Genomic DNA, 241,442 nt, shown 5'->3' with positions numbered 1-241,442 from the left:
ACCTTTCCATTGACATATAATAAGACCACATTCATAATCAATATAGTTTTCCTTTAAGAGTGACCTTTTTTAAAACGAATGGTAAACCTTTCTTTAGCGCTAAACCATCGCCAATGAACATTTTGGTGTCTACCATTTACCACAAGAAAGGATCACCAGTCGTTCTTAAGACGCTCCTAATTCGAAGAGCTTTATGGTCTGATGATGATGATCCACATCATATATTGCGCCATATTTTTGTTCAAGAACATTCATAGGCACAGGCTCATCCAATTAAGCTCATTACTATACACATCTGCTGGTCCGAACCTTAAGACGATGTGCTGTCCTGGTCCAACAAATTTTTCGACAATGACTTCTAATCTGCCCATTTTGACTTGGCGGGCATTTTCAATAGATTCAACGAAATCGTCCGCGAAGTGGATGCGACAATACGCTATTCCCTGTACTTCGCCGACATAATGGAAAACATAATTATCTTAAGTCATTACGCATGTAGTGAAAATCATTGTCAGTATCAATAAATATAATTTAATTGAACAAAGTGATTCATGTACGCGTGGTGACGATTTGCAGATGTAATTATTTAATAATTACACATTTAAAGTGACACGGCCGAAGAAGAGGAGAAAGGGAAAGATGGCGAAAAAAGGGAGGATATAAAGCATGAGAAGAAACTGAGGGTGAAAAAATCATGGAGAAGTAGAAGGGAAAAGAGAAGAAAGATAAGTTGTTTGAATATTGTTTTTGCCCTTGATCACTATTGAGAATACGCGCGAAATATGTTGCATTATGGTCTTTATTTATTTTTAGTTATTTATTCTCCACTCGTGGGCTGGATGGTTCTCTTCAGCTACAGGCTGTTTTTCTGAGGGGTCCAGTGTACACGTTTAAAAGAAAACAAACATAAAATATACAAAAAAATACATATATAAAAGAAAACATAAATCAATCCTGTACAAGGTACGGTACGACTACAAATTACAACTTATACAAATATTTGTATAAAAAAAATGTTTTGATCGATCGCATGCTTCTACCTATTCAAGTCTGAGGATTAACCTATATATTATGCCAACTCGGAAGTCATGCCCTCATATACCCCTTCTTCTTCCTCTTTTTATTACATTTGTTTGTGGGGTTTTTTAATTTTTTTTTTGTTTTTTTCCAACAATTTTGGATATCGAGCACAATTCCTTGCTGATCACATTCAGCGGCACCATTGTGACGTAGCCATTACCTTGCTATAATATATCAGAGCAATGTAATTGGCAGTTTATGTGCGCGCTAGCTGTAAAAGAAAGCCATCCACACTTTTAAATGGATAGTCCAGGCTGGAGGTATTTATATATCAATAAATTGAGTATACTTCACAGAGCAAAATGCTGAAAATTTGATCAAAATCGGATAACAAATAACGAACTTATTGAATTTTAAAGATTTGCATTATTCCGGTGAAACAGTTCTAGGCATGTCTTCATGAATATTCATTAGGTGGGCTGATGATGTCATATCCCCATTTGTTATTTTGTATTTTATTACATAAAATATGGTTTATTCAATTTTGTTCGACCAAGAACTAAAACAATTGGATTGACAAACTGATTAAGTGCATTAGTTACACTGCAAAAACTCCGGTGTTTATTTTTTACCGGCCCGGAATCTATATATTGTAACGAAATGAAAGGTTTATTTAATGTTCAGCACGGTTTCGTAACAGTGAAGAGCGTAGAATAATTTTCAATCCATGTATATAGTTGCATAGGGAAATTCAGTAATCGTTTGTAATTAATTATGTAAGTATTTTCTTTAAAATGTATATAAGCACTATTTGCTGATGAGAAATAACGATGTTTACAACTGTATGCTTATGTTAGATATGTATCTTTAATTGTTCTTCACTGTGCGGGGATAAATAGTAGTGATAATTACCATTGATGTTGTAAAAATTTATTTCATGACCCTAGCTGTTTTTAAAAGATGATTACATTTTACAGACTGACAATCTCCCTAGTAGATCGTTGAGCATAATCATGATAATCGAGCTCTATGCTCGATTATGAGCCATGCAATATGTTTGGCAGTATAAGAGGATTCTAAACGAAACTCTATTCAATTTTCATAGGAACCTGCTGCGACAGGATGAGCATGATTTCTCAGTAAAGTTATAAGAACAGAGTGCCTTGCTTCCTGCTTGTTGTTATTTTGTTGTATGGAGCTACAGTATGCATGGTCGAAAAGCAGAAGTACGAAAGTGTTGGAAGTACTGACTAGAAGAAGTGAGAGTACGGAAAATACTGACTTAACCGAAATACGGAAAATACTGACTTTACCGAGATACTGAAAATACTGACTTTACCGAGATACTGAAAATACTGAGAATACTGAAATGATTGAGTATACTGAAAGTAATGAGATGCCGAAATATTGAAATTACCGAGATACTGAATACTGGAATGACTGAGATAATGGAGATACGGAATGAAGGACATGTTGAAATCCATGAGATATAATCTAAGTTACTGAGAAGGAGCAAAGAGTCGGAGGTGAAGAAAACGGACTTTACACCAACTGGTTGTATATTGCAGCCGAAACGAACCAACTCGTCAGGAAAGAAAGTCGGTTCGGCTACAATATGTCCACTCCAGAAGTGGTAAACAACACCGGTTTTGGTATTAGTCTAACACCAGATAGGTGTTTATACAACACCAATTAGTATCAAAACAGCATCGGTTTGATTCCAAACTGGTGTTGTTTCAATACTTCTCTGGTGTGGACACGTATAGATTCCGAGCTGGTGTTAAATCAACACCGAAGTTTTTGCAGTGTATTTATCGCCACAACTTATTTCATCATAATGGAGACACATCATTTACACATGTTTGTAAAAATGAATCAATTGTGATTTCATGAAATAAGATAAGAAAATAAGATAAGAAAATAGAAAGTCGTGATATGACATCATCAGCACACCTAATGAATATTCATGACGATGTGCATATTACTGTTTTCACAAAATATTTTTGCTTTAAAATTCAACGACTTCATTATTTGTAGTCCGATTCTAAGTTGATGAAATTTTCAGCAATTTGTTTTGTGAATTTTACTTTATTTATTTCGATATAATCTTTTTTAGCCCGGACCATCCCTTTAAAGTTTCAAATACTTTTTATGCAATCCATCCAAATTTAAAATGGAATTCTTCCCTTCTACTTATAACTCAGGTAAAAATTGCCACAGAAAAAAAATTGTGACGTCACAGGGTGACAGATTCACAACATCATAACTCCTGTATTCATTGAAGAATTTTCATCAGATAGGCATAATAACCACTTTTTATCAATATGTCTCTCAATTGTCTCGTATATCATTACGACCAATGTAACGTCAATGTGAACTTCTCTTGATTGAAAGGCCTATTCGATAGTGCAAACTTTTAAATGATCTAGTCACGTGATCACTGAGATTTAATCTTGTCCTGATTCAAGCAATGACGTCATCTCGCCTGGGATGACCCGTCCATGTTTCTTAATGATAAGTGATATCCGCCTACTTTAAAACCGATATGTTTAATGTTTGTATTCGAACCGCGCCTTTTTTTCAATTCGATTGTTATCATGTATTTGCACTTGACGACGTCCAAGATTAGTCTGCAAATACAGACTCTAATTTGACACTCAAACAAATTATACCATGTCTAGACTGAAGAATAGACTACAAACTATGTCTGCGTCACGAAGTATGTAAACGCAGCAACATAATATAAGCGGATTTAGTATCATCACTTCGAGACTCTGTATTATGCACTATACGAAAACGAAGGGTCTGTTCTTGCAGACTAGTCTCAGATGACCATTGTCAACACAACTGACCAACGCATAATCCGATTACACCCTAAACGGTTCCTCATCAGTGGAAACAATCATTTAATGATTTTGAAGCATACGTGCGGGTTGACAAACTTTTTATCGGACCCAACTGCTGGAGCTGGACAAAAAGTCATTTTGTGCTACTTTTTTTTCGTGAATTTGAGAGTCAAGGTAAGATCTGCTCCTTTTTATGTTATTTGTTACTAAATGCATTGGGAACGCTTGAACGCTTTAGTCAGCGTGGGTGTGTGTGTGCGTGTGTGTGATTGAGTATTTTTTCAGACTTTTATAAAGCAGATATGATTATTTACGTCTGGGATCGACCTTTAACGTCACTAGATGAGAGACGTTTGGTGTTTGCTTGTTTGTTTTATTTGTCATCATGCATAACAAAAAAAATCATACACATATAGGAACTAATAAGCATAAACAAATATGTTTGAAGTGCAGAGTCCCTTAACTAACATCTTATGTAGTAATTGGTTTAAGCAAAACATTGCTCTAATTTAATAAAGAAGCATTCATTAAAAAAATTAAGATAAAACAAAAACTAAAATAATGCTCTTATAGCATATCAAGACAGAGATATCATTTGCATCTTTGATAAATTCAGAGACATTTTCATATACCTCAATTATGAAGAGTACTTTGTCGCCGTCTAAAGCAATTAGTTCTGACAGTCCCCTATAAATTAATCATTTATTCATTAAAACATGTTTGCACAGGAAATATTCATATATACAAGGTCTTGTTAAACATAAAAAGAGCATAAATACAATAGTGCCAGGAACGAATGATGAATCCAGATTATAAGCACCCTAACTGAAAAAATATCAGCACTTAAAGCACAAGTCCTCCCGAACAAAATTTTGATTTAAATAAAAAGAGAAAAATCCAACAAGCATAACACTGAAAATTTCATCAAAATCGGATGTAAAAGAAGAAAGCTATGACATTTTAAAGTTTTGCTTCATTTCACAAAACACATCCTGGTCGGTATGGAAATGAGGAGATTGATGACATTATCCACTCACTATTTCTGTTGTATTTTTATATGAAATATTCTCATCATTGTAAAGTGAAAAAAACTATTAATTCGTCCCTGATTATGTGAGGTTAGCATTGTTTAATATTATATGGTTCAGTCAAGTTGGTCCTAATTGTCAAATATGTAAAAAATGAAATATTGTATAATTCAAACAACAAAAACAAAATAAATTGTAAATAAAGGACATCATCGACTGTCTCATTTGCATGTTACTAAATTTTGCATATCACTTTGTGAAAAATAAGCAAAACTTTAAAATGTTATAACTTTCTTGTTTTACATCCGATTTTGTTGAAATTTTCAGCATTATGCTAGTTTGATTTTTCTCCATTTATTCAAATTAACAGTTTTCTGGGGTGGACTTGACCTTTAACAAGCACTTTTGAAAACTCGTGTACTCAATGTAGCCCTTGACTTACCACTTTAATTTTAGAGCGTTGTGCTTATTTACTCTCTGAAAATGAATGAATTTTTACTCCTTTTCAATCCCCCTTGGTAGTGAGGTCAATAATCACTCGAATTGGAGTGAACAAACGAACATTTCACACGAATGTAATTTTTTAAAAGGGTGAGATTCACCCAACAGCTAGCGTGAAATCCACTTTTAATGTAATGAATTTTTTTTTAATCATCAGATCATTTTCACTTGATAAATTATATCTCTCATTTCATCATGAGAATAGTGATAGGCTCGAGATAGAATTAGCGCCTACAGAACTAGAAACGAGCGCTTCATGAGTTTCATTATCATAACAATACACGTTCTTATGATGATAAATGTTTATTGAATTGATGAATATTAACTTTCCCCGAAAGGTCTATAACAATTTCATCCAGATCGATCAATCGAATAATGAGAATCTAATTGCAATACATACTAGAGATGAACAATAATGTTTACCAGTCACAATGATCATGATGGTAAGCAAATTATAGTCCTCTTCAAAACACTGAGGTTGATTGATATATGTTATCATTATTTTTCTACATAGTTATACACATTTAAAAATACTACTTTCTCTTTCCCCCCCCCCTCTTCCTTCAACCATTTTCAAGTTTTCAATCAATGACTTACTGCTGCTTATGATAACATGCGACCAAATTGTTATTACTTTATCATTGGTATTTAGACCTATATACACACTTAAAATGTTGGGCAAAAATCTACTATCCACTGTGTTGGGCCTTGTTGATTAATATATATATATATATATATATATATATATATATATATATATATATATATATATATATATATATATATATATATATATATATATATATATATGTGTGTGTGTGTGTGTGTGTGTGTGTGTGTGTTTGTGTGTGTGTGTGTGTGTATTCTTTGCAATTATTATCCAATTGAGCAAATTTATTACCCAATTTGGGCAGATTTTTACCAATAATTGTGTGGGCAGTATGTTGCCCATTGATGGTTAACAAATTTGGCCTTTTTTGCCCAACCTTTTTAAGAGTGCATATATTAGACCTGTGTAGTTAACATATTCTCATTACATTGTTGTTTTTGTTCTAACAAATTTATCTAAAATTATTCGGTTTCTAATTGAAATGTCCACCATCTATTAGGAGTTTTCGAACACTGCCCCAAATATAATTACTACATAAATTATTTTGAATAAAGTGTTTATTTCAACGGTAACCAAAATAATCTGTGTGTTTTACGCCTATAAGCTATACACTGAATACCAATCAACTTAGCAATTAATTGATAGGAGAGCTTAGTTACTAATTAACATGCTTTGTTAATGAAGCCCTATCGATAATCCCATAGAAAAACAAGTGCTTGTTGACAGACGAGGATTGGTATTTAGGGATTACGTAATATTACAAGGGTGTGTCAAAGTGTAATACTTTGATATCGTGTCATTCACAATAATCATCTTCATAATATGCTTATGTTATTTGCTGATAATCATTCTTTAGCACTCTCTGATTTTTAAGCAATTATACGCTCTAAAAAATGAAGTGCCAATTTAGCACTTACAGTGCTTGTATAGTGACTGCACTACGAGTGCTGATTTTCTAGTTCAAATTTAAACTGGAAAATGAGCACTCGTAGTGCAGTCACTATACAAGCACTGTAAGTGCTAAATTAGCACATCTTTTTTTACAGTGTATGATTCTATCCTATTTAAGAGAGGTTACGCGGGAGAATATAAAGGCTTATATGAGATTTTTTTCAGTAGATGTAAACAGATATTTTATCGTCATCATATTTCACGAGAGGTTACTCCTAAGAACATTAAAGCCCATAGGATTTTCTTCAGATAGATATAAAGATATCCATGATATTCTCTGTGACACGTAAGCATAATACACTAGTTTATTTTCAATTATTAAAAACTGTTCTGTTTAACCCTAGTAAGGTAGCTTTTGTTTAGGATACGGCATACTACGCGCATCAGTTATCAATTATGGTTATATTATTCGTTACATTCTTATTCATTGCTGGTATCATGGTAACAGGATAAGGGATTCCAATTTGCGTGTGTGTGTGTTTGTGTGTGTGTGTGTATATATACATATATATATATATATATATACATATATATGCACTCTTTAGTGTGTGTGTGTGTGTGTGTGTGTGTATACATACATATATATATATATATATATATATATATATATATATATATATATATATATATATATATATATATATATATATATACTAAACCTTTTGTGAGTAAAGTATATATATATATATATATATATATATATATATGTATACACACACACACACACACACACACTAAAGAGCACCATTGTACTCTTCGTTCATTTCTTTCACAACATATTTAAAGGTCAAGTCCGCCCCAGAAAATGTTCATTTGAATAAATAGAGAAAAATCAAACTAGCATAATGCTGAAAACTTCATCAAAAGCGGATGTAAAATAAGAAATTTATGGCATTTTAAAGTTTCCCCTTTTTTCACAAAACATTGATATGCACAAGTCAGTGTCATGCAAATGAACAAGTCCATCACTCACTATTTCTTTTGTTTTTTTATTGCTTGAATCATATACATTATTTATTTTTTTTACAGATTTGACTATAAGAACCAAGTTGATTGAACCATATATTATTAAATGATGCTAACTTCACATGTTCAAGAGGAATTAATCGTTGTATCACTTGTCAATTAGGTGAAAATTAGAATATTTCATATTTCATATAATTAAATACTAAAGAAATAGTGAGTGGAGGACATCATCAGTTTCCTCATTTGCATACCGACCAGGATGTGCATATAACTGTGAAATTAAGTGAAACTTTCAAATGTCATAACTTTCTTATTTTACATCCGATTTCGATGATATTTTCAGCATTATGCTTGTTGGATTTTTCTCTATTGTTCAGGTGAACTATTTGTTGGAGTGGACTTGTCCTTTTAGTAAAAAGAGTAGCTAAAGCTGTACATGTATAATTTCTAACATTCATATATAAATAGGCCAAAATCTATTCTTAAATAAATGTGGACTTTAAAACTCACAACTTCAATATTAAGCGCCATTGATCATATATACTGCGAATTACTTACTTTAATTCAAATTCAAACAAATAGTTCACTTGAACAAATAGAGAAAAATCCAACAAGCATATTGCTGAAAATGTCATCGAAATCGGATGTAAAATAAGAATGTTAAGACATTTTAAAGTTTCGCTTAATTTCACAAAAAAGTTATATGCACATCCTGGTCGGTATGCAAATGAGGGGACTGATGACATCACTCACTCAATATTTATTTTGTATTTTATTATATGAATTATGAATTATTCTAATTTTCTCCCCATTGTCCTGTGAGACAAAGTTTTATTCCTCCATGAACTTGTGGTATTACCATTGTTATAACATCTTATGGTTCAGGCAAGTTGGTCCTTAATGTTAAATTGGTAAAATTTAAATATTGTATAATTCAAACAATAAAAACAAAAGAAATAGTGAGTGATGGACATCACCGTCTCTCTAATTTGCACGTCACTGAGTTGTGCATATAACTTTTTTTTGAAAAATAAGCGAAAATGTAAAATGTCATAACTTTCTTATTATGTTAGTATTACGTGGTTACTGACATCTAAATTATGTGTTTTCAAGACTTAGCAACGTGAATAGACAATGAGCAAACAATGTATGCATACACTGCAAAAACTCCGTTGTTGATTTAACACCAGCCCGGAATCTATAATATATGTCCACACCAGAGAATTGAAACAACACCAGTTTGGAATCAAACCGATGCTGTATTAATTCTAGTTGGTGTTGTATAAACACATGTAAACTGGTGTTAGACCACAAACGAAACTGGTGTTGTTTAACACTTCTCTGGTGTGGACATATATAGATTCCGGGCTGGTGTTAAATCAACACCAGAGTTTTTGCAGCGTACATACGAGGAATATGTGTAGTCCTACCACATTAATTCAGTTTGAAAAAAAGAACTTCTAACGATTTGAATAGTGAACTGGTAAGCATTAAATGTATTTGGTTTTTATGCCCATATTATAGAAATACGATAAGCAAATTGCATTATAACGTATAATGTTAATTTCCCAATGAATTTAATCGTTCTTTAGTATTTGGTAACGAGCCTGATGTTTTATCATTTTTTTCGTAGAACCATAAACGACTGATTTGACATTGAAGTTACGTTAATGATTAACTATATAGTTGCTCATCTAACTAGCCCCTATAATGACGTCATTCTTATTCATGCCTGATCCATTTAGACCACCATGAAGAACAACACCGCAGTAACGTTAATAAATTGTTATAATAGTGTTAACAAGATCTCCCTTGCTTTGACAAAAGGAATAGGGTGACGCATTAACCAAATTCGAGTTATTGATGCGCTTATATATTACAAATCTATTCCTTCTAATCTCCCAGGCTAAATTTCATGTCAAAATTAGGCTCTGATCCTACTTCGTACATGGCATTAGTACACTTTGCTCTTTTAATAATAATAATAATAATATAGGGTATTTATATTGCGCGCATATCCACCTTGTTAGGTGCTCAAGGCGCTCCTATTACCCGGCTAAGCTATAGGCGTTCACAGCGCACACAGCTTTTAAAGCGGATACGAACCTGGAGCCTTTTAATCGCACCACCTCTAGTCCTCAAATACTCACATATGGTCAGGTTCCTAACCCATAATGCAATATTCGGAGAGTATAGTCTTGTAATATATGCACACTAGAACAATAGCACACGAATTCAATACTTAGTATATTTAAACCGCAGTAAAAATTATAATAAGGAGACAAAAAAATACTTTCTTAAAATATATATATAACTTAGTTTAGATTATAAAGTTATAGACTTATTTATTCTCGGAATTATAAATATTTACCTAAAACGGCAAATTTCAATACTAGCTATTTATGACACACAATCAATGAGAAACTACTTTAATTTGTAACTTGCTTCCTTCTGCCAAAGTAAGGCAGAAGAGTTCTAAATGCTCGAATAATTCTGGGACATTATGTGTACGTCCCTCTATTTCGGAACGATGTTCACTCTATTAATTTCTTTTTCCTTTACTTTTGCAGATCTAATTCAACATGGTGGCTGGTTGCGGTCCCAAGATTGCCAAATTATTCCTCTTCATATTGAACTTCTGTGTATGGGTAAGTATCCTAAAACTATAACACAATTCTCTGAAATTTGCGATTTTATTCTACTGTCATTTGTCAGACATGCAAGAGTGTATATGATATTTGTTTTAGGGGACCTTGTCAATAACATATGCTTACTTATGTCTGGGACTATTATTGAACGAGGGGAGGGGTGTATCCAGGATTTTCCAAAAAGGGAGGGGAGCACATTTTCCCTAGGAAAATTGAATAACCAAAAAAGAAAAGGGTCTCACTAAAAAATTAAGGTCATTTTGTCCCACGTAAAATTTGACAAGCCAAAAAAAGAAGTCACCAATTAAGGTCCTTACTTGTATATGAGCGATATATTCCCATTGAAATATTTCCTGTGACTCTCAAGGGGTAGAGGGGGGTGGGAGTACACTTGTGTATGAACGACATATTTACATTAAAAATATTGGCGCTATGACTTTCAAGGTGGGGGGCACGGGCCGGATGTGCCCCCCCCCCCTGGATCCGCCACTTTGAGGGGTATTTTTGCAGATCGTTGTATATAGCAATCATATACGACTGGGTGCTATTTACAACGATTGGGACCAAACTTTAACGTCACTATCTGAACGACTTGATCAGGTCTCGAACATTTGTTTACCAGGCGAACATAATCAACGTCGTGTTCGTTATTTTGTTGTTTATTTCACTTCTGTGTATCATTCATATATGAATATACACACTCTGATTTGAGTTAGTCTCACCTAAGATTTTTTATATGAAACATTGTATTACAGGCAGCAGGTATTGTACTGATCGGAATCGGATCATGGATAACCGCCCGGCAACAAGACTACACGGATCTCTTCTCTGAGGACACGATATTGATCGTTACAGGGGTAACGATAGGGGTAGGGTGCTTCATCTTTCTCGTCGGCTTCTGTGGATGTTGTGGGGCTCTAAAAGAAGGAACGTTCTTATTAAAACTGGTAAGATATTACCATGACAACGGTATAATATACTACTACTAATAATGATGATAATAATATAAATAACAATAATAATAATGATAATAATAACAATAATAACAAAAATGATTAATAATAATAATGGTAATAATAATGATAATAATAAAAATAATAATAATAACAATAAAAGTAGAATACTACTAAAGATATAAAATGCTTAATTATCACCTAATACAAAAATGTTTCCAAAACCTGCATTTCGTTCGTTCAAAAATATGTCCTGTGTTAGTTCTGTGTGGTACCCATCTTGACCACACAGCATGCTACAGGAATGTCAGTTATCCCAGGGTTACCACAATAATGATATGGAAATTCTATTTCCGAGATTTGAGTATACTATGTCATGATTACAATGATTTAAGCCATTTCGGGGGCCATATATTGTTTTTTGAACAATACCCGGCCTCCCAAAATTATTCTTACCCGGCTGGATCCGCGCCTGGATGATGATGGTGATGATGATGATGATGATGATGGTGACGGTGATGAATGATGATGATGATGATGGTGATGATGATGATGATGGTGATGATGATGATGATGATGATGATGATAGTGATGATGATGTTTAGGATGATGATGACGATGATGATGATGTTGATGATGATGATTATGATGATGATGGTAATGAAGATGATTTAATGTTGATGGTAATGATGAATATGACAATATTGATGGTAACGACGATGATGACGACGACAATGATAAAGAATTTACATTTTCTTGATTTGATGATGATGATGATGTTGATGATGGTGATGATGGTGTTGATGATGATGATGACGGTGATGATGATGATGATGATGTTGTTGATGATGATGTTGATGATGATGATGATGTTGATGATGATAAAGATGGTGATGATGATGATGATGATTATGATGATAATGGTAATGAAGATGATTAAATGTTTATGGTAATGATGCATAAGAATATATTGATGGTAACGACGATGATGACGACGATAATGATAAAGAAATTACATTTTCTTGATTTGATGATGATGATGATGGTGATGATGATGTTGATGATGATGATGATGATTATGCTGATGATGATGATGATGATAAAGATGGTGATGATGATGAATATGACAATATTGATGGTAACGACGATGATGACGACGATAATGATAAAGAAATTAAAAGAAAGAGAAAAAGAAAAAGAAATTTTCGTGATTTAAAAATATCCTATCATGATTATAGTGAGTTTAGCCGTACACTTTTTTATATATATACTTTCGCTCTAAACCTCTGTGATATTAATCAAGTTATTGACTGCTAATGCTCTTGCAGTCCTATAAATATATCATTCAGTCAAGTATGGACTATGCCATTCAACTTCGCTACGCCTTGAAATTAGAAAACATTACATCGTTTTATATTTTGTACTTTTCAATTGTGAGGTATTCAGTATCTGCTTATTAATAAATGATTATCATTATGATTCTCTTGATAGTATTTCTTCTTCATGGTTCTAATCATTATTCTGGAGATTACCGCCGGTGTCCTAGCATTTGTCTTCGATGATGAGGTAAGGAGGATACCAGATGAGAAAAGACGGGTGACTGATGCAAAGAGATCGAGAGAGAGAGAGAGAAAGAGAGAGAAAGAAAGAGGGGGAGATAGAGAAGGGGGAATGTGATATGTATATGTATTACCCTTTTTACACACGCTGAAATTTCCTTAACCCCGTACTATAGGTGGGGCTAAATTGCCATTTAGCCCCACCTTTAGTACGGGGTTAAGCTTAGCCCACTTTCCTTTTACACAGCATTTTTGCAAAGTGGGCTAACCCCACCTTTAGTACGGGATTATTTGGCCCTGCAAAAAAGCAGGGTTATCCCAGCAATTGCGGTGCTAAGAGCGATATGAGCCAGACTGGTTTGGGCGATTCGCCGTTTTTTTGCCGTTTTTTCTCCCTTTTTTCTCCCTTTTTCCCCACGGGAAACGGCTAGAAAAGGGCTAGAAAACGGCTAAAAAACGGCGACAAAAAAAGTGTACCGACTATGGAAAGCTAACTGTATGCAACAATGATTTTCATCAGAATAAAATAGCGAATACCTCCATTCGGGAAAACGGCTACAAAACGGCGAATAAAGGGCGAGTACTTCCCTCGTGGAAAACGGCTACAAAACGGCTAATAAATGGCGAATACCTTCCTTGTGGAAAACGGCTAATAAAGTGCGAATACCTCTCTTGTGGAAAACGGCTACAAAATGGCTGATAAAGGGCGAATATCTCCCTTGCGGAAAACGGCTGTTATAAGGGTGAATACCTCCCTCGGGAAAAAAGCCTTCAAAACTGCTAATAAATGGCGAAAGGCACAAAAGTAATAATAAATAAGACTAAACAAGTCAAATTGGCAAATTGCCTTACGGTTTACTTACATTTAAATGATGAATACGTATGCATATTTTTTTTTTTCTTCTCCCAAACTCAACCAAAATCACATTCCATCCTACAAGGGCTTGTCTCCCAATGTAGGTAGGATTTAAAGGCGTCTTGTCTCCGGGAAAGATCGAGACTTCACTGACGTTGATGTTCACATCAACTGGACAGACGTATCCCCATACTCCGGTACGGGTGTAGGATTGGAGCTGTGATTTTCCCCATTTCTTTCTCTGTCATCTACATCCTAGGTTTTTACTTGCATACTAGTCGGCCTATATATATTTTCAGTAAAAGCCCTAGTTTTAAATTGTGAGACACACCTACTCGACTTTAAATCCTAGTAGATTATTTAAAAAAAAGACATAGAAAAGAAAAAGAAAAAAAGAAAGGAAAAAGAAATAAATATTTGAATTTTACTTTATTCATTTAATTTTTGTTTTTCAAAGAAAACTGATGGCGAATGAAGAATGAAGAATGATGGCGAAAATAGTCAAATTTGACTGGTTGCCAAATAAAAATAAGAACCCCCCCCCCCCAGCAAATAATGTTGTACCACACAAGCGGGTGAGTGTACAATTGTGACAACTTGGAATAACATGTACGGTAATATATGGTGGTGAATATACCGAACAATTTCCATTTTTTTCAGTCATATCAAACCTTTCTTAAACTTCATCAAACTTCCACCATAAAGTAATGACAATACTAAATATTAAGATTTTAAAATGACTGAAATCAATCGGCCCATATCTGAAAAAAAAAACTTCTCAGCTTCCGATTGCGCCCCTCTTCGCATGTGAAATGATTTGTCACTTGTGGTTTGATACCAAACATGTGTTTCTGCTGTCATAAGAGAATTAACAAAATCTGTAATTAACTAATTTTCACCATTTGTTTGTTATTTTTAGAAAATAGATACTTCATAAATATGATTTTGTTTTCATCATTTTTTCTTTTGGAAAGATGTTGCAGTATACATGTACTGTACTGTACTGTATTTTTTCTATCTTCTTGGGCTTGTTAAAATCGTTCGCTTTTTCGGAGCGGGGATGGCCGCACCCTTTCGAGAAAGCCAGGATAGCTTTTCTCGAAAGGGTGGGTTGAGCGAGGGGAATCAAATAAACACACCTTCTCGGGACAACCGGGGGAGCTTTTCACGAAAGGCTGTGTTTAACAGTTTTCTGAGCCAGTCGTTTCTACGAGAATTATTCATCAAATAATAACAACAACATAATGCTATTGGTAGAAGTGCACTAATATGGGGGAGGGGGGACTTGGGGCGCTTCCCCTTAAAATGACGACTAAAAAAAGGAAAGAAAAGAAAGGAGAGAAAGGTGAAATTCATCATTTTCTAAATACCTTTATGTCAAAATCTACTTTACAAAATTTGATCTTTTTAAAATGAAAATATCGATTTTTTTAAAGGCTTTCTCGCTCACAACGTTTAGTATATTAGCATTTGCATAGAAGTGTGACGAAACATATCAGTGGCGTAATGAGCCAAAGATTTTGAAGGGGCTAAATATGGCATATCGGGCAAATTTTTTTTTTTTAAGTTGTGAGCGAGCAAACATTAAGACTTTTTTATCTTAACGTTTGATGTAAACGAGAAGGCACCCGTAGCACTTCATACCATTTGAAAACTTAGATGCTGTAATGATATTTTCGTTAGATAATCTATTTATCAATAAATATCACATCAGCTACATCGGCACTCTTCATGAAGCCAATTAGGCGCCGATTGATACATGTTTGTAACAAGTAAATTGTCATTGATTCGTCAAGTATGTTTTTTTTTTGTCAGAAGCCTTGAAGATTAAGCGATGCTTGAGTTTTATCATATGACCATGATCAAGGAATTGAATACATGGTAACTAATGTAAGGGAACTTAGATGCTGCATAAAGGAGTTAGGAAATTGTCTCCTCAAAAATTCTGTTAATTTAAAAATTCAGTAATGGAACAGGTATACATGTATTGTTTAATTGCTCTTACTTTGTTTAAGTGTTCACTTGCGTGCATGTCACCTGTAAGCTATATGCACAAGCTCTCTTGGAGAAGACATGCACGCAACTACCGGGGCAATTAGCGTCTGCAATTAAAAGCACAATACATAAAGATGGCTAGAGAGGAACCTATATATATACTGGCTTTCAATTACTTATCAGTACATATAAAAGTTAATGATTTTGTTGTAATCGTTGTTCTTATCGTCATTATCATTAATAATATAAGTTTTACTTGAGAAATTGTTGTTCTACTCGTGCCATACTTATTCTAATTCATATGTTATTGTATTATTACAGAAGGATAATATGAACTTTATTGCTTTAATTCATACAGTCCTGACAAAGATCTTCTTACAGATCAAAAGCTTGACCAAGAGAAGCAAAATAACTTACAACGGCCTCATGGTCAACTTTTCTTTCAAAACATTATGCAACACACGCCTTACTACCCATTCGCCCTTTTGTCTCCATTTTCTCGCCCTTTTGTCTCCGTTTATTAGCCGTTTTCTCTCCGTATCTTCACTCCTCTAACAGGATCCTTGTCCCTAGCATTCGCCGTTTTCTCGCCCTTTTCTCTCCGTTTTATGCAACACACGTCTTACTACCCATTTGCCCTTTTGTCTCCGTTTTCTAGCCCTTTTCTCTCCGTTTATTAGCCGTTTTCTCTCAGTATCTTCACTCCTCTAACAGGATCCTTGTCCTTAACATTCGCCGTTTTCTCGCCATTTTCATGGGGAAATCAATAGCTCCGCTTATATTGAACAATGATGGCACTCCATAATAATTCAATGTTTACATAGGATACCTAATGTAGCCGTTTTTTGGCCGTTTTTTCTCCAAAAATTCTCCCTTTCTTCGCCCTTTTCTAGCCGTTTTCAAAACGGCGAAAAAACTGCAACTTTGAATTTCCCATAGGTTATAACACACAAAACGGCGAAAAAAGGGCGAAAAAACTGCAGTGGCTCACATATAGTACGGGGTTAAGATCGCTAGTGTAAAACGAAAGTGGGCTAAGCTTAACCCCGTACTATAGGTGGGGCTAAATGGCAATTTTAGCGTGTGTAAAAAGGTACGAGTGAATGAGCTACCACTAGTCCGGGGTTAGCGAGTTTCGTGTGTGAAAAGCAAGCATTCCTTATCCGGGGTTAGCAATAACAATTTGGAATGTGTGAAAAGGAAAACAAAATAGTACGGGGTTAAGGATAGTACGGGGTTAGCGATAGTCCGGGGCTAAGAAAATCCTGTGTAAAAAGGGTATATGTAAACATAATACATATAAAAATAGAGAGAAAACAATGTCAGGCGTAGCTCAATCAAAGTTCCCCAGAGCTACCCTCCCTTTTTGAAATTTTGGTGAGGCCGAAAACTGTTTTTCTGCCTGGAATCGGACCCGAGCCCCAAGCTTTGGACGCCTGTACAATTCGCGACAGAGACATTTCTTCGGCCTCACATAGATAGATAGATAGTATAGATAGATAGATACATAGAAAGATAGGATAGATATATAGATAGATATAGATAGATAGATAGATAGTATAGATAGATAGAAAGATAGATAGATAGTATAGATATATAGATAGATAGATTAGATAGATAGAAAGATAGATAGATAGATATATAGATAGATAGATAGATAGATAGATAGATAGATAGATAGATAGATAGATAGATAGATAGATAGATAGATAGATAGATAGATAGATAGATAGATAGATAGATAGAAAGAAAGATAGATAGATAGATAGAAAAGGAGGAGAGAAGGAAATATAGATAGAAAGAGACAAGGGGAGTGAAAGGATTTGTGTGTGAGAGAGGGTGAGACCATATCAGAGATGTTTCTCATTTTCAATGTCAAAGACATGCTCAATATCAACTCATGTTTAGCTCGTTTAAATTTAATTTTCCCTTTTAATTTCGTAACAAATATTTGGCTCTAATTCAACTCAAGAAATTATAGGCATAAGTAGCCCCTTTATACCGTTCTGAGTAAAAGAAAATCGCGTTTGTCTATTTTGTCTACAATGATTTTTGTTTGTCCTTGTTGTATTGGACAGCTTGAAGAAAGTATGATTGAAGGAATGACATACACCATTAACAACACCTACCCAACAACTGATGCGTCCAAAGAATCCATCGATGGCGTCCAAAATGGTGTAAGTATGACTATATTCTAATTTTGTCAATGGAATATATATGTTTCCCCTTGATAATCCAGGTTACAATTAAATCATGCAGAATAATAACTCCAAAAGATCAAGATCAATGTTAAGTTCCGGTTCAAGTTCATATAAATTGATGCAGTCACAGTTAATTCGATTTACTTTATTTAATTTCCTCTTCGAAATTAATTTACAAATAGATATCCAGTTTTCAGGTTAATACTAATAGTGGTGGGGACGTGAAAAGCACAAATTAGCGGCTTGAGGTATGCAGAGTAAAAATTTGTAAATAGACATAACAAATAATAAGCTTGACACAAAAGAGGGAAAGAAATATCTCAATGATAGTTTTTGAAAATAAGAATCGAATCTTTATGTTCCTAATGTAATCCAGAATTCAATTGGTATATAACCACAGTCGATCTGGGTTAATTTTAAATTTATGCAATTTTGAACTGGTTTATTCCACACTCTAAAAACGATGGTGTTAAAACTGACACCAGTTGGTGTTAATAGAGGACCACACGACGTGTTGAAATTATACACCCTACAGATCGAACATAACACCAAAGAATGTAATGTAACTACCAGATGTGTTGTAATTACACCTGTAGGTGTGTTAAACTAACACTGTCGATTTAACACCGGTGTAAAATAACTGGTGTGGTCCTTTATGTACACCAGTTAACACCTCAGTTTTTGCTGTGCACATTATGTTTAAACGCAGTAAATACCGGTGATTCAGCACCCATATCATTAGAACTAAACAATATTTTCTGAATTAGTACACTCAATAGGTCATGGTTCCCAATGCATAAAAGTTACTATTATGGTAATTTTGTTACCATCGATGGGGAACTACCATGACAAAAATGCTCAGTAGCCAATCAAAATCAAGGATTCCATGCAATCAACAATTGATTGGCAAATGTACAATCAAAGTTTAGTCAACGAGCATGGATCACCTCTTTACATGGTGACGACGAAGGGGGCGGGATGGGTGGGGTTGGGGCGTATACACATGGTCATGCTTATTTTGTATTTACCAACATAATTATTGTCTAAGTCTCGGATTGTTCAATCCACTTCAGTGGTCAGTGGCCCACAATGAATTTGTTGTAATAACCGTTTGTTCCCAATTAAAGCCATTATTTGGTTTTATTATCTTCTATTTTCATTTTTTGGTATGTTCATTTTGTAACGATAATTATGTCGCTTTGTTTCGTGTGAACGGAAATGAATAAATAAATAGATTATCATATATTTCCCAAACTTTTTGCCTTTTGCTTTTTCTCTTCTAGTTCGATTGCTGTGGAGCCATGGGATACGCTGACTACGCCAACTCACAGAACTTTGCTAATAATCTAGCTGTTCCCGAATCCTGTTGTATCGATGGCGCATCAGTTGCCCAATGTCAGGCCGGTACGAAGGGAAATCCTACTAATCCAGAACTAGTCTACAGTCAGGTAAGATAATGTTCTGAAATTAAATTATTGAACTAAGATATCAACGGTAGCAATGATGGTACTAATAGTTACATTTATAGCGCTTAATACTTTCTTTCTTGCTACACTTATTTAATCCGGTCATGAGATCCTGGCACGCCCGCACACAATTATGTGCACTATATCCACGACCTGGAGATCTCGCAGTCCAACAAGTGCTCCAAGACTATGTTGCTATGAATCAATACATTATCAATTTATCAGGTTGTGTCTGAAGCTATTTTTTTTCAATTATCTGTTATTTACAAGATAATTTCTGGTTCTTTTTTCAGGGATGCGTTGCCGCTTCCGTCGATACAATCCAGGATAACTACTTGATCATCGGGGCTGTTTGCCTTGCTCTTCTTGTTTTTGAAGTAAGTTACACTCGGGCTGGTCGATATATAAAATTTGATGTTATTCGCCAGCCAAATTTTGCCGATAACACGATGTATAGCCGAGTCTAAAATTCCATCACACATATACGTTCATTATAAGCTGCAACTCCGTGAGAGCAGGGAATTATATATATATATATATATATATATATATATATATATATATATATATATATATATATATACATATATAATTGTAAGGGGGCCCTCAGCACAACGAGTAGTGCAGATACTCATAAAAAAGGAAACCTGAGAGCTACGTCTCACTCGTCGTTATTTCTGTCTTCCAAGTATATATATATATATATATATATATATACATGTATAAAATATATACATAAATACATACAAAACACTTAACAATATGTTTGATTGATGTTATTTCATTTCCAGTATTTTCAATTATCCAATTATATCAACAGATTCTAACTCTATGGTTTACTTGCTGTGTCATTAGTGGAACAGACAATCAAGTTGAACCATTTTAGGATATATAAATTCCCAGGGAATCCCAACTCCCAAGGCAAGATATTATATCAAGATTTAAAATCGTGGCTTGTTCATCATGCAGTTTGCATTCATGGTTTGCAGTGCTCCTTCATGTCATTTTCATTGAATTAAAGTGTCGTAATGAATTCCATCAATAAAAAAGTTGATGTGAATATAAAGACAAAAGTCAAACAAACGCTACACTAAAGATTGCATCAAAATCGGTTGTAAAATAACTAAAGAAAGGATTGAAATTTTTTAAGATTGCGCATATTTTTCACAAGACGCACAGCACATTGATTTTCAAAATAATAAGAGAGGTACTGATGGCATTCAGTCACTATTTATTTTCTATTATATTGCATGATTTATAGAATAGTATCTCAGTTTTTGCATATATGACAATAAGGAGGCTCTTCATCAAATCGCAATAGGATACAAAATTGGGTAAACTTAATCGATTACATTTCGTAATTCCGGAGATTCGTTATTCCGAAGGTTCGTTTTTCCGAAGGTTCGTAATTCCGAAACACGTAAATTGCCTATAACTCGATGTTCGTTAATCCGAAAACGAAAAAGGGGTCGTTAATCCGAACATTTGTGGCGTTATTCCGAAGGTTCGTCAGTCCGAAAACGAAATAGTATAGTTCGTTATTTCGAAGGATCGATAATCCAAAAACGAATTAAGGTTCATTGTTCCGAAGGATCGTTAATGAGGTTCGTATAATTCCGAAGGCTTGTTAGTCCGAATACGAAATAAGGTTCATTGTTCCGAAGGATCGTTTTCGGACTAACGAACCTTCGGAAGTACGAATCTTATTTCGTTTCAGACTGACGAACCTTCGGAATTACGAACCTTATTTCGTTTTCTGGCTGACGATCGATCGAACCTTCGAAATTACGAACCTTCGGAATATTCGAACCTTCGGAATAACGAAGCGTCGGAATTACGAATGTATGCGACTTAATCCCCCATCCAAGATAATTCAGGGGTGACATTACTGCCTTGCTATCACTACATATATCTGTTTATTTATTTTTTCTTTTTTATCGCTTGAAACTTACCAGTCCAGAGTATAGCGGCCCTACATCATTTGCAAAGCTAGTAAACTGAATCATATGTTGTGGCAACTATACTTCATTAATATTCACGTCACCCTTTCCCTCCTTTCTCTCCCCTTTCTTTATTTTCTCTCCACTCTCACAGATCTTGACCATGGTATTTACCTGTTGTGTCATTAGCGGCATTGATAATGGAGAATATGCATAAACATTGAGCGAATGAGGCATGTTGAGTATTAATCTTTCATTTTTTAATTTTTCATTTTTAAAGACATAGTTTCATTTCATAATCATACTTTAAAAGTATTTATATCTGTTTTGGGCATGCAGTGAACCAAACGATATGGGTTTTTTTCACTCCAAAAACGTAATATGCTTTTAACACTGCATTTCCTTTGTAATGATAAATAATAATAATAATACATATGATTTATATAGCGTGTTATCCATTTTGATTAAATGGTCAAGGCGCTTAAGGGAGCAAAACATAAAAGTAAAGAGAACTTTAATAGAGAAGTACAAGAAAGAGTAAATTACAATAACCCTTAATAAATTAATTGATTAAATTAACGCATACGATTTAACCCCGGACTATTCTTAAACCACTATTTTTTTCACACTGTCTTTCTTAACCCCATACTATTTAAAAGCCGGGGTTAACGAACTTTCGCAAAGCTCATGAATATTGATGATTTTACCACACAGAGCGTGAGTAACGTGCAATTTTTGTGGTCATGCAGTGCAGAGCATTGCATTTTTAGCAATCATCGATCCAAGAGCCCTTCCGGAGGCTCCCATTTTTAAGACCAAGATTTAGTTCAAGAGCCCCCTTTTTCGACTTTGACGTTGAACATAGGTATCATGTTATAATTCGAGTAGCCCCCCCCCCCCTGGTGTCAACCAAATCGGTAGAGTCTATCCATGGATTGATTTTGACCATTTTTATTGGTTGGACTTAGCTATATTCATCAACGCATTGGATAATTTGATCAACCCTTTTTAAGAGTGTTCTTTTCTAGTCACATCTGATTAGAACACAGTCATTTCTAGGAAAATGACAAAAATACGACCCAGGCATATAAACTGCAACCGGCTAATAAATTATTTTTGAGGTTATATCTACGATTGCGCGGGCAATTGTGCTATTCACTCATCGCATAAATACAGCCATGCAGTATATTCAAACACTGTCATAGCCCACATAAGCACGCTACTTTGTGATTTTTTAATACCATAATAGCGCATAAAACACATTTAGAATAACGATTCTGAATATATTCAGGGTAAAAAGTTATTTGTGATTTATTTTGCTTGATGAACAGGCACTCTAGTTCATCGGTCGCAGATGCTCTCATGTAAGAGAACCGTAATTGTAGACCGTTTTTATAACTTGACAATATATTCAGAAAGATAAAATCGTGTGAATCACTACTCTTTCCTTTTGTATAAAATGTTTGTTTAAAGAGAAATTATATATAATTATTCATTTAAAGTCCAAGACGATCCGTCTAAAGACTAATTTGATTTGCGTAAACAAAGAGAAATGAACGAGTATGATGCTGACAATTTCATAAATATTGTCGTTTAACTAATTTTCACAAAACAGTTGCGTATAAGAGAATTAATGGATTATTTTGTATTTATAAAATGAGAAATATGTCATATTTTGAAGTTCACTCAAAGTTTAGTACGCACATTTTAAATTATTTTCACTTATCACTGCATTCAATCAAAGGCCTCTTGGTTATAAGTCATTGATCAACTACTCTTCAAAATTTGAAATAATGCACGTGTTATATAATAAAATAAAACGACATTATACACTGTTAGTGTGTGATACCATCTGATCTGTTATTTTTACAGTGACTCGGTGTATGCAAGAACTGTTGTGAAATTTATAGAACAATGTGTCATATTTTTCTTAGACTACATTCAGTTTGAAAATAAAAATCATGATTATGTTAATTTTTTTTGTTTATACCATATTCAACTTGCTGTGAAGATGACACTGCATGACCTGTATTCATGACTTCATTGGGTGATTTCAAGTTTAGTGTTGACCTTTTGGTGTTGGTGTTGGGTCAGTTTTTACATGAGTATAACACCAAATACAGAAGGAAGATGCTCCTGAAAAGTCGCTCACTGGTTGTTGAGATGTCAATAATGTGATCTGGATCAGTTTTACAAACTCAGAATAAGTTTTGGAGCTAGGGGAAGCGATCTAAATTACAACATTAACACCAACGCCGACACCAGACTTGAAATCAACCATTCTCATGTTATAATTTTTTATTATTTGAAACGAAAATATTATTTCATGAATATATTCTTTCCTTTCTCGTTCTCTATTCCCTCCCTGTGCAGATACTGGCCATGTGGATCACATGTTGTGTAATTAGCGCCATCAACGAATATGAATATAAATGAGCAAGTGGGCGTGTCTTCAAACTTGGATCCACCAATCACGGAGCTGTACAGATCCTCTCAGGGAAAATGAAGTACTAACTCTATTAACTCTGAACAAAAATGATAAAATTAACAAAAGGATCAACAATAATCTTTGAAAGAATTAACCCTTCCCTTTAAAAAGACACAGAAACCCCCTGCCTGAGATGAGACCAAACTCCCCTTTCCCCCTTTTTTTGTTCATGACATTAATTATCGGAATATACGTGATTGGACGTATATATACTTTTTTACATTTGTAAATATATCAGTATTCATATTGTTAAAATAAAATGTTTTCTTATCGTTGGTTCCTCAACATTTAGCCAAATATTTTATTGATCGTGGCCATTTTGAAAGAAAACTATATCATATCAGACCTAAAAAAATCATTGTAAATGTATCATCACATATTGTAATTCATGAATTAACTTTTGATGAGTTACTAAAAAAAAATACTGTTTGATTTATTTATGTGATTTTAGGGCCAACATTGGGGTTGATATCCACGTCACAAGCAAAAGATACAGCAATACAGATTTAAGCACAAGGAAAATACATGCATATGTATCAATTGGCCCTTTTGTTTTAAAGAATTCATTTAGTGAGTGGATTTGCCGTTCTGTGTAAACCTGACAGTTAAAGACCCCCTCCCTCCCTCGAGATTGTTTTGCAGAATTTCAAGGAATGACTATGTGACATGTATTGCATCTTTTTGTAATGAAACAATCAAATATAGTGAAATAATAATTGTATTGATTACTTTTTGTGTTTTTTTTTAAATTGCTTGAATTTGAAAGAAGTACAAATTTTCGAATTTCATTAGAGAGAGAGAGGGGAACAAAACGGTTAGATGGACGTGAAAGTGAGGGAACGGTAAAAGAAGAGAGAAAGGGGGGGGGGGAGGGAGGGAGAAAAGGAGAGAGAGAGGGGGTGAGGCGAGTCAGAGTGAAATTGGCAGAGCGGGAGAATTAGGCAGGACATTTTTAAAAAGTAGAGGCGTTGCGTTGGGGGCATTAGCGAGTCTTTCATTTCATTTAATTTCTTGTTTTTTGCAGCATTTTTCATAACAAAATCTGGACAAGAAAGTAAATATCTAGCATTTAATATCAAGATAATGAACAAATAATTTTGTATATTCATTTCCAAGACACTCGTCACATTTATTAAGTAAAATTACAGCGTGAGAGTACTGGAAAATTAGGGTTTAGCAGAAGTGAAAGGGGAAATGAGAGCAGAGATAGAAAAGAAATGCGAGAAAGGAAAGAGAGAGAAAAGAGGGGGTGGGCTCGAGGTATAGGAAGAAGAAAGAGGGCTTGGAGCTGGGGGGGGGGGGGAGAAGGGAGAGGGGGTGTTGGCAAGAAATTAGCATTAAAAATAGAGAAAAATATATTCCATCCCCCCAAAAAAAAAATGGTCCAAGACGAGGAGAACAAAAAGAAAGAGAAAAAGAAGGATTTAAAGCGAAAAGGGGTAAAATATGACACTTTTTGTTGAATATCATGCAAAAACCTTTTACAAAATGAGATGCTAATTTCACTGAAAAGTCAAAACAGTTTGTTTGCTCGCATCTCCCCCCCCCCCCAATATATGCCATTGTGTGCCCCCTCAAAATTTTGCCTAATTATGCAACTGGTTGGTCTACTTCTCAGCTAGTCAAATACATCAAGGGCTAAATCAGTGGTTTAATGAGCCAAACAAATTTGAGGGGGCAAGATATTGCGCATCAGGCAATTAAAAAAAAAAACATTATTATACAAAAGTCCAATTTTGTGATAGATTTTGACATAATACTGTATTCAGAAAATAGTTTATTTCAGTTAACCCTTCACTTTTTTTCTTCTTGGTCATATATATATTTTTTTTTTGGGGGGGGGGTAGTGCCCCCCACCAGTTCACCATTGGGCTTATCTACCTGGTCTTATTGCCACTTGTCTCACCCTCACTTGGGCTGTCCTAATTCTTCTCATGCAAACATAGGCCAAGGCTGCAGAACCCCCCCCCCCCCCCCCCTCAATGTTAAAATGGCCTTAAAGGGATGATCCGGTCCAAAGGTATTTATATCTCAATAAATAAGAGTAAAATTCACCGAGCCAAATGCTGAAAATTTGATCAAAATCCGATAACAAATAAAGTTATTTAGTTTTAAAGATTTGCATTTCGATGAAACAGTTCTAGGCATGTCTTCATGAATATTCATTAGGTGGGCTGATGTCATATCCCCACTTGTTCTTTTGTATTTTATTATATGAAATTAGGTTTATTCAAAAATTTGATTGATAACTAAATAAGTGCATTATAGTTACTTATTGCTGCAACATATTTCATAATGGAGACACATCATTTACAAATTTATGAAAAAATTTAACAATCATGGTTTCATGTAATACCATAAGCAAAAGAAAGTGGGGATGCGACATCATCAGCCCACCTATTAGATATTCATGAAGACATGCCTAGAACTGTTTCACCAGAATAATGCAAATTTTTTAAATTCAATAACTTTGTTATCCGATTTCGATGAAAGTTTCAGCATTTTGCTCTGTGAATTTTACTCAATTTTTTTTTAGATGTGAATATTTCAGCCCGTAGTATCCCTTTAACTTCATTATTGGTTGTCCGATTTCTTTCAAACTTACTTTTTTCTAATCTCTCACACATTTCATGACCATGGTTGGATTACCCTTTACCCCAAGGTCACAGAAGGTCGTGGCTGAGGATCCCTCTCACTTGCCTCTGAGTAGTCTAGATCTGGACATTAGTAATTATTTATTTGGAAAAACCTTAACTCATTCATCCCACACATTATACAAACGGTCTTTTCGGTTCCTTATCACTTTTCATTTCCTTTCTTTAGTAAAAGGAAGTGCAAAGACCGTGTGTGTATACTGTGTGGGATGAATGAGTTTAGGTTAATCCAAATAAATAACTACCGACGTCCAGTGCCGGCCGCACGGAAACGTTGTTAGCCTAACCATGGTTCTTATTAGGGTCCATGGCCTAACAGAGCGCTAACAGTAAGCCCTGTCTATTATTTCAGATTGTGAAGTCAGAAAAATTTCAATGTGTAAGTAATGCATTGTTGTAACATTAGGCATCGCTGCCACATTACCGGTTGTAACAGGCCCTCTGAGAGCGCACTGTTGGCGCTAACGTTTCTATGTGGTCAGTAAAGATCGAGACTGCCTTGGAGATGTGCTTTCTTATTTTTGTTATTTGTGTTGGAATTTAGGTACGAGTCCTGTGGGAGAGTGACTTGTCCAAAAAAGGGAGGGTTCAACTTCAAGAACATAAAATGTTTTGTCACAAAAAAAAACCAAGAAGTCTTCGTCCAAAATTTGTGAATCAATACAGCAGTGTCGTATTGGACTCTGGACGAACAACATTAGCAATATTTCGTCAGCTCCAACTCTTAGGACAATCTGCCGTCCCGGTTCACCAATTTTCGATAGAGACCTCTATCTGTTCATTGTGATGTAATATGACTTGCATTTTCAAAGGAATTGGTGCGTTGTGGAATGTGTCTGCGTTGCAACTGCGAACACTCCCTTATACCCACTCAAATACAACGAAAGTGGACAAATGGAAGTCAGAAATCTGATATCCTCTTCATACAAACAAACATTTATTTGACAAACATGACCACGTCACGCAGGACTGGAATTCCAATAAACATTCCTGATCATAATCCGGGTTTCCAGCGCTGGAAGGTCCCAGTGATGATGATGATTTATGACGATGATGAAGAGAAAGAAGAACGAGCAAATAACCAGGAGTGTATTTTCATACCATCTTGCAACAGCGATCATTATTATCTGCAAAGTTTGAGTTATAGAAATCTATGCCTTGCATCGTCGAGTCCTGTTCTTTTCATACGAGATTCAAAGAGATGGTTGCCATGGTAACATAGAGCTTTTCGACGATGCTTTAAGTTTGTTCACGTGAAGAGGAAGAACAGTATGCCGACCAGAACATCCTAGAAGTTGAGCTTCGTTCGCTTCCAGTGACGTCTCTTGGCGTTGTAGCTGCATAGTTCAAAACAAACGGGAATAGAAACAAGAATCGTGTCATTTCCTTATCAATATTATTTTGGGGGATGTCCACCCTTTCAAACAAAACACATATTTATAATTTCATATCTTGGCATTGGATCTGTTTAGCTAATTTGCTTTACTAGAAGCAGAAAATCGAAAGAAACTTATCAATGAAGGTTTGATGAAAGTCCATGAAATAAAAAAGTTACCGTAGTTAATATTTTTCAACTGAAAAGTCTTAATATTGCGACCTTGCAATCAAGTACATCTCCACGTGTCATGTGATCTAAATTCCATGAAATGCCATTTTCTGGAAATTGAAAAAGATTACCTGTTCATTATCTGACACATTACTTTATATTTTGATGCACTTGCACTATTTCATTTTTTTTGGGGGGAGCATGAGTACCCCCATCTATACGCCACTGATGCTGAGCCTCACCTTACTTCTGAGAAATTAGCAAACTGCTGTACACTGCGAAAATACCGGTATTAATTCAACACCAGAGAGGTGTTGAAACAGCACAACTTCGACTTTAGGCTAACACCAGATAGGCATTTAAACAACACTTATCTGTGTTAAACCAATGTCGGTTTGATTCTTAATTGGTGTTGTTTTCAACACTTCCCTGGTGTTTTCCGATATAGATACCGGACTGGTAGTAAATCAACACTGGTGTTTTTTTTTAGGAGTGTAAGAAAAAAAATGTATCGTTACACTATTTTTACACACTTTAGGGAAGACTTACCGAATCCTGTTACCAGTCCTGAGACGAACCCACTGTGGAATGGGACGGTTCTGCTTCTGCTTCTTAGCAAGCTTCTGCTTGATTTTGAATGTCTTGTGGGAAGGCTGTAGAGAAAACAGAAAATATAACCAATGAAAGAATATACAAATAATGCACGTACATGTAAGCGCGAGCATGCAGGGCAGAGCCAATGGATATACCGCACCGAGGTCCGCAGGACCGAGTGCGGTATATCCATTTGGCGAGTCGAGCACAGAGTTCATTATTAAGGTCCTCTATGCACAAGAATGCCTGTATTGTTTGTTTTATACACCCCCCCTCACCCATGTTACTCAGTTGCCCCGAATGCTACATTCGATCTAAATTCTAGATAATTTTGACGAGTGGATACCATGCGCGACCATGGGGTCTCGAAAAGCACCCTAAACACGTATTTTCCATATTCTGAAAATGCACCCCTTAACAAGTATTGGCGTCTGAAACCCTACCCTTAACAAGTATTGGAAACTAAACGATACTCTTGGCAAGTATTCTCTAAAATGAACCCCTAAACAAGTACAGCGATATTTTATTGTTATGTCACGGGTCCGTTGGTCGTCGGTTTTACCTTTACACAGTACGGCCCCACCTTCCACATCTCGCAGAAAAATCGGACTCTAAACACGTAGTGTTGGGGCAAAAAGGACATCCTTTATAAACATTTTAATTTTGTTTTATCATCCCCGCAAATTCGACCCTAAACACGTAGCTTTCCTAGCGAATTGGATACCCTTTTTTCATTATTTTTGTGTTTTTGACACCCTTATCACGTTACGTACGTAACGTGCCCTATCTTGAAAAAGCATGGTATCCACTCGTCAATGTAAGTGCCCCCCCCCCCCCCCCCCCGGGTGATAATGCCTGTGTATAAATGTGTTTGGTGTGTGTTATGGTGATTGACCATGCTTGCTTGTGAATAAGTTTGTTTAGTTTGCCATGACATGTCGAATGGAGGTACCAACCACGTCGAATTCCGTGCGCGTTACTCTACCTCTGTCTAGGGAAATCCGTCATTGTTTACCACATTCGACAGACCCTGTATCTAGGCTCCATGTAGACTGATATCTCCGCTGTTTCGGAGAGTTTTTTTTGTAACATTTTCCGACTTTTTTGTCCTTCTACAGAGACGGATGTCTGCCATTGGGCTCGTGATGGTGGAGGTTCGGCTGACGCATTTACAGTGTTTATGGAGATTAGGGTGCGCGATTGCACCCTCCTTGATTACTTCTTGATTCCCCCCTTTTGATGGGGGGAAAAAGGGCACAATAAATGTCTATTCATATGATTTGGGGGCAGGCAATTTGATTGTCTTAAATTAGTACTTTTAAACCATTATTTGTAAAGTTAAAAGGTGATTTTACTTAGATTTTCAAATATTTCTAGCCTATTTTAAGCCAAAATTAGATTTCATGGTCTTGTGGTTCTTTCAACGACAACGTAGACTACTGTAAATTCTGAAATACTCGCGGTACATTAATTATCGTGGATTTCGCAGCAAGATCGGCGAGCGTGAATTTAAAAATACGCATATTTCGGAGTATCTGTTTTAATGCATGTTTTGAACCGCACCTCAATTGCGTGCATGGTTTTGGCAAAGAGACTGCATAACTTAACTTATAGATGGTGACATTTAAGCAAGTAATCTTACGCTCCAAAATCTATGCATTCACGAGAATTTTTTCAATGCGATCATTATTTTAACAGACGCAGATCAGTATTTGAATTATGATTTTGCTTGAAGTATAAAACCTAAGACTAAGACAGTTGCTTTTGCTGTTTTCAGTAGAGGCGCACGGCCAATATTGGAGACTGTCTCCATTGTGGGAGATTATCTCCAATATCAGAGACTTTTGTAAAGAATTTGGGTATCCAATTTCAGAGAGTCTCCAGTTTTAAAGACCAATTTCCTTTGTTTACATTTGCTGCAAAAGGATTACCTTGGCGGCAAATAAAAATGTGATAAGCAGATTCCTCATGAAAAATTACCCCTTTTCACCGTCTACTTTAAAAATTCACCGTCTACTTTTGTTTTGAAAAGGAATTTTGTTGTCAATCACACACAAAACAAATGGGCTTCTGACCTCAGTGAGACAAAATTTTACATGGAAAAAATCCTGCTTTTGTTGGTGTTGTTTCTTTTGTCCTTTTGCAAAGCAAGTCTCCAATGTGGGTGGGAGATTGTCTCCCCTATTGGAGAGAGTCTCCCATATTGGCCGTGCGCCTCTACTGGTTTTGTTTGATTGGTGAATGTTCATGATATTTACACAATGTACATATAGTTTTTCAAGAAGACGTCTCTTTGTTGATCGCCCAGGTTTGTCGATTGATCCCATGCACTTTGAATTGCCGCAATACCCCCGGTCCTTACCCGGTCATCCATACAATCCAGGCCAGCGGCAGCAGCACCACCGTTTTGCCTGCAATGCCTTCCCCGTTGCATTGTCAGCCCAACTCACACGTATTGCGAGGTTAGTATTACTAGTATACTAACCTCGCACCACGAACCGCGTTTGGCAGTGGATTTCTAACTAGTCTAGTGGGTCGCGCGTGCTGGGATCTCACTTCTTCTGTTCTTGGGTCCACAACACACGACTTCTTCTATGCCTGGCTTGATTTTTCTGTGCGCGGCGGCATGTAATGAATGAACCCTTGTGTCAGCCCGGCCCGCAAAGAAAACTTGTGCTAAATGTCACAAAAAGTCAAAAGCTCATGCTTTGATCAAAACAATGCTAACTTACGCCGCTATAGTGTAGTATAAGGCTAGAATTATGAGCAGACAATACAATTTTGTTGCCTGAATTTCTGAAAATGTTAATTAAAAGTAAAACAAGCCACACACACACAATATGCAACACCAATAATGCAGATCATGCCAGATGATGGGAAAAGTTTACTTTGTGATTGTGGACTGCAGCGCGGTTTCAAGCACTCCTAGTACCAATGAGGTCCAACATTACATGTATGGACCTCATAGGCGACATCAGTAGTATTTTGTGTCAGAAATCTTTGTGAAGATGATTATTTTTGTATTTTATCAAAACTACAAGCTATCGTACTGTCTAATCATTACATTTCGATCTCACTAATTGAATACATTGTTAGCAATAAAAAAAATTGAAAGAAATGAAGGGGAACTTACATTTTCACCGCTTTTTCCTGATTTTCTGGGCAACTGCTCCTCTCTTCTGACTCGCGATCGAAGCTGATATGAAGATCACGTGATTCGCGTTCTCGTCAGCTGATCGGTTGGTTATTCTTTTCGTCAGACGTTAATAATATATATTTTATAATGCTAGCATTCATCGCTAATTTAGGTGAAAGAGATTGAAGTTAAACAGCGCCAGGTCGGAATCATAATTATTTTGGAAGAGTGTATTTATACACTCGATCTCATACCTGACGTAGACGGCGCTATTCAACAAATGCACAATCTTCAATATAAAAATAAAACAGAAAGAACGCCTTGAACACAGGCCAAAATGCCTAACGATTTCTCCGCGGCATTAACAACTATCGTAAAGGGCGCTCCATTTATCAATAAAGATGGACGCTAAGCTGTCTATGGCGACAAAATTTGCCGCAAATATTTACGAAGAATTGTGAGAAATGGTCTGAAAATGCAACAAAAGAACCGGTGAGTACCGATTAAACATTATTAAATTTATTAATAGATTATACATACCTTGTAGATTTAGTTTTTAAGGTGATATTAGTGCTTAGTTCTAAGCTAGGGAGGCCCAAACGCGCGTGAGTGGAGTCCCAGTTTATTAGCACGGGTAAGTATTGGGGTGTCGCCTAGAGTGGTTTCAAGTAGCCTACCCACGAATGTTAAGAAAACCACCCAGCCAACAAAAAAATAATCCCGCAAAAATAACAAAAGCGTTTAGATCAGGTCTAACGTTACAGTAGTTCAGTTTAATGAGCTTAGTTCAGTTAGTCAGTTACGACTCCCTCAAAAAGCTATGCCCACAGCCCACATCAAAAATATAAACACTCGGGACTACACATCATAGATTGGAACTCATTAAAGTTATCGCACAAATCTCTTTCAATCACTAACATCTTAGCGTAAATCTTGCAATCTGATAATCATTTGAGGATTTGAACAACTGAATTATTTCAAACTTTAATCATATTGTTTGTTTTCAATTTAATACATGATAAAAATATGATTTTATACCATGGTGACGGTGCTTCTTATGGCAGCAGTCAAGACCCAAGACGAAGAGATTTGTTTCGCCGCATGATGGCAGTGCTAGTGTTATATTTTATACGAATACTCGATCCATATCCAATAGAGGTATGCATTACAACAAGACAAGAGGGAAAAGGGAAACTTTTGAATTATAGATTTGTTTATATCTAACACTCGGTATTCGAACTTTGCGAGCCGTGAAAAGACGCTTAAAACAGTAATAAATAAAAATAAAAGTGAAGCATTCACAGAAAGTACTTCCAGCATAAAATGTGAAAATTTTCGATTGTACTCATCATACCCCTATTACCGAAATGGATTCATCCGCAGATGAAAAACTGAAACTCGAACTTGAGATGAATTAACTGAGGTAATCGCAAAGACAGTTTGGCAAAGTAAGTAATTCTGATAATTTTGTTTTTTATAGATTAATTGAATTGTACTTTTAATTTCTCATAATTATGTAGCCCATAGATTCTTTTCACGCTAAAAGCCCAAAAGCCGGCTAAGGAATGGTGTGACTCCTGAATAACTGCAAACTGCCCGCGGTATTAAAAAGTCCCTTGTTGGAGCGGTGCTTGGGTTGTTGCTAGGTTTGCTCACATTTTCTGTCCCCGGAGTTGCGGGACCGCGCGCTTGCCTCGACTTGATAGGTTCCGAGCCTCGGGCTCAACGATCAAGTTCAAGGCTCAAACATTGTCAAATCAAGCAGCCGCGCACAAATCAGACAGTTGTGATTTGGGGATTGCTTTAGCAATCATGTAATATGACATGTATATTACTATTACTAAAAAAAAATACTAACTAAGTATGTGTCTTTGATTAAGTGACAATCTATTCTATGTTAATGTAGACCTGCATGTCTACGTCTACGACTACATGTATGACTGAGTATGATGAGTATGACGAGTACGACTACGTGAACGTCTATGAGCAGGAGCAGCTAAAAATAAAAATAATCAGTAGACTAATCACTTTGCTTATTTTAAAATTTAATTTGATCATGTTGATAGGTCTAGACCGTCTAGCCTGGCCTAACTTTAACTGATTAAATCATGGAGGTTTGGATAGATGGAATGGAAGATAGATGGAATGAAAAAGGGAATTCAGCATGTTCAGGAAGGATAATACTAGAAAGGATGAAGAAAGAAGGAATGGAAAGAAAGAAAGAAAAATCAGGAACGAAGGAAAAAAAAGAATAATTGAAAAGAAAAGGAAAATTAAAGAATGAAGCCTGCTAAAGAAGGAAGAAAATAAGAAAAAGAAGGTAAGTATGAAAAAGAAGGAAAGAAAGAAAAATGAACAGAGAGAGAGAGGATCGATCAGGAAAGAAAGCGAGGAAATATTGAAAATGAAGATATATAATAATATATGGAACAAAAAAGGCCAGCAGAAAGGGTAGAAGAAAGGATGAAGGAAGGATTGAAAAGAAAGAAAGAAAGTTCGAACTTCAAACAAACAAAAAATCTTTCTAATATATATTTTTGATGTATCTTAAAAAATTGTGAGAAAAGAAAGAATGTAGGAAGTAAAAAAGGAAATTAAAAAAAGAAGGAAAGTATTAAAGAGAGAGGAAGGAAAGAATGAAGAAAGTAAATGAACACAGAAAGGGAGGAATGCCAGGAAATGATAAGAAATAAAGATAGATGGAATGGAAAAAGGAATTCAGGAAGGATAGGATAAAGAAAGAAGGAATGGAAAAGAAAGAAAAATCAGGAAGGTGAGAAAGAACAAAGTAAGGGGGAAAAAGGAAGGAAAGAATGAAGCGAAGAGAGAATGAAAACAAAAGGAATGGAAGAAGGAAAGAAGAAAGAATGAAAAGAAAAGGAAGAGGAAGGGAGCAAAGAAAATTTTAAGGAAAGAATGAAGAAAGGAAATAAAGAAAAGGAAGGAAGGAAATAAAGAAAAAATGAACAGAGAGAGAAAGGATCAGGAAAGAAAGCTAGGAAGATTGGAAATAAAGATAGATGGAAAAAGGTGAGCAGGAAGGATGGAAGAAAGAACGATAGAAAAGAAAGAAAATATGAAAGAAAGAGGAAAAAAAGTTCAAACTTCAAGCAAACAAAGAAAAATGTAATAATCTAACAATCTTACTGATATTTTTAAAATTGTTAGAAAACAAAAATGTTTTAGAAATGAATAAAATTTCAAAGTGAAGCATTATCAAACTTCAAAATTAGGTGAAACATCGCGGCATCATATACACAGACATCTCTCTTCCCATTATTACAAGTTCGCAGAGTTTGCAAAGTGCCACTGCTCTGATATCCTGTATGCATGCATGCCACACACAGGTAGAAGGCCATGTCATGTGCAGCTAGTACATGTATGCTGACTTTGCGCGTGTGTGTTTGTTCGTAGATCCAAGAAAAAAGCGCAAACTGGCTTGCAATTTGAATTGAGGGAAGTTGTTTACTTTGTTTTTCTCTCTCTTTTCTGTATTTTTGCTTGTGAAGTATGGGAGAACTTTGTAAACTTTGATTTCACAGTAAAAAAGGGCATGACCGGTTTTTGAAAAAAGGGCACGTCGGCCAGTTTGAAAAAAAGGGCGCAGCCTTTTTGGCCATGAATTGTTCATTTTTTTAAAGGGCATCACAGCCAGTTATAGGGCATCGACGGCCTGGCCGTTGATTAATTTAAGCCCTGTTGTCTGGACAATCAATTTTAAACAGCCATTTGGAAAAGCTAACAAGCAAAGCTTCACCAGTTCTTAGTACACAGTGTTAGGCAATATTATAGAGAACAAACGTGAAGAAGATTTAACTATTGAATTCAAATTTTATGTGTAATCCAAAGACAAAATAGAAGGCTTCAATTTTTTTTAAAGTGTCCAAACACCCCACCCCCCATCATACTAAATATCTTGTTTGTTCATTGTTTTTTGTGATGCGAATTGTGTTCCTGAACAAAATTAAGCTATTGTGAACTGATAATTCTATTTCTACTCCTCTACTTTTTACTTTTCTTTGATACAGGTATTTCTTCAACAACTCAGGTTTCTTCCACAGTAAAAGTCACCTGGAGATTTAGGCAGTCACTATCCTAGATCTTGTAGAATCAGTGACAGTGCAGCTCCGCCTTCCATGATAGAAACCTTGGTTTCTCAATGATTTCCACCAGCTTCCCTATTGGCCTCACTTGTAATGACAAAGCTGACTGGGGCGTGTCTTCCATGATGTAGTGATTATGATTGGCTGTTACTAAAGGGGACTTTTCCATTAGTTCTTGGGGAGGTTCAACAGCAGTGACAAAAAACATTCATCATGTCATTTCTGCAAGGAACATCTCGCATTAACTTTGAATATGACCTTGTGAGTATATATATACATGAACACTATATTTGTTGGTGTCATCAATAAATATAAAGGAATGTAGTGAATTAGAGACTCATAAAAATGTCAGTGTGTCATAGATTTTATAGTTGGAAGATGGATGGATAATACTTTCCATGAAAGGAATTGCGAAGTTGGTAAACAAAACTTCCCACAATAGTTCTTGCAGGTGAGATTGGGTTTACATTGTAATATCACCAAACAATAGTTTGACCATGTTTCTGTATATCTTTGCTTTGAATTCCTTTCTCTTGCTTCTCCATTTGAGCACCTCCATTAGAGCACCTTCAGTACATTAACAAAATAATTAGAAATTTTGTATTGTTTTCTTTATTTCCTTTAGAATCCATATGAGAGCTTTATGAGAAACCACCTCAAGCATTATGGCTATTATACAGGTAAGTTTAGTTTGGTATCTTGACTGAATAGACCGGGGGGGGGGGGGGCTGTTTCACAAAGGGTTAAGGATGACGTAGAGTCCTGCTTAGTGCTGAGGCGCGCACATGATATGTAACATGCAATCTTATTTATTAATACACAGTGGCGTGCGTCCTCTAGGCCCCCATTCCACAGAGGGGAGATCTTTGAAGGGCCTTTGAAAGACCCAAATTTGGCAAGGTCTCACAGCAGTCTCCAAGATCACTGAAATTTGTCATCTCTGTGGAATGGCTCAGAAAGACCCCTCAAAGAGCTCTGAAATACTGTCCTATAGATATCTTTTAATGGTCTTTCAGGGATCTTTTGTGCAACAAGTGATCTTTCAGTGCACTTTTCCTTGTCTTTAATTGATCTTTCATGAATCTTTTAATGATCTCTTATGAGTCTTACTCTGATCTCCGCGAAAATCTTGAGCGACTGTCCAAGATCATGGAAATAATGATACGGTACCTGATCAACCCTAATCAGCGGTGGATCGAGGATTTCAAAATAGAGGGGGTACAAAGATCGACTTTGAACATAGGGGAGTCGGAACTGTTCCAATGGCACATTGCCTATTGTGTGTTTCCTTTGTCCTCAGTAATGTTTTTTTTTATTTCTATACTCGTATTTTTTGTACACATGATGGTAGAAGCTCTATTTAAGTCTTGCTTTATTTTCCTTAGCTCAACCGCACGATTACACAGTATCACCTGCATTATTTTCTCTTGAACATTCTTTTTTATCATATTTTTGGGGGGTATGTTTTGGGTAAAGGTTGCTTTTAAGAATCCTAATTTTGCAGTGAAGCATGCCCTCACGGATTATTCATTCAATCTTTGCCTGTAAATCTTGAAAGTAAAATAACTTTTCTTTTTGCACAAAACTTGAATTGATTTTGGGTACGATCATCGGCGTCAGCGCAGAGGATTATTTGTTATAATATTTTTTTTTTTTTGGGGGGGGGCGCGCAACAATAGATTCCCCCCAAAATCGAAAGATAATCCTCTGTGCTGATGCCGTGTGGTATGTTTAATTGAGAATACAGTCAACTCAAAGTTTTAAGGGGAAAAATGTGACATGCTAATTAAGTCCAGTGTACATGTACAAGTAGACCTATTCATTCATTGTATTAAAGCTGGCTTATGCTACCCGTTCAAGACACATCTTCCAAAGATGGCCATCTTGTGGTAGATAGATACTGTCCAGTATGTATATTTTATTCAGACTTGCTTTCCAACAGATCAAAGTGAATGTTCTCCAGATGTATTGCTTTGTTTATGATTATGATGGCAATCACGAAAATTATATTAATTTTGCTTAAAAATTAAATAAGGGGGTCCATCTCATAATTACAGCTAAATTTGCAATCATTGTAATTACCATGGAAACCTTGATTGTGATTGGCTGCTGAGCCCCGTTATCATGTTAGTTGTCATAATTACAAAGTCACTAATATTATTATTAATAATACAAAAGGTGCCCTATATCAGTAACAATTTCATTCAAGCTTCAAACTGCATCAAACTGCTTCCTGCTCCGACAGTTTTTTAATAGTTTAAAGGGTTGACTGTATTCATAATCACTTCTTTACACATTGTGATCTATAAACTAACCACCCACACTCACACTGTGTTAGGTCGCAATGAGAATTACCGGACTCCCAACAAGGCTTTGAAAGCATGGGACCGTGGCAACGGTTACGAGCTGAGTGATGGGGCGTCCGATACCGAATACGAGAACCAAGCTCTGAAAGATGACGACAAAAATGACCCGGGTGAGTTTCACTATTCTATTCTGTTGAATTTGGCACTATCATAAAATGAGTCGCAAGACCATTCACTGCCACTCATTCGTCATTGATGGTGACACCCTTCCCCTCCCCTTGACTTTGTACGCAATGGGTGCACACACATATTAGGAGGGCACTGGCAAATATCATGATAAGGCCTCTATTTTAGCACATTACTAACATTTGAAATGTTTTTGTGTTTTTATTCAGGTTCTTTGTTTTATTTTATTTTTCCTCACATTTTCTGTTTATGACTTGTATTTGTCTGGTACTCCATTCTGAAACTATTATGATTTGGACAGACGGAAAATACATTGAAAGTTTGTATTGGATGAAAAATAAGAAAGTTATGACATTTCAAAGTTTGGTCAAACAGTTCCATGCATGTCGTCATGAACAATACATTAATGATGGAGCTGATGTCATATCCCACTTATTTTTTTATTTAATAAAATTTTATTTTCTAAAAGTTTTGTCCTTGAAGAAAATAAAAATTTGTTGCCATGACAATAAGGAAGTTTTTCATTGATTCACAAGTTACATAAAAAATGGTGCTTCCACATGATCAAAGAGGAATCAAAGTTTTCAAACTATGTTTTTCATTTTCGGGAAAAATTAAAAATATTCCAATATGTCAAAAGAAATGAGAGGTAATGTCATCGGCTCCCACATTTGCATAGTGGCTGTGTTATTGTTTTTGTTCAATAAAAGCCAAACTTTGAAAGAATTCGTATTTAACATCTAATTTTGTTGAAATTATTAGCGTTATGATTGTCTGATTTTTCTTATTTTTTCAAGTCTGCTTGTTGCAAGGATAGACTTTGCCTTTAAAATCATTTACATTAACTTTACCAACGAATCTCGCAAAGAACATTTGTTTCTCATACTAACAAATATAGTTTGTTAATGGGCACTTTCACGACTTACATGTACATCACTATTCGCCTTTTTAAACCCTTTACACATATTTGAATTCTTGTCACTCACTGTTTTCATAATGTTTGGTCTGATTTGCATGCCAAACTTTATACGTTATTTGTTAAACTTTGTTACAAATACTATGTCTGTTGCTTGTAGTTGGCACGCTGTGGTTTAGTGGTTTTGACTCTTGCCTTTCAAACAGAGGGTCGTTGGTTCGAATCCTAGCCACGGCGTGTTTTCCTTCAGCAAGAAATTTTTCCACACTGCTGCACTTGACCCAGGTCAGGTGAATGGTTACCCGACAGGATCAATTCCTGCATGCACTGAGGGCCGACCGATGGTAGCTCGAGCTACATGTAAAGCCTGGGTAATAATAGCGAGCGCTTTGTATCCTTGGGCAAAAAGCGCTATATAAATCCAGCTATTCTATTACTACCATTGAACTTAGGCCGTGTTTATGCTTCCACTTTTCAGGCCAGAATCAGCGTTTCCAAACGTGATTAGTCCAAAACGCGGTTGCATCCATGCTTACTTTCATTTAAACGCTGTTTCAAAACGCCGATTGTAAACTCACAAAAAGGTGCGTTTGTAAACGTCGTTTGACCAGAATCAGGCTTTCTGGGGAAGTATAAACAGAACCACGATCGTAAACGTGTTTAAATGACGTCATTTGGTGCATGCTTCCGGTGAGATGAAAATCCGCGGGCAAATACAGTCGCATTGCTCCATGGTCGCATGTTACCTCCACGGAATTACCTCTCATCTCCCGTGTTACATTTGCATGTGTGATAATTGATTTAAGTACTATCACTAGTATTACTCTTCCAATTTGTCATCACGATGAATGTTGAGGGATTTACAAAAAAAACCTGGAACATGAGTTATAATGAGGAGACATCGCCAGATGCCCATAAACAAATAGATGTTTTATTATTTTATTATGTATACTTTAATATTCTTTATTTTTTCTCACTATTATCCTCACCATGGTGGAAAATATATGGCTATGTCAAGTAGCTCCATGCAATGACTAAAATATCGGAAATTGTTCAATGTTTAAATAACAGTCATTGTGCCTTCCCCATTACTCTCGAAAAAAAAAACTTTCGAAAAAGGGCGCGCCCAATTTGACCTCGATCGCTTTCCTACTCAACGAAAATTACGATGCGAAGCCAGCTGGAGTTCGTGATTTCGCCTCTGAAAAGTGAAGCATAAACAGCACTCCCAGAACCACGTTTACGATCGGCGTTTTGAATCGACGTTTGAAAACGCTGATTCTGTCCTCGCAACATAGCATAAACACACCCTTAGAGAGAATCCTTTGCAATTTTCATCGTTGAGTTTCTGTATTTTGATGTTATCAAGCTGTTTACTGGTACATTCATTTGTTGCTAAGAGGCAAGGCTGTATCCTAGCAACCAATTTAACTTTGTGCCTTTTTGTGTTCGGGTGACTTCGGTGTGTATTTATAATTCATATAAAACAACAACTTTAAAAGGTGAATAAATGTTTTTAACAAATCATTGATTTGACTTAGATTGATTGATAGGAAACAGTCTGTAGTCTGTAGAATGCTTTTCCCTTCGGATCAAAACACAAGAAAACAAGCAACACATTTTAGTCACAAAATACTAGAAATTTTCAAAACTGTGATCTAGTATTTTATCACATTATTGTTTTTGTTTTGCTATCTATTGTACACTATAGATTTTACTCTTTAAAGGTCAAGTCCACCCCAGAAAATTGTTGATTTGAATAGATAGAGAAAAATCAAACAAACATAACGCTGCAAATTTCATCGAAATCGAATGTAAAATAAGAAAGTTATAACATTTTAAAGTTTTGCTTATTTTTCACAAAACAGTTCAATGCGCAACACAGCGATATGCAAATGAGAGATTCGATGATGTCCATCACTCACTATTTCTTATGTTTTTTATTGTTTGAATAATACAATATCTCAAATTTTACAGATTTGACAATAAGGACCAACTTAACTTAACCATAAACTTAAAATAATGGTAATTGCACATGTAATCAGGGAGAAAATAAATTTTGTTTCACTTGACGAGGAGAAAATTAGAATATTTCTTATTTCATATAATAAAATACAAAATAAATAGTGAGTGGGTGACGTCATCAGTCTGCCAATTTGCACACCGACCAGGATGTGCATATAACTGTTTTGTGAAATTAAGCGAAACTTTAAAATGTCATAACTTTCTTATTTTACACCCGATTTTGATGAAATTTTCAGCGTTTTGCTTGTTGGATTTTTCTCCTTTTTTTCAAATCAACTTTTTGTTGGGGTGGACTTGTCCTTTAAATTATACCCCTATCTTTGTTTTTACTGTGTACAAGAGTTGTCTAGAAATATCTGTATTGAATTTTTCAGCAGAGTAAGTACCCCCTCTATTGATAGCTAAAAGTCCAACGTCGATAACTCTGCGGATCTTTCAATACATTACCATGCCTCCTATACCCTACTAATTAATTTACTGCAGTCTTCTGTATTCATCACCACTTCACTTATTCAAGTATCCGGGATGCAGTTGCTAGGCAACAAGTTTTATAGCTGATTGAATGATGGTGTTTCACTATAATTGAGTGCAAATTTTGTTATACATTGTAGGTAGATTCAATTGTAATTTTTATTTGCATTTCAGAAATTCAACAGAAGGCACATTTAATATTAATTGATGTTTCCTTATTAATAGAAATATAAAATAAATACTTTTCCCCATTAACTTGGTAATAATTGTTGAATTTGCTATTTAAATCACATTTTCAAGAAAAAAAAGTATATAGGCCTAGTTTATAGAGTATGTTGTACAACATCAGAGTCAAAGTGAATCTTATAGGCATTTATGTGGAATGACAAGTGATTTTGTTGATTTTCATGGCAATTAATTATTGATAAACAACGCTTTTTCACTGGTATTAGGAAATCCTGTCTGCATGCTATTAATATGGCAGCTACTTGTATTATCTCAAGCCTTTCAATTTTTCAACATAAAAAAATGGTTCATTTTGCAAAAAATATATTTTTAGCAAAAAAACAACAACACATATTTAATCTACTGTGATCCCTTTTACATACAAATGCAAATTCTGTGTTCTTCAGTGTTCTAACAAACATCAATACTGTGTTTTTCATTGACATATTAAAACACGTGATAAAATGATTCTAATAGCAAAACACAAGTTTAATACAAAGCTAATGCTGCAAACAGGGTTAAAATATATTTAACTTAGGTAAATGCATCGTATTGTTTTATTGAACTTTGCTTGATTCCACCATATATAAGTATTTTTCAAATTTTGTTGTCTTAAAAAAAAAAACCGGTTTTCCTTGAAATATTTTTTACTCCCTGAATTCCCTAAAGGTCAAGTCCACCCCAACAATAAGTTGATTTGAATAAAAAGAGAAAAATCCAACAAGCATGACACTGACAATTTCATCAAAATCGGATGTAAAATAAGACAAAGTTATATGAAATATTAAATATTCAAATTTTCTCCCTGTTGTGTGAAACAAAGATTAATTCCTCCCTGAACATAATAGCATTGTTTAATTCTATATGTTTCAATCAAGTTGGTCCTTATTGTCAAATCTGTAAAAATTGAAATATTGTATAATTCAAACATAAAAAAAAAAGAAATAGTGAGTGATGGACATCATTGACTCTCTCATTTGCATGTCACTGAGTTGTGCATATATGACTGTTTTGTGAAAAAGCAAAACTTTAAAATGTCATAACTTTCTTAATATTCTACATCCAATTTTGATGGCATTTTCAGCATTATTTATTCGAAAAAACTTTTTCTGGGGTGGACTTGACCTTTTATTTTTGCCTGCTCTCCTTATCCTGAAAACTTGGGGACTCTCATGTACATGTTGCTGAAACCAAACATGCAAGTTCCTGCACACTCACTCTTTAGGGTACACACTACTGATTATTGACTTTGTAGTTTACCAACAATTAACAATAGAGGCTGGATACTGATATTGTACTTGTATTAATCACCCTCAAAGTATCTAAACAATGAAGACTGTGGCTTCTTTTTTTTTTAGTTTGGAGGATCTTTTGAATTACATGTATGTAGGTTTGCAAGGGCAGCTGATGGATTTCTGAATGCTATTCACTATTCAGGCAGGGAGCAATCAATAGTTACGTTCATACGGTGGCTTATTATTGATTAGGAGAGCTTGCACCTTAAACTTCAGTGATATTCCACACGACACCTCAATCTTTAAAGATTTATCTTTCAAGTGAGATTTGGTCCCACCAATTCCCACTCGATGATCATGAAACCGAAGTGTTGTAATGACCCCAGTGCAATCTAAGGTGCTTGGGAAGTCCAGCGGGGATTTCACCCCGAAAACGCAAAAAAAAGGCAGTGGAAAATCCCAGTTCAATGTCAGACTCAAAGCTTATATCTGATTTTGCATATTGTAGGCAGTTACTAGGTAAAAGTACAGTGTAGCCCCACAAAATGGGGGGAAAAAATATGCCCGTGGAATAGAGGTCGCATTTAATTTTGAGCTTGTTCGTTACTGTGTCCACACTCAAAACGATGAATGGGGACCCTGCGACATTGTGGATACATGTAAAGTGTGAACGAGCAGAAATTTCGAAAGTTAAAGTTAAATCTTGTTTTAATCTTCAACTACTGCTTTCCATTGTGTCATTACAGGCTAAATTACATTGCAAGCTACAAGTAGTCTTCACAGGCTTAACTGCGTTTATAAAACTTATTTGTTAAAGTGAAGCATCATTGTGTGAACTTATACCTATTCTGCGCTTGCCATTAAAGACTACTAATCAATAATCCAAGGTGATAGATAAAGCGAGGGTCTATTGAAGGAGAGAGTATTGATGCATTGTGCTGCTTTCATTCCAATTGAGGAAGCTTGGACACTTAAAACTAGTGAATTTACAGTGGACTGTATACACATTATTTTAAGCTTTGATTTAAATGAAAATGAATTACCGAATAACTGCAGAGATACATGTACCCTCTTTTAACAACATTTCATAATGGCCTTTTCAATGAAAATACTTCAGATTTCACTGAAATACCCCCCCCCCCCCCAGAATTGAATTGTACACACATTGGCTATTGCAAATGCAAAGGATTGAAAATAGAAAATACTGTTGTTGTTTTTTCTATCTAAAATACTTTTTCCCCAAGTTCCTCAAAATACTGCTGTTCATTTGATGATTTTTTAACTGTACACACATTCAGTGTATGAAAAATGCCTTTGGAGTTTCTTTTCCTAATTTGCACTATAATTTTTTTCTTGGTCAAGTTTTTAATCAACATTTATGTCAACATTGTTGACCTTTTACTTGTACCTGTGCATTGAGATTGGGTTGTAAAATTTGTTTTCTTGGTTCTGACAATGGGATTAGAAGATCAATACTTGGATTGAAAGTGTAGACCTATGATAAAAGGGAGAGAATTGAGATAGAGAGACTAGGGCAGTGGAAAAGGTGGACGTATGTTCTCATTCAAATTAAGAATAAAATATATACATCATGTTGGGAGTACAGGAAGAGAATGAGAGTGAGAGGGAAAGGAAGAAGGGGAAGGGAGAGAAGAGAGAGAGAGAGAGAAAAAAAAGAGAGAGACTGGAAGCAGAAAGGAACTAGGGAGACAGGACAGATACAATGGTACATGTAGAGGGGGGGGGGTATGGTGAAGAGTGGATAAGGGTGGGATGGAGGAAAAAATGTGTAAAATCAAAGGGAATAAGGAACCCCCCCCCAAAAAAAAAAAAAAAAAAAAGTAACTTCTGGAGATATTTTGTGAAATAAATAATTCAAGAAAAAAAAAACTTTTGAAAAGAATACATATACATGTACTTATTTGTTTATTGAAATTATGTTTAGCATCAGTTTACATACTGTAGGTATTAAGGATCAATGTTTATTGAAGATGTATGACAGTAAAATAGCAAGAAAAAAATATGAAAAGAAAGTTAAAATTTATTAGACAAAATATGACAAAAGACAGTGGAGCTTGGGTAACAAGAGGAGAACCATACATGTATAAATAACGAATTATATACATGTAGCCAATATCACAGTGACTGCATTTAACACACTATACTATAAGCTTCAACTTGTGTCTTGAATGTACATATGTAGTATGTATAAATATTAGCAGTGGCAGAATAACTAGATAATTGCATGTAGAGCCAATTATCACTGCATAATAGATTGATGCTGCTCAAAGCAATTAAAACCAACACTCTCATTACCGATGGTAATGCAATGGACTCCCCAAGGGCATCAACTCCATACCTTTCATCAATTAAAACAGGCTTCCCTGGTTGTCCATAGCGACAGGACGTATAATCCATTTAATGTCATCCCGTTATTGCTTGGTGTTAGAATGTTCATTGAGACGAAATGATGTGTTCCGTGGTGTCAAGATGACCCAGCTTTTCTTTATCGTCTCCCTCGCCGATGCATTATCAATGCAATATCACCTGTTCCCACTTTTAATGAATATTTTTTCTCTCACTGGAGCCAATAAAAACATCTCTCTCTATTGAATTGAAGCCTTCTCTCGCTTTATGCTTGTCAATACCTTTGGAGAAAACACTCTTTATTTTGTGCTTACATGTATGTACGTCAAGACCAATGAGGGTGTTACTTCATGTTTGGAGTGAAGGAATCTTGTGCCTTGGATTGCGAATGGATTTTATTTGAACAGTAATTTTTCATCTTGATTGTAAGAGGATTTTAAACCTTTGTTAAGTAAGTGTGGTTGTATTTACGTGTTTAAAATATCTAATTTAATATTAATTCAACTGGTAGATTTTGAAATCTTTTCTTCTCTTAATATAGGAAATGGATCCTCTAGCTCTCAAACTTTTAATCTCAATTACACAGTCATGTATGTGAGCTTTGTATGTAATTTTTGTATATATATCTAAATTATTACATTTTGTACCAATCATGATTATTTCTCACAATTTATTTTGACTGTTTTTACAAACCCTTGAATCTTGAAATCATTTTTATTGAAAATGTATCAATTTTGAATGATGGATTCAGCATTTGTGTGTGATATTAATTCAGCTATCAACTTTGAATGAAATGATTGATTCCATCTTCTCTAACTATTTAGGGTAGATAACTCAGCTATCAACTTTGAATGAATGATTTATTTATTTTTTATGATCTTGCATTATTTCATGGTAGATAACTCGGCGGACAGGCAGAAGCGCACTACTCAACTCATTTTCAACTACAGTGCTGGCAAGATGGTAAGTGAAAGATGTTTCAAACCAAGATTTTAGATCAGGGCCCCGTCTTACAAATAGTTACGATTGATCCAATCAATCACAACTATGGAAAGCCAGCAAAGTCAACATGTAAAATGCATGTTTATTAAAAACAAAATCTAGATATGAATGTATATCCATAAATTAATTGATTTCTTGACAATTTGGTGTGATTTCCTTTGTTTACAAAGGACATTTTGCAAATTTCCTGTAGAAAAAATTAGAATACTGATGGATTTCCATAGAGTTAAGCTTGATTGGCTCAATCGCAACTCTTTGTAAGACGGGGCCCAGGTTTGTTCAGATATTCAATATTAAGGGGTCAAGTCCCCCTTTAATAACAAAAAGTGGATTTGAACCAATGTGACCAGCCACCCCTAACCCCACAATAAGTCGCTAGAGATGACTCTCTGTAAATAGCCAAAACAGTCATTTTGTCTTTAAAAAGCTTATCTGAAAGAATATTCCTTCTTCTAATACCTTGGTCACATTTGCTCTACGGCGGCCGTACGGCGAGTCGAAAACAGCCGTTTGAACATTTTTTGTCCAACTATATATAGGTGGTTTGAATTATAATTAAAAGTTGAATAGAAAACAAATTATGAAAGTGTAGTAAGTGCACTGAATTGTGGGCCAGCATGTTTTAAAGCACACTGTCATGTTTTTCGTGTCCATTTTGAATATTTATTTTCAGCCAGTTTTTGCTCAGTATTGAAATGTTTTCCCATGAATTTCTTGTCCTTTTGTAAGGTTCCAAAGCTTCGTGAACCTCGGAATCTGTATGCTCTCTCAAAGGATCCAGGACCTCAACAGGCTCCTAGATGGTAAGTGTTCAAACTTATCTTACAAATTTACTGTCGTAAAATCAGGGGAAAATGCAGAAATTATGGGTTTGGGGGTGGGTACTTTTCAAAACAAAATTACAAGCAAAAAAAAAAAAACGAAGAAAGGACCTCAACTAGCATTGGGGCCTGGAAGGAAAACCCGGCTTAAACCCGGCTTTCATCTTGATTTTATTGTTCGATTTCTCAGATTTAGGGTCTCAGTCCGCCGTATATTCTTTTTTGATATGTGCTGAAATTAGCAATTACATACAGCAAACACGACATCAACAAACTGTTGCTGCCCTCTACGTTCGTTTGGCAAAATCTGACAAAGAATTCAAATGAAGACGTCGAGATCGAAGCCAAGGTCGTTTCCGATGCTAAATGGGGCTGAAATTCACGTTAAGGAAATTCACGTTAAGTTAGATTATCTGGGAATGAATATGAGTTCAATTCACGCATTTAGGTAAATGGTTTACGTTTTCTAGCTGTTTATTTAGTATTTAAATCAAGACTTAACAGCTTCCGATGCTGTTTTAGCTCTCAACTCCGGACCAGCTTGTCCTGAGGTAAATCCCCCCAACTTCCTAGGCTCCGAGTTCCAGCCCGGCCCGGCCCGGCTCCCAGCATTAACCTCAACAAGCTCCTAGATGATGATAGAGCCAGGGGCATATCCAAAATTTATTGAAAAGGGGAAAATAAACTTTGAAAGAAAGTGAGCATGAAAAAACGACCTCAACAAGCTCCTAAATTATGAGGATTATTCATTTTCTTCCAAACTTACATGACTGTGTAATAATTTGTATTCAATTTTTGCTTTTTTAATAGGCCTGCTGATGTAGAGGTTCTACGTGAAACTGTTCAACACATCGATGATATACCCGCAGAGAGTGAGCCGTTCTATCAACCAAGTAAGACAATGTCATTAAATTACGGTGATGATGATGGTAGTGATGATGATTGCAATTATTATGATCATTATAAAGATAATGATCATGAAGACTATGATGATTACATTGATGACAATGATGAGGGAGGAGGAGGATGATAATGAGGAAGGTGTTGATGCTGATGATCGTGATGATGACAATGTTGACGATGATGAGGATGGTGTTGATTATGATAGTCATGATGATGATGATGATAATGATTGTGACGATGATGATGATGATAATGAATATGATGTGGATGGTGTTGATTATGACAGTCATGATGACGATAATGATGGTGACGATGATGAGGATGTTGATTATGATAGTCATGATGATGATGATGATGATAATGATGAGGATGGTGTTGATTATGATAGTCATGATGATCATGATTATAATAATGATGATGATGATGATGGTGCTGATCATGATAATAATAATGATGATGATGAAGATGATGGCGATGGCATTCAAGGAATTCCTTCTTATCGGGTACCCAATACTACACCTTAGTGGAGGGTGGAAAGTTGAGATTAACGTCTTGCCAAAGGAAGCGAGTGATGTGGTGAGATTTGAACACTGGACCTTGGGGTTTAAAGTCCGGAGATTTATCCATTCAGCCACAACACCTCTACAATATCAAATATGATCTACAATCTCATTCTTGGATTTTAGGTGGTTTTGAGAAGACACCGATGCCGTTACCCGAAGGAGAAGGAAGAGTTGTCTATCACCACCCTCTTACTCATGAAGAATATGTAAGTCATAGGAATTTAACTCCTTGAGTACTGTGTTCTGCATTTCCCATAGGCTTTGAAATAGGATTACCCAGTTCCAGGAGGCAATGCGTTTGCCCTATATGAGGCCCAAAGATTACTGTCCCAAGAGCTTGGAATGTTTAGGTTGACTGTGAAACTTGAATAATATAGATATGATTATAGGTCTGTGTCTTATATTAAAAAAATATATATTTAACACTATTTGTGAATGGCATTAAGGGTTAACCAGCGAGGAGGAAAGGGGGGGGGGGGTCTTGTCAAACTAGGAAACATCTATGATTGTAACTATTTGAACGGATGTTAAATGTTATGAGTCAGTCCTAGATAATTTCCAGCTTGCACCCAGTGAATAAGATTGCATGATCAAACTGAAAAAATAAGAAACCCTAAGAAAGTCTTTGAACTTGCTGCATTTGGTTCTGTCATCTAGTTTCTCTAGTTTGTTCTTATTTCATCATGACTGCCACTTCCCAGCGATGGCCTGGTGGTAGAGCCACAGCCTGGCAAGCAGCAGGTGCCTTCCATGCTGTTTTCTTTACCTTATTCAGTTGATACGATCTCGTTTTGGGGGTAATTCAGACATGCCAACCGTTCCCTTTTTAGAGTATTTGTTCCTTTTTATTGCTATGAATACACCAATACTTTTTTGTATGATTTGTTACTTTTTTGTAAAATTTCTGATCATGGAGTATGTATTATACACAGCGCGTGACACTAGCGCCGGTCCGACAGTCCCAGACCAGTAAAAATCATTGTCGGGCCAGTAACTTGCATGAAAACAAAAAGTAAATTCTCGCCTAAGAGCACATGTTTAAAAAGTTGAATTATCAAATTTTCAAGTAGAGTCATCTCACACGTTTTTTCACCCATCTCTCTACAACAGGCTGGCGATTGTTATGTTGAGCCAAATTTTAAAAATCTTCTTTTTTGTCAAAAAATACTTTTTTTTCTTCTAAGATTACTTTTTTTGGTTGTAGAAGGTTGGCAGGTCTGGTAATTGGAATGGTCATGTCCCATACTTTTTTACGTCATTTAGTTCCTATATTCCCACTCTGGGGTAACAGAAATGGGCATGTCATCATAAAAGCCTTCCATACTCTTTCTTTATGTCATTTCAGTTCCTACAATCTCGTTTTGGGGGTGAGAAGAATGGACATGTCTTAATATGTAGCATTCCATAATTTTGTCTGTATCTTACTATCCCATGTTGGGGGTTTAAAATAGAAACAGTCATGTCAACATAGGTAGCCTTCAATATTTTTTTCTTTACCTCTTTTATTTTCTACGATCCTGTGTTTGGGGTAAACAAGACTGGCCCTGTTCCGAGAGATAGCCATCCATACTTTATTCTTTACCTCATTTAATTTCTATGATTCCTGTGTTTTAGGTAAAACATAAATTATCTTGTCCCAATAAATAGCTTTCCATACTTTTCTATTCAGTTCATGCAATCTTATGTTGGCAGTAATAGGAATGGACATCCCAATATATAGCTTTCCATACTTTTGTCTTTACTTCTTTTCAGTTCCTACGATCTCGTGTCGGGGGTAACAGGAATGGTCCTATACCAAGAGCTGCTAAGCTGAAGTCGTCCGAAGACACTACTTTGATCTTTGAATCCCGGTTTGAAAGTGGCAACCTGATGAAGGCTATCCAAGTGTAAGTGTATGAGAGTTATTATTGAAATTGAGTAATGGATTCAAATAACAATGAAAAAACAAATCTTACAAATTTTGAAAAATGTGAACTTGATTACAACCTAATTGATACACAATAAGCCAGTTCGTAGTTCCATTCTGCGCATGATCAGAAGATTCTGCGCATGATCAGAGAAAGGTCATTTGTACTAAAGTGGCATGGTGGTTTAAAATTTACTGAGATAAGCACCAACTTTGGTGTCTTGATTATTCATATATTCTTTTCAATTGTGTTTTTCATTTGCATCCACAAAGAACAAAAATGCGTCCACGACTGGTATTTCACTGCAGTTTGCCAAGTACATCGTACAACATGCTATAATATGCATTCAAAGTAGAAATGCAACAAATACCTTCATGGAGTCTTCAATGGTGTGCTATTCTAGTCACTTGGTATAATTCAATTTCTTCATCCTGCTATGTAAGGCATGCATATGTTATATCCTGCTTTGAAATCTGCCTATCATAATGAAATAAATGAAAGGTCATTTGACCAAAATTGTCCCTGATGTAACTACGAACTGGTCTATCGTAAAAATAACCAAACAATGGATTTTGAAATTTTCTACTTTTCTATCTTTTATGGTTTGATACCATGATAAAGTGATAACATATAAAAAGTAGTTTTCTGTTTTTATGATCATTTATACTGTGGTCCTGCATCACATTAATAAAGTAGCATTCTGTGTTTATCTTTAGGTATTGAGATATGGCCTTGACACTCAGTCATAAACGTAACCAGCCGTTCTACTTCAGATTACAACAAGATGTAATTCAAAGTAGTATTCTGTTTTATCTTTAGGTCTGAGTGTGAGTTTGAATTAGAGTTGTGGTATAATTTCTACACTCAATCATAAACCTACTCAATGGTTTCATTTCAGATTCATACAAGATTTAATAAATAATATCATTCTGTTTTTATCTTTAGGTCTGAGTTTGAGTTTGAATTACAGTTGTGGTATAATCTCTACACTCAATCATAAACGTACTCAATGGTTTCATTTCAGATTTATACAAGATGTGTTTTTATCTTAAGGTCTGAGTTTGAGTATGAATTAGAGTTGAGATTTGATCTGTACACTCATAAACATAATCTATATTATTGTGTTTTTATCTTTAGGTCTGAGTTTGAGTATGAATTAGAGTTGAGATATGATCTATACACTCATAAACACACCCAGTGGTTCTACTTCAGATTCGGCAATACAAGACGTAATGTTCGCTATCGGTTCACCATCACCAACTTTATGAAGGTATGATTATTTTATTGCACAGCGCCTCCTAATTCTATATTTTGTCTTTTTTTGGGGGGTACATGATATTGCAGCGCCATTATTGTTAAGTTCAGCACTTGACTTGTGAATATTGAATAAGGAGTATATGAGGGATTTCGCAATTTTGGGGGACATTTTCCCGCATTTGGTAATGCTCATTTGGAAACTCCCGATATTCAGAGATACAGTAGATGCTTAGCCATGTTTTCACTTAACATTTTTTTTCTTACATTAGTATTGGCTGGAAAGAGTATCTTCTCCCAAATAATTTGATACCACATTTATATGGTATGTCTTCACTCTTGGATATTCTTTGCAGTGATGTAAATTTTTATTTGCCCCAAAGTAAGGCATGACTGCAGCTAATGAATCCAGATGCCAATGATGTCATAATCCTAGAATGGTTGCATTAAATTCCAATACAAAACACATTTTCAAAAATTAACAGAATTTTTTAATGAACACTTTTTGGTATCAATTCTCAAGTTAATTTCATTGAAAAAGGATTTGCAAATATTTTTCATGCAGGATAGTGACATCATTGGGATCTGGATTTCTACATTGCAGCCATGCCATACTTTGGTGCAAATCAAACTTTACATCACAGTAAAAGAATGCCTCCTGATTATTCAAACATTAACACATATCACATAAATGTGGTATCAAATTATTTGGGAGAAGATACTCTTTCAGGCCATATATAACAAGTATGTGTTCATAACATATTTTCTTTTTAATTTTGGGATTTGCGAGGTGTCTGGAAATTTTAAGTTTTCATATTTCAACAGTGTTCCTGGGCCCGTTTTATAAAGGACTTGCAACGGTTGTAACTTTGCCTTAATGGCAACCACCATGGTAAGAGGGCTCAGCAGCCAATCATAATCAAGGTTTCCATGGTAGTTGCCATTATGACAAAGTTACAACAGTTGCAAGTCCTTTATGAAACAGGCCCCTTATCTTTATGGCTTCAAATAGTTTTTTGACCGTTCATTATCAATTTTAATTATGATTATTGTTCTTGAATACAGTCTGGTAGTTTATACAACAGCGGCATGAGACCGTTGATGTATTCAGAATGCAATGCTCAAACCAAGGAAATAGGCTGGAGGAGAGTGGGTGATGATATCAAATATTACAAAAATGACGTCAGGTAAGTCTTTTGCTCTTTTGCTCTTTGGAGCCTGATAACCTGGGCCCTGTCTTACAAAGAATTTTGATTGATCCAAACAACCACAACTATAGAAAGCCAACATTGTCAACATATACAATGCATGTTTGTTCAAAAAATTCTAGATTTAAATGTATATCCATAAATTTATTGATTTTTTGACAATTTGGTGCGTCTCCTTTGTTTACAGAGGACATTTTGCAAATTTCCTGTGAAAAAATTATGACACTGATGGATTTCCATAAAGTTACGATTGATCAGATTAATCGCAACTCTTTGTAAGACGGGGCCTAGAATAATGTTTCAGAACGCTGTTCGTAAGTTATATACGACTTTACAAGCGACTTTACAGACGACTTCATAAAACGAATGAAACATGTTGTTAGGTGCTAAGTTAGCTCCATTTAGGAATATATCATTGAGCAAAAGAACAGGTTACCAGACTTGTGTGACTTACAAACATCTTCATGAATTGGCACCCTAGGCTCCAGAGTATTTATGTATTCATCTGAATTTACGTACATGTACATCAACCTTAGCACTCAAATTGGTCAGAGAGCCTCTTATCAAACACTTTTAAAGGAATACATAGACTGCAGAGTGTATAAGACATAAGTTAATAATCAGTAAAAGCAAACATCCTCGATGAGTTTGTATTTTTTATTCAAATATTCTTAATTTTTTTTTATAATTTCATGCTGGGGGTGCAGGATGGGTTTGAAAGGAAAGCTGGTCCTAAAAAGGGGGGGGGGCTCTGTTCATCAAAGAGATGACAACATTAAAAAAAAGGGGTAGGGGCAGAATCCCTCCCCAGCCCCCCCATGTCAAGCATGTGTTTTAATAGACTGATAATTGAAATGTTTTATGTTGCACGTACCTGTATGCCATAGGCTGAGAATGCTGCTTTGCTCATATTTTACCTCAATGTTTGGAAGATTTGTTTATTGTTGTATTTCTTTGATAGAGCAGTTGATTTCATTTTCGTTAGATGAAGTGTGTCTTGTTTTGATTAGAAATATTTTGATGTATTGATATTGGTTGGTTGTTTTTACGTGTGCTGATTTTAATCTGTGTTTTGTATCACCCAGGCTGAAAAATGTCAAGAGAAGTTAAGTAAAATATATGTCTAAACATCATTTATTTATAATCATCATCATCTAACCACCCCATCATCAACCTCCCCCCTCCCCTTGCCCCTCTCCCTACCCACCCCCTCCCCCTGCCCTCCTCACACACCACGCCCTAATTCTGCACCCATGCCGTTCACTATTAATGCAGCTGCAGATCTAATAAACTGTTTTAAAGATCGCTCACACTAAAGCAATTCCCATTGGTCAAGGCTACATATTTCATGCAGGAATACTGCTTAAGTTTTTTTGCCATAAAACATCATATAAATATAAAAAACATACTCGGAAGCTTAAGATTTCACAAACCTAGTATGGGGGGAAAATTTTTCTCTCCATTTATGCTGCATTCCCATCCTTAGTCATGCTAGCCTTTTGACAAGGTCTTGTGACATGGCTGTATTCTTTGTCAAGTTGTGGCTGAAGCGATATTAACGGTGGAAGAAGAGAGCTGGCGAAACCTGTTTGAGTGTGAGATCGAGTGAGGCCTATTGGAACCTAGCTTTCACTGCTTGCTATGAATTATTCATGAGCATGTCGATGCGCCAATCTGCATTGTCGGTGCTGATGACACCATCGGACCGGATAGTTTTGCCGCTGTGGTACGGGGTCATAGGGGTTCATGGATGTGAAAGATGCACGCACTGATTGGCCGCTACCTCTCAGGTAGCGGATTCAAGTTAGGGACATAGTTAACATAAGAAATCAAATTAGGTTCCTAAAGGCCCAGTGGTTGTCTTGTTCACCCGGGTTTGAGCGATTAGTCTTTTCAAACTAGTTGCTTGTTTCCGATATACGCCTCATTTCAGACACAGAACCTTGTCTAAAGGCTAGATTCATCAATAGAGCTGAATTCTCTCATAATCTGAAGATTCCGCATCAGGCAAGAGAAGTCTGAAGCGCCCTCTTGGGGAAATATGGGAGAGTTGCCGTGATAGCCACATATGATTCCTGCACCTTATATGTAGTGCCAATTAGCAATTGCACTTGTAATGGTTGGTCTTACTAACATTGCTTTTAAATACATGTGGGAGATGGTGAATGAATGAAAATAACATATTAAAGCATTTCTTAAAGTTCTGGTGAAGGTTTAATAATATGAATTATTTTATTTTGGAGTATCATCTATCATTTCAATCTAATAAATTAAAGTGATTGTGAATAATCAATCTCTTTTTGTCTGGTGATTTTTTGTAAATATAACATTTTTTACCTTCTATGATATAATGCTTTAATATATTTATTTTCCTCTGAAAACAGACATTTGCACACTTACATGTATCTTAATACAAGTTTAGTGATTGGATTTCCGAAAGCTAAAAACTAAGATTATACTGTGTAATTTCAGCCCAATCCATTATAAAAAACTAAAGCGGTTTTCTGTTTGAATAAATATATGTGGATATTGTTATTTTGACCATGAGCTGATATGACCATTTAAGATAAATGTTCCAAAGAATTGTAAAATACATCCACTATTATTTTTTTTCATATTATATGCATTGTACTCCATACTACTAGTATTAGGACATACACATTTAAATGTAATAAAAAAAGTGAAATGGTATGGCCCATTTGGGGTTATTTACCAACACCGAAAAGAAGCTCTAATTAGTGCAGTGTGAATTGTAACAATGCCATTTATCCTAACACATGGTTAGCCTATACTCTGATATTATATTTCTGTGGAAATCTAACTTAATCACCCACCCACCTGAAGGTATGCAACTGATCACTAACCAAATAAATACCATTTATTTAATCCCATGCACCTGTGTGTAAAGTCATTAAAAAAAAGAGAGAATCAAAAGCATAATTATGCAAAATGTCATTAAAATAGTAAATTTTGATTTCATTTTGATATTTCAAAGGAGAGCTCCCATATACAGGATTGTGTTTTACATCTATGTGTAGCTTGGCAAATGTATTAGCAGAATAATCACAGCTTATGTAACATTCGTATATTCCTTGAAATGTTTGTTAAAAATTGCTTGCCAAGCTAATGCCTTGTTAAAAGTCCTTTGCAAGCTGAAACATAAAATTATGCTAATTAGTGCTTCACAAGAATAGAAACTCTGATTAAGGATCTGAGATCTTTTTTGTGATTTGATCAATATGGTAACTTTGGTATTATGACAACTACCATGGTAGCAGAGCTCATCTAGTCTTCTGTGCAGAATTTTCATTCAAGTTAAGGGTCTTAATGCGCAGCCCATAATGCCTTGTGTACTGATTTGGAACAGAAAGTTTTGAATGTGCTAGTCTTTGCGTGGAGACCCACTTGTTGATCAAAGTTTCAATCAGGGTCTGTGCCTGCCTGCAGACTAGAGCTCGGCAGCTATTAAAAAATCAGGGTTTCCATGGTGATAATGGCACAGTTGAATTCTTTATGAAACGGGGCCCCAGATCTGTAATATCATGAAGATATTTGAATTTTAATAGGAGTACATGTTGTATATGAACAACCCAATTCCATCTTGTGGCCACATTGAATCTAATATTGTTGCTTACATACAGGTATTAAAATTCATCTGTCTGCAATTTTATTATCCTGGAATTCCACCCAGAAGTGCTAATAATCCAAATTAAATGAAAAGCTCCCCAAATTCCCATTGGTCGTGCACAATTTTTTTTTCTTGATATCCTCAAAATTAAAATTTATGGACATGGGTTGTTCTATTCATATGCTTGATTGAGGAGCAAAATTTTCATTTATTTTTTATGCTTTCTGGTCACCTTACAGGAGGAAAGATGTGAAAGGAGATAGGAACTTCTACTATTCCCTGACATGGACGTTCACTGTTCCACACGATAATGATACATGCTACTTTGCCCATTGCTATCCATACACGTACTCAGATTTACAGGTAATTCAATAGTACATTATATTGTCCTATGATAATAATACATGCTACTATGCACATTGCTATCAGTACACATACTCAGACATACAGGTAAGTCAATAGTTATATAATATTGACTGGTCTTGAGGGGAACATCAAATATATTGCCAGCAAAAGAATCATATGGGTCTTTTAAGGGCAATATATTTGATGTTCCCCGAAAGAAGGGCAGTCGATATTTTTATTATCATCCAAATCAGATATCTAGAGCAAAAATCATGATAACAGTGATATAAGAATAGAGTACTTAGACGTAGACGTACTTGCAAGCGCCCAGATCCAGCGTTGTCTTTATTATGACGTAGATCGTTGGTGCGCGGAACATTATGAAGCGTATCACTTCATTCGCATCCTCAAAGGCCCGGATGTGAGACCAGGGAAAATACAAAGGTATATTTTGCATCGTCTCTGCATGCAAAGTCAATACGCGCATTGAGACCGAGGAAAATACAAACAATATACCTATCCCTTCCTGATAATAATAAAATACAGGGAAATACGGTTTTGTAAATGACCAGCTCAGATGTCTGATACGGGTGATAATACATAATATTACCCCATGGCTGTGATTGCTACTTTGCACATTGCTCTCCGTACACATACTCAGACTTACAGGTTCTGTAAGTCAGTAGTACATGATATTATCCCATGATAATGATACATGCTACTTTGCCCATTGCTATCCATACATATACTCAGACTTATAGGTAGGTTGATAGTACATGAAATGGTCATATTTAATCTGGCAGCCGCTCCATGAAACTGTTTGAAAACTTTACACCTGACTTTAGAAGTGGCTCCAACATTTTTCTATGCTAAATGAGTTAACCCAAATTTATGTGGTATTTTAACAAAGTAGGACTGAAATTGCAATGTTCATCACAGCAATTTGTAAAATTAAGAAATAGTATAAGCTTGGATTATTCAAACATCACGCTGCATACAGCATGCCTCTGAGTTTATGCTATTATTGTAGAAATCATACAATAAATGTCCAAATTATTATTATAAATACTTTGTTGGAATATCTCGCTGAAATCAGTCAGTATTGCAGTTTATCCCTCAAAGCAGTCCCTTAAATCAATATTTTTTATATTGTCCATTAAAGAAGTATTTATTATTGTACAATGCCCATCACAGAAGTCAATATCATTGTATTGTTATTTTATGTTTGTAGGATTACCTTCAGAACCTTACCAATGATCGAGTCCGAAGCAAATACTGTAAGCAGAGGATCCTATGTAGATCATTAGCAGGCAATGTGGTCTATGTTCTAACCATCACATCACCGTCTCTCAATCCTGATGATGCCAAGGTAAGCCGTCAATGTGTTCCATTTATGATTGCATTCGCATTTGAATGCCATAAAGGGTATAGATGAATGCCATAAGGGGCATCAGTAGTTTGTAGAGATCTTTAGAAGGCGATGTGGTATTTGTCTTTACAATCACCTCACCACCTCTTGTTCCTGATGATGCCAAGGTATGCTTTTCATTGTGTTAGTGATTTCATTCTCTGTTGAATGCTATCATGGGTATCGAAAGGTTAATGCTTTATTGGTCATCAGCAGAAGGTAGAGATCTCTAGCAGGCTATGTAGTATTACTCACCATCATTTTGCCATCTTTAAATCAGATGATGCTATAAAGGTAAGGTTATCAGTGTGATCCATTATTGATTGCATTCTCTGTTGAATGCTTTAATGGTCCTCAATTCAACTATGGCCTGAATTCTCAAAGGTGGTTTTGAAAACCCATGGTTGAGTCCATGGTTTATGCAGATTTCCTGTATAAATTATACTTATTTTACCGAGTATATAAAAAAATGTCCAATGTCGCTTTTGTCACAGTGCGCCAAATTGACGCCTGTTGCCATGGTTATCCACGCTATTTTATTCATGAGTCCACGCTTTTGAATAAAGGAGTCCATTCTTCAAACAGTGGACTCATGAATAAAAAAGCACATCTTACCATGGTAACAGTTGTCAATTTGGCGAACTGTGACAAAAGCGCGCATCAGCATTGGACAATTTTATGCACACGCCCGATACGCACTAAATTAAGCGTAATTTATGCAGGAAATCTGCATAAACCATGGATTCAACTGGGGGTTTTCTAAACCACCTTTGTGAATTCGGGCCTATGAGTTTCACTACATAAAGTAAGATTACCCACTCCATGAAACTGGACATTATTATGGCAAAATATTGCTTTGTAGATTGTCATGGACTATAGTATTGTACTATGGTCCCCAGAGCAGTCAATATTGTTGTACTACATGTATGTCTATCCAGGGCTCCACACTAACCCTTTTTTTCTACTGGTCCAACCTATTCATGTCGGACCAGTAGATACCCAGTTTTTCAATTTTTTACTGGTCCGAACCTAAAATCTACTGGTCCCAAAAAATAAAGAAAACATTAAAAAAAGGCGTGAGTTTATTTTGCTGTCCTTTCTTGTTACCCCCCCCCCCCCAAAAAAAAAAAATGAAGGAATGAATGAATGAATGAAAGACAAAAAGAAAGAAAGGAAGAAAGAATAAAAGAAAGGAAGGAAGGAAGAAAAAAGCAAAGGTAAAGAAAGGATAGATGTGAAGGAAGGAAAAAAAGAAAGAACTAAAGAAAGAAAGAAGGAAAGGAAGGAAAGAAAGAACAAAAATAAGAAAGAAAGAACGAAAGAAAAAAAGGAAGGAAGGAAAGAAAGAAAGAAAGAAAGAAAAAAAAAAGAAGGAAAGAAATGCTGCAAGCAATAAAGAAAGAAAAAACAAAAGACAGAAAGTAATGAAAAAAGAAAAAGAAAGAAGGAAAGAAGCAATAAAACAAGAAAGAAAGGGGAAAAGGAGAGATGGAAAGAAGGAAAAAAGAAAGAATAAAAGAAACGAAGGAAGAAAAAAGTAAAGAAAAAATGTGAAGGCAGGAAAAAAAAAACCAAAGAAGGAAAGGAAGGAAAGAAAGAACAAAAGAAAAAAAGAATGAAGGAAAGAAGGAAAGAAATGAAGCAAGCAATATAGAAAGAAAGAACAAAAGACAAAGTAATGAAAGAAAGAAGGAAAGAAGGAATAAAAAAAGAAAGAAAGGGTAAAAGGAGAGATGGAAAGAAGGAAAACAGAAAGAAAGGATTGAAAGAAGGAAGAAATCAAGAAAAGGGAAAATGATAGAAGGAAAAAGGAATGTTGGGAAGGAATAAAGAAGGAAGGAAGCAATATGAAAAAAAAAAAATGTAAAAGAATAAATGAAAGGAAGAACAAAAAAGAAAGACCAAACTTCAAAGAAAGAAAGGAAAGGAAGCAAGCAGTAAATAAAAGGAAGAAAGAAAAGGTAAAAGGATAGATGGAACAAAGGGGAAAAAGAAAGAACAAAAGACAAAGAAGAAAGGAAGGAATGAAAGAGAGAAAGGGCTGAAAGAAGGAATAAAAACAAGAAAGGATGGATGGAATGAGGAAAGAAAGAAAGTAACAAAGAATGAAGGAAGGAAAGAAAGGGGAAAAGAAGGAAGGAAATGAAGAAAGAAAGAAGAGATAAATATAGGATGGATGGACTCAAGAATTAAAGAAAGAAGGCAATCAAAAAGAAAGAAAAAGAAAGAGCATTAGAAATAGAGAAAAATATTAACAGGACAGAAAGAATGAAAGAACAAAAGACAAAGAAAAAGGGAAAATTAAAAAAGAAAGACAGTAAAAGAAGAGAGGGAAGAAACAAAGAAAGATTGAAAAGAAAGAAGGAAAGAAAGATTGAAAGAAAACAAAGAAAGATTGAAAGAAAACAAAGAAAGAAAGCTAAAACTATCATCATAAATAAATTATCAGTTTCTTTTTGGCTCAATTAAAATATACTAGTACTAGCTACGAAAGAAACCAAGTGTATCAACACACACACAAATGCATATGTGGGGCTATCATGTATTCAGACAATATCACTCGAAACCCGATCTATTTGAACTAAAACAAAAGTGAAAATTTCTCCTTTTACTGCTTACAAATGACAGAGTTACCCCAATTTTGGCAAATTTTTAGGAAATATGGACATTATAAGAGCTTTTCATTAGTGTGAAATGTGAATTTTGACAGTTCTGTGAGAGATTTCTGCCAGAGGTTAGCCAAGCTTCGTTCGTGCAGCCAGTAGGAAATTTACCATGTGGGCTGTGTGGCTGGCTAGCCACGTGTACACTGTATGTTACCCTATCAAAAATTGCATGCGATTCATTCTGTGTGTGTTCTGTGTGTGAATGCCAGAATTTAACGGGAGGAAAATGGTTCGCAATTTGAGTCATGGAATATTTTTCATGTTTATGTTGGACTAGCGAATTTGACCATTTCTGAAAAAGTTACTGGCCCAACAATAGTTTTTATTACTGTTTATGTCGGACCCATAAATCTTGCTATTTTTGGAAAAATTACTGGCCCGACAATGATATTTTTTACTGGTCATGTCGGACCAGTAAATCTTGCTATTTCTGAAAATCTACTGGTCCGACAGTGATTTTTACCAGTCTGGGACCGTCGGACCGGCGCTAGTGTCGAGCCCTGGTCTATCAAAGAAGTCAGTATTGTTTTACCATCCTCACGATCAGTCAATAACATTGGATTCTATACCTCAAAGAATTCAATGTTGTACTATTTACCTCAAAGCAGCCAATATTATTGTGCAGTCTCTCTCATAGCAGTCAATATTTTAGTACTATATCATTCAAAGCAGTCAATATTGATGTACTACAGTGTACATGTACGTCCCTCTGAGCAGTCAATATTATTGTACCCTGTACCTCAAAGTAGTCAATGTTGTACTATTTCCCTCAAGGCAGTCAATATTATTGTGCAATATCTCTCATAGCAGTCAATATTTTAGTACTATATCCCTCATAGCAGTCATTACTTTTAGATCCCTCCAAGCAGTCAATATTTTAGTGCTGTATCCCTTAAAGCAGTCAATATTGATGTACTACAGTGTATGTCCCTCTGAGCAGTCAATATCGTTGTATTCTATCACTCAAAAACAGTCAGAATTGCCATACTATCATGTCCCACAAAGCAGTCAATAATTATGATATTCCATGTTTATTTATGATTGACTCGTAGGTGAAGAAAGCAGTAGTGGTGACATCTCGTGTTCATCCTGGTGAGACGAACGCTAGCTGGATGATGAAAGGATTCTTAGACTACCTCACCAGTGAGATGCCAGATGCAAAGGTAATATATCTGGGTCCCGTCTTACAAAGAGTTACGATTGATCCAATCAATCGTGACTCTGGAAATCCAACAGTGTCACAATTTTTTCTACAGGAAATTTGCACAATGTCCTTTGTAAATAAAGAGAAGCACAGTGAATTTTCAAGAAAATAATGAATGCATGAATATACATCAAAGCTGGAACAAACATGCATAATAGATGTTGACGTTGCTGGCTGTTCATAGTTGCAATTGATCGGATCAATCGCAACTCTTTGTAAGATGGGGCCCTGGGTCCCGTCTCACAGAGACTTGTGATTAATCCAGTCAACCACAATGGAAAGCCAGCAACGTCACTATCTAAAATGCATGTTTAGTCAAAATATCTTCTAGATATGATGTTCAGTCATGCATTCATTGTTTTCCTGAAAATTCAGGGTGCTTCTCTTTTTTACAAAGGACATCGTGCAAATTTCCTGGAGGATAAAAATAAGACATTGATGGATTTCCATAGAGTTTAGGTTGATTGGATCAATTGTTACTCTTTGTAAGACGGGGCCCAGATATTAATTTTAGTTGGAATGCCAGTGATTTGAGTTTTAGGTGCTGTAGGCTGAATGAATGGAGGGAAAGATTGGTAGATAGCTAGTTGTAACAATCTCCAAATTAGTTCAAATAGAATCCAATCTAGTAAACGACCTAAATGTTTATATGTATAGATTAGATTAAAAGTATGTGCCATGTGATTCTGGAAGAAATTGTGTAATTTCTTAGAAATGGGCAAAATAAGCATGACATTTCAGTCAGATGTTGGGTCTTTTTCCAAGCAATAATGATACTCTGTCCCATGTGTGCTTATCTGTGTTGGTGATCTTCAGTGCGATCGTTATTCAACTAAGATTTCATGATTCCACAAATTTGTGTTTCTGTTAGTGTACCAATGAAAGCTCTACGATGATATTGTGACAAACTTGATTTAAAAGATTTTCCCATGAAATAATTGTTGAACAACATTCCTTTATCTTCATTCTTCTTTTTTTTGCTTGCAGTTGCTGCGTGATCTGTTTGTCTTCAAGATCGTACCCATGTTGAATCCCGACGGTGTGATCGTCGGGAACTACCGATGCTCTCTCGCAGGGAGAGATCTTAACAGGAACTACAAGACGATACTCAAAGACTCATTCCCATCGGTTACACACACCAAGGCTATGGTCAAAAAGTGAGTTGATGGCGATGATGTTCATGGTAATGGTGATGATGATGATTGTGATGATGATGAGGATGATGATGGTAATTTTAATGATCATGATGACTATGGTAATGGTGAAGATTGGAATGATGGTAATGATGAGGAAGTGGAGGAGGGTGATGATGGTAATGATGATGATGGTGATGATGGTGGTGGTGGTGATGATGATTATGATGGTGGTGATGATGATGATCATGATGATGGTGATGTTAAAGATGATATTGATGATGATGATTGTGATGGTGTTGGTGATGATCATGATGATGATGATGATCATGATGATGATGATAATGATGATGATGATGACGATGATGGTGGTGGTGGTCATGATTTTGATGATGATCCTTTTGATGATGACTATGGTAATGGTGATTATTGTGATGATTGGTGGTGGTGATGACGATGTTGACGATGACGACGATGATGATGATGGTGATGATGATGATGGTGTTGGTGTTGGTGGTGGTGGTGGTGGTGATGATGATGATGATAATGATGGTGTTAATAAAATAATTGTGATTATGGTAATGATGAGGAGGGTGATGATGATTTTGACCAAGATGATTTTTATCCACCTCTTGGCGACCTCTCGACAACCTCTGAAATGTGTGCACATGCCTCTCAATACCTTATATCTCATATGTGCTAGGTTAATGGAAGAGAGAGAAGTAATAGTTTACTGTGACCTCCACGGTCACAGTAGGAAACAGAACGTCTTCATCTACGGCTGTGACAATAAGAAGAATCCAGATCTTCGACTGAAAGAAAGAATCTTTCCCATCATGCTTTACAACAATGCTGGAGAAAAGGTAGAACATCCTGTTTTTTCTTCATTATCTCTTGTCAAGGGCTAAGGGTTCGGATACAGTTTGACTACCTTATGATAATGATATATGCTACTTTGAACATTGCTATCCAACACGTACTCAAATGTATGATTGATGCATACATTAGCATAATTAATTATTAATATGAAATCTTATTATTTACATTACAGCTTTGTTGATTAAATCGCACTTTACAATTATGCAAATTTTGATGGGAGTGTCTTATTCATATATATATACAATAAGTTCGTTTACATGAAATCTAATATACATTTACATGTAGTCAACACAAATTTGTCATAGATCTGACAAAACATGAAATACTTGCACCAAAAGCTTTTCATTATCCCTACCAGGGGCTGCGGAACTTTTTTCAAAGTGGGGGGGGGGGGGCTGATCCAAAAGTGGGGGGGGGGCAGAGCATGCAAAAAATCACAATCATATGGTAATGTTAAACAGGAAATGGCACCTGTAAACATTATGAATTTTTTAAATTATAATAATGATTTTCACCAGTATACATGTAATACTCGTTCAGCTTCTCATTTTCATCTGCCACTGACCTCTAATAATCAAATTTATAATTCTTTTAAAAATGCAGGACCTAGAATTTATAACAATTTAGATCCTAAAATTTGTTCCTGTTCAACTACCTCCTCATTTAAAATTTTACTTAAAAGACAATTAATTAGTGGTTATTCATCTTGATTTCCTTTCCCTTTTCTAAACATACCCCTCTCTCTCTCTATTCTCTTTCTCTCTCTCTCTCTCTCTTTTGTTTGAGTGCAATGGGTCATGGATGTGTGTTGGGTGTGGGTGATTCTGTGTTTGATGTGTGAATGTATATTTGATTACGTTATGATTATTAATGATTATTTGAGTACTTGTAAAGAGGCAACTGCCAACAAGATTGTAATCTTTTTGGTTGCCTTTTACCATATGTTGATTTTCTTTAACATGAATGTATAAATTATATTTATTTGTTGTATGTCTTGTTACATTTATGCATTTATATATTATGTTATTTTACATTGTATTTAAATATTTTTATATGGTGAATAAATGAAGTGAATTGAATTGAATAATTTTTACGTTTTTGTACAAAGCTTCCGCAGCCCCTGCCTACTGCTACATGTACACTTAGAACTCCTTTCATAATGAACAGGTCATGTTGTGACTCATTTGAACTTCTTACAGCTTCTTTCTATGTAAATGGCAAATGGTGATTTTTTTTAACCTGATTGTTAAGAAAGCATGAATGCTTGTAAGCAAGCAACCAGAGGACCGGCATCTTAAGGTCCTCTCTGAGGGACCTAGTAATGAGGATTTAAGTGCCTTATTCCAAAGGGCACTAGCACACCAAGTGGGAATCAAACCCAGGTTACCGGAATCCGAAACCCCCAATCTACTGACTAAGCTATCTCGCCTCCTCAATGCCAATTGCATGAATTTTATGTAAACTGCTAATTATAAAAAGATATTTCTCTTTCTCTCTCTCTTCCAGTTCAACTACAACAACTGTAAGTTCAAGGTCCAGAAGAGCAAGGAAGGAACGGGACGCGTGGTGGTCTGGCAGATGGGTATTATGAACAGTTACACCATGGAGGTAAAAATCAACACCGAATGTTGCATGTATTAACATTATGAATGATAACACTTAGCACCTAAGGTGTAAATATAAACACTCAAGTAGAATATCAAAGGAATGGGATGTGTGGTTGTCTGGCAGATGGGTATTATAAACAGTTACACCATGGAGGTAAAACTTAACACTGAATGTTGCATGTATTAACAGTATAGATGATAACACTTAGCACCTTGGGTGTAAATGTGGTTATCTAGCAGATGGGTATTATGAACAGTTACACCATGGAGGTAAAAATTAACACCGAATGTTGCATGTATTAACATTATGAATCATAACACTTAGCACCTAAGGTGTAAATATAAACACTCAAGTAGAATAGCAAAGAAGGAATGGGATGTGTGGTTGTCTGGCAAATGGGTATTAGGAACAGTTACACCATGGAGGTAAAAATTAACACTGAATATTACATGTATAAACAGTATGAAAGATAAGGATTAACACTGAAAGTGTAGATATTAACACTAAAAAAAGGTCATAGAAAAGGGAATCTATGACTTTTGTGTAGTTGCCTGGCAGATTGTTATCATGGACAGTTCCACTGTGGAGGTGAAAATCAACACTGAATGGTTAATCTGTAAGCACTGGATGATTATAACAATTAACACTGAAGATGTAAATATCTGCACTTTATAGTTAGTCAAAGAAATAGGCATGCGTATGAGGTGGGCTGGTCCAGATGTTTTAATGAATTGTTACATCATAAATGAAGATGATGTCAATCATAACAATTTAGAGCTTATCATATGTCATATCCATGTTTCATGTTGAAGGCCTCATTCTGTGGGTCTACGTCTGGCGATAAGAGGCTAACTCATTTCACAACGGAAGACTTTGAAGCTATGGGATACCATTTCTGCGATTCACTACTCGACTATTGTGATCCTGATAAATCTAAGGTAGGCCATACACGCTACATCCCCATACAGGGAATCTTGTGTTTGTAAAAAAATCTATACATCAGTCCCATATAATGAAACTGTTGTTAGTTAAGTGTTCATCAGTCCCATTTATTGAATATCATGTTGATGAAACATATTTCCAGTCCCATACACTCAAGTAATTTCATGTTTTTGACCAGTCAAACATATATCATTCCCACTTATTGAATATCATGTTAGGTAAAGATATATCAGTCTTGTGCAGTCAATTTCTTAATAGTGAAACATAATTATGTGAAGATCAAATCTGATTTTAGGCAAGCATTGTCTACCCCAAGCAAATTAGTTTTGTGAGTACAAAGGAATATATCAGGCACATAGAATCAATATCATGTCGGGCAAACACATATCTGCTCCATAAAAGTAATTTCTTGTTATATTTACTTCATTGCTTACCACACTGGTAGTGATTGTTATTATCAGCCACAGAAATACATGTACAGTAAATAGAATGTTGATCATTTTATTTAATATGATAATTCATCAGCTTTGAATTGTTTTTTGTTGAGAAATTTTTTATATCGAATCTATTCTTTTTCTCCATCATGCCTTTCTTATGATAACGGTAATTCACATGATGTCTTTTTACCAATAATAATGAAAGTAATTGTGTATACCATGCATGCTTTTCGTTCATATACCTCCAGTAGCAAGTGTCTAGTCAGTCTTCCTGGTTTTGTTTTGTTAAATATATCAATCATAATTTATAATATTGCTCCTCAAACTTTCTTTCAAATGCTCAACATAATAAGTTGACAATTTCTGTATCTGTATACTTTGTTTTATTGTACTCCTATTTTTTAGCATATTTTTATTATAAAGCTCTGAAATATCTTATTGTATTCTTTCTTCATTTTGTGCAAATTTTAGCTTGAAAACGTCATATCAATAACTTTCTCTGGAAGTTCCAGCCATGTTCCTGATTTGTTTGATTTCTTTAGAGGTTATCAATGCTTTCAAAGTACCAATGAGATCATTATTTGTGTTAATTATTGTTTGTACGCAAGTATGTTTGCACATGATTGTAATGCTTGTATGATTTTTTTTGTGCTTAAATATTGTATTCAATACTGTTAAATTGACAACTGTTGCAGGCAGAGTTGATTAAAAAAGAATATTGTCATACATGTACACGTACATAAAAATACCAACATGCTTTAATACATCGCGCATATCACTGCCAAATGCGTCCCTATGCGCTTTTGAAGGAGACAGAAAAGGCAAAGAAAAATGAGTAATTTGCTGGCAATCGTGGCACTAACTCATTTAAAAGTCTTTTTAAATAAGTATGTTTACAACATGGATTTTAACTTGGGTGGAGAAGAGTTCTTTACATATGATGGGGTGGTATTCCAAAGTGAAGGGGCAGCATGGGCAAAGGACCGTTCTCCATAAAACTTGGTCTGAGCACTTGGACAATTTAGAAGATCCTTCTGAGCTGATCAAAGATTACAAGATGGCACATACAAACAATCAATAAGATATTTTGGAGCCATGTACATGTATGTAGGTATTATGAAAAAGTAATGAATTGCATACATGTATGATGTATGTGTACATTTTAGGACACTTAATCAAACTGACCAACTTATTCCCATAATACTGATAATAGTTAATACCCAGGATATTGGATTTATGATTTGTACGATCTTTGTTATTCTGCAAGCACAGACTCAAATTTGACACTTTAACTAATTATACCATGTCTAGAGTAAAGACTAGACTCCACACTCTCTGTCTGTGGTAGAGGCAGCCACAGTACATATACACAGTGAATCTAGTCTCACTACTTCAGACTCTGCATTATGCACTATGCGAATTGCAAAAAGGTCTGTGCCTGCAGACTATATCTCTGTTGTCATCGTAACCATCTATTGTAGGATAAGCAATATTTCCACTGACCACTGTGTTGAAACAGTATACAAATGATGCATGGGTTAGAGTGGGTCAGTAGGAACTGTGTTCACAAGGTAACTTTGGCATGGTTTAACCCACGAGGCGCAGCCGAGTGGGTTTAGACCATAATGCCAAAGTTACCGCGTGCACACAGTTCCACTGACCTACGAAAGAAACCCATGCATCATCTGTTTTATAGAATGGAAAAATTTTATTGAATAAACCACAAAAATTAATGATTTACCGGATGCATGATAATTTCATGCGTCCGGTAAATTCAATTTACTGGACGCATGAAAATATTTACCGGACGCATGATTTTTTTTTACCGGATGCATGAAAATTCCAAAATGTAATGCAGACCCTTTGATAACCCTGGAAAACATAAATATGTGTATGCCTAACTTGATAATATGTTGGCACAAAGGCATCATTATACCCAAAATGCCAGATACAGCTTTGCATTGACTAGATCTATGAGGCAGCCTCAGACCTCCAATAGCTGTGTGTGTATGCCCGGGCCGCGCCGGGGGCCAGTGCCTACGGCTGCCTGGGCCCGCAGTGGAGATTTGGCTGTGCACAGCCAGCCCAGGGCAGTAGATCTATAATTAAATGTTAGATCGTATGTCTGGACTTCTCAACTAACGAGTATGCAGGCAGTTTTAATCCCTTTGACGATTACGGTAACATATTTGTACTTACAGATCATTTTGCATCCTTTATTTGATTCATTCTGCCTTGATCGAAAAAATTCAAAATTTTGACGTAAACAAGCGTAACAGTACATGCGCGATGACATCACAATGACCTTTTCGGACGATAGCTTGTTTACAGTGGATATCGTTTTGATTATCGGGATATCGTTCATGCAGCCCAGTAAAAATTCTTGCATAGCTCTCAACCAATCAGATTGCAGGGATTTTCCCATCCATTCTATAATTTACAATGAGGACATTCTTACAAGAGCCAACAGAGAACAATACTCTTTTTTGTGTGCTTTTATGTACCTGTACATTTTCAGTGGCTTTTGTGTTATGTGAATCTTGTGTTTTGTTTCATGATGAATGAGATACATTGTAGTTCATTGTCATATTATGTAAACATGGCATAGAAATAATTTAATGGTAATAAATAAAATTGAGTAGAAGAATTCTGTAGAATTTGTTAGAAGAGAAAGAAGTGCAAGAATAGGCAGTGGTATGTTAGAGTAGCTAGGAGCCAAGGGTTGGTGAACAGCATTATCACTGAACTTTGGTGTTATTCCATAATCGATGCACGATTAACTAGTTGACTCACATTTCTTCCTCCCAGTGCAATACAATCTTTTCCGACTTGGAGGAGAAGCTGAGGCAAGAGATCTTGGCTCATCTGGAGAGAACTGGAACACCCCTCCCTCAAAACGGTTTCATCGATCTCTCAGCTGAATATCCGTCAGGTTTAGAATCAAGGTAAGGTACTTCAGAAAATCTTGATAAAAATATCCTGTAATATAGGTGAAGGCTGCAGCTACCTGTATAACTTTGCTGTTACACCGTTAATAATGATAATCGCGATATCTTATTGAGCGCACGCACCGTCCAGAGACGCTCATGGCGCTAGCACAGCAACAGTTCCTTTGGATGTTCATAAATACATATAATACAACTACAAATAAAAATGTAAATGAAAAATGAGTTCTTAAGTTACTACAAATACAGTTTTGCATCACCCATTGGAATTCCTAGATACATCCCAGTGGGGCCTGGTGCCCTCCTGCTTGCTGCTCCTTTCACCGAGCTAACCCAGTCAGCTCAGTACTCACAGGAGCTATTAATATGTCTATAGGCCACCGCACACCCTACGACCCGACTGGTCTCCGACTGGCTTACGACTGAGTGAGGGGAGATGTGACGTCACAGCTCTTGTCAGCTTGAGAGTCGCAGACCGGTCAGAGACAAGTGACAAGGAAAATCGTAAGGATTTGACATGTCAAATCCTTATGACTAAAAACAGACTACAAAGTGTTGGTGTGAAGCACTCACCGTCTATACCCTCTTGTTATGCTTCAGTGGTCTTTTGTTTTTTATCAATTGTGACTCATTGCAGAATTTTTGTGAGAATAACAGCCAACGGACAATCACCGTTAATTAGAAAACAGTGACTGAATGAAATAGATCAGCTGCTCTCTTAACCTGTGGTTTGTTGAATTTTGTAATTCCCGTAGGATTTGTGCAGAGATCACCCTGTTCCAGTAGCTAATGAGCTTAGTTTATAAACCTGTTGACTACCAAATTCTGTTTTATCCATATACTTTGTAAGGACCACCCGGGTCGTTTCATAAAGCTGTTTGTAGGTTAGTGACTTTACGAATGACCGGTGATCGTTTTTTGTGGTATCCACCAGTAGATGTTCATTGGTGATCATGTAGTGCATAAGAAATGTTCACCAGTTGTTCTTAAAGTCCCTCTTAACTTACGAACAGCTGTATGAAACACCCCCCTTCCCTGTTCCAGAAGGCATTGGGTTAATACTGAATTTTGTTATTTCGATGGGCTTAGTACATGGACTGACTTGTTCCAGTCGGCAATGTGTTAATAATAATAACGTTATATTTACCCAGGGTAGCCACTTCAGTTCCAAAAACTGTTCTCCCAGCGGGCCCTGCTATTATTATTACCCAAGTTAAGCTAGGCTACCTATTCAGGTGCACACAGCTTTTTGAGAAATTACTTCCTGCCGGTACCCATTTACCTCACCTGGGTCGAGTGCAGCACACTGTGGATGAATTCCTTGCTGAAGGAAATTACGTCATGGCTGGGATTTGAACCAACGACCCTCTGTTTCAAAGTCCGGAGACTAATCCACTCGGCCAAGACGCTCCACGCCAAATATAAAATGGTATTCACCATAAGATGTTCATTTGTAATTATGTAGTGCATAAAAAATGTTCACCAGTTTTTCTTAAAGTCCCTCTTAACTTAAAAACAGTTTTATGAAACACCCAACCGGTTCCAGAAGGCAAAAGGTTAACACTGAATTTTGTAATTCTGATAGGCTTTGTACAGGGACTGTCAGGTTCCAGTTGGCAATGTGTTAAGAAGACACGTATAGGCTCAAATTGAATAATTTGTTAATTTATCAATCTCCATCTCTGTCTTTCTCAGTACGACTGGTTCCGATAGTTCAGCCGATGATGGCCTTCCTGTTCATCTCATTGCATTAGCACCCAAGGTAAGATATCATCAAAGGCTTTTTAACATTAATATAGGCGGGATATTTGGACCCATCATGCAACACAGTCACCCCAGCCCTCCCCAGCTCCAAAGATAAGATTTTTCTTCATCATCCGTTTGAATGATTTCTATCATTGATGCAGCCTGGTTAGTTGGACCCATCTCACAACAGTCAGACCCAAGCATGGCTTGCATTCTAACAAAACTGGCATGCTCTTCTCCATTTATGTAATCTACATCTGTCAAATCAACTACTCTACTGATTTCAATTTGAAATCATGATTTGATTTTATTGATCTATGAATAAAATCTTTGTGCTTTGTAAAAAATATTGTGTGAAAGTTCAAGGATGACGGATCCCTCCTCTGGGCTATTTGTAAAGGCAATTTTCCTCAGTGCTAGGCCCTACGGAAAGGAGCTTGAGCTGTTGGTCCTCTGGTTGCGTGATTACAAGCTTGCATGCTTTCTTAGCAATCGGGTAAAAAAAAGGAAAATACATCATCACTATAAAAGTTATTTGTAACAATCTTTGTTTTCCCTGGTTACAGTGTAGGTTAGGTTATTTCTAGCTACAGTACCTTATCAAGTTTTGTGTTTTGTTCTAATCAGCTGAGCAAGAAGAAGAAATTAAAAACAAGGAAGGAACGGGACAAGAAGAGACAGAATGCAGAGAAAAACAAAGAGAAAGAGAAGGAGAAATCGGGAAGTGCTTCTAGCAATCATCAAGGAGACACTAACAAGGAGAGTGAGGCTGAGAAGAAATCAGCCGCAGCAAAAGACAAGAAAGAGAAGGTGAGCAGGGCCATTATTCCATTGAAATCTTAAAGGACAAGTCCACCCCAACAAAAGTTTATTTGAATAAAAAGAGAAAAATCCATCAAGCATAACACAGAAAATTTCATCTAAATCAGATGTAAATTAAGAAAGTTATGACATTTTAAAGTTTCACTTAATTTCACAAAACAGTTATATGCACATCCTGGCTGGTGTGCAAATGAGGAGACTGTGACGTCATCCACTCACTATTTCTTTTGTATTTTATAATATGAAATATTCTAATTTTCTCCTCATTGTCAAGTGATACAACGATTAATTCCTCCCTGAACATGTGGAAGTAGCATTGTTTAATACTATATGGTTCAGTCAAGTTGGTCCTCATATTATTGTCAAATCTTTGAAAAATGAAATATTGTATAATTCAAACAATAAAAAACTAAAGAAATAGTGAGTGATGGACATCATTGACTGACTCACCTAGTTCTACTTATCACTGTTTTGTGAAAAATAAGCGAAACTTTAAATTGTCATTACTTTCTTATTTTACATCCGATTTTGATAAAATTTTCAGCACTATGCTAGTTTGATTTTTCTCTATTTATTCCAGTCAGCATTTTCCTGGGGTGGACTTGACCTTTAAAGTATACACACAAAGAAAATTCACGAAAGTGATGATTATAGACAAATTATATATGAATGGAAAGGTCTTGTCTTTTTATACACAAATATGTCACTAAAAAGTCTTATCGATGTCATGGAAATGCAAGAAATGAAATTATTAGAGACCATTCTAAGCCCCCCAGCCGCCCCCCAGACCGACAGTTCACGCAGTGAAAACAGTCGAGAATAATGACGTCACACAATAATCGAGCTCATCATCCCTCTGTGCATAATACACTGAATCACCTTACTGACCTCTTCAATATCTTCCGAATTTACCGTTTTCTTCATGTAATGTGACATCCGAATTCTGTTTTCGACAACTTCAGACTATAAGGGAACCAGAACTGTGTTATTTTGCCCGTTTTTTATTGAATTGTGAACTGGAAAGATCGATTTTGTCCACTCGACAGTCTTCGTTGTGTTGCTCTACTAACTATTGAAAAACTCCAAGCTGCACGGTCCCATTCACTTGCTCCCGATGCATGTTGCAGGCTACGCTGTTTGATCCAGTCAAAAGTCAAGGTAAGCATGTTTGGAAACTGTACTTGTTCTGACGATGCATTCAGGTCAGATGACAGATACAGATCTGATATAAGTTTAGAATCATGCATTTTGGCATAACTACTATTGAAATTAAAAAGTTTTTATTTTAGAAATAATGTTTTTGTACAATTCCACCCAAGGCAAGGGTTCATTACATGCCGCCACGCACAGAAAAATCAAGCCATAGAAGTCGTGTGTTGTGGACCCAAGAAGTGAGATCCCAGACGCCTCCAGGCTAAGCACGCGCGACCCACTAGTTAGAAATCCACTGCCAAACGCGGTTCGTGGTGCGGGGTTAGTTAGACCAAAAGCTTCAGTCTCTGTTATGTTGGTTGTTCAGCTGAACTCCGTTGGCTTCACTCACCAAATACAGAGACCGAAGTTCTAGCGCGATCTGTACAGGGGACTCAATGGCCATATGTTTATGTACTTAAGAGCGGATAAAACGGGGAAGTGAATTTGCGCGACAGCCGAGGTAAGTCACTGTTTTTGTTCCTTTTAACTTGATTTTTCTCTGTTTTTTGGCAATTAATGGCAAGAGGGAATATTAATTTGCATTTTGGTCGCGTTAATTTTCAAAAAATTTATTCATTAAAGACAAAAATTGAAGAGCCCCGACGGGGGGATTTTGCATTGCAAGTCCCCTAATGGTGGCTGCACGGTAGCGAGCCGTCTGTGTACGAGGAGGAATTAAAAAAATAAAAAAATGTTAAAAAACTCCTCGAAACAGACGGCTGCCAGCTGTCTAGGGGTTAGTATACTTAATACGTGTGAGTGGCACAATTCCAGCAGATTTTTTCTTCAGATTTCTAAAACTGGTCAGGACTCAGGCAGGCAATTAAATTATTTAGGAGCACTGAGTGGTATGGACCATGGCAGAAAATCTGCTGTTTCAGAGGAATGTTTAAGTTTTTATTATACACAGAATTATATCACCATGATGCCGATGTCATGAAGCCAGACAAATTTTCAGCAGTGATTACCCTGATTCCTGGCCAAAATCACTCACACGTATTGCGAGGTTAGTATTAGTATACTACTAGTACGTATTGCGAGGTTAGTATTAGTATACGAACCGCGTTTGGCAGTGGATTTCTAACTAGTGGGTCGCGCGTGCTGGGATCTCACTTCTTGGGTCCACGACTTCTATTGCTTGAATTTTCTGTGCGCGGCGGCATGTAATGAACCCTTGGGTGGGCCAAAATTAGAGTCTGGTGTTTCTTTCTGATTAGAGTGTTGCTGCATATATGTATGCGTAATGCCTTCAACAATGAAGATAAATGCAATCTTTGTAATGACACAGAGACTCAGAGAGCACCGTACCTCAAGTGATGTTCGTGTAGTCTCCACTTCACTACTGGAGTACTGCTACAGCCTACACTACGCTACACACTTACCCGGGTAGGTTTGGCGTACATGTACGGTAGTGTAGCGGTAGTGAAGTGGAGTGGGGCCTACACAAACATCACTTGAGGTAGAGCACCAGTGTTCTGAGTGGAACTTTTCAGGTGTCTAAACCTACTATCATTTGTTGTTGACCGGGAATTACATGCCACCGCACGTCATCAATCATCACGATAATTAAATTCATACTTTGATTTGATTATTTAAACTATTTCTTTTTTTCTCTCTTCTACACACAGATCTGCACAATTGCTAACTCTGGTGACTTCTGGTCTCTGCTTGCTACCTCAATCTGGGAGATTCCATCATGTCCTTTTACTATGATTTGGATATAGCCATTTTTTTCTTCACTCTTTCCAGGACCTACGGTTTGCAAGTTGTGGAATGATAATGATACAAAAGAAAAAATTTCTTTATCAATCTTGGAAACAATTTTGAGCACAGTTTTGGAGAGAACTAAGAAATTTTACTCGGACAGGAATACAGCTTGTCAAAAATAATAACACACAATTTAAAACGAAAGAACAATTTTAATGTTACTAGGGCATTTTGCGAGAAATGTTATACTCAATCACACGTCCCAAATCAAGGGAAAGTCCTTTGATTAAACATGTAGTTGAATTGCGATTGCAACTCGACCTTATTACGCTTAAATTTGAATTTAAGACTTACGCTTGATTTGCAATTGAACATAAGTTTCTTGCAGTGCCCCATAATTATGTTTTGTTATCAGATATTTAACGTGCTGATTTTTCTCGAAAGGTATAATATATTTGTCCTTTTAAACGGTATTTGAATATGGGTACGCCTTTTATTTGTTTTCCACAATATTTATTGCATGTATGAACAGAAGTGAAATATTTATTGTGAAGCACTGTGAATGTTGTGTGATGGTTCATCATCAGACTGAAAGCCTGGTGGATGTGAGGAAGTGGCCTGGATGAAAGAAAAGTGAACATGTGTCCAATTACTGATTTGCATATTCTAAGACAATTTTGTTTCTGGATAAATTTTGCTATGCATTCCCTACATTAAGAGTAAAGGAGAAGTCCACGCAATCAAAAATTCATTTGAATTTAAAGAAAAATAACAAGATATTGCAGGAAATTTCATAAAAACTTTGATTCAAATTTATATAATTACTATTTTAACAGTTCCGTAAATATAACCTATTGTGATCAGATGAAGAGTTTCCTATCGTCAAATCTGCAAAGAATAAAAAACAAAATGCCACAAAAAATAGAAACGAATGTGATGTGAGTGACAACTCTAATTTGCATATCATTGTTTTGTGTATATGACTGTTTTGAGTAAAAACAACAAGGGAAATCACTCTATTCAAATAATTTTTAGTTGATGTGGACTTGACTTTTAACTCTACCCCTCCCATCCCAAATAAGAGTAGAAATAATCTAATCAAGAACTTGAAAATCAAAAGCAGCAATTAAGAAGCAAGATTTGATAAATACAGGTCTGAATAGAATTTCACAAGAAAATAAAAAGAGAAAAAAAAGATGGGTAGGGACGGGGAAGGAATAAAAAAAAAATACCCAGAAAAAAAAAATCCGAGTTTCGAACCAGGGTCCTCGCACATGACAAAACAATGGCCAACGCATTTGGCCACAGACCATCGCTCTAACAGGAAGGCATTTTTAAGATATATGAAAGAAAGTCCGCTCGCCGCTGTTTCCTAATAATGCTTCGGCAATTCAACTGCAATTTCAGTCATTTCGCGATGGATATTGCCGTGTTTTTTTTGTGATTCCTGACTTTGCTACTTAATGAAATTTCATAATTTTTGTTCAGTCATAAAGAAGAATGTCTATGCTTTATATTGACTATAACATTAATGTGACGCAAGTGTGATTTCTACGTGAAAATATGCTTTGTTTATTCACCTATATTTCTTGAAAAAAAAAAAAATTCTAAGCTAAATATCGGTCACCAAAATACGTTAAATGTGCACTTTTTTTCACTGTTCAGTAAATTCAAACTTTTATCTATATAACAAGACCAATCTTAAGAGGAATAAACAATTCTAAGAGCAAAAAACGCTGATTGGAAAGATCGTCTCCAATGGGCTGCTGTCAGCTCAGCTGCTCACTGCTCATTGTGTGACGTCACTCAGCTGGAGCTCGCAAGAGGACCGGTGGAAGGCAGAAATATGGCATGAAAATAAATCATTTTTGAGAGCTGATTTCTGCAATCTCTGATCACTATTTTGAAAAGTGAAGTTATATATCTGATTAGTAATACTTCCCCTTTACAATGATGACCACATAAAGTCATTATAAAATACTTTTGATTCTTTGGATGTATACTTTAAAAACTACAAACTGGAAAAAAGTTGCTTGTGATGGAGACTGTCTATTATAAGTGGCAAATTCCAGTATTTCCAAGCTGACACAGTATAAATTCTATTTCTGGCTAATGTCCGAGTTAATGAATGCGAGTTGAAGAGGGTCACAGGCTAACTTGTGTGCTCTAGTTGGTGTATACCGAGTCAAACAGAAATACTCTGGAGCCTGTGTATTCAGTGTTTTGTAGACATCATTCTTTTGTTTCAAATGAAGCCAGTGCAGGGATTTTAAGACTTATAAAATGTCATCACTAGAGAGCTTTTCCTCTGATTTGTATTCAGGTTTTTTCTATTGAACAGAGCTATAAACAGAACCAGGTAGGGTAGATCCTGTGTGGTTTATCATTGGTCTTTTCGTTTCATTTGGGTGTGATGATTTATAGGGTTGTGTTTCACAAGGCTGTTCTGATATTAAGTTACGATGACTTTAATATGTACAAATGGTGACCAGGGGGGTGTTTGCACAAAGATTTAAACCTAAATAGACTGGGCTATTTTGACGCCTTAGAAGACTGAGGGGGGGGGGGGGTTCAGCCCCCCCCCCCCTTATGATCTCGGCTGTCGATCGCGCGATCGCGACAGAAATTGGCATGCACGTTACCCATGGCAAGGCTCCACATTAACTTTTTTTGGTGGTGGCCCGTTCGGGCCACCAAAACCATCAAATAATTTTTTTTGGTGGCCCAATATTAAAGTTTGGTGGCCCGAAAAATATAAAGAAACACATTAAAAATTAATAAAACAAACTTCTGAAATATTAATTCTGCAGCCACTACCACTAAGTACTTTCACTTTATCATCTTGTATGTAAACCTTGTTTGCTGTTATTTTACTTTGCTAATTGGCTTGTGGTAAAATACATGTATAAATTGTTTCTATCGTAAAAATGAAATGATTGAAAGAGAATAAATGAATTTTATTTTTCGCAGGTTGTGTGGACTTTTTTTAAAAACCTCCGTATAGACACACACTCATAATGGTAAAGTAAATAAATAGTGCATAGAACAGGGAAAAAAAGAAAAGAAAAAATTTAGAGAGAAAAAAAGAAAAGAAAGTGAAAAAAAAAGGAATAAAACAAAATTAATATAAACATGGGGAAAAGGGGAAAATTAAGAAGCCATTACGAATATTTTTTTAACAGCTGTGGCAACAGTCTTTTCTGACTGGAATATAATTAAAAGCCAAGCAAATAATTTTCACTTACCTTCTGGGAATGGCACATTTCTATTTTTATATCCTTTAGTTTGTATTATTTTATTTTCAGTAGAAACATATTTTTTAATCAGGCATATTCAATGGGAAGGGGTATAAATGGTTTAACCACTGTAAAAAAAATGAAAGAAAAAAATAAGAAGAAAACGGCAAAAGTTATATCTGGAAAAAATGTGTGAGAAAAGTCCTTCCCTATATTTGCCAAAATGTTGGAAAATTCACATTTCATATCAATAAAATGCCTTCCCAAAGTATTTACTTTCTCAAGAGTGGTTTAAGAAGTCATTTATAAACAAGAAAGAAAGAAACTGTCTGTTTATTTTTGGCTAGAAAAGACACAGCTTTGAAAGAAACAAAGTATCAACATACATACAAATGCACACGTGGGACTGTGATGTACTTGCCTATGTGTTTTTATGTGTATTAATTAATTTGGAAATCGGTCTTTTGTAGTCAAAAGAGAGGTCATAATTCCTCTTCTTAATGCTTGCAAATAATCAGGGTACACCAAATTTTCGTAATATAGACTGTAGAATGTCATTTCATTGGTGTAAAATGTGACTTTGACTCAGATTTTCAAAGTTCTGTGGAAGATTTCTTAGCAGCAACATTTTTTATCGCAGCTCCCAGAGTCTGAATAGGCTGAGCTAGATCTAGAGCACAGCTGTATGCAGTGGCTTCATGCAAAGCTCACGCCAGCCGGCCGGCGCGGCTGGCTGGATAATAGCTACTGTATGCTATAGCTGTAGGCGTAATATGCAAACTTTGTGTGTGTGTATTTGTGTGTAGATCAACAAAAAGGGCGCATGACGAACTGGGTTGCAAGTTGAACTGTAGAAAGTTGATAAATGCGTGCAAAATCGGGAGAAAAATTGCGCTACTTTGAAAATTATTGGTTGCCCGATTCGGGCCACCAAAACTTAACATTTTATCAATAATGGTTGCCCGAGGTGAATTTCTGGTGGCCCCGGGCCACCGCTAATGTCGAGCCTTGCCCATGGCATAATCTCCAAAACTGTAAGGTCAAATTCTGTTTAAAATCTCATTGCGGATTAATTATGCTAATTTATGCATAAAATCAAAAGTTTGCTCTAATTAACTAAATAATGCCCCTAAAATGCTAATGTGTGGTACACAGACTTGCAGAGTTGCACTTAAATTCTCAGTTTAATGTGTTATGAAACACATTGCGGCATCGTGAAAGAGTTCTCATGCTATATGCGTGCTACTGAGTAGTAATCAATCAGATTGCATTAAGAATTTCATCTGCGCACATGCTTTTAAGTACAACTTTAAATAAAACTTAACTCTTGTGAAACACCCCCTCCCCTCCCTCGCTCTTGACTGCCACATCAGATTAATCATGATAATGATAATATTCATCATTTGTGTAGTGCTTAATGCAAATTACATGTGTTGCATTATTACCCTCGCTTTAGCACAGCGCTCAAGGAATTTCTTTCCACTGGGAAATAAACCTGGAAAGAGAGTGACAAATCATGTTTGACTCCTATTAAGCCAGAATCTCTTTGAATTAAAATTACTGGAATCCAAGTGCACCGAATTTGATTTGGGATATATATGTAAAAGAAAAAAAGATCACTCTCACTTTCTTCAAAGTGAAAAAGAACTTTGGTGAGCACAATTACATATTCCAGTCATGCATAATTGCGCACAGATTTTGAAACACTGGTCCACCTGATCGAAGAGTTAATGTTTCATGAACATTACATGTACTTACAATGAGGTACATGTAGCATTATCAAGCACATGGTTTACTTTATTGCATTGGTCGTTTTGAAGGTTGTGGGTTTTATTTTCGTGTGGGTTATCGGCATTCTACAACTGTTTTCACACTACACAATCAGTTTTTATCATCCAATGTTGTAAAACAAAAGTTGTGATAGCATTTGATATAACATTCTGACCTGTAAATTTGTAACGATCATCGTAGTTTCAAATAGTGAAATCTGAATTGAAAACTTTTAGCTTTTGCGAGCCTCCCAAAAAGTACATTGTATAGAAGAAACTTGAAAATTTAATTGTATAGGACCAAGCAATCTTGCTGTAAATTGAAACCAACTATTTTGTCTTTACTCTGACATCAAGGCTTGCTTGTTTTGATTAAAGGTATCCAAGCTTTGTTCCAAATTTAAAATATTAAAGATCATATTACTTTTGTTCAATTTTCATATTCAACACAAGAACATGATTTGTTGAAAAAACCAGGTCTTAGTTGAATCTCATAGTGTACATTGGGCTTAACTTTTGAACCAAGTGAAAAGAAGGATTTATTCCCCTAACTACATCAATTTTTATGATCAGTTAATCTTCTCTCTATTTTACAGAAAAAAAGAAACATCAAACTTCACTAATTTCTTTCAATTTTTTACATCTTTGTAAACAGTAGGGGAAACTACATGTAAATGTGCAGTTCTTCTTTGGTGCACTTTGGTTTTACCAGTATTAGTCTATTGGAGGTTATTTTCTTCATTAATTCTGGGTGGCATTTCATAAAACTGTTTGTTAGCTACACAAAACTGGTGATCATTTCTTTAAAGGGATGGTCCGGGCTGAAAATATTTATATCTTAAAACATAGAGTAGAATTCACTGAGCAAAATGCCAAAATTTTCATCAAAATCGGATAACAAATAATAAAGTTATTGAAGTTTAAAGTTTAGCAATATTTTTTTTAAACAGTCGTCATGAATATTCATTAGGTGGTCTGATGATGTCACATCTCCACTTTCCGTTTTCTCATTTTTTCATTATTTCATACTTGTGTGAATAATATGTCTCCCTTATAATGAAATAAGTTGCAGCACTAAATATCTAGTGCACTCAATCAGTTGTCAATCCAATTTGTCTAGTTCTTGGAGGAAAACATTTGAATAAACCTAATTTCATGTAATAAAATACAAAAGAATAAGTGGAGATGTGACATCATCAGCCCACCAAATGATTATTCATGACGACTGTTTTAAAAAAATATTGCTAAACTTTAAAATTCAATAACTTTGTTATTTGTTATCCGATTTTGACGAAATTTTCAGCATTTTGCTCAGTGAATTCTACTATATTTATTAAGCTATACATACTTTCAGCCCGGACCATCCCTTTAAATCAGACTCTCAATAATCTGTATTCGGGGTAGCTGCATGCACGGCTCACGAAGACCTTCACTTTTTATTCCTGCAGGAAAAGCTTCGCTATCGCCATGGAGACAGATCTTCCCTTCACTCAGCTGGTCGAGGAGGGCGTCAGACACTTTGCAGACAGGAGGCTGGAAACCTGTACTCGCAGGATAAGAATGATGTCAAGAATTTGAAGAAGGTAACAACTTTTTTTTTCATTCTTTTTTTTCTCTCTTTGAATGGATATTCTTTTAAAAATGAAGAAGACTGAGGTTTTGATGCAGCCGTTGGGTTTGGAAGAGACGATGGATCAGGGCCCCGTCTTACAAAGAGTTACGTACGATTGATCTAATCAACCACAACTATGGAAAGCCAGCAATGTCAACATCTAAACTGCATGTTAGTTCAAAATCTTTTCTAGATGTGATGTATAATTATACATCCATTGTTTTCTTGAAAATTAATTTCCTGCAGAAAAAAATTATGACATTGTTGGATGTCCATATAGTTTAAGATGATCAGATCAGTCGTAACTCTTTGTAAGACGGGGCTCAGACGGCGAAGGCAAACGGAGTATGTTGGTATGGGCATGTGTTGAGGAGGGATAATGGCCATGTTTTATTATGTTCCGATGGGTGAGTCTGCCAATTAAAGGCAAACTCTTGGTACCCCAAAAGTGTTCAACTAAGACATACTTTGACTTTATAGGGGATGTAAATAACGTGTTTGCATTTTTTTGAAAAAAAACATGCCTTGACTCAGGAAAGGTCAAGCAGTAGATGATATAATAATAGTAGTAATAACGCTGTTTTTGTATAGAGCATATCACATTATGTCATAACGTTCCTATGCGCTTCCAAAGGACTTGGATATTATTACCCTGGCTTTAGCCCCGCAGCCTTTTACAGCGCGGTGTCATTTCAAGGAATGAATTTCTGCCAGGTACCCATTCATCTCATCTGGGTTGAGTGCAGCACATCGTGGATGAATTCCTTGCTGAAGGAAATTACGCCATGGCTGGGATTTGAAACCACGGCCCTCTGTTGCAAAGTCAGAAGACTAATCCTCTGGGCCACGACGCTCCGATATCTTCACATCCTGCTAGTACCAAGATTGCTCTTGGCTTATTTTCTCAAAACAAATATGCAATCTAATTTTGTGGGTACAAACCAGAAAGGTATTGACATTAACTCTATAAACATCTATGTTGTTTTCAGACCAAGTACCTAGAAGCCTTAACCAAGACTTATGTCGTTTCTTACCTCCCTCCCTTCTTCACCCTGGGAAATTGACAACATTGAATTCTTCAAATCATCCCCTCAAAATTCACTTATTTCAGCATATATGTCGTAATTAGCTTAATAATTGGATAAGCCTGCACCTGTTTTAACAGAAATATAGTGCAATATAAATGCTATGGATCATCATCATCTTACATGTACTTGATGAGTTGATTGTTTAAACTTTGTTTCTTTGTTTATTTTTCAGACTGAGTACCTAGAAGCCTTAACCAATGCCTACCTGATGAGTGGAATACTAAAGCCAGCTCCGGAAGGTGAGTGCTAAAGACATCACAATAATGACTTGCCACTCCAAAACCAACAATAACTTTTCAGGGAGGGTTCTCTGTTAATACGCAAAAGAGTAATATGGTCTTTAAAAAGCAAAATTGAAACAAATAGCTTTTCTGAAAGAGTAATTCTTCTTCCTTATACTGTCAAAATTTCAAGTTGTAAAGTTGAATTAGAAAAAAACAAGACGCAAGAGTTTCTTTGACGACTGCTTGGAAGTATTGCACGTCTCATGCTTGGTTGAGCCCAAACTTCAAACGTTGTTTTCTCCTTATTTTGTGAGGCTTTTTTTTAGGGGTGTGTAGACAAGTTAGTAATGTCCTTTTTTTATTCTTTTGTCCCTATTTATGGACTTGAAATGTTGGCAGGGATGCATTATGAGAAGGTTTTCAAAATTCTTATTTTCTACAGAGACGGCCTCGCTGCGCTATTCTACAGGAAGTCATGGTCTAGGTGCCCAAGGATTACAGTTGGGTCAGGTTGAAGGGCTCTGTCCTCATCATGAGAAAGCTTTCGCCGAACAGTTTGTGGCCAACCAACTAGCTGGTCTTTCCTTTGCAGGTATGTCCAGAAATTATTGAATCAGTTGCTTGTTCAAATTGTCACATAAATTGTCTTTTAACACAAATAAGAGTTGTGATAACAGTCTGATGATTAGTTGAAATGAAATTCCCTAAACTTACCACCCAAGTATTTGTGCATGTATGTATGAATAAAATATATGCGCCAAGTAGTTTTAGAAGATGTTTAATTGCTGAGAAATTTGCAAAGCATGATATTCCAATCAGATGTCGCTTCTTTTTCAAGGCCCAAGTACTTATCTGTGTTGGTGATTTTCATAGTTTAAATCTTGAATTCTATGATTTCACAGAGTTTGGTTTATGAACCAGTCAATTGATGATACAATTTTTTTTATGCTAGTTGATTGAAAGTTAAGCCATCTTTTTGAATTTTTGTTTATTCTAGTAAATGTCATCATTATAATTGTGTTGAGAGCATGGATTAAAGATTTGCACATGATACAATATATAACATTTCTCGGGACGGAGTATTATGGGAAATGAAGAAGCTGACATACCTTACTTTGTAAAAGTAATAGCTTTTCATTTGCGCTTATTGCAATATACAACTGTACATTATTTTTGTTATCATCTAGATATCTTTCATATGTAAATACTGTTAACTTTTGTTAAATTGTTATGTAGTCATTGTTTATATATATTACAGAGTATATTTAGTAGACTCATGATTGTTCATTCTTAACTAACAAGTTAAGAAACATGTTTCTATCTATATAGACTAGAAGGGGCCAGACTCGACTAGCATTCATGTTATTTTCTGGTTCCTATTATCCTTGCTTTTCTTTGTATTCATAACTGATTGTCTGTAATCTTGTAAATTGGTATTATCATTGCATTGGATAATAGATAAATTCATTCATTCATATTGTTGCAGATGATAAATACATCTTTTTGAATGTTTGTTTATTCTAGTAAATGTCATTATCATTATAATTGTGTTGAGAGCATGGATTAAAGATTTGTACATGATACAATATATAACATTTCTTGGGATGGAGTATTATGGTAAAGTCAAATTCGAATTCACTTTATTCACATCCATTTAAAAGGTACAACACATACAAAAATTACATAAGCATTGATAAAATCAATCAATACACTGTTCAATAAAAATCAATACATGTATAATGACAAAAGAAAAGGGTAAAACCAAAATGCAGTGGAAATGAAGCTCACATACCCTGCCTTGTCAACGTAATATCTTTTCATGTGCGCTTATTGCAATATTGTTGCAGATGATAAATACAACTGGAGCCACACTGCAGTGGAGACCCGACGCCCCGTCGAGGCGGCTGCCTCCTACCACTCTGCCCCGCCCCGGGAGCGCCACGCCCAAGCCACGCCCTCAGACCCGATCCAACTCATCTCCACCACCGCTACGCACGGGCATCCCGTCCGTGCTGGCAGCGCTCGTAGGACACCGACCAGGCTCGGTGGGAGCAGGAGGGTGTCGTCGCCCTCTAAGACGATCGTATCCCCGGCCGACGGGGTGGTAGAGGCCACTGGAGACTATAAGAAACTAGGCTCGGAGTTTGTAAAGAGAGGTGAGTGTGAATTCTAGGGGGTGGTTTCCCCAATCTTAATATTAAAGGGATGGTCCGTGCTGAAAGTATTTATAGCTTAATAAATAGAGTAGAATTCACTGAGCAAAATGCCGAAAATTTCATCAAAATCGGATAACAAATAACAAAGTTATTGAATTTTAAAGTTTAGCAATATTTTGTGAAAACAGTCGTCATGAATATTCATTAGGTGGGCTGATGATGTCACATCCCCACTTGTTCTTTTGTATCTTATTATATGAAATTAGGTTTATTCAAATTTTTTCCTCCAAGAACTAGAAAAATTGGATTGACAACTGATTTAGTGCATTAGATATTTATTGCTGCAACTTATTTCAGTATAAGGGAGACATATTATCACACAAGTATGAAATTATGAAAAAAATATGATTTTATGTAATAACATAAGAAAACGGAAAGTGGAGATGTGACATCAGCCCACCTAATGAATATTCATGATGACTGTTTTCACAAAATTTTGCTAAACTTTAAACTTCAATAACTTTATTATTTGTTATCCGATTTTGATGAAATTTTCGGCATTTTGCTCAGTGAATTCTCCTCTATGTATTAAGATATAAATATTTTCAGCCCGGACCATCCCTTTAATTTTTATGTAAAGAAATATTGATGTTCATGCCAGATCACTTTCAAGGTCTGTTGTGTCTTCGGCTGATGGGGTAGCGGAGGCTACTGGAGACTAGAAGAAACTAGGCTCAGATTTAGTAAAGAGAGGTAAGTGTGAATACTAGGGGGTGGTTTCACAAATCGAAGTATTACTTTTGATAATCAATACTGGTACTAATGCCAAATCACCTTCTAAGACTATTGTATCCCCGGCTGAGGGGGTAGCGGAGGCTATCGGAGACTACAAGAATCCAGGCTTGGATTTTGTAACGAGAGATAAGTGTGAATTCTAGGAGCATTTTAACTAATCTTGATATCAATTTTGATAAATAATATTGATATTCACACCACGTCATCTTGTGTTTAGCATGACATCACCGGCTGATGGGATAGTAGAAGCAATCAGAGTCTTTAAGGATCTACGTTAAGATTTTTTTCAAGAGAAGCAAGTGTGAATTCCAATGGAGGGGGGGTGCCATCAAAGATTGAAGTTATTTGCTTTTGAAAATCACTATCAATGCTAAATCCATTTGAGCTAGATGTAGCGATTCATGACCGCTTTTGTTAGGTCGTTGACATGAGTTTAATGCCTTTAAATCTATTTAGCCTAAAAATTAAGAGCCTCTAGGAGTCAGACTCTACATGTATATCATCACTGGTTTCAATTCTCATTTTCTTGTATCTCTTATTGTAGGAGTATCGTCCAAAGCATTATCTCTGCGCTCCAACGGTTGCGCAACATCGACTACCTACTCAGTTCAGGAGACGTAAGTTACAACTCAAAAAAACCTTGATGATAGTAATTATAATTGCTTATACAGCGCTGCGCTTTAAAGACTCTCTAATAGTTTCCCTGAAGTGCTGTGGCATAAACTCTGACACCTGGGAGGAACTAGCTGAGGACCGTTCTGCCTGGCGCACCATGGTTAGGGCTGGTGTGTCGGGCTACGAGTCAAGACGTGTGGACAAGCAAGTACAAAACGCCAGTGTCGAAAAGACAGAGCAAGCACCATCGCTGTGCCTGCCCCACTGCCGCCTTTTACTTGCCCACACCAACATACTTTTTGGGCGAAGATTGGTCTATTCAGCCATCTTCGAACCCACAGGAATGATTTAATTTGTGGCCGTCCTAGCAAGCGAACATCATCATCAGAAGTCTCTAAGCGCTCCACAATAATGCATTATAAATACCCTGCCTTTAATAGCAGAGCAGCTGTTTCATACTTCGGCATTTCATGGAATGAATTCCCGCCAGAGTCTCACCTGGGTTGAGTGCAGCAGAATGGGGGTAAATTGTTTGCTGGAAGAAATGATGCCAAGGCTGGCATTATTTTGATAACATGGGATTTGGGAAGGAGTATTTGGATGAATTAAAATAATATCACATTTTTGTGTTTGTTAAAAGAATAAGTCTGTACATTCCTACATGCAGATTGCATTGGAATACATGTAAGATTATATTTTTGTTTATCATAGAAGAAAGTCCATACATGTAGATTCCTACATGTACATGTAGATTGAAGGGGAATAAGAACATATTTTTGTTTTTCATAGAAATAATTCCATTGATTGATTCTTACATGTAAAATGAATTAGAAGATTACATTTTTTTCTCACAGAAATGCATCCATAATTTTAAATTCCTGTATGTAGATTTGATTAGAATGAGATCACATCTTTGTGTCTCTCATAGGAATAAGTCCATGGAGGCTCCAAAACAGCCCCCACCTACGTTAGTTCGTCACGGTGGCAACGTCCCTTCTGTAGCACCCGACAGACCGCCCTCTAGAGGCAGTCAGAGGCCAAGCAATGCCATGACGCCATCAGGCTACCAAGAACTTCTCACACGTAAAGGTAAGCTAGTTTAGTAGTCCTCTCAGATTGAACAGAATGGAGCATTGTGGGATTTTGTAAACTGACGGGGGAGAGGGGGTCACTCCTAGACTGAAATTTGCCTGTGGGATTCCTGCGAAAATTCTTTTTTGAGTAGCTCATCGCTCACTGATTTTAGTCATCAACACAGAGTAATCAGTTTTCTTAACTTCATACATCTATGTACACCTTAGGTTTAGAAAGAAATGGAAGGGTGCATGCGGTGAACTAAAGATTAGATTGAGCTTCTTGGTTGAAAGTAGAAATCTGCATTCATAACTGAAACATAACGGCCCAAATTCACAAAGGTGCTTTGTAAAACCATCGGTTAAACCAATGGTTTATGCAGATTTGCCTGTATAAATTATGCTTATTTTCTGCGTACTTAAAAAAATTCCAATGCTGATGCGCGCTTTTGTCACAGTGCCAAATTGACACCTGTTGCCATGGTTAGGTACACTGTTTTATTCATGAGTCCACTGTTTGAAGAGTGGATTCATTAATTCAAAACAGTGGACTCATGAATAAATTAGCGTATTTAACCATGGCAACAGGCGTCAATTTGGCACACTGTGACATAAATGCGCATCAGCATTGGACATGTTTTGATACATGTATACGCGGTAAATAAGCCTAATTCATACAGGAAATCTGCATAAACCATGGGTTCAACCGATGGTTAAAAAAAATACCTTTGTGGATTCGGGCCAATGGATTTCTTGCTCTTTAACTTTTAGATAATTTCTATTGCCTTTTTCTTTTTTCTTAGTGATTCAATGTCTATTACACAGGCATATATTCTCTATGCAAAAAAAGATGAACCACATCTACATTGCTTTAAACCACTGCCAAAGCCCCAAGATTATTTGATGCGACTAGCAGCTGCTAATAATCGACAAGCTTGAGATACATGTATGCGGCGCAGGGAAAAATATAAGGCTCGGGGCGATGTTGCCCCAAAATTCTCAATTCAAATAGTCCTGGAAAATCTCCTCATAGCACTGTTAAAGCTAATCCGTGTTACAGATATTTTTATGGGCAGTAAGTTGTGTAAATTTGGCACCCCCCCCCCCAAAAAAAAGAAGATTTACCTGATTCGACTCCACTTCCGTTACACATCATTGTGGAAGCGCCGTGGTGTAGCGGTTCTGACTCTCGCCTTGTAATCAGAGGGTCGTGTATTCAAATCCCACCATGGTCTAGCGTCCTTTGGCAAGGCGTCAATCCACACTTTGCCACTCTCACCCAGGTGCTAATTGGGTACCGGTAGGAAACAACCGTCATTGTGGTTGGTTTAGCAAGTTTGCGCCTAACTGGCTGCTTGAAATGCAATGAATCCAGTGACCGGGTAATAATGATTGTGAAGCACTTTGAACAGTCGTAGATTGATAAAGCGCTATATAAATGCCAATTATTTTTATTATTATTTGTCAATTTTTACTGTTATGTGCATGTACGACCCAGGGAATGGTGTTTTTTACAAGCCCATCACAATATGTTTCTTGTTCCAATAAGCATGTCGTACTAGTTGCATAACAAATCAGTAGAAATTTCCATAATAGTCTTGTGAGTAACGACTGCGCTCTCTGAAATGATAAAATGATAATATAAAGTGCGTATTGAGACTTGACATCATGAAAGGAAATGCAGTGGTTTGAAGTGTCAACTTCTGTACTTTCTATGGGGACCCTTAAATTGGCAAACGTGGATTGGCTGATTTTGTGGACAACTCTCCATTTGTTTTGTACACACATTTTCAGATTTTCCTCATTATCTTTCAAATTGCATCTTGCATCCTTCTGAGCTCAACATATGTCATGGGAAAATGTAATTCACACCAGGGAGGCGTGGTAGCTCAGTCGGTAGAGTGGGGATTCGTATTGCGGTGACCCGAGTTCGATTCCCACTTGGTGCGCTAGTGCCCTTTGATAAGGCATTAATCCTCAGTACCAGGTCCCTCAGAGATAACCTTAAGCCGTCGGTCCTCTAGTTGCTTGCTTAGAAACGTTCATGCTTTCTTAGAAATCAGGTGAAAAATCACCACCACCACACCACAATGTCAAGGTCAGGAGGAGATAATGTGAAATATGTAGAATAAACCGGAAAATCTGAAAATTTGTGTACAAAACAAATGGAGAGTTGTCCACAAAATCAGCTATTTTGAAGCACATTTGCCAATTTGAGGATCCCCGTTGAAAGTACATCAAGACTTTCAAACGTCCATAACTTGCTTATTTCATAACCAATTTTGGTGAAACTTGTTTGAAATTGTTCCTCTCATTTTACTCTTTCCAATGAGATTGATTCTCTTCTTGAGTTTTGGTTTCCTTTAATGGCCCTTGTTCGAAACTTGGGTTTAAATTGAACTCCGGTCTTAAGATGTGGTTTAACTATGGAAAGCCGAATGTTTAACTTTATAGGCCATGCATGGTCAACTCTGTGCTATAAAAATTATGGAGTGCTGAAACTGTCAAATCTTTGTTTACATTTTATATGGTCCTCATGTTTACATGTTTCCCCATGCTTAAATGGTGAAGAAAACCGTTGCAGTCATCATTCCCAGACAGTTATGAATTAATCAAACAAGTTGATACATGTAGATTGAACCTGTACTGTTAAAGATTTGTGTCAAAATTGGCTATCCATAGTTAAACAGTAACCTTAGCAACGTTGCCAGAACTGGCATAATTATGCTTTCTGGCATAATTTCGACCCTTTCAGCATCATCCATTATGCCGGCATAATTCTTGCATAATATAGACTTTTTTTCTGGCATAATTTCGACCCTTTCAGCATAATTTGGGGCATAATTAGACTTTTTTAAGCAAAGAATCTGGCATAATAATAGTATATTTAGCATAATTTTGATCTATTTGAAGATTGAGAAGATTTTTTTTTTTTTTTTTTTTTTTTTTTTTTTTTTTGCTTGTCAATTTTTTTTTCTGGTACGAAATCCTTTATTTTTAATTGAAGACGGTTTGGCATAATTTTTCGCGATTTAGCATAATTTCGCTGCTCCTCTGGCATAATTGGATTTTTTTCACTGGCCACGCTGAACCTTAGACCAGAGTTAATTTGAAACTCAAGTTCAGAATACAGGGCAATTAGTTTAGTTCTTCTTTTGATTGATCCTGTTTGACATATCATTTCAATGCGTCATTCTGTGAACAAACTCCTTTCCTACCCCTACCTTACCATGCTGCCCCACCCCGACCCCACCCTAGGAACTAGGTCGGAGGTCAGAGCTACCCAGGGGATTCCGCTCCAACTGTCTGTCGTCATGGGAACCACGCACTCCACCCCTAGTCCGAACAGTGACGGGGCTGACCCCACGGGGGCCCATCAAGGGTCAGTCTAAATGGCATGCTCCCCAATAGCTAACCCATGTCATTGTGTTTGGCACCACTCCCAGTGTGTGTTTGTATTGATGTACTAAATGTTAATACATGTCCCACACATAGATATTGATGTGACCATCCATGCAATCCCCAAATGTGTGTAATATTGATGTACTTAATGTACCCATATGCACGCTCACTTTAATACACGTCCCACTCATAAACATTGGTGTGGCCATCAATCTAATTGGATAATGTAATCAGTAAAGGCCACCGCACACCTTATTACGACCCGACTGGTCGGCGACTGGCTTGCGACTGAGTGAGGGGAGATGTGACGTCACAGCTCTTGTCAGCTTGAGCGTCGCAGACCGGTCAGAGACAAGTCGCAAGGAAAATCGTAAGGATTTGACATGTCGAATCCTTATGACTGGATCGCAAGCTCAATCCAACTTCCAGCCAAACACACAGCAGAGTTGCACGATGCGTATTATGATAAACAACGCGCATACGCAGTAGTAAGCGCACTTTCTCAGTTGCTATGCCAAAAAGCAAAAAGCGCATGTGTGAGTCGCAGATCAGATCGCAAGGTGTGCGGTGTCGAGGCTTATGACTACCTTGCGATTCATCTCCCCTCACTCAGTCGCAAGCCAGTCCCCGACCAGTCGGGTCGTAAGGAGTGCGGTGGCCTTAACGATGTCCATTTTCACATTTCCAATAGCATGTCGTACGTGGTTAAATGTTACCAACAATATAAGATATAACTTCATCTTCTTCATGGGGTTTTCAGGAAATAATCATGGGGATTTTTAAGGAAATTATAGATGAGGAAATTGCATAAAATGAAATCTATGAGACTTCAAAATAAAGCAACTTTCTGTCAGTAACTCAAACATGTAACCTACTTACTACCATTCATGAATACGTAGGTCACATTTTCATCCATCACTTCTAATTTGTCATACCTAATACACTATCCCATAGTCTACTCGTGCATTATCCATAATAATTTTTGCACATTTATTTTCACGTTCTTGTGTATGTAGCAGTAGCAATCGATATGTAAGTATGAATGACAGTCAGTTTTGACACATGTTTGAGATTTTGTTTTCAAATTGGTGTTTATATTTTGGGCAGATTAGAGGAAGTTGAGTTGGGGCATTGTTTTGATTTGTATTTTATTGTTTTTAGTTGTGTTATTCCATTTTTTCCTATTTTTATCGATATGAGTTCTATGTTTGACATTTCTACTATCAATCTGTCTGTATATAATGTAAGCCAATGAAGGTCATTGACATTAAGCCTTTTAAAATCAAGTGAAATGAGCACGATTTTTATAGTTTTAAAACATGCCTGTTATCCCATTAACTACAAAGTATTCAGTCATGTTTGGTATTGGTATTTGGCAACAGGTCAAATAATAGCCAATTAGTTTAAAGCCAGCAGCATACATGTAAGAGAAGCTTTCCCAATGATTGTAAATCAATGTACATGCAACATGCAAGTATTGCCGCCCTGTCTATGCAATGGTTTCTTTATTAGAGTGGAGTATTGCAGATTGATATACCAGGCAAGCTTTCTTAAAGGACAAGTCCACCCCAACAAAAGATTATTTGAATAAAGGGAGAAAAATTCAAACATAACACTGAAAATTTCATCAAAATCGGATGTAAAATAAGAAAGTTATGACATTTTAAAGTTTCGCTTAATTTCACAAAACAGTGATATGCACATCCTGTTGGGTATGCAAATGAGGAGACTGATGACGTCATCCACTTACTATTTCTTTTGTATTTTATTATATAGAATAGGGAATATCCTATTTTCTCCTCCTTGTCAAGTGAAACAACGATTAATTCCTCCTTGAACATGTGGAATGAGTATTGTTTAATACTATATATTCAGTCAAGTTGGTCCTTATTGTCAAATCTATAAAAAATGAAATATTGTATAATTCAAACAATAAAAACAAAAGAAATAGTGAGTGAGGGACATCATCGACTGTATAATTTGAGTTGTACATATCACTCATTACGTCAAACCGCCGTTTGGGAACGGACCGCAGTTCAGATTGCAAACTGCGGTATTTCACCCCATTTTGCATATGAAAATCTAAAACATCATTTCCAAGCCCAGGGGGCCGTTTCATAATGCTGTTCGTAAGTTAAGAGCGACTTTAAGAACGTCTGGTGATCATCGCCAATGGTGTGTACCATTTACCGCAAGAAGGATCACCAGTCGCTCTTATTCTTAATACTTACGAAAAGCTTTATGAAACACCCGCCTGATCAACCCCGCTTGGCCAGGTAATCCCCGCTGTCTCAATTTCACCTCCACAGGCCAGATTAAGAGCGTTAAGCCAAGGACGAAATGATAAACAACAGCTGTGCTATTACGTAAGACTTCTTTGCCTGTAGTACAGTAGGACCTTCTGAATGAAATTATTGTATTCAATATTTAATCACGTTTTCAAAGACATATTGTATTCAGAAATTCAATGTTAGTCCATTTTTAATTTCGAACGAAGAAAATCGACCTCGAAATAAGGAAAGTAAGTGAATAAAGATGGCGGCATGTTGCGTTATATCCGGACCGAGGTCAAGAAACAGGTGTTTTGATACTTATATTGCTTGCTTGGGGCAGTATAGGGTTTTTCGTACTTGGAGAAGAGAATTGATTGCAAGGGAAACTGGGGTATAGTATTCTCAAACGGAGGTTTTTCGTCATGTGTTTTGTGAAAAATAAGCAAAACTTTAAAATGTCATAACTTTCTTACATGTATTTAACATCCGATTTTGATGAAATTTTCAGCATTTTGCTAGTTTGATTTTTGTTTATTTATTCAAATCAGCAGTTTTGACCTGTAAATCTTCTTTTAAAAGAAAATCAACAATGATCTGAGTACCTATCCAATTGAAAAAAAAGCAAAGGTTATTTGCAAAAAGTTTCTTTAGAGCGAATCACAAAATGTGTCCAATGCAATCAATTGTAAAAAGGAAAAAAAATGTTCAACAATCATTGCTAAAGCTTGTGATGCTGGCACCTTTCACACTATTCATATTTTGTTCTTCTACAGTGAACTTGTCATACTGTTTATACCTATTTGTACCTACTTCGACTCTCATTCCCCCTTGCCCCCTCTGCTACGTACTCTTTACATTCTGGTTCAAAATCATACTATCATGCTGCCTTTGATGGAACAGACTCTGTGGATAGTCTGAATTATGTCAAATTCTCCATGAAAATAATAATGTAAATAAACTTTACAAGTGTAAATGTTCTTCTTGTGTGTTGCATTTTACACTAGTACAGAGTATGTACTTTCATTCCAGCTGATATGTTCACTCTATATACATATAGGTATACATGTATGTATTCATGTGTGGTCATTATGCAGGGAAATATTGCTATACATGTATATCTGAATGAAATTCAATCTAGCACACTCAGCTGCGTATACTGTAATACACCCACAAATTCATTCTAACTGTTACATCACATTATTATCACTCACAAAGTGACACTTACCGGTAAATTGCTTTTCATGCACAAGTGTTATCATAATTGAAGTGATTCAAGCACAAATTGTTTTGAAAACCTAATAACTTTTTTAAAAAATACCCAGTAAGTCATAAATAATATTTAATACATCACATTTATCACTCATCACATACCCCTTTCATTGCTTTTATGTCAGTGTAATCACTGTTGAAGTGATTCATGCGCAAATTGTTTTGAAACACCTAATAACTTTGATAAAATCTACTAATGAATTTTAAATGTGGTAATAAAAAAAGTGTTGGATTTGTTCGTTTGCAGAGAGAGCATGCAGCCTTTACACTACATGTTATATAAAAGTGAAGTCTGTATCAGATGATGTGAACTGTGTTTGCCAACCAATAAACTTTTATAGATTTTGGTGTTTTTTTCCAGTAAAATAAAGATTAAATTGATTTTCTGAAATTAAAATGTGGTTGTGTAGTGGGAAAGATGAGTTATTGTTAGGATTTGGCCAAAACTTATTAACTTTTTTGCACTACTGTGAAAGCTTTTGTTTTGAAGAAGGTGGTATATACCTGTATGATACATGTATATACATCTATAGGCCTGTCAAAATAGTTCTTACTAATTACAGTCAATGTGCTTTATTGTTGATTTCTGTTATCCTTTTATTGATTGAAATGCAACACCAAAGATTAATGTAAATAATGCAATAACTATGAATATGTACATGTACATGTAGATGCTATTTTTCAGGATTTTTGGCTGAAATCTAAGATTTTCTTCATATTACTAATTCCGTTAAAGCAAATGTAACAGTTATTACCACAAATCATAAGTCTGATCCCAAGTTAGTAGTTAATGCATGAATCTTATAAAATAAGGCACATTTTTTGCTCAGCTTATTCCTTTAGTTTGTGTTATTGTTTGTTTGTTTTTTTCCATTAATTTGTTTCTATATCTGAAGAGGGGGCAAAATAGGGGTTTAAACAAAAACTAAATAACCAAGTTCTAATGCATTGAAGCATCGTTTATTATTTAACCCTCCCCCCCCCCCACATGTACTTTATATTCAAATTCAATTCGGTTTTATTAAACAATACTCATCAAAAAGTCCGAAGACTAACAATGTGAGTGGGGCCCTGACATAAAGCTTAGCTATTGGTCATGGGAATGATGTCTACAATTGCGTAAATCCTACAATTGACTGCATTGACTATTGTGTATGATCAATCGTAAAAATCAGACTCGCAATCAATCGCTAAGCTTTATGTTAAATGGCCCTGTGGAGTTCACCTTTCCATACCCAACATAATGTGTACATGTATTGAACTTTGTAGGCAAGGGTTGATTATTGGTTTCATGTTATTTTTGTCTTGATGAACAGCCAAGCGCAAATCATCGCCAACCCCGGTTCATCTATCACCCCAGTCAAGAAAGCTGAACCCTTCTTCATGGCTAGTGAAGTACTAACACAGGTGGGTAGACAATGGTGGATGGATGGAGGGAGGGATGGATGGATGGATGGACGGACGGGCGGATGGATGGATGGAGGGAAGGAGAAGTGGATGGACGGACAAACATACATAACAGACAGATGAATATATGAATAGATAGATAGACAGACAGACAGACAGACAGACAGACAGACAGACAGACAGACAGATAGATAGATAGATAGATAGATAGATAGATAGATAGATAGATAGATAGATAGATAGATAGATAGATAGATAGATAGGTGGGTAGGTAAATGGATGGATTGATAGATAAGTGAATGGACGAACGGACCAACAGACACAACAGACGGATGGATAAATGAACATAGATTGATAGATATTTTGATCGAAAGGAATGTAGATAGGTGGGTGGGTGGGTGGGTGGGTAGGTAATAGATGGATGGATAGACAAATAGATGGACAGATAAAATAGATGTGGCTGCAGATTTCCATCTATTTTACACCATTTACCCTGTTTAAAAATATCTTTTGGCAATTTGGCATTTATCAGATGTTTTTATAAGTTGCCAATGATTAGTGTTCCAAGTTATTGTTTCCAATATTGGAAGTTTTCCAAAATTATATGGCCGTTTCTTGGAAATTTATTTCATAAAGAAGCTAATTTGCTCATTTTGATTTCCCATTATTTCTGCAGCCTCAACGGAAAGGACATATCAAGGATTCCTTAGAAAACGCCCCTAGTGAGAGTGCATTCATGTCTCCTAGCTCCCAGAACTGGCCCAAGACTTCCCCTCAGGCCAAGAACCATAACTGCACCACAGAAGCCACGCCCATCTCAGACCCCGCCCTCTACGCCAATCAGAACATCACTCCTAGCTCTCACCACTTCAAGAAAGCCCAGGACTTCTACGGTGGACGAAGCTCGCCTTCTCCTTCACAGCCAGAGCGCCATCCGAGTCCCATCAGCATGGGTTCGGCCGCGAGACTCCAGGCAAAATACGGACGGAAGAGCGCCTCTGCAGTCCATTCTGGGGAAACCCAGAGGTGCTACCGAGGATCCTTGAAACCGGCAAGCCGTAGTGTGGATCCTAACAACAACAATAGCAACACAGGGATGAGCACTAGCACCGATGATGCAGGTAGCAACGGAATCCAGTCGACCTCTGAAGACATCGGTGATGATGGTAAAGCGCTCCTACCTGATCAAACCAGCTCTGATTCTAGATCAGAAAGGATTGATGGGGATTATTACTACTCTGAAGGAATTCCTTCAAATGCCATTGAAGCAGATGGGGCGCAACGCAACAAAGGCCTCACCATGAACTCAACAGTTGAAACAAAACTTGATATTGCCTCTAGGGATATCAATACTAACGGACAGAAAGTGACGGCAGGACAGGAGAAGGACTACGCCAAGGGGACCATGAGCACACATGCTCGTCGATTAGACAAGAAGGCCGAGCTCAAACACTTGGAAAAATCTTCAGAGGGGGATACTGCTTTCACCAGATCTCCTGATGATGTTCCGTCTGAGGGTGACCTACGAGTTGCTAGTAATGCATCAACACATCTCAACAAACAGTCTTATAAGGTTACTCTGTCACAAAGTGCCACTGCCATTGGTCACAATCACCCATCACAGGGATCTTCACAAATCACCCCTCGTTCTAGAATGGACTCTACCAGTCCCTTGCAGAGATCACCAAGACTGCTGGACCGATCCACTATCCAGAGGGGTGTGGATGGTTCACTGCATGTAAGGAAACCTACTCCAAGAGAAAGGGTCAAGAGTGGTTTAGCCACGGCACAAGATTTACAAGACCTTGGCAACGGTGATGTCTCTGAGCTTGATGTCCTGATATCCATGGATGACAATCCTTACAGGGTTACCCTTGAACAAACTCCAGATACCCTCATCAAAGAAACCAGCCCACAACCCTCTGCTAGAGTCACCAAACCAGTGACCTCTGGGATTTACTCCCCTCACTCTCCTCGCGGTCGGGTTACAGATCCTAAACGTCCGCTCTCCTCCAAGTGTCGGGACGGTAGCAGCCCTCGTCAGCCTGACGCCCATCCTGACAGCCGAGGTGATCCTCATGCCCTTCAGTACTTCTCGGTGTCCAAGCTGTCTCTTCAGAACCGTGCCTTCGAGAAGAGTCCTCAGCCGACACCAAGATCACCGAGTAGCAACCTCCATGATGGTGCAGTTGTGTCAGATCATCCACATGGGACCAGACCAGGTGCTCATAGACCTAAGACACAGAACAGTAACAAGGTAAGAATTCATGTGGGGATGATCTTTCATATGCTGACAAGCAAGAGAATGTTGATCATTTGTTATTGGGTTAGAAGAACTTGATAGGGCTGTTTGTAAGTTACATGTATGCAGAACTTTATACACAACCGATATCCAGTTTTTGTGCTAAAATGAGGTACCCCTAATTTTCCCTGTCTTAGTGTCAGGGGATGCTTTAACTATATCAAAATTGTAGAAATATTTAATTTCCATGCAGATGGTTGTGTTTCTGAATTTTCTCCAAAGTTCATTTCGTGATACTGTGTGAGTAAAAATGAGTCTAAAGTAAACATAAAACCTACAATCAGCCTTCTTCCTCCCTAATTTATGATACTGTATATGCCCACAAGTATATTGTACCCCCCCCCCCTTTCTGTTTGTACCTCTCCACCTTGTCTCCACCTTTCTCTCTCTCTTTCTCTTAACTTTGCCAAGAGTGTCACTGTTGAAAGACATGCTGCAATATGACTGTTATTGCTATTGCTTGATCTCCTTTTAGACCACAGCAACGGGTGGACGAGGAGGAAAGGGAAAGAGATCCCCCCGTCCACAGCCTCAGAAGGGACAGGATTCACCCCATGTAGTTGTCACTCAAGGAGGCTTCATGGGACACCGGACGCAGCCAGGACATCTCAAAGTACACTATTCCAAGAAGAAGTGAGATCCAGTGGGATTGGACACATCCAGGGCATCTCAAAGGAGAGTATTCCAGGAAGAAATGAGATTCAGTAGCATTGGAGAATTCAAGAAGATTTCGTAGGACATCGGACTCAGTCAGGGCATCTCAAAGGACAGTATGCCAGGAATGAACGAGATTCGGTAGCAGTGTGGCATTCTAGGAGGTGTCATGGGACATCTGGCACAGCCAGGCTTGTCAAAGGACAGTATTCCAGGAAGAAGTGAGACAGACAAAGAGGAACAGCAACATAAAGAGAAGCAAGGGGGTGGCAGTGATCTACTAGGCTTCATAGGACACCTAGTGAAGTGCCTAGCAAGTACATATGATTATTCGAACAGCCTATGATGTCGTAGTTTAGGTCCCCATTTCACAGAAGGGAGACCTTTGAAGGACCTTTGAGAGACAAAACATTGGCAAAATCTTACAGCAGTCTCCAAGATCACTGAAATTTGTCATCTTTGTGGAATGGCTCCGAAAGACCCCTTAAAGAACTCTGAAAGACTGATTAATACTTCTTGTCTTACTGGGCTTAGACTAGTCCTATAGAGATCTTTCAGTCGTCTTTCAGAGATCTTTTATGCAACAAGTGATCTTTCAGAATTCTGTCCATGGACTTTTCCTGGTCTTTCAATGATCTTTTAATGAACTCTCATGAGTCTTTCAGCGATCTCCGCAAAAATCTTGAGAGACTGTCAAAAGATCATGGAAAGGCTAATAAGAACTTTGAGAGTTCATCAAGAGACTGCTGAAAGTCCATCAAAAGACCATTTTCCTGAAAGACTGTTTTGAATCGTTTAAAAAAAGTTTTGGAGATCATGGAGACCACGAAGACCAGTGAAAGATAAATCAGGAATCATGAAAGACCTCAGAGATCTTTGAAAGTTCATTAGCAGACCTTTGAAAGATCAAACAAGTTTCATGTTCTTACAGTGGTCTTTCAGATACCTTGCTCTCTGTGGAATGGAGGTTTTAGAGAATAGCAAAGGAAAATTGAAAATTTTAATAAGGAGAAATCTTTAAAAGCTACATGTATTATCAGAATCCTCTTTTTCCCAGTGTGCCATAGAATGAAAAGCGGCTGAGCTTTAAATTTGGCTGTGTGATTTTTTGTAAGCATCAAAATCAGAAACAAGAATGAATTTGAACCTTCTCATCTCATTGTTCTTGTTTTGGTTGGAAATGTTTGATTTTCATGAAAGTGGTTGCTGTGAAAAGTGATCAAAGTAGTTTTCAACTTTCCAGAAATTGACGGATAAATCACTATGCTCTATCCCTGGCAGTAGAGTCCCTTCCCCCCCCCCCCACGCACATTCCATTGCTTACCATATTCTGTGAATGCATCTATGCAAGCATGATTCCAGGAAGTGTCAGGCTTGCGTTAAAGAGGAAGTTCACCCTGAAGAGAAGTTTGTTGGAAAAATTGCAGAAAAATAATTATAAATATTGGTGGTTTGAGGAAAATCCATTAAAGGTTAAGAAAGTTAATCGAATTTTAAGTTTTGGATTTGTGGCGTTATAAACGAGCAGCTGCCCCATATGTTATGCAACATGAAATGCATAAATTTCAATTTTCTAATGATTTGTAATGACTTATTTTTGTTTTCTTTTAAGAACGGGTGTGAATTGATTTGTCTATTGATGTAATGAAGGTACAGTAAAACCCACTTTCAATTAACAAACAGAATCGTACTATATCAAGACGATGATGCATGCATGGGTGTACATCATATTTAGTAAATACTTTGAATGCACAAATGGTTTTATATGTTGGGGTTCGACGGCTTTCCATAGTTATGATTAATTGGATCACTTGTAACCCTTAGTAAGCTAGGGACCTGATAGTACACAAATAGCAAATTTGTGTACTATCAGTGCACATGAGTGCGATGGTGCAAGATTTCGCATGAGGTGAAAGAAAGATGCTCTATTCAACGAAGTGTTAGCGTAGTTGAATAGAGTGTCTTTCACCGAATGCGAAATCTCACACCATTGCACGAATATGATTTTTTTTTTTTACGAATATGAATATTCGCTAATTGTGTTGTACAACGCCTCGGAATCTAGCGAAAATATGAAAGAAAAAAAATCCCTGCAGTAATCTATGAAAAGGGAGCAAAAATATTGAAAGCAAAAAGCAAAATTCCACAAGTGCACATGACCCTGGGCAGCTTTGCGCATTTAGCCAGCAGGCTCTACGCGTATTGCACCTTCATTTTTACTGAGCGCAATGAATAGAATTGTATTGTGACGTCACCTCCTAAAGCCGTGCAACGGTACATTTTGGATGGTACGTCGTGTGTGCAACGGTACGAATGTTTGATATTCAGCCTCCCATTTGCTCACGTACAACAAGCTCATTAGGCGTTGTACAATATTGCCTCTCCCAAGACATTGCTTTCTCTAAGGACGGTTTCACTGACATACATGTAGTTTATTTATAGTAATTGTGATATGGGTTTTAGAATTATAGGCATTTAAATATCGCCATCTATCTAGAAATAACCTATTCCGAGGCACACTATTAGAAGTACCACGGCTTAGGCTTAGGCTTCCGCTCCCAGCACTGCATTCAAGGAACTAATCCAACGAGGGGGCGGTTTCATAAAGCTGTTTGTAAATTAAGAGCCACTTTAAGAACGACTGGTGATCCTTTGTTGTAAATGATATTCACTGTTTAAAATGTTCATTTGTGATTATTTTGTGCATAAGAAAGGCTTACCAGTCATTCTTATCTTTCGCTTTATGAAACACCCACCAGGTACCCGTTTACCTCACCAGGTGGGTGTTTCATAAAGCTGTTTGTAAGTTAAGAGCAACTTTAAGAACGACTGGTGATCCTTTCTTGTGCAAAATAGTGTATTCATTGGGGATGGTTAAGCGCGCAAGAAAGGTTCACCAGTCGCTCTTATCTTACGAACGGCTTTATGAAACGCGACCCAGGGTTTAGTGCAGCACAATTTTGATCAATTTCTTGCTGAAGTAAATTACATTATAGCTGAGATTACCTTGGGTGAATCACATCGCAGTTTGGTTATATTCCTTGAAGAAAATCAATGGCATGGTTTGGGATTTTTACTTTGGATTCCCTGATTGGTGGCCCAGGATTTTCGTTTTTTTTTCTTTAGATTTCTAGAGCTATTGTGGGCATTTGGAGAGAAAATTAACCCCAAACACAATTGTTATTCTATCCTGTTGGTGTTTAAGAAACAATGCAACATTGCATTTTCTAGCATCTGTTTTATTTTATCCAGTAAAGTTTAGCTTGTATTGTGAAGTGAATATGCATGCAGTACTTATTAAGACATAAAGCTGAAATTCCCATTTGGACTATGCAATCCTCCAGACAGAGTATTTACATGTAGATAGGCGAAGAACAGTATATTTGTAAATAGGTTGATGTAAAAAGAAAAGATTGTTCTTATTGTATAGACTATGTATTTGTACTTGTACATAATGAAATTGAAATGTATTCCAAGAAAGCTTGTGTGTGCATTAAAAGATGATTCCATCCTTTCAAAATGAATTTGTAGATAATCATTTTTTGCTTCTTCTTCCATGAATTAAAGTGTTTATTATACACATGCAACAATTAAAAGGCCTCCGCACACCTTACGACTGGTCCACGTTCCGATTTAGGAACAAAGCACATTTTTCTAATTTTCTGAAAATGTTAATGAAAAGTATATTATTATACAAAATGATGATTGGACCAAATGGTTGTTAGAAACAATATAATTATAGAATAAAAAATGGAACAGACCATTGATTTAGGAAATTATTTGACTTGTGCAGATTCAACTTTGTAAAGTTTGAGTCTCTATCTTTCTTTGAGATCTGCAAACTACGATAAATACATCCGAGTTACCCTGAAATTTCTCTCATTACAGTAATTACATAAATAAGTCAAAACAAACAGTGTAAATATGATAGACATTGATGACATTTATTTATATCATACAAATATACAGATTTCAATCACACATTCAAGTTTTGGTCAATTTGAAAATCCTCAAATTCATCTGTAAAAAAAAATACCACTAGCAAATAAACTATCTTGTTGGTGATGGAAATGCCTTACTAGTATTTTGAATAAATATATTTCATGAAATTCTGAATTCATCATAATTATTTGTTGTCTTCGCTGAAAATTCAAACCAATTTCTTGAAATCAACAGATGTTTTTGTTTTTGAACTATCAGTATCAGTGTATAAAAAATTGGTTCATTAGAAATTAGTCTACATGTACTAGCATATGGTCTGTCTATTTAGGCTCGTGCCTGATTTCAAGCATTGATAATTACCCACTTCAAGCTATTAAGGGCTATATACTAGTCTATTGTACAGCAAACATGTTTTGGTTTCTTTTCATGCTCATGAGCAAAACTGACTGGCATCCTTAATGTACAAGTAGTTAATTATGTTTATTGCCTAAAAAGAGATTTACCAATACACACTAATCTGAAAATTGGAAATCAACAGAGGCTACTAATGAGTGTATCCTATTTGTAATTTCTTTATATCCTATTTAGTATTTTCAAGCCTAAACTCCTATATTTCTTTAAACAATTGAAACATACCAACAATCATCATTCTTACAAGTTTCAAAAATCCTATTTCTAGAAGAAAATATCCTATTTAATTCCTTTTGACTAGCCCCTGAGAACACCATCAATTATTCAAGAAAATATTGATCACAATATAAATGCAAATTTTATTAGAGCACACAAACCTAAGCACAGTGCTCAAGTAATTTTAGTTAATTTTATTTATTGGAGCCAAAGGGGCGAGCAGTCCCAACCCTATCTCCCTATGGGAGCTATGTGAATATGTGGCTAATTTGAAAAAGATATAGTGATTGCAATTTTTATCAATTATAAAAGGTGTAAACTTATATATTATTGTTTGATTTTGTTCAAACTTTGACCTACATGTATCTACAGGTCTTTATATCCTTTTATTTTCTTGGAAACTGATTGTCCATGGGGTTTGTGTTCTCCTTTACATATGATAAAACGGGATCAATCTATATAACCAGGGGGGTTTATCATAAAGATTTACGTTTGACTCAAGAGTCGTGCTTAAATACTGACATACACACAAAATGTAACGTATATTCTCATTGATTGATACGCAGTAGTGCACGTCCTTTTGGCATGATCTGACCAATGCAGTCATGTCTTTTATAATACAAGCAACTCTAAGTCATACTTAAATCTTTGTGAAACATCCCCCTGGTTTAAGATCATCAAATTAAAGATAATGCCATAAAAGTAAGAATCACTTTTACAACTTAAGATGAGAAAATACAACACTTCCGGCCACCATATAGTACCCTATACATGTACAAGTATATTGCTAATTAATACATGAGGAAATGGAAGAAAGAAGATGTTACAGAAACAAGTTACTAATGTACTTAAATACATTATCACACATGTCGGTAATAATTGGCACATCAAAATGCTTAAGACACTCCACACACAAATAGCAAGTTATTTCTGTCATTATCAACTATGAGCAAAAATCTATGAACATTGCTTTTTCATGAAAATTGTTATTTTTTAAGTACTTCTGTCCAATTGATAATGATGCAATAATTCATTTTTAAGGCAAAGATAACACATTAAGGCAGGAAATCATATATGGAGAGAGAATAATGTTAGAAGTTAGGTCATAATGATGATAATATTCCGACTTTACACAGCACTTATCATTATGGATTGATGTCTGTATGCAATATACAGGTACATTATTACCCAATCATTGGATTCTGGCATTCCCACATATAATGTATGCACTTTATCAGTCCCTCGGGAGTATTCCAGCAATGGGCAGTTGATGCTCTTCTTGCTAAGCCTATGACATCCACGTCCTACCCGGTACCAAAAATAACAAATGGGTGGAGAGTGGCCAAGAGTGGATCGACGCATTACCGAAGAATGCCATGCCACGATGTGATTTGAACATACTGTACGACCCTCTGAAGTTGAGTCAGAACCGCTACCATCAATAAATAAACAATACTGATGCAAAAAAAAAAGTTTTAAGGCAAGATGACTTCCCCAACTGACATCATTCTATCTCCATATATACAGGTATTCAATGAAAGACATTCAAGGTGTGTGATACTCTATTTACCTACTCTGGACGGAACTAGACTAGAAAAGGCAAGAATACATTTTCTTTTCTTGAATACATTTCTTGAATACACAATGTAACTCGCACAAAGTACATGTATTTCATCAGTATTCAATCCCTATCAGAAAGGCAATAAATTATTAACAAACTTTCCTGGTTGGTGTTTCATAAAGCTGTTCGTATGTTAAGAGCGACTTTAAGAAAGACTGGTGATCATTTCTTGTGGTAAATAGTATATACCAAAATGTTCATTGGCGATGGTTTAGCGCGTAAGAAAGGATCACCAGTCGTTCTTAAAGTCACTCTTAACTTACGAAGAGCTTCATGAAATGGCCCCCAGGGCTACTCTGCTGAAATTGGCTACATGGTATTACAGTCTACATTGGACTGTGGAGAACTCCAGGGCTCCTTAACACAAAGATTAGTGATCAATCGCTAAATGAACTGACCAATCAATATCAATGTTACACACGGAGTTGGTTTAAAATTCTGACCAGGAACCAATCAGTGCGGTTCTTTCATATTTGCGATTCATCACAAACCTTTGTTTTACGGAGCCTTGGAGCTCTCTATAGTTTCCCAGGATGCTCGGGGGCATTTTGGGGGTAAATTAGCTCCAAGCCCCTGCGTGATTTTTTTGTCCCTGCTATCGGACAAAATGATTTGAAATGATTATTTTAGCTGAACAAGGGTAGTATATTCTTCACATCAACTTTTCTAAAAAAATAACATGCATCTCAGTTCTCAATGTATTCAATTACAGTTCTGATTTAACTAATCTTTGCTTGCATTATTGAATAAGAAAAATGCATGTCAGGGCCCCACTGCGTAATAGTAACTAATGTCGGAAATTTTCTTTCAGAGGGAAATATGATCACCCAGTAGTCAAGAAAATCAATGTTTAAATGGCTATTCTGTAATAATAGGGAAAATATGATAAAAGTCAAATTTTATTTATCTTTACTTGATACATTCCATCGCTGCTTTCATGAAATGTCCTAAGAAAAACCAAAATCAATGATTTTTTTTTTTAATAGGCTGCCTATGTTTAAGATCTCACAAAATATTCAGTCTTTTAAAGTCTCACTCACTTCAATGATATTGTGCTACTATGGTTTACAAAATTACATTCAATCACGTAGTTACTCTTGGTTAGCCCTCAAAAATAATCTTAACACAAAAGAAGCTTAACTTGTTTGTGACTGGAAGGGTTAATAAAAACAAATGCAGTGATATGATCAGGATAAGAATCACAATTCTTCAAAATCTGTTTTTGTTGGTCCATTATATAGTTCATATGTGATGGCACTCTAATTTACACATTAAAGGTCAAGTCCACCCCAGAAAAATGTTGATTTGAATCACTAAAGAAAAATCTAACAAGCATAATGCTGAAAATTTCATCAAAATCGGATGTAGTATAAGAAAGTTGTGACATTTTAAAGTTTTGCTTATTTTTCTCAAAACAGTTACTGTACAATGTATATGCACAACTCAGTGATATGCAAATGAGAGTCGATGATGTCCATCACTCACTATTTCCTTTGTTTTTGTTGTTTGAATTATACATTATTTATTTTTTAGAATTGACAATAATGTAAAACATGACTCAACCACATAATGTTAAACAATGTTAATTCCACATGTTCAAGGAGGAATAAAAATCTACTTCACATGGCAAGGGAGAGAAAATCAGAATATTTCATATAGTAGAATACAAAAGAAATAGTGAGTGGTTGACGTCATCAGTCCCTTCATTTGCATACCGACTGAGATGTGCATATAACTTTTTTGTGAAATGAAGCGAAACTTTAACAGGCCATAACTTTCTTATTTTACATCCAATTTTGAGGAAATTTTCAGTGTTTTGCTTGTTGGATTTTCTCTTTTTATTAAAATAAACTTTTTGTTGGGGTGGACTTGTCCTTTAAGGGTATGACTAATTTACAGTATGAAGAAACATAGTGGTATTCTGAGAGATTAATTAATGAAAGATGTCCATAAATTCCATTTGGAATCATGAAAATAAACAAATTTTCTTTACTACCTACAAATTTCTAAGGTTTTCTACATGTATCTACAAAAGTCACTTTCCATAGGAATGATAAAATGTTATGATAAAATCTTACGTCTTTCACTCAAAAAAAATCATTTATCACATCTCCGCTTTTTAATACACTGCAAATAACTACATAAGCAATGTCTTTATGGTCAATACTACATGTAGCATTAGCTCTGCTACCACAAAGAAAGTGATTCCCATGATTGCTCTGCTAGTAGGGAGGTTTTCATGAAACAATTCTTCAGTGATCTTCACTGGCAAATGTTAAAAGCTACAATAAACACTTCATCTCATTGGCTGAGAGTAAATTGGTCAAAGGAAATCCACGACTTAATGCATTGTGAAACACTGCCCACGTCAAAGAAGGAAATTGTTTTCTCTACTTTTTAAAACAGTCTAAACTATAAGTGATTGTCAGAACAAAGCTAGTGAGTTTTTTTTCACAAAAATATTCCTATTTTTAATTGGAATCAATGGCACACAGTAGCCTCCAAGGCTGAATGTATTCCACTAATCAACCACACACATCATGCAAATATCTATCTACAAGTAAAATAAAATCAATTTGGTCACACTTGGTGACACAGCATTCGTGACTGATGCACCAAAACCAAGACTCCAATTAACCTTCAAACACAATATCAACCCCCCCCCCTTGTTAATTCATTACGAAAAATGGATTTTAGCACAGATTTTGGAAATGAGCCATTTTAATTTAGCATATGCCATTATTTCATCATTAAACTAAACGCAAGGCCCACATCACTACCATCTTGCTGTGCATTACCTGTGGGCATCCCGCACTAGTAAGGTACCAATCTAGTTTAATATGGTAGTGATTTTTTACCTGATTGCTAAAAAAGCATGAATGCTTGTAAGCAAGCAACCGGAGGACCGACGGCTGAAGGTCCTCTCTCCGAGGGACCTGGTAATGAGGATTTAAATGCCTTAGGAAAGGGCACTAGCGCACCGATTGAGAATCAAACCTGGGTCACCGGAATACGAAACCCCCAATCTACCGACTTAGCAATCGCGCCTCCCCTACAACTCATGAACCACAGTGCGGCCGCAGGTAGTCCAAATCTTGTCTGCATTAGGACAAGCAACACTGTTATGATAGACCCAGCCCATCTGCATGTGGACTAAAAGACGACATACTGTACAAGATTCAGTGGTCCTGCTCTGAAGTGCTACTGTCCCAACTTGTTCTTGGTCCAAGCCTTGCTATTCACAATCGAACCTGCACTAGGACGATGAGCTCCACTAAACATCACTCTAACTTAGTTCATCATATCGCTCTATCCCATTAGTCTAGAAGATCCATACTTGAAAGAAGATAACAGTATTTCTGATGGAAAGTGATGTATCCTTCCATGTAGTCCTAATCTTGCTATTCACTCTCAAGATGGCGCTAGGTTGAGAGGTCACCCTATCATCAAAGGCCAGCAAATCTAGTGCAGATCTCATCCTTGTATAGGAGATACTATACTTGCATAGGAGATTACAGTATCTCTGCTGGGGAGTGATTTATCCTTCTAAGTAGTCATAGTCTTGCTATTCACTCTCAAGACAGTGCTAGGTTGAGGGGCTACTCTGTCACCAAAGACCAGCAAATTTAGTCTTGGAGATCCCACCCTTGTATAGGAGATTCTATGCTTGTCTAGAAGATAACAGTATCTTTGCTGGGAAGTGATTTATCATTCTATAAAGCAGTCCTAGTCTTGTTATCCACGCTCAAGACGGTACAAGGTTGAGGGGGGCTACCCTGTTATCAAGACCAGCAAATCTAGTCTAGGCGGAGATCCCATAGTTGTATAGAATATAACAGTTTTTCTGCTGGGAAGTGCTCTTCCAGTAAGTAGTCCTGGTCTTGCTATGCACTTTCAAGTCAGTGCTAGAATAGATAAGCCCATCTAACTCTCTAGATAAGTCACAATCAAATTCTATTATAGAAGGCATCGGCAATCTTGATGCACCAAGCTACATGTACATGTACGTGCGTGTCAGTGGTAGAAGCCTTGCTATAATAAACTTTTCTAGGACTGTAGGACTGGGTGTTTTACAATCAGCTCAAACTAATCCATCTGTATAGTAGATCACAAACTAGTCCTAGAATATCTACATCGATCACATACTAGTATACGGATTATTCTTAGTCCTGTTAGGCAGGGCCTGTCGCTGGAGTGCCGCCTTTGCCGTGACGGGTCTTGATATCATTCCCATGAGCCTTTGCGGGGGCGTGTTCACAGAAGAGCGGATGATTGGCTGATGAGGGTCGATGGACTTCGGAGCATTCTTGTCAACATGTTTGGCCTCTCTGTTTAATAAAAACATGAAAACAATAATTTATTATGATCATCAAGAGTGTATACTGGAGTTTAAAACCATTGATTCACATAGCTTTTGAGTTTGTTATAAAAATCTTCATGAAGTTTCAAGTGGTCAATGTGTTTTGCATCTTTATGTCCACAAAAGGGTAAATTCATCCCGAGGATAAGGTGGCTTTGATAAAAGTTAGGGAAGAATATTGGTGAACTACTCTTTACGAAAATCCATCAAAGAATGAGAGAGTCTAAAGTTTTGCCTTTGTGACGTCACATGCAAGCAACTACAAAAACTTAAAATAGGGACACAACCATAAAGAAATCTTGCACAAAAGAAGAGACACTGGGTAAGTTTGGGTGAAGATTTTTTTTCCCCCAAAACAGGGGCTGTCCCTATCAAATACATGGGATAAGAATGCAAAACTGAAACCCGAATTGACTGTATACATACAGCATTGTCCCATATATTGTCTCATATTGCCAAATTTTCACAACAAGTGGAATGCCTCTGGCCGTCTCACCTGCATCACGCGATTCAATATAGCAGCAGTGCTGATTTTGAAAACTACTATAACTCGCACAAGATGTTCAGTGATACTTGGTTACTCTTATTTCCACGTTTTATGAACTAGACCAATACACTTATAGAGATATGATGGCAATTCAACAAATACCCCCAACGTGGCCAAAGTTCTTTGACCTTACATGACCTTTGACCTTGATCATGTGACCTGAAACTCGCACAGGATGTTCAGTGATACTTGATTACTATTATGTCCAAGTTTTATGAACTAGACCAACACACTTTCAAATTTATGGCTGTAATTCAACAAATACCCCAATTTGGCCAAAGTTCATTGACCCTAAATGACCTTTGACCTTGGTCATGTGATGTGAAACTCATGCAGGATGTTCAGTGATACTTGATTAACCTTATGTATAAGTTTCATGAACTAGGTCCATATATTTTCTAAGTTATGATGACATTTCAAAAACTTAACCTTAGGTTAAGATTTTGATGTTGATTCCCCCAACATGGTCTAAGTTCATTGACCCTAAATGACCTTTGACCTTGGTCATGTGACATGAAACTCAGGCAGGATGTTCAGTAATACTTGATTAACCTTATGGCCAAGTTTCATGAACTAGGTCCATATACTTTCTAAGTTATGCTGTCATTTCAAAAACTTAACCTCAGGTTAAGATTTGGTGTTGACGCCGCCGCCGCCGCCGCCGTCGGAAAAGCGGCGCCTATAGTCTCACTCTGCTATGCAGGTGAGACAAAAACAGGGACAAAGGGTAATAATGGTTGAAAATGTTTGTTTTCTTTCCCCAAAATAGGGGCTTTCCCTATTAAGTAAGGGACAGTTGGTAAGTATGCAAAACTGAAATCTAACTTGGGCCCCATAACACAAAGGTTAGCGATTAATCGCTAATTTGAAAGAGCAATTCTGATTGGTTCCTGGTCAGTCTACTGAGCAAACTGTGCATGCAATGATGATCTTGATAGGCCATTTCGTTTAGCGATTAATCGCTAACCTACATTATGTGCTACAGGGCCATGGTCTGTATACGTACGGTATAGTCCTCATCCCGACGGCTGGACCAGAGTAAGGCCTATCCTCTATCCGCCCCAAGACCGGGGAGGACGGGAAGGATCCAAGGAAAGTTCCTGGACTGATGTGACCCGAGTCATCCAGAGAAGAGGACCGAGATTCCTGAGACAGTCTTGGAGCGTCAGAAGAATCAAACTCGTCGATGGAACGCTGACGGAAGCGACGTACTCTGTAGTCGCCAACTGAGAGAGGGGAAGAGTAGAAGACAGGAGACACTTGCAATAAACTTGAAAAAGATATCTAATGATGACAAAGTCAATTCCACAAGTCCTGAAAATCATATTGAACATTTCCTGTTCTTGCTCAGAATTATATTAATACCATCATGCTTATATAGCGCATATCACTGCCAAATGGTTCCCTATGTGCTCAATTGGATATTATTCCCCAAGCTTTAGCCCCGCAGCTTTTTACAGCGCGGTGGCATTTCAAGGAATAAATTCCTGCCAGGTACCCATTTACCTCACCCGGGTTGAGTGCAGCACAATGTGGATAAATTTCTTGCCGAAGGAAATTACGCCATGGCTGGGATTTTAACACACGACCCTCTGTTTCAAAAGTCAGAAGACTAATCTACTGGACCACAACACTCCACAAAAAGAAGAAGGAATTTTCCATGAAATAATCAATATTTTTGTATATCTAATCCCTAGTTTGCTACAAACTTGAAACACCAACAAATTTGATACATGGCGACTTTATAACGTCATTTCATTGACATTGATATACTCTATCTTGCCAAGTTGACTTATGAATAGTTATATGTTGACATCTTGAGCACATTATTTCACCAAGTCCAGTAATGGAAAGTTCAATGTAATCATGGTGCGATATGAGTTAAATATCAATAACTCGCCATGACGACATAAAATTTTCACAAGTCGACTTAGCAAGATAACATACCTTCCTATCTCTTCAAATGGCACTTTAAGAAATGATAATATGCAATATGTATATAGTGCTTAATATGTTTTTCTAAGTGCTGTATTTCAATACCAAGGCCTTAGCATGGCTACGCTGACCAGGCGCTTGAACATTCAAGAAATTTCTTCCTTCCCAGCACCCAGTTACTACTCCTGGGTGGAGACTGGAAAATGTAGATAAATGCCTTGCCGAAGGACGTGAGTACTGTGATGGGATTTGAACCCTGGACCTTTTGCTTCACAGTCCAGAGACTTATCCACTCAGCCACACATCTTTCATAGGTGACAGCTACAAAACAGTCCAAGAGAAAATACTTACTAGAAGTCTTGGGTCTGACTGGAGCTCTGATGGGCGACCTTGGACCTTTGGGTGGGGTCGGCATCCTCTCTTCGGTCGGCGACTCTGTGGGCGTCGGTGGAATGTACACACCGACATCCTCCTCCTCGTCTAAATCATCGTCGTCTTGGTTGCCATGACTACTTGATGTTCCTGGAATGTTGTTGTTGGTCTCTTCCTCATCGCTGTGCGTGATCTTCATGACCTGAGGCTCGAGGTCTTGAAGACGTAACTTTACTTTCCTACAAGGGACAGAGATAGAGAGGATTGTTTAAAATAATGATAGTGTTCAGTATGGCGCAAATCACATATTTAACTTCTCTGTGCGCTTCCAGTATTCTCATTGGTTATTATTTCCCTGGCTTTAGCCAGGCAAGACTTGTACAGCGCACAGGCTGTTTGAGGAATTAATCCTTACTTGAGGGTGTTTCGCAAAGATTTAAGTGTAACGTAGTGTTACACTTAAATTTCAGTTGTGTATAACGCGTCACCGTAGTGATCAAGTCATACCCATCCAATGCGTACTACCACATATCTATTGATCATTATGTGTTAAATAACATTGGTGATCAATCGGGCCTTTAAAGGACAAGTCCACCCCAACAAAAAGTTGATTGAAGAAAAAGAGAAAAATCCAGCAAGCATAACACTGACAATTTCATCAAGATCGGATGTAAAATAAGAAAGTTATGACGTTTTTAAGCTTCGCTTAATTTCACAAAACAATTATATGCACAACCTGGTTGGTATGCAAATGAGGGAACTGATCACATCACTCACTCACTATTTCTTTTGTACGTTATTATATGAAATATGAAATATTCTAATTTTCTCCTCATTTTCCTATGAAACAAATTTTTATTCCTCCCTGAACAGGTGAGGTGGTATTACCATTGTTATAACATTGTATGGTTCAGTTAAGTTGGTCCTTAATGTCAAATTGGTAAAAAATTATTCAAACAATTAAAAAAAGAGAAATAGTGAATGATGTACACATCTACTCTCTCATTTGCATGTCACTGAGTTGTGAATAGAACTGCTTTTTGACAAATAAGCGAAACTTCAAATTGTCATTAATTACTTTCTCATTTTACATCCGATTTTGATGATATATTTAGCATTATGCTTGTTTGATTTTTCTCTCTTGATTCAAATCAACATTCTTCTGAGGTGGACTTGACCTTTAAGTCAGATTTCATTCTTTGTGAAACACCCCTCCCCCCTCCCGTACCCATTTACCTCACCCGAGTTGGGTGAAGCACAATTTGGATCAATTTCTTGCTGAAGGGTATTACGCAAAGATGGTAACCATTTGAAATAAGTCAAAATTGATCATTCAAAATAGTACCTCTACTGGTCATAATCAACAATAATCTCCAAACAATCAAACAAATCTATTTAACATGTGCAAGACATACATGTAGTCCATACAGCATACTTTCAATCACACATAGAGTTTTAACTCTCAGGGACAAATAAAAATATAAATAAATGAATTGTACTTTTCATGAGCTGCTTTCCATGTTCTAAGCTCATCAAAGATGTCTTCCTTTGATCGGCCGTCATCGTCGTCATCATCATCTAATGCATCAAATGTATGCTCTGGTTTGTGTTGTAATAACATAAACATTGTAGTGGTCTGTTGTGCCAATGGGTTCTGAATAAAAAGAAAACATAAGATTTGAAATAAAATTCAATCATCATTATCATCATCTGATGCATTATGTTTATGCGGTGTTTTATGAGTTAATACTTATTTAACGGGGAAGGGGGGGGGGGTCAAATGATCCCCCGCGACAAATTTTGTTACTACACTACCGTGCAAATTTTTTTGACTGCGCTGCTGACTGACTTTTTACTTTCAAGTCTTGCGCATCTTTTGAGACCAAATTTGCGACGCACGGGTACGCGGATCCGAAATTACTCAAAATTTTGTAAGTGCATGTCAGACCCAAAATTGCTCAAAAACATATTTCCATGTACAAAGCCATTGCATATTGTGCTTTTCAACAAAAAATCATAAATGTATGATTATTTTCACTTGTGTTGGTTCAAATGGATTTATTTTATGCTATTTATAATCGCAAAAGGCTCGCCGACAAAGTTCATTGGAAAAATAAATAAAAAACAAGGGTCGAACAAATAAAGAAATACATAATATAAAAAAAACAATAAAATAAATAAGAAATTAAGCATATTTTGGCAATTTCTTTGTAGATATTTGTTAGAAATGTAAACATTGGATTATGGACCAGTCATGTGTGCAGTGGCCTTTAGACCCAAGAGGACTCACCTTCACATTTTTCCTCCTGTTTCTCAAGGCTTTAACCGGGTTACCACAAAGAACTCCTCCGCTGCCATGCGTCAGATCGCTTGTATCATCTCCATCCGCAACAATGTCTGAACCTGCATGGAATGAGAATAAAGACTTTCATGCACAATTTACCATTGGTTACGACTCTCGTCTTTCAATCAGAGGGACGTGGATTCGAATCCCAGCCATGGCGTGTTTTCCTTCAGCAAGAAATTTAAACATATTGTGCTGCACTCAACCCAGGTGAGGTGAATGTGTACCCGGTAGGGTGTATTCCTTGAATGCTTTATCTGGCAGCTCAACTCTAGCTATGTTAGTAATATAATATGATGTATGAAGCGCAGTAGAGTATAGGCATATAGTGACTGTGCTATGTAAATGGATTATATTATTATTATCATTATTATATGGGGAGTGACTGATACACAATTGATTCATTAATTGTATGTAAGAAGTACGTCAAGTTCTAGTTATATGTGGAGTAGAATACATCTGCAATTCCGTCAGGTCATACGTAGGGGATGCATACTTCTGCCAAGAAATCAAATATATTACTTTCCAAAATGATTAACTTCTATTCACACTGAAATTCTCTTTGGTCAATCCCTGTTAAAATGACCGATGTATCTCGACAGACCACTGTAAAATTCTGAAAAGCTGTAACAATAACTTTAAAATTTTTAACTGTAAATTAATACTATAAGAATTATCAATCACTTAAAGCAGCCAATCTTGTAAAAATTCCTAAAACTTTAATGTGAATTGTATAATTTAAACAAAATTCCAGTAAAATATGTTGAAAGACATTAAACCATATTTTTTCAGTCAGATGAAATCCAATAGGTTTCAAAGATACCATAGACCATCTCACCTCCAGTATCGGGTCTTTCAGCAGAAGTTGTTGGTCGTCCACCCGCTGAGGTCATGGGTCGATGACCCATACTTGACCCAGGTCGTCGTCCAGAGCCTGACCCGGGTCGTCTACCCGCTGCCGACCCTGGCCGTGCTGCCGTCTTGGGTCGTGACCCTAAAAACAAACAATCATAAATATATTAAATAATAATATTAATTCAAAATCAATTCAACAGTAATCGTCCATCAGTGGGAAATTGAATTGTTTAGACTTGCTTACATACATGTAGCACTCATCTCGTATTTCATCAGAAATATTAATAACAATGATGCAGCATCATTACGCTAGCTGTCACAGAGCACCTCTTACACAATAATGTGCTCATTCTTCTTCAGCATAACATCTAATAGTTGGTCGGCAACATTTGTAAAATTTTATATGAGTTGCATGGGATCAGGGACATTGTATGGGAGCAAAACATGGTGTTTGAGAGAAAACCCGGTACGCGGTAGGATGTGAATGTCAATGTGATTAGCTTGGCACGTGTGCACCGAAAAACGGTTGCCTGGCCAGGATACTCCCCAGGGAGTGGAGATGGTGCACTTTATGTGTGGAACAGTGATGGATCCTAAGACCAGGGTAATGATAATTGCAATGTAAAGCGCTTAGAAACCAATGTATGAAGCGCTATACAGGTGTATTTTTTGTGATTATTATTATTATTGTTATTAAAACGAGATGGGGAGTGTGAGGACTGAGAGGGCAATGGTGACAGCGATGGGTGAAGCTGATGGAAAGGAAGAAGATTGAGATCTTGATGCAGATATTGGATTTGGAATGATCATGTGCCCTGAAAATTAAGCAAGATGTTCAGTAATACTTGATTACCCTTATGTCCAAATTTCATGAACTAGGTCCATATACTTTCTAAGTTATGATGATATTTCAATAGCTTAACCTTGGTTAAGATTTCAATGTTGATGATGCCATCGCGGCCATCGGAAAAGCAGCGTCTACGTCTCGCTTTGCTATGCAGGTGAGACAAAACTCATTTCGCAACTCACCCCCACCACCATCCGAACCTAAGCTATCAACTGATCCTAGCCCGTCTTTGATGGAACCATTCACTAACAACCAATCGGTGCTTAAATTCAGAGCCTTGGGTTGGAGGTTCGACGTTGACATCGACGTTGAAGCTGTGTCTAGGACCTCATCATCTAGGACTTTGAGCTGAGGGACGGCTTTCCAGACGGAGAGACGATAGTTAAACGGCCCGCTCTCATTCTGGTGTATCACAGAGAAAAGAAAAGAAATAAAACAAGTCACTGTTTTTTTTTAAGTGATCTTTCCTTCCAGAAGGAGGGAATTTCTTGAATGCCCGAGTATCCCATCAGGATAGCCAAGCCAATGCCAAGGTAATAGTATGCAGCGCTTAGAAACATTTGTATTAAGCGCTATATAAATGTTGCAAATTATAATAATTTCAAGCTAAATTATGATTGCAATATTTATCATGTAGGGCACACTTTGGGTGAATGTGGTGCTTTTATTATTTGAATGCCAATCCTTAAACTGTTTTCAACATTAATCATCCTTACAGCTTAACACCAGCTGTTAGACTAACACCAGATTCTAACACTGGTCCTAGGCTAACACCAACACCAGATTTGAACAGCCTTAATTAGCAACGCCAGATTTTCGACACCAGTTTTAACACCAACTCCAGATATCAAATCCGTCCAAACACCAATACTTTATTATATTTCCACATTGAACCTATCACTAAGACCCATTTAAACACCAAACTTGAGATACCTTATGGTAATGATACTGACCTTGTTATAATCTTTGTTTGGTGCTAAACACACTGGATTGCCCTCCAATGAGAGTGCTTGGAGTTTACTACAGAGTCCAAGAAATTCAACCTGGGCTATATCATCTACATTATTCCTGTTTGAAATGAAAATATAGACAACTTTTCAGATGAAACATTCAAACAATGTACATGTAATGCTCCTTGTGACACAGCAAACTGGTGCTTTGTGCAAATTAGTAACAACATTCAGTGGAAGTTCTTATATACATTGTAATAATCACTAGGAAAATTTACAAGGAATTTCAAAGTTTCAAATGGAACATGATGCCATAATGTGTGTTTATTAAAGAAATTCAACATAATGGCCAAAGTGCACAGATAACATAAAACAATGACCCATTTCCTGTTTCTACAGAGAAGATATTCAATAATACATTGCAACACACTCTAATTTATTTGAAATCAAAGTGCCTTTTGATTGAGGAAAACTTGCTATATGTTTTATGTTTATTAATTAATTAGAAGGCAAAATGAGAAGCAAAGCTCACAGAGTGCATGTAACTGAAGTAGCAAACTCACCCTTCCAGGTCTAATAGCTGAAGGTTTTCTAGCATACTGCACGGACTGATGTCTGATACATCATTATAGGCAAGATATAACTCCTGTTAAAAACACAGGACATAGAGAAACATCATTAGAGCATACCTGCCAACCTTTGATAATAAAAAATCAGTATCAAAACTACGAAGGCGCCGAGCGGGTGTCTGGCCCGCTCCAACGGTAGGGACTCTTTGCATTTTCAGCATGTAAAAGTAGCATTTCCCTACAATTTTTAAAGCAAATTTACCCTCATTACCACACCAGAGGATGACCTACATGTAGAGTAGACTTTAATTTATCAATTAACAATTTTAAAAGGGTCTTTAAAATATCACTTTTGTGACAAAAACCAACCCAGTTTCATTCAGGTGTGATTTGTTTTCATTTAAATCTGTAAGGAATGACTTTTTTTGTTCACCAGAGCTCTCAACATTTTTAATTTGAGCATATTTTTGTGAGGCCCTCTATTGGTGGAAAGTGAGATTGATGCAGATACAGATTCTCTTTTTAATTACAAAAAAAATTATTTAAAGAATTCAATTGAATTTTGGGCCAGGGCATATTTTTTATGATGAATTTAGATTTAAGTTAGCCCTACTTTATTAAAAACTGACGTGCCAAAAAATCAAACATCTATTTATCTAGCCTACAATACATCATCATAATGCAATCATGCATCAAGGACAAGGGGAAATAAGCCAAACATTGACAATCTTATTCATGTTATTTTACCACACAGGGGTTACTGACAAGGTTATATCATGGAGGTATTAACCCGAGAATAGCTCTATGGTTATATCATAACCTACAATGGATAAGTGTTTGTTGGTATAAGAAAGCAGATTTTCAACCATGACAAAAACGGAGCCGAAACTAACGGCTGCATTCGCCCAGCCCGCACCCACCACAGCACGTTGCGGTGCGCCGGCGAGGCTGAGGCGCAGCAACTCGGCGGGCGCCGGGAGTTTAGGCAAGCGAAGCAAGTAGATTTGGTGTTCGACTCCGAAGGCTCAATTGAGATCAAAAGTTGAAAATCTCCTTTCTTCCTAAAAAATTTGACAAATATTCGAAAAAATAAAGTACAGATCAATGTTAAAATTGCGTAGGGATAGATCTAGTAAAAGTTAGAGTAACTGCGTCGGTGTGCAGCCGTTAAATCAGCGCAGCCCGACTCGGCAATATACCACTGAAATCGAATCACCAACACACTCTAGACATGTACACTACACATTCTCTAACTCTCCCACACTACAAAATCATCCGGCGACATGGGCAATACCTCAAATAAAAAGTGATTTTTTCTTACCTAAATCACCATATTTCGCATAAAAAATATCACCATCGGTGATTCTTAACATCGTAGTTAGGAAACAAGGGGTCTAAAAAAGTGAAATTTTCACGGTTTTTCCGATATTCGTGGATTGTAAAAACATGTCCTCACTAAAAACTGGCACTTTCGCTAGCAGATGTCAGACGCCATTTTTTTCCGGAAGTCAACGCTAACATCGGCTCTTAGTGCCGCCGTTGCGTGTACGCTCGTTATTTTCACATGCATTTACAATGGAACTGCACACTTAACAGTGTTTGTGTGCCGTTTACTGTGTATTTGCGTAGCCGTGCGCTCCTGTAGTTTATGCGTTAGTCGCATCTTACAGCCGTGCATGCGTTAGTCGCATCATACAGCCGTTTCAATAATTTCAGCACTAAATTGATTAACCCAAAAATCGGAATTTTGGTTTTAAAATTCGGAATTCGGAATGGAGGTCGAAAAATCGGTATAATTCCGCCAAAATCGGAATGGTTGGCAGGTATGTTAGAGGCAATATGTAAATCCTGTTAAACATTCGCAGGATATGAAATAAGTATATCTACTACCACAAGTTATTAGAGTTCATATTATAGGAATATTGCCCAAGAGAGTTTTAGTCACACTTAGCTCCTGGTGAAACACCCCGAATTGTAATTTCGGTAATAATTTACACTTGCTTTATGATATACATCTAGAACCTCTTTAGCACATTTCTCGCAGTGCTCTACTATAAATAAAGCCGAGCTACTGTTATGCACTCAAGTGTTTCAAGGAAAATATTCCTGCCAGGTACCCATTTACCATGCCTGGGTTGCGTGCAGCACAATGTGGATCAACTTATTGCCGAAGGAAATTACGCCATCGCTGGGATTCGAACCCACAACCTTCTGTTTCAAAGTCTGGAGACTAATCCACTAGGCAACCCACTACAGCTCTTGGTAACAGGACATATGCTCCTGCAAAAATTACTCATTCACTAAATTTTCTGAAGATCAGGTTGAGGTTGGGGTCATGATAGGGTTTATGGTTGAGAATCATGTCAGGGTTAAAGTTAAAGTTTGAAGTTTGGGTTTATATTTGACTTAATGCGCAAATTTTCGCTGGGAGCAAATGTCACGGAACCGTAATTTCAATATGCATGGATAGCAGTATATTTTAGAGTCAATGTCAACAAGTTGATGCACAGCAAACTCACCTTCAGTGAGGACATAGAGCTAAGACCATCTAAATCACACAGGCAGCATCTAGACATCCACAGTACAGAGAGATTATCCAGAGCAGTACCCAAATCTCTCACCGATGCTATCAGACTGTCATTGAGTTTTAGTTGCTTCAGATTAGGTAACATTGCCCCTGCAAAAAAAATTGTTAAATTCAATTCAAACGTTCTTTATGGGCGTTCAAATGCGCAGATAAAATATGTGTCATGTACAAAGCATTTAACAAAAAGGCACATTTTACAATACAACTAAGAGAATAAAAAACAGAAAACAAAAACAATAACACAATGAAATATACATGTACAATTGTGCTCAAAAAGTTAGTGAACCCCATGGCAAAATGCACTCCTTCATGCTGAGTGTTGAATGTAGACAGCAACAATACAACATCCGGCGAGCCCAGAGAAAAAAAATTGATTAATTGTAATATTTTATCACCTGATTTCGCAATTAAATACTGTCTAAGACATGGCAGAACTTTAACACTTTAAGTATGTTCGTTTTCTGGTGGGATACACTAACTTTGAGCACCAACGAACATCAGGTAAGTATGATCACATTGAGCACAAATAGGAGACAATTTCCTCGCATTCTCCATATGATACCCACTCGGCCTTTGTAGAACTAGTTCTCCCTCATCCATCCCTTTAAAGGAAACGAAAACCCAAGAAGAGAAGCAATCTTATTGGAAAGAGTAAAATGAGAGGAACTCTGAAATATGTAAAATAAGGGGGAAAATCTGAAAATTTGTGTACAAAACAAATGGAGAGTTGTCCACAAAATCAGCCATTTTGGAGCAAATTTGCCAATTTGAGGATCCCCATAGAAAGTACAACAAGACTGTTTAAACGTCCATAACTTGCTTATTTCATAACCGATTTTGATGAAACTTTTTTTTAATTGTTTCTCTCATTTTACTCTTTCCACTAAGATTGCTTCTTTTCTTAGGTTTCGGTTTCCTTTAATTGCTTTTGAGTTTATGTGAATGTTTCCCTATACAAGGTTGTGAATACACAGTCATGAATACCTCGAAGTAAAATGAATATATCTTCTTACCAAAGTTACCAAGACTTGTTTCCGAGGTGTCCACCCTCATCTCCAGAAATTTCACATCTTCAAGATCTTCTATTCCGGTCAAAGCCCGCTGCAGTGGAAGGAGGGTGTGATAAAAAAAACACAGATTTAACTTTTGACAGAATCATTTATTTAACAAAATTCACGAAGGAATGTCATACCGTTGGTCAGTGAAAGCTTAATATTTTGACTTCTGTATAAATTGTAAATCAAACACAAAATCTTAACAAAATTCACTAATTATTTCACTCAAAGCATTCTTTAAATTCAAGTAAATCTGATTCAAAGAGAAAAACAACAACTGCAAAAATAATATTCTCACAAATAAAACTTCATATTGCAATCATGGTTCTAATCACAAATCAATTAAGTCAACCATCACATATTGTAAATTCAATTTAGTTCAAATTTATTCCGCCAAAGCATTGAAAAACACTGACTTGATGTACATATACGTAGAATACAAATTGGTACAATATAAAATGTTGCTTGTCAGGTAGCAGACAGAAAGGAAAATGACCTTTATAAACAGCCAATATTACAACATATCATTAAAAAAATCAACAGATAGCTGATAATACAACAAAAAACATAAATTAGAATAAGTCAAAAAGGGGCCTAAGCTTTCGATCCTAGCAGAATCTTCGTCGGAGGCAAAGATTTTTTGCCTCCGACAAAGATTCTGCTAGGATCGAAAGCTTAGGCCCCTTTTTTACTTTCTAATTTACTCCATTGGCTCTGTTATTAGATAAGCAGTTTTCAGCAGCTTCTTTTTGCCAAATTAGAATTAGATAAGATAAATTACAAAAAAGAAAAAAGATCTCATAACAGGTGATGATATTCAACTATATAATTCTTACTTAAAGTTCAATTTTCAAAGAAGTGAAATGAATGAAAATTACATGGAAACTATCAAAATTATACAAACAATTGTTAAAATATCCATGGAAAGCAATTGCAGACAGAAATGAACTAACCAGTTTTGTTGGTGATATGTAGTCCTCTAGGAATGTATCTTGAGGTTCCTCTATAACAATGGGTTCAGGATTAACCTGAACCCCTCCATAATCTCTGATCCGCACCCCCGCCTTGGCCATGGTACAGGCCTGATCCTACTTCACTTGCTATCACTGAAATCAAAACAAGAATAACAATGTGATGCGATTGCACTGATATGCAAATGGAAAATCGGATAATACATTGTGGTTTGTTTTATTTTTATTTCTGCATTCACAATAATACATTATCAAAAGTATTTACATTGTTTGCAATACACAAAATAATCCATAATGTATGAATACATAAAAAAAATGGTATGAGCATATACTTCACTATTTAATAATTCAACAAAAAACATTAACTAATGAATGCAGGAGACCGCCATCGTGAGCGGTTAACAGAGCTGCCAACATTGGGATGATAGAATCCAGAAGATTTCGCGGAGGTATGATTTTGTGAGGGAGCGCGCGGCGAAATGTCCCACGGACGGGAGTTTTGGGTAGCAAAACTCATTAAGAAACAACATTTGATAGTATCCGACAGCTGTCTTAAGTAAACCATCAAAACTTTTGGCACATAGTCTAGATTAAATCTAAATGCACATTATATTATCATGAATTGTCATTGACTAAAAAATAAGTTCAAGCTTCAGGCAATACAGTAGAACATATTAAAATGATTCATAAAAGAATGCATTCAACATGAAAATACCTTTATTGTCCAGAGGGGGAAAGGGCTGCAGTAGTGGAAGATGAGATTGCCTGGCCCTGTAAAGAGGGCCGAGGGATTCCTGTGAAAATTGCCTTTTTGTAGCAAGCACGCACGCACAGCCAGCCAGCGCCAGGCTAGCTCACTCACGAAAGAGAAAATGTTCGAATCCGATCTACCCAAGTAAAAGTAGGCAAAAAAATCTCCACTTTGCTTCTGTTCTTCAGGATTGTCAATAAAATTATTCCTAAAAGTCAGGGCATAATCGTGATATAGTCCCCAAATCCAAAAGTGGGGATTATTAGAATCACACCTACCAGAACGCATGAAAATCACTTCCTTTCTCCAGAACACAGTCTCCAACTCTCGCACAACTCTGTGGCAAAATGATAACACACACAAATGAAACACATTATTGTACATAAACACTAGGGTTCTCTCCCTATTATATACTCGTGATACAGTCCCCACTCAACGGGAAATCAAGCTTGATTTTCACGGCGGTGGGGACAGTTTCAACAGTATAGTATACTCGTGATCCAGTCCCCACGCTATGGGATACACGGTTCACTTTGCACGCAGTGGGGACAGTTTCAACAGTATAGTATACCGGTACTCGTGATCCAGTCCCCACGCTATGGGATACACAGTTCGTTTGGCACGCAGTGGGGATAGCTCCAACAGTATATTATACTCGTGATACCGTCCCCTCACAACATAAAATCGTGCTCGTTCAACAAGGGGATGGGGACACTGTCCCGATGCAATGTGACAAGGAAAAAAACACCTTTGGGTATGGTTGCGGAAGCTGGGGGGGGGGGAGTTTCCCAATGCAATGTGACAAGGAAAAAGCACCTTTGGATATTACAGGGGCCGCGAAGGGGGGGGGACTTTAGCCCCCACCTTTTTCCAAAACATAAACGTAAAAATGTGACCATAGGATTATGATTTTTTTTTGCATGGTCAGCCCCCCCCCCCCATTTTGAAAACCGTTCCGCGGTCCCTGTATTATTGCCATCATCATCATCATTATTGGTAATATTATATTATCATTATTATCATTATTATTGTTGTTATTATTATCAAAATAATGATATCATTAGTATAGATATTCTTTATCATTGAAAATATGCCCCTTCCATCCATTCCGTTTCTTGTATTTCACGTAATTCCTTCAAATAAAATCGCTGTAGACTCATAACGTTTGGTATTATTGTCATAATTATTATCATCATTATTATTGTTCTTTTTTTCTTACTGTCATTTAGTTTTACTTATTATTATGATAATTTCGCTTTACTATTATTATTCTTTTATTATTTCCTATAACAATGATTATTCTTATTTTTTATTATTATTACCATTGTTATTATTATTATTATTAACCTTATTATCATAATCATAATTATCACTATTATAAATATTGTTATTCTTTATTATAAAATTACCTCATCATTATCATTATTGTTGCACCTTTTCATTTCCGTCACATATTTGTATTGATTCCTTTATTGTTTTGTGGTTGACTATTTTCGTGTCATTCTTAATTCATTCATTCTTGCACCCACCCCCACTCCGAGTTTGCTGTTGGAGCCCTTGTGCTTTCCCCCCGCATTGTTGTAATTTCTTCCTTTCCAGACCCACTTTTACAAATCATTTCTTAAAGAGGAAAAAGTAACAAAGATCCCCAATTTCTTATTATTGTTAAGGACGTTCCACAGTTAAAGTGAAATCCATGTCATTTTCTATGAGGCGCCGAATGTACCAATATTATATAGAACAATTATTTGTTATATAATCATTATTTATTAAATAATAACTATTATTTATATATAATTTACATTTTATTTGTAAATAACTACTATTATATAAAATATCATTTCTAATTATTTATATATAATTCCAAGTAATACTTCATTATTTGTAAATAATGATAGTTCGACATTCCATTATTTATAAATAATGATTATTTGTTTTTCATTATTTATAAATAATGATTATTTGTTTTTCATTATTTATAAATAATGATTATTTGTTTTTCATTATTTACAAATAATGATTATTTGTTTTTCATTATTTATAAATAATGATTATTTGTTTTTCATTATTTATAAATAATGATTATTTGTTTTTCATTATTTACAAATAATGATTATTTGTTTTTCATTATTTATAAATAATGATTATTTGTTTTTCATTATTTATAAATAATGATAATTGGTTTTTCATTATTTATAAATAATGATTATTTGTTTTTCATTATTTACAAATAATGATTATTTGTTTTTCATTATTTATAAATAATGATTATTTGTTTTTCATTATTTATAAATAATTTGTTGAGTTTTCCATTATTTATAAATAATGATTATTTGTTAAATAATGAAAACGTCTACTTCATTATTTATAAATAATTTTTTCGAGTGCACCATTATTCTCATTATTTATAAATAATCATTATTTAATGTTCGAGTTTTCCATTATTTATAAATAAAGATTATTTGTTAAATAATGAAATATCTACTTCATTATTTATAAATAATAATTTTGTTTCAATATCCCATTAATCATTATTTATAAACAATTTTTACAGTTTGCCATTATATACAAATAATCATTATTTATATACAAATAACCATTATTTATTAAATAATGCCATTATTTATTAAATAATGGAAAACTCGCTATAACATGCAAATGTGGGACCGCCCATGATATGAATATTCATGATGCGATTTCCTTTTTCGTGATTTTTCTTCACAAATTTTTGTCCATTTCCTCTTCATAATGACATTTCTTGAAGCAATTTTCTAGGGATATGGTCTGATTGTAATATTCTTCATTTTCTATATAACTTCGTCTTCGTAGAAATATCAAAAAGTGTAATTTTATACGATTTTTCCTACAGTTCACAATCCCCATAGGCGCGCGTGTACGGTAGGGACAACCGGTGAATCGACGGAGTGCTCTTCATCGAAATACTACGTTGGTTGGTCCCCGGAAGTGGCGGGCGGAATTTAGCCCGAATCCTCGATGGAAGTCGATCAAGTGCATATGAGCTGAGAGAGTGAAATATCAGTGTACTTGTACAGGCCCTTCTACTTTTTATAAATATTTCTTGTTGCTTTTTTTGTTAAGTTAATTTTTCCTGGTGTAGAGATAAGTTTCAGTTCTAATAATGCACTTCAAATACATTTTGTTTCATGAAAGGACTTGTCGGACGTTTTATCCGACAAGTCCCATTTTATCCGACAGTTACCATAGGAACAGTGCCTCTCTGCCAATCAAAATCATGGAAAGATGTCAGATCTGACAACTTGTCGGATGAAAATATTGATGAAACGCTCCCCAGGCAGTGCCGCACCGGGGCGCGTCGGGGGGCATGTGCATGGAGTGCCGCTGAAGTGTTTCCCTCACGCACATTGCAGAACCAGAAAAAAAAATTGCTTGTTAGACTAATTCACCAGTCGTTCGGTAAAATTATCTTCATTTACATTGGAAATCAATGTACGATTATACAAAAACTGGTAAAAGTAACTGGGTAAAATGAAAATGTGATAAGGAGTTTCCACGTGGGTGTAAAGGGAGTTGAACATGCTAGACTCGTAAAACAGTCGTTTTTATGAATTTTACAATTTAACAGCTAAAAATCACAATTATCCGGGAGATTTTGGCATGGGGTCGGGAGAACGGGAGATTGGATCGAAATCCAGTATTCTCCCGCAGGATCCGGGAGACTTGGAAGCTCTGGGTTAAGCTTGAAATTGATGGCGGCCTCATAAAAAAAGTAATAATAATGCAATCGTATCATATTTTGTGTGCTGGGCTTTAGGGAGATTAAACTTTTTCATATTTCATTCATTCCATATAAAGCCTGACAACAGGAAAAAATCAAAGTCCGCAATAACAATAGATGTATTATACCAGCAAACTGAATCATATGACAAGGCTCCACACTAACATTTTTTCTTGGTAGCCCGATCGTTCTGTCATTAATTTCATATTTTGGTGGCCCTAAAACAATAGAAAACATTACAATTTATCAAAACTTTGGGAGCCCAACCGGGCCACCAAGTGTGGAATTTAAGTGGCCCTACTCTCATCTTTGGTTGCCCTGGGCCACTGCTAATATCAAGCCCTGTATATGAAATACCTTGTTAATATCTGGGTTTTGGTGATCAATGCATGTTACTATCTATCCGATTACTTCTGCTCATCACATGAAGCTGCGACCTCTCAAAGCCTTGATAACAATGCTACATAATAATCCTCATTGTAGATGTAGTAGGCCTACTGTGTGATGGCACTAGAACTCCGCTGAGAAGTATACATGTACATGTATCTGAATCTGCAATGACAAAAAAGGACAAGTCAATTTCAAAATCATACATCTCCATCTAGAAACAGATTAAACTCAACAAGATCACCATCTTCATATCAATACATGCAAGCATCAAATTTGTGTAGGGCAAGACTATTTTACTACAGGGCACACTTTTGTAACAGCGCAAATGGGAGAAATAAAAGGCAAAAAAAAAAGATTTCCAAAGCCAATTACAGGTAGGGAAACAAAGAGGCCAACTATAGTATAGGCATTGTCTCAATGGCTTTTATTGTTAACACATTCCATTGTGAGAGTCTTTGGTATACCATCTGTTTACAAACAAAGCTGGTAGTACATGTACTGCCAGTTTCGTTCAAGGCATGTTGGTTTTTTCTATTTCTTAAAATAATTTAACAATGATTTACACAGTAATGATAGCACTACTGTGTAAATCACGTAGGGTTGTCTCTGACTCTGGAGTCTGGTATGGTGAATATATTAATGGATGGGATTTCCAGTGCCTCTCGTTTGCAGATTTAAATGCATTTACACTAGTAGCAGAAACTGCTTCTTCAGGCAAAGCATTCCAGTTATCAATGCTTCTAGCTGTAAAAGCATATTGACGTGTCTGTAATCTACATCTGTATTTCCTGAATTTCATACTATGACCTCTAACAAGTTAGTCCTTTTATCATCAAGATGGAACAGGCTAGGCCTACTCGGATCTAATTTGTGCACGTGCAACCAGCGGCGCAGCACGACACCCCCCCCCCCCTCCCCTCGCCCAAGTTACAATGGTTCAGAAACTCGTTTTTGGAAAAGACTTGAAGAATCTGTCTTTCTGGCTCTTTTTTTTTTTTTTTTTACTTTTGACTTGTCAATGAATTTGTCAATAAAAAAAAATAATTAAAGGAGAATGAAACTCTTGGAGCAAGTTAGCTTTTGTGAAAGCAGAAAAATAAAAAAATAAGATCAACAAAAGTTTGAGTAAAATAGGACTAGCAATAAAAGAGTTATGAGCATTTGAATGTCGAGATCACTAATGCTATGGAGATCCTCCCATTGGCAATGCGACCAAGATCTGTGATGTCACACACGTACAACTCTCCCATTTGGACACTGAAAATATACCCCAAAACATTTCTTTTTGCTCATTCTAATCATATGACAAACGATTCATCAATGATATAATGTTGTGAAACCTCTGTACTTGTCATCTCATAAAGAGAACACCTCACCTTGTGATAGACTCTATAAAAGTGAGAATATAAGTGAAATAAGTACTAAAGTAATGAGGGAGTTGTACGTGTGTGATATCACAGATCTTGGTGGCATTGCCGATGGGAGGATCTACATGGCACTAGTGATCTCAATATTCAAATGCTCATAACTTTCTTATTATTCATTCAATCTTCCTCAAACTTTCAACAATGTGTTCCTTTGATTTTTCTCTTTGATATGGATTCAGCTGGTTTCAAGGGTTTCATTCTCCTTTAAACTTGAACATTGAAGTTGAACAATATTTAAAATCTCATTTATCATGACTCAGCTCAAATTTCTGACACACATTTTCATCTACACACAAATAATTCCACAATAATATTCTCGCAAATGTCATAACACAGATAATAATTGATCTTTAATTCATTAGCATCATGTTGCTATGAAACGAAGTGCGACTAACGCGACTGCGTGACCGGGAGCGAGGTACCGGCACCGCCAGAGTGCTCGGGTAAGAGACGGTCGGCGATGGCTTCATAACTGCCGTTAATAACTGCGAGCTAGTGCGACAGAAACGCGAGTTGTAGCGGAATATGCCAACATATTTCATTATTCATGTAAATAATAAACAAATATTGGGTATCAGTGTAACCAAATATGATTTCCGCATCGTAATGAATGACTAGAAATTTAGAATCGTGCAAGGTATCCTCAAAATTACAAGATATCTTACCTGCTTTCGGGGCAAAAATTCTACCTCTCTCGGCTAGCGCTATTCTGATTGTTTCGGTTAAACAGTTTAATTGTCGCCCTCTACGATGGTACTGTGCTAAATGCCAAATACTAGTATTGCATTTTGTCTATTTGTATACTATCATCATCGTCATCATCATCATCATCTATGGGAGGGTAGGTAGTCCTGTAGATCTCCCGGTCATAAACAATTGATGCATAATTAAAAGTCTAACAAGTACAATGCGGGCGTGGATGTCAGACGATTTCAAAATGTATGCTTGACCAAAAAGAATCTAATCCGTGTTTAAATGAGTTGATGCTGGAGAACATGTGTAAAATTTAAAATAGATCTCAAGCATATTTGTAAGGACAATTCAAAATGTTCAAGAGCCAATTAAGGCTCTTGAACATTTGAAACTGGATAGTTATTGTTTTTATCGAAATTGTATTTTATGGGTTATTTACTTTCAAACTATACCACTGTCATTGACACAAAGGCTTCAAATAGTATTCTTTCCCTTGAAACCTACGGGATTGAAAGAAAAGTTATTTCTAATAAAGCAAAATTAAAACTCTGATCCAGCTGTTCCAGCAAATGTCAGTGTTAATATTTATGATTTTGAGGTTGGGGTTTCTATCGAATCCCCAGAATTTTCAAAAGCATGGAAAATAGGGAGGAAAGGCCTAAGATAAGAGAAGAGAAAAAGAAGGAGGGAAGAGAAGCTAGGGAAAAGGAAGAACCATGCAGTTAACGGGATTACCCCCATCTTTGTTTTGTGTCATTTACACGTAGGCCTATACAGTGCGTATTAAAAAAACGGGACAGTTTTGAAAAGTCTATAAAAAAAAATGTTTCAAATTATTATATCTATATTTTGATATTAATAGATGCTCTGAGATCTCATCTTTGAAATGCCATTTAAAAAAATAAATTTTGTTCATGCTTGAGCGAACACGGGACGTTTTTTTCGGGGGTTCAGAAAGAGGCTTGCGCCAAAATGGCAGAAATGAGAAATTTGATGATTAGATTTTTCCGGGCTATAATCAGCAGACTTCCTCTTAATCTTTCATTATCTTTGCCATAATTTTTTAATTAAGCTGTCAAATCTCATTTACAAATATATTTATTTACCTGAATTATTTTGTTTTTCATTCATACTTCTTTTACCTTTGAATTTTCCTTCATCAGTAAGAAAAGAAGACTTTTTATCAACCCAAGTAAGAAGATTTGCATTATCAATTGGGAGAATTTGTAATTATCAAAATCCTTTTATTATGTGAAACAAATTATGTTATGTTACCTAAGACATATGAATCCTATTTTCACTTGGTTATTGAATCCTTCACCAAGTTTAATTATGAGCCTGACAGGACAAACAGGAAAGGATTCATGTCTTTCAATGGCAATGGTGTATTGAGTCAATTTTGAAGGAGCAAGATATGGCAGATCGGGTAAATTGTATTAAAAAGTTGTGAAGCGAGCAAGCAAAAATTTCCACTTTTTTATTAAAATATCAAATTTTGTGATTTTGTTATTTTCCTTTCCACTTTTTGTTTCTTGGTCATGATTTCTTTCTTTTTTTTTGCATGGGGGAGGAGCACCCCGAGCCCCCACCCATCGGTATGCAGGCTGTTCAAAGGCACCATAACCTTTTATAGCACACAATGAAAGGATTTGAAGAAAAAAATACACGCTCTCCCATACTTCGGTTTTGAAAAAAAAATGTTCTTGCCTAAAGAAGGAATATTCAAAGCTAAAAGAGAACATATTAAAAAAGAACAACAGCAGAACTATTCAAGCAAATAAGTAGAATTGAAAATGATATTTTGACCGCATAATTCGAAAATTATGGCAAAGATAATGAAAAGTTTAAGAGGAAGCCTGCTGATTAGCAAGAAGTCCGACCATCATAATTTATTCATCATTTTATGCCATTTTGGTGCAAGCCTTCTTTTTAACCCCAGACAAAAACATTCTGTGTTCGCTCAAGCATGAATAAACTAAATTATTTTAATGGCATTTTAAGGATAAGACCTGAGAGCACCTATTGACACCAAAATATAGAGATCATAATTTGAAACAAAAATTTTATAGACTTCAAATCTGTCCCGTTTTTTTTAATACGCACTGTATTGTATTGAATGCCTAATTTTTTTTGTGTGTTCTTATATAGCGGGTTCTTAGGCTACTTTAACATGGAGTTTCAACCATTGCTGCCAATCATGTATATTATAGGCAACAAGCAATTTCTATACTATTTCTATATGAAGAGGAATTGGTTGCAAAAGGGGTAAGGTCTACTTTGGACCATTCTGAGAAAAATCATGTTTTTTTTTTAATTCTCACTTATTGCAATATTCTTATGAAAAACTTAATTGTCATGATATACTATACCCTATCATGTGAATATAAATTGGGTATAAAAGAAATCTACCTGTCTTCAATTTTTTTCTATATATTTAAACAAATATATCATTGTGGACCTAACCCCTTTTACAAGCAAACTGAAATTAATCCAATCTCTTTTTAATAAAAAAAGTGATTTTCGTGCCACTTTTATTCACGCTTTAATGTGAATTTCATTTTTGTTGTATCATCAGAGCGACTAAAAATCTAAAGGTTAATTTTGAGACAGAAAACAATAAGATTTGTGATACATGGACCTAACCCCTTTGACAAATGAGTTCTTCAGAAGAGTTTGGTTGCAAAAGGGGTTAGGTCCACTCCAAGAAAATCTTTTTTTTATTCTCCGATATTGCAATATTCTCATGCGAAACTAAATTTTCATTGATATACCCTACCATGTCAACATAAAATTGGGCATAAAAGAAATCTACCTGTCTTCATATATTTTTTTACATTCTTTACCCAAAAAAATCTTTGTGGACCTAACCCTTTTTGTAACCAAACTGAAATGGACCTAACCCCTTTTGAAAAAAAAGTGATTTTTCTCTGCCATTTTTGTAAATTTTTTAATGGAAATTTCAACTTTTCTTTAATATCATCTTATAGAGCTACTAAAATCTATACATTGAGACAAAAAAAATCAAATTTGATGAAAAATGGACCTACCCCTTTTGCAACTGAGATCTTCTTATGCTAATAACATTTCAAATCTTCAACACAGAATTATTTAGCTTCATAGCAACATTGTCGTCCGATTGAATACGAATAAAAATACACACAGTGTTGTGAAACTCTGTTCATGGCCGGTTTGAAAATATCAAGTAAACTTCCCAATTTCCCTTTATGACCACTGTGGGAAAATAATTTCATTAATTTAATGGGAACCCCTAAATGTTACCTAAAAGACATATATATTTGACAGAGGCCTGGGAACAATCATTTTAGAAAAGGTCGCCGCTGCTTGTTTAGAAAAAAAAGAACATATAAGGTTACTGCGAAAATGAACTTGGGTCAGAAATAACACGCAAAAAAGAGGGGGTCACCCAAAGACGAAGGTAAATTTGTTCAAATATAGCATACCAATCTGATTTCCAGGGTTGCTGCCTATAGCTCTAAATCTCTAATTATATAGCAGGCTTCGCCAAATTTCTTGTGCTTTTCTCCGGGCCCAAAGCCATGATGTCATGAGAAGCATTGAGATTCCCTATGTTTTATACCCCCCCCCCCCAAATGTTTTTTTTTTTTTTATTTTTTTTTTTTTATTTTTTTAGAGTAATGAATTTTTTTGTTCTGAATCACTTCCTGACAAATATCATGAATATATTTTCATGCAAGCTTTGATTAATGAAATCCACAGTTCTGGACTAGTTTTGCCACATTTTAATTCCTGCTTATTTAGCGTACTATAGCTTTCCAATTCTATCATTTCATTCAGATAGTTAGGCATGTGTAACGACTTTTCTGACATAGCAATTTTGGCCCATTAAGAGGCAAACAAAGAAATCACGGAATAAACAAGTGATGGATAGTCGCATGTTTCCATTGGTTTGAGCACTGAATAATGGTAGGTGCCAATTTCCTATGCAAATTGAAAAAAGGGTCGAATTTATAATCTGGAAATAGAGGTCCCGCTAATCCTTCTTTTCTACATCGGCCTACAAACCTTAGGACTGTATGAGGCGCCGATTGTACCAATATTATATAGAACAATTATTTGTTATATAATCATTATTTATTAAATAATAACTATTATTTATATATAATTTACATTTTATTTGTAAATGATTACTATTATATAAAATAACATTTCTAATTATTTATATATAATTCCAAGTAATACTTCATTATTTGTAAATAATAATAGTTCGACATTCCATTATTTATAAATAGGCCCTAATGATTATTTGTTTTTCATTATTTATAAATAATGATTATTTGATTTTCATTATTTATAAATAATGATTATTTATAAATAATGGGATATTGAAAACAAAATTATTATTTATAAATAATGAAGTAGATATTTCATTATTTAACAAATAATCTTTATTTATAAATAATGGAAAACTCGAACATTAAATAATGATTATTTATAAATAATGAAAATGATGGCACACTCGAAAAAATTATTTATAAATAATGAAGTAGACGTTTTCATTATTTAACAAATAATCATTATTTATAAATAATGGGAAACTCAACAAATTATTTATAAATAAAGAAATGTGCACTGGCATTGTTAATAAATAATTATTATTTATAAATAATAGAAAACTTATTTATAAATAATGGAAAAACGAATTGCAATTATTTATAAATAATGAAGTATGTAGTGTCATTATTTATAAATAATGAAAAACGAAAATCATTATTTATAAATAATAAAAGACAAATAATCATTACTTATAAATAATGAAAAACAAATAATCATTATTTATAAATAATGAAAAACAAATAATCATTATTTATAAATAATGAAAAACAAATAATCATTTATAAATAATGAAAAACAAATAATCATTATTTATAAATAATGAAAATCAAATAATCATTATTTATAAATAATGAAAAACAAATAATCATTATTTATAAATAATGGAATGTCGAACTATTATCATTTACAAATAATGAAGTATTACTTGGAATTATATATAAATAATTAGAAATGTTATTTTATATAATAGTAATTATTTACAAATAAAATGTAAATTATATATAAATAATAGTTATTATTTAATAAATAATGATTATATAACAAATAATTGTTCTATATAATATTGGTACAATCGGCGCCTCATACGGATGTTTCCTTATGACCGTGCCTGCATTACTGTCGACGAATTGCCAATGGGCTTGTCTCTCATAAAGTTCAAAACGGTTTAATTCAGGTAAAACAAATCCTACCTGTCACCCATTTAACTCACCTGGGTCGAATGCAGCACAATGCGGACAAATTTCTTGCTGAATGGAATTGATATAACGTCCGGAGTAGGATTCGAACCCGATCCTCTGATTATATTTTGTTTGTAAACCCGTCGTTATAGACTGGTTGTCCGAGTGTGAATAGCTATCTAGTCCGGGTTATCATTGAGCAAGTTGCCACTTGGATAAGGAGAAATTTTCATGTGGTGCAACTAGATAAAGTTTTACTTAAAGAATATATGAGGTACAGTCTTCGTGAGGGCGCTTTATTCGAAATGGCCGACTGATTTTCAGACAATGTGAATTTTATTAAATACATTTTCACATGAATATTCGATTGCCACAAAATTAGTGTCATTTGAAAGATGATAAATTTCCTACACCTTAAAACTATTTACGAGGGATGAAAAGGTCATGTGGTTGACAATTTAAGTAGAAATCTGCATTTTTGATTTTTTTTCTCTAAAATTGAAAGAAAAAAAAAATGATTTCGAAGCCAAGAAAAAAAGCAATTGCCTCGGAGCGTTCCAGAAAGCTTTAGATAGACAATAATCATCTGGACGAAATTCCAAGTGGGTATCATTTTTTAGCAAAACTTTGATGTCTCAATCTTGAACACTTATATGAATATGCATATATATACGCTTTTTAACCACTTGGAGCGTAAGAGTCGGCTTTTCTATATCAGCTACCAGTGGCGTAGACAGGTTCGTACACCTGGGGGGGATGACTGGGCTGCCAACGCTAGTGAGGGCGCGAAGCGCCCGAGTGAGGGAGCGAAGCGACCGAGCGGGGGGAGGGTGTGGGAGGGGCCGGGTGTTCCCCCTCCCACGGTAGGGAGCTTTTGCAATTTTGAACTTGAAATCTTGCAATCTGATGCATACTTAATGAGGTAAAATAACACACACAAGCGCGCACGCACACACACACATACTCACACACACACACACACACCCTCACACACGGGTGCGCGCACCACACACATACTACGCCTTGAATGGACAGACATACATCGACAAGATCTACACACCGTGGCATACGAATACAGAATGGACTGACACATAGTATTGCATATTGAACCACACTACGTATTTATTTATCTCTGTGAATTTTGCTGTTACACCTCTTCAGAAAAAAAAACCAATGTCAACTGTGTACACGCAGGTATAGTCTTTGTTGTCTTGATATGGGTATGTGGTTATGAATGAAAACAGCCTCTGTGGCCATTTGTGAATAGAACACATAAACAACAAACAAATAACAATATGTCTGTTCATTATAAAGCATAATGAATACGTACATACTATGCTTTTTTTTACCTCAAAGAAACAGGCATAGTATCCATAGATGGATATTGGCTGGCGGCTCATTAACATACAGATACAAAAAACATAAACAGTATCACTATGATCCATGGAGTAACAATACTGCTTTGTAAGTTTGTGAAGAAATCGGAACCATAACGGCATTGCATCGTTTCAAATTAGGGCATTATTTACTTCTATTTGATCTCAGTCTTATAATAGTAATAATAATAATAATAATAATAATAATAATAATAATAATACAAATAAAAAATAAAAAATAATACTAATACAAATAATAATGCTAATTGGTTCCTTTTATCTCGCATTTCAAGACAGGGTAAATTCACACTGCGCTTTACATGAAACCAACTTCTTTAAACATTTCAAACTTATGTCTTCATGCATCAATCAACATACTTTAAATGAATACAAAACAAAGTGCATCTTAAATAAAACAAAAATAAATAAATAGTTAACAATACAGAAAAGATGTAGCTGCTGCAAGCTTAACAACAAACTAATGTATACCAGTCAGTCCTGATGTCAGTATTAGTGTAACAATAGTCATATAGTGGGAGCATGAAGTTGAACAATTCATGATTATACATAATTATATATGTTATAAAGATAGTAGTATGGTACTCTCTGTCACGAATTATTATGTATACTGTTGTATCACATTCATTTTCTATTCTGTTTTAGATTGCGCTGATGCATTTTGTACACAATGTATAATGCCTATAACACGTGGTTTGCCCCATTTGAACACGCAAAACTCGTGGTTATCTTTTGGTTTCCACACCACGAGATTGCGCGCACTGCAAAATATGCGCGATTAATCTTGTGGTTATCTTGTGGTTTCCAAACCACAAGATAACCACAAAATACTTGTAAGATTTTCTTTTTTTTTACCGTCTGAATTGGCTTTCACCGTGTGAATGCGGCTAATAACAATAAACACAATTACAATAATGATGAGGATTATTATCATCATCATCATAATTATTATTATTATTAATATTATAATTGTTATCATTATTATTATTACTATTATTATCATCATTATGACTTATTAAGTAACCAAATATCATTCCCCAAAACCTGGGGGGGATGATTGTACATGCCATCCCCCCACCTTGTGAGGTGGGGGGGATGCATCCCCCTCATCCCCCCGTTGTCTACGCCCCTGTCAGCTACATATAAAAGAAAGCTGGCCTCAATGCGGCTCTAAAATGGCAAATTTTCCAAGAAATTTGCAAAATACGAAAAAGAGGTTACGTGACTTTGGCAGCCCCCTGAGGGGGTATGTTTCGCTGTGCCCTCTCTTCTGTTTATAGAGATAAGCCTACTCTTTTGTCTCTAAGTAATTTAAAGAAAATAATATATATTTTTCTTCATAGCCGAACCACCAGTTTGCCACATTGGGGGCTTCAAAAAAACACGATATTTTAATAGTCAAGGATGGGGTACTTTCGACAGGCTCTTGTGGGAAAACGCTTTAAGGGGCTATATTTCAAAATACAGGTGGAGCGTGTCCCACAAAAAAAATGCTAATTGCACTCCAAATGAGTACAATATGAAAATTATCTAATTATATTGTATATGATTTTATTATCGTAAACTAGCATTTATACAACTTTTACAATTTATACAACTTTGCGATATGGTTCATTGAACACGGAGATATGAGCCATAAGCTTCTGTCTGCACACTCTTAAAATGTAGGCCAACATACTGTCCACACAGCAATTGGTTTTAAAAATATATATCCAACTCTGGGTAGTTTTCAACCGATACTGTGTAGTTTTCACCCAAAGCACACATGATTGGTTTAAAACTATAAAGTTTTAACCAATTGCTGTCATGGCTGTGTGGACAGTATGTTGCCCAACATTTTTAAGAGTGTACTCATCAGAAGACCTCTCATTCCAAATTTTCTATTAAAATGTAGTTTAACTAAAATGATTTGTTATCTTTTTAAGTGGTGCAAATTATACATGGATATATTCACGTTCAGCCACTGGGGATAAATATGCAAGAATCCATTCTTCAGAGGGGATAGATGATAGGTCATCCCAAGATGACCCAGATAATATCCTATAAACAAAAATAAATCATTGCATTAATAATAATAATAATATTCAGCATTTATCATAGCGCTTAACACATCGAAACGACGTCTCTAAGCGCTTTACAGATATATTATTACCCCGGTCATCGGATCCTTGCATGCCCGCATACACTCCCTGGGGAGCATTCCAACAAGAGCTCCAAGACTCAATTGCTAGGCATACTACATACAATGTATGCACCCTGTCCACTCCATGGGGAGCATTCCAACAAGAGTTCCAACAAGAGTTCCAAGACTCAATTGCTAGGCATGCTACATAGGCTTTCGCATCCTACCGGGTACCCATTTAACACCTGGGTGGAGAGTGGCAAATTGTGGATTGACGCCTTGCCAAAGGACAATAGGCCATGGCGGGATTCGAACACACGACCCTCTGATTACAAGGCGAGAGTCAGAACCGCTACACCACGTCGCTTCCACGCCCGTGGTTGAACATGAATTATTATTATTTGCACCACTTGACATGCTTGAATAGATGACAAATCTTGTTAGCTGATCGAACCTGTGTACGCATACTACTTAATACAAACTTAGGATAGAGAGGTTTCCTGATGTACAGTGAAAGGAAAAATGCTCATATCTTTTTAATTCTTGGACCATATCCATATTACATAAAATTTCATCCGGTTGTAGAAAATGAATTGTAGTTTACGAGTGTAAAGATATCATCAATATAATGTTGTAATTTTAATATTATACCCATCTAGAGTGCCGTTAGCATTTCTTGCAGGACACGATGTTTATCGAAGTCATTGCAATCATGTTCATCGTCTTCATCTGTATCATCATCCCTATATATCATCATAACTATATTATCATCGTCATCATAACTACCAACATCATCATCATCATCATAACTACCATCATCACTATCATCATCATCATAACTATCATCATCATCATCATCAGCATCATTATCATCATCATCATCATCACGATACCATCATCATCAACATAATTATCATCATCATCATAACTATCATTATCATCATCATCATAACTATCATTATCATCATCATCATCACTATATCATCATCATCATCATCATCATAACTACCATCATCACTATCATCATCATCATCATTATCATCATCATCACGATACCATCATCATCAACATAATTATCGTCATCATCATAACTATCATTATCATCATCATCATCATCACTATATCATCATCATCATCATCACTATCATCATCATCATCATCATCATCATAACTATCATCATCATCATATCATCATCATCCATCGATCTCCTTTTATCATTCATCGTCTCTACTACCCATCTAGAGTGCTATTATCATTTTTGCAAGACACGTCTGTCATGTTTGTCGAAGTCATTGCAATCATGTTCATCGTCTTTATCTGCATCATCATCATCACCACCACCACCATCATCATCACCACTATACCACCACCACCACCACCACCATCATCATCAACATCATCATCATCATCATTATCATCATCATCATCCTCGTCGTCGTCATCGATCATCATCATCATCATCATATCATCATCATTATCATCATAACAATAATAATCATAATAATAATAATAATAACAATAATATTAAAAATGATAATAAAGATAATAATAATAATGATAATAATGGTAATGATGCCGATGATCATAATAATAATAATGATAATAATACATATGATTTATATAGCATCTTTTCCATTTTGATTAAATGCTCAAGGTGCTTAGAAGAGAGCAAAACATCAAAGTAAAGAGAACTAAAAGAATTACAAGCAAGGGTAAATTACAAATGAGGAAAAATGTCTGTCTTCAAACCTAGTACCTGCTGGTGAACAAATGCAATTTTAGGTTGCCCTTAATAAATGATGTTGCGGAGTTTGAGTTCCACAGGGCTGGTCCGGCATGAGCAAAGGCTCGATCGCCCCAGCAATTTTGTAGATAGTGGAATATGAAAGAGACTAGATTGGGATGATCGCAGTGTGCGTGCAGGTTGATAGTGGTGTATAAGAGACTTGTTGTATTCGGGTGCGGATCCATTGATGATATGATAAACCAAAAGTAGAATTTTGAAAACTATGCGATCCTTTATGGGCAACCAATGGAGGTCTTTAAGAACAGGAGTGATGTGATCGTGTTTATTTGACAGAGAAACAATGCGAGCTGCTGAATTCTGAATAAATAAATAATTAATCAATGAATAAATAAATAGATAAATAAATAAACAAATAGATAGATAAATAGATGAATAAATAAATAAACAAATGATAATGACGATATTAATAAATTGGAATTGTATCGTGCCAAATCCTGTGAGGCGATTAAGGAGCATTATACATCGAGCCTAATCATTAAAGGGGTACTCCAGGCTGAAAATGATTTAATTTAAAAAGATAAGATACATTCAGACACACATTACATTGAAATTTCGATCAAAATTGCACAAGGAATAACACATTTATACATTTCAAAATTTTGCTTTATTTCGATGAAACAGTTCTAGGCATGTCTCTCGCGAATATGCACTACCTGATGAGTGAGCCGATTCGTTGGTATGTAATTTTATGAAATATTGTTTATTCGAATTTTGTCCTCCAAGCAGGGGCAACCATAACGGGTCGTGTGGTCCAGTGGTTAGAGCATTGGACTCATAATCGCAAGGTTGTGAGTTCGAATCCCAACTCTGCCATTGTCTCCACTTTGATAAAAAGGCCCAAGAGTGATATCTGTCGTCTATTACGTCAGCCACTATGACTGATTAACCTAGACGTAAAATGTTTCCAAGGTAATTGGTTATATACCAGCTTGGCGTTTACCAGCAAAAAAATGTTGTCCTGCCGAGTCCCTACGGGAGTTACCACAAACAGAAAAACAGAAAAAACGGAACATATTTAGTGGGGGTGTGCAAAGACCAAAAAAAGGGGCCTAACATTTCAAAACAAACATTTGGATGCCAATAATGATCTTTTAACATCAAAATACGTTCTGCCTGAAGTAGTGTGTCCTGTGGTAATACATTACACTATCCGCGAGAGAGGGCCGCAACCGAGTGCTTTGGAAAATGGAGTGGTTTTTTTTTAAACGTCATATATTTTGGGCATTCTAAAATATACTTAACATTTTAAGAACATTTTAATACCTGAACAAAAGTATCTAAAGGCCTAAATGAAATATATGCAGACCGCGAAGCGCGAGCTCCAATTTTCTTATATTTCATGTATTTGGACCTAGAAATAAACATTCTGATTATGTTTTGTAATCATGTACAAGATGCATGCGCATTTAACTAAACGATTCACACAGGCACACGCTAAACTGTATACTGACCTGAAAGGGACCTGTACTTATGATGACTGCTTGCAGTGGCTCATGAATATGATACGTATCTCACCAATATTTTATTTCTATATATATTTCTAGAAATAAAAATGACCTAAAAGTGTTTATATTTTCCAATTATTCACATCTCTTACTTCATTTAGTTTTCTCCCTCCTCTCATATCATCTTCCCCCCTCCTCTCCCCCATAGGTGGCGGAAGCGGGGGGACGTGTCCCCCCCCCCTAAATTTTAGGTGGGGGGACGATCCCCCCCCAAAAAAAAATTGTTGATAACCTTTTTTTTTTTTTTTTTTTTGCTTGTCAATTTTTTTTCCTGCGTCCCCCCTAAAACTTGTGGTTGATAACCTTTTTTAAATTTTTTTTGCTTGTCAAAATTTTTTTGTGGTCCCCCCTAAAATTTGTGGCTTCCGCCGCCAATGCTCCCCCCCCCCTTATATGCATATGGCCATGTTATCATGGAAAGGGTGTGGTTGTTGTTGTTGAATATGATGGCGCTCTTCAATATCTCCAGATTATATGCTCCAGTCGCCTTCGTCAGTAGGACGTCGTCGACAAAGGAACGTCCAGTGTGACGTCAAACCATAGTGATGAATATATTTATATTTATTATGCACCTATCATGGGAAGGAGTGATTTTTGCCATACTGGGGGCGCTGTAAGGTGACCCTTTTTAGACCATAATGCGCCTCTTTGTTGTGAAAGTATTTTCTTTATCCTTCATTAACGCTCACCGAGAGAGGCAAACTTAAACAGAATATTACAATTACAAAAACAAAAGAAAATCACCATCACTAACGAAAGTGCATATTTTTCAAAACGGGTTTATCAGCTTTGGTATAAATTAGACAGAATGATCAAATTAACTTGACATTAAAAAATACCATCATTTGTCTTTAAGTGATAAGGGGGTGAAAGGGCACGAGGAAGAGGCCGTCTGCTTTTGCTACCCCGTGGGTGCATTTAGATATCCAATGCCTTTTTAAAGCATTTAGGCTTAAAAATGTTGCTTGAATATAATTTTCAATGATGTCTTTTCTGTATTGTAAAGAATCAAGTCATCAGGGAAGAAAATGCGCAGATAAAAAAGTTTTAGATCTTCTTCACAATGGGTATTCATTTGAAAAAGGGCATTTTTAATATTAAAAAGGATACTTTTGTCCAACCAGAAAGTTTTTTTTAGGGGGCAGGCCCTGCCCTTTTTCCACCGCTTCTGACTCCAGGAGTGTAGAAATGGGTTTGACTATTGGTTTATTGTGTGAGTTAATAAATGCTGAACCTTATTTTTTACAAATTACAGATGTGAAAAAATGAAATTCTGAATAACATAAGAAAAGTGAACTTGAAGTCGGACATAACCGTCATCAGCCCATCTAGCATGCCTAGCGCATATCCACCATGGCATGCAAATATTTTCAAACAAAAATATATTGCCGATCTTTAAGTTCATCAACTTCATTATAATTGATCAAATTTGATGAAATTTTCAGCACTTTGGTCTTTGAATATGACTCTATTTATCTATATATAATTATTTTCAGCCTGGAGTACCAATTCAAAGACACAGCTCCAACATCATTCTATGAAACTGAAAACGTTGAATAAAGGAGAATGAAAACTAAGAAAATACCCATTTTCTTTTATTGTCTTTGTCAATTAATGAAATTTATCAAGAACATAGACCCCCATGATTATACCAGAAAATAAGATTTTTCAGCCGTTCTGATGAATTCCCTACCACCAGAAAAAACAAACATATTCAAATGACACTATTAACAAAGATTTCAAAGTGTTGACTGCTAAGATTGCATCAGACCTGTCGGGGATTCATCTGGCGTCTGATAACGAAAATATGTCCAAGGTTTTGATTGGCGGAGAAACACAGACATCTGGATATTATCATGGTAACGGTCTGTTGATGATAAATTGTCTGTCCAAACAACAAATAATCCCCTGATCATCTTAATAATTTAGTATGTATGCATCGTCCTTGAAGGACTTGTTGGTGGCTACACTTCAATCAATACGTAACAAGTACTGAGTGCTGGCCGAACGTGGTTCGATCATCTTGTTGAGGATATATGGTCCATCAGCTTCCAGTATTCCATTCTATTATAATTATGTATAGGCTATGCCATATAACGTATTCTGTAATAACGGTAACAAATACATGAAATTTCTTCTGTGGCCAGCATGTTAAGCAATAATTCTCGAAAATATTGTAAACAATGCAAGAGAGGCCAAGCTCAGAGTGTTATGCAGCAAGCAGATGTACAGAACAAGGGAGGAAAATCCCCCTCCAATTCAAAACCTATTTTCTTCCCGCGTTTCCTTATGAAAATTGCGTCTTCCCATGAAAATCATCCGAAAATAGGATTTGCCATTAAGAAAACTGAACAAAGTAGGCCTTAAGAAGCTTCGCTGTGTACAGGTTAACAGACATGATAATAATGATATTGATTAGTACTGCATTTGGAGTTTTGACAATTGCAAATTAATGGCAGATTAAAGTAGCAGTGGGGGCAACCAAATGGACTCAGTAATATAGTGAGTATATAGAGCCTAACTAGACATTCCTTTGGTTGACGACTGTTCCAATATATGTAATTTATTACTTCTTATTATTATTGATTCGGCAATTCAAAATACATAAACTACAGTAGAATACAAATTACATAAACAATAGGACATAGGTGACATAATACAAAGGACCTGGAATAGAGATGAAGGGGCTGCCTGGGTTTGGGAAAGGTTAACTAAGTTATCATGACCCACAGGTCTTCCTTCCCACACCCCTTTACCTCCATCCAGGTCAGTATAAGAATATGAAAAGAAACATATGAATTAAAAGTATACAACTGAAGCTGGCAACAGTAAATTTGGCGAAACAAATGCACCATGGATCCATCAGCACGGGCATCAGCAATCATTATTTGAATTGATTCATTGCAAAATAAATAATAAAAGAAAAAAAAAATAATACAGTAATTTGACTTGATTATGTACATATCCAAACAGTTTCGAATCTTAATTGACTACTTTATTATTGGAGGACACTCCCAACAGTTTCGAATCTTAATTGACTACTTTAATTTACACGCATTATTATGACTTTAAGGTGTGGCCCATTGTCAACGATCGGATCTTAACAAATTCTAAATCAGATGATCTATTTAGGTTTGAATGGTGGAGTTTATAACGTGGAGAAGGTTTTCGGTTCACCATATGTAATATGAAGAAGCCGCGGGGAACTGGAAATACAGGCAGAAAGATTGAAATGGAAAGGCGAGATAGGATGAAAAGAGGAAATTAGAAGTATTCTTTTCTTGAAAGTGAGTGATTAAGTCCTGAAAAGGACTGTAAACCAGATGAAATGAGCTGAATATGGCTTGAGTAGCGATGGTTTGAGTAGTAGCAATTCTAAATCGTACACACTGCACATGTGAGTTCGCGATCGTCCATATAGGGATCACACGGAAGCCCAGTTGCTGCCCCACACATAGCGGTTACCGTGTAGAAGAGAGCCCCGTTTTGGTCTCCGGTTGTACCAGGTGCGCCTTCCATGTCACGATCAAAACAGACAAACTCGGAACGTTTGTGGTTTTGATAGGCCGACATGAGGTAACCACTGTACTCCAGGCGCCATTGGTCAGAAGGGCACTTGTTACGCGCAGGGATCATCAGTTTGGTAGATCGCCCAGAGGGCGCCCTACAGATGGCACATTTTGGAGCGGTATCGTGGAGAGCACGCAGACGATTTATGGAGGTTTCTGTCTCATATTCGGCCGAGTACAGCAGACCACGAAGGGCACCAGTACCACACTGATATTCGTCATAAATAGGATCAGTTGGCATACAGAGATAGTTAGCACCGCCTCCCCCATGGGTCCAGCGAGCTCCTGCAGCAGTACCTATATGGATTACACACAAGCAAATGTCAATAAATTATGCAAGATAATTAGCCAAATTAGAGCCAACCTTTAGGGGAGCGTTTCATCAACATTTGTTTGAGAAGTTGTCGACATCTTTCCTAGATTTTGATTGGCTGAGAGGCACTCTTACTAACTGTCGGATAAAACAGGATTTGTCGGATGAAACGTCCGGTCCGCCCACTTTCATTTTTTTTAAACAAGTGCACACCAAGTTACCAATAATGCATATAGCATTTCTATTTATTTGAAAGCAGGATAAAAGAGCATTGTAAATTAAATGCCTTGCTCACGGGCATAGGTGCCGCGGCCTTAAGGGGCTTTAATTCACACCGAAGGTTGCGTAGAGTTACGTAGAGTTGCGTAGGGAGTACGCGAAAATTCGCTGCATACTCATCGGCGTAGTCCCTGCGTAGGGGAGCATAGTGTCGCGTAGAGTTGCGTAACTTGTCTACGTAGCGTTGCGTACGGTTGCATATGGCATCTTTGCGGAAACAAAATACAGTAGGCTATCATTCCCTGCTTTATAAACTTCTCAAGCAACTCTTTGCTGCTCTTTGCTTTTTCTCCTGTAAGCAGGAGCACAACAAGCTTTAAGATTTTGAAGTAATTCATTCTCGAGGTTCTTGCTTCATAGAATTATTCATTTGAAATATACTGTTGTCTGGTTCATGTCGTTTACTCTGCCTTTTATTATTGTTAGAGAGTCAAAAGGGGCCTAAGCTTTCGATCCTAGCAGAATCTTCTTCGGAGCCTCCGACGAAGATTCTGCTAGGATCGAAAGCTTAGGCCCCTTTTGACTCTCTAATTTATTCCATTGGCTCTCTTTTATTTGATAAGCAGTTATCAGCAGCTTCTTTCTGCCATTTCATTATTGATATAATCATTTTATTCCCGTTTTTCAAATAATTTCAATTACGTGTATATGTTTTAATTTTCTTTGATCTGTTTTATTTCTAAACATAGGAGATTTATTTATATATGAAGAGTTTAGTTGCAAAAGGGGTCAAGTTTGGACCATTCCGAGAAAAACCATGTTTTTTATTTTCACTTATTGCAATATTCTTATGAGAAACTAAATTGTCATCATGATGTACTACCCTATAATGTGAACATATATATCTGGGTATAAAAGAAATCTACATGTCTTCAATTTTTTTTTATCTTTTTAAAAATTATCATCGTGGACCTAACCCCTTTTGCAAGTAAACTGAAATGAATCCAATCTCTTTTGATTAAAATAGTGATTTTTCTTCGCCACTTTCATTCACGTTTTCATTTGAATTTCAAATTTTCTTTGGTATCATCAGAGTGACTAAAAATTTACAGGTAAGAAGACAGAAAACGATAAAATTTATGAAAAATTGACCTATATATAACCCCTTTTGACATATGAGTTCTTCAGAAGAGTTTAGTTGCAAAAGGGGTTAGGTCCACTCCAAGAAAATCATTGTTTTATTTCTCCCATATTGCAATATTCTTATGCGAAACTGAATTTTCACAATACTCTACCATGAGAACATAGAATTGGGTATAAAAGACATCTAACTGTCTTCATATTTTTTAAGATATTCTTTTCCGAAAAAAATCTGTGTGGACCAAACCCCTTTTGCAACTAAACTGAAATGGACCTAACCCCTTTTGAAAAAAAAAGTGATTTTTCTTTGCCATTTTAGTTCACTTTTTACTAGGAATTTCAACTTTTCTTTGGTATCATCTTATAGAGCTACTACACATTTATACATTGAGTAATACAATTATTAATGTTGATCCTGTAATGTCAAATATACCCAAGTCCTCCCCAGACATAGATTGATCTAAATAAAATACAGAAAACACAAACAATACAAGCATAATGCTGAATATTACATCAAAATCGGATGTAAACATGGTAAAATAAGTAAGTTATGACCTTTCAAAATTTCGCTTAATTTATGTTTCATAACAGTCGATATGCACAATTCAGTGATATGCAAATGAGCGAATCAATGATTCCACTTACTCAATTTTACTTTTGTTCTTGTTTCAATTATGAAATATTTCAATTTGACAGATTTGACAGAGGGAACCTTTTGATGGACCCACAAAATACTTTAGGGAGGATGTTGTTTGACATGACAGTAAGTAGAAAATTAAAATATTTCATATTTCATATAATGAAATGTAAACGAAATAGTGAGTTGGGGTGTCATCTGTCAGCTCATTTGCATGTCGATTTCCATTACTGGGGTTGATTTATATAGTTCCTAAGAAAGAGTGCAGTCATTTTTAGAATCATATGCTTTATTAATAAACACCCACCAGCTAGGACAAGCATATAACTGTTTTTTTCTTAATTGAGCGAAATTATAATTAAAAATATCATAACTTTGTTATTTTACATCCAATTTGGACGAAATGGTCAGCGTTATATATGTTTATTCAGTTTTTGTATTCAAACCTTCTTTCTGTTGGGGTGGACTTGCCCTTACTATTCTATTCATTCTGTTTCACCATATGAGACGGGCCTGATGAAGGCCAACGGCTGCATAACATGGCCGGATTCTCGCACCAATAAAATGCAACAAAGGATCGTGAGCTACAAGTCAATGTTTTTTTTTTCTTGTTCAATGTTTTGAGCATTATCAATTATCATTATAATTATCAGGGGTTATTGTACACTTTCATAAGCATTGTTTTTACAATGAACAATCATTCGCCTCCTATTTATAGCCAATGCCATACCAGCCCCTTTGATTATGTCGACTCACCAATACTTTTCTGCCCCCCCCCCCCAATCCTAGCCCATTAATCATTGGCGGCGGAAGCCAAAAAATTTAGGGGGGTCCACCTGAAATTTTGGGATGGACACATGGAAAAATTTTGACAAGCCAAAAAAAAAGGTTATCAACCAAAATTTTAGGGGGGACGGTCCCCCCATCTCAAATAAAGGGGGACAGGACCCTTCCCTCCGACCCCGCCCCCGCTTACGCCGCCTATGCCATTAATGCATGAAGTTCCTTGAATACTTCGTATGTAAGTATACAGGGTTAACAGCATATCGATCAATGAAATTAAATGAAGGAAAATAAATACAACAATATTGAAAAACAAAATGTTTCTTACCAGCATAAACGAGTTCTGATCCATTAACGCAAACATCTTTTCCCCATCGTATGTACACAACGCCACTACCATGACTACTTTTGACTGTATTATAAGAAATGTGAGGGGGGTATGAATGAAGGATTTCATTAGTTCACTTTTATTTCATCATTCCTGCCAATGGCCCGGGGGATCTATTATCTTTGAAATTTCTTTCCGCCAATGAGCTTACGGGTGGTTGAATTTCAAAGCTCCTCTAGATTTACTCATGAAACACAATGGATAAACATAACGACAAAAGAGCATGAATAGTGTGTCTATCTTCCTCGCTCTCTCCGCTGGAAATGAAATATCTTGGATCCTCTATAACGAGGTATTTGAAACTGGGAGTATAAAACCGCAGTTTAGATCTGAGCAGCACGGTCATCTCCCAAACGAGGGTTTGGCGCAATGCGAATTAAAGACAAATATAATAGAATGGCTTAACGTGGACCATGGTATATGCCAAATTAATTCAATTAAAACAACATTTTAAAAAATCTGACATAATCGCTTTACCATATTTTTACAATGCAAACAACCCCGTGGTGTTGATTTTTATCGTAATTATCTCGAGTATAAGATAAGATGTGCACTCTGTCCATAATATATGTACCTGATGGTTGGACACTGCATGAAGCGTCCCTCCCATCACGGCCATCTCTTCCAGGCAGGCCGACATCTCCGGGTGGACCAGAGGGACCGGGAACTCCTTTCGGGCAGAGCGAACACGGACCTATATCATTGTCGAAAATAACCATGTAATAATGAAGATCAATTTTACATGTAAACATAATTCGATTTTAGATATGATTATCAACAAGCTCTTACTGAAACGTCATAACGGAAATATTATCTGTTCAAAGAGGAGTCGAACAAACATAAATTGCAAGTTAAAGGGATAGTCCGGGATGAAAATATTTATATCTAAATAAATAGATTAAAATTCACAAAGCAAAATGCTGAAGATGTCATCAAAATCGGATAACAAATAACGAAGTTATTGAATTTTAAAGTTTATCAATATTTTGTGAAAAAAGTTATAAGCACATCGTCCGAATATTCTTTTTTTTACTACTCAAGCCACCGGCGCCTTTTCATTGATTATTTTAGAACTGTCGTGTATAGCCCCCCCCCCCCCCCCTCCTTTATGCTATATTAACATAAATGCACTGACTTTCAATCTGTGAGTTAAAAAAAATGAAGTGAAACTGTAAACAAAAATACGAAAGAAATAGTAATGTGTGAAATCAGCGACTATCAATTCGACAAGATTGGAAAGGCCGCCAGTAATGTGCATACCTCGTTTTTATGAACCCCTACATCGCTGAATCCTGAAAATCACTATAAAACTAAGTTTTAACATCCATTCATGACGAAATATATAGTGTAATGCTGTTTTTTTCCTCGATTTTTATTAATAAAATGATCTTACCCGGGTGATCTTACCAGTAAAGGGTACTCTTTTAGATACTATCCGCTTATCTATTATGTCTATCATAGTGTAACTGATCGCGAACATTTTCTATTTTGGTGTATTAGAACTGACAGTTCAGAGTCGTTTCAAACCCAACTTGATTAATGAAATGAAATGAAAAAGACAGTGCAAGAAGCAAAAAATTAGAAAGCTTACCACTGATTGGGCCCTCTGCGTCTATAGAGAGACCAGAAGCAGTAGCAATTATGGTGGCAGAAATCATCAAGTATAACAAATTGGCCATCGTGAACAATGTCATGGACGTCTGATATTCCTGGTGGTATAAAATTGAATTTTTGTTTTTAAGCCTACATAATTTTGTTCTTATTATTTATCTAGGCATTATGAGATAAGTTATCTTGTTTGTAAGATAATAACTTCAGTCTTTCAAAAAAATTAGTTTTGGCAGTCAATCGGGGAGAATGTGGATGCTTTTTTTTTCATTTCTAACAAAATATAAATTATATCAATAACACTATCACAACAAATCAATATCATAAACAAAGTCCAACGTCGAAATCGACTTTAAAACAGACATGACATTTAAAATTGATAGAAGAAATATGTTTAGAGGATGATAATGATTTATGATTTGTGAAAAAGGAGAATCCCACTAGAAAGCAAACCTTGTATATTGTTGGCTCCTAAAATATGATACATTAGAATCATTTATGTAATCCAGTAAAAATGGAAAACATGATTGCCAACAGTAGACATAAAAACATGAAATAAACGTGATATACGAAAATTACGCAACAAACTCGGGAATGAGATCAATTAAGAGAGAGGATGAATGAGAGAGGGGGAGAAGGGGGGTGAGTAATGCAGATGATAAATGAATGTGAATACTGCATATGAATTACAAATCATCATCATGAAAGAAGCGCGAAAAAAAAACAAGTGAACAAAGATTTAAAAAATTATCCCATCCCGTTGGCGAAAGTTGAACCAGCCTCTGGCTAAAATGCGCCGAGAAAAACAAGAGACGCTACCATCACGTTATATAGGAGTGGCCCTGTGAGGCGGGGGTGCCGGTGCTGAAGCACCCCAAAATGAGTATATTGCATATATTATAACGTCTTTGGTTGCACCCCATACGCAGCACCACCGGGAAATTAGATTTAGTTGGTATACTAAAATATAGAAATTTTACCAAAATCTCCTTCGTTGTGAGCGAAATCCCTTTTTTGTGCTTGTCAAATTAGTAATAACCAAACTCCCATTTATTTTGGAGTGTAAACCCTTTTCTTCCTTAGCTTTCTTTTTTGTTATGATTTTTTTTCTCAACAAAATCAATATTATGTTTTAGTGAAACTTTTTTAATAATGATAATAGTTAAAAGAAATAAAAACAAATAAATGAATAAATAAATAAAGATCTTTTTCTTTCTTAAGCCTTTCCTTCCTCTTCTCCTTCTCATCCCCTCCCCCTTTCTCCTACAGAAAAAATAATGCGACTTTGAAAAAGATCAATTTCTTACCCTCTTTCGCCTTTTGTCTCGCACTCTGTCCCTGGTCGACTCGTTTCTTTGAATTCCGATTTGCTATCTGGTTTGTTAGGAGTGATGTGATTGAATATAACAGTAAAGAAAATACGGTAAAGTTTACTGTATCGTGTTTGTTAAATTCCTATTGGTTTAGAGGAGGACTATGCCCCGCCCATCGCTAGAGAGTACAGCCAATGCCAGCGACTGTTTCCTCATGACCGTGCCTTCATTGCTGACGACTTGGGCTTGTCTCTCATGAATACATTTTGGGGAAAGAATTAACAAAAGAGCCTTTCTTTGCCGTAGATCACATCTCACGTTTTGAATATCACTTCATTTTTGTTAGTATTCAGATTCGTGATGTATAGTAAGTAAAGAACATACTAAATAAATTAAAGTTAAGAGTGTTTTAAAAGGAAATACCAAGGGGAAAAAGAGTCCTTAAAATGGATCATTTTTTGTTCACAATTTCAGCTCGCACTTCGGGTTCGCATTATTGATCAAGTCCTTACGTTACGAAGTACCTTACTGTAGGAATAAAGCCAACATTATACCCAAAATTTCGGTCTTATGCGGACTACCCCAATCACCGCCCCCCCCCCCCCCACTCCCCACTGGCCTAAAGACATGGAAATTATTTCACCACCAAGAAAGAATGAGAAAAGAAAGCCACAGTTAAGAGTCACTGAGAAACGAATTTCGTATTAATCATGTTAATAGGGCTAAAAACATCATCACAAAAAGAGAAAGATGAAAGGTTGCCTACACTCTCCAGGTGTTAAGCAACCTTTAAGGATTCCATAAAGTTTCGAATTATGTTCCCACAGTGGGAATAAAGCGAAGTTGAGGGAATTAAGTTTACTCAATATTTTCAAATCCACATGAACCGAGTTTCGTTTCAATACAACCTTTTTGTGTTCGGATCATTACCCGAATGTTATTGTTATTCGCATGGATGCCGACAGTAATGCTGCTTTGAAATTCAAAAACTTACTATTATGTTGAAAATATAGTAAAATAATGCATGATTTGTATAGCGCACGTATCCACGCTCCGGTCACGCTGACACGCTTCTATATTACCCTCGGCTAAGCTAGTCTACCGGTTCCGAAGCTCACAGCTTTTTGATAAACTACCAATTAACCTCACCTGGGTTGAGTGCAGCACAATGTGGGTAAATTTCTTGCTGAAGGAAAACACGTCATGGCTGGGAATCGAATCTACGCCCCTCTGATTGAAAGACGCGTGTCTTAACCACTAGACCACAATTCCCCCACATTATTATGTTCTTGATAATTGGCTTAATGAATGACTTATCAGTTGTAACAAAATAAAACATATTTTATTTTCCCCTCCACAGGGATTTTAGTAAAACACATTGCCCCATGACAAATAAAATCTATCGCAGTAAAATATGATATTACAATTTATAGCGAAAAAATATATATTGAACTGCGGTTCATATTGTAATTAACAACTTGAGAAACGAACAGTAAACAAAGGAACGACAATTATGAACATAATTGTAAAATTGCACAGGGGATAAGAACTGAACATATCTCTCCATGGAGACAGGGGTCATAACTGAGAGCATTTCCTTGTAAACTTAGTCATTTAACAATTTGTCTCTGCGATATACCTTTCATTCTTAAAATGATTTTGAAGCGCAAATATTATATTGTCAAAATCGGGTAATTGACGCTTTACTTTGAAAGTGTAAATCATTTGTCGCGCCACTATTAAAAAAAAGTAATTTCATTGAAAAATAATCACCTGTCAAAACAGTTACAAAAGATGTAGACGATATCGTACAAAGCAAGAGATGTTTTCGTCAACAATGCACAAATTCTTAGTTTTACAACGTTTCTCAATTTCTAAACAATTACAAATCAATCGTTTGAATAAACTAAGTAAATTCAATTCATGAAATATGAAACTCCGTTTTCTGTTCAAATAAAAAAATAATGATAACATACATTGCAAACATAATAAGAAGATTCAAAATTATACCTGTATACTTTTTGTTTTTTCTCGTTTTCTTTTATTAAAGTGGCACCACTATCACTATATCAATAAACCATTCAATGCATAATCGGTTTGAAGCTCTTAAACCAAATTATTTTTCTTTTGTAGAAAAAAAGTAATATTCATTTCCATTTTTTTTTTAATATCTATTGTTTAAACTTTCCCTATATATGTTTAACACATGTACATCCACAAAGACAAAAGAGATAAATAACTGTTTCGCAATGTATATTACGATAAGCACTTTTTGCTGATGTAAAAATTCTGAACAATAATTAATTTGAATATAATATGTTGCGTTATTTTGGAGTTTAGCCTCCTATGGTGCAGAAAGCTGGACATCAAAACGGAGTGACATGAAAAAGATACAGTCATTTAGCTGCGGGTCTACACTCTTAAAACAATTCGGTCAAATTGACTAGACCAGTAGTCAGCTGGGTGCAACTGATTTATGACAATCACTCATATAATCACATTCCTGACATATATTCTAGTCAGAAATAACTCCGTTCTAGTAAAATACGACTAGAAAATAGTCAAATATTAGTAGAAATAACAGTTGCACCCAGCTGACCACAATGACTAGTCATTTTTGACTGATTTGTGTTTTAGGGTATTTAGCACATGCTCCAGATCAGTTGGAGAGAGAGAGAGAAAGGAAAACAAATTCATGGGTTCGAGAGAAAGTCAGAGTCCTATATGGCCTAAAGGCAAAGGCCTATGCAGCTGAAGAAGAGTAGGATCTCCAAATACAGCCAGTGGAAAAGATGACCAGAAAGCTTAGTCCAAATGACGGTTGAAGGAGAAGAACGGGGGAAGACAGAATGGGTAGATTGGACAGTAAAGGAAACCAAACCCCAACAAGAGAAACAATCCTATGGGAAAAAGTAAAATGAGAGGAACAATTCAAAACAAGTTTAATCAAAATCAGTTGTAAAATAAGCAAGTTATGGACGTTTAAAAGGTCTTCTTGTACTTTCTATGGGGATTCTCAAATTGGCAAACATGCTTCAAAATGGCTGATTTTGTGGACAACTCTCCATTTGTTTTGTACACAATTTTCAGACTTCATCTTGCCTCCTTCTAGGCATAATCACACCACATATGTCACGGTCAGGAGTGAATGATGTGAAATATGTAACATAAAGGGGAAAATCTGAAAATTTGTGTACAAAACAAATGGAAGGTTGTCTACAAAACCAGCCATTTTGAAGCATTTTTGCCAATTTGAGGATACCAATAGAAAGGACTACAAGACCTTTTAAACGTCATTAATTAACTTGCTTATTTCACAACCGATTTTGATGAAACTTGTTTTAAATTGCTCCTCTTTTTTTACTCTTTCCAATAAGATTGCTTCTCTTCTTGGGTTTTGGTTTCCTTTTACGGGAAGAGAAAAGGCATACAAGAAAATGCTAGCTGATGGTGCAACTGAGTGACACCAAAATACGTAAGCTTTCAAATTCTGTAGTACAAGTGAATCCAACTGTGCAATATGATTAACATTGGTTATTATTAATATTGCATAAACACTTCCACTTAAAGACCCAGACCATATATAGCTATATAGTGAAACCGACAATTGGGAAATATACAAGCAACATAGCACAACAATGTAAGATTCATCGTTAAGGTTTGTACGTAGAAAAGAAGGGTTTTTTTAATTTCCAGATTGTAATTTCGATTTTTTTTTTTAAGAGGAAAATGGCACCTACAATTATTCAGTGCTATAATGGAGGGAAATCTACAACTGTCCTCTTGTTTTTATTTTCTGCGTTTTCTTTGCCTCGCAATGGACCTAAATTGCTATGTCAGAAAAGTTGTTATAGAATTGGAGAGCTACGCCAAATAAGCAGGAAATAAAATATGGCAAACACTAGTCCGGAACTGATTTCATCAATCCAAGCTTGCAGGAAAATATATTGATAATATTTATGATATTAGTGAAAAAATAAAATGCGTTATCCGAAAAGCAGGAAAGTTACTCAATTTTCTGTGTAAAAACTGAGAGAATCATGCTTCTAATAGTCTTGGTCTTGAGCCCGGTGAAAAGTACAAGAGAGCTTATTTTCGAAGCCTGCTTGCAGCTATAGGTAGCACCCCTGGAAATCAGATTATATAAGCTGAAATATAATAATGTTATCGAATTCATCTTCATTTTCGAGCGAAAACCCCCTCTTTTCTTTTTTTTGCTTGTCATTTTTTCCGACCCAAATCACCTTCATTTTGGAGTGAAAACTTTTTATTTTTTTTTTCCAGACAAGCACCCTACCTCTTAAAAAAATCATTCCCAGGCCTCTGACAAAGTACAGGTTTTATGTAACAATTAGGGATTCCCATAAAATAATTTCCCCACAGTTGTTAAAAAGCAGAAACCCCCATGAAGAGAGATTCAAAACAACCTTTATGTGTTCGGAAGTTACCCGAATAATATTCGCACGAATGCCGACGATAATGTTGCTTTGAAGCTAAAGAATTCTTTGTTGAAGATTTGAAATGTTATTATAGTATAGAAAAGTATAGAAATTGTTTATTGATAACTGAGACTGATAATATACATGATTGGCAGCCAGAGACTGAAACATACATGTTTGCATTCCATAAAAACATATCAATCCAGTACAGAATAGAGACTCAGGATACAATGTCTTCAATCTTCAGTCCAGTGATCAAGAAACACCGTCGCGGCCGTCAGATGGTGAAAATTGGGACCTTTCGCAATCCTCACGGACGCTAATATTAGGGTCCCCTAACACAAAAGTTAACGCTTAATCATACACTTGATTTTTAAGATTGAATGTGCATTATAGTCAATAGAATCAAACGTAGAAAACTGCTCTACAATCAATGCTAAACTTTGTGTTACAGGGGGGTTACAGGCCCTACAGATCTGCTTTTCGTGTGCAAAATCCTTTTCTGCGACACTCGCACCATACATAGCATGTATATTACGACTGATGGTTTGAGATATTCGAAATGAAGACCTAAAATAGATTATGACATGGATAAGAAAGTGGTTTTTCAAACAAATCGAGTAAATATTGAGTGAGGAAAAACTTACTGAATGAAGGCTTAGATATAGATCATTACAGTCCATCGAATCGATATTACATTTAATGTGGATTATTGGTGTATCACTGGCAATTGATTTCATGATGGGTCAGATCAACCTCTCCAGCCGAACATTTCGCGTGAGTTGATATGTGCACACCATTATGTAATACATTTGAACTCGTTTCTTTTTGTTTCTTTTGTTTCTTTTGTTTATTCCTTCTACACAAACGATCTGCCTCTCGCACACGATGTAATGGGCATTATGTTTTACTTCCCCCAGAAATGGGGATTAGATTAAAATTCCGGGGGGACCACTTCCATTAATGAGTGGATACCAGGCACGACCATGGGGTTTCGAAAAATACCCTAAACAAGCTGGGAAGTAATTCTTTTCCAGATTATGAAAATGCATCTCTTAACAAGAATTTGGCTTGTGAAACCCTACAAGTATTGGATATCCCTTTTTTGTCAGCATTTTAAACATCGTTTTGACACCCTTATAACGTTACATAGGCCTATACGTAACGTACCTGCCCACTCTGTCCCCTTTTACGCGTGGTCGCTCCTGGTATCCACTAATCAATGGAAGTGGGCCCCCCGGGCGGCCTCTCGAGCTCTAGTAGGAGTCAAATGTGGCTTTGGAAAGTCGTCCTCAATGAGATATATCGCTGTTACCATAGTAGCAACCAAGATTTTGCACACGAAACGCATATTGAATGTTTCCGTCGCAGATGCGAAACGAAAAAAAATCTCATGTCACACAATTTGCCGGCAGGACGACCATGATGACGGGCCCAAAAAGTCTCTTCCAAAATCAACTAACGTCGTAAATAAGCGTGCGCGTCCTCAAACGAAAGGTCCGGAATGTCTCTCTCGAAAATCGCTCTTTTGAGAAAAAAGACTTTGAAGTTTAGAGGTTGTTTTTTTTTTTTTTGGGGGGGGGATGGGTATAATGCAGTTCTAGCAGTGGGACAAGAAGGAGCTTATTAAACACTAATAACTGAATAATTGTGTGCTTTAATTGGGATTCCAATTATGAAATAAATGAGATCTTTGTGCAGATAGAATGTTTAACCACAGTACTATACACATCAGAGATTAATGATCTACTAGTTCGACTATTTTAGCGTCTTATGTCATTGTTTAAAATATTGAAAATGTGTTTTATCGTCCAAGATTCTGCACACTAGACAAGTTAATACTTGATTAATTTTTACGATAATACACAGCAAAAACTGCGGTGTTAACCGGTGTACTTAAAGGACCACACCAGTTAATTTACACCGATGTTAAATTGACAGTGTTAGTTTATCACCTATAGGTGTTATTGCAACACCTTTGGTTGTTACATGTACACTCTTTGGTGTTATATTCAATCGAATTTTAACACCAGAGGGTGGGGTCCTCTATTAACACCCACTGGTGTCAGTTTTAACACCACAGTTTTTACAGTGTATCTTTGTAAGCCCGCATTTAGGTTTCAATTTATATCGAGCTTGTGGAACTACCAGAAAATGTGGTTTCAGCATCTTCTGTAAATTCCTTTGAGAATCGTCTTGATAACCACTGGGAGGATATTGCTTTTGCTTACTTTGAGGAATGGATTTTATATCTTGCCACATGTAACTACTAATTAATTGCCACATGCAGCTACTAGTACTTGCCACATGCTACTATCATGACTATACTTGCCACATGCTACTATACTTGCCACATGCTACTATTTTAGTCCTTGCCACATGCAATTGAATAGTGTGGAGCATACAGTTTATTCCTACTTGGACCGATGAACAGGCATATAGTTCTACAAGCATCGTTGGATAAAAGTAATAGAGTAATTATCAATGCTCTTTTTGCCTTAAAGATGAGGAAACCTATGAATGTGAAATGGTTACAATATTAAATTTTCCGATTCTTAACCTTAATTTGCTCGTTGATGTTGCTTTTGCACATTCGTATAATTAAATTTAACAATTGTAATAATTAGTTTTATCCTCTACATAAATTGGAAAAGCTTATAAATTACAGTAGTTCTTGGATAAAATATATATCATGTCTATATAATAATAGTAAGTATCAATGGTGCAATATCTTCATTCAAAGAAAATAGCATGACACAGTTATCATTATTATTCCCTCAAAATTAATTCAGCGTGCAAATTAAGAGTTTACAATGTCTTACAATGGAAGCATATCCATGTTGGATCAAAAGAGACAACAGAAAATAGACAACTATTAAATCATTTACTTATGAAATTATTAATATCTCACGGAATTAAAAAGGGATCATGCCAACTGCTAAAGAGATATAAGCAAAGCGTAATAGTAAAGGACTGAGAGAAGAAAAGAAAATAATTGCAATTGATCGAAAAACATTAACACAGCACTATAAAAACTAAAAACACCTCACTACTAGATATGAGGAAGGGATATGGTTTCATTCGGTATGCACACTCGCGGGGTTGGCTGATCTGTGAGGTGCCCCCCCCCCCCTTTATGCCTATGCTCGATCCTTTTCTCATTTTCTTTCTCTTTTTCTTACTTTCTTTCTTTCTTTCTTTCTCTCTTTCTTTCTTTCGTGAGGTAGTTGTGTTTTTTTCGAGCTCCGGTTTTTCTGGTTTTTCACTGATTTATATGACCATCTGGTCCTTGATTTTTGTACCATTACAATTGTGTTGGGTTATAGATTGATATAGTCTCGATCCTCCTTCGTCAGGTTTACCAATTTTAGTGTTTTTTAAACACATTTTCTGTTATTTTTTGTAAGGTTTCTAGACTGGTTCGTACATGGCCAGTCAAGCAAACCAACGTAGTGTACAGGGCCAGCGTACCACAAGTGCAGCTGGCCCTTTGTTAAACAATGTAGGACATTTTAAAAATGTCACCCGTCACAATGGTGTAAGCTTTCAAGCTATTGAAAATGTAACGATACAATCTTATATCAATGTCTTTACTACAACTATACCCGCTAATGACGTAATATCTGCCTCTCGCATCTCTAATGGTCGCATAGCTGTGTATCTAAAATCAAAAGAAGCTGTTATCAATGCTGTACAAAAAGGCCTTGAGTATGAGGGGGCCTTTCTTGAACTAACCCCCCTTGTACGGCCCACTACTCGAGTCATTTTATCTAATGTATACCCAGAACTACCGAATTCTGTCTTGACTGAAAATCTAGCACCTTTTTGCAAAGTTGTGTCCGACTGCAAACCAATACCTCTAGGATTTAAAGACAAACGTCTAAACCATATTATGAGTTTTAGAAGGCACGTTCAAGTGTTAGTGAAACCTAACACAACACTTCCAGATAACATTAATTTCGTGTTTTCAGGTATGAACTATCGTGTTTTTATTTCAACTGAGTCAGTCAGATGTTTTAACTGTGGTGAATTTGGTCATATTTCCCGCAATTGTAAGAAACCTCAAACAAGCACAAATACTAATCAGTCAAAGACAAACGCTGCCCCAGCTTCAAATGACACGAGAGTGCGCCAGCGCGGATCCTCCCCGCCCCTCACTACGGTTTCGGACCCCATGCCACCATCACCTCCCCCCTTGGCGGCAACTACAATGCCCCCACCTGTACCCACCTCCTCTGATTTCCCTAGTTTACCACCTCGTGATTGTGGGCCCCTTTCTACCTCAGCCACCCCCTCGCGCATCAGGAAGCCTCAATCCTCCCCACTGCACATACCTCTGACATCACCTGCTCAGCCGTCCAGCAATTCAACTACCACGCCCATAGTCGTGTCCTCCAAGTCCCCTCCCCCCAAATCTATTTCTGCGTGCCCTTCGCCTGTGTGGAAAACTCCCCCATCACCTGTCCGAACTTTCTCTGAAGTTGTTTCAAAACGTAAGCAACTAACACCCGAATCAAACGAAAACAATACTACTCTTACTACACTGAAGGCCCCCTCTCCTCTTCGGAAAGTGGCCAGGAAAGCTCCCTCCTCCCAAACCGAAACCGTAGACTCTCCAACCTTAACGCAAGTCCTTGACTCTCAAACCCCCAATATCCCTCCTACCCCATCCTCCACAGTTGGAGATTCATCTACCGACACTGACTCCATGACTTGGGAAGATGCCCAAACGGATGAAGATGTCCCGAAGGAAGATGCACTCCCATTGACTCAAGGCCCCCTCTCCCAAGGCCAAATTGTGAAATTTCTGTCAAACGTAAAAGGGCGGAAAAAGCCTGCCCAGATTGCACGGAAATATACATCAAATATTCCAGGGCTAGTTAAACAATTAAAGCCCCTGAAAAACAGCCCCCTAGTAAAACGCAACATGCAGCAGAGGATATACAAATTGATCAGCACTCTGGAGAGCTAATTCCTTTTTACCTTCTCTCCATTCATTACGTACGCTCAAGTTGCTATAGCCATAATGGCACTGTCAATGCTGACCCTCAACACCGGAGGATGCTCCTCCCAAACTCAAAATGCCTCCTTCCGAGTTTATGTTGAGCAAATTGCATGCAACCCGCTCGTTGTATTTTTACAGGAAACTTACCACCTTAAAGATAGCAATCCTTGCTGGAGCAACTGGTCGCATAAACCTTTTTGCTCACCCGGTATTACTCGAGGGTCAGGAGTGACAACTTTGGTTAATAATTCTCAAGTCGATATTTTATCTACTTGTATTGTTTTTGATGGCTATATATTGTATAACAAGCTCTCCCATAATAACTGTATTTATCATGTATACAACACACTCATTCCTCAATCTGATGAAATGGCAATTAAAGCTATTAATGCCCTTAATTGTCATATATCCACCTGTTGCGAAGATAATATTGTGATTGTGGGTGATTTTAATTGCACTGAAAATCCTGCGATTGATCGTTTGTGCACGCTCACAGAACGCAGACCTAAACTTGTTACGGCTTTGCAAAATGTTCTGAATAAATCTTCTCTTTGTGATGCATGGCGTTTTCTAAATCCAAATGAAAAGAAATTCACCTGGCAACGGCACAATCCAGCCAGTGCACAGGGCTTTTCAAAGTCTAGATTAGATCGATTTTATGTACCATCGTGTCTAGTTTCTTCTATTCATAAGTGTGAAATTATACCTTGTTCCTTATCTGACCACTCTGCAGTTTCTCTAACCTTGAAACTTCCAATACGAGCTAAAGGAAAAAGTGCATATTGGATTTTTAATAACACTCTTTTGGAAGACGAAAGTTACATTGATATTATTCGTCTTTTTTGGTCAGATTGGCAAAAAGAAAAAAATGACTTCCCGAATCTTGCATCTTGGTGGGATTTCGGCAAGGTTCATATAAAATCAATTACTCAAATGTATAGCAAAAAAATAGTACAAAGGAAAAGGCAAGCTCTAATAGAAATTAACAAAGAGATTGATAAACTTCAGAGCGCAAAAGAATCTAGCCAACAAGATAAATATACTCTCGACGAGCATAGAAATGCATTAAACTCGTTACTGAAAAATGAAGCACGCGGAGCTCTTGTGAGGTCTCGCTTTAAATACACAAATGAAACAGACTCATGCTCCAATTTTTTCTTCAACTTAGAAAAAAAGAATTCTTTATCAAAAAGTATATCCCGCATTCGGCTCGCTTCGGGACGTATTTCGGAGAACCCTTCTGAGATAAAAAATCATGTTCGGGAATTTTATGAATCTCTTTACACTCGAAAGCCAACTGACAAGAGCGCCATCAATAGTTTACTTGTAAATATCAAGACGCTTGATCCGTCCTTATCAAAGGACCTTGAGAATCCAATATCTGTAGAAGAACTTGATAATGCTGTCAAGCAGCTAGGCAAAAATAAGTCTCCTGGTATCGATGGACTTACCTCTGAATTTTATCATGTCTTTTGGCCCATGCTCAAAGATGATTTTTTCGAAGTTCTTACCTCCTCTCTTGAATCTGGATTTTTACCATACTCTTTTAGGAGGGCGGTCATTACTTTACTCCCCAAAAAAGGAGACCTCGCTGATATTTCAAATTGGCGTCCCGTCTCCCTCCTCAACACAGACTATAAAATTTTTGCTAGGCTGCTTGCCAGTAGGCTAAAATCATGCATTGACCATGTTATTGGAAGAGACCAAAGTTATTGTATCCCCGGTCGTTCTATTTATGACAACATTAATCTCATTAGAGATATTTTGTTCTATGCAAACACTGATAATATTTCTTTGGCTGTATTGAACTTGGACCAGAAAAAGGCATTTGATAATGTAGATCATGTTTATTTATTCAATGTTATGAAACGCATGGGCTTTGGAAGTCATTTTATATCTTATATACAAATTCTGTATGAAGGGGCTGAAAGCCTTATTAAAGTGTGTGGATCCCTGACAGCTCCCTTCCCCTTTGAGAAAGGAATACGACAGGGATGCCCTCTATCAGGGTTGCTATATACTCTCGCCATTGAGCCTCTCCTGAACTCACTAAGAGAGAACGTGTCAAATCATGCATTAAATATCCCTGCTATTAACAAACGTTGTGTAGTATCTGCATATGCAGACGATGTATCGATATTTGTTACAGCCGATGCTGGCTTTGAATTAGTTGAACAAACTTACAATATGTTTAGTCTGGCCTCTGCTGCATGTTTAAATACAAAAAAATCACAAGGCCTTTGGGTCGGCCGTTGGAAAGGGCGGAATGATAAACCCCTCAACTTTTTTTGGAATAGTGAAGGTCTCCCTTTTTTAGGAGTTCATTTAGGGAACACCTTTAATTATTCTAAACAAAACTGGATTAAATGTAAAGAAAGACTTAATAAGACTTTCATTTCGTGGTCTCGTTTATCGAACTCACTCTCATTTAAAGGCAAGGTATTGATTGCAAACCAGCTCGCTGCATCAAAAATATTTCATGTTCTTGCAGTTCTTTCTCCTCCTGAAAATGTATTAAACGAACTTCAGAATTTAATTGTGAATTTTATCTGGTCAAATAAGCGGCACTGGTTAAAGAAAGAAGTGTTGTATGAAAAACCTGACGAAGGAGGGCTGGGGCTAGCTTGTCTCCAAGCTCGTGTTCTAACTTACAGATTTTCGATTATTCAACGGTTTCTTTCGTTAAATTCTCATCCAGTAAATGACTTTATGGCTCATTTTCTGAGACAGTATTGTAAATTAGGATTTGATTACCATTTGTTCTTTACAAGAATTGATCCTAAGTTTTACACAAGTCTTCCAGTTTACTATAGTGAAGTCCTGCGAGCTTGGTTGACATCTGGAGCTCGAATTGTGACACAATCCCTCTCTTTCAGCCATGCAATTAACATGCCCTTAAGTAGTTTTCATATTATTGATGCAATTGATGTTGATAATTTTTTTCCGACGCGCCTGATGGCATGCGGAGTGAAACTAGTTCGCCATTTGATAAACCACTCAACCGGTCTTTGGATTAAGAGTAGCTGTCTCCAAAAGAACCTTCCAAGAGGACTTCGACAACCATCATCGCGTCTCATCGAACGTGAAACATTACTCATTCGAACTGCACTCTCTAAAGTTTTTCCTACATATTTTAATGACTCAGGCTGTCAACACGAATACTCTGATTTATTGTCTGTTCCAGTAACTCCGATCAACTTCACTCTGGCTTCTTCCGAAAATGGACTTACTGCTTCTTCTAAAGCCATCTACACAATCTACAGGAAAGAACTAGATAACACGACAATCTCATCAAGCTCACATTGGCATGATACTGGATTTCTCGATCCATCTACAAAAGTGAACTGGCTATCTATCTATCAACTACCAACACCTAAAAAAGAGGCTGATATTCAATACAAACTCCTTCACAATATTTTACCGTCGCTCACTGTACTCCATCATCTTAATACAGACATTTCTTCTTTTTGCGGATGGTGCGGAGAAGCAGGAACCATTCAACATCTGTTCATCGAATGTAAAGGAATTCAACCCCCTCTCAATCTTCTTCATAGACTGTTGAACAATCTCCTCCCCTCTCTCAAACTTAATTTTGACCTGTACTGGGCACTCATTCCGCATGCCAGAGGGCGTGACGGAAAGATTATCCGCCTTGCTAATTTCCTTATTATTAGTTTAAAAAGTACAATTTATTTTATGTACCGTACCTCAAATTTCACCGATCCACTTATAATTTGGTTACATCGTCTCAAAAACAGAATACTCTATGAATTTACTTATTACAAATTATGTTCTAATATTGATGCTTTTTCACGTAAATGGTGTATGAATAGATTACTTTTTACAATTAACGAGGGCAGCATTGCATGGCTCATTTAAACATTTGATTTTATAACTCTGTGCTTGTAATCAACCTGATCTCATTTGAATGTTTATGTCAAACTATTCTTTTATTATATACCTGACTTTTGTGATTATAATTTGTAAATAAAGTTTTCATTTGAAAAGTCAAAAAAAAAGTCTTTCTTTCTTTCTTTCTTTCTTTCTTTCTTTCTTTCTTTCTTTCTTTCTTTCTTTCTTTCTTTCTTTCTTTCTTTCTTTCTTTCTTTCTTTCTTTCTTTCTTTCCTTCCACCTTCTTTGTCCTTTCTTGTTTTGTATTGTTTTGCTTTAGTTTGATCTTGGTTTTATGCCTATTGGGTGAATTAAGGGGGTTCGGGTGTCAGTGCGATTTCGTTTCGTTTTGGTGTTCAACTGAATGTATGTGGGTGTATGGGGCGTGGAGCACTCGATTCTCTTCAATTTTTTATATTACAAATTTCATTTAGTTTCACTAAACGTTGAGCAATATTTTTTTTATGCATAACTATGAAAGCTCTTGTGAATTTTTTTAAACATTTTTTTTACGAAAATCATCCGCCTGTGTGAATATGTCAAAATACAGTAATTTTTGTATGATTTTCTGTACTATGATCTATTTGTCTTTGGTGAACAGTGTTTGTGCTGATATTGTAAAACATTTTGCGATGTACCATTAGGCCTACTATAATACGATTTGAAGTGAATGATTTTAATAAATGAAGAGTATGGTTGCAAAAGGTTAGATCCACTTTGGACGATTCTGAGAAAAATCATGTTTTTTATTCTCCCATATTGCAATCAAATTACACTCATGATGTAGGCCTACTATACCCTATAATGTGAACTAAAATTGGGTATTAAAAATCTTCCTATCTTCAAGTTTTTTTGATACATATCTTTAAAGGGATGGTCCAGGCTAAAAGTATTTATAGTTTAATAAATAGAGTAGAATTCACTGAGCAAAATGCCGAAATTTTCATCAAAATCGGTTAACAAATAACAAAGTTATTGAAGTTTAAAGTTTAGCAATATTTTGTGAAAACAGTCGTCATGAGTATTCATTAGGTGGGCTGATGATGTCACATCCCCACTTATTCTTTTTTATTTTATTATATGAAATTAGGTTTATTCAATTTTTTTCCTCCAAGAACTGATTTAGTGCAATAAATATTTATTGCTGCAACTTACTTAATTATAAGGGAGACATATTATTCACACAAGTATGAAATAATGAAAAAATTATGATTTTATGTAATAACATAAGAAAACGGAAAGTGCACTGTGATGTGACATCATCAGCCCACCTAATGAATATTCATGACGACTGTTTTCACAAAATATTGCTTAAATTTTAAACTTCAATAACTTTATTAATTGTTATCCGATTTTGATGAAATGTTAGGCGCTTGCTCAGTGAATTCTACTCAATGTATTAAGATATAAATATTTTCAGGCCGGACCATTATCATTGTGGATCTAACCCCTTTTGCAAGCAAACTGAAATGAATCCAATCCCTTTTGAATAAAAAGAGTGATTTTTCTTTGCCACATTTACTCACATTTCAAATTTTCTTTGTTATAATCAGAGCGACTAAAAATATAGAGGTTCTGAGACAAAAAACCCCAATAAAATCAATTCCTTTTGACAAATGAGCTCTTCAGATGAGTTAGGTTCCAAAATAGGGGTTATTATAGATCCACTCCGAGGAAATCAGTTTTTTATTCTCCCATATTGCAATATTCTTATGCGACTGACTAAATTTTTGTGATACCCTAATACCATGTAAACATAAAATTGGTTATAGAAATTGGTTAAAGAAATCTAACCGTCTTCATATTTTTTAAATTACTTTTTTCCAAACAAAATCTTTGTGGATCTAATCCAGTGGCGTACCTAGGATTTTCCACAGGGGGGGGGGGCAAAACCGTTCGCCAAAAAATTTGACAAGCAAAAAAAAAAGTCTTCAATCACAAATAAAGGATTTCGTACCAGAAAAAAAATTGACAAGCAAAAAAAAAAAAAAAGGTCTTCAAGCTCGTCAGGGGGGGGGGGGGCAATAAAAGTATTCAAGCTCGTGAGGGAGGCAAAAAAGGTCTTTCAAGCTCGTCAGGGGGGGGGGGCAGGGATACGTCCTTTGCATGGGTTGTGGCTCGTCAGGGGGGGGGGGCAGACTGCCCCCTTGCCCCCCCCCCCCGTAGGTACGCTAGTGATCTAATCCCTTTTGCAACCAAATAAATGGATCTTACCCCTTTTGTTAAAAAGGGTGATTTTTCTTTGCCATTTTTGTTCACTTTTTATTGGGAAATTCAACTTTTCCTTGGTATCATTTTAGAGAGCTACTGAAAGTCTATACATTGAGACAAACAAAATTTGATGAAAAATTGATCTATAGCCCCTTTTGCAACTGACCCCTTCAAAATTAATACTTCATGTACGTACAGTATACAAAAATATCATGCTACTAACGATAGATGGCGCTAAAGTTGTGAAAAGCTCGCGTTGCGCTAATTAATTCGCGAGACGTGTTATTTGGGCATTTTTCTAGGGACCGATTTTCGAGTTAAACTTCAGTTAATTCCTTGATCCAATTTATGTTCGATCATGGTAACTATTGAACAACTTTACAAGGATTATGAGGTCCTTGCCGAAGCTGGAACAGATGCCGGGAAGGTAAGCGCGAGAGCCAGATTGATAGCTTTTCGATGGGTGCAACTCTGATAATTGTTAGTTTTCGTTAGGCTACACGTTAACGCAATATGAATTTGTGTGCACGTAGATTATAAATAGAACAAAACAATGACGGTGTATCCGGTCACCCTCTTAAAAAGTCTTATGATCGAAGACGAAGTTGAAAGTCAGGGCGCAAATGCAGTTTCGTCCCGGGTGACTTAGCCAGGAGACTCCTAACAAGTTAGAGAGTAAAAATCATTTCTAACGTATGCTTTAACGTTACTAGGGTGTCTAAAGCCACACTGAAAAGTGTCAGCATAAGACGGGCTGATTTAGGGGAAAATATGGCACATTTTTTTCGGGAAGTTCAGGCTACTACTTTTGTACTAGAAAAATGTGATCTGAATTGATTGTTAACTTGTGTTTGGCATGTATGGAAAGAGAAAATTTAGGGGCTTCTTTTGACAGTAAGGACAAGTTTATATGATCATTTTAAATAAGGATTTAGATAACATTGATTTAGAGATAAATTTCAAACCCTTAATTTATTTTTGTGTGTGTTGAGATTGCCATTTCCCCATGCGTTTTCTATGGGAAAATTAATTTTCTGTTTTGCACAATTTTCTCACTTTGTCGCAATTTTTCATTGTGATCTGGTTTCCAAATCTTTATAAAAATCATACCATCAGAAAGAGCATAAAAAATCCTATTGGATTCTTTATTGAAAAGTTTTTGGCATTAATAATGAATTTATAACAGTCAGTAGGTATGTGCGAATACGGGCGCATGGCGAGCGCTGGTTTTGGCTGCACGGTTTTCGCGCGGGTTTCGCTGCAAGTGGCATCGCCTCTGTCTGGGAGGCTCATCGAAAATGGGGTTTCATGCGCATGCGCACATAGTTGATGCAATCTCGTGCCTTGATACAGACAGTTGAAAATGTGCTCTTTGTACATATAAGTTTCAATGTGGATACTCGCCTGTTAAGTGTGGATATCGGAGCTTGAAAGTTCATCAAATTTTTGGATGCGCAAATGATCGAAATTTTTTAATGGTAAGTAGAACTACGATCCAATTATGTATCTGAATTGTTATAGAATATATTCAAATCAACAAAAAAATTAAAATTAAAAGATTCTATCATTGAGCTGTCCAGATATAAGAGAAGCGAGCTACCCTTGTCACAGCCGGTCTCTCGGCAGTCGAGCTTCCCGATGCGGTGGGCTCCCGTCCGTCTTTCAGCAGTCGAGCTACCGGTACCCGATGCGGAGGGCTTGGTGACGGGAGCGGTCGATAGTGAGTCGTTCATGCTGGATTGAACTGGATCTAAATTGTTTACTTGATAATATTGTGCCTTTTTCTGAAAATGTCTGTCATTATACCGTAGATTGTTATTCTGATATTGATTTAAATATATACATTTTGTCACAAAAACATTCTTTCCTCCTAAGGTTATAGAGTCAACATGTTTTACTTTGATTGTTCAATCATGTTTTATCATTTGGAAACTGGATTCTTTTGGAAGTGGAATATTAATGTTGACTTATTAAATTAAAATGCAAAATCTATAGTGTTTCTTTTTTTTCTTTTGTAGAAAAAAAATATATTTTGAAACTTTTCAATCATGTTTCATTATTTTGAGACTGAATTTGCTTTTGAAAGGGGAATATCATAAATGTTGACTTTTTAATTAAAATGCAAAAATTGTTATTTTTTCAGTTTCTTTTTTTATATATTTTTTAAAGTTTCTTTTTTAAATTATTGTATTGTTTATTTTTTCATTTTTGGGGGGTCATATTTCATTATTAGGAGACTGGATTTGCTTTTGAAAGGAGAATATCTTAAATGTTGATTTTTTTTATTAAAATGCACGAACTAGATGTTGTTTATTTTTTTGTTGTAATTTTTTTCACTCTTGTAAGAAAATACATGAAAACTCAGAGGAAAGAATATTTCATTTCCAGATGGGTCTAAGTCATGTATTTATGTTTTCTTTATTATTAATTTTACTATTTATTTTTTTATTCACTTTTCTTTTTTTTAGGGGCGCAGGTGGGGGTTGTGTTTTGAATTGGAAAATGGGGATGGGATTGGTACAAGTTTTTGTGTCACTTTTGTTTCTCTTGTTTTTAGTGCTTGTTTGGAGCTTTGATGTCTGTTTTGTTGTTGTTTAGAGCTTTGTTATATATTTTTTCTGGTTGTTTTTTGTTTTGTTTTGAAAGAAATAGACCACTCTTTTCCTTTTCTTTTGGCTTCGACTAATAATTTGAATTTATTTATTTTTCTTTAAAAAGAGAGCTCAAACAGGGCCTTAGTAATACAATGTATGTATACAAATATAAGACATTGACAACTGATAGAATATATTAAAACTTAATTTTCGTCCTTCTTGATACTTGAAATAAATTGCATACAATTCTACATACATATTTTACACTCAGCTGCTCATTCCTTCTAAAAAAATGTAATCACATGTCCATTGTCTCTCAAGTCAAAAGCTACATATTATACATGTATAACAAATTGTTGAAACAATAGAATACATAAGGAATTGGTGAAACAATCAAAATCATCAGAAAAAAGCACACATATTTTTATTTGGTCATACAAAGTACAAAAGAAAATGTTTTATATGTAAAAAAGGACCCCCGTACATACACATACAAAATTACAATACTAAGTTGAAAAAGGGCTTGTAATTTATATCAGAAAAACAAAGAAATACATTAGAAATTACAATAACAATACTTTAGACAAATTCATTTAGGAAATTATCTACATGATGCTGTCTTGATGCCAACTAAATTATATGAATTATCTATCATAATCACCTTCATTTGGCAAAAAAAGAGGCGAGTAATTGTGATTTTGTGTTATTTGCATAATTAATTAGAATTAATCAGAAGAAATTATTTTACACATAATAAGAAAAATTACAAGATGAATCGATATACATCAATTGAGCATTCTCTCACCTTTCCATTGATACCTAAATTACTTCATAGGACTCAAAAACAAAGAAGTTAGAACCTGTTGAAGACTTGGGTTCAAAATGGTCACAAAATGGTCACAAAAATGGGTTCTGTACTCCATTGACTTTACATTAAGACAATAACCACAAATTTGGATGAATATGCGCAACTTAAACTGGAATAACTTTCTAATTTCTTGATGAAAATTAAAGTTCTTGGTATCATTTTAAAGGTCTTTTTAAGAGCTTTCAAGTGATACCAAATTTATTCATATTTGATGATTTTCATTTTTTTTGTCACATACCTAATAACAGCTCTCGGAAGCTAGAAATTTGGATTTGTGTGTGTCCATTTCTTAACTACACAGTCTATGGGTGGCAGAGAAATGCTGAAAATTGACCTAATTTCATTCTTTTTTGCAGCCAATAATCAGATTTTTTTTCAAAAATGTTACATTTCTGTCAGTCTGAACTCTGAAGGTAATTTCTCTTCAAATTCACAAAGAAAATGTGATATTTTCTTGAAATAAGAAAAATAATATTTTTCTCCAGACACCCTAACGTTACCCTCGATGGAGCCAGGATTTCCTTCCCATTCATTTGTGTGTACCATAACTACTCATTACGAACTACCAAGTAGGATTAGCCAGGCGGCTTCTAGAGAGTAAAAATCATTTACTAACGTAAGGTTACTCTCATACGAAGCCAGGACTTCTACCTCATAGACCCACACAAAGGAAGCCAAAACCTGAAACTTTCACCCCCGAGATTTCTACCCTGTCTGCTTTCCTTCTAAAAGATCTAGCTCTAAATCATGTACATGGGTCTTGGGATAAAACTTCATTTCCGACATTTCTACGCTCTCGTTGTTATTTTTGAAGAAGAATTCATTAAAAAAAATGAGAAAAATATCATGAATAGACGGAAGAGACTTGCCCGATGTTTACGCCGCCATCTTGTTTCTTATTGTACTTCCCCAACGTTACGCGACGCTTGCGTCCGTAACGTTGGGGAAGTACAATAAGAAACAAGATGGCGGCGTAAACATCGGGCAAGTCTCTTCCGTCTTTTCACAATATTTTTTCATTTTTTTTGATGAATTCTTGTTTTAAAAATAACAACGAGAACGTAGAAATGTCGGAAATGAAGTTTTATCCCATGTACATGATTTAGAGCTAGATCTTTTAGAAGGAAAGTAGAAATCTCGGGGGTGAAAGTTTCAGGTTTTGGCTTCCTTTGTGTGGGTCTATGAGGTAGAAGTCCTGGCTTCGTATGAGAGTAACCTTACGTTAGTAAATGATTTTTACTCTCTAGAAGCCGCCTGGCTAGGTAGGATGGGGGGTCGGGTGTCTGGACACTTTGTCTTTATAATTATATTTTTGAAGCCTTCTTTTTTGTCTTTGGATTACTCTAAAAATACGAATTCAATAGTTGTAATCATCTTCTATTTTGTACTCAATAATATTTCCTGACATTTTATTTTTCCATATGACTTTCTAAAATCGATCGTCCGGACACTCAACCTGTCCGGACACACAACAACTGGGTATACCGCCAAAAAAAAAGGCAAAAAAAAACCTCGGTCAAACTTTCATCCCTGCCTGGCCTGAGATTTCTACGATATTGATTTCATTTTTAAACAAGAATTCATTAAAAAAACGAGAAAAATGTTATGAAGAGATGGGGAAAACTTGCCACCGACATGTTTACGTCGCCATCAAGATGACAATGAAATAAAAACCCAGAAAGGACGGTTATTCCTGTCTAGATCTAGGCTTCGCCAGTTCGCCTACCTCAAGTGATGTTCGTGTAGGCTCCACTTCACTACCGCTTCACCTACCTGAACATCAAGGCACAAAACTTGCTCTGCGATCGCGGAAAACGGACGGAATTCACGGAATCTGCCTTTTGAAACAGAAACAGAAAGTGGCTTTTCAATCAATCCCTACAAATAATTTGCATATAGTTTGAATAGTCAATATATATCCTTTGTTTGTATATTTGAATATTCAGTTATACTTTGTCAATTGATTTACATTTATATGAATATTGATATGCCTTATCTAATTTGCATGGAATGTAACCAAGAATGCAGCAATGCTTTGAGTAATTAAAAACTGGGGGTTGGCCAGTAAGTTATCAACCTGACAACATGTCTGCTGGGCTGCCTCTGTGTTAAGAGTACTAGGAATCAGTCATTTCGATGGCGTGGGTTCGAATCCCACCGCTGCCACCAGTGTAGTACGGGGTTCTGTCCAGGGAAAAAATTACTTTTTTTTTTTCGGGGGCTCCATTTTAAATTTTTCGTCAAATTTCAGGGGCTCCATTTCTACCTTTCGGGGGCTACTTTTTGCATTTCGGGGGCTCTTTTTTTAATGCTACTTTTTTGTATTTTGAGGAATACCTGTTCACTTATTAATGAATTATTACTTTTTGTTTAATATTGTATGATTTTTTAAGTTATTTTTTTCATGCTTAGAATCTTGGGTGTGTGTGTGTGGGTGTGACTGTGAGTTGGACTTGGATATAAATGAATTCAATATTTAATTTCTACTCCATCTATTCCAGTACAATACCCTGTACTCGGCCATGTACATGTAATAAAGACCCACATACCCTAACTTTTCGTGAAGTTCTTTGAAAACGCATGAAAATTGCATTTCTCTATGGGGGAGTCTAAATTTGGTGAGAATGTACAGTATTCATTAAAAACTTAAATATACATGACAATGAAGAAATCATCAAACTTTATTGGCAGTTTTGAATAATATACCTGAAATGTAAACTCTGTCTGAAACAGAAAATCACCATCATTGAGGCCTTTACTGAGCGAATTGTCCCCCAGAGCTCTGGCAGAGAGACAGAGCTCAGACTGGCTAGCTAATACAAGCGCCTGCCGCCGGCCTTGTAAAATAGATGGAGCTTTGTTTGATGATTTATTGTCTGATATTTACCACATCCCCGAGAAAAATAAAACAAATGATTTTTAAGTTATAATTAACAAATATGGTAAGTTATTTGGATGTTAATAGGCCGTTTTGAAAAGCAAAGCCAAATGACAACTCACCAATGATAGGTTACTAGACTCTGGGATTTATTTCCTGTGTAATTCGAATTATTTTATCACAGAATTGTGATATCTGTAGGGGAAACATGTGCATTAGAAATTGCACATGGTGGTAGTTATAATGGACCCCTATACATGCAACTGTTTCCCGACCGTCGCGTTGATTTTTTTTTCCATACCTGGTACCATATGTGTGGAAATACGTGGTACAGAAAAAAGACGCCACATCGGAATTTGAAACTGCGCTCCTCGCTATTTTCAAGGCTTATTCATGATTTTGAGTGTGGTCTGGATTTTTGATGATTTTTAAATGGTAAGCGGAGCTCGAACATATGGCGCTAGTGGGTCGTTGAGTTGTTATCACTCGGCAATAATTTCGGGGGCGACATTTAGATTTTATGTCGCACCCGAAAGCATGATTTTGGGTGATTTCGAGGGCGACTTTAGGCATTTCCGGGGCAAATTCGCCCGCCGCCCCCGTGTATTTTTTTCACTGGTTCTGTCAATATCTCATTCCTAGTACTCTTAACACAGAGGCAGCCCAGCAGACATGTTGTCAGGTTGATAACTTACTGGCCAACCCCCAGTTTTTAATTACTCAAAGCATTGCTGCATTCTTGGTTACATTCCATGCAAATTAGATAAGGTATATCAATATTCATATAAATGTAAATCACAATTAACAAAGTATAACTGAATATTCAAATATACAAACAAAGGATATATATTGACTATTCAAACTATATGCAAATTATTATTTAAGCTTGAGTGCATCAACTTAACATTATAACCAATAAGAAAGAGAGAGGTGGAAGGAGAGTGAGAGTGAGTGAGATCGAGAGTGAAGAAAGCTGTATGAAGGATGGTGGAGTGATTTAATACAAAAGAACCTTGTGTGAGGAGTGTACAGCAGTAAATGTGTAAGAGAGAGCTGTACATGAAGAATAGGAAGTTAGGATGAAAAGGGTGAATGTAAATGAGGGATGTTCTATAAGAAAAAAGGGGATGATTCCTGAATAAGAGTGGAAAGAGTGGAAAGTACAAAATCAATCCCTACAATAGCAACAGAAATTACTCACAAATTCTCAACGAAATACGAATATCAACTGGAAAAAACACGATCTCACTTCGCTACAACAATCATGTAAAAGTATTGTGACTTGAGCCCCTCCATGACTCGATCGTATAGAAGTTACTTTACACTTACGTCCGCTTAAAGGCAGAAACATGGCTGTGCGTTTGGTCATGATTGCGGTATTAACAAATCCAAAATGGCGGATAGGCGAAAGTCGTTGACTGCTCAAAACGATGTCCAAGAAGTCCACAAATCAGTGATAAAATTTCATTTAAAATAATGCTAATAATGTGAAAGGTGACGATGTATTCATTGATTGCGTTTCTGTAAATAGTTTTTTGTACTTGAATCTCGTCTCTTTCAGCATGAAAAGTCATACGCCTCCATTCTTAGTGCCGTTGGAGGGGATTCGCCTCAGAAGCAACTTGCCGGTCAGTTCATCCCAAAGTTCTTCAAGTACTTCCCTTCTTTGGCAGAGCAGGCAATCAACGCCCAGCTAGATCTATGTGAAGATGATGTATCCATGGTAAGTTACCAATGACCAGCGTAGGAAATACATTAGGGCAACGGGCGATTTCGCCCACAGCCAAAATCGCCCCTAAAATTCCCCTAAAACGCATGCTTAAGGCGACAATTCTTTCTAGATTCGACCCAAGATCCATCCCAAACAATATTCAAGATCATTTAGAAAATCAATATTCTAAATGGCAGAAGAAAAATATTTGCTTTTACTCCACAATTACTTTTACCCCTAAAAAGTAGCCCTTGAAATGAAAGAAATAGCCCCCCAAATTCTGCAATTGCCTCAATGTGGAAAAGAAAAATAGCCCCTAAAAAGTAAGAATTATTTCCTACCCCGCTAATGTCTTACATTTCACATGGGAATGATTGCTTGTAGGGGTAAAGATAGCAGTGGGGTAAACATTTGGACCCGTCTTACAAAGAATTACGATGGATCCAATCAACTCGACTATGGAAATCCCATCTATGCCTTATTTTTTTCTACAGAAAATTTGCACAATTTCATTTTCAAACAGAGAATCACACTGAATTTGCGAGAAATCAATGATTTTCTGAATATATACTTCATAATCTAGAAATATTTTGAGCAAACATGCATTTTAGGTATCGACGTTGCTGGCTTTCCATAGTTATGGTTGATCGGATCAATTGTAAGTCTTTGTAAGACGGGGCCCTGGGTTGCAGAACAATTGTGGACACACCTGGCATAAAGCAAAAAATCACTGTTGATGATCTAGGCAAACTCTCACTTGTGAGGCACGCTGGATGTAGCTGAGGAAAGATTGCAAAGTGTACTTCCAGCTCTCCGATGAAGAGTCACCTGATATCAGTTATAGATAATTGATTGCTTTATATTCCACATCAGGAACTACGATGGATAGAATCATAGAACTGATTATAGATACTTCTCTACAAGAAGGGAAAAAAATTTATTAAAAAAAATTAAGATTTCCTGTTTAAAAGAAATTCACAGGCCCGTATTCTGAGGTCGGGTTTAAGTTAAACTCAGGTTTAAAGTTGAGGTGTAAGTATGGGAAGCCAAAAGTATCAAAATTTGTATTAAGTTGTATGTTTCTTAAAATGTTTACTGTGCTCTTTTCCTGATACATCGATGGTGAAGACAATCATCTATTTATACTTCCTAGACAATTATGAATGATTTGAGAGCCAAATGAGCTGAAGTATGATATCTCTACTGTTAGTGATTTATGTAACAATTGGCTCGCCATACTTAAACCACAACTTTAAACCTGAGTTTAAGTTAAACCCGACTTCAGAATACGGGCCACAGAGTTTTGATGCTTATGTAAACTGATGATATATAAAACTGTTGAAGGAAGATTGATGGTGAAACTTCACTTCATCCTGTGATTGACGTTTGACCAATCCTATTGCAAGATTCTCAATATGTGGAATATAAAGAGTCAAAGTACTGAAGATTGCTAGTAAATACTGCTACAGAGGACGGCAGTGGTCGGGCACAACCGGCACAGAAGATTTCTGACCACCACTATTATAAGCATGAAAAACACTGCTTCCGTCAACCACTAATTTGAAATGAAAAGTGTTTCAAAACTAACTCCTTGAAAAGAGGAATTGCTCTTGCATTCATTTCCATCTTTAACCTTGTTTTATTTGCATGATTAACATTAAATATTCTTATATTTGTTAACTATTTGTTTATTTTCAAAGATTTTCCTTCTCTTTTGATGATGATGCACAGCATTTGTATAGTGCCATACATGTATACATGTATCTGTCAAAGACATTCAAAGGCGCATTTTTGGAGGAGCCAGCCAATCTGGGTCGCCTAGAAGGGCGCACACTTACTTATATTTGACTTTTCACTCTAAGACCGCTTTAACTCAGCCTGAAAATCTTTGTAATAGCGACCACCACGGAAATGGATGTAGCTAGAACACTGAGTACTACTGTGTTATTCTTTGTCTTTGACCAATACCTGAGGGCAACGGGCGATTTCGAGATCCCAGCTACCCCTTAAATTACCGCAAATGCATGTTCTGGGGCGACCATTCTTTTTAGAGTTGCCCCAAGATCTGTCACAGACAATATTCAAGATTATAGCAGACTATTTGCATTTAAGGTCCACTTCATGATTGCTTGTTGCCCCTAAAAAGAAGCCCTTAAAATGAAATGAAGAGCCCCCAAAATTCTGCAATCGCCCCAATGTCGAGAAAAAAAAGCCCCTAAGAAATAAAAAATTATTTCCTAACCTGTCTTTCCCTATTCAGATCCGCAGACAAGCCATCAAAGAACTACCCAACCTGTGCAGAGATTCAGCTGATCATCTTCTAAGAATTGCAGATGTTTTAACGCAGCTTCTTCAATCAGATGACCTTCCTGAATTAAACATTGTCAGGTCGGCTCTTATGGCACTCTACAATATTGATTCTAAAGGTAATGTATCCTCTGAAACGCGCGCTATTTTATGAAATTGTACTTTTTATGCTATACAGGTGCTACTGCATAGAATTTAAATGTAAAACTCTCCTCTTGGAGACTTGGACAGGTGATATTTTATGATATTTTACTTTTATGTAGAATACTATAATACTATTCAGGTGCTACTACGTACATGTAGATTGCAGAGCTGAAAGCCTCTTGTACATGTAGATTCATACAGCACTATACAGTTGATATTTTATGATACTTTTATGCTCAATGATATAATTCAATACAGGTTCTTGATTATAATGATATGATAATGTACAGCTACCTTTTATGGTCACATGTGACTTTTAATGATAGGTTTTTCACAACTCAATTAGCCCCAGACTAAACTACTTCCTCAGAAATTTGCAGAGTGAATCCGAAAGTTTTTCCCACACTAAAATTGGGTGCTAACCCACTGCATGTATTTACTTTAACATGTGAATCCAAGACTTCGTCCCATACTAAAGCAAAAAACGTGGCAGTAGAGAGGTCTTAGCGTGACCAAATTTGTGTGAAAAATGGTGTGAAAAGTCAAAAACATTCAGATTTAGTTATTTATATATTATCTTGGATAAGTTAATGCCTTACAAGAATCAGTGGATGTAAAGGTGTTTCTCAGGGCACTCCAATAGCACCCTTGCTTTTCTTAGCCTATATTTCAAAGCAGTATACAACGAATGACAAAAGCGGTATTTGAAATTATCTGATTTTGTAGGTACTCTCGGTGGAATCTTTAATCAGATATTATCGGGAGAAGACAAGGTTAGAGATCGGGCTATAAAGTTCCTTAGCAACAAGATTCAGACGTTGCCTCCAGACCGCATACCTAACAATGTTGAGGAGTTTCTGGTGGAGAAATCAAAAGAGGTGAACTTAGTCTTCATGACTTTGATAATGAGGGTTTCCGGTAATGATGATGGTGGTGGAGGTGGTGATGAAGGTGGTATTGATGATGGCATTGGTGATGATGGTGATGGTGATTATGATGATGATGATGGTGGTGGTGATGATGATGATGATGATGGTGATAGTGATGGTGGTGATGATGATGATGGTGGTGGTGGTGGTGGTGGTGGTGGTGATGACGATGCTGATGAAGATGGTATTGAGGATGATAATGATAATGATGACAATAATAATAATGATCACCTTCATCACCTTTTTCTTCCCCGTATTCCCCGTCATATTATTCTAAATCTTCTTCCTTGTTTGCCAGGTCCTTGCTGATGTGACTGGTGAAGAGTTTGTTATATTCATGAAGCTTTTGACTGGATTAACCAGCATGCAGACGTTATTAGGAAGGAAACAATTACTTGATCTTGTTACAGAGCAGGCAGACCTCACATCTGATTTCCAGGTTTGTACACGGAATGTAGTTAACCCAGTGATTCCTGAATTCAGTCATTCTTATAGACTTTGTAGAGAGTGCTACTGGTTCCAGAAGGAAGTAGGTTAAACTATTTATACTTTTAGCCAAATTCATAATTGTATCATTAATTTTACTTTTACTGAATTAAACAAATTGATTACATTCAGTGTACTAGCTAGAACTATTTTAGCGGTGGTCGCTATTTCACGGCATTACAAAGTTTTTTCATGCTGAGTGAGCGGTTTAAAGCCAAAAATGAAGGAACATTAATGTTATAACAATCTTACATTAGCAAATCTTTGATAGTAAACTTATTTTTTTTCAAATATAAGAATGTTTAATGTAAATTATGCAAATAAAACAAGATTAAAGATGGAAATGAACCCAAGTTGTGGCGTGCGCCTGTAATCCAAGCTATGTGGGGAAATTGTAAATTGATGCAGAGGTTCGAGCCCTGGTCACGTCTTTCAAATGGTGACGTTAAATGTCAGCCCCTGACGTTAATAATCATGTCTGATTGATACACGTCTTTAAAAACTCAGATACACACAAGTGCAATTCCTCTTTCCAAGGAGATAGTTTTGAAACGCTTTTCATTTGAAATTAGTGGTGGACGGAAGCAGTGTTTTTCATGATGAGTGGTGGTCGGAACTCTTCTGTGCCGGTTGGTCCCGACCACTGCCGTCCTCTGTAGCTATAACACTGATTACATTTACATCATTCATCAACATAATGTGATTCCGTCTGTCTCCAAGATGACCTTATTTTGATCCCATATCGTTACCATTCACCTCAGCAGTAGTCAATACAGTCTAGATTAATAATTATCAGTACTGTATATTTTCCAATGTTTCTTTACAGCACACAGACTCTGACAGTGTCGATAGGTTGATACAGTGCATTCGCCAAGCCATGCCATTCTTTTCGGTAAGTCTTATTCTCGCATGTACATATTCCTCCCTGCAGCAGAATAGGGTGACGTGAAAAAAAGATCCTTGGGGAAAGAGTGACATATACATGGATACCATAAGGCATCATTAGTTGTACATGTATGTCCACACTTCTTCCTTTGAGGTGTTATAGTTTATTTGTTAGGGTCGATATAGGGCTGGAAATAAAATGAGCAGTACCTTGATGTATTATGAAGAGCTTGATGGTGATAATGAGAAAAAGGAATCGCACTGTAATTTGCAATTTTGATTTGCAATTTAATTCCAATACAGGGTCATTTGTATAACCCCTGCACGGCTAATTCATAATGTACATAATAGACCTCTTTCAGATTTTAGTTATATCCTCATTTTTTTTCTCAGAATTGGACGTATTGTAAATTTTGCCATGTTTACCCGATCTCTGCCTCAGTTCGTACTTATCCCACCTTCCACTTCTCCCCTCTCCTATGGCCCCTCTTCTGCCTCCCTACCTTCTCACCTTCACCCCCCCCCCCCCCCCCCCCCGCCCCGGCAATTGCAGCTCTCTTTTTTTCTCTGGCTAGTAAGGTATATTAAGAATTGTCTTGGCATATTTTCTTCCTTCTTTCAAATTCTTGTTGAATTTTCCCTTTTTAGTTCATTCATCAAACCAAAACAAAATGCTGGAAAAATGCAGCAGAAAAGCAACAAGACTTGTAAAGCAGCATCCCAGTTTACACATGAAACTCAATAGTTTTCTTTGATCTATGTATCTGTATCTTCAAGTTCTAATGTACAGTGAACCTCACAACAAAATGCACTCCTTCATGCTGAGTGTTGAATGTAGACAACAACACTACATTGTTCGGCGAGCCCAGAGAAACAAACTTTATTGAACGTAATATTTTATCACCTGACTTCACAATTAGTTATCTAAAGCATGGCAGAACTTTAAATATGTTCATTTTTTGGTGGGGTTCACTAACTTTGTAGCACCATTGTATGTTGTATCTCTCCATTTTCTTTGCCACAGAAAAATGTACAGTCCACTGCATTTGTGTCGTACATATGTGAACGTGTCCTACCCAACCTAAGCTCCCTTGCTTCATCGCCCGATGAGAACGGGGCAACGGAAGAAGAGAAGAAAGACAAGGAGAAAGAGTCGGATTCCGAGGGTGCCAAACTAGAAATGTTGAAACTGCTTGCGGAGATGGCGTCCAACTGCGGTGATCTACCAGACGAACCTCACACAGCAAACCTCTTCAGCACATTAGTGGTATGTTCTTCCTCTGTTGAAAGTATTTCGTATAGATCTGTTTTGGGCGTTCCATGACATTCTAGCGACAATTGCTCGGCTGTAAATTCCACTCACTAATGTGATGACCAATTTAAAGCCTGGATTTAAGACTATACCCTACCCTAAACCTACAATAAAACCCTATTCTAACCCTGTATAATAATAATGAAAATATATAGCATTTATGAGGCGCTGATTATCTAGTTGCCTATTCAATGGTCCTTTATATATTAACCCAGCTTTAGCTCCAGCTGATAAAGGCGCTTGGTGCATTCAAGGAATCCATCCTGCCGGGTACCAATTCACCTCACCCGGGTTGAGTGCAGCACAATGTGGGTAAATTTCTTGCTGAAGGAAACATGCCATGTCTGGGATTCGAACCCATGTCCCTCTGATTGAAAGACGAGAGTCGTAACTACTAGATCACGACGCCCCCCCCCCCATATCTTAGACGAAATAAAGCCTGGATTAATTGTCGCCGGAGCAAATGTCGTGTCACCGTTTTGGAACTGCCTGCAATACAACAATTTATTCAGAACTTCCTAATCTCTTTCTTGAACAATGACATGCATTTGTTTGGTTGCCCAGAAAAAAAACTGTAAATCTTCTTTATTTTTCATGCTAAGTATTTTATATTTTCAACACGTAAGGGAGAACGGTCATCTTTTAGTTCTTTTAAGAATGTATGGAAACATTATTGTGAAATTGAGCGGGTTCTTGGTAAAAAAAAACCATCTAAAGTTTAGTTTCATTAGATAAAAGTACACATGTACAGCTGTTGTGAGCATGTTTGCTTCTTGATATTTCTGTCAAATCAATTGTGCTTTTATTTGATTTTAAATAAAATGTTTTAATAATGAAAAAAGTGGTATGAATTGTAAATCTCTTTATAAAATGGCTCTACCCAAGAGGCAGATGGTAATAGTCAAATGGTCTAGGATATATCTTGCATTTTACATTAATGAATAGGCTAATCTAAAGATTTTCAATTGATATAGACCAGCCCATCAAGAATGGCCCAAACACAATTAAGAATAATCAATTCCAACAAAAATAATATTGGCAAACCATAATAAGCAACATATAAAAGTTGTGTATTATTACTGCTGTTACTATTGCACATATTTGAACACTATTCCATTAGCACAAAAATGGCTCATCTATTTCTATTTTCATGTTAACTAGTACATGGCTTTACCCCCTCCAGCTGAAAGTGAAGAAAGTGAGAACACACCAGCTAGTCATGCACTCTTCCCGCTGCCTATCTTTAATAATTATATTTTCATATTTATATACAAGAGTACATGCCCTTACCCCCTGCAGCTGAAAGTGAAGACAGTGAGAACGTGCCAACTAGTCATACACTCTTCCCACTGCTGATATCTAATTAATATGTTTTATATTCATTTACAGGAGTACATGCCATTGCCACCTCCAACTGAAAGTGAAGACAGTGAGAACGTGCCAACTAGTCATACACTCTTCCCACTGCTGATATCTAATTAATATGTTTTATATTCATTTACAGGAGTATATGCCATTACCACCTCCAGCTGAAAGTGAAGACAGTGAAAACACACCTGCCAGTGAAGGTCCCCAGCTTCAGTTCTCATACGTTGAATGTTTGATGTACACATTCCACCAGCTAGCCAGAAAGCATCCTGAATACCTCACCAGTGAGGAAGAAGTAGTTGCTGAAAGACTAAAGGATTTTAGGCTCAGGTAAGTGTTTACGAAGTCTTTTCTCAAGGCCTCTTGTCTTGGCTATTTTCCTCGTTAGTAAGTGACTGAGATGAGACGAGACAAGCATTTGGCGAAGAGAGTTGGGAAAGACTCTGCTTTATTCATGCTGTGAAAAAACTCAGTTTTGGTTTCGATAAGTGCTAACCCTGGCAAGATTTTGTTGTTTTTGGAGATCATACAGCTTTGGGGGAGGGGGAAATTCTGCTGGGCCGTGGCAATATTATTTGGGGTTAAAGGTTGTAAAAAACATTTTCAAACTTCCTTGAAGTTGACAGTAATGCAATATATTTTGTCTTATCCCGTTAGGTTGCAGTACTTTGCTCGAGGTGTTCAGTTGTACAAAAGACAGCTTCGTTTAGCGTTGGAAGGGAAGGTTGGCGATCAGTTGAAAACAGACGAGAACAAACTCAAGGTGGTTGCTCTCAGAATTACATCAAATATTGATCTACTAACAAAGGTATGTTCAGATTCACATTAAGTATCGTTTTACTCTAAGAAAGTAAAAAATAAAGGGACCGGAAACCCTGCTCAATTATATGCCATATTCTACAGGATGCTGTATTCTACGATGTGCTACAGTTTCAATCTCCCCATAGGATGAATTAAATGACGATATTTCAGTCACAATTATTGTAAAAAATGTCTGCACAATTTATTCTTCCTGTTTTCTCCCCATAATAACAATATTACATACACCACACATCAAAGTTCTTGATTTTTTTAAGTTAGACCTTTGTAATGTTAACCTATGTTTTTGATTGAATGTTTTCGAAGTAAGTCCCTTCTCTTTGTTTCGATTCAGGATCTGTTCCACAATCCCCCATCTTATAAGAGTTCTGTCATTTTGTCATGGAGACCGGTTACTAAGCAACCATCATCACCGAAAGAACAACCAGGGTATGTATCGACAGATCATCATCAAGAATTTATTTGGCTTTTGTTGCCTTAACCAATAGCTTCATGGTAATAATAATGATAATAATAGGCATTTATATAGCGCCATCTATCTCGAAATAATATATTCCAAGGCGCAGTGTATATTATTATCATTACCCCGGCTTTAGCTCGAGCTACCTTTCAGCGCTCAGTGCATTCATCGAATTAATCCTGCCGGGTACCCATTCACCTCACCTGGGTTGAGTACAGCACAATGTGGATAAATTTTTTGCTGAAGGAAATTATGCCAAGGCTGGGATTCGAACCTACGACCCTCTGTTTCAAGGTCAGAAGACTAATCCACTGGGCCACAATGCTCCACAGCATACCGGTTGGTACCCGATGATCCCTAAACAAATATATGGGATTCATGCAGACTTCAGTAGTCGATGAGTTAAAGGCTGATTATCGTTTATTTCCATGGAGAATTGGACACCAGGGCTCCGTAACAAAGGTTAGCGATTAATCACTGATTGAAATGGCCTATCAAGATCATCGTTGCATGCGCATTTTGCTCCGTAGACTGACTGGGAACCAATCAGAATTGTTCTTTCAAATTAGCGATTAATCACTAATCTTTGTGTTACAGAGCCCAGATATGAGTAACCTTAGAGTAGAACAAGATTTATGTCCAGCAGACATTCGTAATGCCACTGGTTGTAATTTTAAACTACGACACTGCCTATACGGACATAAACTGAAAAGTTATAGCTGTCATTGTTACTTTAGCTTTGAAGTTATGGGCCCTTGTGTGAACCCCACTAGAGATGATTTGACTTGGTGTGTGTTTGTAATTATATTCCTTCAGTCTTAATTGAACTTCCACTTCTCTTTCAATTTACATCAGACAAAAGAGGAGTAACATCACTCCCATCACATTCCCTGAGGGATCTCCACCTGCCAAGAAGAAACAGCAGAATAGAGGAGGCGGAGGAGGAGGTGGTGGAGGGGGGCAGAGGAGGGGTAACAGGGGTATGTATGCACCCCCCAGCGGCAAGTACAGTCAGAAGGCAGGCTCGGCGCCCGGAGGTGGGGACGCCAACTATGGAGATAACTATGGTGAGTTCAGCATCTTTCCTGTACTTCGGAAATGTTCCTTTTAAAGGGCAAGCAGCCTTGAGAGCCCCACCCTGGCGACTCGTGTCTGACCAGGTTGGTGTTTCACAAAGATTTAACCCTATCTAGGCCGGGGTATTTTGAGAGTTCATATGGCCGGGGGGGGGGGGGCCTCCCAGGCCACCCCCCCCCCCCCCCCTTGAGATCTCGGCCATCGACCGCGCGATCGCGCTGAAAATTGGCATGCAGGTTGTCTGGGATATAATCTACAAAATTGTATAATAATTTATTTCATGTGAATTGTTATTAAGTAATTATGCTAATTTATGTGTAATTAGTATGCGAAATCATACTTTATCCTCTAACTTCATAAATGAAGCTCCAAATGTTCTAATTTTTGGCATAGAAACTCTTTGTGGTGTTCTTAGCAAGTTTACATGAAAAAAATTGTGATATCAGATCAATTTCTTATGTATTATATTGTTTTTTGCAATTTCTTATGTATTTCATTGTTTATTGGACCCTTTGTTTTTCATTGTTTTTTCAATGAAATTCGTTGGGAACTCTTCTTAGATCATAAACAGTATAAAATACATAGATTTAGACCAGCAAAACTAAAAATAATGATACATTTATGATTTTTGGTTGAAAACACAATTTACATTGACTTTGTACATGAAATCATGTTTTCGAGCAATTTTTGGTCTTACATAACATTGCGTAAATTCGGAACCGCGTACCCGGGTGACACAAAATTGGTCTCAAAAGTTGCGCAAGACTTGAAAGTAAAAAGTCAGCGAGCAACGCGGCCAAAAAAATTTGCGCGGCGAAAATATTGCGCGACTCATTGAGGGGGGGCCTCGGAGGCCCCCCCCCCCCCCCCGGCCTAGATAGGGTTAAGTGTGACTTAGGTCGCACTTGAATGCCGATGCGTACACGATATGCAACATGCAATCTTATTGATCAATACGCAGTAGTGCGCGTCCTCTTGGCATGATCCGACCAATGTTGTCATGCCTTTTATACAGCGTGCAACTAGACATTTACGTGTGACTGTGAGTCATACTTAATCTTTGTGAAACACCCCCACGTTCATTACCCATAATGCAACCATGGACCCTACTCTCTGAGCGGTGCAGTCTTGTAATATAGGCCCACTTGAATGATAACACACCAATTCACTACTCAAATAAAATAGATTCATAATTTACCTTTGGTCATTAAAAACACCCTTTTCATTAAATTAACAATTTTCCTTGTAAAACACCTCTCTTCTATTATCGATGGCCCCTTTTACGAGCCAAATTACACCTATTCTTTATTAAATGGCCCATGTGAACTGATTTTGTTCGAATGTAATCCTGCATCATTCATATTTCATGCAATTGAAATTGATTACTATTTTATGTCTTTTGTTTGCTAGGAGGTAATCAGAGGTACCAGCGAGGAGGCTACGGGCGCGGTCGCAACAGAGGAAGAGGGAGGGGTCGATACTACTAGATAACCCGTCATCAATGTATGCTAGCTGTAAATACACAGAACACTTCACTTTAGTCTGTAGATATTTCATCTCTTTGTGATACATGAGGGGGGTGTTTCACAAATCGATGAGTGCAACTTTTGCGGCTTTGCAAAGAATCTTGCGTTCAATCCCCAATCATGCACAAGTCCCGATATTAAGCATCGGTACTTTGATCAGGGTTGACGTAAAGGCCGGTACTTCCGAGTCACGAGGTCGATGGATAAAACTCCCATTGACTGTATACGCATGACTCGGCCCAAAGGCCAAGGCCGGCAAATCTAACCTCAAGGCCGGCCTCGACTACACCCCTGACTTTGATTAAACATAAATTTTTAGTTTCCAATCTATTGCAACGTCAAATCATGCTTGATTTTGCAACACTCCATCGGAGTCATAGCTTAGAGGTCAACCCGCACATGATATTTAAGGCCTAAGCTCGTTGATGTATAAACAGTGGTGCATGTCGTCAGAGATTGATTTGACCAATGCGATGATGCGTTATATAACCCATGCAATTATTAAGTGTGAGTTTTTGTCGCACTTAACTTTTTATGAAACACCTCCCTGGTATTATACAAAATTTCTGTGACGAATTCAAGGTCGGCCATTGAAATTCTCTTTTAATAGCTGTGAACACTGAATGTCATTTTAATTGTGCTGAATGACCTGTCTCATCTAATATAGTGAGCTACAATTTTGTGTTATATTGAAATATTGCTGGTTGACTGGCCAAGAATGAATTCATCATTAGGGAGCGTTGTTAGTAATATTTATCGCGACAGAGCGGCCATTTTGATGATACTCATCCGTGTTTTCAAGTTGGTTCATAACGCGATAGATAATAGACAGACCTTCACACTCATTGTTTTTGCTCCATGATCGCCAGCAAACCGTTCTCTGGACGGATCGCTGGCTCTGTCATCTTTGACCTTTGAAAGAATTACAGTGTATATGGAATCTTGCGTAGAGCGTACCCTGCCCTGAATGGATACTTTTGAGGATCATCACATCTGATGATATGACTTTGTTAAAGACTCTTTGTTATGTCACCTTTTTTAAAGACACGTTCGGTCATAGAGAACCAATCTGTTGGGAAGAAAGGTTGAAGAGGAGAGGTTTGGGCATTGTAACTCGATAACCGCAATAATTTGGACATCATTATCAACAAGACCCTCGCCTTGCTGGTAAAAGGTTACAAATACCCTTCTTTTCATGTAAGTTGAATGCATTCGATTTGCAAAGGAAATGTTAGAGGGTATTTTTAGGGTTAAGCAGAATGTAAATTTGCATTTTTGAAGAAGGTATATGTATAAAAGTTATCCTTTGAACACATGGGTCTATGTCAGGAACATCCAATGTCTAATTGAGCACACAATTACATGTACATCAAAATTAAATTACTCCTTGTTTAACATTGCTTTCTGTGGTTAAAATGATTGTAAGTTGGCCAAATTTACTTGTACTGCCGGGGTTGTAAAGACTTCTTTTATGTTTTGTCACTTTTATATTACTTAGGGGGTGTTGCAAGATTTTGGGTCATCAATAGCAAATTTCTGTCGCAATTTTACGATGGGTAGATCAGTTTTGATTATAGCACATTGATTTATACTCCTTGTTGTGAGGAGCATGGCAGCATTCAAGTTGCGTTGAATTGCAAGACGTAAGGTTGATTTGGGACCCAAAGTAGACTAGCAATTGATCGTAAGTTGCTTGCAACGCCCCATTAGTTTTTTATTAGTTGTTGATGTCAGTAGGGTATAGGCACCATAGCAAATATCTCTAAGGTGTCGTAGCTGTGCATCCTTTAAAGGTAAATGTTCCTGGGATTCAAGAGGGTGCTGTTGGACATACGTACGCCCTGCATGCAGTGCCAGCTGCCCATTGACGCTGACTTGATATTATGCCTACGCAGATACCATGTTCTGAATGCCCGAACTCTGAGGATCCTTAGTTTATGCTTCAGCTGCTGTTCGAAGATCTTGGCTCCACCTTCTGCCGCGGTGGGAAGTGACGTCAGCAGATGTTTGGGCCAGCACCGACGTAGCCAAAAGCAGTGCAGCGTATGTGTACAATGAATGTGTGCATGTGCTGCGCGACTGACTGAAGATTGACAGCTGCATTGCGTTGCGTTGATGCACGTTGCGTTGATGATCTTTGTAATGGCGGCGAATACAGCACACAACGAAACCGTCCAGCAGCCCTCTCTTGAATCCCAGGAGCATATACCTTTAAAGCGGTTTCCCCTCCATCCTTTGTTATTAAATCTATGATGAAATAGCAGGAGTATTTATTATTATGATAAAAAGACACTTTCCAGATTCCTGTTGAAATACATTTTTTTAAACTTTTGTTTTATTCTTTTAGTATACTGATCAAGGTTTTGTAAATATTAAAAGAAATTTTGTTATAAAACACAAGTACAGGTAATATCTTTTTTTTTTATTTAAGAAAGACCAAATCAGTCTATAATTTATATGCAAAGGAAACTGCATGTGACTTATCTTCTACTTTTGTGAATAAGAATTTGGACAATGAGGGATTGGAAATGGAGTTTGATTATCTACAAATGTAATGTTCTTTGCACAATTCTTTGATGTGTTCACACAATCTCACTGTCATGAGAAATAGGGGGGGAGGGGCCTTAAAAAATGTTAATTATTTATATTTCTAATGTTCTAGAACGTAGTAAAATCTATCAATGTGAGAAATAATCATTTTACACAATTGTGAGCATGTCAATAATGTCAGAAATAACGATAAATACATTCTGCTTGTACAAATGTTTTTAAAGAAGATTTTGTCCTGTTCTTTTCTGTACAATTTATTCATTCTGAATTTCTTTAAGGCCACTGCACGCCTTAAGACTGGTCATGACCTGATTTTGGAATAAAGTAAAAATTTGTTGTGAATAATGAGACCTTGAACATCTAACTGAAAAGTTCTAAATCATTGTATGAACAAGGGGACTATTCTTCCTTCCACATTAGAATAAATGTGAATTCAGTATTTTAGTCATAATGACGTCATATAGCATTCGTACGCTTAGCTATGATTTGAAACCAATGTATCCTTTACTCCAAAATACCGGCCTTCAATCACCCAAAAATGTTATTTTAGTATTCACACAGATAATTTTAAACTTAAATAAAAAGATAATTTTTGTTTGCATAATTTTTAGAAAATAATCAAAATGTGGTTTGTTCCAAAATCAGATCGAGAACCACTTACGAGGTGTGCAGAGGCATTTATCCGTTTCCACCTAGGAGTAGTCTTTATCAGGTGCTTCCGCTTTCTTCTGTCTGTCAATGTGTCTGCCCTCCCTTTCGTCTCAGACACGGTTTCCTCTCGTTGCCCATTGTGCCTCAGCCCCCTTCCCCCCCCCCCTGCACCATGCATCACTCTCGCTCTCTCTGTGTGTCTTACCCCCTTTGATGCCTTCCACATCTGTAATCTTCTCTTTCTCTCACACACCTGCATCATGGAGCTATTAAGAAATGCCTGCATGCACCCACACCTACACTTTCATTTTTTTTTTTAACAAGTGCACACCTAGTTACCAATAATGCATATAGCATTTCCATTTATTTGAAAGCAGGATAAAATGAGCATTGTAGATTAAATGCCTTGCTCACGGGCAAAGGTGCCACGGCCGGGGATCGTACCCTGGACTTTCCATTTATAGCCAGGCGCCTTAAACCACTCGGCCACGGCACATCCACACACACACACAATGCAGACACACCCATACATACCCTCTTCCATCCAGATATCCCCACATACACACTGACTGCACAGTCTTCCACCTTTCATCCCAGTTCCTTTCAGGATTCTCTCACACACACACACAACTGACATACCCACACATACCACCCCAATCATGCACATGCGCTCCTGCACACACTGCACAGTCTTCCACCTTTCACCCCAGTTCCTTTCAGGATTCTCACACACACCCACACCAGCATGCATACCCTCATATACTAGACACACCCCACTCACGCACATATACCCTCTTCCACCCACTTATCCCCGCATACACTGCACAGTCTTCCATCTTTCACCCCAGTCCCCTTTTCAGGACTCTCTCACACAACCACACCAGCATGCATACCCTCACACACTAGACACACACACCCCACTCACGCACATATACCCTATTCCACCCTCTTATCCCCGCATACACTGCACAGTCTTCCACCTTTCACCCCAGTCCCTTTCAGGACTCTCTCACACACCAGCATGCATGCCCTCACACACCCACACACACCCCACTCACGCACATATACCCTCTTCCACCCACTTATCCCCGCATACACTGCACAGTCTTCCATCTTTCACCCCAGTCCCCTTTTCAGGACTCTCTCACACAACCACACCAGCATGCATACCCTCACACACTAGACACACACACCCCACTCACGCACATATACCCTATTCCACCCTCTTATCCCCGCATACACTGCACAGTCTTCCATCTTTCACCCCAGTTCCTTTCTGGACTCTCTCACACACCCACACCAGCATGCATGCCCTCACACACTAGACACACCCCACTCACGCACATATACCCTCTTCCACCCACGTATATGCACCCTCTCCCACACACACAAACACTGCACAGTCTTCCACCTTTCACCCCAGTCCCTTTCAGGACTCTCTCACACACCAGCATGCATGCCCTCACACACTAGACACACACCCACTCGATCACGCACATATACCCTCTTCCACCCACACACGCACCCACACACACAAACACTGCACCGTCTTCCACCTTTATCTAGATTAATATTGTAGAAGATTGGAGAAATGAAAGGTCTCAATTTGTGAAAATGAAGATGGGAACCAGCAAACATAACAGCAGGGACCATGGTACATGGGGGCTGAGGGGAACCAGCAAACATAACAGCAGGGACCGTGGTACCTGGGGGCTGAGGAAAAGAGGACTTGAGTTGGTGCTAGTAAGGCCTATAGGACCATGGAATGGTTTTAAAAATAAAATGTCCTGTTTCAATAAATGTCCAAATTAAGTGACTATTTGATTGTGATTTTTAGCATGGGCCAGCCCCCCCCCCCACACACACGCACACACACATTGTTACTTCTCAATACATTCACACAGCAGCAATTGTGTTACCAAGAAGCAAAGCAAGTACTTACATCTCAAAATCATTTTACATGTATTTTCTCTATGCAAATGAATAGATAGTAAATCAAATTTTTAAAAAATGAAACCCAAAAAAAAAATACATGTAAACTCCTCCTCTTCTTCTTTTTCTTCTCCTTATTCTTCTTATTCCTCCTTCTTTTTCTCTTCGTCATATTAATCATTTATTAATTTATTATTATCTTTATTAGCCTATTTTTTGAAAAAATTATATGTTATCAGACCTGCCAACCAATACGTTTTAGCCGTTTTTATTCCTTTTTTTTAAAACTAAATCGTAATTTATTGAGAAAAATAATCTCTATATGTCTCTATTTCATAAAACGTGCCCAAATATGGTTATTAGATCAATGTAATTTCAGGTAACTTTTTTTTTCAATCATTTTGTTCAAACCAGGGTGAAGATATACACATGTTTTAATGTTGTTTTTTTCATCTGCAAGAGCAGTGCGCATTTTAGCTTGCATGCAGCTTGAGCGCCGCGATGAGCGAGTGCACCAAGCATTTTATTATGAAATACACTTTTTTGGGAAAAATACAGTTTTTTATCACAGAATACAATTTTTCATTCCCAGAGGTTGGCAGGTCTGTGTTATAAGTGGAATACATAATCTAATTGATAGAGGGGTATTCATTTTTTTGTTTATTCATTGTTTTGTTCATTGCTTTATTGGCAAATCTGCTCATTAAAGGACAAGTCCATCCCAACAAAAACTTGGTTTGAATAAAAAGAGAAAAATAAAACAAGCACGACACTGAAAATTTCATCAAAATCGGATGTAAAATAAAGAAGTTATGACATTTTAAAGTTTTGCTTAATTTCACAAAACAATTATATGCACATCCTTGTCGGTATGCAAATGAGGGAACTGATGATGTCACCCAATCACTATTTCTTTTGTATTTCAATATACTAATTTTCTCCTCGTCATATATGAAAAAAAATTATTCCTCCGTGGTATTACCATTGTTTTAATATTTTATGGCTCAGTCAAGTTATCGGTCCTTAATTGTAAAATCTGTAAAAGTTAAAATATTGTATAATTCAAACAATAAAAAACAAAAGAAATAATGAGTGAGGGTCATCATCGACTCTCGATCATTTGCATGTCACTCATGCAGTTGTGCATATGTAACTGTTTTATAAAAAAATAGCGAAACTTAAACCCGATTTTGATGTTTTTGTTAGCGTTGATTATGTTTGATTTTTCCGAACAAAACAACATTTTTCTGAGGTGGTCTAGAAATCATACAATACACCCAGGACGCTTCCCTTTTGAGAAGAAAACGCATGGCAAGAATTAAAGATAACAAAAAACTTCTTACTGATAACGTACGTAGGACTGTAGAGAAAATAAACAGTACAAAAAGTAAATCTATGTGTCAATTTGTTTCCTATTTTGAGATAATTTGATTTTTGCCATATCTGTAGTGTACAATGTACCGGTATTAAGTAAGAAATAAAATCCGGGGCATTTAACCACTGAATACCAAAAGTATCAGCAGCAAGAGTTCAATGTTTACGTTTTCGCGATGACGTCGTTCTCTCTCGGGCACGTGACCGAATAGCGAGTACGATTGGGTCACGTGCCCGCGAGAGAACAACGTCATATTCGGAGAAAACGTAAACATTGCTATTGTTCGCGGTATATACGGTACGCATACGTTATGCAACGACATCATTGAAGCCGGGCCGGGGAAACAATGGAATACGATCACATACAAAGGATTCTAAACTTTGAACGGACTCAAATGTGTTTTCAAGTGATCCAGTACTGAATCTGTAGCCACATAGTCCATTCGTAAATCGCATTTCGATAATTTCCCGGTTCGACTTTCCGTGATTTTCGTGAAAAACTATAATTAAGTAGTCTGACTCTGAGTCTGAATGTGATCGTGAACAGCTCGCTACTCGACTACAGTCTACAGCACCGAATGTTCGTAGAGAGGATTGTTCTTCTTTCTAATTCTATTCCAGGCTGAGGCTGAACTTCTGAAGTCATGCATGTGATCAAGATGTTCAAAGTTGATGTTGTAAGTTAATTTAAGCTTGCGGTCTAACTTAGACATTTGTCCGTCTAAAAATAGTTTTAATTATCATGATTATGAATGTATATTTTGTTATTATCATTATTATTTTTATTGTCATGATTGTTATATTCGTATTACTATCATTGTTATTATTATTAATATTATTATAATTATTGAGATTATTGTTATTATTATTATAATTATTACTACTATCATTATTATTGCTCTATATTATTGAAAACTCACTCTTATCTTTCACCTAGAAATAAGTAGAAGTAGAATGGCTTAAAATATAAGTGTGATACCAAAACAAATCCAGTTAAAATGCATTTTGCCAATCAAATGTATATATAATTCATGCTTTGTAATAATGGTCCAAGTTACTACTTTAATCAGTTAATAGCCTATAAAGTATTAAAACTTTCAAACAATTATGAAGCTGCAAATTAAGTTCTTCAAATTGCTGTCCTGTTCAGACAATCGACGCCTCTGACAAGAGTCGCAAGAATGTGGGATTTTATGTACATGTATCTATCAGATTCCTATGTACCTATAATATTATGTACAGCGGCGCTTTTTAATCAGGTCCAAAATGATTACATATACAACGACTACTGCTACTATATACTACTACTACAATAGTAATAATCAGTAATAATAATAACAATAATGATAATATGCTTCTGTAAATGTATCCCTTTTCATCTCCCTTCAGGCCAGAGCAGTATGTCCAAGACTCATCCCATTCATCAACGGAACCATCCTCTACTTTCTGCTCCGACCGGAACCCTCGTGGCTGGCCATCGCTTGCAAGTGTCTCCCGATCCTCTGCCTTTGCGGCTTCGTCATACACGAGATTTACCTCTTCTGCAAGCAAGGGTTTTCGGTCTTTCCCAAGTACCATCTCGCAATCCTAACCGGTCTCGTCCTGTCCTGCATAGGCGATGGCTGTCTTGTCTACGTCAACCAATACTTCATCCACGGACTTCTCTTCTTCGCGCTGGCGCACGTCATGTACATCTTTGCGTTTAGTTTTGGTACAAACCCGATAAAACCATCCATCCTGGTGCCCTTGATGCCCTTTGCTGGGGTCGTCTATGGCTTCCTCTACCCAGGTTTTGCTGCTTACGAACTTACATTCCTCGGCGCCCTGTACATCATCCTCATCGTGCTCATGGTGTGGAGGGCGATCGCCCGGGTCCAGTTTTCAGAGAACCTCTGGACGTGGACCAAAATGGCCGCCGGGATAGGCGCGGTCCTGTTCTGTATCTCGGACCTGGTCCTTGCAACGAATATGTTCCGCAGCGCTATCCCATCATCCCAATCCATCGTCATGACAACCTATTACACAGCTCAGCTGGGAATGGCCATGTCTGTTGTGAGCTATGGACACGGTATTGAGAAAAAAGAGAAATAAGCCTGTCTTCCAAGACATAGTACTTAGAATCCTTATTTTCATACCTAATAAATGCTGCTTAATATTTTAACATATATTGCAACTTACATTTATTTAGAAATAAAAAGAAAAAAAAAGTCTTGCTCTGTTTGTAATATAATATATTGCAATATAATTATATGAAGGTAGAATATAACTTGCATTTTATCACATTGCACAAACTGTTTTTGCAGAAAAAAGTACAGTAAGTATATTAAAGTAATCTTCACTTTTTAAATGTGGTCCATAAAGATTTGTGTGCTCTTATATAGTATTACATGTAAAGTTTTATGATCCATCAGTGTTACCAAATCATCAGGACATCACTGTTTGGTCTTCCAGACTGATTTATTGATTATTGGTTTGTTTCATTTCTCTTTCCATTTTCAACTTGCGAATGATAATGATATGATACTTGCTTATAAAAAGCGCCTAATATTTCTTTATCAAAGGCCAAAATATTCTCTATGAAGCACTCTACAATAAATCAGAAATATAGAAACAAATCAATGATACACAAAAAAGTGAACTTAAAGAACTTTATGAGTGGGTAATATGGATCCATACTTAAACGAAATGCAATAGATATATCATCATTTCTCAAATAAAGTATTGAATTTTTAAGATTTACATGTATGATTGAGAGTTTGTGGTCTGATGGTGCCTATATGTACTTACATATGTACAGCTTGTTATTCATGTTTTCTTTGTTGAGAAAAGAAATTGTTCAACATCAATTATTTACAATGGGCAGTTCCACATGAGAAAAGAATTGTCTCACTCTATATGTCAAGTTGTCAACCAAAGTGTAAACAAACCAAAAGTAATTAGCCACTACACAAATCTTTGGATACAACATTTTTGCTATGACAGTCTGTTCAGTACAGGTGTACATGTATGTACATGTATGATTGATATCATTGTTTTGTGAAAAACTTAAATTGTATCAATTTTAGGTAATCATATCGCAAAGGGTAAACACCATGTACCACAATATCTGGAAAGACTGTAATAAACAATTTTTCAAATGGTGTATAGCGTTCTGAATTAAGAAAGGACTATAAAATGGACTGAATACATATATGTAACAAGCATACAAGAACTTTGCCCAATATTGCATTGTCCAATGGCATACATTTACAAGTACATTCACAATGTATTTTTTTTACCAAGCTCGCCTAGTCAGCTTTATAAATTAAGAAGCATCCATATATCAATATTGTTGGAATATTTTTTACCTTATATTAACATGCATTATTCAGGGACCATATTTATTTTGCTGGCTGTGTTTCATCGCTATCCCTCATGTAATATAAAGAGGTTTTAAACTTGCCATTGTTATTCTGACTCAATTACTAATGTGCATGTACCAGTCAGGTTTTGATCTGTTCGCAACTCATGTACATAAAGCAACTACTCTTTTTCTCTGATGTATTAAGGGTTGATATTTGCACAAAGAGGGCGGTTTATTGTTTTTATTATTTTGGTTTAAAAACTTTAATACATGATTCTATCTTCCAGGGGTATATTGGATATATAGGTACATGATATGAACTAGTTTATCTTAAATGTCAATTACTATTTAATTCTTTAAATTAACTGATAAAACACAGTGTACATGTATGGTAAAAGAGGCTGCTATGTTAGATGTTTTGTCCTTGTCTTGTATGAGAAATCATCCACTAATAAAAATGAATCGGGATATTCTTTAAATTGCACCTACATGCATTTGCAGTGTTTTGCACACAATCTGAAAGGCTTAAATTATGGATATCCACATTATAACATTTTTGAAAAATATAGAAATAGGAAAAGAGATAAACAAAGAAGAAGCAATTAAGGCATAGTAATATTCATTCTAAGTATCACGATTGTTAAAATATTGAATATAATTCTCTTGATGTGTTAAATAAAACATGCAAGTATATTATATAAAACAAACATAGAATTTGATTTAAATATACTTTAAGTCTTGCTTGAATTGAAATCAGCTTGTTGAATATGACTAAATTGTAAACACAAACTTTCTTGTTTCTTATTTTGCAATTTGAGTAGATACATAAGCTTTTCTCTATTTATTTTTCAAGGTTGAAGTGATCACTATGAAAATGGGCATTTCCTTGAAATGATAAACAGGGTATTTAGTATGTCTCCCCTCAATTTTATTATTTTTCTCAATGTTTACTTTATTTCATGAACTTTAACATCAATCTATGAGAGTTTAAGGGCATCACACATTGAACAGTAAGCAGAGGTGATCATGTCTGTGGGGTCCTGCTTGTGGAAACACAACATTTGCTCTGGGCTTTATTTCGTCTAAGATATAGGGTTGGGGTTGCAATTGGGTTTTATGCTAGGTTTAGGGTTCGGTTTAGGATAGGGTATAAGTAAATGCAGCATTGAAGTTGGTCATTTGATTAATGTTTGGAATTTGCAGCCGGAGCTAATGTCACAAAACTCCTGTTTGTTGGGGATTAGATATAATCAGGGTGACCAGAAATGGACAGTCAAAATACGAGACACTTCGATGTCTGGGGAGTGTTTCATCAACATTTTCAAGTTGTCAGATCTGGTAACTGTCGGATAAAATGGGACTTGTCGGATAAAACGTCCGACAAGTCCTTTTATAAAACACTCCCCAGATCAGTGGCGTAATGAGCTGAACTTTTATAGAATGCAAAATTTCCAAAAGGCTACAAGCGAGCGACCAAAAATTTGGGCATTTAAAAAAACCGACATTGGTAAAAGATGTTGACATAGTATGTAGACAACATATATTTCATCCTCATTTTTTCTTGCTATGTATTTGAGAAAAAAAATGGTAAGGTTTGAATATTGTCACATATTTTTGTGTTAAAAATCTTGAAATACTGGACAAAACGGCATCCTGGACAGGGTCTCACGGGACAAATGGCTGAATTACAGGACTGTCCCTTTAATTCCGGGACGCCTATGGCCTGTCTTACTAAGAGTTACGATTGATCCAATCAATCGCAACTATGGAAAGCCAGCAAAGTCAACATCATATACAATGCATGTTTGCTCAAATTTTTTCTAGATATGAATGTATATCCATAAATTCATTGATTTCTTGACAGTTCGGTTTGTTCTCCTTTCGTTACAATGGAAATTTTGCACATTTCCTGTAGAACAAATTATGACACTGATGGATTTCCAGAGTTGTTTGTTTTAAAAAAAATTCTAGATATAAATGTATCTCCATAAATTCATTGATTTCTTGACAGTTCGGTGTGTTCTCCTTTCTTTACAATGGACATTTTGCACATTTCCTGTAGAACAAATTATGACACTGATGGATTTCCAGAGTTGTTTGTTTTAAAAAAAATTCTAGATATAAATGTATCTCCATAAATTCATTTTGCACATTTCCTATAGAAAAAATTATGACACTGATGGATTTCCACAGAGTTACGATTGATTGGATCAATCGTACCTTTTGGTAAGACGGGGCCCAGGTCACCCTTGATATAATGGCCCATTTGAATTGGATACATGTTTTTAAGACATTCACTATTTTATTTTTTTTTGAATTTTTAAAAATACTTTGTTTGCTTTTCCATCATGATCCAGCAACCTACACAGTAAAAACGTTGTTTAAGATTTTATACAACGCTGTTTAAGATTTTATACAACGCTGTTTACTGTATGAACCTTACAGTATTTGTTTAACCGTTTAAACAATCATGTTTAATTTTTTGAAGATTAGATATTGAAAATTAAACTTTGTTGCTTAAGATTTAAACACTTATCTAAAATGTTTAAACAACTACTGTAAGGTTCATATAGTAAACAGCGTTGTATAATTATTTTTTACTGTGTATAACTAATTAATCTTTGTGGAGGAAACCCTGTCATAGATAGTAATATGTATGCTGTTCTCCACTTTAAAAAAAAATTATTTTTATGTACATGTATTAATGTATTATTTACATTGTATTTATCTTGTTCCTTGATTTTGTTTTTTCCAAAGAAGTAGACTGTATATAAACAGAGAGAGAGAGAGAGAGATGCATGTACAGTATGGCATTTAAGTTAATATTTGAGTATTTTTTCAAGATTTCTTGTAGGGGACCTGTTTCACAAAAAAAAAGATAAATTATGACAATTAAATGCCAGGTTTTCAGTAGCTTGTAACAATTGTAACTTGCCAGTGGAGGGTTTGTGAAACAGGGCCTATAATCGAATTGATGCAGGTACTTATTGGATTTTGATCTCAACATTGTTCAGACTCACACATGCCTTTGCATGGAGTGCGCTTATGATAAGTGCGCTATGAACGCCTAGCTTAGCCGGGTAATATAGGAGCGCCTTGAGCACCTAACAAGGTGGATATGTGCGCAATATAAATACCCTATATTATTATTATTAAGAGCGATTTTGCTGTATTATCTCTATGGTAATAAATATACTGTAAAAAATCCACAATTAACACTTGTTTTTGTTTTGTTTTTTTGCTTCTCAATATTCCATAATGACCTTGTGAGCTTAGGAAGGCATGTAATGAGTTGATTGCTCTAATTCTTTGATTTCTTTACTTTTATTCACACCTGCGGCCCGTCTTACAAAGAGCTGAGATTGATCCGATCAATCGCAACTATGTTAAACCAGCAAAGTCAACATATAAAATGCATGTTTGTTCAAAATATTTTCCAGATATGAATGTATATCCATAAATTCATTGATTTCTTGACAATTTGGTGTGTTCTTTTTTGTTTGCAAAGGACATTTTGCAAATTTCCGGTAGAAGAAATTATGACACTGGATTATGACACTGGATTTCCATAGAGTTACGATTGTTTGGATCGATCCCAACTCTTTGTTAGATGGGGCCCTGATAGTTGTTAATTGGAACTTTCCATTCAACGTTTTCTGTATTTCAGGCTGAAAATAATGACATCTCAAATTCTAAATAATACACTCTTAAAAATGTTGGGCAACATACACTGCATGTCCTCACGGTTACACTTCGTAATTCCGAAGGTTCTTTATTCCGAAGGTTCGTAATTCCGAAACACGTAAATTGCCTATACCTCGATGTTCGTTAATCCGAAAACGTAAAAGGGTTCGTTAATCCGAATGTTTGTGGCGTTATTCCGAAGGTTCGATAATCCGAAAACGAAATAAGGTTCGATGTTCCGAAGGTTCGTTAATCCGAAAACGAAATAAGGTTCGTTAATCATTTCGTTTTCGGACTAACGAACCTTCGAAATTACGAACCTCATTTCGTTTTCAGATTAACGAACCTTCGGAATTACGAACCTCATTTCGTTTTCGGACTGTCGAACCTTCGGAATTACGAACCATATTTCGTTTTCTGATTAACGAACCTTCGGAATTACGAACCTTCGGAAATACGAACCTTCGGAATAACAGAACCTTCGGAATAACGAAGCTTCGGAATTACGAATGTATGCGGTCCTCACAACTATTGGTTAAAACTTTATCCAATTCTGGTTAGTTTTAAACCAATAACGTGTGGTTTGGGTTACAACTACACAGTATTGGTTGAACTTGAAAACTACCCAAAGTTGGATAATTTTTTTAACCGATTGTTGTGTGCAGTGGCTGAGGTGCCGTGGCCGAGTGGTCTAACTTAAGGCGCCTGGCTATACATGGAAAGTCGACCCGTCCCCCTTTTGAGAAGCCAAATTACAGCTGAGAGTGGCTACCCTGGGCCGGGTAAAATTACCATTAAAACAGTATACCCTTCTTTGAAAGTGATCAAAGACCTTTTTTGGGGTTGTATTTTTTACTTGTAAGATTATTGCGACGAAATATCATTATTTGTTGTTAAAAACCCTTTTTTTTTTTTGGGGGGGGGGGCTTATCAAATTTTCCCCGGAAAAATGTGCCCCCCCCCCTTTGGAAAATCTTGGATCCACCCCTGCATGGTTATTAATTTCGCGTTTCGATGTCGTCGGGATGTGGGGGGTCGGGTGTCCGGACACTTTATATTTTTGAAGCCTTCTTTTTTGTCTTTGGATTACACTAAAAATACGAATTCAATACTTGTAATCATCTTCTATTTTGTTCTTTATATTATTTCCTAACATTTTGTACTAAAAATTGATGAAACTTCACTTGTAATTTTTTCCAAAATACTTTCTAAAATTGATCGTCCGGACACACAACCTGTCCGGACACACAACAACTGGGTATATTGTATATCTCCCAACCAAATGCAAAGCAAGTGTATTGTATTTGTACGTACGAATAGGGGTGTCCTCAGCAACAGTCACACCCTAAACACAAGTCCCGACCGATCAAAGCTATTGTGCTATCTTGAGCTTAACGGCACACGATACAAATCGATCGACTATTTTTGCGTTTGCGTGTGACTGTTTTGCCACGGTTGAAGCTGCTGCTTGCGTCTCCACCTAATCAAAAAAGAGGGACAAAATGAAACGCCCGAAATATTTATTGCGAGGCGTAAGAGATCGGGAAATTGGGATTAAAAGGAAGCCTGGAAGTAATGATATCCTTAGAAATTATGCAGATTTTATTAGTGCCAAGTATTCTTCTAAAATTGTGGTAAGTAAGACGAGCGTTTGTAATTCTTTGGTCCCGAGTGCTTGTTTTTATGTAGTGTTGACTGTTGGCCTTACGTTATTGCTCAATTTGACCAGTGGCACGACAAAAACGCGACGTTAGTTAGTATTTCCTGATATACAAAATGTACTCTAAATACCACAGACTCTGTTTATGATTTTAGGCTGATGAAGGAGTGTGAACCTTGGATTTTGGAACATGTTCTGTTTATTAAAATGTTATATTTTCATTATTTTTGTCTTCGGGTCATTCCACGGGGTTGGGGCAACAGCACTTTTTTGTGTTCCCTATGAATTGTTGGCTTTATCCTGAAAATGTGTTTGGCGCTTGGATGTTGCAATGTGGTTTTGTTGGAAGGCAGTTATGTAAGCAATTACTTGATGCAGAAATAAAAATGTTGAACCTCAAGTATTTTTGATGGTGAGACTTTAAATGATGATGTCCAGACTCTTTTTTGGGGTACCAAGTGTGACATCCAAAATGGTCATTTTCAGTTGAAGATATCTAATTGAAAGATAAACTTAGTCAAATTCAAATGGCCATGATTGATAAAGCAACATTTGTTTAATAACAAAACAGTAATGGGATAGCAAATGAAAAGAGGCTTCATATCATAAATCATTCCTACAACATCGCATACCACCGTTACATGCGATGTCCGCGTTTATTTTTTTCTGTAACGGCGGTAAACTGGTAAATAACTAAAAGTCAGAAATCATTCTTTCCAAAGTTATGTGTCAGAAATAAAGGGCAGGCAGTAAGCAACTTTTCATCAAAAGATTAGCTTTGAAAACCAATGTTAATGTCATGTAAATTAATCGAAGTTCGCCGATGTTTTGGGCGATGTCCGGGCCAAATTTGTAACGGTGGATCACATTTCATCGCGTATGTAAAAAGGAGAGACCGGAGAAGAGACCGTCGTTGTATCAGACGGACGGGATGTTAGCCGAAATCCACGTGCACATGAACGGCTATGATATCGGGTGTTATGCAGCATTGCAATTGGGAATCTTCCTGCAATGTCCGTGTAACGGTGGATTGGATCTCCACGATGTTTTCCCTTTCAAAGCGACGTAAGTACGGAGATTTATCCCGATACTCGTATTTTTAAATCAGTTAAACCTTATCTTAAAAATGTGAAACTATATTATCATGCAGAAAGTGTTTTTAAGTTTGAAAAATCTCGCTAATTTTCCATAATTTTTTACTACAGTCCCACATGTATCTTTTCGTGTAAGTGAAATATGTGATTGAGACATCGCCGTGTTTGTTCCAGATTTGCTAAACGGCCCCAAAGAAATAATGTTTTTATTACTGTGATTCCGTGCAAACATGTTTTGAATTTTAGCTGACATGATTCAATCGCAATTTAGTTGATTTTTTAAACACCGAAATATGTTATTTCAATAGGCCAATGGATACTCAAAACTGCTCTATCACCGATGATCATGCTGACATCTCAGATTTGGTACAAAATCTCGCGGCTTTCTCGCCTTGTTTAAATTGGCTCCTACTGATTCTACGTAATATGGGTATCAAAGACCTGATGATCAAATTTGAATTTCCCCCAAAAAATGAGAGTTTAGAACCAGTGGCAGCGCCACGGGGAGGCAGGCCCCCCCCCCCCCCCATTTTTTTTTTTTTTTTTTTTTTGCTTGTCAGCTGATCCCAATCCGAAAGGGGGGGGGGGCAAAATAATTGTTCTGTTACTACCCCCTACACATAGTACATGTGCTTTGTGTATGATGAAGCATGGCCATAATCCAATTACTAGTAATTCTTGGCTGTAGGCCTAACCTTCCCAAAACTTTTCATCTTGTTGAATGTTATACTTTTCAGCACATTCTTTTTTTCTCTCAATATTTTTTCAATATTTTGTATTTTGATTTCTATATATTAAATTGTAAGGAGAGGGGGGGGGGTTCGTTTTATCAGAAAGCAGAAGCCTGTGTGATTGTTTTCAATGTGATTTTTTTTTATTGCAATATAATGAGTTTTTTAAAACATGTACAAGTGAACAAAAGAAAATGTGACACAATCAAGTTTGTTTCACAAGAGTTTATTTGCTGTATCAGAAGGTAAATTGCAGATTTGAATTCCATTAATTCATTTAATTCCAATAAAACATACATATATTATGTAATTGCTTGAACAATTAAACTTCAGCGATGAAAATTAAATAGGATGGTCATAAAAAACTAAATGGAATTGTCTAGATAACCACCCTTGATTAGAATGCAGAATAAAATTAGATTAAATTAATCCATTGAGAAATGAAATTGAAGTACAGATAATTTATGAAAAGGTAATGGGCAAGTAATTATATTGTGAAAACAAAGTAGAACACAACAACACAAATACAAAAACCTTCTATAAAACGTAACTTTATATTTAATTCATGAACTATAAAATGATGAATTCTATTTGCTATGAAAAAATACAAAGTGAAGGTTCTTGTGTATTTTGCAAGAACAGATCAGATTCATTGTCCCTAGTAATCCACCCCCTTTAATGAGAAAATGTCAAGACATAAATAACTAAATGATTTGATATAATATAAAAAATATTTGCTTATTGCTTAAAAAATATAGTCAAACTTCCAAATACTATTTTTCTCAACTACAGGTAGCCTCTGTTCAAGGTGAAAATGTATATCTTCAGTACATGAAGTGTCAATCTGGTGACCTGTACTCCTGGCCTGATGGCGAGGCACAATTCTACCTCCATCCACTTTGTGACATTGACAGAATCCTCTTCCAAACTTTCTTATTGGGTCACCAGTCTTCTTGAAGTTCATAAACTTGTAACCTGAATGCAGAGAGAAATATTGCATGTTAATTTTAATAGTCAGGTTTAGTGTACAGTGTAATACATTTTTTTGCATTTGCCAGTAAGAAGTTTACCAAAGAGTTCTTGCAGTTTTATTTTTGAACATTAGAATAGCTTAACTACATTTTACTTTCTTGCTTACAACTCTGTTAAAAAAACAGAAGATATAAAGGTGGTGAGTTTTTTTAATTAAATTTGTCCACTAAGTACTTTACAATTGTCCTTTTCGCATGTTGAAACTTAATGTTTTATCTAATGTATGTAAGTTCCAGTGATGACATGATTATATTTTAATTAATGTCACTTCTACACTACCATTTTGAGGACATGATGTCCATGTAACTGAGGTAAAACAAATTAGAGTTAACAAATTGAACAAGTTTATATGTGTAAGGTATAAATTCGTTGTCCATGTCTATGCCAACTTTGTCTTGTTTTGTCTTGAAAAACCATAGCTTAGAAGAACTAAACTAGTACCTTTTCCCTACATATTTTTCACCTGAATATTGTATCAAAGGTATCAAAAATTTTTATAATTGTGTATGAATAAAAAAACATTTTACCTGTTCATTGATATGAATTACAGAAGCTTGCTTGTAGATGTTGTATTTTTACACTTGAGTAAGATGAGTTAACTTGCATTTAGTGTGTTGATACTAGAAAAATATGTCAAATATTCAAGTAATGCTATTCAATATGACCATTACAAGGACATGATGTCCGTGTAACAGAGGTATCTACATTTGTAAAATAATATCTTGAAGGAGATATTTCAAAGTAATAAAAGATTTGGAGATCGTAAGATAGCACTGTTTCGTTTTTTCCCCTTTAGACAGAAACATAAATGTTTCCAGAGACAGACGGAAGTGGAACCTTGAGGATTAGTATGATTTTAAATATAATGTCAATAATTTTGTACATTTTTCCTTGTTTAAACTCTAATTTAAAGTGCTTTTACTTGCAAAGAATTTGACATGCAAAATGTTTTTCTTCTAGTATAATCAATTGAACTTGTGCAAATATTCTAAGGCAGAAAGGGTAATTTGGTACGTAATGACCATTAATGGATCTTAACTTACAATGCTTCAAATTCTACCTCTGTTACAGAGACATGATGTCCATGTAACGGTGGTAACACCAAACAAAAATAGAAGGTTAGGCCAGAGAGAGTAGTTGAGTTTTTCCAAAGAGAATATTCCATTCTGTTGAGGCATGACTTCTCTCAACTATTTAGTTCTACATGCCATCATTAAATTGAATTTTCTTGACTGGTGAGAAAAAAGAACGACACATAATTTGTCAATAATTTTGTACATTTTTCTTTGTTTAAACTCTAATTTAAATTTCTTTTATTTGCAAATAATTTGACATGCAAAATGTTTTTTTTCTAATATAATCAATTGATCTTGTGCAAATAATTAAAGGCAGAAAGTGTAATTTGGTATGTGATGACCATTAATGGACCTTAATTTACAATGCTTCAAATTATACCTCTGTTACAGAGACATGATGTCCATGTAACGGTGGTAACACCAAAAATAGAAGGTTAGGCCAGAAAGAGAAGTTGAGTTTTTCCAAAAAGAATATTCCGTTCTGTTGAGGCATGACTTCTGTCAACTATTTAGTTCTACATGCCATCATAAATTGAATTTTCTTGACTGGTGAGAAAAAAGAACGACACAGAACATGGCACTGGTATTCACACAGAGCATCAAGTTCCATTTATTGATGCTAAATCTTTCAAAATATATATGCCATGTTGGAAAATGTGGAATAAAGTGACTAAAAATGTTGTTAGCAAAATATTTATTAAGAGGAATTGAGATCAACCCTTTTATTTTGACAGTGGGAGAGTATAGTCTAAGTAAGGATGATAAATGATGTCCATGTAACGGTGGTATTTTGTCAAATCTTGTTTCGCAATTTACTCAAATATGCAGGGTGGTATGAAATGCCTGTAAGTGGATTTAGTTGAAGAATTGTCCCATGAAACATATAAGAAAAAAAACTTTTCATTTATTACATTTCTATTTTTTGACCCTGATGTCACAATTTTTGCCCCAACCCCATGGAATGACCCCTTCATCAATAATTGAGCCGCAGGACTGAGTCCTACCTCGGGCACTCACACTAATACGAGGTTCGTATATATATACGAACCTCGGGCGATGTTCGTGCAGGCTCCACTCCACTTCACTACCGCTACACTCCGCTCCACCTTCCCGAACATCGGGACCGTAAACCATTTCGGATATACCGAGTCACAAAGGTGGGATGGCAATCATGATAGTCAGAAAAATTAAACCAAAAAAATATAACGAAAAAGATATTTGACTTAGTCTTAATATCTTACTCTACACCCGTACATGTATTTCACACCGTTTCCATCCTCCGGTTATCCTCAAAATTGGCGATTTTGGGCCAGTATCTTTTTCCTCACACGTATTTTTCACGGCCAATTTCAAAACATTGCACGCGATCGCGATCGCATGCGATGTTTTGAAATTGGCAGCATTGGGCAGTGAATAATACGTGTGAGGAAAAAGATACTGGCCCAAAAGGCCAAAATCACAAATTTTGAGGATAACCGGAGGATGGAAACGGAGTGAAATACGGGTGTAGAGTAAGATATTAAGTCAATCACCTTTTTCGTTATATTTTTTTGGTTTGAGTTTTCCGATTATCATGATTGCCATCCCACCTTTGTGACTCGGTATATCGGAAATGGTTCACGGTCCCGATGTTCGGGTAGGTGGAGCGGAGTGTAGCGGTAGTGAAGTGGAGTGGAGCCTGCACGAACATCGCCCGAAGTACAGGACTCCATGAATGATGAATATGATGTTTTTTAAATATTTTGACAAATACTTCTTCATCATGGAGTCTTGAACCGCCGGCTATATATGTATTAAGAGTTTGTAGGGTCGAATTTTATTTATCTATGAACCTTGATGCGCCTAATGCGTATAAAGGGATAAAAGTTATTTCACTAATAAATGGTAAAAATGAGACGTTTCTTACCAGACCGATCTCCTGTACTGCTGTAGATCCCTCGATCCGTTTGTCAACAAAGTAAATACAATACAGCCTAACCCTTGAACCGCTTCGTTATGACGTACATCCGATTAGCGATGCCGTTTTGAAGAACAATGTATAGATAAAAATTGTTATTTCACAAAATACTAAAATTTAATACATGATTATAAATAATTAGTACTTATTATACTAATTATTTATAATCACGTAGGCTTGTTGAATTTTAGTATTTGTGAAATAATAATTTTAGATTTTTCTTCAAAATGGCATCGCTAATCGGATGTACGTCATAACGAAGCGGTTCAAGGGTCAGGCTGTATTGTATTTGCTTTGTTGACAAACGGATCAGGGGATCTACACAAGATCGGACTGGTAAGAAACGTCTCATTAGGTGGATGGATGGTGCAGACGGCCCTATTTTTACCATTTATAGTGAAATAATTTTTATCCCTTTATACGCATTAGGCGCATCAAGGTTCATAGATAAATAAAATTCACCCCTACAAACCGATTTCACCCTCTAACTATGGATTTCCTAGGGAAATCCATCCGGGTGTGTAGGTCTCGCTTATGCGTCTATGGAAAGAGTGTCAAGGCTCCATGATGAAGAAGTACATGTACATGTATATGTCAAAATATTTAAAAAACATCATCATGGAGTCCGCAAGGCTAGTCACAATCCATTTTCGTGTGCAACTTGGTTTTGAGTGACCAGAAAGTTTCCAATTCGTCTAAATCATCTATGCATGAATTGAACTATTCATTTCATATTTTGAATCAAAGTGAAGAAGAGAAGCTGGATTTTATGAGTAATGTAATGGTTTTGTTATATTGAAATGAAAAATTTAACAAGGAGTCCTGGTTTCTTTTTTCTAAATCATTTATGCATGAATTGAACTGTATTTATCATATTTTGATTCAAAATGAAGAAGAAAAGCTGGATTTTATGATAAGTAAAGACTGTTAAAATGGTTTTACTATGTTGAAATGAAAAATTTAACTAGGAGTTCTGATTTTTTTTTGGGTGGTACGCACTGTATTGTGTTTTTTATGTATTCTTCTTATGCAGCCTTTGATGCTTCAAAGCAATGTCCGCTCCACCTTCTTGGTCAGCTTCAGCCATGATAGCGCCCTCATGGCTTCGACCCATGGCAACCATCATATCTATATCTGGACGGTCAAGACTCAGGCGTGTATACAAACCCTAGTGGGTCACCCTCGGACCCCATGGACCATCATGTTTCATCCTTCTTCGAAGGAGATCTTGGCATCCGGGTGCCTGGGTGGCGAGGTCCGCGTCTGGGATCTTCAGGTAAATACACATGGATTTCATGCATTGCAGACCCCGGTTTTAGGGATGTAGGCGAGCCTGGCCTTGAGGCCAAATATATGCTGGTCTTGGCCTTGTTCCGAGCCACATGTACAAAGTCTATGGAGAAGATTTTTTCTTGCAGCCTCATGACTCGGAAGTACTGGCCTTGACTACATCCCTGCCAGTTTTCCACTTTCTAAAATGCCAGTCTCATGTAATAGTGTTTTAATTATAGTGTTATGTAGTATGTATTTAACTTCCTGTTATCCTTTCAGTCATTCACCTTCACTTGTTTACAAACTCCCCCAATGTCATCTAAGGATCCCAAAACCCCCAATACCATTTAACTCCTAAACCTTGACCATAAAAATACCAACCCTCAGTGACGTCAGCTAACTTCAAGGAAGAAGTATGACTCACACTTCCAGCCCCAGTCACTTGCACAGAGCATCACCACACCCCTTATACCAGAGAAAGTTTGATAGACAGTTACCTGTAGACCAATCAGATCAAGTTTAGAGATCACTCCCACCTTAAATTGTTACACCCCCAAAACTAATGATATAAATAAGACTTCTTGATTATTGGAGATATAGAATACAGAAGAATACTTGACCCACACTTATCCAGATAGACTGACTGACTTCAAGACTTAGATGTTCATCCAGTATTAATTTAACTGCACTTCGAATCTCAACCTGATACTTCTAAATTATTTTATATTCATCGTCTCCTGATATACTTTGAATCTTCATGTACTTCGAACTGTAGCTGAATATTGATGATTAAATACCTAGTGATTTGAACCGTACAACTTTCTCCAAAGTTGTTCATTACGCTTCCCTTCCCTAATTACCGATCTCAACACGACAATAGTGTTCTTTGTAGACATGTACAAAAGTATGCACATTAAATTATACATGAAAGTAGTAAAAATTTTAGAGAAAACTGAGTTTCCATGCTAATAAAGCTTGCTAAACGTTTGATGGGCAGATTTTCAACTATGCACATGTTGTGTGTATTGGATTTTGCTTTGATTTAATGATTTTTCACTGTATTTTTTCATAAATCAATGTTTGGCGCCTATTTTGTGGCAACCGTTTGATCAGACATGGAGGAAAAATCCTCTCGAAAAGTTGCTCGAAATTTGCATTTCACATCTCTTCATTCATGAAGTGGCTATTGTCCATATTGCTTTTGAAAGTATTCTAAACAAAAACAACCAAGACAAGTTTGAATATTCCCTCCTTTCTAGACTATGGAAGATCAATTTTGGATGTCACACTAGCGGCAGGTTGCAGAAAGAGTTGCGATCAAATGCAACTTCAAAAATCAAACGCAACTTTACTTTCAACCAATGAATGCATTAGAATGCATTAGAACTGCGCCTGATTTTTTTTGGTTGCGTTTCCTTTCTGCAACGTGTCGGATTTGAAGTCCACATTCAGGCATAGCAAATCACAATGTCATTCTTTTGGACTTAAATAAATACATTTATGCCAATATTCTCTCTTGAATTACAGGGTAGCAGTGAGAAGTGGTGCTCGCCGAACCGAACCACCATCACGTCCCTCTCGTTTCACCCTCGGGATAGACTCCTCGCGATCGCCACGGGCAACCAGATCTTTCTCTGGGACTGGAACGAGCCATCCCCGTTCACCAGCGTGCAGACCAACAGTACCTTTGAAACTGTCAGGTAAGTGGTGTGCAGGGGGTAAAATGACATGGGGCATGGGGTGACTTCGCCCCTGGAAATGTTTTTAAAGATCCCTGGAAAGATGAAAAAAAAGAGAGAGAGTTAATGTAACCCCTGAAAATTCCCATTCACTGCAATACTTAAATGTCAAGTCCACCCCTACAAAAAGTTGATTTCAGTAAAAAGGGAAAGATCCAACAAGCATAACACTGAAAATTTTGTCAAAATCTGATGTAAAATAAGAGTTATGGCATTTTAAAGTTTTGCTTAATTTCACAGAGCAGTTATATGCACATCCTGGTTGGTATGCTAATGAGGGGACTGATGACGTCATCCACTGACTATTTCTTTTGTGTTTTATTATATGAATTATGAAATGTTCTAATTTTCTCCTTATTGTCAAGTGAAACAACTAATTCCTCTCTCAAAATGTGGAATAAGCATTGTTTAATACTATATGGTTCAGTCAAGTTGGGCCTTATTGTCAAATCTGTAAAATATGAAAAATTGTATAATTCAAACAATAGAAAGCAAAAGAAATAGTGAGTGAGGGACATCATCGACCGTCTTATTAGCATGTCACTGAGTTGCGCATATAACTGTTATGTGAAAAATAAGCGAAATTTTAAAATAACTTTCTTATTTTACATCCGATTTTGATGAAATTTTCAGCGTTATGCTAGTTAGATTTTTCTCTATTGATTCAAATCAACATTTTTCTGGGGTGGACTTGACCTTTAAGGTATACAGATTTGGATTTACCTCCCAATTGATAGTTTTAATCCTAATATCTTATTTTCTGCATATTCTGTAAAGTGTAAAGTTGTAATTTTTTTACTGTTACTTTTTTTTTTACAAATCAGAGCAGCCACTCCAAAATGAACCTGCAATCCTGCAAATCTGTGTATTTCCCCAAATTACTTGGAGAATAGCAGCAGAACAGCATAAAATCCTTGTAAATTGGTATTTATATTTCATTTTATGTTGTAATTTGCAGATTGGTGAAGTTTGACTCACTCGGCCACTTCCTGTTGACTGGCATTGCCAATTTGCTACCTGAACAAGATGCGAGCAATAGTGATGAGAAGTAAGCCATCGTTACATCTCTGTTCACATTTGCTAATCTTTTATCACATTTTTCCAAATGAAATTAGAGATGAAGAAGCTCCTTCTCACAGTCAGTATTAAGATATAATGACCTAACATGTACCATTTGAGGAAACCGATTTTTACAAAATGGCCTATTTAAATTTCAAATAGATAGATAGATAGATAGATAGATAAATGGTTTATTTGATAAAACTCATACATCATGGCGGCAAAGCCGAATTGTGATGCATTTACATATACATTAAAATAAATCAATACATTAAAAATGGAATACATATCATTGAAATGAATAATAATTAATAAGTGCAAGTATTGTTGAATAGAAATACCTAATAGTATGATTAAAATGCAAATTCAAATTCATTAATAAACTATAATCGTTGATGCATCAATAATTGCAATTGGATAATTGTGAACTAGTAGAAATTGAATGGAAACTGAATTAAACTGGAGGTTAATTGATAAATATAATATAAACATTGATTTTGAAAAGTAGTTAATTGAATGTATAGAACAAAATGTGAAATAGCGACCATAATGAAATAATATTAACTAGGAATGATTTGAATGAGAAGTTGAGAAACTATTGCAAATTTGTCAATAACTGCGATTAGCTACTAAATAATGCATCGATCAGTTTGTGAATTGAGCTGTTTAAGATTGAGATAATTATTAAGTACATAAAGTACAAGAATGAGATTGCCATTATTATAATCTTAATTGTGAAGGCATTCGATTGATTGAAGTTACTTTATCATAATGGAAATTCATTTCTAATTTCAAAACTTATCTTCGAGCCAAATTACAAAATGCAAATTAATTGAATGTTTATGTACAATATATACAGATAATTAATACATTAAGTAGATATATAATACAATATAAATGAGATTGCAACTTTTTTAATTTCAATTGTAAAGACATTCGATTTATTTATTAAATTTATTTGATCATAATTGAAATTCATTTTTAATTTCATAACTTAACCAAATCACAGAATGTAAATCAAATGAATGTCATAAGTATATTATTTTACAGGTTACTTAAATACGAATATACAATATATACATCAAAATAGGCAATGTCCTGTTGGTGATCACGATTCATTAATCAGCTTGATCAAGTAGGGTACCGGGCTATCCCGAAGTCTATTTGTCCTAAATCTTATCTCCGGTACCTTCACCCTCCTTCGAAGCCTCATAGGTGATCCTCTTTCGGGAGCAGTTGGAAAGAGGTGGCTGAATCGGGATTTATAGTCCAGTTTAGTTGCAAAGTCTTTGCACAGTTTATAACGTCGATCAGCCAGGGTAGCCATACCATAGTTTAGAAGAGCGCTCTCATAGGTAGAATAATGAGAGCCCATTATGATCTTCATGGCTCTTTTCTGAATGCTCTCAATCCTTCTAACCTGTGTGGATGATGTCTTGGGTCGGTCTGCATGTAAATACAAATGATGAGTAATGTCAACTAAACAATGGACAGTGGACAGTCCCTTGATGTTTCCGAACTGCTGCGGGTCCATCGTAGACTGCATATCGCGCATGGTCCACTTAGCGACGAAGGATTCTGCCAGTTTAGCAAATTGGTCAGTGAGTGAAATCGGGCGAAGGTTGTTAACATTGGCAGGTTTCGCTTTTGGTACTGGGACCACTATCGCTCGTTTCCAAGCCGATGGTACAACACCTTCAGCGTAGGATGAATTCAGAATGTGGGTTAATGGTCCACAAAGCTCTAAAGCAAATTCTTTAATCACCCGAGCAGGAATCCCATCAGGGCCACCAGCACGTGTTGTATTGATAGACTTCAGCTCACGAAATACCTCCCATGGTTGTACTGAAGGACAAGGGCCTGCAGGTAAGTAAGCTGGTAAATTCTCTCTGCAGAGTGGCGGGATATCCTGAGCCACCCCACCAAAGTGTCCGTTGATTCTGTTGGCTATGCTTACGTGGTCACTAGGATCGACTTCCGGGACTGAAATGACAGAGTGTTGTGGACTACCGGAGGTCATTGACTTAATCCCTCTGTACCAGCCGGACGGGTCCTCTTTCTTCAGGTGTTCAATTCGTGAAGGATAGAACTCCCGCTTTGCGTCTTTAATGGCCAACGAAATTTTGCGCTGCCAGTGTTTGAACAACTCACTATTGTCACGATAAAAAGCTGATTGTCTTTTTCGCATCATGGATTTAATCTCTGGCGTCATCCAAGGTTTATCAGACACATGGCGTTTGACACGGCGAGTCGGAAAATGCATATCAATAGCACTATGGAGAGTAGCATAGAATGCATCACACTTCCGGTTGACGTTATCAGCCTGGTAAACTTCTGACCAATCATGATCTATTGCCCATCTACCGAACGAACGAATACAGCTATCCGAAAGAGGGCGTGTTGTGCGCACTGTTGTCACATTCGGAGTCGGTCGCCAATCACGTGATTTCCATAAAATGGTTGAATGATCACTATTACCTATTGGGGCGCGTATCTCTGGATTCAAGTACAACGACGGTATGTTGGTCAAAATCTTGTCAAGAATGTTTTGCCCCCGAGTTGCTTTTTCTACAACCTGGATGAATTTTGTGTCATTAAGCAATTGCTCCAAATCCAATTGATTGAAGTCCCCAAGAATAATTATTGCCGCATCGGAATGCCTTGATAAAATGGTATCAATTGACGTTTGAATGTGCTCAATCAACTGATCAGCGATGACATTGTCTCTTTGGGGATAATACACAACTGCACTATAGATAATAGGAATTGAGCGCGGTAGGCGAGGTGGTCTGTTCTTAACCCAAATGACCTCAAGCTGAGCTGGGACCTGGATTTCTGTTGCAGCTACCGTATTCATCAAATCTTTAGAATAAAAACACAAGAGATGCATGCATAGTTTGTGACATCATCAGCTTTTTCATTTGCATATCACTAACGATGTACATATCAATGTTGTTTTTTTTAAATGGGGGAAACCTGGAATATGATAAATGCGATCATTGTAGCTACATGTATAATCAAAGCTGTGATGGTGCATTTATCCTCGTTGAAACAAATTAACATAATGTTATACCTCAGTCACATTTGTTCCACGGCGGCCGTACGGCGAGTTGAAAACAGCCATTTTTACATTTTTTGTACTAGCTACATTTAGGTGGTTTGAATAAAAATGAATAAAACGTCTTTTTTCGACTCATCGTACAGCCGCCGTAGAGCATATGTAACTGAGGTGTAAGTTATATTCAATTTTCATGTGTGCCATTTGCACTGTATGGCCCGTATTCTGAAGTCAGGTTTAAACCATGGTCTAGCTCTGTGCTAAGATTATGGGAAGCCAAAAGTGTCAAAATTTTTATTGTATGTTTCTTATGTTTACTGTGCTCTTTCCTGATTCATCGATGGTGAAGACAATCATCTACTTATACTTCCTAGGCAATTATGAGTGATTTGAGAGCCAAATGAGCTGAAATATGATATCTCTACTGTTAGTGATTTATGTAACAATTGGCTATCCATACTTAAATCACAACTTTAAACCTGAGTTTAAGTTAAACCCGACTTCAGAATACGGGCCTATGAGTTGAATCTAACCATGACCATTCCTTTTCACTGCAGCACCTTTTCTTATTTTTTCTCAGTGCTCAAGACTCCAACCAAGGGTCGGAGGAGAGTGACCCAGAGCCTCTGGAACCTGATACATACCCCGCCCCCTCAATACCAGAACCAGCTATACCCCCTGATATATTACAGGGACAGCAAGGGTAAAATATTTATTTGATATTGACTGCTATTGAGTTCAATGTTAAGGATATACCATGAAAGAAAGCAAGGGTGAAATATGTAATATTGACTGCTCTTGAGTGCATTATTTCTGATATACCGGTACCATGAAAGAAAAGCAAGGGTGAAATATGTACATGTAATATTGAGTGCCCATGAGTGCATTATTTCTGATATACCATGAAAGAAAAGCAAGGGTGAAATATCTATGTAATATTGACTGCTTGAGTGCAATATTTCTGATATCACCATGAAAGAAGAGCAATATAAAACATCAATGTAATATTGTGTGCGATAATTCTGATATACCATGAAAGAAAAGCAAGAGTAAAAGAGTTATGCAGTATTGAACTGCTCTTGGGTGTTGATATTTCTGATATACCATGAAAGAAGTGCAAGGGTAAAATATTGATGTAATATTGACTGATCTTGAGTGCAATATTTCTGATATACCATGAAAGAAAGGCAAGGGTAAAAGAGTTATGAAATGTTGACAGCTCTTGGGTGTAATATTTCTGATATACCATGAAAGAAGAGCAAGGGTAAAATATTGATGAAATATTGACTGATCCTGAAAAACAATATTTCTTACATGAAAGCATTTTATGTAATATTGCCTGCTATTTAGGGCAATATTTTGGATATACAATGAAAGCAGTGCAAGGGTAAAACACCTATGTAATATTGTCTGCTATTGAGTGCATGAACAAAAATTCATTAAAATTTTGCTGAGCTAAATTAGTGTTTAATACTGATAACTTTCTTATTTTGATCCCCTCAGAGAGTCGTCTATGAATCGTCCAATGTCTCCAGAGTCCATGGACACATTAGAACAAGCGAGGGAGTATGCAGCTTCTGTGACATTGAACGCATTACGAAGCCGCCACCAGAGGGGGTTCGTTCCAGGCGATCCCCCAAACTACCCCAGTAGCTTTGCGCAACCTCTAGGGTATTTAACCCGTACCAGCCTCCCGGCGCACGAGGCTTCTACCTCAAGAGAGAGGAGACTCACAAGCTTGATGCAGGAGCAAAGGACAAGGCATTCTGTGGAGTCGCTGTCAAACCTTGCCAACTTTGCTTCTAATCCTCCGACCAATAGCCTCTCTCAGTTGTCTCAGAATCTCACTAACGAGTTTGCGCTGCCACGCCCAGCACCTGTTGAAGCGGATAGCACCAGCCCTGTCAACGAACAGCCTCAGGAGATTGTCATCCCCTCCGATGATTCAGACACCCCTCCCGTGTCGATGGAAGAGTCCAGGGAGGCGGAACCGGTCATGGTGGAGGTGGAAGGGGAGAATGTTCAGGTTGCGGTGGTGACGGACACGAGAGCTGGTCCGTCGTCGATCCAGCCGAGGGCAGAGACCGCCTACGTTGCAAGGATTCCTTCCCGAAGACCACGCACACAGCCGAATGCAGAATCCAGTGGGTCACACTTTCCCACTGCCCTTAGTCATGCCATGTCTGTTAGAGGAAGAAGTGTAGCAAGATATCAAGGTATCTATTCCAATATTACGAATTCTCAGAAGAGTATACATGTACCTAATTAAGGCATGATTACGCAAGGAATATTTCCAAGATTTACCAGTTTCATTTCTAAATTATATCTGTCTTTAAAGCTAAAAATAGAAAAGTATAATTGTGGTTCTGAGTATGATTTAGCTTAGTAGGCTCGTAATGAAAATGAGTTCATTGTGTCTCTGACATCTTTAATCTTCTCCTCCGCTCAAACTACCCTCGCAGCTCAACTGTCTCGGCGCTCCCTCCCAGGTAATTTGAGCGCTGCAGGTCGCAGATTCGGGCAGGGCTTATCCGGGGAGCTGCAATCGTCATCGAGGGAGGAGGGGGAAGGGTCATCGTTGCCGGAAGGATCATCGAGACGACGGAGGGCCATGCCGCAGCTGAGCCGACGTTCCCTCCAGGGGCAGATGAACATCGCAGGCCGGCGGTATAACCCCAGTGTTGTTGGGGAGCAGACGTTGGGTAGACAGGGGGATGATGAAGGCCAGTCGGGTGAGGGAATGAGAAGAAGAAGACCGTCTAGGTTTGGATTCCATCGCACGGCTCTCAGGTCAGTTCGGTTTCACTTAAATACGCAGTGTCCTGTATTCTGAAGTCAGGTTTAATTTAAACTTTAAAAAAAAAGTTTCAAATTGAGGAAAAGTCAGGGAATTTTGATAGGCCCCAAAATCAAAAGTAGTCAGTCAGACTCTGCTGAATATTTTTGCATATCAAAGCAAAAATCAGTGGATGACTATTAAAAAAAAAAGCATGATTTTTTTTGGTATAGCCTATTTGACTGCAGTACAGATATCTGTAGTGCATTACCTAGACAAGGCCTCTCTACCTTTCAACATGATTGTGTACACTTAAGATCTAAGCAGGAGTAATGCCACACATTTAAAATTCGAAATGAGTTGAAGTAATTATCATGGAAGTTTGTGAATTCATCAGGTAAATATCAGGAACTTTCATTTGTTGAAATTCTGGGAAGTCTGTACCTTATTGTTGCCCACTTGCTCTATTTCTTTTAGATACATATAAAGCCACATAGTCGATAATCACAAGAGGATTTGATGTAATTTTAATTCGCCTTTGTCTTTTGCAGGAGACGGGTCCTACACAGTCATTATAGTACAAGTTTGTTTGATAACACACAACCTCCATCACCATCAGTACATTATGCAATCAATAGAGCTATTGCAAGTAAGTCTAATCTAGGATGCATAGATATTTTTTTGAAAGTGATTTCATGATTTTGTGCATCATTTTTCAGACATGAGGGCACTACTGGAAGCCTTACGACCCGAATGGTCTACGACTGGCTTGCGACTGAGTGAGGGGAAATGTGACGTCACAGCTCTTGTCAGCTTGAGAGTCGCAGGGAAAGTCGCAAGGAAAATCGTAAAGATTTGACCTGTCGAATCCTTATGACTGAATTGCAAGCTCAATCCAACTTCCAGCCAATCAGACAGCAGAGTTGCACGATGCGTATATGATATACAATGCGCATACGCTGTAGTAAGCACCATTTTCTCAGTTGCTATGGCAAGAAGCGCATGCGTGAGTCGCAGACAGCATGGTAGTTGGATCGTAAGGTGTGCGGTGTTGAGGCTTGTGACTACCTTGCGATTCATCTCTACTCACTCAGTTGCAAGCCAGTCGTATACTAGTCGGGTCGTAAGGTGTGCGGTTGCCTTTAGAATGGAGTAAAGTCTCACGGAACACTAATAAGCACATGATCCTGTATTATTTTTGTTTTTATTTAGCCCAGATATATTTGTTGTAAATAACATGGAGTTCCTGAAGACCTGTAGTTGCAGGAAACAATGATTTCAAGGTTTATTGTCATCATATCTTGGTAGATTTACATCTGGTTCATGAATCAATCTATGAAAACGTGAACTCTGAGCTGAAAAGTATTACAATTAAAATCACCAACATAAATAAGCACACGTGGGACAGTGTGTTATTCTTGCTTAGAAAAATATGACCTGAAATATTGCTCGAATGCCATGCTAATTCCATTCATTTCTAAGCAATTACACATTTACTACTAAATCATTCAGCACAAATTCTTTACTCATAAATGTACATACAAACACTTGGGTGGTCAATTTATTGGATTCTGTGTGAACTCACCACTAGATTGTAACCGTAACTGGAATTTATGTTTAATTTTAATTTGTTTTTAACTCTGGGACTTGCTAAAGCTACTCTCTTTTCTCTCACACATCCAGATGCACTGGCAGGCCGAGGCCAAATGGCTGTTGCAAATAACATCAGTAACCGCACCCATAGGCTTCAATGGTGGGATATGTCAGATTATTACCTGCCTGATATCACAGATGGTAAGTTATTTAAAGGGGTACTGTGGGCTGAAACTAACTATATCTATGTTAATAGGGTCAAATCTTAACGAGCACAATGCTGAAAATGTCATGAAAATCTTATTTTATTTCCAATTGGTCAAATGCCAATTCATCTAATTACTAACTCGTCTACTATCATTTGGTCTCCCTTCAGTCCGTCCACTGTCCACATGGTCTAATTACCATTTCGTCCACTCACCATTTTGTCTAATAACCAGTTGGTCCAATAGCCATTAAGTCCATATACCATTTGGTCTAATTGGACTACGTGTTAATTGGGCGAAATAAATGAAAATAAAATGGATATTACACCAACTGGTTATGAATCGAAATGGTCCTAGATGAACTGGTGATTAGACCAAATGGTTGTTAGACGAAATGTTGATGGACGGAATGGCATTTGACTAAATGAAGGTAGACAGTGTGGTGAGTGGACGAGTAGTAGATGAATTGGCAATTTACCCAAATATCAAGGTCACAGGAATGGTGTTGCCCCAAAGTTATGTGTGATTTTTTTCTTCTCATAGTGGTACAGGTACCTGTACATTGTTTGGTAAGAACACACCTGTGCTATTAATATTTATTTTTTGTCAGAGCTCGTAAAAGACTGGGAAATGTACGTCCGTATTTATGGAATTGCCCACTAATATAGTAGTACAGACTTTAGTAAACGAATAACACTATAAGGTCTGGTTTTGTGAGGAATAGTGAAAAAACCCCGTAAAACCTTTTAATGAAAATTAGATAATATATATAAATCACAAACATCATGTAATATTGAACATATTGACTATATTAGGCATTGAGAAATAGTTGTGGCTTTCATGCTACTTTCACTCGTAAAAGTTGGGTGATATTTCTGAAATTGTATAATTGTATATTGTATACAATCGTATATAATTGTATATAAAATGGAGGAATCTGTTCATTACATCCTTTCCTAATTTGCATTATTTTTATAGCACAGAGCAACGTGATTGTCGCAGAGTGTAAGATCCATAACGACGCCAGCGTTGATATCTCAAGCGATCGCCGTCTGGCTGCGTTTATCCCGAGCCACATGGGGTTTCCGGATCATGGTGTCCTGGCGGTTTGTTCACTCGAAAGACACAATCTTGGAGAAGTGCTCTTTACTAAGAGTTTTGGTAAGATCTTCCATCCATTTAGACACACGGATTACACTATGTGGGACTCCACTGTAGAGACTGCTTATAAACACACTCGATAAAAAAAAAATCACTGTATAGCAGAATAGAGACATAGGGGCGCTTACTAGAAAGACATAATCTTAATAATAATAATGATAATAATAATGTGACTTATAAAGCGTCAAATCCACTCTGTAGAGTGCACAAGGCGCATACAAATCTAAGAGTTAAATAAAAAAGTTTTTAGAAGATTTTTGAAAGTTTCGACAGAGGTCCATTTTTTTTATGTCTTCAGGAAGGCTATTCCACAAATGGGGCATGCAAAAGCAAATTTGATCTTTCCCCCAAGTTTTTGAAACTTTTGGAATAACAAGGAAGCCAGAAGTGGATGAGCGCAAAGACCTGCTTGGTCTACGTAGTAATTGATAAATGAAAGACTGTATTTTGGTGCTGATCCAAGAATACTATGAAAAGCAAGCAACAAAATCTTAATGATAATCCAATTTTTGATAGGGAGCCAGTGCAGCGAATTCAAGATGGGAGTGATATGAGAGCGTTTATTTGACAAAGTGATGATGCAAGCAGCTGCATTATGAAGCTTCTGAAGCTTATATATCTTGGAGAAGTCCTCTTTACTAAGACTTTTAGTAAGACCTTCCATTAATTAGGATGATGCTGCACTGTGCGGGACTTCACTATAGAGACCGTTTTAGTTATATGAATTTTAAAAGACGGTGCCACACTGATTTAAAAGAGAAAGAAAAATTATACCTCTTGAGCAATTTGTCATAAGGTGCTTTGATACTCATCATGTATGTTGATAATTTTTGCTATTGTTCTTTCAAAAATATGTGAGAAACAGTGAATTGAGAATGAGACATCCATGGAGGACATTACAATGACAAACTTTGAACATTTTTTTTTCATGATGATTTTGTTTTCATACTGATTTGAGTACCCAGTGCTATCACTGTAAGTCTATATCCCTCTGGTATTCGCATGTACACTTAATTAACATGATCCACATGTGATATTTGTGTTTTGAAACATTATTTTTTTCATGCTGATTTCAGGACCCAATGCTATTACTGTAAGTCTATCTCCCTCTGGAAACTACATTCTTGTCGGTCTGGCTGCGAGAAGGCTACAGTGGCAGATGTTTCATGGGGTAAGGTCCCATCATCCAATTCATTCAATTCAATTTATTTGTCATATATTCATAAAAACAAAACATAGCAATTGCTTTGTGGACAACAGATACATAAACATAAGTGTACATATTGCAAATGAATAAATCAGAACAGAAAGTATATAAAAACAAAAATATTAATACATCAATGGAGATATCCCCACTCTCGGGTAGATTATTTCTATATAGATGGCGCTATACAAATGCCTATTAATATTATTACTCTTCGGAACTTTGATCTTTAACCCTAATAAGACTGGTAGACTGATTCAGTCCCCCCCCCCTCGTCATTTTTCGTGATAAATCCGCCGCGCAAATTTTTTTGACCGCGTTGCTTGCTGACTGTTTACTTTCAAGTCTCGCGCAACCATTAAAATAGCCCAGTCTATTTAGGGTGAAGATTCTATGGGTTGAAATGTTCATATCAAATGATGTTACAATTATTCTTTGAAAATCTTATCATAATGGATCATGTAGAGTGTGCCATATAGGTCTTTGCTGAGATTATGGGACACCAAACATTTCCTATCTTATCCTCAAACTTCAGTTGGGAAGAAATCTCTTGAATTAATGTTTCCAGATAGTTTCTACTGACGTCTCCTCTTGAAGTATACTTTAAAGGCTTAATTTTTAAATAATATGTGATCTACCACCCCAAAACCACCAATATGTCGCCAGGTAAGCTTCTCTGTCAAAAGCCAAAATAGTAATTTAGTCTCTAAAATCCAAAAATTAAAAACATAACTTATCTGAAAGAGCAATTCTTCTTCATAATTTATAAATTTGAAGTCTTGACGATGAATAGAAGAAAAGATACGAGAGTTTCTTGGACACTACTTTTTCAGCCTGCTTGGAAGTTTCACAGTATGCACATCTCATGCTTGAGTGAACCCCAAACTTCAAACCTTGTTTTCTACTTATTTTTTAAGCTCTTGCTGAATTTCCTCTGCATTCAATCAAGTACTTGTAATGGTTATTGTTGGTCAATTTTAACACATTATATATCATTTTAAAGCTATGGTCTACTTATTGTTGGTTTTGGGGTGGCAGGTCACATCATGGCTCCATGGTCACAAATTACAGACACCCAAAAGTGTATAGTGCTTTGCAGCTCAGTATAGTAAATAGAATTTCACCTGTAGATGATTGATGTCACAATTGGCTTTCCATATATAAATCACAGAATATTCAGAACATGTGATAACTCATTTGGTAAAGCGGTGGTTTTGGATTTCAGTGACCAAGGATCCATTCCCAATTGGTGTGCTAGTGCCATTTGGTAAAGCCAATACAAGGGGCCCGTCTTACAAAGAGTTGCAATTGATCCGATCAATCACAACTATGGACGGCCAGCAACGTCAACACCTAAAATGCATGAATGTTCAAAATGTTGTCTAGATATGAGATAAATTACATAAATTCATTGTTTTCTTGACAATTTGGTGTGTTCGCCTTTGTTTACAAAGGACATTTTGAAAATTTTATGCAGAAAAAATTATGACATCTATGGATTACCATAGAGTTACGATTGATTGGATCAATCGTAACTCTTTGTAAGACGGGGCCCAGGTCCCTTGCCCTCTGTTAATAAAGCAATCATGTAAAAAGTTACCACCACCATTTTAAAGAAATGACCTATTCAACAAACTTTTCTTGTTCATAGTTAATGGCCGATGTCTACCAGCTTCAGAAGCCAGAGGCGGGTGAGGACTCAATGACCTTCGTCAATCGCATCATTCACCCGTTGGACCCCCAGCAGAGGTTGGTGGTTAGCGTGAACATCGCGCGATGGATCCCAAGACCTGGAGCTGGTCTGGTCTACGGGACGAACAGAGGGGACCTATGCTTCTGCACTCCAAAGTGAGCTTACTTTTCATGTATATTTCATTGACGCGTTGTGGTTCAGTGCTTCTGTCCCTTGAATCTTTAATAAACAAAGGGTTTAGGGTTTAAACCTGACCCAGCAAAATGTAAAAGAAATTGGGGGAAAAGGTTTTTTTTATGCGGGGGCCCTCGGTATGGAATTCCCTCCCACGAGAGATCAATGATAGCCAGTCTGTTGTAATATTTAGCTTAAACTAAAAGTTACCTATAATTCTTTCTATCGGTGATTGAGTATAATATTTATGTTTTCCTTCATTGTTTTGTTTGCTCCCCTTTCACTTGTGCGCCTTGAGCATCTCTAACGAGATTGATATAGCACCTTATAAATTGCATATATATTATTATTATCATTTATTACTGTATCAAAGAGTGTACCCTAACACAGATGTGTTGTGAAGTATATTGAATAAAAATGTGTTTACCGACTATATATCATGATTTTACATAGAAATTGATTTTTTATTCATTGCAGGCTGGACAATGAAGATGAACCTGTGGTTAGTCAAGGCACATCAACATCAGAACTTTGTGATACCACAGCTAATCAGTTGGACATGGTGGAACGTCGACGAAGCTACAGAGAACTTGGCATGATGGCCGTCCGACTATCCAACTCCCAGACAGGCAGTCCATCAAGCGAAGCGTCCCGCCAGGCATCTGTGTCTCAGTCGACCCAGACAGGAAACAGCATGGTCCAGAACATGTCCACCCAGACTGATTTTGGGAACGAGGGCCACGTAGCGGGTAGGGAGAGGATAGCTGAACGGAGGAGCGATGTCTACGAGGCTCTTCGCAGCGGCACCTTTGTGGAGGAGAGGGCAGCAGGGAGCAGCGAAGGAAGTGGCCAAGACGCAGTGGAGGAGATGCAGGGGCCATCAGGATCGCATCAACGGCGGGAGTTACAGGATGACGCGACAGGAGAGAGCGATGATAGTGGCGAGAGTTCATCAGGTGTCGGTGGAAGTGAACGTCGCGAAAGCTGTGATGCAAGCACAGAGGTTGGTAATCATGGCGACCAATATATGAGAGGACAGGACGGTGGCACTGAGAATTCAAGGAGAACAGTATCGGAAGAGTGCCAAGCAGAAAGGCACAGTGCATCAGTTAGCCATCAAGGTTCTGATACCATAAGCAGACTTGCATCAACAAATGCTATTTGCCGTCAACCGTCCGAGACAAACTCTACCCAACTCCCTAGCTCGATTAATCCAGAAGCAAGGATTGTCTCCCCACTTGTGGTGCCCACTCGGCGTGCGTCTACTGAGAGGGATATCCCAGCGTCAAGTCAATCTTGCCGGATGCTTCGGCTGGACTCGCCAGAGAGCTTTGAGCAACCTGACAGTACTTCTTCAGGAAACGGAATCCGTTCCTCATCGATGGGAAGGGAACGTTCAGCATTTCACGTTGTTGGACCGGGCGGAGATGTGAGCAGCTCCGGCCTGTCATCGTCATCTCGATCATCTACCATCTCGTACGGACATCGCAGCCTGAGCAGGCCTCCAATCAGATTCATTGAATCCATGAGCCAGGAATGGGATGGCAGCGATCCTGAGGAACAGAGGAACATGACAGGTGTAAGTCAAAGTTTGAACTCCAGAGGGCGCCCTATTCAGAGCAGAAGACAGCATCTAAGTTTGGACTTACCTGCCACTCATGTTGTAAATTCAAGCACAAGTGACAGTCTTTCTCCAGGAGAACTTGAAGAAGGAAGTTCTACTTTATCAGCAAGCCCAAGGTCAAGGTCTTCCCATCTTTTAATGGAAGACCAAAGGTCAGACGATCAGGTCAGTTCAAGGTCAAGACCTCAGGCGAACTCAGATAGCCCACATGTAGTTATGGACAGTCATATGACAGTACAAGCATCAAACCTGAACACTGAACCCTTGAATGAATCCTTACAAGAGCATGAACAGTACCAGGAACTAGAATCAGATCAAAACTCTTTTGCAGGAAGTGGTGCATTTTCAGACACTGAAGGGCAATCAAGGCTGGCCACAATGGAAATTGATGATGGTAGCAATACAGCCCAAGATTCTTAGAATGTGTCTGTGTTCATGAATGTCATATTTTGTTGCTGAGGTATTTCAGAGGTTATATCTCAAATTGTGGAGTTGGTGTTGGGCTGCTTTTGACATCTTCATACCATCAAATTTGAATTAGGTTGGTGGATTTGGGACAGATTCTCTGTTGAGCTATCGATAGTGTGATTTGAATATTTGGTCTAAACTCACATTAGGTGAGAGTCCCCAATTTTCTGTGTTTTGGGAAATGGAAATATTTCAAGGAATTCAGGTAGAATTTCACAGAAAATGCAAATTTTCAGGCCAAAATACATGCATTTGATTTACAAAAAAAGCCATTGAAAATCAAAGAAAACAGTAACCTAGGGGTGTTTTACAAAGATTTAAGTTTGACTTACATGTAGAGCCGCACTTAGATGCCGACGCATATATGATATGCAACACGCAATCTTCCTGATTAATATGCAGTAGTGCGTGTCCTCCTTGGCATGATCTGACCAATGCGGTCATGCCTTTCTAGTGAACACAACTAGGCATTTATGTGTGAATCTAAGTCACACTTAAATCTTTGTGAAACACCCCCCCCCCCAGGTTATTCAAATTTTTTTTTGTAGAAGGGGGAATTGATAATTTATTAAAATTCTTACTTGTGTGTTAGTAGAATATGATTATGCCCAAAATGAGCATATGAACGAATAGTGGTGTGTGGTATGGTCCAGTAGTATCTTGTTAACATGTCAGACTATGTTTGAATATTGTCCAATAGTTCAGGTGCCCATTTCATAAAACTTGTTATAACAAATTTACAATAACAGTTAAAAGCTAAGTACTGTAATCATTCAATCTGATTGGCTGATAGCAAATTTGGTACATTTTTATCGTAGTCTCTTTATCTTGGATATTGGGAAACCCAAGAGTGACTAGTTTTGCCTGTATGCCTACAGAATATGTCAAACTTTATGAATTATTTTCTGAGGTAAAATTTAAAATTCAATTTCAATTTAAATTCTCAAAATTTATAATGAAATATTATAATGTTTCTTTTGTTATTTGTCTTGGTACGTGTATTTTATCTTGCCATTTTAATTTGTGATTTTAATCAAGTGCTTACCATCTAAATCTAATGGTTTATACGTACAAGTTTTTTGTTTGTTTTGTTCATGCACAAGAATACAAGGAATGGTCAACAATTTTTTTTAATGATTTCAAATACATACGATTGTTTCATATTTATGATAAACTGCATTTTTTGTTTCATATCTATGATAAACTGCATTTTTTGTTTCATATCTATGATAAACTGCATTTTTTTTTCAATGAACCTATGTGTATGGCTAGTGCTAAACATATACATGTAGCTTCTGTAAAATTACATTCAATTTATCAATGCTTTTTTAAATTAAAATTTTTAGATGATATTCAATAAATTCTTGGGCATTTCTCTGATGGGATACTAGTATATATAGGTCCTTTATCATCACGATCATAGGTTTTACAAATTGTTTTGTGATGAAAATCTGCATATAATACCCATCACAATTTACAAAACTGTTCTGCCCTACATCATTGAATTAACAGCTTGGAGTTCCCTCATGTACAAGGTTATGATATAACATCATTGTCCTCAGTTAAACGTATGTGGTGAATAAGAATGGAAAAGTCTAGATATTTGTTTATGCTTATTTTCTTATGATCTAGTGGATAAATACCTTCAGGCAGCCAGTGTCTACTGGACCTACAGACAATTGTTTTTCATACTAAATTGAATTTTTTAATGATTGTTTTTCTAATAAAAAAGTAATTATGGACTATATGTTTTACTTTCCACCAATAGAGGGCTTCACAAAAATTATGTTCAAAATCACAGTTTTTGAGCATGCTTGTGAAAAAAAAAATAATATCTGAGATTGTAAATGATTGGAATTGAGTAATTTTTGTTATAAAGGTGATATTTAAAAGATTGTTTTAGAGAGTGTGTTGTTGCATCGAGACTCAAGACTGTCAAGACTTTGTTCATGGGGGGGGGGGGGGGGGGCGGGCGCCTCTATTGTTGTGTTCCCCCAAACACAAAAGATAATCCTTTGTGCAGACGCCCTTGGTTGTGCAGACTACCAGTGCTTATAGGTGTGGATGTCTGGAAAGAGATTTGTTTGTATTATATGTCTGTAAAGCTATTTTGGAGATAAAGGCCCATATTCTGAACTCGGGTTAAAATTAAGACTACGGTCTAACTTGTGGTTAAACTATGGATAACCTATTGTAATAGGAATCTATAATGGTACAAGTTTAATTTGCCAGCTCAGGGCCCCGTCTTACAAAGAGTTAACTATGGACTGCCAGCAAATTCAACATCTATTATGCATGTTTGTTCAAAATATTTTTTAGCTATGATGTATATTCATGCATTCATTGTTTTCTTGAAAATTCACAGCACTTCTCTTTGTTTACAGATGACATTGTGCAAATTTTTCGTAGGAAAAAGTATGACACTGATGGATTTCCATAGTTACAATTGATTGGATCAATCTTAACCCTTTGTGAGAGGGGGCCCTGATCATTCATAGCTGACTGGGAATAATTACTGAAATAGTTCTCTTCATCATTGAAAATAATGAGGAAAGAGCCAAGTCAAGACAAGAAACATGTAATCTAAATGCAATTTTAATATTTTTGGCTATCCATAATTTTAACACAGAGTTAGACCATGGGCTAAGTTAAATCGGACTTTAGAATATGGGCCAAATTGTTTAATATGATATGTTTAGTACTGTATGAATCCATACTGAGTATTGTCATTCATTTGATTCTCTTTAATGAGAGAGAAAAAAATCATGATTGAGATGAAATTAAAGCTAAGCTATTGCTGCTATATAACATCTACATGTAGTCTATTTACGGTCTTTTATTTACTTGGCATAAGAGTCATATTTGTTATTTTAAGCCCACTTTAATGGGCAAGTCCTCCCCAACAAAACATGAATAAAAACTGAAAAATCAAACAAGCATAACTCTTAATATTTCGTTAAATTCGAATGTAAATTACGACCTTTTAAAATTGAGCGCATTTATCAAAAAACAGTTAAATGCTAAAACAGGCATACGTTTCCTGAAATTAAGCGAATATTTAGATTGTCTTTTAATCTTTTTATTTTACATCTGATTTTGACATGGCCATGTGCAAAAAAATTTTCAGGGGGCGAGGGATGGGAGCAAGCAAAATTTTTGATGGAACTCGAGAGCGAGAGAGTGAAGCGACCAAATTTGTCATTGGGCGCTGTTCCATTCTCTAAATTAAAATTACTTGCACGCTTGGTGTGATTTTTTTTTTTTTTTTGGGGGGGGGGCAACTGCACTACCTATGTTGATGGATTTTATTGAAGGTTTCAACCCTGCCTTTATTTGATATGTATGTTTTCATTCAAAACTCCTCTTTGTTGATACAGACTTGCCCTTTAAGCACTTTAAAAATATGAATAATGAACAGGATGATGTATTTTTTGCTAGAAAAAGACCTCAAATAATAATGAAGCTTGAATTGTGAGCAGAAATATTATTTTTATTGGTATTACAGGGAGAATCACTTCCCGGTATCATTCCTATTTGAATCTCCCTCTCCTTTTTTTTGGGGGGGGGGGGTGGGCAGGGCCGTTTCGGAGCAGCCCTTTGTTCCTCTTTTTTTTTTCTTCATTTTTGTCCCTTTTTTTTCTCCTCGAGCTCACCTCTACTGTATGGTGGCGTGTAAAAAGAAATTCAAGACAACACATGCACAACGCCGGGTGTCTGGTGATGATACGCAGCGGAGTTGTTAAAATTAGAGCAAAGCATCCGCAGCTTCTATTGTTGTTAGCCCTGTTTTAAGATGTAAGTAGATTTTTTTTAGCTTCCTTTCATTTATTCTGAGGCCGTGAGGCGTTTATCGTTTGCAAGTTAAGAGTCAGACTTCTCCGAGGATGCCGAGTCGAGTGCAGTTGTGTAAAAATGAGAACGTGCAGTGGGCCTGGGCTGGGGCGCGCCTCTGCGCCGCGGCAGCCCGTGGTCGTGAGGGGCGCTGGCCGGCGAGCGGCGTCGTACATGGGTCCCGACCTCCCAGCTAGCCTGGAGGCGTCTGGGGAGAAAAAGTCATCTACTCTACGAGGGGGGGGGGGGGGGGTCTAGTATACTGGGTCTTATTTTGTATTGAATGCCCCCACTTTGGAAAATCCTGGACAGCAGTAGCACTCACACGTATTGCGAGGTTAGTATTTATAGTATTGTATTTGTTAGACCAAAAGCTTCGGTCTCTGTTATGTTGGTTGTTCAGCTGAACTCCGTTGGCTTCACTCACCAAATACAGAGACCGAAGTTCTAGCGCGATCTGTACAGGGGACTCAATGGCCATATGTTTATGTACTTAAGATCGGATAAAACGGGGAAGTGAATTTGCGCGACAGCCGAGGTAAGTCACTGTTTTTTTTCCTTTTAACTTGATTTTTCTCAGTTTTTTGGCAATTAATGCCAAGAGGGAATATTAATTTGCATTTTGGTCGCGTTAATTTTCAAAATTTTTATTCATTAAAGACAAAAATTGAAGAGCCCCGACGGGGGGATTTTGCATTGCAAGTCCCCTAATGGTGGCTGCACGCTAGCGAGCCGTCTGTGTACGAGGAGAAATAAAAAAATAAAAAAAAGTTAAAAAACTCCTCGAAACAGACGGCTGCCAGCTGTCTATGTATTTGTATACTAACCTCGCACCCAGGGCTCTCGCAATGTAAGGAATTACGCGTGGCGCATTTTTCAAAATTGATAGGCCTAATATTTTCCAACACCCAAATATAGCGCCGCGAATTACGTGCGCTCACGATACATGCGTGCGCGTGCGCGCTGCTTAAATGGACGATCGGAAACATTTTTAAATTGTTTTGAGGTGCTAACAAGTAAAAATATATTTTATATACCTTTCGTTATGAAATCCCGTTCTCCAAAAAGATATATAAATGACGTATTATTCAGACAATGGCAGAAAGAAAAAAAAACAGAATAGAAGTTGTAAATATCTCAGATTACTAAACGGACAACCAGGAACGTTTTAAAATTGTTCTGAGGTGCTAACAAGTAAAAATATATTTTATATACCTTCCGTTATGAACTCCCGTCCTCCAAAAAGGCAAAAAGAACGGCAGAAAGGAAAATAAAACAAAATAGAAATAAGAAGTCCTAAATATCTCAGATTACTAAACGGACAATCAGGAACGTTTTAAAATTGATTTAGGGTGCTAACAAGTAAAAATATATTTTATATGCCTTTCGTTATGAAATCCCGTTCTCCAAAAAGAAATATATTTATGACAGTTTATTTAGACAATGGCGGGAAGGAAAATAAAACAGAATATAAGTCGTAAATATCTCAGATTACTAAACAGACAACCAGGAACGTTTCAAAATTGTTCTGAGGTGCTAACAAGTAAAAATATATTTTATATAGGCCTACCTTTCGTTATGAAATCCCGTTCTCCAAAAAGATATATAAATGACGTATTATTCAGACAATGGCAGAAAGAAAAAAAAAACAGAATAGAAGTTGTAAATATCTCAGATCACTAAACGGACAACCAGGAACGTTTTAAAATTGTTCTGAGGTGCTAACAAGTAAAAATATATTTTATATTCCTTTCGTTGTGAAATCCCGTTCTCCAAAAAGATATATAAATGACATATTATTTAGACAATGGTGAAAAGGAAAATAAAACAGAATAGAAGTCGTAAATATCTCAGATTACTAAACGGACAACCAGGAACGTTTTAAAATTGATTTGAGGTGCTAACAAGTAAAAATATATTTTATATACCTTTCGTTATGAAATCCTGTTCTCGAAAAAGAAATATAAATGACATATTATTCAGACAATGGCGGAAAGTAAAATAAAACAGAATAGAAGTCGTAAATATCTCAGATTACTAAACGGACAACCAGGAATGTTTTAAAATTGATTTGAGGTGCTAACAAGTAAAAATATATTTTATATACCTTCCGTTACGAACTCCCGTCCTCCAAAAGGAACGGCGGAAAGGAAACTAAAACAGAATAAAAATAAGAAGTCCTGAATATCTCAGATTACTAAACGGACAACCAGGAACGTTTTAAAATTGATTTGAGGTGCTAACAAGTAAAAATATATTTTATATACCTTTCGTTATGAAATCCCGTTCTCCAAAAAGATATATAAATGACGTATTATTCAGACAATGGCAGAAAGAAAAAAAAAACAGAATTGAAGTTGTAAATATCTCAGATTACTAAACGGACAACCAGGAACGTTTTAAAATTGTTCTGAGGTGCTAACAAGTAAAAATATATTTTATATACCTTCCGTTATGAACTCCCGTCCTCCAAAAGGAACGGCGGAAAGGAAACTAAAACAGAATAAAAATAAGAAGTCCTGAATATCTCGGATTACTAAACGGAAAATCAGGAACATTTTGAAATTGTTTTGAAGTGCTAACAAGTAAAAATATTTATTTTTTATACCTTTCGTTATGGAATCCCGTTCTTGAACAGATGTCACAAACATCTCAAATTAATCAACGATCGATTGGGAATATTTTAGAATTGTTTTCGTGTATTAATGGCTTAGAATTAGTTTTATATACATTTTGTTATGATCTCCATTTCTTCTCTGATTTGTTTGGCTCTCGTATACAAATGATTATCCTCAGTGTTTTGAGTATAGGTCAGATAAGGACAGCTTGTCCCCCAGGAGTATCGTAGGTTACATTTTATTTACAGTGGATCAAGTTATCTTAACAAGTGGATCACCAGGCTCGATGTGGCAAGTGAGTTACGAGGGTCGTAAAACTTTTTTAAAAATCCTTCTGACCAGTGAGTGACGCCACATGTTTGCGCTGTGTAAATGATCCAGTTATTATGTAGTCCTTCCAAATAAGATGATACGCTATATAGAACCCATAGAACAAGTAGATGTGTTGAGCAAAATTTGTGATTGTTACACTCTGAAGTCAGTGTGTTGTATTTTTGTGTGTGGATTGTGTGGGCAGTTTGGTCAACTTGATCTGCTGAATTGGTAGATGATTACACGCCCCCCCCCACCCAAAAAAATATATTGTATTGCTTTCCAACTCCATATGTCCCTCCTTTCTGCATCATCTGACTTTCCTTGAATCAGAACACAATGCAGACATTCTCCATGCTGGTCTGAGTGGTCTCTCCTCCATTCCATCTTTTCTTTATAGCAAATTGAATCATATATTAAGCATGAGATAGTTTGCCAATTTTTATCTATTTCTTTAAATCTGTTTTCAATTCACATGCTATATATATATTTTTTTTATATCCTTGTATAATGTATACTTTATTTCAGAGTTATCCCCTTGTTTATCTCTTCCATATTGAGAAAATTACGTTCCAGCTTTCATCATTCTTTTGGACCGAGAATAATGATAAAGAAGAAGTTTGTTTGCTAGTCTTAAATTGGAGGCTTGCCTTATTGGCAAGAAATCAATAATAGCACGATATGATTGCTGTGTTAGTAATAAAAGTACCAGCCGTGGTTCAAATTCAATTATGGACATTTTCCAGTCATATTTGATGCAATCGTTGTTAGTTTTTAATCCAACTATTCCTTATTTTAAATATATTTTACTGGAGAATATGCATTTGGCTAGGCAGTTTGGCATTTTAGAACCGACTGAAAACGTAGACTAGCCCCTTTCACGGACTTTGAACCCTCCTCCCATCCCTTAACTTTTGTTTACGGAAAAGTACAAATTGCGCAATCTTGATCGAGAAGCACATGGTCATCAGAAATCTGATACTTGGGGTTTTCATTCTGTGTGCAATAATTGAGTTGGGAGGTGTGTGGGGGAAAACGGGGAAAATATCAGAGCAAATACGCAAAAGGCGAGACAAAGCTTATTTGACTTTGAAGGAATATTGCTTAGATATCGAGGTTTTCTAGAGCATTAATGATGATGTATTTTGGAATTTATTCAATGTTGGCCCGTTTTGGCGTAACTGTGAGACATGAAATATAATGGTAAGAACATAAAAAATAGTGGCATTCATGACCTATTATTTCTATTGCCTAACTTTGGTAAAAACCTTTTCAACTTTAATATTTAATACATTGTATTTTCGGTCAAACACTTATAAATGAAGGATATTTGTATAACTTTTACCTTTGCTTGAAAAAAATCACAATTATCAAACACTCGAAACTTTTTCACTCCAATAATTGTAAACAAAGGCATATCTTTCGGTTTCAAGATTGATTTGACAATTCGTGCAGGTAAAAATATATACCAAAACCTCACCTCAACCCAAATATTACACATTCATAAATCAGCTCAAATAACATTCAACCATCGAATACCATTTACCGCTATACACTAATCAAACATCGACTTTCTTTGTATTACAAAAAAAAAAAAAAAATTTGGAAGAAATGATATACGTGACCTGTGTACTACCCTGTAAAAGCCAACTGCATGTATAAATCAAGTTGGCGTTTTCTATTTTGTGAGCGTTCAGATAATTCATTACCGTCACGGGTACCATCAAAGAAAGAAAAATTAAAGATTAGCGACATGACAAATTTTAATCAATTTAATTAAGTCATTATTAAAAAAAAAAAAAAAAAAAAAAGTTATCAGGTCTATTATAACAGACAGGCGCGGATCCAGTGGTGGGGTGTACATGTGCATACATGTACCCAATATAAGTTTGGAATTGATGACCTTTTTTTTATTTGCTTGTCATTTTTCTGGGGGGGGGGGAAATTCCTTCATGAGTGGTGGCATTTTTTAAATTATTTTTTTTTTAGGGGAGGGGTCGTCTAATTTAGGGGACACAATTAACCACCCCCTTAAAATTTTGGAACCGCGCCAATCTATTGGCCCATAAATATGATTAAGAAAAAACACACAAACATCCTGTAGTGAAACTTGACAAAGATGAAAAAAGGTAGGTTGGAAATTAGGGACCTTATACATATAACATTTGATGGAAATAAATCTTTATCAATTAAGTCAGTCAAAACAATCATCAAAAATTAATTTTGAAATACTCGATCATGCACAGACTAAGAGGATACTGAATTCACAGCATTACATTCTTTCTCAGTCATTGTGTGTGTACATGTACCTCTGTTATAAATGGTATATGGAGCGAAAATGTGTAGCTCTATGGCTGTATCAGCTCGCCATGCAGGCAAATAACGTAAACACGCTCACCACAACCGCCATGCCTACACTGTCAGGGCGGTGAATATGATGTGGTGCGCCGGAGTCAGTCAGTGCCGTGGTAAGCGGAGTGCAGCGCGCTGGCATGAGTGCATGGCAGCGGTCATCCAGGCGCTTGCTTCAAGCATGGAGGTAGAAAATGCTTCGAGCAAATCAGGCGTGGCGCTCGTGGAATTAGGCGTGGCGCTATTTTTTTAGGCGTGGCGCTTCATCGATGAAGTGATTTACGCGTGGCGCTAAATCTCCAAATTGAATTACGCGTGGCGCTCGCGCCACGCGTACTCAATGGCAGCGAGGGCCTTGCTCGCACCACGAACCGCGTTTGGCAGTGGATTTCTAACTAGTGGGTCGCGCATGCTGGGATCTCACTTCTTGGGTCCACAACACACGACTTCTATGGCTTGAATTTTCTGTGCGCGGCGGCATGTAATGAACCCTTGGGTGGGACAGTAGAGGCGCACGGCCAATATTATGGGAGACTCTCCAATAGGGGCACCCTACCTCGAGCAAAGTTCGTGCAGGCTCCACTCCACTTCACTACCGCTACACTACGCTTCACCTACCCGAACTTCGAGACCATGAACTCGATCGGATATTCCGAGTGACAAAAGGTGGGATTTTATGGGGAGAAAATACAAAATTCATGCAACATCACGATCTTCAAAAACAAGTGCAACTAATATTCTTCTTCTTCTTCTTCTGGAAACAGTACAGTCCACCGTCTGGTGTATTGTCGTACTGGTGAAGTGCAGCGTGCAAGTGTATGTACATTATTCGATAAAAAATTGCTTACAGCGTGCAAGTAAAAACAACCACCGTTATTAACGGAGCTGGGTCTTTTGTACCTCTTGTTTAAAGATGTGTAGAGAGGTACAATTAACTGTGCTGTTGGGGAGGGAGTTCCAAAGTCTTATCGAATCTGGGAAGAAGCTCCTCTGGTAGACAAGTGTTCTGGCAAAGGGAACAAAGATCTTCTGAGAATGACCTCTATGCATGGATGTGGATGGAGTGAGGAAGGTAGGTGGGATGTCAATGAGTGAGTTGGTAATACAGTAGATCATCACCACCTTGGCCTGTGCCCTACGCTCTTGTAAAGTTGGCCATTTGAGCTGGTTCAGCATGGCTGCTACACTGCTTGTTCTGTGGTGGTCATTACAGACGAAGCGTGCATAGCGTCGCTGCACCATTTCAAGCTTTTTTATATTTGCTTGCGTGTGAGGGTCCCATATTATGCTGGCATACTCCATGATTGGTTGCAGGAGAGCTTTGTAGCACAGTTCCTTGACCTTTCTTGGACATGGCCGGATATTTCTCTGGAGGAAGGCACGTGTGGAGTTGGCCTTTTTGGTTACAGCATTTATATGTTGATTCTAGCTGAGGTTCCTCTGCAGCTCAACTCCAAGATACTTTGCTGTATTTTTATCAGATATAGTCAGATATATTCTTACTTTACACAAAGTTTCACTTTTTTTCCATGCTTCTATCAGTCTCAAAATTGATGATTTAGAGCCAACATGAAGTTCCTCACACGTATAAATATTAATGCGCTGCCGACTTCAAAACATCGCATGCGGGAGGTACCGGGTCTGGTCCGAGCTCGGACCCTCGCGCGCATGCGATACGTGTGAGGAACTTCATGTTGGCTCTAAATCATCAATTTTGAGACTGATAGAAGCATGGAAAAAAAGTGAAACTTTGTGTAAAGTAAGAATATTAGTTGTACTTGTTTTTAAAGATCGTGATGTTGCATGAATTTTGTATTTTCTCCTAATAAAATCCCACCTTTTGTCACTCGGAATATCCGATCGAGTTCATGGTCTCGAAGTTCGGGTAGGTGAAGCGTAGTGTAGCGGTAGTGAAGTGGAGTGGAGCCTGCACGAACTTCGCTCGAGGTAAGGGGCACCCATGCCCATGGGCTCATATCATCTCGCGTGCGAAGGAATATCATTCATAATAATGCGACACACACGACACATCCATATACTACTGGGCTTTCGCCCACATAAAACATCACACATAATTAGGGATTTCACATTCTGCTATGACACTTACCCAATCATTTAGATCCTTCCGTGACTTCTCCTTGAAGTTTCTTCTAAAAAATATGTATATTTTCTTGATCTTTAGTGAAGATTTCACGGAGATAAAATTTGGTCAGCGCCGATATCAATTTTCGTCTATAGAGGGCGCGCGATTTATATTCATATCAAAGACACGACAAGGGAAAGACTAGGCACCTACACTATTTTACACGCAAATTGACGCAGGTCATTACGCAAAGTCCGTGAAGTGTCCAATCTTTTCATTGTAAAGACTTTGGTATACCGTACTATTGATGTTCGTTAAAGCCTGTACTGCTGGTTTCGTTCCAGGCACGTATATTTTTTTCAATTTTTCTTTATTAGTCATCGTTTTGAATTAATTGCAGAAAAGTGTTATCATCGCCAATAATAATCTTGAATTATGTTTTTGACATGTTTGAAGGTATTTCATTTATTGGTGCCCATAATTAGTAAATTAATCATAAGAATTGCGGATTCAAAGAATTTAGACACAGTTATAAAATTACCGAGGAGCTGAATCAAGGTTGTGAAATTTATTAGCGCCACCAACGGGCCTCCTTGTATTTCCGTAGAAGAGACAAGCGAAGTTACTTTCCAGGCCGAGGTAAGCGAAATTTGCTCTTTTTGACCGATTATTATATTCAAATTACATTTTTAATTTTTTAATGTATTGCTACTTACCGGAAAGAGCCCCGGTGAGTAGCGAGAAGGAGTTTCGGCAAATATTACTTCAGCAATGAAGCGATGTTTGCCGACTACTTCGAAATCAAGGGTCAAACACGGTTCGGTGTACGAGGTTAGTATATATATACTAACCTCGTACTAGTGTGAGTGCAATAGGGGAGACAATCTCTCACATTGTATTTGGAGACTTGCTTTGCAAAAGGACAAAAGAAACAACACCAACAAAAGCATGATTTTTTCCACCCAAAATTTTGTCTCACTGAGGTCAGAAGCCCATTTGTTTTGTGTGTGATTGACAACAAATATCCTTATCAAAACAAAAGTAGACGGTGAATATTTAAAGTAGACGGTGAAAAGGGGTAATTTTTCATGAGGAATCTGCTTATCACATTTTTATTTGCCGCCAAGGTAATCCTTTTGCAGCAAATGCAAACAAACAAAGGAAATTAGACTCCAAAACTGGAGACTCTCTGAAATTGGATACCCAAATTCTTTACAAAAGTCTCTGATATTGGAGATAATCTCCCACATTGGAGACAGTCTCCAATATTGGCCGTGCGCCTCTACTGCTGGATCAGCCCCTGTCAAGGTGTTGATGTAGATGAAACTAAAACCAAACTTGAATAGGGCTCCACATTAATGATTTTCAAAATTTAGCCATTTCCTATTTTCCCCGTTTAACACTGTGAGGTGAATAATTCAAATGCTTTCTTTCTTTATCCCACCACCATCGCTACCATAGAAGGATCCAGGGGGCCCGGTCACCCCCCCCCCCCCTGTTGGCGGATTAAAGACCAAAAAAAGGGAGAAAGAAAGAAGGAAAAGAGAGGGGAAAAGGAAGAGGGGGAAAGGGAGGGAGAAAAGTGAATAAAATTAGGGAGGGGAGACTTTGATGATTAAAAAAAAACATGTAAAATTGAAATTTTTGCTCGCGCTTCCATATTGCTCAATAGGCTGATATATGGAGCTTGAAATTTCAAGCTTTGCATTCAAAATACAAAACATATACTGTACGGTCAGCAAGGACATTGAACTTTCATTCTGTTTGATTTACGAATCAATAAAAAAAATGCTTTGTAAAATATTTGTTTTATGATCTGAGTATCAACATTTTTAGCTCATGCTGTGCCCTAGCATTATTTGATTTGTGGAGTACCTATTCTCTTCGTGTAGGCCCTATTCAATAAATTTCTCAAAATATAACTTTTAAGGTCTGATTGTCAAATCCTATTAGCTAGCATTGCGCGCACGTGTCATCATATGTCATCATAACTTAGAAAGTATATGAACCTAGTTCATGAAACTTGGATATATAAGCACTCACACGTATTGCGAGGTTAGAATATATACTAACCTCGCACAACCAACTATTTACGCCATGGACTTTAGAGTTGTCGTTAACACCGCTTCATAACGTGAATGATGTTAGCCGAAACCCATTTCGCTACTCACCAGGGCTTTTTCTAGTGAAACTGGTGAAAAGCGTTCCATTTTCAATTTTTAACATATTTTTTAATTTAAAAAGGACACAAAAAAGAGCAAATCGCTTACCTCGGCCTGGAAAGTGGCTTCGCACGAAATAAAAGGAAGGTCGTTGGTGGCGCTAATACAGTTTGAACACAACCTTAATTCAGCTTGTCGGTATTTTAAATCTAGATTCTTGATTCATTGTATGCGCAATTACAATGATTGTTTGATAAAATAGAGACACCAATAAATGCAATAATTAAAAAACATACTTTTTTATTATTTTTGCTGACGATAATACTTTTTGGAAAATATTCAAAGCGATGACAAATTAAACAAAAAATATAGAAAATTCTACGTACCTTGAACGAAGTCCCGCAAGTGCTACCGTTCGTTTGTCAATTAATGTTCAACCAAAGTCTTTACAGTAAAAAGATTGGACACTTTGCCGACTTCGCGTAACGCTTTGCATCGTGTAAGATAGTTTTTGTGTCTAGTCTTTCCGTTGTAAGGTCTTTGATATGAAGATAATGGCGTGCCATCTTTCGCTCATTAGACAACAAATTTGAGAACTCGCAAGGTTGCTCCGTATTTTGTCAACCAGAAGAAAAATCAACGCTTAAATGACGCTATTTGAGGGATATTCATCATATTAAAGGAGGAATTGACTTCACATCGTTTGGTAAGTTTCATAGGAGGACTTCATTCTGTAAATCCTCTTATTAAATTTGCGGGAATTTGTTGCATTGTTGAATGCGCCGTGCCTTCAATTTTCCTGTACATGGCGGCAGAGATGCACCAATGGGTGGGATATAAGGGTAATCAAGTATTACTGAACATCCTATCTGAGTTTCAGGTCACATGACCAAGGTCAAAGGTCATTTAGGGTCAATGAACTTAGACCATGTTGGGGGAATCAATATCGAAATCTTAACCTAGGTTAAGTTTTTGAAATGTCATAACTTCGAAGGTATATGGACCTAGTTCATAAAACTTAGACATAAGGGTGAAAGTGTATCACTGAAGATCCTGCCTGAGTTTCAGGTCACATGATTAAGGTTAAAGGTCACTTAGGGTCAACAGACTTTGGCCATGTTGGGGTTATTTGAGGTATTGTCATCATAACTTTGAAATTTTATGGATCTATTTCATGAAACTTGTTCATAAGAGCAACCATGTATCCCTGAATATTATGTGTGAGTTTCAGGTCACATGACCAAGGTCAAAGGTCACTTAGGGTAAGGCTCGACATTAGCGGTGGCCCGGGGCCACCAGAAATTCACCTCGGGCAACCATTATTGAAAAAATGTTCTGTTTTGGTGGCCCGAATCGGGCAACCAATAATTTTCAAAGCAGCGCAATTTTTCTCCCGATTTT

General features: G+C 36.7%; 7 protein-coding genes across 17 annotated transcripts; 5 read left to right on the top strand and 2 right to left on the bottom strand.

Moving 5' to 3' along the window:
• The first annotated feature begins 2,337 nt into the window (after positions 1–2,337).
• On the top strand, positions 2,338–24,749 carry LOC129268812 (CD151 antigen-like). Of its 2 annotated transcripts, XM_064104668.1 has the most exons (9): positions 2,338–4,040; positions 10,493–10,570; positions 11,326–11,517; positions 13,015–13,089; positions 18,012–18,110; positions 19,418–19,582; positions 19,894–19,977; positions 21,695–21,773; positions 23,914–24,749. In XM_064104668.1, exons 2-8 carry the CDS (start codon positions 10,505–10,507, stop codon positions 21,755–21,757), a joined length of 744 nt encoding a protein of 247 aa, XP_063960738.1. In that variant the 5' UTR covers positions 2,338–4,040; positions 10,493–10,504; the 3' UTR covers positions 21,758–21,773; positions 23,914–24,749. The 2 variants fall into 2 exon arrangements, with proteins under 2 accessions (XP_063960738.1, XP_063960739.1); XM_064104669.1 differs by lacking the exon at positions 21,695–21,773 and having other exon boundaries at positions 3,760–4,040.
• Positions 24,750–33,337: 8,588 nt separating this feature from the next.
• Positions 33,338–103,509, top strand: LOC129267764 (uncharacterized). Of its 6 annotated transcripts, none has more exons than XM_064104663.1 (33): positions 33,338–33,406; positions 35,987–36,322; positions 36,687–36,741; positions 38,400–38,537; positions 46,691–46,755; positions 47,524–47,597; positions 48,426–48,508; positions 49,205–49,287; positions 50,834–50,967; positions 52,126–52,258; positions 53,308–53,429; positions 54,536–54,556; positions 57,318–57,441; positions 58,655–58,792; positions 62,550–62,660; positions 63,689–63,858; positions 64,538–64,697; positions 66,220–66,321; positions 67,134–67,259; positions 70,509–70,645; positions 72,341–72,407; positions 73,019–73,201; positions 78,438–78,473; positions 82,568–82,702; positions 83,992–84,058; positions 84,486–84,635; positions 85,891–86,199; positions 87,539–87,611; positions 88,538–88,698; positions 93,101–93,116; positions 96,943–97,033; positions 97,710–99,290; positions 99,811–103,509. In XM_064104663.1, exons 2-33 carry the CDS (start codon positions 36,275–36,277, stop codon positions 99,970–99,972), a joined length of 5,055 nt encoding a protein of 1,684 aa, XP_063960733.1. In that variant the 5' UTR covers positions 33,338–33,406; positions 35,987–36,274; the 3' UTR covers positions 99,973–103,509. The 6 variants fall into 6 exon arrangements, with proteins under 6 accessions (XP_063960733.1, XP_063960730.1, XP_063960732.1 ...); XM_064104660.1 differs by lacking the exon at positions 93,101–93,116 and adding an exon at positions 91,941–92,064; XM_064104662.1 differs by lacking the exons at positions 78,438–78,473; positions 93,101–93,116 and adding an exon at positions 91,941–92,064.
• Positions 103,510–103,912: 403 nt separating this feature from the next.
• Positions 103,913–130,639, bottom strand: LOC129267765 (leucine-rich repeat-containing protein 56-like). 2 transcript variants are annotated; one of them, XM_064104666.1, is made up of 15 exons: positions 130,562–130,639; positions 128,437–128,631; positions 124,601–124,659; positions 123,554–123,706; positions 122,559–122,646; positions 121,478–121,635; positions 118,953–119,035; positions 118,393–118,507; positions 117,622–117,841; positions 116,576–116,731; positions 115,684–115,796; positions 114,893–115,047; positions 113,373–113,632; positions 112,093–112,312; positions 103,913–110,507 (listed from the first exon to the last, which is right to left on the bottom strand). In XM_064104666.1, the coding sequence occupies exons 4-15, from the start codon at positions 123,671–123,673 to the stop codon at positions 110,318–110,320; spliced, it is 1,878 nt and encodes a 625-aa protein (XP_063960736.1). In that variant the 5' UTR covers positions 123,674–123,706; positions 124,601–124,659; positions 128,437–128,631; positions 130,562–130,639; the 3' UTR covers positions 103,913–110,317. The 2 variants fall into 2 exon arrangements, with proteins under 2 accessions (XP_063960736.1, XP_063960737.1); XM_064104667.1 differs by lacking the exon at positions 124,601–124,659.
• Positions 130,640–144,274: 13,635 nt separating this feature from the next.
• Positions 144,275–152,726, bottom strand: LOC129267766 (short-chain collagen C4-like). Its single transcript, XM_064104310.1, has 5 exons — positions 152,656–152,726; positions 151,332–151,449; positions 150,315–150,434; positions 149,681–149,764; positions 144,275–146,557 (listed from the first exon to the last, which is right to left on the bottom strand). Exons 2-5 carry the CDS (start codon positions 151,432–151,434, stop codon positions 146,067–146,069), a joined length of 798 nt encoding a protein of 265 aa, XP_063960380.1. The 5' UTR covers positions 151,435–151,449; positions 152,656–152,726; the 3' UTR covers positions 144,275–146,066.
• A 15,694-nt stretch (positions 152,727–168,420) lies between these two features.
• LOC129268302 (apoptosis inhibitor 5-like) lies at positions 168,421–190,348 on the top strand. Its single transcript, XM_064104659.1, has 12 exons — positions 168,421–168,635; positions 176,110–176,271; positions 178,520–178,685; positions 179,437–179,588; positions 179,938–180,078; positions 180,952–181,017; positions 182,035–182,277; positions 183,827–184,020; positions 184,348–184,498; positions 184,844–184,938; positions 185,825–186,036; positions 187,457–190,348. The coding sequence occupies exons 1-12, from the start codon at positions 168,567–168,569 to the stop codon at positions 187,531–187,533; spliced, it is 1,728 nt and encodes a 575-aa protein (XP_063960729.1). The 5' UTR covers positions 168,421–168,566; the 3' UTR covers positions 187,534–190,348.
• A 3,977-nt stretch (positions 190,349–194,325) lies between these two features.
• On the top strand, positions 194,326–200,634 carry LOC129268815 (lysoplasmalogenase TMEM86A-like). The gene is made up of 2 exons (XM_054906310.2): positions 194,326–194,756; positions 195,469–200,634. Exons 1-2 carry the CDS (start codon positions 194,724–194,726, stop codon positions 196,168–196,170), a joined length of 735 nt encoding a protein of 244 aa, XP_054762285.2. The 5' UTR covers positions 194,326–194,723; the 3' UTR covers positions 196,171–200,634.
• Positions 200,635–202,534: 1,900 nt separating this feature from the next.
• On the top strand, positions 202,535–229,497 carry LOC129268303 (activating molecule in BECN1-regulated autophagy protein 1-like). 4 transcript variants are annotated; one of them, XR_010294641.1, is made up of 14 exons: positions 202,535–202,740; positions 209,690–209,932; positions 211,456–211,628; positions 212,626–212,715; positions 216,365–216,487; positions 217,288–218,000; positions 218,247–218,574; positions 219,112–219,209; positions 220,244–220,354; positions 221,338–221,520; positions 222,597–222,691; positions 224,376–224,572; positions 225,069–228,805; positions 229,162–229,497. XR_010294641.1 is itself a non-coding variant. In XM_064104657.1 (13 exons), the coding sequence occupies exons 1-13, from the start codon at positions 202,609–202,611 to the stop codon at positions 226,633–226,635; spliced, it is 4,053 nt and encodes a 1,350-aa protein (XP_063960727.1). In that variant the 5' UTR covers positions 202,535–202,608; the 3' UTR covers positions 226,636–229,497. The 4 variants fall into 4 exon arrangements, 2 of the variants coding, with proteins under 2 accessions (XP_063960727.1, XP_063960728.1); XR_010294640.1 differs by having other exon boundaries at positions 225,069–228,910; XM_064104657.1 differs by having other exon boundaries at positions 225,069–229,497.
• Positions 229,498–241,442: the final 11,945 nt, after the last annotated feature.

The sequence above is a fragment of the Lytechinus pictus genome, chromosome 9 (assembly GCF_037042905.1).
Source record: "Lytechinus pictus isolate F3 Inbred chromosome 9, Lp3.0, whole genome shotgun sequence".
NCBI classification, from domain to species: Eukaryota; Metazoa; Echinodermata; class Echinoidea; order Temnopleuroida; family Toxopneustidae; genus Lytechinus; species Lytechinus pictus.
This window is presented reverse-complemented; position numbering and strand designations above follow the sequence as displayed.

What these genes read in the sequence shown, in the direction of transcription:
- LOC129267764 (XM_064104660.1), top strand. Translation starts at nt 36,275, where the DNA reads ATGTCATTTCTGCAAGGAACATCTCGCATTAACTTTGAATATGACCTT. An exon ending in CCTCAACAGGCTCCTAGATG is followed by an intron (nt 47,598 to 48,425) that starts GTAAGTGTTCAA and finishes CTTTTTTAATAG; the next exon opens with GCCTGCTGATGTAGAGGTTC. An exon ending in AGAGCTATAAACAGAACCAG is followed by an intron (nt 78,474 to 82,567) that starts GTAGGGTAGATC and finishes TTATTCCTGCAG; the next exon opens with GAAAAGCTTCGCTATCGCCA.
- LOC129268302 (XM_064104659.1), top strand. Translation starts at nt 168,567, where the DNA reads ATGGTAACTATTGAACAACTTTACAAGGATTATGAGGTCCTTGCCGAA. An exon ending in ACCTCACATCTGATTTCCAG is followed by an intron (nt 180,079 to 180,951) that starts GTTTGTACACGG and finishes GTTTCTTTACAG; the next exon opens with CACACAGACTCTGACAGTGT. An exon ending in ACCTCTTCAGCACATTAGTG is followed by an intron (nt 182,278 to 183,826) that starts GTATGTTCTTCC and finishes ATTCATTTACAG; the next exon opens with GAGTATATGCCATTACCACC.
- LOC129268812 (XM_064104668.1), top strand. Translation starts at nt 10,505, where the DNA reads ATGGTGGCTGGTTGCGGTCCCAAGATTGCCAAATTATTCCTCTTCATA. An exon ending in TCGATGGCGTCCAAAATGGT is followed by an intron (nt 18,111 to 19,417) that starts GTAAGTATGACT and finishes TTTCTCTTCTAG; the next exon opens with TTCGATTGCTGTGGAGCCAT. An exon ending in TTGCTCTTCTTGTTTTTGAA is followed by an intron (nt 19,978 to 21,694) that starts GTAAGTTACACT and finishes CCACTCTCACAG; the next exon opens with ATCTTGACCATGGTATTTAC.
- LOC129268815 (XM_054906310.2), top strand. Translation starts at nt 194,724, where the DNA reads ATGCATGTGATCAAGATGTTCAAAGTTGATGTT. An exon ending in AGATGTTCAAAGTTGATGTT is followed by an intron (nt 194,757 to 195,468) that starts GTAAGTTAATTT and finishes ATCTCCCTTCAG; the next exon opens with GCCAGAGCAGTATGTCCAAG.
- LOC129267765 (XM_064104666.1), bottom strand. Translation starts at nt 123,673, where the DNA reads ATGGCCAAGGCGGGGGTGCGGATCAGAGATTATGGAGGGGTTCAGGTT. An exon ending in GCTCTATGTCCTCACTGAAG is followed by an intron (nt 119,036 to 121,477) that starts GTGAGTTTGCTG and finishes TGTTTTTAACAG; the next exon opens with GAGTTATATCTTGCCTATAA. An exon ending in ACAGGAGGAAAAATGTGAAG is followed by an intron (nt 115,048 to 115,683) that starts GTGAGTCCTCTT and finishes CTTTTTATTCAG; the next exon opens with AACCCATTGGCACAACAGAC.
- LOC129267766 (XM_064104310.1), bottom strand. Translation starts at nt 151,434, where the DNA reads ATGACATTGTTCACGATGGCCAATTTGTTATACTTGATGATTTCTGCC. An exon ending in CGCAGAGGGCCCAATCAGTG is followed by an intron (nt 150,435 to 151,331) that starts GTAAGCTTTCTA and finishes ACAATGATATAG; the next exon opens with GTCCGTGTTCGCTCTGCCCG. An exon ending in ATCAGAACTCGTTTATGCTG is followed by an intron (nt 146,558 to 149,680) that starts GTAAGAAACATT and finishes TAATCCATATAG; the next exon opens with GTACTGCTGCAGGAGCTCGC.
- LOC129268303 (XM_064104657.1), top strand. Translation starts at nt 202,609, where the DNA reads ATGAAACGCCCGAAATATTTATTGCGAGGCGTAAGAGATCGGGAAATT. An exon ending in GCGAGCAATAGTGATGAGAA is followed by an intron (nt 212,716 to 216,364) that starts GTAAGCCATCGT and finishes ATTTTTTCTCAG; the next exon opens with TGCTCAAGACTCCAACCAAG. An exon ending in AATCAATAGAGCTATTGCAA is followed by an intron (nt 219,210 to 220,243) that starts GTAAGTCTAATC and finishes TCACACATCCAG; the next exon opens with ATGCACTGGCAGGCCGAGGC.